At 33.2% G+C, this 288,358-nt stretch overlaps 1 protein-coding gene across 1 annotated transcript; it reads left to right on the plus strand.

Moving 5' to 3' along the window:
- Positions 1-138,810: 138,810 nt before the first annotated feature.
- LRRTM4 (leucine rich repeat transmembrane neuronal 4) lies at positions 138,811-142,464 on the plus strand. The gene is made up of 2 exons (XM_081265383.1): positions 138,811-138,943; positions 140,801-142,464. Exons 1-2 carry the CDS (start codon positions 138,940-138,942, stop codon positions 142,351-142,353), a joined length of 1,557 nt encoding a protein of 518 aa, XP_081121509.1. The 5' UTR covers positions 138,811-138,939; the 3' UTR covers positions 142,354-142,464.
- The last annotated feature ends 145,894 nt before the right edge of the window (positions 142,465-288,358 follow it).

Here is a 288,358-nt window from a genome sequence, read left to right on the forward strand (position 1 = left end):
TTGGTTTTAAGAAAAAAAGGTCTGAGGCAAAAATTAAATTATTAACTTATGTGAGTAATACACTTTTTCCGAACCTATATAGAGAGTAATTTCTGTGAATCCTTTCTTGAGAAATCTATAACATAACCACCTAAGGCAAATTATTTTGTAAATAACGTCTGGCACATGGGGTTCCTCCTATTTGCCCTGCAGTACAGAAGTCAGGTAAAAGATATTTGGGTAAACAAGGAAAGAATATTCCCCTTATTTGGAGAGGAGGGGGTGAAGTCTGTGGTATTTAAGAAAAACACAGGCAATATGGGCAGAGGAATATCCCTAAAGACAGAAAGATGATAAAGGATAGATACTTTGTTTCTCAAGAAGGTGTAGAAATTTAAGAATTTGACTGAAGAAAGTCACAGGCAGAAGTATCAGAGATCATGTGAGGGCATAGATTTGAGCAAAGAGAATGTTGGGGACACACCTAATCAGCCAGCAGAGTGAAGACTGCATTGAGTAACTACTACTTCATAGCATACTATTTCAAACTTTTTTTTTATCTTACTTTAATAAGCATTTAGATCTCACAGTTTCTGAAAGTTGAGAATTTAGGGTTGGCTTGGCTGAGGACCTTTGAGAACCTCCTGAATTTGCAGTCAAGTTGTCAGTTGGAATTATGTTCTTATCTGAAGATTTATTTCAGAGTGTGTATGTGAGGGATGTTTTTCTAAGCTCACTCATGTGATTGTTGGTAATCATCATCACCCTGTAGATAATGCCACAGGACACCCTCAATCATGGAAAGAGAATTCCACCAGAGTGAGTCATTCAGTAGAGAGTCTGAGAAAGAGAGATATCAGTGTCTCTTTAGAAATTAATTTTGAAGGTAAATTTTTTTTAAGAATTCTTTGAAAACAAGTCAGTCTAGCTCACATATATTGGGAGGGTAGTATTGCTAAGGATGTGGATATTAGAAATTAGGGAAAATCAGAGGACATCTTAGAGACTGTCAACCACAGAGTGCTCTTAGCATTTTCCAAGCAGTCTACTAGTAAAATAACAACTGATATAAAATCAAAGATAACCAAGAAGACAAACCAACATGATAGAAAACAAGTACAAACAACAAACGGAAAAGTTACCTTGGGTAGTGGGATTTTTTTTCAAAAACCCCCCAAATTTGGTGCAAAACTTCTCATTCCTCTGGCTTTACATGATACAGAGTCACACAATAGTGTAGTCATATAGAATTATTGTGGAAATAAAATATCATAATATGAACATTTCATTAAATAATTAGAAGACTTAAAGTTAGCGTTTTATTTATTTTATTTAAATATTTATTTTTTACTGATAGGTGGACACAATGTCTTTATTTTATCTTCATGTGGTGCTGAGGATCAAACCCAGGGCCTCACACATGGTAGGCGAGTGATCTACCTCTGAGCCACAACCCCAGCCCAAAGTTAGCATTTTAGATGTGAATATACATAATGTCAACAAACACAATAGAGGTTTCATAATGCACATAACTGAAGAGAATATTAATGATCTACAGATAGGTCAGAGTAAGATACACAGATTCAAATATGACAAAGAGAAAATATAGGAAGTACAGTAGAAAAAGAATCAATGAAAAATCTGACTTACATAATTAGAGGCTCAAGAAAGGAAAGCAAGAACAGCAATGATATATTTCTAAATGGATAAAATTATTAGTTGCAAGAAAAAAATGAACATAAATAAGAAATAAAACAGAAAACACTTCAAGATCCATTGATCAAGAGAGGGAATTTCAGAAACTCAGAGTAAAAGAAAAATTTCAACATTGGTCAAAAGAAGACATATTACCTTTAAAAGGACAGACTTTATACTGTTAATTAATGTTTGAAAAGAAATAGCAGAAGCCAGAAGACAATGAAATTATAACTTCAGTGTGCTCAAAGAAAATAATTTACACAAAATAATTTACAAAATAATTGGCTAACTTAGCACTAGTTAATTGCATAGACAGTGGAAATGTCCTTCACAAACTGACACAAAACCTCTTCAGACTATTGAAAACTGAAATAACACACCAATACAGAACCCACATTTGAGGTTTCCTTTAAGCAAAAATAAAACAATACTAGATGGTAGTTCATAGATTCAGGAAGTAGATAAACAACAAGATTATACTTTTTAGTAAATTTAAATGTATATATTATATATGAAATAATAATAATAATAATAATAATAATAATAATAATAATAATAATGTTATGAGAGTTATGAACATACATTAACATTTATTATGAAAATAGCATAGGCATTTGGATGGACATGAAGGGAGCTAGAAATTTAGAAGGTATTCATTTTTTTCCCAGTTAACCAAAATATCAATTAAAATTATAGTTTAAGTCAAGGATGTATTTTTAATTAAAAATTTTTTTTCTAATTAGTTATGCATGACAGCAGAATGCATCTTGACATCTTGTACACAAATGGTACACAACTTCTCATTCCTCTGGCTGTACATGATACAGAGTCAAACAATAATGTAGTCATATATGTATATGGGGTAATAATGTCCATTTCATTCCACCATTATTTCCCTACACCCCCTACCCTCCCCTCATTTCCTTTTGCCTAATCCAAAGGTCCTTCATTCTCCCCCCACACCCCATTGTGAATCAGTTTCCAATTATCAAAGAAAACATTCAGCCTTTTGTGTTTTGGGTTTCACTTATTTTGCTTAGTATGATATTCTCCAGTTCCATCAATTTACCTTCAAATGCCATAATTTCATTCTTCTTTAAGGATGAGTACTATTCCATTGTGTACATATACCATGTTTTCTTTATCCATTCATCTGTTGAAGGGCATCTAAGTTGGTTCCATATTTTAGCTACTGTGAATTGAGCTGCTATAAACATTGATGTGGCTGTGTCACTGCAGTATGCTGATTTTAAGTCCTTTGGTATATATTTTAAAACTTATTTTATATTTTTTTGTGGTAATGGGAATTGAACCCAGGGCTTTGCACTTGCTAGGCAAGTGTGCTACCCATGAACTACTTCCTCAGACTTAAGAATGCATATTTTTAGTATATTTCTGTGATTATAAATATAAACAGGAAAATTGAAATTTTTTGCCAACTAAAGAAAAAGTAGAATAAAAAGAATAAAACAATGATAAGAATAGAAAGTGCATGGGAAAATAGTGGACTTAAATTGAATGCTAATTTAAACATTTTTTTGGAATGTAGATGTATTCCTATAAGCTGTATTTAATTATGTGAGGTTTTTTTGTTGTTGTTTTGTATTGTTATTGCTGTTTTTTATTTCCCCCAATGATATATCACTGTAATTTTTTTTCTTTTTCATTTATTTATTTATTTGATTTATATATATGATAGCGGAATGCATTATAATTCTTATTACATACATAGAGTGCTATTTTTCATAACTCTGGTTATTACAAAGTATATTCACACCATCCATGTTTTTATACATGTACTTAGGATAATGGTATCCATCTCATTCCACCATCTTTTTTACCCCAATGCCCCTTCCTTTTCCCTCCCACCCCTCTGCCCTATCTAGAGTTCTTCTCTTCCTCCCATGATCCCTCTCCCTCTCCCACTATGCATCAGCCTCCTTATATCAAAGAAAACTTTTGGCATTTGATTTTTTTGGATTGGCTAACTTAGCACTATCTTCTCTAATTCCATCCATTTACCTGCAAATGCCATGATTTTATTGTCTTTCATTGCTGAGTAATATTGTGTATATATGCCATTCATCTAATTTTTAAGTCAAAATGGAAAATAATTATTTAGGAGGAAAAAAGAGACACAGCAGAAACTATACAAATTTGATATAACATTTATAATAATGCAAGATATACAATGTGACATTTTTACTAATAAAAAAATTGAAACTTATGCATGTTAACATCAAGAAATATATACACAAATGATGAGAAAAAACTATCAGGCAAGATATAAATTTGATACACAAAAATTGTTAATGTCATTGTTATTTAAATAGTTCTCAATAAATTAAAGGAAAGTCTTAACAGGAAACTCAGGAAAGAAATAATGAAAAGTCCCATATAAATTAAGAGGATCTTAAAATTAAATTACATTGCATATGGTCTACCTGAGCTCCCAGGTATTGGGTTTTTTTTCACTATCTAATTCAGTTTGACTTTTGTGAATCTGGTAAATGAGGACCAACCAGAAATTCCACTTGATATGAAGCTGAAACAAAGCTGAGTACCATTTAGTGAAAATTCAAAAATCTTTTAAAAAATTATATGTTCAACACAGTGCTTTTCCTTTCTGGAATTTACCCTAAATAAGCAGGGTAATTATCACAAATATTTGTGTATGAGCATGCTTATTTACTTGTTTTATTAGAATTCTGAAACACGATGAAGATAGAGATGAGTCAAAAATAAACAATAGAAATCATTTGATTTTGGCTGATTGACAGAGTTTCAATCTTGTGTGTATTTTTGTTTATTTGGTTATTTTGTTTTTCTGGCACTGGGAATTGAACCCAGGCTGGTTTACCTCTGAGCTATATCCCCACCCCCGACCCCCATTTTTTCTTTTGGAACAGTCTTGCTAAATTGCTGAAGCTGGCTCTAAACTTGCTATCCTCCTGCCTCAGTCTCCTGAGCAACTGGGATTACAGGTGTTCCTCCATGACTGAATAGTCTTGTGAGTATTTTTAATGAATATGTACTAATTATAGAAAATTATAACATTGCCAGTGAAATGTGTAGAACATCCAAGTGAAATAAAACAAATTTTCAATTTTGTAACAAATATGGGTAATTATTTTAATTAGATTTAATTAATATGAGCAAATATGTAATGATCATACTTTGAGTATTAGATTTATTACTAATTTTAACTTTGATTTGCTTGCTTTTTACACAATTTTTAATTGAAGCTGTATAATTAATTATAAAATGAATGTTCACTGACAATTATCATGATACACTCTTTTTAAAACAAAGTGATGTTCGGTCTGCTAAATAAGTAATGTTTTGGAAATGATGTATACTGGCTTCTGATAGAGTCCATTCATGCATTTTCTCCTAATACTGCTAAGAGATCTCATATTGGTAGCTTGAAATTGGCCAGGGGGAATATTGACACCATGGAAATCTGAAAACACTACAAACCTGGCTTTTTTATTATGGGAGGCTTGTTGTTAAACATTTACCATCACACTCCAGTGCTAAGAAAAAAACAAATAAAGATATTTCAGAAAATGTATCTAGTAAACAATTCACAATTCTCCTGAAAAAGAGTTTGATGACTATACCTTTATTTCTTCAAAAATAATAGCTTTCATATATAATAATAGTTAGCAAACATCTTCTTTCCACACTCTTATTTCATGCTGCTGTGTCATCTTACTTGCCATTTAAGTTATTATTTTCATTTATTCTTAAGTCATTTTTGTTTAATGTTTATCTCATGTAATTATGCAAAAGAACCTAGTAGGATTCACACCTCTAGCAGTCAATATTTATGAAGTAAACAAGTCCTAGAGCAAGCTATAGATTTGGTTCCACAAAATAACATCATAAAATGAGAGATATATAAATATAACACATATTAATAAAACTACATCTTGCTGAGAGAAACCCAGGCTTTTTAAATCACGGGTGCTAATGAGACCATACCTGCTGAGAATGAGAGAAGCTGAACATTTTATGTAGATATATGGATACAACAGACACTGTGAACTTTCTACCAATGTCAGCCAGTTCTATCAATGAAGATTCAAAAACTATACAGGAAGAAAATGTATACTAATACTTCTTTGTTATTATGATTTTTCACATATTTGTGTAGATTTCTAATATCTGCATTTGGATAATTCTTCCTAAAAAGGAAGCTTATTTTTTTTTTTTGCCTTTTAACTAACGAGTCCTATAATTCATTGTTGCTCAAAGTATACTCAAAGCGTGAATAAGCATCCCCTAGGAGCTTGTTAGAAAGGTCACGTCTCAGGCCTACCCCAAACCTACTGAAATAGAATCTGCATTATAATAAGGTTCACAAGAAATACATATGTACATCAAAGTTTGCAAAATATCATGTTATTTGATACTCAATGTCATCTTTGTGATTTAAAAATATTAACAACTATTTTAAACAAATGTGACATATTACATTATTCAGGGCTTTATTTTAACACTATAAATTTGTAAGGAATGGTGTAGCTCATATACTGTGTATAAGACTATCTATATTTAGCCAAATTCTTGTTGTGGATACTTCATACGTACTTTCTACAATTACATTATCATACTATTTGGAAAGTAGAAAGATCTATGTTCTTTAGTCTCAGATTTTTTTTGTATTATATTACTTAGGCTATCTATATATCTATTTATTTTTTATTATAAATATAGGAAATACTTCATATATTTTGGGGGAAATTAAAATGAATTTGTAATAAAAGCCAGTGCCATGTCAGTTAGTAGAAGTTTGTTGATTAGATTCTACTAGTATCTAAAGTTCTGATACATCTGAAATATTGGCTTTTCCTAATTCTCCAAGTCAATAAATATATTAGATACACGTTTTCACAATAAAGAACAATTATAGAAAAGTTAATTAGAACCATTATCTATGAGGTCTTTTAACTATCCTACTAAAACAATAAGAAAACTGTTCTTTTAGCTTATGTGTTAGTTAGCTTCATTGCAGTGACCAAACCACCTGACAAGAACAACAAATAATAAAAAATATTTTATCCATGTATCCAGAGGTTTTAGCCCATAGTTAGCAGACTCAATTGTTTAGGGCACGAGGTAAGACTGAACATCATGATGGAAGGGTATGAAGGAGGAAAGCTTCTCAACTATAAGAACAGGTAATCTAATAGAAAAAGGAAAGGGCCAGGGGACAAGGTAGAGTCTCCAATGTCACACCTCCAGTGACCTACTTCCTCCAACTTGGCCTCACCTATCTATAGTTTCTGTCACCTTCCAGTAATCCATTCATCTATCAATAACAGATCAGTCCTCTCATGAGGTCTGAGTCCTCCTGATCCAATCACTTCACAAAAACCCCACCTCAGGATCATCACTACGTTGGGATAAAGACTTCAACACATAAGCTTTTGCAGTACTTTCCAGATACAAGCTGTAATAGTGTAAGAAAGAATGATTCATTTGATCTGCTCACATAGGAAGCTTTACTATCCATATGGAATTTTTCAAATGTTGAAATATTTTGGCTAGCATCTAAAGAAAAGAATGCCCCAGAACTTGAATCCAGTTTCAAGTAAGTAACTACATTGCAATGCTATAATATTATTATGACTTTAAAAATCTTGATACAAAGAAGAATTATTAAATTTGGTACATAAATAATCTTGCAGACAGGGTCTTCTGAATTCATTGTCTGCTTATAGATGTTTTGTCAACAGATTCTTGGGATGTTGAAAAAATAAGTGCCTTAGATTTTGATTGTCTCTCATACCACGTAAAACTGTAGGACACTATTTTTTCTTAATTTTTTCTCACTTCAAGCCATATTAAAATGTTCACCACAATGTTATGTATACTAGGAAAATTTTAAACAGGAATCTTCAAATATCTCAGATATTAAAGTGAAATATGGTACATTTATACATGGAAGCGGCAACCAATTATGAAAATATACATGCATATTTCTTTGTTTCTTTCTTTCTTTTTTGGTAACAGGGATTGAACCCAGGGGTGCTTAACTACTGAGCAACATCCCCAGATCTTTTTTACATTTTATTTAGAGAAAGAGTCTCACTGAGTTTCTTCTTGACGTAACAGCTTATTTATATTTTTATGTATTATCCCATCTAGAAGAATATAAATCTACTAATAAAAGAGGTGATCTCTGGTGAAAGGGTAATGATTTTTTTAAAATTTTTTAAACAATTTATCCAATGAATAAACACGTATCTTATCATAGAGTCTATAAATTTTAGCTTAAAATTAGACCCAATTTCAAGTTTAAAATTTTTGGCACATGAATGCATCAGAAAGAAGTTCTTAGGCTTAAATGTATTTCCTGAACTCAACAAAAAATGTCATTTGTTTATGGTTAATTGAAGATACTAAAATTATTTCAATGTATTACAACTTTCATTTCCCTATGAATCAGAATCTCAGTCAATCAAGATTTCTATGTGAGAAATCCTATTTACTTTCTAAGAGAAAAAAAATGTAGCTTTGATTCTTTCTTTGTTGGATTTTCTCTCATCTACTGTCAATAGCTTAGATATGCTTGATAACAGAAAAATAATTAAAACAATAAATCAAGATAATGCATGGCAAAAATGTGACTTTAATTTTTCATAAGTATATTTTTCCTAACATAATACTTTTATGAATTAACAAATTATGAAATGGAGTCTAATATAAAGCTAGTAATTTTATATATTAAATAATAAATTAATTATTACATATATTCAATATTATATATCAATGATACATCTAACAATATTCGCCCTTGATTTCATATTACTTCTGTGATTTGAAGAAAATAGAAAATAGTATTTGTGAATTGAACAACTGACAAAACAGTGATTTTTTTTTTAAACATTTGGAAAGGGGTCATCCTTTTAAATAACTTCTACAGAGCAAAGCATATTAATTCAGTAGAAATAAATTTGAAAACAGTCATCAGTTTTCATGCAAGTTCTTCAAAATTCAAGAAGATTATGATCTATTCTTATTTTATGAATATGTAATTTTCTGATTTTCACAAAGTCACACAGTCCTTTATTATCTGTGGTAAATCTCTCACACTTATTCTTTCATGTATCATATACTTTCATATACATTGTTATTTCTTATACTCTCTTAATCTTTCTTTTATCACCCTCCAAAATATTCTAGAATAATGTATATCACTTAATGGCATAATTTGGCATTGTAATGAATTGATTGACGGTGTTATTCTCATTGGGTACATAGTGGAAAAAATAATAATTGGCAAGAGTATGATTCTCTATTATGAGAGAAAAATTATAGGAATCATATGTAGATAGAGGTGAGTATTGAAAGACTGCACAGGCAGCATATCATTAGTGCCTGTTATGGTTTAGGTATGAGGTAGCCCCAAAAGTCATATGAGAAATAATTCAAGACTTTTCAGGGATGAAATGATTAGGTTATGACAGACATAACCTGATCAGTGGATTAATTCACTTCTGTGTTAACTGGAATGTAATTTCACATAGTATGAGGTGGCTGGAGGAAATAGGTCACTGGGTATTTGCCTTTGGGGTTTACATCTTGTCTTCTGTGAACAGAGCTTTTTGTCTACTTCCAGGCTATGATGTTCTCAGCTGCTTTCTTCTATCATGCACTCTGCCATGGTATTCTGCCCCACCTTGGACCCAGAACAGTGGAATCAGATATCTATGGACACAGATCTTTGAAACTATGAGCCAATTTGAACTTCTCCTTCTGTATATTGTTCATTATCAAGTATATAGGTCACAGTGACACAAAGCTGACTAAAAGAAAAATTGTCGGGCTGGGGATGTGGCTCAAGCGGTAGCGCGCTAGCCTGGCATGTGTGCGGCCCGGGTTCGATCCTCAGCACCACATACCAACAAAGATGTTGTGTCCGCCAAGAACTAAAAAAATAAATATTAAAAATTCTCATTCTCTCTCTCTCTCTCTCTCCTCTCTCACTCTCTCTTTAAAAAAAAAAAGAAAAATTGTCCAGGCATGGTGGCACATGTCTTTAACTCCAAGGAGGCTGAGGCAGGAGGCTGAGGCAGGAGGATTGCAAGTTCAAAGCCAGCCTCAGAAATTCAGTGAGGCCCAAAGCAATTCAGTGAGACTCTGTTTCTAAATTAAATATTAAAATAGGGTTGATGAGTGTTTAAGCATTTCTGGATTTAATACCCAGTATCAAGAAAAGAAAATAAAAGAAAAATTGGTACCAAGAAGTAGTGTCTTTGTTACAAATTTGACCCTGATGTTCAGAAGCCTTTGAAGCTTTTTGAAATTTCAGGGAGAAATTTTGAAAGTTTAGAAATGCAGGCTAGAAGAACTTTATAATGTTGTGAGCAGAGCTTAATGTATAATTCTGTTGTGAGCTAGAAGACCAGAATACCAATAGGGCTGTGGATGGTAAGGACTGGGCTCATGAGGTTTCAAAGGAGGAAAACTCTATTGGAAATAGTGAGAGACCATTCATACTATATTCTAGCAAAGGAGTTACCTACATTTAACCTATGCCCTGAGACTTTTTATGAGATTGAATATGAATGTGATGAGCCAAATAATCCAGAGAAGGAAATTAAAAGGAAGCACAGCATTCAGGCAGTGGCATCGGTACTGCTTGCAGCTTTTAGCCAAGTTTACTTTGGTCATCAAGATCAGAAAGCAAAGCAGAGAGATTTGAAAAATTTGCAGTTTTCCCAGAAAAGTGTGAGTGAAAATGCATGTTTTAGTCAGCTTTTTTGTTGCTATAATCAAAAGACCTGATAACAAATTTTGATGAGTAAAAGTTTAATTGGGTTTCACAATTTCAGAGGTATCAGCCAACAGATGGCCAACTCCATTGCTTTGGGCCTGAGTGATGCAGAATATTATAGTGGAAAGGTATGGAAGAGGAAAGCCACTCAGACATGGAGCTGAGAGAGAGAGAGAGAGAGAGAGAGAGAGAGAGAGAGAGAGAAACACAAAGAGGAAGAGAGGTCTCCTCATCAAGGACCAAATATAAATCCCAAAGGCATGCCCTCAGTGATCCACTTTCTCTGGTCTTACCCTTTGTGCCCACAGTTATGACCCGGTTAATCCCTATTAAAATTGCATTGATTAAATAAAGGCTCTCATAACCCAAACATTTAATTTCTAAATGTTCTTGCATTGTCCCTCACATGAACTTTCAGGGGACACTTCATATTTAAACCATAAAAACTGGGGATAAGGAAGGTATAGTTGGTAAAGGGATTATAGTCACTAAAGAAAGGCTAAGTATTTTACACAGAAGTAATAGAAAAGATGGCATGAAGACATGTTAGAAATTGGCAAAACTATACCCATCTAAGGTTCAAAGGTGTAAAAGTAAAAATTCTTTGAAATGAGACCATGGGGCACCATGCATGCACAGGGAAGCCTAGCAAGTTGCTTCACTTGGCTCAGCTGCCAGGCACTAAGAGGAATCTCCAGGCATGTTTCCAGAAACTTGGAAACTCCTTGATATGGTGGAAAACCTTGGCATCAACCACATGATTCTCTTTCTATAGGAATGTAGGAGACTGAAGTTAGGGGAAGTAGGCTTCAAGCAAGATTTCAAAAGAAAGCCTGGGAGGTCAGGCAAAGGGTAGACAGGGTCAGAGTCCCACTTGGCTTCCCCTAAGAGGGTAATTTATGAAGATATGATAAGGAAGCCAAAAATGCTGTGGAGAGCCTCAAGATTAAGATATGCCTATTCCATGGGATGTCATCAAGGAAAGCTGAAGGAATAAAATAGAAAAATAGTCAATAGAGTGTCTATGTAGGCTGTAGCCAACAAGGCCATAAGAAGATAGACAAATCATTTGGAGAAAACTTTATGTTATATATGCATATGCTGAACGTGGAAGTACATAACTTGCTTACCTACCTGGATTTCAGTCTTTCTTTGGTACCATTTCCTTTCTTTGCCCCTATTTATTCCCTGTGGAATGGGACTGTTTATTCTCTGCCATTATATATATTGGATATATGTTGCTTGTTTTGCTTGTTTTGAATCTTTACAGGAGAAGACATGCACGAAACTGCCTTGAATCTCATATGAGATTTTGGACTGACTTTTGAGTAATGCTAGAACTATAAGTCTATTGGGAATCTTGGAAATGGACAAAATTAATTTTTCATTCTAAGATGGCATACACTTTTGGGGTTCAGTGGCAGAATGTTGTGATTTAGATAGGTAGTATCCCCAAAAATCTCATATGTGAGATAACACATGAATTTTCAGAGGTGAAATAAAAGGTGTATTTGAGATCTGATCAGTGAGTTAATGCACTGTATGGATATAACTGAGTGCAGGTAAGGTGATCCTAGATGATGTAGGTCACTGGGACCTTGCCTTTGAGGTTGACATTTTGTCCTTGGTGAAGAGAGGTCTCTCTGCTCCTGGCTGTAATTTTCTGAGCTCCTTTTCTCCACCACATCCTTCCATGATATTCTGCCTCTTCTTGAATCTAGAGCAATGAAGATGGCCATCTATGGACTGAGATCTCTGAAACTGTAAACCAAAATAAACTCATTATCCTCTGTGTTGTTCTTGTCAAATCTTTTGGTTAAAGCAAAATATCAAACAAACAATAAAAACCCTGAGTAAAATGGTGCCTCGCCTTTAAGAAAATGCATAGATCCAACTTTAATACTAATGCATAATTTCATTAGCACTACAAAGCATAAATACCAAAATAAGTGTAGTAAAATATAATTCTGTCATTCATCTTTTATTCTTTTGTTTAAACATGTGGATTGAGTACAGTACTAAATATGTACAAGGACTTCTAATTTTTAATGTGTACTATTGAGAATAATACCATACCTTTCACAAAATATTCATTGTGAAGATAAGACCTAAAGCAATTATAATGACCAAGATTTAAAACATTAAGTATTTGAATAAAGAGAGATAAAATTAGTATAGTGGGAATTTGCAAGAAAAATTAACTTTCCTATGGAGAAGGGATAAAATTTATAATAACACAAATTTTTCAACTGTGAAGGAAGAATCTTGAAGATGAGGAACTGAAATTTGGCTATGAAAAAGAGATAAGGTATAAGAATCTCTACTGTTTTATAAGCACCCAATGACTTTTACATTTTGATTTCAGGAAACAACTATTGCTTTTATAGTTAGAGGACAAAATTATTTGTTGTATGGCTTGATTGCTAGATTCTAAATTGTAGGTCTCATGTGCCCACATTAAAATGTTTTGTAACTGACATGCTTATGATGTCTCGGTATTGTGTATAATAAATTATAATTTTCACTCTCAAAGGAACAAAAATATGACTTTCTCAAAACTGAAATGTGTGTCTGCCACAGTTAAAAAAAAACACTCAGTGCATGAGGTTAAGGCTGATGTTAACTTTTTCACAGAGCTGGTCAACTGGGTTATTGTCAAGATTGTGAGTGGCAGTTTCACTTATAGGGAATTGTAACAACACTTTTTGAATGGATAGACTTGTGTTCTCAAGTGATTCAATAATACAATAATGCCAAGCCATAAAAATAGGTAGTTTAAGAAATAGTTATGTATAAAAGTACACTTTGAATTCATATATTTTAGTGAAAACTATATTTTAATCGAGAGGTAGTCTGGAGTTGTCAATCTTATTTTTTGTATAATCAGAAAAATCCAATAAATAATTAGGGGATCTTCATGGAATTCATTAACTTGGATAATCCAAGTTAAATAAGTTTTTTTTTAAAAGAGGTCATAAACATCACTACTAGAAACAACAAATTTTGTTGAACATAAAGGAAAAGTAACCTGATTATAATTTAAATGTGATTTTCCAGATATAAATATATTTCAAATTTGTTGCTAGTTGCTATTTTGCCTGCCTCCCTACAGTTACAGGACATTTACATTCTCATCTGACTTTAGGAATTCCTCAATAAAAGTACTTCAAAATAATCACTCTAGGCTAATATTTTTTTTAAAAAAATAAATTGTATTTAGTTTATTTAACATCAAAATAATTGTAAATGGATGCTCTTATCAAATAATTTTGTATATTACGAAAGAGTTTTGGCATGTGTTTGCATAGTAATAGCAAAATTAAATGATGTTAAAATACTGACATAACTTTTTCCAAATTGAAAATATTTGGTATGTTATTATAAAATCATTGAATTATAAGAATTTTGATATTTCATTAGGGTATAACTTCTTAATTAATTGTTGTTATTGTCCAACATGCTGACTGTACCTTTCTGCTAGATTGTGAAGAGATCAAATCCAGGATTTCAGTGGCCAGTGTGAAAACTCCAGAAAGCATTAGCCACTTATCTAAGATGAAGTCTACAACAAAAGTTATTTTCTCAAGTTTCATTTTTAGAAAATGTAGCATTGAATGCCGAGGTGAGATTTTCAAGCTATTAGTTAAATGCTGGTTGGTTCAATGAATGAAGGCAAGAAACCAAAGCTAAATTGCATTCCATAGCAGAAACCAGGATTCATCCAAGGTAACATTGTTCTAAGCTCTCTTATTCAATGAGAAACTCTCTGTGGGAAGAATTTCTATTTAGATACTTTTATTTCCCTCAGAAAATTGTTTAGTAATTGCCATGAATTGAATACTTAATATTGTTAAATTGAATATTATTAATTACCTAATTGTTTAGTAATTTCCATGGATTGCATATTTAATATTTGGTAAATGAATATTATTAATTACCTAATTAATAAAAATAAAGGAAAGTGGCAATCTAAGACTAAGCTTGAGAAAGGCCCCAGAATACATATGGCTTTAAAAACTGGCAGCTTGAGGAATTGGTCAAAACAGAAAAGTTTCTTTAGCTATGAAAGCACGTGATTCATTATCCCGTGATTCCAGTTTTTTTTTTTATAAATTTTTTTTATTGATTATTTAAAGCATTACATAGCTCATGATATATCATCTTTCATACATTTGACTCAAATTGTGTTTTGAACTCCCATTTTCACCCCAAATACAGATTACAGAATCACATCTGTTACATATTCACATTTTTACATAATGCCATATTAGTGACTGTTGTATTCTGCTACCTTTCCTATCCCCTACTATCCCACCTCCCCCACCCCTCCCCTCCCATCTTCCCTCTCTACCTCCCCTGATGTTGTTCAATTCTCTCCCTTTTTTCCCTCCCCCTTGCCCCTCATAACCTCTTATAATTTTATGTATCATTGAAGGTCTCCTACTATTTCCATGTGCTTTCCCTTCTCTCTCCGTTTCTCTCCCCCCATTCGTCTTTGCTTACTGTAGTCTTTTCCTCATGCTCTTCCTTCCTGTTCTGTTCTTAGTTGTTCTCATTATATCAAAGCAGACATTTGGCATTTGTTTTTTAGGGCTTGGCTAGCTTCGCTTAGCATAATGTGCTCTAATGCCATCCATTTCCCTGCAAATTCTATGATTTTGTTATTTCTTAGTGCTGCATAATACTCCATTGTGTATAGATGCCACATTTTTTTTTATCCATTCATCTATTGAGGGGCATCTAGATTGGTTCCACAGTCTAGCTATTGTGAATTATGCCGCTATAATCATTGATGCAGCCGTATCCCTATAGAGTGCTTTTTTAAGGTCCTCAGGGAATAGTCCAAGAAGTGCGATAGCTGGGTCAAATGGTGGATCCATTCCCAGCTTTCCCAGGAATCTCCATACTGCTTTCCAAATTGGCCTCACCATTTTGCAGCCCCACCAGCAGTGTACAAGTGTACCCTTTTCCCCACATCCCCGCCAACACTTATTGTTGTTTGACTTCATATTGGCTGCCAATCTTACTGGAGTGAGATGGTATCTTAGGGTGGTTTTGATTTGCATTTCTCTGATTGCTAGAGATGGTGAGCATTTTTTCATGTACTTGTTGATTGATTGTATGTCCTCCTCTGAGAAGTGTCTGTTCAGGACCTTGGCCCATTTGTTAATTGGGTTATTTGTTATCTTATTGTTTAGTTTTTTGAGTTCTTTGTACATTCTGGATATTAGGGCTCTATCTGAGGTGTGGGGGGTAAAAATTTGTTCCCAGGATGTAGGCTCTCTATTTACCTCTTTTATTGTTTCTCTTGCTGAGAAAAAACTTTTTAGTTTAAGTAAGTCCCATTTGTGTATTCTTGTTGTTAACTCTTGGGCTATGGGTGTCCTATTAAGGAATTTGGAGCCCGACCCCACAATATGTAGATCGTAGCCAACTTTTTCTTCTATCAGACGCAGTGTCTCTGATTTGATATCTAGCTCCCTGATCCATTTTGAGTTAATTTTTGTGGATGGCGAGAAAAAGGGATTCAATTTCATTTTATTGCATATGGATTTCCAATTTTCCCAGCACCATTTGTTGAAGAGGCTATCCTTCCTCCATTGCATGCTTTTAGCCCCTTTATCAAATATAAGATAGTTGTAACTTTGTGGTTAGTCTCTGTGTCTTCTATTCTGTACCATTGGTCCACCTGCCTGTTTTGGTACCAGTACCATGCTGTTTTTGTTACTATTGCTTTGTAGTACAGTTTGATCTCTGGTATCGCTATGCCTCCAGATTCACACTTCCTGCTTAGAATTGCTTTTGCTATTCTGGGTCTTTTGTTTTTCCATATGAATTTCATGATTGCTTTGTCTATTTCTACAAGAAATGCCATTGGGATTTTGATTGGCATCGCATTAAACCTGTAGAGAACTTTGGGTAATATCGCCATTTTAATGATGTTAGTTCTGCCTATCCATGAACAGGGTACATTTCTCCATCTTCTGAGATCTTCTTCTATCTCTCTCTTTAGGGTTCTGTAGTTTTCATTGTATAAATCTTTCACCTCTTTTGTTAGGTTGATTCCCACGTATCTTATTTTCTTTGAGGATATTGTGAATGGAGTGGTTTTCCTTATTTCCATTTCAGAGGTTTTGTTGCTGATATACAGGAATGCCTTTGATTTATGCGTGTTGATTTTATAACCTGCCACTTTGCTGAATTCATTTATTAACTCTAGCAGCTTCTTTGTAGACTCTTTTGGGTCTGTTAAGTATATTATCATGTCATCCGCAAATAGCGATAGTTTAATTTCTTCTTTTCCTATTTTTATGCCTTTAATTACTTTTGTCAGTCTAATTGCTCTGGCTAGTACTTCGAGAACTAAATTGAATAGAAGTGGTGATAGAGGGCATCCCTGTCTTGTTCCAGATTTTAGAGGAAATGCCTTCAGTTTTTCTCCGTTTAGGATGATGCTAGCCTGAGGTTTAGCATATATAGCTTTTACAATGTTGAGGTAAGTTCCTGTTATCCCTAGTTTTTCTAGTGTTTTGAACATAAAGGGATGCTGTACTTTGTCAAATGCTTTTTCTGCATCCATCGAGATGATCATGTGGTTCTTGTCTTTAAGTCTATTGATGTGGTGAATAGCATTTATTGATTTCCATATATTGAACCATCCTTGCATCCCAGGAATGAATCCTACTTGATCATGGTGCACAAGTTTTCTGATATGTTTTTGTATTTGATTCACCAGAATTTTATTGAGAATTTTTGCATCCAAGTTCATTAGAGATATTGGTCTGTAGTTTTCTTTCTTTGAAGTATCTTTGTCTGGTTTGGGGATCAAAGTGATGTTGGCCTCATAGAATGAATTTGGAAGAGCTCCTTCTTTTTCTATTTCTTGAAATAGCTTGAAAAGTATTGGTATTAATTCTTCTTTGAAGGTTTTGTAGAACTCCGCTGTATACCCATCCGGTCCAGGGCTTTTCTTGGTTGGTAGTCTTTTGATGGCTTCTTCTATTTCTTCTTTTGTTATTGGTCTGTTTAAATTGTGTGTGTCTTCCTGTCTCAATCTGGGCAAATCATAGGCCTTAAGAAATTTATTGATATCTTCATTATCTTCTATTTTATTGGAATATAGGGTTTCAAAATACTTTCTAATTATCTTCTGTATTTCTGTAGTGTCTGTTGTGATATTGCCTTTTTCATCCCGTATGTTAGTAATTTGAGTTCTCTCTCTTCTTCTTTTCGTTAGCATGGCTAAGGGCTTGTCTATCTTATTTATTTTTTCAAAGAACCAACTTTTAGTTTTATCAATTTTTTCAATGGTTTCTTTTGTTTCAATTTCGTTGATTTCTGCTCTAATTTTAATTATTTCTTGTCTTCTACTACATTTGCTGTTGTTTTGCTCTTCTTTTTCTAGGTTTTTGAGGTGTTGCGTGAGTTCATTTATTTGTTGTTTTTTTTCTTTTTTTGAGGTAAGAACTCCAAGAAATGAATTTCCCTCTTAAAACTGCTTTCATTGTGTCCCATAGATTCCGGTATGTGGTGTCTGTGTTATCATTTGATTCTAAGAATTTTTTGATCTCCTCCTTTATGTCTTCTATAACCCATTGATCATTCAATAACATATTGTTCATTTTCCATGTGATGTAGGATTTTTCCTTCCTTCTTTTATCATTGGTTTCCAATTTCATTCCATTATGATCAGATATGGTGCATGGTATTATCTCCACGCCTTTATATTTACTAAGAGTTGCCTTATGGCATAATATATGGTCTATCTTTGAGTAGGATCCATGTGCTCCTGAGAAGAACGTGTATCCTCTTGATGATGGTTGATATATTCTATATATGTCGGTTAAGTCTAGGTTATTGATTGTGCTGTTGAGTTCTATAGTTTCTTTATTCAGCTTTTGTCTAGAGGATCTGTCTAATGGTGAGAGCGGTGTGTTGAAGTCACCCATAATTATTGTGTTGTGGTCTATTTGACTCTTGAACTTGAGGAGAGTTTGTTTTATGAACGTTGCAGCTCCATTGTTTGGTGCATACAAATTGATGATTGTTATGTCTTGTTGGTGGATGGTTCCTTTTAAGAGTATATAGTGACCTTCTTTATCCTTCTTGATTAACTTTGGTTTGATTTGAAGTTGATTTTATTCGATATGAGTATGGCCACTCCTGCTTGCTTCCGAGGGCCATGTGAATGGTATGATTTTTCCCAACCTTTTACCTTCAGCCTGTGTATGTCTTTTCCTATCATATGAGTCTCCTGAAGGTAGCATATTGTTGGATTTGTTTTTTTTGATCCAGGTTACTAGCCTATGTCTCTTGATTGGTGAGTTTAGGCCATTAACATTTAAGGTTACAATTGAGATATGATTTGTACTTCCAGTCATGCTTCTTTATTTATTTATTTTAGTTTGGCTAGTTTTGCTTTTTGGTTATTTTCCTCCCCCTTTACTGAGATACCTCCTGCTGTTAGTTTTGGGCACTATTTTTCAATTCCTCTTCTTGTAGTGTTTTGTTCAAAATGCTTTGCAGAGCTGGTTTACTTGCTGCAAATTCTTTTAGCTTTTGTTTATCGTGGAAGATTTTAATTTCATTGTCAAATTTGAAGCTCAATTTTGCTGGATATAGTATTCTTGGTTGGAATCCATTATTTTTCAGCGTTTGAAATACATTATTCCAGGATCTTCTCGCTTTCAACGTTTGTGATGAGAAATCGGTCGTTAACCTAATTGGTTTACCCCTGAATGTAATCTGGCTCTTTTCTCTCGTAGCTTTTAATATTCTCTCCTTGTTCTGTATGTTGGCTATCTTCATAATTATATGTCTTGGAATTGGTCTATTATGGTTTTGGATGTTTGGGGTCCTGTAGGCTTCCAGGATTTGGCAATCCATTCCATCTTTCATCTCTGGGAAGTTTTCTAGAATTATTTCATTTAATATGCTGTCCATTCCTTTGGTTTGAATCTCTGTGCCTTCTTCTATCCCTATGACTCTCAGATTTGGTTTTTTTATGACATCCCATATCTCTTGAATAGATTGCTCGTGGGATTTAAGCATCTTTTCTGTGTTGACTATATTCTTTTCAAGTTGATAAACCTTGTCTTCATTATCTGATGTTCTGACTTCTACTTGATCAAGTCTATTTGTAATATTCTCATTTGAGTTTTTAATTTGGTTTATAGTTTCCTGCAATTCTAGGATTATTGTTTGATTTTTTTTTAAGATCTCTATCTCCTGTTAGAGCTCGTTTTTTGCCATTTGAATTTGTTTGTTTAATTCATTTTCAAAATATACTTTTATTTCTTGGACTTGCTGTCTCATGTCTTCTCTAATATTCCTTTCCATTCGAGTTAGGTATGCCTTGAGTTCTTTCCCTATCCCTGTTTCTGATGTTTCTATGTCCTCCTGTAGAATTGAGTTGTCTTTCATTGTTTGTAATCCTTTTTTCCCTTGTTTTCTCATGTTGTCCACGTTACTTTCCAGCTCTTTTTGATTGTCGTGTTTCTGCTCTCTTCTATAGATTTGTTTTGTTTCTGTATTACTCTGATGTCTCTCCTTTGTGTTGTTAAAATATGCCTGCTAACGTGGATTCTGCTGGGAAGGAATTCCGACGTCCGAGCTCCAGTGACGACACTACTCTGCTATGACGGGCCCCAGTCTCCTTGCCGGGGTGCCCTAATGGGGGGGTGTGACTGGACTGTCTCTGTTTGGTTTCAGCTCCGGGTCGCGGCAGGCGGGCAGTCTCCAGCTGCCCAGTATCTCAGGCAGCAGGCAGGTGATCAGTCGCCAGCGGGTGGGCGTTCTCCTACTGCCCAGTTACGCGGGCAGTGGGTGAACTCTGGCCAGCAGGCCTGCAGTTTACAGCCGCCCAGTTGTGAGGGCCTTGCCTCTAGTCTCCTGGTTTCTCCTGCTAGTCTTGGTTTCTCCTGTTTTGTTGTTGCAATCTGTGGGAGAGTGGCGGTGGATACTTCAGCTCTCCAAGATGGTGGCCGCTGGTTGCCTTAGTGGAGTGTCCCTTGTGGGGGATGGGACTGTACCGCTTCCTTCCCTGTCTGCAATCCCGAACTCAGCCCGGGGGTCAGTGTGGGCTTGGCTGGTGGGATACCACCGTGTCGCAGCCACTTATCTCCCTGCTTAGTAGTTAATCCCTTCTCTGCGGCGCCACGCCTTCTGTAGCTGCGGGGCAGGCCGCGGGCATCATACGGCCTGGATCTCGGGGGTCACACCGTTGGCTTTTGGGATCCCCGGCACTCTATGGTTTTGATTTTTTCTGCTTGCCCCTCCCCCAGCACTGGCTAGACAGGTTTTGTTTTGGCTGCTGATGGGAGGGGGGGTTGAAGGTCAGGTGCCTCTAGTTCTCCTTTAGTCTTTATGCAGGCTCACTCTGATACTCCCTTCCCCTGAAAGTCTAGGAGAGATTTTATGTGAAATTCCCCTATGTATGGGGGCTGAACTGAGTGCCACACACCTGTTTTGTTGTTGCAATCTGTGGGAGAGTGGCGGTGGATACTTCAGCTCTCCAAGATGGTGGCCACTGGTTGCCTTAGTGGAGTGTCCCTTGTGGGGGATGGGACTGTACCGCTTCCTTCCCTGTCTGCAATCCCGAACTCCCACCTGCTGTTTTCTAGGCTCTATCTCAGGCACTGTCCGGGGCCGGAGGAGACTAGGGACCCAACTCCAGACGGTCGGAGGCGGCAGGTGCCCTTGGGTCTCTTCCCTCCCACTATTCTAGCTCCTCTCTTAATTTTTCTACCTGACATTCTCCAAGCCGCAGAAAGCAAGTACCCGGCACAGCAGCTGGTGGAGCACCGTCTCCAGCGACGTGTGTGAAACTGTTCAGCTCAAAACACAAACACCAGCCACTGACATGTTTTAAGAAACGCTACAGTTGGATGACTGCAGAACCAAAACAGACCAAATGGGAGGCCCCGTGATTCGAGTTTTATAGTTTTTCTTAACCATATTCCTTGTAGTTGGTGGCAAGTATTTTATTTTAATATATTTATTTATTTTCCTATTATTCCATTTCCATTGTAACAAAGCAGAAAATAAAAACACAAGCCTAATGCCATATATCAGATAAAGCCAGAGTTAACATTTTGCTCGTTTCATACATATTTTTTCCTATTTATATGAAATATTAATGTTCACATGCATGTGTGAGTACACACACACACTGGAAGGACCCCATTCTGATTTGCTATCTTTTTAAAATTATATTAGATAACATGACATTTTGCATCACATGCTAGTGGCCTCACTGTTGCCCATTCTATGGAGGAAATATAATTATCTTTTATCATCTTTTATACTTCCGTGTTGTATTTCTATGAGCATAACTTTTATGTACATCATTATATGTCAATTTTATTATTTATTTAGTACTACATAGTTGAAAAGTAATGGTTTAATTAAACAAAATACACATTCTCAACTGTTTTTGAGAGCTGCCCAATAGGCATCTGAAAATTTTGGCAGTTTTTCTTACTTGCAAACATGCACAACATTTTCCATGTCAGTTCATTGTAGTCAATGCTGGATATTGCAGCATATTTTAGTTTTGATTGTTGAAGAGGAAAATATGATCCCCTGTCATTTAAGAAATTCTATTAATTTGATAATTTACTGAAGCAGAACATTTCCTTAAATGTTTATCACTCATTTAAATTATTTATTTTATAAATTACTTTCATGAATTTTTCCATTTTTGTACCATTTAATATTCTATTGAGTTCTAAGAACATTTTATAAAATAGTAATACTGACCTTTTATCCATGATACATATTGCAAATATTTCTAAAATTCTTCCTTAAATTTTAATATTTATTGCTTCATATTGAAATATGTGAAATAAGTAATTTTCTCCACTTTAAATATCACAAGTTCTTCTTCAGTCAAAATCTCATATGTATACACATATTTTCTAAAAGTTATACTAATTTTTCACCTGAAATATTTGTATATTTAGTCTAAACCAAATTTAGTTATTATGAATACTGTATATAAAATCTAATTTTATTTATTTCTTATATCTATATGGTAAATCATTCACTGAGGAATGTATTTTTATCTGCTCAAATTAAATATTTAAAATAATTTGAATTATTTATCTAGAATGTTCATTACTATTTTGATAAAATTTTGTTTATTCAATAAAGTGGTAAATTTCCTTCTAGTGAAAACATGATGGTATCATTCTTATAACAATACCAACAATGTTATTTTAATAATCACATTTTGCTTTGCATATTTTCCCTCTCCAAAAAATAACTCTTGCAAAATAAGCTTACTTTTTATTATATGTTAAACTGTGATTGACTTTATATTTTGATCTTTGGGGTTCTCAAAATAATATTCACATTGTCAGCAAATAGAATTTTTTCTCCAATTTCAATAATTATATTATTTATTTTTCTTGTTAATTTCTTTTTACAATTTCCAAGAACAAATGTCAAATTATTGTTATCCCTTCAAGAATCGTGTTCCTATATTAAATATTACAATCCTCCCCATGAAGTAAACTTGATGCTTGCACGACGTATGTTTACTTATTTAAATGTTGGTGCAAATTTTGAATTTTTAATCATTATCATCGCAGCCACCATTAAGTTTTTCTCTCTGTATTATTCATAGAATGCATTTCAATCTAAGTTGAAATGGTCTTGATATAAATCCATCTTTAGAAGTGCTATGTAAATGCTTAATAAAGAACTAATTCAATTGCTGGTCACATATGTATGGCCCCAAATATTGCTAAATAACATCTTGTTCTGTTTCCTTCATATATATATATATATATATATATATATATATATATATATATATAGCTAAATAATGATTTGTTCTGTTTTCTTCCTATTTAAGGAAGAATATATAAGATATATATATATATATATATATATATATATATATATATATATCTTATATAAAAATATATATGTACCAACAAGCAGAAGTAGGTTAGATCTCTTTTGACTGTCTTAAAGGAGTAAATTGTTATATAGCCATTCCATTTGTCATGCCTCATTTCTTCTGTAGATGGCTGTCTCCTTTTTTGTTTGTCCTCTATATTTTAATGTCACCAAGGGGTTTTTCACCAAATGACAGTAATACACTCTTTTTATTGTCCAGTCACCAGAATCATAAGCTAAATATACCTCTTTAATTTTTAAACTTTCCAGCTCCAAGTATATTGTTATAGCCCAAAACAAGTAACAAAAAACAGACTGAGGCAACTGTTCTTGTTATTTTCATTTTCATAAGAATTTTATCATAGCTTTTCGGGTAATATTTAAAAGTCTACTAAAATTTTTATTGGGATTGTTTTAATAATGTCAATAAATGTGAGAAAAAATTGCAGTCAAGAATATTCTTTCAATGTAGGAGCTAGGTGTCTTTTGATTTGTTTAGGTCTTCTTTAATTTCATTCACCAATATTTTGTGTTTTTTCTGTGAGCAGATATTTTACATATTTTGATAAAATTTTTTAGATATTTCATTTTTTAATGCTCTTTAAAATTCAGGTTGATACTTCTAGAAATTTATGCTCAGTCTTTAGATTATACAATTATTTGGCATATAATTGTTCCTAGTAGTCATTTAGAATCTTTTTATTTCTTTGATATCTTCTTCTTTTCTTCCAGCTTTCTTCATTTGACTTTTCTCTCTCTTTTTTGTTTTAGTCAGTCTAAAAGGTTGTCAATTTTGTTGAACTTTTCTAAAAGCCAAGTCATTTTATTGATTTTTGGGCTGTCATTTTCTTCAATTTTATTCATTTCTCCTTCATTCTTTATGATTTCCTTCCATCTGCTAATTTGGCCTTAGTTTATTCTTCTAGTTTCTTCAGATGAAAAGTTATTTAGTTGTTAACTTACTTTTTTTTATGTTGGTGTTTATTACTGTAAACTGCTTTCTTAGTTCTGCTGTTGCTAAACCTCATAAATTTTGGTGTGTTATATTCTTATGTATGTTTCAGCACATGAACAGTTTCCCTTTTGATTTTTTACCTATTGATTTCTCAATAATTTTTAAAATTTAATTTCTATATTTGTGAATTTTCCAGTTTTCAGCTACAAAGTTGCAGCTTCATTCCATGTAAATCAGAAAAGACAATGACATATTTCTTATATTTTTAATTTATAAGACATATTTTATGGCCTAATACATGATTTACCTGAAAGAATATTCTGTGTGCATTTGAGAATAACATGAGTCTACTGTTTTGAAGAATATTCTTTATATGTACATATTAGGTCCAATTGGCCAATAGTGTTGCTTTTTAGGTCTGCTGGTACTTTTGTTTATTTATCTGGTTATTCTGTGCATTATTAGAATAGGGTATTGAAGCATCTCACTCATATTATCTCTCTAATACTTTCTTCAATTTTGGAATATTAGCCTTGTATATTGGTGTGCTCTGATGTTGGATATATGAAAATATATCCAACGGTCAATCAAACTGCCATGACATCATATATATACATACTTAGATATTTCATTTTTTAATGCTCTTTAATATACATATATGTATATGTATACATATATTTTGCATACATACATATGTATGTATGTATGTATGTATTTGCATACATACATATGTATGTATAGTATATATACTATACATACATATGTATGTATGTATATATTTGTATGTATGTATATATGTATATATATGATGTCATGGCAGCTTGATTGACTGTTTTTTTTTTCTGATATAATGTTCTTCTTGTCTCTTGTGTTAGGTTTTGACCTAAAATTTATTTTGCCTGATTTCATATAACTATTCTCTTTGGTTACCATTCACATGGACTACTTATGTCATTCTTTCATGTTCAGACTATTGTCTTAAAAGGAAATTGAATCTCTTTAGAGGTAGAATATAGTTGGGGCTATTTTTTTTGATTGTCCACATTAACATATTATTATGATTATTTTTATATTTCTGTCTTTTTTTACTCTAAATTATTGACTCATTTGATCACTTGACCATTCTATGAATTTTAATTGGAGAGTTTATTCTATTTACAGTAAAGTACTTACAGAGAATGATTTACTATTACCGTTTCATTAATTAATTTCTGCCTTTTTTGTAACTTTGTTCCTCTTTTTCTTTTTGTCTTTATTTTTCATTAACAATTTCTACTGATATGCTTTGATCCCATTCTCATTTTCCATGTGTAAATTTTGTAGGTATTTTCCTTGTGGTTACCAATGATCTTCCTTAAGACATCTTATAAGGATAAAATACATGTAAGCTGATAAATGTCAACTGCATACAAACTGCACTTCTACTTTTCCGTCACCCAAACTATGTCATTGATATCACAAATTATCTATTTTGTATTGTCTATGTTATTATATTATTAGGATTATTTCATATTTTGTCTTTTTGACGCTAATCCAATATTAAGGGAAGTTCACATATTATCATTCCAGGATACTGTATTCTGTATTTGTTTATATATTTTCTTGCCAGTAAATTTTATATGATTTTGTGATGTCTTCTAGTATGCTTTTCTTTCAACTTGAGAATTGATGTAGCACTTATGTAAGGCAGGTCTGATTATGTTGAACTCAGCTTTTGTTTTTCCATGAAATCCTGTATTTCTACTTCATTTTTGAAATATAGTTTGCTGAATATGTTTCTTGATTGAAAGTATTTTTTTTATTATTTGAATATATCATTCTACTACCTTTGGGCCTGACAACTTTCAGCTTAAAATTGTGGTGAGAGTCTTACAGAGGTTCCCTTGTATGTGATAACTATTTTCTCTTATGTCTTTCAAAATTATTTGTCTGACTTTTGAAATTTTGAATGCAATATATGTTTGTGTATGCACTTCTTTTTCAGACAGTTTGACTTCTTGAATCTACATGTACATTTTCTTCCCTAGATTTAATATTCCCACCCCCTCTTTCAGCAATCAGTTTATCTGAATATTCTGGTTGTTTCTCAGACCTTTTTTGTCGATGGAACTTCTCTGTAATTGTCCATGTAAATTTTTGTTGGTTTCTTTGGGATTCTTGTAGTCTCCTGCTTCCACTGTTATCTGTCTGCAATACTTCAGGTTGTCTAGATGTCCACTTACCCCACATCGCCCAAAAGAAAATAGCTAACATACTTTTTTTATTCTTTGTCATCCTCAGGCATCTAGAATATACAGTATCTTATCAGTGCTCTGAATCAGGAAAGACACTAGTCCTTTGAATATCATGGTGAATATCTGAAACTTTCAATACACATTCTAGCTCTTATCTTCCTTCAGGAATTAGGGGTTTTCTCCTGCTTATAATGTACTGTACAGAGAGAAGGGATTATGATGAATGATAGTCATAATTCTCCTGCCATCTTCAATGTGACTGATTTTGAGCTTTCCTGGAGCAGAGAAACTTCTTAACTTATCTCTGGATTCCTTATATATGGAATTGGTTTTGTGTATTGCAGTTGAATTTGCATTTCTGTTTGTTGAAGGAGAACCTGCAATTTCCCATTCCATCATTTTCCTGATACTACCACTATATAATTTCATTTTTAATGTTTGCTAGCCAACATGTAGAAATTAAAAGAATGTTTAATAGATTTGATAATGAGTAACCTCTGTGAAATGATTATTTCTAATGTCGTTTTTTGGGTATATTTCTCAAAACTTCTACACAGATAATGATATTATATATTAACAAAAAATTACTTCTTTGTTTTAATCAATAACCTTTTAATACATTTCTTCATCCTTTGGCACTCTCTAGAATGGCCTTTACTGTATTGGAAAAACATAGTAAGAGAAGACATCTAATTATCTTTGCCTTCTTTCAAGTCAGAAGTGAAGGTATTCAGTCTTTTACCATTTTATTCTTGCAAGACTAAGGCCATCAGTCCTGTAGAGCCTGTAGTTGTGGGAATGGGAAACACAAAACCCTATATTGGTCATTGGGAGTGATGGTATATGAAAACGTAGTCTTATTAGTGACATAGGACCTTCCAATTATTTATGATTTGATAAATAAATTATATTATATATTGGCACCATATATTTTCAGAGTGTTTCCTCTGAAGTTATGATATATTTGTACCTGCATATATCACTTGAGATCATCAAATATGATTTCAATGATCCAAAAATAATGCTCCAAAAATATTTGATCTTTTCACATTATCATTTTCTTATTTTCACATTGTATTATTTTATACAATTAAATGAAGAGGTCAAAGGAATTACCACACTTTCAAAATTTGGAGATTTTCATTAACCTCCACAGTTCTTTACGGCCTATGGCATTGTTTGCAATTAATTAGGAAGGAAGATAAATTTCTAGTCCTTTCTTTTATAATAAATTTTTACCTCAGAAGACAATTAACCATTATGAGTATTCTCCCAGGTGGTCAGGTGGTCAACATTAAATAGAATTGAAGTGCTGGAAATTCCTATATATAATGTCGAAGAAGGATTCCAAACAATCAGGGAGGTAGGATTGTTGCATCTGATTTAAATATTTTTTTACCTTTTTGTTTTTTGTTATACATGACAGTAGAACTGCATTTTCACATGTTATACACACATGGAGTATAATTTTCTATTTGTGTAGTTGCACATGATGTGGAATTACTGTATATGTATTATATATATGAGAGTCCATCTCCTCTCCCTCCCTTCATTTCCCATTGTCTAATCCAAAGAAATTCTATCCCCTCCCATTGTGTTAGCTTCCACATATCAGAAAAAAATATTTGGCCTTTGGTTTTGGGAATTGGCTTATTTCATGAAGCATGATTATCTCCTTCCACTGGCAAATGCCATAACTTCATTCTTTTTTATGGCTGAGTAACATTCCTTTGTGTATAAATAAATAAATATATATATGTATATACATATATATATATATCATCAAATGAATCCAATTGTGCCCCACAAGAAAGCATGTAGTATAATGTATTTGCCAAAGTTTAGAAACAATAACAGCTATACTACCCACAATATCTATCTATAAATAGATAGATATTATATACTAACCATGATATATATATGTATATATAATGATAGTATATACTAACAAAAATTACTTTTTATAAAATATATATATATAATACATAAATATATATAATAAAATAATATATATTATATATTTAAATATACATTTTATATATATCAAATATGTATAAATATATATATAAATATATGATATATTTACATATAAATATATTTACATATATGATATATTTACATATAAATATATTTAAATATATAAATAAATATATTTATATTTATATATATATATTTTTATATATAGTATATACATTTTTTATATAGTATATACATAGTGGGTAGTATAGCTGTTATTGTTTCTATTATTCTTAAAATTTTTAATATTGAGAAAATAATAAGATCTTATTTATAAACTCACTGGAATCTTTTTGAGATGAACCAAATACAAAGATTCTTCTGTTGTTCAGTTCTCTTAACTTCCTACTTTAACCAATAAACTGAAAAGATGTTCTGAGTCTACCTAGAATAGAGCTGGAGATCTGGCAATTTTATTTTCCCTCAGAGCCCAGTTAGCATGTAAACAACCTCTGTTCAATTTGAGGCATGCTAGAGATATTTAATCGTGAACAGGAAGAAGGTACTGCAGAGATATTCTTCATTATTATAAATTTGCTTCTTCATTTGAGAATATCTAGGCCTGTGAACTAAATAACACTTAGAACTAAATGAAAAGTAATGATTATGTATCTTCCCATTCGGATTAAAATTCCCTTGCCAGGACTATTTTGTTGTTGTTATTATAGCTTTTATTTTTTTCCAATTATGGAAATGAAATTAGACCTTAAGAACTTTCCATACATTTTCTATTCTAGGAACACAAAGAACAATTAACAAGCAGCAGCAGTTGCTTGGATTACATCAATGTAATGAGGCCCACTGAGGCCCATGAGGCCCACTGCTTTGTATGATAACAGTTAAAGTCCTGGCCCTTAATGTCTAAAACCCTAGGTTCACATCTTCCCTGGAGAAATGTGGAAACCCATTTAAATTATACAACTTGCCATTTGTGGCACGATAAAAAATAGTGACCACTACAGTTTTCTCTCACCAAATTTTCAAGAATGTATTGTCTTTCATGTCCTTTTATGAAACTTAGTTAAGTTTGAGTTTATTGGTCCACAGAATAAACCAAACCCGACTTCCCTTAATAGTTTGGACTCCAACCTCTGCATTAAAATTAAATTGCTGGCATCTCGATTTCCGTTAATGTTGGTCAGTGTGGAATCTAGGTTGTACTTTTCCAACGGAGCAAAGAACAGGATTATTCTTAACTGGTTCACCTAAAACACATATGTAGTATCTGATAAATACAACCTCTTGACAAATTTGACATGATCCAAAGTTTTGTTTCTTTAGTTTTAGTCTAGCATCTGTATATGCCGCAGCCCGGCTGGCTGGGCAAACTAACCGGGGGGTGACAAACAACTTGTGTACATTGATACAGCAGGAGTGGCAGCTGTTTATTGTAGGACCGGAGGGGTATATATATATATTACTGAATACACAGCTTATCTTAATTAACATAAACTAGATACAGCAGTCAACCAATAAGAAATCTCCACACTTAATGGCTCGCTAGCGCGACCTCACAAACCACTCCCTCTGGCAAAATGCCAGGCGCCATCCAGACTTGTTTACAGACTCTAACATTTGCCAGGCGCCATCCTGACTTGTTTACAGACCCTAACATGTATATCCCATTTTCCATGTACCCTTGTGTAGCTCTGATAAATTTCAAGTAATTAACTTGTATAAATGCCTCATGCATTATCATTTCTACTTTTAGAGTCTCAAGCATTCCCAGGGAATGCCTTCGCTTTTACATGTGAGATCTGAAATGGCTATGATTTGTCACAATAATCTAATAACTCACAACCTCTTACTTTTCTGTGTTATGCCATCAAATTCCTATGCCTTTAAAGAAATAAAAGAAGTTGCTTTTAGGAAGTTATAGAAGCTCTCTTTGGTTCTCTGATCATTTGTGAAGACTTGCTATTATCTTAACATTTTTATTTAAGGTTTGATAACTATAAGTAATCCATGTTTCAATCGATGTATTCCTCTTTTTGTTGCTATCATATCAATAGAAAATATACTCTCACTAAGAAAAAAATTCTCTTTTCTCTATATGCCATGGTGAAAAAGGCTGAATGAGTCAGTCGTGTAAGTCGAAGCTATGTAAGTATTTCTATATCTTTATGTTTCTTCCTAATATAATATCAATATATTTTCTTAAAAAACAACTCCTCATCGCCTACAAATTCAACTATATACCCAATACTGGATTGTTCTAAGTGAACATAGTGTTATATTAATTTTTAATTGCAAGCTTGGTGAGTCCTTTATATAAAGATCATTTAGCTGCTCAAGAAAATGTTACATAGTACTGTTATCATTGATTTTTGCTGCTGACTTTATTGCTTTCCTTCTATTGTTTCTTCACTGTTCTTTAAAAATTTCTTAATTTTGCTTCAGAATGGCTATGACACTAATTAATTTCCCTCTTTAATTGTCCATTGAATAATTACTGAAACAGGAAAATTAACAGGCACAGACACATACATGTGTGTATGTGTGTGTGTGTGTGTGTGTGTGTGTGTGTGTATCAATGCCCATAATAATATTAAAATATTTGAAAGTATGTTATTGAATAATATGATCATTTAAAAATTTTCGTATATATGGAAATGCCATTAACAGTTGATAAAACTGTAATTCCATACAGTGTATAAATCACCATAAGTTTTCTCTACCTCATAGCTCAAATTCCCAATTCAGCTTCAGAAATAGCAGAGACCAAGGCAATCCCATAGAGGCAAAAGCAGGGTAATCAATTGAACAGTTTAGGAAAAATTATCTTCTACCTCTTATTTGTGGCTTTTGACCCAGATTAAATCCAGAAAGCTTTCTCTTTTTTATAACCAATTGGAAAAGCTGCTTGCTGTGTTTATTAATTAAAGAAAACGTCAATACCTGCATATGAGTTTCATCTCCATGAATAAATAGAAAGCTTATCTTAAAAACATTTGCATTGTTGTTTTTTCAACACAGTTAATTAATGTCAAAAACTGGACATAATATAAACATTTGTCAATAGTTGATGGATAAATATATTATGGTATATTCATAAAATGGATTATTATTTAGCAATAAACTAAATATGCACTAGTGTGTTAGAATCTGAAAACATAGTGCTGAGTGTACTATGGCATACCTGCACAATACATACTACATATTTTGATCTAAGTTAGCTTCACTGAACCAAAATAAATTATCATCTTTGTACATTTAGATGCATAATCAGATAAGACAAACCTCTTTCTCTTTGTCTTAATTAATAAAATGTCAGAAAAAATAATACACTGTAATAAGTAGAGTAAGTAGAATGAATTTTGCAAAGCAGCAAGTATGGGTGGGTTTGGTGTTTAGCAGTTTTATTTCTTGACCTGCCCAGTGCTACATTGCTGTTAAAGTGATGAGAACTACTTTAACTGTGCGATTTGATATATGCACTTTGAGGGGCATGATTATCTTATCATTAAAAAGAAAAGAATCAAAGTACAGTATTGCAAATTTCAAGTTAAACAGAACTATCATCAACCAAGAAGCAAGAAAGGGAAAATATGTTTTAAAGAAAATAATGAGCTTTGAATTAGTAAATATAAAGAAAACTAAAAGATTCTATAGATTCCAAGCAAGAACCAGTGGTGGGTTGGAGGAGAGAGAGAGAGAGAGAGAGAGAGAGAGAGAGAGAGAGAGAATATGGTGGGGGGTGTGGAATAAAAGTTCTTTGAAGTAGCTTTTTGAAAGTAACTGTACAAGAATTAAAAAGTATAATAACAGAGATAGTTATCATACTGATCATATGGAAAAATCTGAGACCTCAAAAAAAATAATCCAATAAAACACAAAGACAAAAATTATGAAAAAAGCTTGAAAGATCAATAGTTGATTTGATGTTTCCAATATTCATTTTTTTTTAGAAAATCCAAAGGGAGAGATCTGAGACAACACATTTATAATAGTATAAAAGCATGATTGAGTTTAATGACCACAGGGATGATGTGGTGGTGCATATCTCTAATTCCAGTGCCTCAGGAGGCTGAAGCAGGAGGATCACAATTTCAAAGCCAGCCTCAACAATTTAGTGAGGCCCTGTGGGTTAGTGAGAACCTGTCTCAAAATAAAAAAGAGCTGGGGATGTGATTCTGTGTTTTAATCCCCAGTATCAAGAGGGGGAAAAAAAAGTAAAGGCATCATTGAAGAAGATGTGCCAAAACTTCAGAAAAATTGATAGAAAGAGACCCATATATGTAAGAAAATTATTAACATAAATGTGAGATAAACTCATTAACAAGCATAAAAATATTAAACTCAAAAGTTAAATATAAATTACTCAGCATCCATCAAATTGCAGGGGAACAGGGAATATTTTTACACAGGAATGAATGTCATGGCTGTTTTCACACTGTTTATCTGAATTACACCATACTGAATACAGTGCTTTTGAATCATAAGAGTAAACATTTGAACTTAATTTCCCATAGATTGCCAAACTTTTGATCAAGTATTATCTAAAAAAATACTTTTGTGACAAGTGAGGATTCATAAAGTTTATATCTCATATTCCATTGTGGGGAAAAATATAAGAAGAGATGTGGATATAAGTAACAGGAGGAGGAAGGGTAAGTACTAAAACATATAACTAAGTCTAAATAATTTTAGAGGATTCATTTGAAAATCTTAAAAGAACTGCTAAGGATTCCAAAAATTAAAAAAAATCATAATATTTTAATGAATGAGCCTTTTGTTTCTTCCCCCTAAAATATGTAAACAGAAGAAAAAGAAATGGCTGAAAGAATGTTGGTAAAAGCAGTGAAACAAAAATATTTTAGGCAAATTTTCACATCACCCAATATTATTCAACTGAAATGATAATGGCATTTTTACAAGATTCACAGTACAGTCCAAGAGGATTTATAACATAAGTCTCAATAAAATGAAAACTTTGAAAAATAATGATGAATAAACTATTAGACAAAAAAGAAAACAGATAATCTCTGTGCGTATATTTAATAATCCTCTTTCAAAAACAGGCAGATCAAGTCAACCAAATGAAGTGAGAACATCTATAGAAATTAATAAAGGTAAAGCATATATGGGCATATTTAGATGTACTGAGAATTTTGTGAGTGAATTTGTCAATGAAATGAAGCAATTTCTATAGCATACACTACAGCTCTTTACATACACTCAAGCCTGATTCTTCATGTTCAGCTCCAATGATTGATCTGATTATTTCTGAGACACTATTAAACTGACTTTATCATTATGGCTTTAAAGTGGATTAATGATGACCAATATAAATTACTCTTATTATTTCCATTAAAACTTCATTATTAGCTTTGCATCATTTTAATTTTATTAAATTCCTAAGGTGATGAAACTTGAGATGAGGGAGAACTTTATCTTTAAATATCTAAACATAAAGAAGTGTTTATGATAATGAAGCTGAGATGTGCCGTCCATCCTTTCAACATACATTCTGCCTCTAAGTTCCCCCATTTGTTTGTTTCTTATTTTCCTCTGGATTATGGAGAGCTTTCACCTCAACAGCAAACTTAAATTTGAGCTGGAATTTCCTCCATTGCATGCACTTTGTCAACATTCTTTCATCTGCCAGATTTTTTTTTTGAAATGTGCTAAAAGTTCTTTCCATTATTGCTCACCACCGCTGTTTCTTGTTCATACAAATTACTTCCCTTCACAATATTTTATAGAAAAGTAAATGGAGTCACTAGAAGGTGAAGCATGACCTTTGTTCTCCATAGGGAATTAAATCTATATGTGTAGAAATATGCTTAATTTGCATTTTGCTTTAGGAACCCAGCTGTGAAAATCTTGGTAGGAAAGTAAAGTCAATTGATTTACTTAAACAAATTTATTTTTGGGGGGATATATGTATGTTGATTGCGATTAGTTACCATATAATAATATAAATGGTTTTCCTTTTCTTTTTCTATTTGTTTTCAATTCTAATAAAGTGATTTTAGAAAACCATATAGAAAACTGATAAAGAATCAATGTAAAGATTTTCCTTCTAGAAAATACAATAAATGATGATAAAATATAAAATTATATTTTAAGAAATATTTCTGTTAAGACTTGCAATAATTGAACAAACGATCAAAATTTTTTTTTAGTTTGTAATCTATAATTATATCTAGTGTAAACATACTTGTTAAAGGGTCTTAAGAAACTTATTATTCATTGAAGAGGAAAGGGAATAGTCTTACTTAGGCATTATCTAATCTCACTCCATTTACATCTTTTAACTTAAACCCTCTCTGAAAAGAGCATCTGAAGAAAAGAGACAACAAAAGACATTAGCTGGTCAGTGTTTGCAAAGGATGTGAAAGTGAATTCCTTTCATTAAAAACCTCCACACAATTCATTCTTATTCAATTCTACTGGAGCATAAGAAGAAAGGAACCTTAGTTTACCAGAAAATTGACTGTTTATAGTCTGTCCAAACTGAATTCATGGCCCAGAGATTCTCTGGATCTTCCTATTTTAGAAATTTTTAAAAGGGTTGGTTAATTAGCATGAACATGAAAATGGACATAGGTTAAATGTTGTCTCATGAAACATTTATTTGTGTTCATAATATTCAATTGTTCTAGTTAATTTGATGGAATCAAAATAACTTAAAGGAAATGAATCGACTACTCCTTTTGCGCTTATCTGTGATAAAAAGATCAAAACCAGAAAACATTCATTAAGTAAAGTGTAGCCAACTTTATTGATTGACTCTGTGACTGCTTCTTATTAATGTACCAATATGACACTAGATGAAATAATTTTGTCCAGTTCATTGGAGAATGCATCCATGATCTTTATGGTAAGACAACTGGAATGCTCTTGATAGACTACTGCATGACTTCATCACCACACATGTTAAACTTCCTTTTCCTGTCTAATCTATATCATATGATCCTTTTTATTCCTGGTCTAAAAAATATTCCACCATCCTGCAAAAAATTTAGAAAACTTGCTAGACTGCATGTTCCCCACACTTAGTTTATCTTCTGCTTCTTCACTACCTAAATGCAGTCTTGCCACTGAGCTCTACCCAAATTCCTCTCTATGTGAAGTCTGTCTCATTTGTTTCAGGTTTTTCTTTTCAGTTCTGGAAGTTCTGCAATTATTTTCTATCACCCTTATTTATTGCAATCCAAAGCTATTTTCTTCTTTGCATTGATGCTTTCCAGGCAAATTCTAAAATAAATAAATGCAGGCTATGATTTACACAGCCCATCCACCATGCCACCTCATACAGTTCTACATACAAGCAAGGCTCATGATACAAAATATAAAATGCAAATTAGCAAGATTTAAAACTAGGCATTTTCATTAAACATGGCACCTGCAAGTTTGCTTTACTTTATAACATCTGGTATATTTTCAGCTCTAAATAATTCAGTGACATTTACATTTATAAATTGTCATGACTGTATATCTCACAAAAAATAATAGAAGTCATTCTTTTCTTCTCATATTTTAAAAATAATTAGCTAAATAAGATTTGATTAACAACTGCATTGATTTCTGAAAAAAAGCATATTTCTACAAAGCTGAGAGAAATACAATAAATACATGGGGAGATTTTTAACACTCTTTTTATTTCTTTCCAAGTCCATATTATGAATATGATTATAAATAAATTTGATAAATTATTTCTATGACTTCAGTTTAGAGGTGTCCTGTGGTATTCAATGTACATATCCATTTATTTATTCACACATTTATTCATTGAACTCTCCCATTAACATCTATTGATTTAATAGTTATGTGTCATGACAACTCAGAAATTGTGGGAATGAAATGTGATATGATATCTATATTCATAATCCTTCTAGCTGTATGGAGAAAAAATTGAATACTTACAGTAGAACTTTGTAGGTTCTACAAAAGAAGATGTATGAGATTTTTAGTAACCCCAAGTTTATATCATACATCTGAGGTGGATTACCTCTTTAATTAAGCCATTTTAGCTGAGTTGTAAAGGAAGAGAAGTTATATATAATCCAAATCCACCAACACTCTCAGAAACTTCATGAAAATAGAAATAACCTAACAGGTCCATAAGTGAAATATGTGAAGGATGTCAAAATATGTGACTGGAAAATCATCTTTGTAAGTCATGCCAAGGTGTTTGGGTATTATTCAGAAGGAAGCTTAAGACTACTGAACAGGACAAATCAGAGATCTTTATGATTAAACTCAAAGTATGGTATGAATATACTGGGCCTTGAAGGTAGCCTGTCACTGAGTCAACACTGCCACTGAGATAAATTAACTATGGCAAGTAACAACTTCTTTCTGCCTCATTGTGAAATTAGGGTAGTAACACCAACTAGTTCTTAGAATCATTAGGAGGTTGAAATGAGTTAATATTTATGTTCAGAAAAAGTTGATGGGGTTTAGGTTTTACTAAATCATTGTTAAATATTTTTACTATTTTTTAAAATGTTTATCTTTATTAAAGAATGGAGAGTAAGTTAGGATTCAGGAAACCGGAAATTTAGGGAAGAAGGATTAACTAAAACAATGTCAATGTTAATAAAGCAATAAAGGGCTGGGGATGTGGCTTAAGCGGTAGTGCGCTCGCCTGGCATGCGTGCGGCCCGGGTTTGATCCTCAGCACCACATACAAACAAAGATGTTGTGTCCGCCGAGAACTAAAAAAATAAATATTAAAAAAAATTTTCTCTCTCTCTCTCTCTCTCTCTCTCTCTCTCTCTCTCTCTCTCTCCTCTCACTCTCTCTTTAAAAAAAAAAAAAGCAATAAAAATGTTGGCAGAGCCTCATATCATGTCCTTTAAATTAGAAATAGAGGCTGGTCACTCCACTCTCCTCATTTCACTGATAGGACAGACAATAAATGAGATTATGTGCTACCTGGTATATTTTATCCTCATTATTGTAGGGAAAGAGGATTACCCTCTCTAAAAAAGAACAGAAAGGGCATTCAATAAAACCCATTTTAGAACTAGGGCATTTCCAACATTAGTAATGACACTGATTACAAGTATATAGTAAAAAAAAATAGCAGCAAATATTAGATCTTGGAACAACCACATTTTGATTACACTCACTAGGTAAAGAATCCCAATGAATTAATTCTCCTGAATAAGAAGAAAATATAAAATAGGTACTGTCTAAGGGAATCATAACCCAAAAATGGGCTCATAACTGCTTAAAGAAATCTGGACTAATGTGACTTTTTCTCTTTTTTCCTCTTTTGATGGTGCTGGGGATTGAACCCAGGGCCTTGTGCACATAAGGCAAGTGTTCTACCAACTGAGCTACATCCCCAGCCCTTGAGGAATCAGAACTAAGAGACCTAGTTTTACAAATTTTCTTTCTTTATCCTATGCATATCTGTGTGTATAGTAAATAAACATAAACATGTAGAGACAGATGTATTATAACTTATATGCATATATATTAAACCATGTATGTGATTCACCAAATTATAAATATGTAATTCTTAAAATTTTTCCTCTTTTTTATGATCTCTCTGAAACAATGTAGATCATAGTTAAAATCTACTTTCTAAATTACAAAATATTAACATTGTGAGGTTATTTAAGGAGAAATGAACAAGACTGAGTAATTTGGACTTAGAGATGCATGTAATAACACATGAAACATGAGAGAATTGCTTGAAGAAACATTCCCACATGCTGGAAGGAATAGTGCTGATGGTGGCGCAAGTGATGGTGGTGGAGGTTTATTAATCAGAAATAGCACATTTGGTGTGGGACATCCAAATTGTGAATGCAAAGGAATACATTATTGAGGATATTTTTGAATACTTGATATCTATTTTAAAATTTCTATCCATACAAGTATTTTTAACCCAGATAGAGCCCCAAACCTTCAGATTTTCTCTCAGGACTAGTACATTCATATGTTAGTTCTACTAATCTGATATGCATTTTCAAGGGTTGGGGTTCTAAGAAATATGAGTAATGAATGGGAATCAATCTTTTGACAAGTATTGTCAACTGTGACAGTCAGGTCTTTATGGGTAACAAAGTAAAGAAAGGAATGGCTTTCATATAGTTGAATTTTGAAAGAATTGCTTTCACAATGTGTAAATGAAAGTTTGCAAGAGGGGTGAGAGTTTATGTGTTTAGAACAATTGACAAATCATTTTAGTACTATAGACAAAAGACATTGGTGATTTGGGCCACAATTGGGATGGTGATGTGGGAGAGAAGTATGATGATCACAAAAGAACTTTGAAGACAAAGCTGGAAAAACTTTTCAATGAACTTCTAGGAATGGTGAGGGCATGCAGCTGGAAATGATAAACCCCAAACCTAAGCTCAACTAAGTTGATAACACCTGGGGTGATCAGTCTTCTGAGCAAATTTTACACTGCATTTTAAAAAGTTAAAGTAGACTTAATTGTACTGCCTGTGAATAAAAAAAGTATGAAAAAAACCTTATGAAAATAATCTACAGTGAAAAGTGGAAACATGATTGTCAAAATGTGCTGGAAGTTGTTATTTTTTTGTTTGTTTTTTGTTTTGTTTTGTTTCCGTAAAACCAGTGACAGTTCTTATCCACAAATCCCCATTTAGATTCTTTTGAGCCATCATTGCCTAAGAATCACTTTTAAAAACCGAGTCAATGGGGCTGGGGATGTGGCTCAAGCGGTAGCACGCTCGCCTCGCATGCGTGCGGCCCGGGTTCGATCCTCAGCACCACATACCAACAAAGATGTTGTGTCTGCCGAGAACTAAAAAAAAAATAAATACTAAAAATTCTCTCTCTCTCTCTCCTCTCTCACTCTCTCTTTAAAAAAAAAAAAAACAGAGTCAAAAAAGAAAAGAAACAAAATATCATGTATCAATTGTTTTTCTGAGTTTTTCATGGATCATTTTTCATCTTTAAATGAGTTATTTTACTTGAAATGATTTATTATTTTAGTCAAGATGTTAGTTTTGCCATTAAGAAATTAGCTAATTGACCAAATTTTTCAATGTCAATAAGAATCCAAGTTCCTCTTCTCAACATGATAAGCATAAAATAATTAAAAGAGAGATTTTTAGAGCAGGTGCTGGCCCAGGGAAAGTCAAGTTGTCCACTCTTCCTATGAATTTCAGAAACTAGTAATATTCATTCCTTCCCTTTTTGCACTTTTCTTTCCCACAGTTCAATGTATGAGAAAATCATTTCTGTTTGTAGAGAAGATGAATTGCTGCTTTAACAGAGCACCCTCATTTGCATATTTCCTTGCTTAATAGGATTTTAGCTTTTTGTGAAGTGATTTTATTAGCAGTGTGTTTAAGGGAACTAAATATAATGGAAAATTATAGTATGGAAGATAGAGATCTGTTTTCACAAAAGATCAATACCATTCACACACAATGCATAAGCACATCCATTTTTAAATTGAAGGAATTGGTTTTGATTATAAAATTTCCATATTTGTATAGATGGTCATGGTCATCTATACAAATATTTCAGCAACTTAATTTTTACTTTTTCTGTACATGATTACATTGATATATTCTTCATATACATCTGTGTAAACATTAGAAACATTATCTCATTAGGAAATGTTTGAATTCCAATGTGTCTCAACTTATCATGTATATTACTAATACATTAAAACTACATTTAAAACTTTAAATGCTTATGGAACAGTTTTGTTTTGGTTTGACTTGGTTTTGCCAAATGAAAAGGTGTTCAGACTTGGTTATTATGTATGTTTTGGTCCACAACCTCCTTCCTTTTCATTGTAAAAAGCTAATTTCTGTAATTGGATGTTAAAATTCATAGAGAAGATCTGTATATCCTCTGGTAATGGTTCATGATAATTTATAAGATAATGTGTTCATTAAATCTGAACACATTCAGTGATAATTAAAAAGATGAATAAAATAATATCTTATTAAATTATTGATTTTGAAAGTTAATTTTAAAGAGTATAAAACTAATGAATGAATAGTGATTTTTTAGGAGAAAATACACGAAACATTAATAAGCTCTTAAAATTTAGGCAAGTTTTTATCAGTTATTAAAATAATAATATTACATGCTTAATCTTACCAATTTTCCTTCTACTTTTCATGTTCCTTCCTATCCTATTTTTCCATGTATTTCAAACTGAATACTGTTAGCATTGAAATAGATCTAGCTGTAAGATTTCAGAAATGTCTTATGCTATAAATTTCTGTTTAATTATTTTAACAAATTTTGCAAAACTATTTTTACTTCACCCAAATACAATAATTTTTCCATCCTGTCCTGTAGCATTATAATATATATACCATATATGGTGTGTGTATATATACACGCACATACATAAATTATATATTATGGGTGACTGTACATCTGTATATCTTTTGTATAAGATTTCATGCCAGTATGGCTAATAGGCTATACATTGGTTTTTGCTCCAAAACTTACTATTTACTGGAGGAATGAATGATGACTTAAAAATATCAGAGTTTGATGTATTCTCAGATTATCTTTAATAGTCTTAAAATAGATGTCACAATTTGATATTTTGTAATTTCATTTTGGATAAAAATAGTCTTGACCTGGCTAATCATATCTTTGCTATTTCTAGCATGCTCCTGTGTTTTTCTTCACCTTCTGAATGTTTGAGAAGAGAAAACCAAGAGTTTTGAAAAATAATTTATTATCTAAGATATTAAGATAAAATTCAAATGTCAAATTCAGCATTTTCAAAGACACAATGCAGAATTAGGTTGTGTGTAGGAAGAAGTCAGAGAAACCAGGAAATAGGGAAATAGTCATATCTAAGTGAAATGGATTTGGAAGGCACCTGGATGTTGGTTTGACCAATTTGGCATCTGTCAGAGAAAGTCTTCCCAGTCAGCAAGTGTGCCAATCATCTCAAGAACAGCTCAGTCATAGAACCTGAATCTTAAAGCCAAACTTTATCTTGAATAACTTAGGCAATTCCTGCATTTAGTTTCCTTTACAATGGGGGCAAATATTTCAGATCATGAACTTGTAGGAATGATTTAGGGCTTATAAAGTGGGTAGGAATGTGTTCAGCAATTATTATTATTATTATATGAATTTCTTTGAGTCAGGATGAACAGCATGAACTCCCTGGACTATCATCTTATTAGACTGTTCTTACCTGTATTGTTTGAATACACAGACATAATCCAGTTACACAGACTTTGGTCACCTTGGAAGCGAGTATATGATGTGGAATGCAGTGAAGAGCAATGTGGGTATGGGAGTAGAATGCTGGATGCACCACTCAGTGTCATTTTTGATGCTTGGTGTCCCTGATGTTTTACAATACCAACTTCCTTATCTCATACTTGGTTTGCATTTGCCTAGATTGCTGTAATATTCCTCAGAACTGAACTAGCCGCTTGTGTGCACTTTCTACTAGGCCCATTAATATGTTAGTGCAACTAATAATTAACATTTGCATAGGGTTTAATAATAGACTTCTTCCATATTAATTATTTCACTAAGTTTAACTTATCCTACCTCATATAGATCAACCTGAGTTTTTGTAAAATAAATCTCCATTAGAATCATTACCAAGCATTTCCATTATTACTTACTATGTTTATGATGTTTATTGCTGTTAATTTTTAAACTCATTTTGATAACTTTTATTGAAAATTTAGAAACTAAAAATATACAGTGACTTTTAAAATACCCATGATTATGTTGCTATGATATTAGCATGATTCTTAGCTTTTACTTCCCAAGTATACACTTTATCCAATTTCAATGTATATTTTTACCAGTTGTGCAGCCACAGTTCTTTAGATAGTTAAACATTGAGTCAACATCACTTAAAGAATAGTTTGACTACATATTTTAAAACTTCAACATTTTCATAGTCAATATTTGGATGTGCTTTCCTGAGTTAAAAAAAGAAATTTAGCCCAGCTCAGTGGTGCAAGCCTGTAATCTCAGTGGCTCATGAGGTTGAGGAAGGAGGATTACAAGTTTAAGGCCAGTCTTAGCAAAGTGAGGCACTAAGCAACTCAGTGAAACTGTGTCTCTAAATAAAATACAAAAAAGGGCAGGGGATGTGGCTCAGTAGTTATGTGCCCCTGAGTTCAATCCCCAGTAAGCCCCCCCCCCCCCACTGCACAAAACAACAACAACAAAAACTTTTTGGACAAAATTTACTTTAAATTTATTGTCAGATAGTTTATTTGCTAATATATAAAGAATTATTTCAGTCACTTTATGAAAAGTATTCCTTGTGGCTCATCTAGTTTATATTTTGGGAGTTTTCCCATATAAATAAATTTCTTTGTTATACAGGAAGCCACTAAATATATATTCATGTGTAAGCATGTAAGGAAAGATAGGTAGATAGAGAATAAAGTGCTGGATAGGTTGTGGAGCTATTTGAACTTGTAGATGTTGGTGAAGAGAATGTAACATGGTGCAGCACCTTTGGTAATGGTTTGTTATTTCTCCCTAAACATAAAAGTAGAATTTCCAAATAAGCCAATGATTCCATGCCTAGGTAGATACCCAAGTAAAATGAGAACATACATGTAGGGAAAAAAATTTAAATATTTGGTCATTGCAAGGTCATTCTTAATGGCAAAATGGTGGAATCAACCAAATAGTCATCAACTAAAGAGTAGACAAAATGCTCCTTATCTATACAATGGAATAGTATTTAGCCATAAAAAGAAATGAAGTACTAATAACATGCTTCACAATAAATTAATTCTTAAAATTTTAACTTAATTAATTCAGACATGAAATATCACCAGGTACGATTCCATTTCAGTGATGTATCCAGAATCCACAAATGCAGAGACAGAAAGTAGATTAGTGGTTACTGGCAGTTGTGGATATAATAGTGAGAAAAAAAATGTTCTGTATTGATAATTATGATGGTTGTATATCTTTGTGTGAAGATAATATAATTCATAGATGAGAACTTAAAAAATAAAAATAAATGTATGAAATAGGAATTGTACTTCATTTTTTGATAAAAGGTAAGTCATTGTATGTGTCATTGTATAACAAGGTAATTTCCCACACTGATTTATCAATTCTTGTTTTATGATAAATATCATCTTTGACATACTGATCAAACTGAATATTCCTTTGATTCCATAAATAATGAAAACAACTAATTTTATGTGTGTTAAGTACTCAGTTGAGATTCTGCAGACTAAATAAAGATATAAGACAATATGGAAAATGTGGTAATGGCAGAGCACAGTTTGGGCTCCCTGGGCAGATTTTTTTGGTGTTAGGTGATGGATTTTGGCTGCAGAGAGAAAAAGAGTCACATGTGTAAAGAGGATATATTTGGGGATTTCTTCCTTTAAAATGAAGAATATCCATTAATTCATGCTATTCAGAGACAGCATTGAAGAGCTGTCCTAATTAAAAATAAACCTCAATTTGATGTTGCCATACATAACTAATACCTGCTCTGTTTCCCTACATTGTCACTTTTTAAATATATAAAATGCATGCTCAGTCATAGAAATGAAAGCCACTGTCTTTATATTATTCACAAATTAGTTCAGTACTGTTAAATATCATCATAAAGATGGCTAATGAGTTGATTATTTAAGGATTTTAATTAAAATATTTGTTTCCACCTTGAAAAAAATCCCAGCATAAAATTTCTACAAAACCACTGTTTGTGTCACATGTTGCATTTGGTGATAGCTCCTGGATGCATTAAGATGCATCATTGTAGCTTAGCTTCTGAGTTTATCATATGTATCAGTTGCAGGGAGGGATGTATTCAATTTTTCACACTATCTGAGCAAGTTTTGAATATTAAAGAACAAACACAAAGAAGGCCCGCACTACTGGAACTTCTGACAGGGCTTTGGGTCCAGTTAATTGCTGTAAACAGAATGATTCCTAATGCTCTTTTTAGTTATGTGTCTGTGGCTGCCAGCAGTGCTCAATGGGGCCTTTATAAATTTCTTCTTTATCTGTGACTCCAGTTGATTGACAAGTGAACCGTGAGCTGGTGGTGTTTGAAGAAGTGCACTGGATTTCTATAAAGCTATGAATATTTCCTGAACCATATGCAACCAGATCTAAATACTACAATTCCAACTGTGATTCTTTAATGCCTGAAAGTCATTGGGCAGAAAAACCAGTGGAATAATTTAATATTCAATTTATTCTTTTCTTTATTAAAAATGCATTCAGTGAGTACAGATTTGATGGTAGGGGTTTCTTATTCAGTATTTACTAACAACCCTTTTACCAGTTTGCCCATTTTTATTTTAATTTGGTAATAGATGAAATAATATTCCTATTTTTATTTGTATTCTCATTTTTAATTAATTGAAAATATTCATCATGCATTTTTTCTTAGTTTAAAATTATTAAGGTTATAAGTAAAGCCATTACTACTGATTTTGAAGAAATATTGTGATTTGTTTTATAAAGAGGAGTTAAAAAATTTGTTTCTATTTGGTTTAAAAGTTTCAAATTAGAATATTTGTCTTTTTCCTCTGTTTCCTCTACCTACCTTCTTTCTTTCTTTCCTTCCTTCCCTCCTTTCTTCCTCTGTTTTTCTTCCTTCTATATTTTTATATACCCTTGTGTTTGCTCACTATACTTAAATCAAGAAGAAAATTTAACCATGTATAATTCTGTGAAATGCTGAAATAATACTGTTTATAGGAATGAAATTTTAAAAATCTATGTTATGTATTTTGACCTAAAATTAAGTCTATAGAAATCTCACGTAAGAGAGAGTAATTTAAATCACTACTTTATGTTGTAAAAATCTTGTTAAACCTTTCAAAAGAAATTTATGACAAAGTGTACTAAAATGTGATTTACAAAAGTAAAAAATAAATTAGATGATACTACAGTCTCTCTTTTACTATGTAGATCACAATATTGCATGTTTAATTTTTTGAAAATCAACTTCAAAAGACCTCTTAACTATAACTGTACCTTTACTTTTCTTCTCTTCCTTTGCAGGGTAATTTTTCTTCTTCTTTTTGGTATTTAATCTTTCCTCGACTGATTAAGCGTAAAGTAGCTTTTAGGTGTCCACAATGAATATAGACTACAAAGTTGAATAGTATTCTCCAACCAAGGATTGATATTTGACATTTTGTTTCCCAAAGGAACATAACTTCTTGGTATGGTTATAATTTGTCTCACTATATACAACATTGCATGTTTTCTTCACATTATTTGGGGATCAAGTTTTCATTCCTTGAATTGCTCCTATCATTGGGATAAACAGAAAATATTTTCAGAACTTAAATTATTGACTCAAATAAAGTTATTTTGAACATTTTTTAGCAGAACAAACTATGTGTAACACAAATTTACTTTCTGATTCAAAGACCTCTTACTATGTCAGTTATACCATGATCCTCATATGATGTACGATTTGCTTGTTGATATCTCAATGTTCCAATTTCAAGGTAATATCTAAAATAATGGGTTAGAAAGCAACTATCTCAAAGGGCTTATTATTCTAAAACTACATGTTCTTTCAACATTGACTAAAATTTAACATGTTATTTTCATTAACTTTTTTCAAAATGGTATATTATTGTTATATATTAAAGTTATGCATTATTATTATACGTTATTGTTATACATTGTGACAGGTTCAAATAAGCATGTGACAGTTTGGCTTATTTCATTCAGCATGATATTCTTCATTTCATTTCATTCACCAGCAAATGCATAATTTCATTCTTATTTATAGTTCAGTAGAACCTCACTGTGTACACATAACACATTTTCTCTATCTAATAGTCTACTGAGGGAAACTTAGGCTGGTTCCATGACTTGGCTATTGTGAATTGTGCTGCTATAAACATTGATAAGAATGTATCATGATAGCATGATGATTTTAGTTGTTTTGGATAAACACCCACAAATGGGATAGCTGGGTTGTATGATGGTTCCTTTCCTAGTCTTTTGATTAATCTCCATGCTGCTTTCCAAAGTGGTTGTACTAATTTGCAATCCCACCAAAAAGTGTGTACTGTATCATTTCCTCCACATCTTTACCAGCATTTAGTATTATTTGTATTTTTGGTGATTGCCATTCTGATTGAAGTCTGATGCAATCCCAGTGTAATTTTAATTTACATTTCCCTGATTACAAGGTTATTGAAATTTGTTTTATGTTTATTGGCCATTAAATTTATTCTTTTGAGAAATGTGTGTTATTAATTATCCCATTATTGATTATTTGGGGTTTTTGTTTTTTGTTTTGTTTTGCTTTGTTTTGGTGTTAATTTTCTGAGTTCTACATATATTCTGGATGTTAATTTCCCATCAGAAAAGGATCTGGCAAAGATTTTCTCCCATTCTGTATGCTCTCATTTTATAATCTTAACTGTTTCCTTTGCTGTGCAGAAGCTTCTTCATTTGAAGTCATCATTGATTCTTGACTTCATTTATTGAGCATGAGAAGTCCCCAAAACTTTGGAGTGTTAACCCTGTTTTCTTCCAGGAGTTGCAGCATTTCTGCATTAATTCCTAGGTTTTTGATATATTGTGAGTTATTTTTGTGCAGAGTGAGAGAAAAGGGATCTAGTTTTAATTTTCTACATATGGACATCTGGTTTGCCTGGCACTATTTGTTTAAAATGCTATCTTTTCTCTAATGTATTTTTGGACACCTTTGTTAATGATAGGATAACTGTATTTATGTGGATTTTTCTGTGTCTTCTATTCTATTCCATTTGTCTTTATTTCTGTTTTTGTGCCAATACTATAGCATATTAACTTTCTCAATGATAGTTATCCTCATGCTTATATAGCAGTGTTGGATAGTAACATCTTTGCTTAATTTCATATTCTAATATCATTATAAGAAGTTATTTTTAGACTTATTTCATAAGGTATCAGTTTTAAAGAGAACCCAAACAATGAGAATCCATTTAGCTATTAGACAGTGATGGAAAAATTATTACATGTTGAAAAATAATGGTTCTAGTCATGCCAAGGAATCTACAGAATTGGTCAAAGAATACTTTACTCTAAACCTCCGAACCTTAACAAGAAGGAAATGGAAAAAAAAAAAAAAAAAAAGGAAACTTTTCAAGTGGAAGGTGTTTTTTTGATTTTGTTTTTGTTTTTTGTTTTAGTTGTAGTTGGATACACTATTTTTATTTATTTTTATATGGTGCTCAAGATCAAACCTAGTGCCTCACACATGTAAGGTGGGCACTCTACCATTGAGCTACAGCCCCACCCTCAAGTGGGAGTTTTATTGCAGTGTCCTACATCCAATTACATCATGAAATACTGTGAAAACGAAATCTATGTATGTATAAGAATTTACATATATACTATTATATACACACAAATTATTTATCATATGTATAAATATTATATATATGCACACACATATATTACATACATATAGACACACAAATGCATTTGCTTTATATATAGTCATGTATTTATAGATAATGATAGAAGTCAGACTTAAAAATATTTGAAAAACACATTTGGTTTTGATAAGCAAGAAGGCACCACACTGTAAAGAAACATACTGGTGAATTTTATTATATGAAAATAAATTAAATTTCAGTTTTTGAAAACAGGAATATTCTGAAAAACAACAGCAAATAGTCTGGAAGAATTTATTTGTAATGTTCTTAAGTCAATTGATTAGAATATTATTATATAAATATTGTTTTCAAAGGAAAAAGAAAGTATTCCGCCCCACCAAAAATAAAAAAAAAATAGAGAGACCTCTCAAAGTTCACAAACTGTTATTAATATGGATTGTTCAATTAATGTAAGAGATAATGCAAATGATCTGTAATGTAAGTAAACATGTTAAAAATATTTATTTTCTCAAACAATCTCTGAGATTCAAATTAAAAGGCATGAAAAAATACCGTATAAGATAAAAATGGTTGATAATTGTCAAGGTTATGGGAAACACTCATTCTATAAATGGTGTTGGAAGGTTAAACTGGAGCTGCTCTTTTGAATTATTTGGCAACCAGATATAAAATGCATATCATTTGATCCACCAATTGCATTTCTTTTATTTATCAGAAAGGCTGGCATCAGAAAGCAAAACTGTACTTAAGGATATCCAATATTTTTTATAATGGAGAAAATATGACTCAGAGTAAGTTTTGTTATTACGGAAAATTTTTTGAGAACATTCCAAATTACTTAAAAGAAAATGATAGGCCTATTTTTCTTACAGGGAAAGATTTTTGTTTTTTTGGACCAGGAATTAAACAAAGGGGTGCCAGCCACGGAGGTTTATTCCCATTTTGTATTTTTTTTTTTTTAATTTTGAGACAGGATCTGGCTAAGTTGCTTAGGGCCTAAATTGCTGAGGCTGACTTTGATCTAGAGATTCTCCTGTTTCATCTTCTAGAGTTGCTGGGATTATAGGCATGAGCCACCACACTTGACCAGGGAAGGATTTCTTTTTTTTTTTAATATTTATTTTTTAGTTGTAGTTGAACACAATACTTTTTTTATTTATTTATTTTTATATGGTGCTAAGGATCAAACCCAGGGCCTTGCATGCCCTAGGTGAGTGCTCTACCACTGAGCCACAACCTCAGGCCAGGGAAAGATTTCTAAGACATAATTTCTTTTATGTAAAACAAAATACAAGAAAAAAATACAAGTATGTGGTACACAGTAGCTTATGTGGGAGGGCAGCATGTTCTGAGGTGCCATGATCCTGGTTGGGAATATTTTAACTTTGAAATGCATAAAATTTAGCATTATTTGAATATTTTTTACAGAAATCTTATTTTTAAATATTTATTTTTTAGTTGTAGGTGGACACACTACCTTTATTTTATTTTTGCGTGGTGCTGATGATCAAACCTAGTGCCTCACACATGCCAGGCGAGTGCTCTACCTCTGACCCACAAACTCAGCCCTAAATATTTTGCCAATAGTAATCATGATATTAATTTTCAAAAATATTTTAAAACAATCCTTTGGTTGATAGTGCTATTGTTAGACTATAATAGTTTGTGCTTTAATATGCACTTACAGGGGTTATGAAAGGTATTTACTTAATCTGTTTATATAAACTACTCTACAACTATGATTTAAAATATAATCTGGTTAGCTGACTAAGGCAAAGTCTTTATCTCTTCATTTTCATTACAAAAGAATAACCTGGCACATATGAGTTTTGAGGTGCTGGAATTTTTTATAAAGCTATAATTTCTTAGGCTGTTGAACAAATTACATGGTTATTTAGCATAAATAACAAAACATTTACAAAATCCACAAAAAATATTGATAGACTATTAAATAAAAATAAACTTATGTAGAATTGAAACTTTATCACTGAAGTAAACATAATATAATATCATACTTCTATTGTATTACCAATTAGCTATATTAATGTAAGTAAATTTTTAACCTAACTAACTCTCAAATTATTTAAATATCATATTAGAAGATAAGGAATACCTGCATTTTATTACTGCTCTATAGTTTCATATTTGTTCACTTTTGTTTTACAGAAGTCCATTTACAAACCCTAATGGCCTCTCAAAATTCATAATCGTATCTCCTTCTTAAATAATAAGATAGGGAAAAGTATCCAGAATCAATAAAAGATTAACACATAAAAGGGTCAAAACTGAGTCAAGTCATAGGCATATTTTAAATTTAAATTTTTGTTCTAAATTGTCCTAAAAAACTATGTATCAAATAATATTGCAACCTTGTAGGAAAACAACCTCTTCCTCTTTTGATATCACTGAATGGTACAAGATTTTTAAAAAGTTCTTATAATCTGAAAATGTATCTGATCTTTTAATTTTTATGTTATAATTATAAAGCAAAACTAAAGGAGGTTTAATAATGACTCTTGCATTTACAAGTTGTAATACAGACCATCTGGGTGATATCCTTTTTGGTCTCAGCCAGTTAACACATAAAGGAGAAAGTAAGAGTGACTGTTTCTTGTGTGCTTGTGGGGATGATAAGATAATTCAAATACAAAATGTAGATAAAGTCTGGCTGAGTAACTGCTCAGTATTTCTGGTGTGTGTTATTATGAGTTCTGGTATCTAGGTTTATTGCTTTCCTTATAATAGACTTCCAAGCAGTCGATCAATAAATTCATGAAGAAAAATATTTTTGGTGCTACAAAATGTCTCTAAAATCATTTTAAAGATAAACATTTGCATATCTACAGGTTCCACATTCATTCAACCAACCCAGATCTATTAAAAAATAAAAATGTGTCTTTACTACACACACATATATGTATTTTCTTGTCCTAATTCCCTAACAATATGGTATAGCTAATACCTATCTACACATCATTTGCATTGCTTTTTAAAGTCTACTGTAGGTTACATTCAAATACTAGGCCATTTTATATCAAGATCTTGAGCATCTTTGGACTTTGGTATCCAGAGGGGATCCTAGAACCAATTCTCTGTGGATACTGAGGGATGACTATGTTCTTTAATATGGTGTCAGGTAAGGATATCTGTGCCTGACCCAAAGGATGACAGACCCTGACAGTGTGTAGATCATCCATTTTGCCCACATTTATATCAAATATCACCTTCAATATTTTCTAATAATCTCTATAGCTAAATGCACCTGCTCAATTACTCCTGATGAAAAAGTTAGGTATTATAATCATGAGGAAATATTAGTATTAATTTATAATCAGCACCTTTTGTGTTTAGTGTCAGATGTTTAGGAATAATGTCTTAAACTTCACATGATGGAATTCGTATTATTCCATTTAATAATACTGAAACATTAACTGTTTAATGTTAAATGTTTCAGTAAACATTTTTAACTTAAAATTTTCTATCATGGATTTTCTTTCAGAGTAATGTTATTGTAACTACCTTGATTATATCATGAACAATTTTAAAGGCAGCAAAAATTTAAAAGCGATCCCAAAAATCTACCAAAGGATGTACTTAAGTACCACTAGAGGTTAAGTGTGGTACTTAATGAAAAATGATGATACAGATTTTTTTTAATTTTCAATTTTTGTATCATCTGTTTCTGTGTGGACACCAGAAATTTCATGACAATTTCTGTGTGTAGTAGATACTCAATAAATGTTTACTGTTTTGAGATTAAATATGCAGATTCTATTAAGACAAATTGCACTGGATTAATCATGCTAGAATTATTTAAAATATATGTCTTATTGAAGACAGATGCATATATTAAACTCTGTCGATTCCTTCCTCGACATTATCAAAATTCTGGTATATGGAAATCCATTAGCCTGAAACAGAATTTTATGTGCCAGACCTCACAACTAAAATGTAGTCCTCTTTCTTCCTCAGTTTAGCAAATGAAAACTTCATCTGTAAGTAGCTTGGGTCAAATATAGTGAAGTAATCTTTATCTCTATCATTATAAATAAATTAATATATTTATTTACATGTAGAATGATATAATGATTATTAAATTATAATAATGTAATAACAAATCAAAGAGATAATAAGAAGTTAAAATGGATTAATAATAAAACATAGTCCAACAAACAAAAGAAGAAAATGAACAAATGAAACCAAAAGACAAGAAGAAAGATTATGGTTGACTTAAATCTGATTATATCAATTACTGCATTAAAACAAATGGTTTAAACATCCAATTAAAATCTAGATATTTACCCATTATATAAAATATTGATATGGAACTATATGCTACTTAAAGCAAACAGTTTAAATAGTAAAATATCATGAATAATTAGAAGTAAGATATTGGGAAAATGCAAAAGATTTAAATACTATAAAGGTACAGCCACATCAGTGTTTACAGCAGCACAATTCACAATAGCTAAATTATGGATTCAACCCAGATGCCAGTCAATGGATTAAGAAACTGTGTTTTATATACACAAGAGTTCTACTTATTCCTAAAAAGGATGAAATATGGCATTTTGACAGTAAATTAATGGAATTAGAAAATATCATGCTAACTCAGAAATTCAAAGATCAAATATTTTCTCTCATATGTAAAGTAAAGGAAAGGGGAGGGAAGGATTGGATAACATAAAGACCTAATCAAACATAAATTAACAGATGAGCCAAAGGAAATCTAGTGGATTTGAGTAAGTAAAATGGGAGACGGGAACAAAGAGGGGAGGAAAGATGGGAAGGAAAATGGGGCAATCATGAATGGAAATAAATTTCCATGAATGTATGAGTTTGTCAGGACAAACCCAGCCACTATATAACTAAGCTCTAATAAGAAAAAAAAATGAAGATTAGGAAAATTTATTTCATTTATCAGTAGATAAAAGAAAACTGAAGTGCTTAATTATATTTGGAGAATTCACTTTTAAGACTCAAAAAGACACAAAGAGATAAACCAGTAAGGATATAAAGTGCCAGATTCCATGACCTTATGTATACATGTGTAACACTCCATACAATAACACAGAATATTTACTGTATTCAAGTGTACTTAAACCTTCACCTAGATAGACAATATTCTAGACAATTGAATAATTATCCATAAATTTAAGGCAATGAAAATTATAAAAAGCAAAAGCATGTTTTTGGGAAAAAGAAATGTAACTAAAAATCAATGTGAGATAATTTGTTATTTGGGAAAAAAGCAAATTAATCTTAAACTTTCATGAATCAAATAATCCTCATATTCCCCTTCAAAAATTTTCCTCCTCTTCTATTGCTCAGAATAATCCTTTGATAAATACTACAGTCCATGTTTTATGTATTGGTTTGGGAGTAGTAAAATTTTGCAATGGAAAATTCCACAAATGTGTTAGTATTTTCACTTCAAATTTATCCCAACACCTCCTTTTAGCACTATTCAGCAATAACAATATATTTTTCCCAAGGGGAATCGTTAGAGTGCCCAAAGATAATAATTTTATTTCTCTCTGTTCAAACTCATTCTCACTCCTCCACTCTTAGTGAATGACTGTGCATATTAAATTATTTAGGACGCACTAGGCCTGGGACTTCAACCCCCTAAATGTCCTACCATAAAACAAATGAAATGATACTGTAATATTTATTGATGAAATTTAAAGTCAGAGAAGGTAAGTAATGCCCCCAATTACTCTTTAATTCATCTCTGCATTGCTACTTAGAAACTTCCAGTAGGCCAAATTAAAAATACAATATCTGGCTTACAAATTGTGTGTTTATTAAGCTTTAGTAAAGAATATTAAAAAGTTTTCCAAATAGGTTTCAACAAGTTGCACTCCAGTCAATGTGAATGAAAGTTCATGTGGCTCTATGTCCTTGCTAGCACTTGGTATCACTCTACTTAATTTCTGAACATCTTAGGTGAAAACATATATAGTCATGTATCTCTTAACGGAGATACATGTGATAAGTCTATCAATAGGCAATTCACCCTTGTGGGAAGGTCATAAGATATACTTACAGAAACTAATATTGCCAGAATGTCACTGTGCAGTATAATATGGTTTATCACTGACCAAAATGTTGTTATGTAGCATAGTTTTATTGTGTGTGTGTGTGTATAATGTGTGTGGACATTTGTATCTTTGCCTATGAAATGATAATTCAAATTTTAGGCCATGGGTTTTCTTTTTTTTTCTTGTATAGGTTTCTTTTCCATGTTTTGTATGTGACTTTGTTGATTTTGTTTCAACATTTATTGGGTACCAACTATATATGGGGGGGTGGGGTGTGATGATGTTCTTTCTATCCAGGAGCTCACATCCTAACCAGAAAAAAAAAATATACAGATATGGATAAAACAAATTCTTTTTTGATACTCAACAACTTCTTAAATAATTTTCACTAATTATCATTGGTACTTCTGATTCCAGTTTATAAGTTCCTTCATGATCTGTTTAATGTTATTGTTGTAAGATCCATCCATTAAATTCTTAAAATTAGTCATTGTTTCTTTTAATTCTAGAAATAATATTTAGTGCCTTTAATTTTAATTTATGGGGTACAGCATGATATTTCAGTACATGTATATAATGCATACTGATCAAATCAGAGTAATTGGCATGCCTCATCTTAAACAGTCATCCTTCTTTTGTGGTGAGAACATTAAAAATCCTCTCTTCTAGCTATTTTAGAGATATACAGTAAATTGTTGTTAACTATATTCACCTTACTGTGGTATAGAACATTGAACTCATTCTTCTTATCTAAATAATTTTGCACCCATTAACTGACTTGTCCCTATACTCCTAACCCCCTAGCCTTTGCAGCCTCTTGTAATGACTGTTCTACTCTCTACTTTTATGATATTATCTGTTGTAGCTTCCAGTTAAGAGTGAGAACATACAGAGGTTTTCTTTCTGTGTTTGACTTATTTAATTTGACAATGTTCTCAAGGCTCAGCCATGTTACCAAATAACAGAATTTCAATCTCCTTTATAGTGTATCATTTAATATTAATTTTGTGTATAGTAAATTTTCTTCATAGTTTCATCTGTTAATAGACACTTTTAAAAAATCAGTTATATTCATTTTATGGTTTACTTTATATGTACTAGGAGTCTATTGGAATACTTTGAACAGGAAACTATATCTTCTCACTTACTTTTTCAAGGAATTCATCTGGCTTCTATACGAAGTAAAATAAAAACTAATATTTTTGTGGAGTTTGCTGTGTGCCGAGCACTAAATTAGAAGCTCCATATAAGTTATTTATTGTTCATGATAACTCAAATTGATAGTGTGGCTGGCCTCATTTTTACAATGCAAGAAATTGACTCATAACTAAGTAATTTGCCTAAAGATACACACTGATGATTTGATAACAAAGAGTCAGGAATGAAAACCTAGCTCTTGGTCCTGAGGCTATTATGATCATGTAGACAAGAGATGATTGTGGCTTGGACTAGAGTGGTCCAAGTGAAGCTTATGACATATGTACAGACTCTGAATATATCTTGGAGATCCAGTCAAGATGATGAAAGACTGAATACAAAATGTATAAGAGAATTACAGAATTTTTTTAAAATGATGACATCATGTTTTGTTCAATGGCAGCTTAATAAATGTACCAATTGCAGAAATGGAGAAGTCTGGAGAAGAACAATTTGGGGCTGCAGGGAAGAATTATGTTTTGAACATGTTAGGTTTCCAAAGTCTATTTTGCATCCAAATCAGAGTCATTAAGTCAGATACTAGGTTAAACTGTTCAGATAGTAGGTAAACTGAACACGGGGTAATCAATAATTTTATACCTGGAGAACACTAAAAATCTCACTTGGTCACACAATTATGACAGATCTTATATTTCTAAAGAAATAGCAAATCCTCTTTCATCTGTTTTTTTTTTTTTTTTCATCATAGGAAAATTTGTGCATTCTATACCTTGCTTTGGAGGTCAATACACTTCAAAAACCACAACTTAGGAGAGTGTTGAGTGCAACTTCTCTGCTAAGGACTATTCAACTTACTAAATTGAGCTATATGAAAAAAAATATTACCTGTGTCATGCATTCCTTTTTATTTCCACAATTCTAAAAAAAAATTATAGCATAATTTTCTTAATTTTTTTGAATAGATGAGGGCAATAGTACATTTTTTGCATTTCTTTCTGCATTTTGCCACTGAGTCATGTTGAGTACAAATCATTTTTAAGTATATAAAAATATTTGTTTATTAAAAAAATTCAACTCAGTTCAGATAAACTACTATAATAATTTTTTTTAATTTCTTAGATTATGAAGATAATTTGTATATGTAAATTAAAGTCAGGCAAATTCATTATGTTATAAGTGGAAGGGAACTCAAGGTCACCCCACATAATACCCTGCACAGCAGAGAAGGCAACAAGCAAAATAACCTCCCAGGCTCTTTGAGTAGAAATGGATGTTTGGCAGGAATTGTTTCCTTGTTTTCTTTCTCATTGCTTAAAAGACAATGTTGGGTTTCTTTTGGGGAACTCTCTACTAGGTGTTTGGGTGCTTTCAGGTAGTATGATGGCAGGGTGCAGATGTGACAAAATCATTGTCAGACTTCATGAACCAGATGCTGGTACCTAGATGTGCTTTTTCTTAGCTGATGGTGCCCTGTTGGCCAATCTCAGGCTTTTTTGTTGCATCCAAGAAGGTAGTGAAGATAGTGTCATCTGACGGTCAAAGCAGTCTACATTGTAATCATCTTGTGGAGGCCTCATTCTAAGAAGAGCAGCTATTACACAAAATAGATCAGATCCTGATACTACTGCTCACTGGAAGCTGTGATGCTAACCTGTCTTCTCCACTAGAGTCTCAGATTGCTTGTTCTTGGTGATGTGGAAAATGTGCTACTTCATGATAGTGTGAAGAGGCTTTTCTTCTTTCACCCTGTTTGCATGGTCTAACAGTTGACTGATAGTATCTGGGAGGAGATTATGGGTTGCATTGGCCTTGTAAAAAGTTTAATGTAGAAGTTTTAGCTATAGTAACAATGAAAGGCCCTGTCTGAATCAATTAGCAACTCAATCATCTTGTTCTCCTGACCTTTTCCTTTCACTAGGTCTTAAAGAGTCAGCCGAGTCATCCCCAGTCCTTTTCTCACTTTCTGAGCTGAGTGTTGCTGTCCAACATGTAAATGCAGTGTCAATAGCCTACCAGGTTGTAGAAACAAATGGTCAGATCCCCAGAGGCAACTGTCCTAAATCATTTCTTAATAAAGAAAAAAAATATGAAGGGAGTATGTTAAGGTTTAGATATGAGGTGTCCCCCAAAAGCTTGTGTGTGAGACAGTGCAAGAAAATTTAGAGGTAAGATGATTGGGTTATGAAAAACTTAATCCATTCAGTGGATTGATCTGGATGGTAACTAAAAGCAGGTTGGGGATGGCTCGGGCTGGTGGGTCATTGGAGTTCTTTATCACTCTGCTTTATGGTGTCATTTCCTGAGCGGCTTTCCTCCATCATACTCTTTGACCATGTTGTTCTGCCTCTCCCTGAGCTTCAAAGAATGGAGTTGGTTGTTTATGGACTGAGAGCTCTGAAACTGTGAGCCCTAAAATAAACTTTTCTTCCTTAAAATTGTTCTTGTCAGGTATTTTGATCAGAGCAATGAAAAAGATGACTAAAACAGAGTGCATTAGGCTAAGTATTATCTTTCTAGATTTTATTTATTTTGTTGTTATTGTTTGTTGGCTTGAAAGTAAAATTTTAAAGTAAAATTTCCCCAGGCAAGGGAGATCCAATGTCTTCCCCTTTTTTTATGAGTTTTCAGGATTTCAGGTTATCTAGGATCTCTGAGTTCTCAGAGATATCATTTTTCCTCTTGTTAATATCCTGATCGTTCTCTATTAATATCCTAAGTTTCACATTCACATATGCATGCATGCATGCATGCACACACAAATAGAAAAATAAAACATATACAAAAGTGTGTATTTAACTGTTGCTATATATCCAGAATTCTGTGAAAGCATTTGCTGAGTTAATAATTAGTAAACTTTTCTATATAGTTTTAAACATGTAGATATTTTTATCTGCCTAAGTCTTTGCATTTTATTTCATGCCTTGAGGCAAGACGCTAACTTGGTACTTGTCACTCTCTCCCTTTAAATGTTGCTATGAGTGATCTCCATTGGTGTAATAGGAAGGATAATAATCAAGTTTCCTAACAAAGGCCAAAATAGCAATGGCAGAACAAGATAGAATATTAATGTTCTCTCCAGTGTCATCCAAGTATAAGTAGCTTAGGGCTGCTGTGAGTGTTTCTCAGTGTAGCTCTAACAGTCTAAACCCTTGGAAATCATAGCATGGCCTAAAATTGCTCTTTCAGCTCCTTTCACCAAGTGTATTTTATAATCATTGATTGTTTGGAAAAGGAAGCAATGAGCATGCCCCTTTGCTTGAATGGAATGACCCAGAAATGTGACATGCACTTTTGCTTAAATACCATTTGCTTCACATCAGGAATACGGCCATATCTATCTGCAGATTGATGAGCACAGGTAGTCTCTGGCTTGTGAAATCCCCCAAAATATCTTATGGCTCTTAAGCAAAATATGTTAAAAGGGAGCAAAAAGTAATAATGATACTAGCATTATTCATCTTTAAATTATCTTCACATAGACCCATTAAGCTCATCTTTATTTTCAATGAATATGTGGATTTGAATTTCTGGTTCCCTAATATATCCTGCATAATTGTATATAAAGTTTGCTGTGTATCATTCACTTTCTTTGTAATAATTATTTGTAAATTAGCCTTTATTTCACTTGAAGTCTGTTTTAGTCAACTTTTCATGGCCATGACCAAAATACCTGACAACTTAGGTGAGAAAAGTTTATTTTGGTTCATTGCTTTAGAGGTCAGCCCATGGTTAGTCAACTCTATTGCTTTGAGCTTTAGGGGAGGCAGAAAATTACAGCAGAAGGAAAATCTGCTTAGCTCATGGGAGCCAAGAAAAAGGGGAGAAAGTTGGGGGAGAAAGAAGAGAGAGGGAAATTTTGTTTTGAGGGGAACGAGGAACAAAATATAAAGGGGACAACCTCAGTTACCTACCACAGTTATTATGCAGTAATCTGTTCAAAGTCTTAGTACACTAGATGGACTAATCCACTGATTAGGTCATAACCATCATAATGTAATCACTTCGGTTCTGAACATTTCAGCATTGCCTGACATGAATTTTGGGGGTACACTTCATCTCCAAACCATAAGAAAATCCTTTGCTTACATCCTTCTTTCTTTATCAAGTAGATTTATTTTTATGAAAAAACAATCTGTCTAGTTAACTAAATAAAAATAAGGGATGTTATTGAAAGCAAACCTCAGAGGTAACTTTTCTCTTACATCAACGCTAGTCATTTCTACCTTTCATTTTTTAAATATTTTTATTGATCTCTATGAAGAGAGATCAAATTCTTCTGTCATCATTTTACCCTCTAGCCTCTTGCCTAGGTATTTTATTCTCCTTGAGTATCAGTTTTATGTCTTTAAAATAATATTATTCTTCCCTTTTATGTTCCTTTATGTATCTACGTTAGTTAATTCCTATGATGCCAGTTATATTTCGTTTCTTAAACATACCAGTTTTCACACCTATTAAATTAATTAATATGTATTACAGATTTATTTATTTACTTTTAATGTTCCCATTTTTTCTCACCTTTCTGGCATATTCAGAAAATTTTAAACTCATTAACATATTACACGTATTAGTTTTTATATTCTAAAAAGCTTAATTGAGAGCAAAAATTTATTTATCATTCCATAAGAACTCATTCATGAATAGATGCCTCCAGCTAAGCTTTTCAACTGTCTTTGTTCTAATTCCTGAAATTTAAAGGATAAGAACGAAGAAATTAACTTTATAATATAGACATCCACAAATTTATAACCCTCTATGTGTCCAGTAAAGTTGATTGTTCAAAGCTGTGGGAAGGTTGATTATGCAATGTTTTTCAAGTTTTCATTGAATGGGATTCAATGGGAAAGTTTGTCCTGATTAATTAAGGTGGAGGTCAGGTTATGACATTATTAATGATTATGTAACAAAACACCAGGCATCCCAAACTGTCATGTATAATGGGAAGTACATGGAAAAATTGATGAAAGGCAGATTCTATTGCCTAAGGTCTAGGATGGAACCCAAGGTGATACATTTTTAACAACCTATCAGCAATGTGGATGCTGCTAGTCAATAAACTGTGCTTTGAATACAAATGTGATAAATGCTCTCTAATCAATTAGACCATTTCTCAGAGGGAAATTTCTTTGGCTTACATAAATGAAGATTCATGCACGTATGCAATAAAAATTTATTGACCCTTCACTTTATACAGCACAATTTTCTAAGCATAGAAATGAAGCCATGACTAAAATGAGTTAAATCCTTGGCTTCATATAGCTTATATTTGTGTGTGTGTGTGTGTGTGTGTGTGTGTATGTGTGTGTGTGTGTGTGTGAGAGAGAGGAGAGAGAGAGAGACAGAGAGAGAGAGAGAGAGGGAAACAGAGAGAAATAGAGAAAGAGAGGGGTAGCACAGTGGAAAAAAATCTATAGAAAGAAGAATGTAAGAAATTAAGACAATAAATAAGTACTTTAACAATGGACGTCTTGCATTGGAATATTTATTTCTACTTCCCTTACCAGTAGGAACTAACCTAGCAAGTTGTTCTTCAGAAAATTACAAAACTTAAGTTATTCTTTAGGAAACATGATAGACTAAGAATCTACTTATTCATATCAGAATAAACTCTACTTATTTTACCTGACATAAGTCATGATATGACAGCATGAATATCAGCATCAGGTTCCAGAACTGTAAATGGTCAAACAGGTCAGCTGCATTAAAACAATCACTAGCTGGGTATGGTGGCACATGCCTGAAATCCCAGCAATTGGGGAGGCTCACACAGGGGTATTAAAATTCAAAACCAGACTTAGTGAGGCTCTAAGCAACTTAGTGGGACTCTGTCTCAAAATAAAAAAATAAAAGGCTGGGGTATGTTGCTCAGTGGTTTAGTGTCCCTGAATTCAATCCCTGGTACCAAAATAAAAGAAAATAGAAAGAAAAAGAAAGAAAAAAATCATTAGCTTAATGAATAGTCTAGACTTCCCACAGCAGAGACAAGTCAACATGCATGCCATGTCCACCCAAAGCTCACCACTCCTTTTACCATTACAATGAAAGTTCCATAAAAATGTCACCACACTGCCACCATAGAAAATAGGAGGATCTTGAAATGTGGAAGAGCAGTCGAGAGTTTTCAAACCTGAAATGGGGTGAAGACAGAAGTTATGAAAAGGGACTATTTTAACCAGTGTGAAAAGAAGGATTTCAGATAGAATTAATATTTAAGGTGAAATAAAAATGATTAAGCTAGGAAAACTGAGATATTGTTAATTGGAAAGTCAAATTGTGTTTGTTAATCCATAGGGTGTAGGAATTGGTAAGACTGATAGAGAAGTGGCAAAAAAAGTTATAATTTTTTTACACATCTGATTGTAGTGTGAATAAATTAATGATCACATTGTACAGCCACAGACTAGTTCATTAGACCCTTCTCTTTGAGTTAGCCTCTGCTACAGAGTTCTTTCATAATATCATCACTGAACTGGACACTGATACCCTGTAATGGTAACTTATGAGTCCAGGAGTTCAATACCAGCCTGGGCAAAATAGCAAGACCCCATCTCAAAACAGTCATATATCTTTCTACACAAACATTATTTTGTCTTGGAAAAGGTAAGATGTTCTTTATATTTGATCATAATCCAACTAAAATCTCAAGATCTTGCTGAATCCATTGGATAAAAAGAAATTCAGTATACTGGCTAGATGACCATGATTATTGGAAGTGATTTCTCGAAGAGACAGCAACACCCTCTGACCTCATCATCCCTTCCTGGGCTGTTACATCCTCATATCATACACTAGGTAACAGCACAAGGTAATTATTTGGTAGCCTTAGGAGGATTTACACTATCTAAGAATGCAAGAGTACACCTAACTTTAAAATTAGAAATAAAAGTAGCATTTTTACCTAAAATATATCTATCTTGGTTACCTCACTAGTCATAGCGTCAAGAACAGCTGTCTGTGGGGTTTGTCATAAATCCCCATGACTTCAAAGGACCATCCTAATGTTGGTTACTTGCCATGAATGATTCCAGTATTTAACCTAGAAACAAGATACTCTTTCAACACTAAGTAATCAGTTTTCCATCTAAATGTAGAAGTTTCAGTTTAGATTTTAATGAATAATCCTTCAACTGGAAGAATAATTTTTCCTTCTTTATTCCTCCTTCCCTTCTTCATCCATCCATCCTTCCTACCTTCCTTTTCTGTTTTTCCTTTTTTCATTGTACTGTGTAATTCTTAGTTTTAAATAATTATTTTTAAAACCATGGGCACAAATAAATGATATGTGGAATATATTAAGTCATTTAACAGGACTATATATACTGACAGTTTAAAAAAAACAAACTTTCCTCCTCTATTCTGCTTCTATATCTATGAAAGTAGCTGTATTCTCTACATTATTTATTTTGCCGAGAGGAATGACATATAAGAGTCCCCCTGGCACAGACTGTTTAGAAAAGGTAGTCAAGGCTAAACACTGTTCAAGGTAAAGCAGAATTCTTGAAAGGTTAAAAAAGAAGTAGGAAAATATACATTCTATTATTTATGTGAAAATAGATTTTTTTTTATTCAAAGAGAAAAAGGAATTGGCCCTTAGGGCTTAAAGGAAATGTTAAACTCACAAAAGTCAAATGAATGTTTCTTCTAAAGTTTAAATAATATAATTATCAATCGTAAAAACAATCATAAAAGTCTCTATATTTAATATCCTATTATACTTTCTAAATGCTTTCCCAGATGTTTTCAAATAATTTTGTCCTCATAAATATCCTTGGGAAGGAGGGTGGGGAGTTATTAATTTTCTCCTTTATTCTCAGAGGCAGCCCCAAATCCTTGCTGAGTAGATTAAATATGCATAACTTCATTTTTCATTCCCTGCCTGATTCCAGAGTCAATATCTTAATATTGCTAAAAGAAGTTGCCTTTCTTAAACTAAGGCCTCTGTGATACAGAGAGAATATTTATAAGGTAATAAGTAAAGCATTTTTATGAAGGGAAGCCCAAGTATTATGAAAAAAACATATTTCACCATTATTATATAACTTTAATTATTGGAGGGGAAATGTTTCAACTAGGTACCCAGGAATTTTTCCATAAAACCAGTGATATAGACTTTTATTAAAATGCATTTTCTTTGAAAATAAATTTTTGTGTGCTTTAAGATTTAACTCTTGCCCATGAGATAAAATTCGGAGTCTTGCAAATTCAGGAAGAATTTGCCTCACAAATTAAAAGTCCGTAAAGGAGAGCATCATAAAGCTGGTTTCAGAAGTTAGGGCTCCTCCCTGTGTATCAAGGCCTGGAATCGAAATCAGGGACTCAGAGGAGGTAACAAGTTTCACAAATAAATTGAAGCCTAGAGGGAGGAGGGGAGCTTTAACTTCATTGACGTCCAAGTCAAAGGATGTTAAAATAAGCCACGGGAAAATTGCAAAGACGATGGTTGTATAAAAAGCATGAATAGAGACCTTCTCTCTAGGAAAAAGTTGTCAAAGGAAGAAAGAAGAAAATCCAAGCAGAAATCTCTCAACATTACTGCCAGAATTACTGTCTAAGACTACCATAAAAAACACCCATCACTCAGAGTTAGTCAGAGGTGGTCTTTGCAGAATTTTGTGCTACATGCAAATGCACATAAATACATATTTCATATATATGTATACATATATATGTCAATATCTGAATCTTTATCAGTGTATTCTATCATCAATATATCTAGGACAGGACTTGCAAATACAAATGTAACGTGAGCCACAAATACAAGGAAATAGGCACGTTAAAGTTCATAATGAAACAATTAAACGTTTAAAAGAATCTTGTGAAATTAACCTCATTCAACTTATTATGTCCACAATATTATGACTTTTAAAATATGTAATAAAGATATAGTATATAATGAGGTATAATAATATATGTAATCAAAATAAAATGTAAGGAAATATATTCTTGAGAAAGGAGAATGGAACAAATGGGATAATTTGTATGGTTATTTATTTCTATTTACTTAAAAACTCTAATAAAAAGGATATGCCTTTTGAACATGGGAATGGAGACATCTTAATCCATCAGTCATATACATGTATTAGGAAAGAATGTGAAAATTCATTTTGCTTTATTTCTTTGGGTAATTAAGTAAAAAAATAAAGATATCCTTTTAGCAGCCACACAGCATTCCTTTGCAAAATTAAATAAATTAGATTAAGTTTACTATTTGAGAAAAGTTCTTCCTCCATTTATGCATTATAAGTTACACTTGCTGATCCCCTTTGTGCACATGCCAATGACTGAAAGTGCACCAAAATATTTGAAAATGTAAGTCATGTTTAAAGAAGAGTTTGTAAAGAAATAAAAAAAATAGCTTGGACTAAGATGTCAGCTCACTCTCCTTTTCATTCATGTATTTGAGGGGAAAATGCATGCAGGACACAATGGTTCAAAATTGAATTGGAAAATGGGTAAGTTTCAAGCATCAACACAGTAGAGTTCTGTGATAAGACTTGACTTTGCTAGAAAAAAGAATAAAGAATAAAAACAAGTCAAACTCTTTCTAAAGGGTGGAGAGCCCTTATCAGGGCCATCGATGCAGCTCCATACTTTTAGATGCTGTAATAAATAAAAATGTTTGTGTGCACTCATGGCTGAGAGGAGGGTATAAAAACTGTCCTCTCCCTAATGTTTGGTATTCTGCCAAGCCCCTTTCTCCACCTCTAGAGAGAATATCTTTGTCTTAGTTGAAGTAAGGAAGATAACCATCTGGATTAAAATATATAGGATCTCTACCCAATGCATTTTTATATTCCTGAATACAACATTTTATGAATTCCATAGTTATTAATGGAAGCAAGTTGTTATGACAAAATCATAAGCAATGATTTTGTCATAATTATTTTGTCCTGTTGTTATTCTGGAAAACTAGATAACTGATTGTTACAACTTTTTTTTCCCTTAATAGGAAATGTCATGTAACTGTTGCAGTGCTGTGACTCAGACATGGTCAGAAACATATCAGAGTTTCAGTCACATATCTGTTTGGACAGTGGTTAGCACAGATTTATTCTACCTTGTTCAAATACAGAAATTAGAAGACCGTCTATTAAAATACCATAGAAATCTGACAGGCAAGAAGGGAAAGATCAGCTGAAAAAGACTTTCAATTGTTTAAAATAATCCATTTCAATGTCCAGAAGAAGACTTGGGAATAATTAACAGACTCTCCACGTGCAAACTGAGAGCAACCCCATAGAAGTGAATTTTAGGGGAGAAGGGGTGAAATGGAAAGGAAGAATGATAAACTATCAAGATAAAAAGATGGTGTCCAGTGGAGAGTGGTGAGTTAGGGAGGCTCTTGTGCACACTGAAATGCTCACAAAAGGTATTTGTTGTATGGGGAACTACTGTTTTTAAATCTTAGTTTTGTTTTTATGTTTTTAGAAAATCTGCACTGTATATGCAATAACCTTATCAAATAAAAAATTTTAAACATTACATGAAATATGAAGAAACATTAAACAAAGATGGAATTGAAAACAGTTACAGAGATATCAAATAGTGAGAACCCCCACAGTTAATGACTTCACTTATTTCATGCAGACAAAACAGATTATTCTATACGTGTTTAAACTACTCAAGAAAACCGTTGCACAATCTAATATACATTTTCCACCATGATGTCTCATAACTGTAACAGGGCTGTCACTTGTATACATAATTATAAGCACAAATTATGCTTATAACCAAAGGTAACAACAATTAAAATGTAATGGATAACATAATTTACTATAAATCCTTACATAAAATACTGGTAATATTAGTTAAATATTCTTAAATTATACTTCAAAATATCAATTATGTAAGATTAAGCAGCTTCTAATAGTGGACATGGAATAAAATGTTGTCTTAATATGAGGTACCTCATTCTAGGTTACTATAGATAGTATTTTGTTTTATTAAAATTTCTAAGCAGTTATGACTTTCTGAATTATGACTTTCTTCCACCTGATAATTTTACGGACTCTGTTCTATCTTTCTTGATGCTAATGCTAATTTTTATCTTACTAACATAAACCAGAACATCTGAAATACTTGTAGTAGTAGCATAGGCATTACTTTTAATCAAAAGAGAATTTATAGTATCTTATAAATATATAAATATACTCTTATCTTAGAGTATTAACTATTTTTAAAATAGGCATTACAATGATCAATACATGTTTCTATTTCACTTTTCCTTAGAAATACTTATTGCATTAAAAAATCTATATCACATTTGGGTGGAGGTACTAGAGATGAGCTCATGGGCATTCAACCACTGAGCCACATTCCAGCACTATTTTGTGTTTTATTTAGAGATGGGGTTTCACTGAGCTGCTTAACACCTCACTGTTGAGGCTGGCTTTGAACTTGTGATCTTTCTGCCTCAGCCTCCCAAGCTCCTGGGATTACAAGCTGTACCACCACACCTGGCTTCTATACCACATTTAAATCTAGATAGATAGATAGATAGATAGATAGATGAATTTTTCATATAATTCTCAATAATAATAGAAATGATCGAAGATAAAAATTTAAAGATCCTTTATATCATAGTGTAAACTTTATTTATATGCATCACATTATTTTTAATTTGCTGCCATAGTCCTATCAGAAATATTAATAGACTTGTTATGACACTTAGTGTCTTTGTTATACTGTGTAAGATGGGAAGGGCTTGTCTTTTGTGATGCTTTGGTTGAGTAATTTTTCTTTTGGCCTTTTCTCTTTGCTTATGGATCTTTCTTTCTCTTCTTCCCTATTCTCTCACTCCATCTCTGGTTGTTCATCCATCTGCCACTTTTCAGGGAACTGCATCATCCTCCTCCTTTGGAGCTGAAAGTTCTAGTTGGCTTCAGAAGTTAAAACACATGGAGTCATTATAAGAATGTATTTATCACTTTGACAGAGTAACTTCTAGAGTATTCCCATGTATAGACAAATCATTTTTTGAAGTAAACTTTTTTTATTCTTGGTTACACATGACAGTAGAATCCATTTTGATAAAAGTATAAAAGCGTGGGATATATCTTATTCTAATTAGGAACCCATTCTTTTTTTTTTTTTAAAGAGAGAGTGAGAGAGGGAGAGAAAGAATTTTAATATTTATTTTTTAGTTATTGGCGGACACAACATCTTTGTTTGTATGTGGTGCTGAGAATCGAACCCGGGCCGCAAGCATGCCAGGCGAGCGTGCTACCGCTTGAGCCACATCCCCAGCCCAGGAACCCATTCTTGTGGGTGATCACGATGGTGGGATTGACTTAGGTGTTTTCATATGTGTACATAGGAAAGGTTTATTCTACTATCTTTCCTATTCCTATTCCCCCTTCTTTCTTTGGTTTCCTTTTATCTAATCAACTGAATTTATCTTCTTTCCTTCCCCCACCTTTTTATCTGCAAAAACATTTGTCATAGTTTGAATATGAGGTGTCCCCTAAAAGCTCACAAGTGAGACAAAGCAAGAAGGTTCAGAGGAGAAATGATCAGGTTGCAAGAGTCTTAACCCAATCATTTAATTAATCCCTGATGGAATTAACTGAGTGGTAACTGAAGTGGTATGGTGTTGGGGGAGGTCGGAATTTGTGGCATAGCTTTGGGGTATATATATTTTGTATCTGGAGAGTGAAGTCTCTGTCTCTTTCTGCTTCCTGATGTGAGCAACTCCCCTCGGCCACACTCTCCCACCAGGATGTTCAGCGTCATCTCAACCCCTGAAGAATAGACATTCTATTCGACATTCTATGGACCAAGACCTCTGAAACTGTGAGCCCTCAAATAAACTCTTCCTCCTCTGTAGTTGTTTTGTTCAGCTCCTTTAGTTATAGCAGTGAAAAACCTCAGTAAAACAATATTCAACCTTTGATTTGGGGGAATAGCTTATTTTACTTAGCATGATTTGTGATTTTTGTCTTTCAAGTATGATCTTGGATCGTTTTTGTTTTTTGTGGTTTTTTTTGGTCAAAAGCTTAGTGTTAAAACTAACACTCTTAATGTATTTGTACATGTTAAGAAGCAAAAAATTATTCCATCTGAATTTTTGTCTTTATTTTAAAACATGCTAATTTTTATTATGAAAACATCTTCCAAGTAACTTAATATACTTACTACTTATTAACAGCACATAAATTAGCTAACTACAAAATAGATAGGAATACATTATGTCTTTGACAAAGGAATTAATTATTAATGCTAGAAGAAAACTAAGGTACTATGGTAATAAGAAAATATGAAGAATAATCTCAAATCAAGTGTTTTTTTTTTTTTACCCACTTTTCCCCTTAAAAAAATTCCTAAGAAGGAAGTGAATGTGGCTCAGTAGCAGAGCACTTCCCTAGCATGTAAGAGGTGCTGGGTTCAGTCCATGCACAATGAAAACATAAAAAAATAAAAATAAAAAAACTATAACAACAAAAAGAAACAGAGCAAAACAAAAACCTACATTTAACAACACTGTTCTCTGAATATAAATAATTAATTGTATAATTAATCCTATGCTGCTGAAATGACTAGGGTAAAACTCACAAGCACATTATTTAAGGAAATTTAAGTCCTTGATTACAAATCATGAGTTCACCTTTTCTGCCTCCAGGTAGCCATTCCATAAGTCCCCAGCCCACTCATACTTTCATTTCTTCTTCCTTTTTCACAATTTCTCACCCTTTTCCTCATTATTTAAGTACAGTAAATCTTCCATCTTCATGCTATGCCTTTGCCCTTGCTTTCTGCTTCATTGGAAATATAATTGAAGCCAAGGGGAAGGAAATCAGTCTCCTCCTCTCTCACCAACTCATGCACCACATGACCTCATGTACCATTATCTTTCCCATGGCTTTTTATAAAGTCCTTCCAAATAACTAGCTGCTCTGATTTGTCCTCTATGCTTGGTGCATCAATTTCCAATGAAACTTAGTTGACTTTAAATATGCTATGTGGTAGGTTAGGGAACTAATGCAGTGACTACATCAGAGCAGACTCCAAAGAGGCCTACCACACCTACAGGTTTTGTTTTGTGAGTAAATAATTGTAAAAGATACAGGATTGACATATAAAGTGTCTCCAAAGGACTGTGTAAGTCACTACAAACAGGAAGAAAATACCAAATTCCCCAGGGCGAGATGCAAGAAGCAAGCGTGTTCACAGACTGTCACTTTAAGGCATTTGTCCTTGAGAATCTCATTTGGACCCTTATCCTCTCGGTAAGGTTTTGACAGTTTATAATCAATGGCCCTAGAACAGTAAAAGTTTCAGATGTGTCCAGGTTCCTAATATTTTGACACTTGAGCATGTGCCAAACCTATATCTGTCTTTCCAAGCTAACCTGCATCCATAAATCAAAATCCTAAATTAAATACATGCTGTGTAGCAGATAGAGAAAATGTGCTTCTGAGTTTTATATATCCAAATTACCACGCTGACTGAAAAACAGGTCTTGTTCTGAGATAAGAAAATGAGTACATTGTGGAAGAAAATGTACTTTATTATAATTGACTTTAAGTAAAGGGAAAAAAAGGAAGAAGAAGAAGAATATGGTTCCTTAAGCTAGAAACTCACCCTAATTTATTTTTTTATATATTTCCAAGAAAAATAAAAGGCATTTTGAGTCAATGCCAATTTCTTTGCTTTATATTGAATGAAACCACAAGACAGACTTCCATGTGTTTCAAACATGATTAATATTGCCATCATAAAAGTGTATCAATGTAATTCACCAATGGTATATTTAAATTCTTATGCTCCAAATCACTTTCCTTATGAACATTCTGCTATGACATTATCAAGATGAGGTTGGCTTTGAAAAAATAATAACTAATTCTTTTTTCGATACAGTTTATGACAGCAAAGAAAAGAAATAGAGGCGTTGATCATGCTTTAATTGGTTGGCACATTTCTTTTGATCTCCGTTTTTCAAGGTGATGGAAATGCCCTTTCATTTTTGCTGATCTGTCATATACTTTTTTAGGGGAGCAAATTGCTCAAAGGAACCTGACGTTCAATAATATGATGAAAAATTATCTTTCATCTGGATGTAATATTCTTATGATTTCGAAACACTCAACCTTTAGAAAGTGCATTTAAAAGCTTTAGACTGGAATTTGCATCACCTACCACCTCTGAGCTCAGGAATATTTTGGCCAAGAGGGACTGGAAAATTCCCTGAGTTTTTATTCTTATATTTTTGTTTTCTTTTTTTTTCCTTTCTTTCTTTCTCCCTTATTTTTTTTCTTCATTTATCACTACCACTAAAGACACAAGTCACCTTCACAGTTTAAGAGATTTCCCATCAAATAGTCTATCTAGAAAAACCCTCCAAAATGCACCTGCTATGTGTCTGTGTCAGGGGACCCTGCTTGATTCTGCACTGCATCATGTCTCTTAGACATTCTTTTTTTTATTGGTTGTTCAAAACATTACAAAGCTCTTGACATATCATATTTCATACATTAGATTCAAGTTAGTTATGAACTCCCAATTTTACCCCATATACAGATTGCAGAATCACATCAGTTACATATCCACATTTTTACATAATGCCCTATTAGTAACTGTTGTATTCTGCTACCTTTCCTATCCTGGATCATCCTTAACCTTGAGACTGGTTCTCATATGTGCATGTTCTCTCTGAGTGTGGTTTCCATTTCAATTCTAGATTTTGTTTTATGGGCAAATTTTTGCCTCCCTGATCTGTAGCCTGTCCTTCCCCAGGACTCATCCTTTATCTCCCTTTCTATGCTTTAAGGGAGTGTGGGGAAAAAGTAAAAGAAAATGAAATATATTAATAACGTTTTCTTTGATATATTGTAGAAAAGAAGGTTAAGTCCAGACTGTAGAAGCTTTTCAGATTAGGACAGTAAATTTTAAAGTTATATTCCTTAAGTTTGACAAAAGAGAGGTGTACAAGAGATTTAAGGGAAGAAAATGTTGGAAGGACAGAGCCCAATTAGGAGGCAGTGTGTAAACGTGCTTTAGAGATAAGTGTTATCAGCAAGATGGACTTCTTTCCTCCATTTTGAGAAAACGTACTGAATATGCCAAGCCTGGTACATAAAATATAGATGAATAAATATTTAAGACTTGTGCTCTTGATTTACAAACAATTACTGGATTTTCTTCATGTTCATTTGACTTTACTTTTTCCTTTGTATTTAAAAGAAAGTACTTGTTTTTTGAAAATTGTTCCCAGAGATTCAGTCTCCACACCTATGCTTGCTGCTCCTTGAATTTTCCAGCTTTTCAATCCTATAAACATTTATATATATTTTGATAAGACATACTGCATGCAAACATTTTCTATCCCCCCTTAAAATTATTTTATAAGGCTCAAATGATTAGAACATGATCACTTTTGAAGACTTATGACTATGTTTCTTAGTTTGCTATGAATTTTACATCTTATTAATCTTGAGGAAGTTTAAAAACTACTATAGATCAAAAGAAGCAATAAATTTGTTATCAAAGTGTCCATATGAAACATGATCAATTTTGTGTTCTGCTTCTTTGCTTGATGTGATAAAACAGGGAAAAATTGAACATGAAGGGAAAGGTCAATATTTTTTGTTTTCTATATAACCATTAAATCATTATATTTCAAAAATTATAAATACTTTGCTAAGCAAAAACTTAACTGTTTATGTGTATATTATCAGATCATATCTTTTATAATTATCATAGACCTATATGGAAGTATTCTATACTCTTACCATATTAGACTGTGAACTTGTGGCTCCTTATGTTTCAGGACTATTTTGTAATGAAAAATGTGTAATTTTCATAAAGCGATGAAATGAGAGAGAAACTTAGAAATCATCTAACCCAACAAGTTATTTTATAACTTGTTTATATAAGAGAGAAAAATTTTCATAACCAAACCAGAACCAAAACTGAGGTCTTTCACCTCAGTCTACTACAAATTTCACTCAAGTAAGTCTTATTTGTGGATGACATCCTTATGTCTTTTCCAAAAAGAAGGAAAAAAAAATAGGTATTTTTCAATGTTTAAGCATATCACCAACATACAAGTTTTAACTGTGCCTTGGCACAGATATTACCTTGAAAAACACATAAACATGTTCTTCTCTCATACCAGGGACTTGCTTTGTGCATGCACAATATTTCCATATTTCAAGTACTATTTTTAATTATATGATATATAAATATATACAATTTTCCCTATACATTAAAGTCTAATCTTCAAAATCTGATTCATTTTTCATAATGAAATAAAGAAAAATTGAAAAAAAGTTTAGACAAATTAAATAACAGGAAAAAGTAATTTTTAGCAATATAAGTGTGTGTGTGTGTGTGTGTGTGTGTGTGTGTGTGTGTGTGTTGCATGTGAGAGATGGGGGGTTGAACACAGGGCAGCTTTACCATCTACCCATGTCCCTAGCCTTTTTTTATTATTTATTTTGAGACAGAGTCTCTCTACTTTGTTGGGGGTCTGGGTAAGTGGCTGAAGCTGGCCTCAACTTGTGATCCTCATGCTTCAGCCTCCCAAGTATTTGCAATTATAGTCAGGTACCACTATATCTGGTGCAACATAATTACTTTTAAAAATAAGGAATGGATTTCATAATGGCTGCCAATCTTACTGGAGTGAGATGGTATCTTAGGGTGGTTTTGATTTGCATTTCTCTGACTGCTAGAGATGGTGAGCATTTTTTCATGTACTTGTTGATTGATTGTATGTCCTCCTCTGTGAAGTGTCTGTTCAGGTCCTTAGCCCATTTGTTGATTGGGTTATTAGTTATCTTATTTTTTAATTTTTTCAGTTCTTTGTATACTCTGGATATTAGGGCTCTATCTGAAGTGTGAGGGGTAAAAATTTGTTCCCAGGATGTAGGCTCTCTATTTACCTCTCTTATTGTTTCTCTTGCTGAGAAAAAACTTTTTTGTTCAAGTAAGTCCCATTTATTTATTCTTGTTATTAACTCTTGGGCTATGGGTGTCCTATTAAGGAATTTGGAGCCCGACCCCACAGTATGTAGATCGTAGCCAACTTTTTCTTCTATCAGGTGCAGAGTCTCTGATTTGATATCAAGCTCCTTGATCCATTTTGAGTTAACTTTTGTGCATGGCGAGAGAAAGGGATTCAGTTTCATTTTGTTGCATATGGATTTCCAATTTTCCCAGCACCATTTGTTGAAGATGCTATCCTTCCTCCATTGCATGCTTTTAGCCCCTTTATCAAATATAAGAAAGTTGTAATTTTGTGGATTGGTTTCTGTGTCCTCTATTCTGTACCATTGGCCCACCTGCCTGTTTTGGTACCAGTACCACGTTGTTTTTGTTACTATTGCTTTGTAGTACAGTTTGAACTCTGGTATTGCTATACCTCCAGATTCACATTTCCTTCTTAGAATTGCTTTTGCTATTCTGGGTCTTTTGTTTTTCCATATGAATTTCATGATTGCTTTATCTATTTCTACAAGAAATGCCGTTGGGATTTTAATTGGCATCATATTAAACAACAATAAGTGTTGGCGAGGATGTGGGGAAAAGGGTACACTTGTACATTGTTGGTGGGACTGCAAATTGGTAAGGCCAATTTGGAAAGCAGTATGGAGATACCTGGGAAAGCTGGGAATGGATCCACCATTTGACCCAGGTATCGCCCTCCTCAGACTATTCCCTGAGGATCTTAAAAGAGCATACTATAGGGATACTGCCACATCAATGATCATAGCAGCACAATTCACAATAGCTAGACTGTGGAACCAACCTAGATGCCCTTCAATAGATGAATGGATACAAAAAAAATGTGGCATCTATACACAATGGAGTACTACGCAGGAATAAAAAATGACAAAATCATATAATTTGCAGGGAAATGGATGGCATTAGAGTAGATTATGCTAAGCGAAGCTAGCCAATCCTTAAAAAACAAATGCCAAATGTCTTCTTTGATATAAAGAGAGCAACTAAGAACAGAACAGGGAGGAAGAGCATGAGGAAAAGATTAACATTAAACAAGACGAGTGGGGGGAGAGAAAGGGAGAGAGAAGGGAAAGCATATGGAAATGGTAGGAGACCCTCAATGTTACACAAAATTACAAAGAAGACGATGTGAGGGGAATGGGGGGGGGAAACAAGGGATAGAATTGAACATCAGCAGATGAGGTAGAGAGGGATGATGGGTGGGGAGGGGAGGGGGGATAGTAGGGGATAGGAAAGGTAGCAGAATACAACAGTCACTAATATGCCATTATGTAAAAATGTGAGTGTGTAACCGATGTGATTCTGCAATTTGTATTTGGGGTAAAAATGGGAGTTCGTAACCCAATTGAGTCAAATGTATGAAAGATGATATATCATGAGCTTTGTAATGTTTTGTACAACCAATAAAAAAATATATAAAAAAATAAATAAAATTAAATTAAAAAAAACAAAAAAAATAAGGAATGGAATTTATTAATTTAATGTTTATAAAATAGGCAGATATATTAATGCTTTGGGATTTTATATGAAAAGCATTGTCTGTTTTAAAATGCAAACATGGATTTTATTAATTAAAAAAATGGTTTCTAAAATAAAAAAACTATTATAGCATTAACTGGGGTGGATCTCCTTACTATGTTTGAGGGTGTATGTGTAAACAAATAAAAGAGTAAAAGACAATTATTACTAAAAATAAAATAGAAATGATAATTCAACTAATTTTTTAAATTCATACAACATCAACATAATCCAATACTATATATTCTAGTATGAGGAGAGAGATCATTTTTCCCAGCATTATTTACCTTATTCAGTTTAAATATTATTGTTGAAGTCAGTATATAAATACATAAAAACTCTTTCAAGTAATTTTATTCCAGATTAAACTTTAAATGCCATCTCTCTGCTCATAATTCCCACAATGATGATTGAAGTGACAGAGTGTTCTTTCTCTCACTATCCTTTCTCTCTTCCTTTCTCTTTGTATCTGTCAGCTCTGAGTATTTCATACATTCACATGCCTGTCTAATTTGGGATTGGCAGATATTTTCTATAATGGGAAAGCAGTAAGTTTTTCAGGTTTTGTATTATTTGATTTTCTACCAATTTTTATAAATGTAAAAGCCACTTTTACCTCAAAGACCATATAAAAATAGGTCATAGTCCACAACACAATAATTATGGGTGACTTCAACACACCGCTCTCACCATTTGACAGATCCTCCAGACAAAAGCTGAATAAAGAAACTATAGAACTCAATGACACAATCAATAACCTAGACTTAACCGACATATATAGAATATATCAACCATCATCAAGTGGATACACGTTCTTCTCAGCAGCACATGGATCTTACTCAAAGATAGATCACATATTATGCCACAGGGCAATTCTTAGTAAATATAAAGGTGTGGAGATAATACCATGCACCATATCTGATCATAATGGAATGAAACTGGAAATCAATGATAAAAGAAGGAAGGAAAAATCCAGCATCACATGGAAAATAAACAATATGGTACTGAATGATCAATGGGTTACAGAAGACATAAAGGAGGAAATAAAAAAATTCTTAGAGATAAATGACATTCAGACACAACATACCAGAATCTATGGGACACAATGAAAGCAGTTCTAAGAGGGAAATTCATTTCCTGGAGTTCATTCCTCAAAAAAAGAAAAAAACAACAAATAAACGAACTCACACTACATCTCAAAACCCTAGAAAAGGAAGAGCAAAACAACAGCAAATATAGCAGAAGACAAGAAATAATTAAAATCAGAGCGGAAATCAATGAAATCTAAACAAAAAAAAAACCATTGAAAAAATTGATAAAACTAAAAGTTGGTTCTTTGAAAGAATAAATAAGATCGACAGACCCTTAGCCATGCTAACGAAGAGAAGAAGAGAGAAAACTCAAATTACTAACGTACGGGATGAAAAAGGCAATATCACAACAGACACTACAGAAATACAGAAGATAATTAGAAAGTATTTTGAAACCCTATATTCCAATAAAATAGAAGACAGTGAAGAATCTATAAATTTCTTAAGTCATATTAGCTGCCCAGATTGAGTCAGGAAGACACACACAATTTAAACAGACCAATAACAAAGGAAGAAATAGAAGAAGCCATTAAAAAACTACCAACCAAGAAAAGCCCTGGATCGGATGGGTATACAGCGGAGTTTTACAAAACCTTCAAAGAAGAGTTAATACCAATACTTTTCAAGCTATTTCAGGAAATAGAAAAAGAGGGAGCTCTTCCAAATTCATTCTATGAGGCCAACATCACCCTGATTCCAAAACCAGACAAAGACACTTCAAAGAAAGGAAACTACAGACCAATATCTCTAATGAACATAGATGCAAATATCCTCAATAAAATCCTGGCGAATCGAATACAAAAGAATATCAAAAAAATTGTGCACCATGATCAAGTAGGATTCATCCCTTGGATGCAAGGTTGGCTCAATTTAAGGAAATCAATAAATATTATTCACCACATCAATAGACTTAAAGATAAGAACCATATGATCGTCTCGATAGATGCAGAAAAAGCATTCGACAAAGTACAGCATCTCTTTATGTTCAAAACACTAGAAAAACTGGGGATAACAGGAACTTACCTCAACATTGTAAAAGCTATATATGCTAAGCCTCAGGCTAGCATCATTCTAAATGGAGAAAAACTGAAGGCATTCCCTCTAAAATCTGGAACAAGACAGGGATGCCCTCTCTCACCACTTCTATTTAATTTAGTCCTTCAAATACTAGCCAGAGCAATTAGACAGACAAAAGAAATTAAAGGCATAAAAATAGGAAAAGAAGAACTTAAAATATCACTATATGCGGATGATATGATCCTACACTTAGAAGACCCAAAAGGGTCTACAAAGAATCTACTAGAACTAATAAATGAATTCAGCAAAGTGGCAGGATATAAAATCAACACGCATAAATCAAAGGCATTCCTGTATATCAGCAACAAATCTTCTGAAATGGAAATGAGGAAAACCACCCCATTCACAATATCCTCAAAAAAAAAAAAAATACTTGGGAATCAACCTAACAAAAGAGGTGAAAGATTTATACAATGAAAACTACAGAACCCTAAAGAGTGAGATAGAAGAAGATCTTAGAAGATGGAAAAATGTACCCTGTTCATGGATAGACAGAATCAACATCATCAAAATGGCGATATTACCCAAAGTTCTCTACAGGTTCAACGCAATGCCAATCAAAATCCCAAAGGCATTTCTTGTAGAAATAGATAAAGCTATCATGAAATTCATATGGAAAAACAAAAGACCCAGAATAGCAAAAGCAATTCTAAGCGGGAAGTGTGAATCAGGTGGTATAGCGATACCAGATTTCAAACTATATTACAGAGCAATAGTAACAAAAACAGCATGGTACTGGTACCAAAACAGGCAGGTGGACCAATGGTACAGAATAGAAGACACAGAGACCAATCCACAAAATTACAACTTTCTTATATTTGATAAAGGGGCTAAAAGCATGCAATGGAGAAAGGATAGCATCTTCAACAAATGGTGCTGGGAAAACTGGAAATCCATATGCAACAAAATGAAACTGAATCCCTTTCTCTCACCATGCACAAAAGTCAATTCAAAATGGATCAAGGAGCTTGATATCAAATCAGAGACTCTGCGTCTGATAGAAGAAAAAGTTGGCTCCGATCTTCATATTGTGGGGTCGGGCTCCAAATTCCTTAATAGGACACCCATAGCACAAGAGTTAATAACAAGAATCAACAAATGGGACTTACTTAAACTAAAAAGTTTTTTCTCAGCAAGAGAAACAATAAGAGAGGTAAACAGGGAACCTACATCCTGGGAACAAATTTTTACCCCTCACACTTCAGATAGAGCCCTAATATCCAGAGTATACAAAGAACTCAAAAAATTAGACAATAAGATAACAAACAACCCTATCAACAAATGGGACAAGGACCTGAACAGACACTTCTCAGAGGAGGACATACAATCAATCAATAAGTATATGAAAAAATGCTCACCATCTCTAGCAGTCAGAGAAATGCAAATCAAAACCACCCTAAGATACCATCTCACTCCAGTAAGATTGGCAGCCACTATGAAGTCAAACAACAACAAGTGCTGGCGAGGATGCGGAGAAAAGGGTACTCTTGTACATTGCTGGTGGGACTGAAAATTGGTGCGGCCAATATGGAAAGCAGTATGGAGATTCCTGGGAAAGCTGGGAATGGAACCACCATTTGACCCAGCTATCGCCCTTCTCGGTCTATTCCCTGAGGAACTTAAAATAGCATACTATAGGGATACTGCCACATCAATGATCATAGCAGCACAATTCACAATAGCTAGACTTTGGAATCAACCTAGATGCCCTTCAATGGATGAATGGATTAAAAAACTGTGGCATTTATACACAATGGAGTACTATGCAGCACTAAAAAATGACAAAACCATGGATTTTGCAGGGAAATGGATGGCATTAGAGCAGATAATGCTAAGTGAAGCTAGCCAATCCTTAAAAAACAAATGCCAAATGTCTTCTTTGATATAAAGAGAGCAACTAATATCAGAACATGGAAGAAGAGCACGAGGAAAAGATTAACATTAAACAGAGACGAGTGGTGGAGGGAAAGGGAGAGAGAAGGGAAAATGTATGGAAATGGAAGGAAACCCTCATTGTTACACAAAATTACATATAAAAGTTTGTGAGGGGAAACGAAAAAAAAACAAGGGAGAAAATTAAACAACAGCAGATGGGACAGAGAGAGAAAATGAGATGGAAGGGGAGGGGGGATAGTAGGGGATAGGAAAGGTAGCAGAATACAACAGTCATTAATATGGTATTATGTAAAAATGTGGATGTGTAACCGATGTGATTCTGAAACTTGTATTTGGGGTAAAAAAGGGGAGTTCATAACCCACTTGAATCAAATGTATGAAAGATGATATGTCATGAGCTTTGTAATGTTTTGAACAACCAATAAAAAAAAATAGGTCATAGTGTATTGACTCTTGGTTTAATAACATTTTATCTGATAAAATATGATGTGACCCACAAAATTTTTAAATTTTCTTATTGTTCATTTTAACATTTCATGTAATTCTGTAGAGTCAGAATATTATTTTGACTTGTAATCAGTATAAAAATTATTGTTGTGGTTTGGAAGTGAGGTTTTCCCCAAAAGATCACATGTGAGACAATAAAAAAGAGGTTTGGAGAAGAAATGATTGGGTCATAACCTTAACCTAATCATTGAATTAATGTGTGATGGGATAACTGAGTAGTAACTGAAGGCAAGTGTGTGGCTGGAGGAAGTGGCTCATTGGGAGTGTGGCTATAGGTAATTTTGTATTTGGAGAGTGGAGATTCCCTTTCTCTTCTTTCTGATCACCATGTGATTGGCCTCCCTCTGCCACACTCTTCCACCATGATGTCCTGCCTCACTGCCCCAAGAAATGAAGCCTGCTGTCTGTGGACTGAGACCTCTTCTATAATTGTTCTGGTTGGGTCATTTAGTCACAGCAGCAAAAATGCTGACTCAAACAATTATTAATGAGATAATTGAGATGCTTTGTTATTTTGATACTGTTTTTAAAATCCCATGCACATTTTTCATTTGCTATCATTTTTATTTTTCACATTTGTGGTTAATGGCTACTATATTGGACAGCATAGTTTTAATCATGTGAAACTTATGGTGTCCAAAGCAGAATTCTTGGTTTTTCTTTATAATTTTGATTCATAGTCTCCCCTTATTCAATGGAGTGTATTCCTCCAAGTTGCTTAGGCCCATATGCAGTGTTTTATTATATCTCTTACCTTTTCTATTAATTCCTCAACTAATTCCTGCTGCATTTGCACCACCATCTCCCACACCCCAGCAACTCCCCAAGTAGAAAGCCCATCTGCGTTTCCCCAGTCTCCATTCCAGAATACTTGCTTAGACAGTTTCAGTGGCCATGCTTCTACATCTGTTCCGATTGTTTCGCACTGTCATGGTATAATTTACTGTCTTGGTATAATTTACCTCTAAATTATACCATGTTGGCCCTCTACTTTAAACTTAAAAATAGCTCTAGCAAGATTTTGTGCTGAGTCTTTAGGATTTTCTGTTCATGTCATCAGCAGAGAAAATTTTGTCCTTTGACTTGTATGCTTTTCTTTTCCTTTGCTAATTGTTCTGACTAGGATTTTCAATATTTTGTTGGATAGAAGAGGTGAGAGTACTGGATTTTAGCAAGAAAGGCTTTTGGTTTTTTCCTGATTATTATGATGTTAGCTATGGCTTTTAGTATATGGACTTTATTGTGTTGAAGCAAGTTCCTTCTATATCTACAAAAGATGGCAAACATTGGCAAGAATATGGAAAAAAGGGAACACTTGTATACTGTTGGTGAAAGTGTAAATTGGTATAACATACATAATAGTATGAAGGCTTCTTAATGAAATAAAAAATACAATGATTACATCCTAGCAATCCCAGTTCTGAGATATATCCAAAGGAAAATGAATTCAGTACCTTCAAATGATATCTTTACTTACATATTAATTTTTGCATTGTTTACAATAACCAAAATATGGAAATAATTTAAGTGTCTATTGATGAATGGATAAAAAATGGAGTAACATTCAGTCTTAATAAAGGACATCCTGCTATTTGTGACAACATGGATTAACCTGAAGACTTTATACTGAGAATAAGCCAGACACAAAAATGCATATACTGTACTATTTCACTTTTGCATGAAGTCTGAAAAAGTGAAATCATAGAAACAGAGTAGAAAAGTGACTATCAAGACTTCAGGGTTGAGGCTAGGGCTGTAACTCAGTGGTAGAGTGCCTGCTATGCATATGTGAGGCCCTGGGTTTGATCCTCAGCACCACATAAAAATAAATAAAGATATTGTGTCCAACTACAAATAAAAAAAAGACTTCAGGGTAGGGATGGGTATACAATGTATGCAAATATCAAAATAGCAAGTTGTACACCTGACTATATATATTATAAATATATATATGTAATTTTATATATTACTATATATAATATATTTCCTACTTGTCAAATATATCCTCCCTTAATAAGCCTGCAAAGAAAAAACTTGAAACTCATCCATCTTAAAATCTACCCTCCTTGTCATAGCATACAAGATCACACATAATATGAATCTCTTCCTTTACCATCCACTCTCTGCCATAAACTAATTGTTGTTTGAATAACAATTAGTCCATTACTGGACACTGACAAAGTTTTGAAATTTTTAAAAAAATACTGTGGATTGAACCCAAGGAAACATTGCCAGTAAGATACATCCCTACCTCTTTTTAATTTTTAGTATTTTTAAAAAATTTTGAGACCGTGTCTCACCTAATTGCTTAGGGCCTGCTGAATTGCTGAGGCTGACCTTGAACTTGTGATTCTCCTGCCACAAAAGGGATTATAGGTGAGTAGTGTCCAGCCTAAAATTATAAAAATATACATTAATTAAATTTTTCTTGCCCATAAATGAGAACCCTGTCTCACCTTTGTTGTATTTGAAGAGTTAATGTACTAGCAGTTAATGGAATCATCTAAGATCTGATCTGAGGAAAACCCAAAAGAACATGGAATAATAATGGACAATCCATATTTTCTGAGACAGAAAGCAATAGAAGAAATTTTCATCAATATATTATTTAATGATATAGGCAAAACACCTAAAAAATCCTCAACACCTAAAAAATCTCTGATGGGAAACATCTGAATTTTAGCATCATTTTTTTTTTTGAACTTGATGTTAGTTCAGTTCCAAAGACAATGTGAGTAGAGGGCCCTAAACATGTTTCTCTTCTCACTTTTAGATATGGAAGAAAAAGTAACTGAAATTTCATGAATATTCATGTTATCTTGTAAAATTAAACAGTTCAAAAATAACAATGTCATGTATTTCACATAACATTAACATGTATCTGAAATTTAAATACAATTTTAACACAACATTTCATAAATATAAAACAAATGTAGTAAATTCTATTTGTTACTCAGAAAGAACTGTAGACTAGGGGATTCAGGTCAGAGACACAGCATAAGCCCAAGGTCCTAGTTTCAATGCCCGAATCATAAATAAATAAGTAAAAAACTGTAAAAAAAAAACTTGGAATATTTGATTAATTAAAGTTTTTTTATTATTATCTCAGATTCAGGTCAAAGACAAAATAACTTCATATTTCACATATCTAAATTATCTAGTTTCATTAAAAGAAGTTTTCTGAGACAAAGTTATAGGACTCTAAAAGCTAATTAATAACATAATGCCTAATCAACTTCTTTGTTCCAACTAATTATAGACTTTAGAAAGAATGCATTGGTCAGTCTATTTCTAAATATGCCGAAGTTATGCAAAATTGTTTCACAATGATTACATTTAAGAAGGCATCAATATATAATTTCACATTTTAATATATGACAGAACTTTGAAGATGGACCCAATTTTTAAAAGATGTTACAGTATAAAGAATAATTATATAATGTGTACTGTTCATATATCTTTGGGAAATATCCAATTAATAGGAAAATTTTTGTGTTTATTCAAATATTTTAATTGTAATATAAAATACACTTTCATTAAAGTCAGCCTTGTTAAGCAATTGCCCTATTATCACAATAGCATCAAGAAAAAGTTTTACTACAGTCCAAATATGCCATTATTAATTACCACATACTCCAAAGTGTTCTAAATGGACAGTTTGTCCTTCTGATTATTAATGATTCTTTCTCTGATGGATTTTTTTACCTGTTTAATTACTACTCACAAATTTGAAAATAATATGGCTATGACGTTAATTATACGCAATAAAAATATGATATCCAAAAAACTAGGTGGTTAAAAAGGTCAAATAAGGGTAATTACAACTCAATATATATAGAAAAATAATATTAAAGTTCAAGTTAATAAAGATAATCTGTGTGAAATTCAAGCATTTCACAAATTAATGCCTCCACAGTTGCATGCTTCTCCCACTAAGATGGAAAATATAAAAGAAGCTTGTATGAAATTTGGCTGTGCAGACTGTTATTGGCATGGTTACCAAATACTTTAAATATGAAGCAATATTGTGGTTAAGATGTAGAAAAATTCAAGAACTTAGTAATTTCACAGGAATTATTCTTTCAAAAATATGCCCTTTTCACTAGAATTCAAGTTCAGTGCATGTATTTAGTACATATTTTTTATATTTCTATGATGTTTGATAGTTTATAATTTATCAGCTCCTCTTACAGAACAGAAATAGTGGTTTAGAAAAGCAGCTTGAACCAGATCACCCTTATTTAAGAATATAAACTGGTAACAAAATCAAACAGTTCTCACTCTAAATACCCTTTTCACTAAATAATATGATTCTGCACAACATTCTGCTCAAATGTTTCTAATTCATCTTTTGTGGCGAGTTCTGATCTTATTTGTTTTGAATGTTGCTATCTCCCAGTACTTTTCTCTTTCTCTTAGTGCCAATGGCAACCCCATGAAAATAATCATTGAGAAAAGGATCATTACTAATAAGGACAGATTACCTATTTAGAGCACAAAGGAATACGTAATTAATTACAGGGTGTGCAGATTATAAGAATATTAAAACATCTTAAAACATCCAAGAGAACTTAGTAAACAGTCTGTCCAAGTTTTAAGAATTATATTTTTATATTAACTTAACATCATATTTTAAGTGGAAAAGATATTTTTTACATTTATGATCCTTAACATTTAAAGTTTAAATGTAGAGTTTGTTTTAAGTTTTATTATCAAGAATTTGTTAAGGATATTAACAATATATTTAGCAACAGCCTTAAAATATCTAAGTGGTCATTTTAGTTTCTGATTTAATATATTGTCACTACCAAACTCACTATAAGGAAAAAAAAAGATGAACAAACTGCAAATCAATATCACATTTTAGATTAATCAGAATTGAGGTCACAGGAAAAGCTACCATTCTGAAACTCAGAGAGCCACGTGAACACAGAGAATCAGAAGTGAGTGGGAGACGAACAATTGAAGTCTGTTAGGAATGTTTAATATGTAATTTGCAAATTCATGGACATTGAAAATAAAGCAGCTTGAGAGATAAAAATTCCTGACAGCTCAGATTTCAGGGAGCCCTCATATGTTTATAGTACTGGTAGAAGCCACAACAGCTTCTCAGGTTAAATATCAGTGAGGAAATCCCCTCCTGCATTCATTCTGCAAGAGAAAGAGAGAATAAGCCATTCTGAAATACACCCTGAACACTTTGTTCTCATTAGAAAAGACCTACTCTCAAGAAAAGCATTTTACCACAGCCTAGCCAAGATGGCCGAAAGGAAATACCCAACTCTTGTCCCCTTCAGAAAAGTGTTGGAACCCCATCATTGTCTGAAGTGAGAACAATCCTGGGAAACCGAACTTTAAACTTATGGATTTTGATATTCTTGCCTGTTTGTGTCAGAAATGCAAAGCACCACTAAATTGTAGAGCACCAAGTTAGTGTTCAAAGAATGAGTCACTGGTAATTAAAAGTAAAGGGATGGAAAAAGATAATCCATGCTAACATGAATCAAAAGATAATTTTGGACAAAGCAAATTTAAGAACTAGAAAATTATCACAATAAATTATGATATTGGGCAATAATAACGAAAAAAATGTGCAAAAAAGAAAGAAAGAAAGAAAAAAGCAAGCCTGAATGTGTATGCATCTCAATACAGAATGTCAAAATTTTTGAAAAAAATAACTGATAAAACTGCAAGAAGAAATAGATAAATCCACGATTTCAGCTGGAGAATTCTACACCATTATCATTAATTTACTGTCATAACAGGCAGAAAATCAGGAAAGATAGTTGAATTGAATATCACAGTCACTCAGCTGGATTTAGTTGATATGTATAAAATACCTGTGCAATAACATCAGCAGGATACACATTCTTCTAAATTGGAAATCAAATATTTACAAAAGACTATGGTCGGCATCATAGAGCACACTTCAACAAATTTAAAAGAATATAAATCATACCAAATATACTCTTGGAACATAATGGAAATAAATTAAATTTTAATAACAGCTGAAAAATTCTGAAGTATCTGGAGAGTAAATAACAGTTATATATAACAAATGGATGAAAGAAAAATTCTTGAGAAAAATTAAAAAAATATTTTTAACAAAAACATCAAAATATAGAGGGTGTAAAGAAGGTAGTGCTTAAAAGGATCATATTATATATTAATAGGTATGTGAAGTATATAAAATTAACAACATAAGTTTCTACCTTAGGAAATTAGAGAAAGAAGGATAAATTAAATTCAATGTAACAGACGAAAACAAATAGTAAAAAACAGAGGAAGTTAATGGAATTGTAATCAGTAGAGAAAACCAATGTAACCTAAAGCAGATGATTTGAATATAATTTCCAAAAACTGAGAAATTTCTTGCCAGGCTAATCAAGGAATAAAAAGAGAAGACACAAATGACTAATATCAGGAGTGAAATAAGAGCTATTACTACTGATCCTGTATATGTTAGAAGTAATACAGGAATGCAATGCACAACTCTATGTCGAAAATTGAATTAATTTTTTCAAAGATACCTGCTATGAAAGCCCAACAACAACAAAAAGTTTTCAGAATAGACTTACGATGATTACAGAAATTCAATCAATGATACCAAAATAGAAAACACCATATGAATTCTAACAATTAAGAAAAAATGATAATAATTTTGTTTCATAAAATGCTCTAATACCAGTAGTAGACAAAGATTTACAAGAAAGAAAAACTAAAGACCAGTATATTATTAGAAATCCTCAGCAAGATATTAGCATTTCAAATTCAATAATATATAAATAATTATAAATCATAACCAAGAAGAGTTTCTTCCCAGATATTCAAGTCCCGAGTCACCATTTGAAAATAAATGTAATCCATAACATCAAAATAAAAATGAAAATCAAATGATCATATCAGTACAGTAGAAATAACACAACAGTAGCTAAGTAGTAGAAAAAGCATTTGACAAAACCCAACACACATTCATGATTAAAACAAAATTCTCAGTGAATAAGGAATACACTGAAGTTTCCTCAACTTGATAGAAAAAAAGATTATAAATTGAAACCCTAGATATATGTTGATTGATGTTAAAAACTAGAGTTGTCTCTCCAAGATTGAATATGATTATATTCATAGAAAATCTTTCCCAAGTTAAAAAATACCCTAGAACTCATAAACAATGAAAGTGTTTATATAATGTAGAATTTACATTAAAATAAATTAATTTATAAAATGTCATAATTTGAAATTATAAACAAGATTAGTTACATTAACACCAAAATGATGGAATACTTAAATGTAAATTTAATAAAATATGTCTAAGATATGAAGAGGAAACCTGATGAAAAGAAGAAACTGAAGATTTGATCTATAAATGCATAAATATTCTGTACTGAGAGAAAGGTAGATTTACTATTGTTATAATATTAATCATTGCCAATTTCATTTATAAAAACAATGCAATTTCCATCAAAATGCTATTATTTTAATCTATTTATATTGAGAAATTGATTTTACAGTTTCTATAAAAAAGCAGAAGATCAAGAATAGCCCATAAGGTATTAGCAATAACAACAACAACAAAAATCCCCCACAGAATCAGAAGAATAGGAGCACTTATACTAGAAGACTTCAAAATTCTAGATGGTTATGGCAATACAGATAGTATGATACTGGCATAGATCAACCAATTTATCAATGGAACAGACCAGAGAGCCTGGAAGTTGATCTACACAAATGTAATCAATCGATATTTGAAAATGGAGTTAAGACAATTCAGGAGCGGTAGGAGGGTCTTTACATCAAATGGTACCAGGACAACTGTGCATCCACATAAAAAAGAATATATTTTAAACAGACTTTACACCTTTTACAAAAATTAACTCAAAATGTGTGAGATAAAAATGTGAAACAGAAAACTATAAAAATTCTAGGACAGGAGATAATTTAAGAAAATCTAGGTAATTTGGGTTGGCAATGAGTTTCTAGATATAATACCAAGAGTAAGATGTATGAAATAAAGTTGAATTTTGTTAAAATTAAACTTTTCTCTGTGAAATATTGTTGAGAAAGTGAAAATGCATGCCAAAAACTTGTAGAAAATATTTCTAGAGCATATAGCTGATTAAGAACTGTTATAAAAAAATGTGATACTTCATAAAAGATATACAGATGGCAAATAGGCATGTGCAAAGAACTCCAAATTACAACAATGACACTCCATTACACACCTATTAGAACTGCTAAAATCTAAAGGACTAGCAACATTAAATGCTGGTAAAAATGTGAAACAATAATAAATCTCATTCATTTGCTTAATGAATGCAAAATGGTAACGTCATTTGGAAGAGTTTGACAATTTCTTCTAATTCCAAACACAGATTTAGCATGCAATCATAATCCTAGGTGTTTTAGTCAGTTTTGCATTACTGTGACCAAAATATCTGAAGAGAACAACTCAGAAGAGGAAGTTTATTTTGACCAACAGTTTCAGTGGTTCAGTCTTATTAGTTTATTCCATAGCTCTGGGCTCAACATGAAACAGAACATTATGGCCAAAATGTGTTTTGGAGGAAAGCAGTTCATGTCCTGGAAACCAGGAAGTAGCTCCACTCACAAAATATAAATCCTGAAGGCACATCCAAAGTGATCAATTTGCTCTATCCACACCCTACCTTCCTACAATTACTAATCAGGCAATCCATATCAGTGAATTAATCTGATTATTAGGATACATCTTCAATAATATAATCATCTCACTTCTTGCATTGTGTCACACATGAGCTTTGAGAGTGCAACTTTCATCTAAAACATTCCGTTCCACCCCTGGATCCCAAAATCTCTTGCTCATCTCACAATGCAAAATATATATAGTCCATTGTCAAGAGTTCCCATATTCTTTTTTTTTTAATTTTATTGTTGGTTGTTCAAAACATTACATAGTTCTTAATATACCATATTTCACAGATTGATTCAAGTGGGTTATGAACTCCCATTTTTACCCCTTATACAGATTGCTGTGTCACATCAGTTACATTTCCATTGATTTACAAATTGCCTTTCTAGTGACTGATGTATTCTGCTGTCTATCCCATTCTCCACTATCCCCCCTCCCCTCCCCTCCCCTCCCCTTCTCTCTCTCCACCCCCTCTACTATAAATCGTTTCTTCCACTTATATAATTTTTCTCCTACTCCTCCTTTCCTCTTATATGTAATTGTGTATAACCCTGAGGCTCACCTTCCAATTCCATGCAATTTCCCTTCTCTCTCCCTTTCCCTCCCGCCTATCATCCCTGTTTAATGTTAATCTTCTTCTCAAGCTCTTCGTCTCTACCCTGTCCTTGGTTACTCCCCACCTGGGAACAAATCTTTACCCCACACACTTCAGATAGAGCCCTAATATCCAGAGTATACAAAGAACTCAAAAAATTAAACAATAAGATAACAAATAACCCAATCAACAAATGGGCCAAGGACCTGAGCAGACACTTCTCAGAGGAGGACATACAATCAATTAACAAGTACATGAAAAAAATGCTCAACATCGCTAGCAGTCAGAGAAATGCAAATCAAAACCACCCTAAGATACCATCTCACTCCAGTAATATTGGCAGCCATTAAGAAGTCCAACAACAACAAGTGCTGGCGAGGATGCGGGTAAATGGGTACACTTGTTCATTGTTGGTGGGACTGCAAAATGGTGCAGCCAATTTGGAAAGCAGTATGGAGATTTCTTGGAAAGCTGGGAATGGAACCACCATTTGACCCAGCTATTCCCCTTCTCGGTCTATTCCCTAAAGACCTAACAAGAGCATGCTACAGGGACACTGCTACACCGATGTTCATAGCAGCACAATTCACGATAGCAAGATTGTGGAACCAACCTAGAAGCCCTTCAATAGATGAATGGATTAAAAAATGTGGCATTTATACACAATGGAGTATTACTCTGCAATAAGAAATGACAAAATCATAGAATTTGGAGGGAAATGGATGGCATTAGAGCAGATTATGCTAAGCGAAGCTAGCCAATCCTTAAAAAACAAATGCCAAAAGAGTTCCCATATTCTTAATGGATCTAACATTACCCAAAAGTTCCAGTTCCAAGTCTCATCTTATTTGTCAAGTAAAACTCATGGATATTTCCCCCCTGTAAATATCAAAAGCAATTCATATATATCCAATACATAATGGCATAGAATAAACATTTCCATTCAACACTGGATATATAGGGACATAGAAAAAAGTAAGAGCCAAAACAAGACTGAAAACTGGCTAGCCAAACAAGTCCTATAGCTTCACATCCAGAATCTGCAGCACATGCATAGTGATGTTCTCTCCAAAGGGCTTATGTAGCTCTTCCCTTATGGCCTTGCTGATTACAACTCATGTAACCTCTCTCTTGACTGTCTTGCTCAAGCACTGCAGCTTGCTTTAGCAGTTGTCAGTTCTCTTAATCTCAGGACTATCTATTTCAGATTTGGCTTCCTTCTCACATTTTTATGAATCACTCTCTAAGTGGCAGCCAAAAGGAATACTGACCTTGCTACACCTAGCCCGGCTCCATAGGCCTACCTTTGAAATCTTTTTTTTTTTCTTTTTTTATTGTTGGTCGTTCAAAACATTACATAGTTCTTGATATATCATATTTCACAGTTTGATTCAAGTGGGTTATGAACTCCCATTTTTACCCCGTATACAGATTGCTGAATCACATGATTTACACTTCCATTGATTTACACATTGCCATTCTAGTGTCTGTTGTATTCTGCTGCCTTTCCTATCCTCTACTATCCCCCCTCCCCTCCCCTCCCCTCCCCTCTACTCTCTCTACCCCCTCTACTGTAAATCTTTTCTTCCACTTGTATTATTCTTCCCTTACCCCTCACTTCCTCTTGTATGTAATTTTGTATAACCCTGAGGATCACCTTCCATTTCCATGCAATTTCCCTTCTCTCTCCCTTTCCCTTCCACCTCTCATCCCTGTTTAATGTTAATCTTCTTCTCATGCTCTTCGTCCCTACTCTGTCCTTAGTTACTCCCCTTATATCAAAGAAGACATTTGGCATTTGTTTTTTAGGGATTGGCTAGCTTCACTTAGCATAATCTGCTCTAATGCCATCCATTTCCCTCCAAATTCTATGATTTTGTCATTTTTTAATGCAGAGTAATACTCCATTGTGTATAAATGCCACATTTTTTTTATCCATTCATCTATTGAAGGGCATCTAGGTTGGTTCCACAATCTTGCTATCGTGAATTGTGGTGCTATGAACATCGGTGTAGCAGTGTCCCTGTAGCATGCTCTTATTAGGTCTTTAGGGAATAGACCGAGAAGGGGAATAGCTGGGTCAAATGGTGGTTCCATTCACAGCTTTCCAAGAAATCTCCATACTGCTTTCCAAATTGGCTGCACCAATTTGCAGACCCACCAACAATGAACAAGTGTACCCTTTTCCCCACATCCTCGCCAGCACTTGTTGTTGTTTGACTTCGTAATGGCTGCCAATCTTACTGGAGTGAGATGGTATCTTAGGGTGGTTTTGATTTGCATTTCTCTGACTGCTAGCGATGGTGAGCATTTTTTCATGTACTTATTGATTGATTGTATGTCCTCCTCTGAGAAGTGTCTGTTCAGGTCCTTGGCCCATTTGTTGGTTGGGTTATTTGTTATCTTATTGTCTAATTTTTTGAGTTCTTTGTATATTCTGGATATTAGGGCTCTATCTGAAGTGTGAGGAGTAAAGATTAGTTCCCAGGATGTAGGCTCCCTATTTACCTCTCATTGTTTCTTTTGCTGAGGAAAAACTTTTTAGTTTGAGTAAGTCCCATTTGTTGATTCTAGTTATTAACTCTTGCGCTATGGGTGTCCTATTGAGGAATTTGGAGCCCACCCCCACAGTATGTAGATGATAGCCAACTTTTTATTCTATCAGACGCAGTGTCTCTGATTTGATATCAAGCTCCTTGATCCATTTTGAGTTAACTTTTGTGCATGGCGAGAGAAAGGGATTCAGTTTCATTTTGATGCAAATCTACCTTTGAAATCTTGATGCAAGCCTCGACAACCCCATAACTCCAGCAAACTCTATTCCTGAGGATCCGTCATCAAATGGTTGATTCCAAGGTCTGCCTACTTCTTGAGCAATAGCTAACATCCTGGGGCCATTACTATAATACCCTCTAGATTGCCTGATTGGCTGAGTATGGTGAAATAACTTCTTAGGCTTCCTTGTGCAAGTAGGTACTCCCAAGGTTTCTTTTCAAATGAATATTTATTTTTGCACTCTTGAGCCTGTGATGGGTGTGATTTGTCAGTTCCAGAGGTGCCTTCAAGCCATCTTTTCTATTGTCTCTGGGTAAATAACTTAGCCTTTCTTTAGTGGCTGTAATCACTTTAAGAACCAAAACTTCATTAGCCACAGTTTTATTCACACTTTTCTGGCCAAACTGCAAGTTTTTAAAACATTTCTGATTTGTTTTCTGCTCCTGATTATCAAAGGAAACAGCCAAACAACTGTAGCACTATCCAAGCCACCACCTGAATGCTATGCTGCCTTGGAATTTCCACCACCAGATTAATTTAGTCCATCATTTTAGAAAAATTACACATACAGATTTGATTCTGTTTATATAAACTCTAGAAAATGCCAACTTTTCTACAGTGAAATGCAGAATAATGGTTTCTGCATATATTCTGGAATTGGGTGGCAGAGGTAGGGATTTCTAATAGATGAAATTGTTTGCCATTACAATTGTGGTGGTACTTGCAGAGGCATACATATATGTCAAAACTTACCAAAATGTTCACCATGAATACATTGAATTTATTGGAAGTCAGTGATAGCCCAAAAATCTTTTTAATATAAAAATAAAAGAATCAAACCTCATTTTTAAAATTTGTTCTTTTTAGATGTACAAGGCAGTAGAGTGTATTTTGACCTATATTATACATACCTGGAGTATCATTCCTATTTTTGTGGTTGTAGATGATGTGGAGTTAAACTTGTTGTGTATTCATATATGAACATAAGAAAGTTATAATTGATTCATTCTACTGTCTTTCCCACTCCCACACCCTCCTCCCTTCCTTTAATTCCCTTTCGTCTGATCCAATGAACTTCTATTTTTCCCTTCCCACCCCGTTCCTGTGTTTTAGAATTCTCATATCAGAGAAAACATTCAACATCTGGTCTCCAATTCCATCTATTTACTAGCAAATGCCAGAATTGCATTCTTCTTTATTACTGATTAACATTCCATTGCGTATGTGTACCATATTTTCTTTGTCCATTCATCTAATAAAGGGCACCTAGGTTTGTTCCATAACTAAGCTATTGTGAGTTGAGCTGCTATAAACATTGATATAGCTGTGCACTGTAGTATGCTGATTTTAAGTCCTTTCGGTATAAACCAAGACGTGGGTTAACTGGGTTACATAGTGGTTCCATTCCAAATTTTCTAAAGAATCTAGTCCATAAAATTCAGTCTCACAGATGTGTTTGGACATGGGCAAAATGTAGACAACTTATTTTTTTCCAGATTTAACACAAATGGCCTCTAGTTCTCTAGTCCAGTTTCCAATAATGTCCCATTTCATCTCTGGAACCTCAAGAGCCCTGTCTACTGTCCACAGACCCATAAGCATTCTGGTATTTTGAACTCCTCGCCTATTAATCTCCACACACAATATTCTAAAGATTGTTCATCTTGTATTTCTAAACTTTTCAAAATTTCTTTTACTAACAAACTATGAAGACTTCTGAACCATATGATCAAGTTATTCACAGCAGTTACTCCATTTCTGAGTACCAATTTTTGTTTTAGTCAACTTTTGCATTGCTATGACCAATGTACCTGACAAGAACTTAGAGGAGGCAAAGTTGATTTTGTTTTATACTTTTGGAGATTCAGTCCACGATAGGCTGGCTCCATAGCTCTTGGCCCAATGTGAGGCAGAGTATCATGGCAGAAGGGTGTGGTGGAGGAAAGCAGCTCAGTACATGGCAACCAGCAAGCAAAGAGAAAAAAAATTCTACTCACTAAGGACAAAATGTAAACCCTAAATATATGTCCTCAGTGACCTACCTAACTAAAGTTGCCACCCTGTTAATAGTGGAGTTAATCCACTATTGAGGTTATACCTCTTATAATCTAGGCATTTCACCTCTGAAAATTTTTGCATTGTATCAAATAGGAGCTTGTTAAAGGTGCACCTGATATCTAAACCATAATTCTAGATATTTACCCAGAGGAGTTATAAATTTACATAAACACAAAACCTGTAAACAAATATTTCTGGTGGTTTAATTCATAATTTCCAAAATTACAAGCAACCAAGATGTCCTCCAGGAAGAGAATGGATAAACAAATTGTAGTATATTCCTATAATGGAATATATGCATTGATTAAAATAAATATTCTACTGAGGGACTAAAAGTCATAGAATAAATTAAAATGCAAATGGTAAGTTTAAAAACTTATTTGTAAAGATTTTATTCTGCATGACTCCAACATTATGACATTCTGAAAAAAAATTATAAGAAGACAAATTTCCAGTGATTTCCAGGTGATTGAAGAGAGATGAAGGAAGGGAACAATGACATGACTATGTGGAACTCCCAGGGTTTTTAGGGATGTGTGTGAAATCACTCTCCATTATTCTACAGTGATGGACTCATGACATTATGCATTTGTCATAACTCATAAAATTCTACAAAACAAGGAGTGGAACCCTAATGTGTACTTTGAATTTTAATAATAATAATACCATATTCATAATAGAACATTAATTATAGAAAATGTACCCACACTAATGTATGATATAAATAATTGGGGAAAAAGCATGCAAGGGAAGAGGGAAGGATATATGGGAACTATGTACTTTCTGTAACTTTTTTTCTGTAAATCTAAAACTTTTCTGAAAGAAAAAGTGTACTAAAGATTTTTTGAAGACAAATCTATATTTTTGAAGACACATGTAGTTTGTATTTATTCTAATGACAGTGGAATGAATTTTGACATAACATATATAAATGGAGTATAACTTCTTGTTCATCTGATTGTACATGATGTAGAGTTACACAGGTCATGTAATTGTATATGCACACAGGGTAAAAATGCCCAATTTATTCTATTGTCATTCCTACCCTCATACCCTCTCCCCTCCTTTCACTTCCCTCAATCTAGTACAAAATACTTCTATCCCTCCCCACCCCCTATTGTGAATTAGCATCCACATATCAGAGAAACATTTGGCCTGTGGCCTATATATATCACAGTTTCTTTATCCATTCATCTATTGAAGGGCACCTAGGTTGGTTCCACAGTTTAGCTATTATAAATTGAGCTGCTATAAACATTGATATGACTGTATCATGGTAGTATGCAGATTCTAAGTTGATTGGGTATTAACCTAGGAGTAGGATGACTGTGTCAAATGATGTTTCTATTCCAGGCTTTCTGCAGAATCTTCATGCCACTTTCCATAGTGATTGTCCCAATTTGCAATCCAACCAGCAACATATAACTGTACCTTTTCCTCCACATCCACACCAACATTTATGGTTACTTGTGTTCTTGATGATTGCCATTCTGACTGAAGTGAGATGGAATCACAGTGTAGTTTTTATTTGCATTTCTCCAATTGCTAGATGTGTTGAACACTTTTCATATATTTGTTGATCAATTGTATATCTTCTTCTGGAAGTGTCTGTTTATTTTCTTGGCCCATTTATTGATTGGAGTATTTATTCTTTTGGTGTTGAGTTTTTTGAGTTCTTTATATATTCTGGAAATTAGTGCTCTATCTGATATGCATGTAGTAAAAGTATTCTCCCATTCTGTGGGCTCTCTCTTCACATTGTTGATTGTTTCCTTTACTGAGAAGAAACCTTTTAGTTTGAATCTATCCCATTTGTTTACTTTTTATTTTATGTTTTGCACTTTAGGAGTCCTGTTAAGGAAGTCAGGATCTAATCCAACATGATGAAAATTAGGACCTACTTTATCTTCTGTTAGGTGCAGGGTCTCTGGTCTAATTCCTAGGTCCTTGATCAACTTTGAGTTCAGTTTTGTGGAAGGTGAATGATAGTGGTCTAATTTCATTTCCTGCACATATATTTTCAGTTTTCCAATCACCATTTGTTGAAGAGGCTATAATTTTGCCAATGTATGTTTTTAGTGTTTTGTCAAGTATGAGATAATGGTTTTTATGAAGGTTTGTTTCTGTGTATTCTACTCTATACCTTTGGTCTGCATATCTATTTTGGTGCCAATATCATGTCATTATTCTTACTCTAGTTCTGTAGTACAGTTTAATTTCTGGTATTGTGATGCCTCCTGCTTCACTCTTCTTGCTAAGGATTGCTTTGGCTATTCTGAGTCTCTTATTTTTACAAATGAATTTCATGATTGCTTTTTCTATTTCTAAGTAGAATCTAACTGGAATTTTAATAGGAATTCCATTAAAACTGTATACAACTTTTGGTAGCATGGCCATTTAGGCAATGTTGATTCTGCCTATCCAGGAGCATGGGAGATCTTTCCATCTTCTAAGGTATTATTTAACTTTTTTTTCTTTAGGGTTCTGTAGTTTTCATTGTAGAGGACTTTCACCTCTTTTGTTAGATTGATCCCCAAGTATTTTTTTAAAGCTATTGTGAATGTGATAGTTTTTATAATTTCACTTTCAGAGAATCCACCACATATAGGAATGCTTTTGATTTGGGGGAGTTAATTTTATATCCTGCTATGTTGCTAAATTCATTTATTAGTTATAGAATGTTTCTGTTGGAATTTTGGGGGTTTTCTAAATACAGAGTTATGTCATCAGCAAATAGTGATAGTTTGAGTTCTTTTATTTTGTATTTATATCCCTTTAATTTCTTTCTTCTAATTGCTCTGACTAGAGTGTCAAGGATGATGTTGAATAAAAGTGTGAAAGAGGGCATCCTTTTCTCATTCCAATTCTTAGAAGGAATACTTTCAATTTCCCTCCATTTAGAAGTATTTTTTCCTTGGCTTTAGCATAAATAGGTTTTAAAATGTTGATGTATGTTCCTACTATCCTGAATTTTTCTAGGGTTTTGAACATAAAAGAGTGCTGTATTTTGTCAAATGCTTTTTCTGCATCTATTGAGATAATCATATGATTCTTGTCTTTAAGTCTGTTTATGTGATGTACTATGTTTATTTATTTCTATATGTTGAACCAACATCTCTGGGATGAACCCCACTTAATGATGGTATACTATTTTTTAATATATTTTTGTATGAAATTTGCTAAGATTTTTACTGAGAATTTTTGCTTCCGGTTTACAAGGGATATTGGTCTGAAGTTTACTTTCTGTGTTGTTTCCCTGTTTGGTTTTGGTATAAGAGTAATAATGACTTCATTCAATGAGGTTGGAAGGGTTCCCTCCTTTTCTATTTAATGGTATAATTTGAGAAGTATTGGTATTAATTCTTCTTTGACAGTTTTGAACAATTTGGCTGAGAATCTGGGCCTAGGCTTTTCTTAGTTGGTAGGCTGTTGATGGTGTCTTCTATTTCATTGCTCAAGATTGATCTATTCAAGTTTTGTAAGTCCTCCTGATTCGGTTTGAATAAATATTATGTCTCTAGAAACTTGTCACTGTTTTCAAGATTTTCTATTTTACTGAAGTATAAATTTTCAAAATAGTTTCTAATTATTTTCTGTATTTCATTAGCATCCATTTTGATATTTCCCTCTTCATCACAAATTTTAGTAATTTGAGTTTTCCCTCTTTCTTTGTTAGCATGGCTAAGGATTTATTAGTTTTATTATTTTTTTTTCAAAGAACCAAGTTTTTGTTTGGTCAAGTTTTTGAATTGTTTCTTTTGTTTCAGTATCATTGATTTCAGCTCTGATTTTAATTATTTTCTATCTTCTACTGCTTTTGTTGTTGATTTGCTCTTCTTTTTTCAGGGCTTTGAGATGTATTATTAGGTACTTTGTTCATTGGCTTTCTATTATTTTAATGAACGAATTAAATGCAATGGACTTTCCTCTTAGCACTGCCTTCATGGTGTCCCAGAGATTTTGATACATTGTATCACTATTCTCATTTACCTCTAAGTGTTTTTTATTTCATTCCTGATTTCTTCTGTTATCAATTCATCATTCAATAGTGTATTATTTAGTCTCCAGGTGTTAGAGTAGCTTCTGTTTTTTATTCTGTCATTGATTTTTAATTTTATTCTGTTATAATCCGATAGGATGCAGGGTATTATCTCTATGTTTTTGTATTTGCTAAGCATTGCTTTATGACATAAAATATGGTCTATTTTAGGGAAGGATTCACTCATTGGTGGATGAAATATTCTGTACATGTCTGTTAAGTCTAAATTATTCATTATATTATTAAATCTAGAGTATTTTTGTTTAGTTGTTGTTTGGAAGATCTGTCCACTAGTGAGAGAGTTGTGTTAAGGTCACCAGTATTATTGTGTTGTTGTCTATTTGATTCTTGAAGTTGAGAAGGTTTTATTTTTTCATGTATGTAGATGCTCCATTGTTTGGGGCATAAATATTTATGATTGTGATATCCGGTTGATATATAATTTCCTTAAAGCAGTATGAAATGTCCTTCTTTGTCCCTTCTAATTAACTTTGGTAGGAAGTCCACTTTATCTAATATGAGGATAGAAAACTCTGCTTATTTACACAATCCATGTAATTGATATTTGGTTTATTTCTAGTTTTTAATTTGACTTAGATTCTCCTTTGATTGACTATTGTTTTTAGTGTAGTCCCTCCCTTCATTGCTTTTTAATTTTTTTTTTAATTTCATCTTCATGGAATATTTTGTTGGGAATATTCTGAAGTCCATACTTTCTTGTTATGAATTCTTTTAATTTTTGTTTATCATGGAAGATTTTCATTCCATCTTCAAATCTGAAGCTGAATTTTGCTGGAAATAGGATTCTTGATTGGCTTCCATTTTCTTTCAGAGCTTGGCATATGTTATTCTAGGACCTTCTACTTTTGAGGGTCGATGAGTGGAGAGATCAGTTGAGATCCATATAGTTTTTTCCCTATAGGTAATCTGATGTTTTTCTCTCATAGGCTTTAAAGTTCTATCCTTATACTGTAAGCTAGGCATTGTCATTATAATGTGACTTGATGTGGGTCTGTTGTAATTTTGCACATCTTGAAAGCCACTTGTATTTGATTTCCCATTTTATTCTTTAAATGTGGGAAATTTTCTGATATCATTACACTGAAAAGATCGTGCATTCCTTTGGTTTGTATCTCCATGCCTTTATTTATCCTGATAAATTTTATATTTGGGCTTCTCATCACATAATTCTTGGAAGTTCTGTTCATGGTTTCTTAATATTTTCTTTCCATGATCAACTCTCTTTTCAAGATTATATATTTTGTCTCCAGTGCCTGAGTTTCTGTATTCCAAGTGGTCTATTCTGTTGGTGATGTTTTCTATTAAATTTTTAATTTGGCTTATTGTTTCCTGCATTCCAAGAATTTCTCTCATTTCCCCCCCAGCATCTGTCTCTTTATTGAAGTGATCTTTTACTACTTGTATTTGCTCTCTTATTTCATCCTTTACTTTGCAGATCAGTTGAACTATGTACATCCTAACCTCTTTCTCTGAAATTTCTTCCACTGTGGTGTCAATGGGTTCTGTTATTGGAGTATCTTGGTTTGCTTAGGGTGATTTGTTCCCTTGCTTTTTCATGTTGTTTCAGTATCAAACCATCTAATATTATGGATATGAGGGAATAGAATTTCTACCTTGTGGACTGATAGTGACCCTGAATGTTTCCAATTACTCACTGTGTAGGGGGATACAAATAGTAACTAAAACCAGTGTAAACAATTTACAGCATTAGGCCAAATAGTTCCTACTATGATGTCTATAATGTTAATTATCACAATAAACTGAAAAAAATATGATCAGTTACTGCCTATAATAAAAACAGCAAGTTTGCAAAAGGTTTCACATTTCCAAATGGTGGACAGGGAGAAAAGAGAAGTCATATAGAGCCAGACACATTGGGGCATGCCTGTAGTCCCAGTGGCTCAGGAGGCTGAGGTGGGAGAATTGCAAGTTGAAAGCCAGCCTCAGCAAAAACAAGGCACTAAGCAACTCAGTGAGATCCTGTCTCTAAATAAAACACAAAATAGGGCTGGGGATGTGGCTCAGTGGCCAAGTACACCTGAGTTCAATCTCTGGTATGCTCTGCCCACCAAAAAAGAAGTGAAATAAGATGTGATGATTATGAGGGAAGAAGAGGGAGGACAGAAATAAAAGATTAAAGAAGAGTGAAATAAAGCACAATAGAGATAGGCTGTTAGAAGAAAAGTGATAATTGATGGAAACAGTAAGGAGAAAAAATATATATAAAAATAATTTAAAAAATAAAACCAAAAATAAAATAATTAAAAAAACAAAACTAAAATATACTAATCAAACATCCTACTTCATAAAATCTAATACATGTAAAATGATAGGCTTCAAAAATACTAGTGATAAGAAGAAAAAAATGTGAAATTGTATAGATGCCATGTACCATTAAAATTGCAATTAACAGTGAAACGAATTTTAAAAAAGGAAAAAAAAAGTCTTGATGAAAAGTTAAAGAATTCTTTTCATTGGAGTTCAAAGTATTCTCAGTTTCTCTTCTCAGCAGTTTTAGGTGGGGTCTTCTGGATTGTGAGGCTCCACCCTCTGGATTTCTGGAGTGAGAGGTAATACTGTAGAAGGAATTCCTGGAGGCAAGGTTTAAGATTAGGCAGGCTCAAAGCTCTTTGCTAAATGCTAATTGGTCTACAGATTTTAAATCAGCATTCCTCCAGGGCCCAATACTTGCTGGTCCATGTTGGAAGACATTACCCCAGGGATCTCCCTGAGTTTGGATCTCCTCTAAGTTACCCTCATGTAGTGGGGTAGCCAATTCTTGGTCCCCCATGTCACCTATAGACACCAGGTTTTCTGGTCTTGGGTTCAGTCTCCAAACAATATTTCCGGGGTCACCTCGTCCAACTTCCTTGCCAGATATGTTTCTACCAGCAGATTCTGCAAGCCATCAGATTGGATGGGGAGGGGTAGACCCCGGTGAGTTTCTAAGTTTCTAAGATCAGTTTTTTACTGTGTAAACCTCTTTCCACGTTTGATTTTTCTATGTCATGCAACATGTTATTATTAGGCCTATGTTTGGGGCCAAACTCTGGTTTGCCAGGAATAAGCTTTCTCAGTTGCTGGAACCCTCTGCAGATGCGAAATTGTTCCTTCCTTTCTCCTCTACTCGCTTCCTGGAAGGATGGTGGCTTCTTTCTCCACACACAGATATTGTGTAGTGCATCCTTCAGGTTTGTTTGGCAATGTTCTTGTCTCTAAATGCTCTGTACCCATACATGCCTCAGGTCTCCCCAAAATGCAGGTTCCTTTAATTCCCTTATCCCTCTGCTATGCTTATAGAGGGAGCTCTGTGGATGGAGCTTCTGGCCCAGCTGTGGCAGCAGCTGTGCTGCTGGGGATTTTTTCCTTATTTTATTATATCCAACCTCCCCTGTCCCTATTCTGCTTCGAATTTCCATTTTTAGGTTCCAGTAAAGCTTCCTACCCCTGTTTTTGTTCACTCACCTTGAGGAGAAGCTGCCTGTCTGCTTTTTTTGGTTTCACACTACACAGCAGCCAGAAAGGCGACCTCTTCTATTCCGCCATCTTGGTCAATCCTCTGTCATTTACAAGGAGAGACCAAAGAAGCTGGAGGCTGGCAAAGTAAGGTAGGAGAAGCAGCAACCCCTTGGGCCAGAGATAGGAGGCAGTGACCAAGAAGGGACAAATGTATATTTTTTAAAAAATCTATGACTGAGAAAAACAATGAAGCAGTACTTTCAAAGATAATTAAGGTCCTAATATAAAATGTCTTTGCCTGCTCTTTGTGTTTCTTTTAAATTTTATTTTTTTTCCTGAAAATATCTAGAGAAGACTAATAAAAATGTAATTTAGAAGCATGTATAAAGATAATGGCTCAATATATTTTCCAAGATTATGAAAGCCTTGTTTTCCTTATTATTCACTGTGAAAGAAAACACTACTACTAAGATGATTCTAAGAGAAATAATATTTATATGAGTTCATTTTAGTGAGTGGAGTTGGAGGTTGAAATGAAGAAAAATGTAAGATTGACATTTTGTTGAAATTTTTAATGTAGCAATAAACTTTAAAAAAATCTAGACAATAGTAAACAACAGTAAAATATTTACATTCACTTGGATAATGTTTGATGTCAAATTAAATATTGCAACTTAATATGTAACTTTTCAATTGTTTGCTGTTTTCATATAAAGTTTGTGCGCTTTCCTTTTATAGCCTGTAAATTTGCTAAATGTAATGCCATATATTCTCCCCTTAGTATGTAATAATCCATCAGTTAAGGGTCTGAACATTTCATTCATATAACAGTTTCCAAGCAATTTGCATATATTGTAGACAATTTTATTTTCCTTGCAGAAGAAGTACTCTTAAACACAATTACTCTCTTTTTAAAAGATATGCTGTTTAAATCCATGATATAGCAAGCCTGGATTCCTTCTAAGAAACATTATGTGGATAAAATTATTAAAGTAATGGAAACAAAATCCCACTACATTGCTAACTATTTCCTGAGGAAAATGTTGGAAGGGAACCCCTCCAACCAAAGTTGTCTGACAATATTCAAAATGAATAATTCCAATGAAATCCCCTGTCATCCTCAAAATGGTATGCTAAGTATAATTGTCAATCTTCATGTTTCTACTACCATAAACATTTCTTCTTCCACCTATATATGTTCTTTTTTCATTCCCTGTTAGATTTAGGACCCAGGTTAATAGCTACCACCCGACATTTTAAACTGTTTTGCAAAGTCCACATATTCTTTTCTGAAGATTGAATTTATCACTATGATGGAATATTAATTTATTTTAATCCCACAGAAACCATTTAGTTGCTTTGTTATGTTCATAAATAAAATGATCAACATAAAAGTGTGACCAGTCATAACTGTAGGAAGCATTATTGGCAAAATGATGCTGGGAATTCTATGGTTCATGGGAGCATGTTCCAATGCATCTTGCAGTAACTGTAATTGAATTTCACTGCCTGCAGTGTACGGCCTATCTTTAAATGATGAAGGTTCATTACACCCCAAAATATTTCCAACTTTAGCTGTAGGATATCCTTATTAAAACTCATAATTGTGTGCTCATTACATTATATTCTTGAATGTTTATTATTGTAGTCAGTGTAATGTCTGTTTCTGCAGCATATCACATCCTATTTGCTGTTGGCAGCACTACTTACCACTCAACTTGAAGTGTTTATTTCTGATTGCATATTTCCTACTATGGTAATTTTTAAAATCTTGCATGTGAGTGCCTTAATTACATATTTATTTTGGACTCCTTCTTAAACAAGTTTCCTAGACAAACTCTTGGCTTTGAAATTGAAAAAAAAATCAAATCTCTATAGATTAATTTTGATATCCCTGAAAAATTACACAAATAATATAACAAAATATGAATCATATGCCGGGAATATAAATCAAAATTTTGAAAAAAGAAACTTCTGGGTGAAAAGATAATGCAAAACAATTGTGCTACCAATTTATGTTTCAAAAACAATTGATTTTTTTAAGTGTCTTTAGTTACCTAATAAGAAACTTTCTTATGAGTCTTCTAACATCTGTAGTACTTTCAGTTTCTTTTAATGCCCTGGGAAAAGTATGAATTCATAGATATGTGCCAGAACAGACTTTATAAGTGTATATGAATAACATGCTATTTTGAAAACCCAAATCATTTTAATATTCACAAAAATGATTTCTTGGCTCTATAGCCAGACTGACAAGATTCGCATCCTATGTCTACTTTTCCTACCTGCATGGCTGGGGTAAATAACATAATTGTTCTGTATCTCAGTGTCCCTGAGTTCTAAAGCAATAGAAATCTGAATCTGTAGTAATGAGGGCTGATGTAACCCTGTGTTGTTCCTGGAAGGCATTTTTGAGTCCTGTCCATGTGGCCATCCCCCAATACTGTCCCACTTGTGCACTCTTTCTTATGGCTCATACTTGAACATTCTTCCAAGGAAAATCCTAGGAAACTGAAGCTACCTAACACTAAGATGTTGGGCATGATACCGGGCCTTTGTTCTTCTTCTTCTACCTCTCTCCTTTGGGACTTACAAACTAATAAATATAAAACCACAAAAATATCCAGTCAAGTACTGGACAAGAACAAAAACGGTGTTTCTTTTATCCAAAGAAGGATCAAGTTTTTGGAACCATTTACCAACTAGAATCCCTTTGAGATGAAGTTTGGTTAGATCTTCCTAAATTCATATTCTTGCATAAGCATAACATTTATTTTCCCTAATCCTGCTTTCTCTTGCCCTTATTAGACACACACAAAACTCTCCTTTAATAAAAAACACAATCATAAAAGTTTGTTCTCAGGACCTGTTTCTGGGGAACCAAATCTAATAAGTTACCATTCAATTAATTAATTTAAAACATCTAAAACTCTTTCTGACACACTGTAAGCAATCAATAAATGCTCACTTCTATTTTAATGATTGATATGGTTTAAAGGGAAGAAAAATTCATATATTATTTAAAAGGATATTTTAATTTAACCTGTAGGAGATGGTGAGGATGAAAATTATATACAAACAAATCCAGTGAAATGATTTCTCTTAATGAATTATTAATGATTATTTCTTTAGATAGCCAATTTTAAATACATCCTGGTCAAAAGATGATTATTATTTTTAAGGTTAACAAAACTGGGGAAAAATAATAAAGACTGGTAGGTTGCTGTCTGTGAAAACTGATAGAAGACCTAGGAAATAATTCTGTTAAGAATGCACTGGGGTATGAATGTCTGTACATATGTAGTAGTAAAACATTTGAGATTGTGTCATATGAGTTCTACCACCATAAAAATGTGTACAAACAAAATTAAAAGTGTCTCTTCGTATTCATATTATATATAATGGGAAGAAAAATATAATGGACTGAAAAGAACAAATTATCATCTTTAATTATTTCTGTGTTTTACACTGTGATAGACTAAATAGGAAGGTATACAACATGAAGTGTTAGTAACCCAATGCTTTGAGAAAACTCATCTATGGAAGTTTCAAGCATTTTTAATAGAATGGTATCATTAACATTTTACCAACTTGTAATAAGTTTTAATGCCAGAACTGAGTCAATGAGTTCCATGGTTTATGAAAGGCCAGAGGAAAGTCTGAAATTAGTCTCTTTTCCTACTGCCAAACTTCATAATTAAATAAATGATTTTATTTTGCATCAGCTAAATAGCAAAGTCAAAATCTCAGTGTGAAAATAATTAAGTATTACTAAATCAATATTTATTCACACAAGTAATTTGATTTTGTGCTGTTATATTTTAAGGGCAAAATTTGTAGAATTAAATCTTTTATATTTGATTGGAATCATAAATGATTGAATATAACAGATTCTTAGCTGTACTTGGTAACTATTCATTTTCTAAAAATAGTCATTATACACAAAATAAAATTGATAATAATCATAAAATATTATGCTACATAGAGATAAATATAATAATCTTTTTTGTTGGACATTCTTTTAATAATTTGTTATGCATATATGCATTTTTAAAAGACAGAAAACTATAGAATGTTTGTAAAATAATTAAAAATATTTTTATATAAATATTATGAACAGCTTTCTGTATCATAACATACTATCTATGAAATTAAGGAAATTATTATATGGTATTCCTTGTTATGATGTCATGTTGCATTCAGGGTTTTTGCTCACAATGGATACTTTTTCTTTTCTTGATGTGTCATTTTGTAACTTTTCTGAGATGTTGATTTTTGGGTTTGGATGACCAAATCTTAAAGCCTCTGTTTTAATTCTGAGAATTTACTTAATTGCATTTATTTAATGTCTGAATATGCCACTTGCTCCTTTTTACCCATTTTTTGAGATATTAAAGCTGTGTTTACAGAATATATGATTGATTATAAGTTCCATTACCACAGATGTCTTAAAGAATTTTTATAATAAACTTTTTATTTTAGAAAACTTTTAGATGTGCTTAAATGTTATAAAGACCTCATAGAGCTGGGTGCAGTGGTGCATGCCTGTAATCCCAGCAGCTTCAGAGGTTGAGGCAGGATGATTGTGTGTTCAAATCCAGCCTCAGCAACTTAGCCAGTCCCTGAGCAACTTAGAGAGATCTGTATCAAAATAAAAAATAATATGGGCTGTGGATATGGCTCAGTATTTTATTGCCCCTGGGTTCAATGCCTGGTACCAATAAAAAAAAAAGGGCAGACAGAATATAGAATAGATTTCACATCTAGTTTCTCCCATTATTATTTCACTTTTACAATTAGTTAACCAAAACAATTATGTTATTATTAACTAATGCAAATACATTATTCAGATTTTCTTAGTTTTTACCTAATGATCTTTTTTTCCTCTGTTCCTGGATTGCATGTAGACACATTGCCTTTTGTATCCATGTCTTATTAAGATCATTTTGGATGTTAGTTTCTCAGACCTTTATTGTTTTTCATGATCTTTACACTTTTGAGGCATAGTGGCCAGGTATTTCTCAGAATGACCCTTAATTTAGTTCTTTTCTGATTTATTTCTTTTTATTAGACTAGGTTATATGTACTGGGAAAGAACAGCAACAGAGGTAAAATGTCTTTCTAATTGCATTATATCAAGGGTACATATTCATTAGTGTGACTAATCACTATTAACACTAATCTGGATCATCTGATCATCTGGTAATGTTTGAGAGGTATCTTGACTGTAGAATTTATTCTTATTTCTTCCTTTCCTTATTATACTTTTTAGAAGGAAATTACTATTTTAAAAAAATGGTGCCAGGGATTGAACCCAGGGAAGCTAACCTCTGAGCACATACCCAGCCCTTTTTATTTACTTTTTATTTTGAGACAATATCTTGCTAAGCTACATAGGGCCTCACTAAGTTGCTGAGGCAGGCTTTGAACTTGCAATCCACCTGTGTTACCCTCTAAAATTACAGGCATGGACTACCACACCCAGCTTAGAAAGAAGTCACTATAGTGTGCTAGCCACACTTTAAAAGCTGAGAATTGTGGTTTGAGAGTTGAATACGTACATAAATTACTTGTAATTGTTCTTCATGGGACATTTGTCTCCTACTACACTAATTTACTTTTGGTGCCATTGTTCTTGCTATTATTATTTTGACTACCTCTTAATTGCTAGCACTAGAAAATGTTTGTTTCATCTGTAGTTTCCCTGTATAGCAGCCATTTTTCCTTGGGGCCCTGCTTATACTTTCTTTGATGAATTGTATCAAAAGACCAAGATCTCAGAGTTAGTTATCTGTAAATCTTATGTCCTCTCATAGCTTAGAAATGTGTGTACTAAACTTATCCATGTATATTGATATTAAGTGAAACAAGAGTTTATACTGATGACTTCAACTTTCATCTATTATCTCATCTGTCATACCAGCATTTTCTGCTTATTTGTCCATTATCTCTGACATTGAGAAACCCAGTTCCCATGTACTTCATTTTTGAAATTTAGTCTACGTATATAGTGTTTCAAAACTTTTAAGCAATAGTTCTATGGAAACAAACAGAAATCTTTCTTAACTAGTGTGCAGTGCTTCACGTAGTTCCTTTTGTCTTTAGTCTTACAGTTTGTTCTCACTTGCAAAATTATTTACGTTTCTTCAGTGAAGCTATTTCATACATTTATAATATACTAAGATTTTCTTTTGTAAAATCACAGTCTGCATTCCATCCTGGGATCCCATGACATCATGAATGTTTTTTAAAGTTTACATATATTAAGGCCCTCTTTTTCTCGTGTAAAGTTTTATATGCTTTGTCATATGTATAATGCATTAAAACCATTAGAGTTTCATGATCCTAAAAATCCCCTATGGTTTTCCTATTCAACCCTTTCATGTCCCTAAATCTGCAGCAACCACTGACTTGCTTATCATCTCATATAGTTTTGATTTTCCAGGCAGATGTGTAAATAGATCATAAATTATGTATCATTTTTAGACTATTACCTGCTTTTTACTCTTTCCTAATTGTTTCTTTTCAGCTGTGATCATTTTTGTCATTTTTTCCTTCAAAATTTCCCAATTATTTTGGGTAAATTTTATTTTTTATTTGACTGTAAATTAATTTACATTTTTCAAATACTCATTTGAAACTCTTCTATGTTCAATTTTAAGCATAAATCAATTTTTAAAATAAAATAAAACTATAAGCCAATCCCCCCAAAATCAAAGCCCAAATGTTTTCTCTAATATGCAGATGCTAGTTCACAGTAAGGAGGGGGACACTAGAGAAGAATAGAGTTACCTTAGATTAGGTATTTGGAAGTGAAGGGAGGGATGTGGAGGGAATGTAGGGATAGGAAGGATATTAGAACAAAACTGACATTAGTACTTTATGTATACTTGTGACCGTATGATCAATGTGATTCTATAACATGTACACTCAGAAAAATGAGAAATTATATTACATCTATGTATGATATATCAAAGTGCATAAATGCATTTTACTAGTTAATTAAAACAAATTAAAAAACATTCCTCATGGTAAACAAAAAGAAAAAAGAAAAAAACATATTTACCCTTTTCATGGAGTAAAAGGAAATAAACTCATGTTAATTACATTTTTATCTTCTCTCATTTTTCTCTGTTTTTTTTTTTTTTAACATGATTTTTGTTTTTGCAGCACTAAGCATTGAACCCAGGGCTTGGTGTGTTCTGTTTTGTTCGTATATGATAATGTAGACTATGTTTATGCAATTTTTATAAAATATTTTTCAGGTTATAATGTTAGTAATATTTGTTATTAATTAGTATATTAATATTATACATATATAATTTCTAACTACTGGTATACTCTTAAACGTTTAAAAGTTGTGTTCTTTTTAAGTCTTTTTAAGATGACGATGAGACAAATTTTGAAATCTTTTGTAATTGTATCTTTCTTGTTTTTAACCAAAATGTTTTACAAGATTTTTTTCATGAATCATATATTGAATTTGCTTTTCTTTTGCTGCTTATATATGGATTCTTCTCCTTATTATTTTCAAATAATGTAAAATCATTCCACAGTTCCTCCTTGTCCAGAGATAATCAATTGCCAAAGATCAGTGTCTTTTTCCTTGCACTGACTGTAATGCTGCCTGTATTGAGATCCAGTTGCTGCTGTTTCAGCTATCTAATGTTAAGGCTTTGCTTTCCTGTCCCTTACCATCAGAAATAAGAATGGGATTGTCAGAATTCTATCAATTTGTTAACTTAAAAATATTTTTAAATTATGTGAGAGGTGAAACATATTTTATGGTTGTTTTCAGCATGAAAGCATGTTTTCTTGTTCCTAAATTCCTTTGAACACTTATATGAAAATTTGGAAGTCTAAAGTTCTACAATCCACAGATTCACATTGCTCATTTTTTCTTGAAACTGAAACATTTTAATTTTGTCTTCCTAAATTCTGATGGAATTTTATCTTTTTCCCTATCATTTTAGATAATTGAAAGCATGTATTAAAGAATAGAGGGCTGATAACATCTAGGATTTTTTTTTTTTTTTGTACCAGGGATTGAACTCAGAAACACTCAACCACTGAGCCATATTCCTATCTTTTTTTTTTTTTTTTGGTATTTTATTTAGAGACAGAGTCTCACCGAGTTTCTTAAGTCCTTGCTAAGTTGCTGAGGCTGGCTTTGAACTCATGATCCTCCTGCCTCAGCCTCCTGAGCCGCTGGGATTACAGGAATGTGCCACCATGCCTGTCTTCAGGATATTTTTGATTAATTATCTGGAGCTTTGCACAAAATATTTAATTTGTATTTTTATCCTCTATATCACTGCTCCCCTGCCAACCACATAAAGAAATTTGTTGTATGCTATAAGGCCAAATATTTTACCTGATACTACTAGTGTAAGATAATTTATAGGATGACATTTATTTTCTTGTTGTTTTGTTTTTTTAAATATAACACTGAGGAGTACAATATATGTTTTATTTGCATATGACTGAAATAATGGAGTAAATTCTGAAATACATAGGGATTTAAGAGATAAGAGCTTAAAATTAAAAGAGCTCCTCTGAGAGAAAAAAGGATCTGACACTGTTATAATGTTTAATAATGTTGCATGATCTTTTTCAGCATTTCCACTTGAGGCTAAGAGACATTTGCATCACTAATATTTCACAAATGTTTCTTTAAGGGATTATATTCCCCAATCTCAAAACAGATACTAGGAAAAGAATTCTCTATGAAACACTAATTAGACCCATGAGTAAAAAAATTTCCATCTGTTTTTAAAGGCCATTTGTGTATTGGAAGCAGAGTATTTATACTATAAAAATATATTAATTCTAAGAATGGTATAGATAGCAAAGTTCTAAATAACCATTCATAAAGTGCCCAGAATTCTCTCTGAGCAACTTTTAAAATTTTTACCTCATTAAGAACTGATGACTAAAATGATAATCCTGAAATATACATGTGTTAGGTGCTATAAAAATAAAATTATTTAAATATTTTGGCATGTTAAATATGATTATAAATATTTAATGTAAAGTAAACCATATATGTTGTCTATCAAAACTATTTCACTGAGAGAGACCTAGATCCATAATTTATTGAATTACAGAGATGTGACTTTATTTAGTCACCCCCAAACACACACACACATACACATACACACATAATTCACAGACATGCACATTCACATTTCATGATACTTAGTAAGTTATTTGCTAGCTATTATTTCCATTTTCATTGTAAAACCTTCTGCCATACCCCTATTATGTTCTGTTCTGACTTCCTTTCTCTGTGGTAACTTAGTGAAATTACATGTCATCAAAGCAAATATGAAAAATATATACACATATTTTACACGTTTTCTTTTTACTACTTCATGTAGTATCAAAAAAAGCACCCAAGAAAATTCAACATTCATTGCATATTCAAATTTAATTTTATAAATCTTGGTCCTAAATTTTCTTTGAAAATTCTGCCCATTATCATTGACTTTATAATGACTTTGAACATTTCATAAATTCTAAGCAAGTTAAAAATGTTCCAAAAACTTTAATAAGTAAACTGCACCCTCAGTTTTATCATCACAAAACTCTAATCGGCAAAAAGATCAGATTTATTTTCAATATCTATGTTCATTTCCACTTTTTTTTTCTGCAAATGGATGAAGGCAAATAAGGTTTCCAATTTAACTCTACTCTTAGAGCTCAGTTAGTAGACATCTTCACCCCTGATCTTTCATTTCCATAATAATGATTAAAATTCTATAAATTAGTACAATCTAATTATTTCAGTACAAAAAGTTGAAGAGCATGCTTTGGAAGTTCTAACACATGAGCCTCAGTTCCTTCACACATTTCCTGGCTTTAGCAGTCTCCTCAAAATGTGGTTATAAGCTTATCACTGCTTCTACCTCCATGGATTCCGTGATGCTGTAACTCTCTAGGGTGGGACATAAAAGGAAAAGCAGCTTCTGTCTTGTTCGGTTATAACACCTGTGATTAGAGCCATCAGCTATTATTTAAAATCAGCCCAAGTCAGCTAAACCAAGAGGGAGCCAAGCCACTTGGAGAAGCCATATTTGGCTGGAGTAGGTATTCATCGTGTTCAAGCCTTCAGAATCACCTGTTCCCATCCTATGTAGAGCATTCTCAGCTGAGGTTCTGGATATTGTACAACAGAGAAAAGCCAGCCCTGTGATGCCCTGTCCAAATTCCTGTCTCCAGAATCAATGAGTTCAACATATTAGGTGTTTTGTGTTACTAAATGTCAATTAATTTACTAAAAGTCAATAATAGCTTTAGTAAATGTCGTCTGCCTACAGAACACTCTTAGAAATTCCTCAAAAATATGCTACACACAGGTTGAGGGAAAGGCAAATTAACACAAGGATTCACTTACAGTTTGTTGGGGCATAAACAAAAGGGAAGCCAAGAAGAACTGTTCTGACACTGTTAGGACATCAGAATAGCAGGCCAAAGTTATGATTGAAAGAGGGCTGTAGACAGTGTTTATGGAATTATTATGCTAAAGTTTGAGAGGAGCAAATTTTAATTTTATTATGAGCACAAAGGAAGGCGCTGTTTCCAACATACTTCGTGTTGATCTGCACTTGCTGTAACATAAAACAATGCTGTGCAAGCCTCTGATGAGTGAGGATTTGGCTCTCTGAGAAGCAGGCAAGAGTCTGAACTCACTACACTCTTCTAAACACATAACAAAGAAATGTGTGGGCAGGTACAGCTTGTGTCTGCCCCAAGACTATACCTTGCACTGTCCTCTCAAGAAGGAGCTAGTCTAAAAGAGCGTTCAGCAGAAGAATGACATGGTTTAGGTGCATTTTTAAAATATCACTCTGCCTGTCCCATGTAGGATAGATTGGAGAGACACAAGAGTAGAATTGCAGAGATGTCTTTCAATAGTTCAGGTGAGCGATAGCAGTGCCTTAGATGAAGTAGGCCCCCGGGGGTAAAGATGGTGAAAGAATACTCTTTTCTGTTTATTTTTCATTAATCTTATTCTTCATCAGGGAAAACTTTTTTTTCCACTTTTGTTATTTGAGTTGCTTTTGTGTGTGCTGACATCTGCATCTTTACTTTTCTTAAATTATCTATCTTCTTTCAATGATGGCTTTAACTTAATTTGACCCTTATCTATCTACTTGAATGAATGAATCCTCTCACTTTAATATATTTTGCAAACACTTTCCCTTCTTGTCATTCCCTCTTTTACTTTTGTTTATGGTGCTATTAAATTGCCATTCCAGAGTTTAGATTTTATTCACAAGTATTTGGTTTAACAAAATGTACCACATTAAACATGTTTTTATGTCTGTAATCTAAAGATAACAAAGACCAGAATAGACCCTCTGAAATAATTATGCCCCATCTAAATTTTAATATGTTTTAAGGAAATTGCTTACAGAGTAATTTATAGCATCACAGAATATGCTCAATGTGAATTTGAGCTGGGTGTGGTGGCTCATGCTTGTAATCCCAGCCACTTAGGAGGCTAAAACAAGGAGGATTACGAATCCAGTGCCAACCCCAGCAATTTAGTGAGGCCCTGAGCAACTTAGTGAGACCCTGTCTTAAAATGAAAACTTAAAAAAGGGAGGTGGGAGTTGTGATATAGCTCAGTGGTTAAGTACCCTGTGTTTAATCCCCAGTACCAAAATAAACAAACAAAAAAGTGAAATTGATTTTTGATTTCTCAAGAAATATTTCTAGTACCAAAACATCAAATTGCTCAGAGGTCTTTACCCCATGCATTTTTGGTTTTGTTTGTTTCTTCCCCAAACAGCAAACCTCTATGTTTAACATCTGATAAGCTGTGTCAGATTCCTTTTAAAATTATTCCATTCTCTGGATTTCTACATGGATAAAGGAAAATGCGATGACTCTCAATGATTCTCTTTTATTTTCATCTGGGTTTGATATATAAGGACAAAGAACAGATTATGTTTTTTAGCAGAGCCCTTTCCAAATCCAAATTCTGAAGCAACAAATACTTCCACCCACACTGAGGGGAAAAAACCAATTTCCATATTTCCTTGTGCATGTCTGTATGATTCCACCATCCTGGAGTAAGCTTTGATTCAGGAACTTGGTCAAGACATTGTCAATCTGTATATCTTAAGTGAACAAATGAATCCTATGCTGATTTAGAGTTAGTTATGAAAGGCCAGTTGTATGAATATTTGATTATTCAAAATTACACCAAGTAATTATTAGTAAATGTCATTTGCTTGTTGAAAATGTGATTAATTAAGAAATCTTAGGGACCACATATATCATCAGCTACATCTAGGCAAATATGATTTATCTCATGGCATAAGAAGGAAGGGAAGATATTTGATAGAGTACATTCATGTCTGTATTATTTTGTGGAACTGATTCTCCTATTAACAAATTCATATATTTACTTATTTCTGAAAAAAATACAAACATAAAATGTATAAGCTAAGTAATACTCACTTTTTAGGGGGAGGGAAAAGGTGTCAAGGTAAAAGAAGACAGGAGAGTTAATTTTATGATTTCTATAATCTTTAATTTGTTATCATATGTGCACTAGTTTATTTTTAAATAAAGGAAGACAATTCCCATACACAAATTACGTGTTTGAATTATAAATGTGAGTTTCTGTGTAATAAATAACATCAACAATTGACCAATTATGTTGCAAATTCATTCTCAGTGCAGAATTGTACAAAGTAACTGCCAGTTTAAAAGAGGTGAAAATGTTTTCTGCAAAAAATGTCTACCTGACATAACAACCTCCTCTGTGTGGATCCACTCCACTGTTCCTTGCCTAGAACTCCCAGCTCTCTGTGGCTCCAAGTGAAGCTGATTTATTCCAAGGCAATGAGCCATGACAGAGCCCAGGCTGGCTTCCCTGGACAGGGGCACCCTCCCAGTGTTTGTTTATACACCCTGAGCTTTTGCAGCAGAATCAAGGTCATTTTAATTATCTTGGTTTTAAAAACAACATTGAATATTGTCTTTGCTATGTCACAATTTATTAATGGATTAAGGAGGAAAACAACATCATTTCATATACTTAATTCTGCTATGAAAAAGTAAAAGAGTAAGACCTAGGGCGATGTGCATATATGTTAATAACAAAACATTTATATGCAATTGAAGCCATAGTAAATCTAAAAATGAAAAATATCTGTATAATCTGCATCTCTCTTATATGACTATCTTTTCATCTACCTTTCACAGACACAATTTTCTATAGCTATTACTATGTAATGGATGTTTATATATATATATATATATATATATATATGGCTGTTTCCCCCCCCCCCTCTCTCTCTCTCTCTCTCTTTATTAAAACTATTTCCCTTTTATTTTAAATCAACTTTTACTGAAAATTATTATTGGTACAAAGCATTATTCAGTGCTAGTTAAAGATTGTATAATATGTTGTTATTTTGATTGAAGCAATTAACCTAAGCACATATGAAATAATGGTTAAAAGATTAATTTTATCTTTAAATAGATGATGCAGCAGTGCATATCTTCAACTTCTTGGAATTTTTTCCTTAGTATTCATTTTCACAAGAAAAACCAATAAATCAAAGGACATATATGGTACTGATAAATTTTATGAAATTCATTTCTAAGGTGCTCTGCTAATTTAAATATCCCACCAGAAAGACTCTCCATATTAGTATTCACTGTGTTTTTACTACTTAAATTCATGACTGTTTTCTTGTTTCAACTTAATTTGCTTTTCCACTAAAGGTACATTTTCCCACTTTCAGAATTCTCAACTATATTTGCCACCTACGAATTGCTTTTTCATGCCCATTGCTAGTGTACCTACTGATTTATATTTTATCAATATTTAGAAGCTCTTTTCATAAAATGTATTAATAAGTGTAGTTCAGAATTACTTTTTATTCACTGGGTATGTTTTGCTTTTTAATTTTCTTCATAGGGAATTTGCTTTTCATTATGTAGACAATTTAGTCATGATTTTCTTTTTTTTTTTTTTGTACCTGTGTGCCTAATAATTTCTATATTCTTTTTATTTTAAACCAAGTTTTCCATAATTTGTGTGTCTATATTTATTTTTATGTCCTTCTGGGATTAAGTGTTATTTATTGTTATTTAAAATTACATGCAAATTTTCAGGAATTTATTTTTTTAATGAAAAACCTATGTATAACTCAACCATGAAATTGACAGAACTAAGGAAAAAAGGTCTGCAATCTTTTCTATAAAAGATAATTTTTGACAATTTATGCTGACATGTTTTATCACAAAAATGGTCACATTTCCTTTTTGTCACTGCAGCAGTTCTTCATGTGCATGATACCCAAAAGGCTGTGTGGAGGCTTTGGATCAGCAGACAGTAGCTAACTTTCAGTGGAATTAGGCCTTCTCTTTCTGAAAGTCGAAAGAAAGTGAGAACAGGCATACCTGGGAGATATTGCAAATTCAGTTCCAGACCATGAAAATAATCCCAATATTGAAATAAAGTGAGTCACATGAATTTTTTGGTTTCCCAGTGAATGAGTCATGCCTATACTATACTTAAGCTTATTAAGTGTGAAATAGCAGTATACCTACAAAACAATGTATATAATTATAATTAAAATATTGTAATTAAATCTTATACTAATATCATTAATAATTAATCACATTATAATTAAATAATATAAATAAATAATTAAAATTATTTTACTGCTAAAATCTCCTAAGCAGTGCCTGAGCCTGCAGTGTGCTAAAGGAAGTTCTTTCCTTGATGCTGATGGCTCTTGATTGAGTAGGGTGGTGGTTGCCTAAGTTGTTCCATTCCTTTCATTTCTTAACTTTGGATGACAATGATGTTTGCTGTGTTGATCAGATATTTTGTTGAATATTTCTCCTTAGCACATGATGCTGCTTGATAGCATTTTGATCACAGTAGAATGTTTTTGCAAAGCTGGAGCCAATCCTCTCACACTCTGCTACTTTCTTATTAATTACATCTACATAATGTTCTAAGCAGTCACCATTAGTTGTGAGCATTTCAACAGTATTCACAGCATCTTCTCCCAGAGTAGATTTCATCTAAAGAAGCCACTTTCTTCAATCTATGGAAGGCATAGTCTTATGAAATGTATTTCTTAAGTAATAAGAATTGAAAGTCAAATTTACTTCCTAATCCATGTACTGCAGCATGTATTTTGTGTTCCTACACATGAAAAACAAAATTAATTTCATTGTATGCCCCCATCAAAGCTTTTGAATGCATTGCCAATAAGCAATAATATTTTGGAAGTGATTCTTTTCTGAGAAAGTCTCAGCAGGGCTTATAATATTTAATAAACCATGTTGTAAACAGATGTGCTGTCACCCAGGCTTTGTTGTTCCATTTACAAAGCACAGGCAGAGTCACATTAATATAAATTTTGAGAGCCCTAGGTTTTGGGGGATGATAAGTCAGCATTGCTTTTACTTCAAGTTGTTGAGAGCCATGGTCAGGTCAAGATGGTGCCTGGCATTTTGCCAGAAGGGGCGGTTCCCTGCCCGCTATTTTGGAATTCTCACAGAGTTCCCCTTGAGTTCCAGTTGAGCTCTCCTGGAGTTCCTAAAGAGTTCTTGTGGATTGGTTGAGTTCCAGTTGAGCTCATGTGGAGTTCCTGGAGGTGGCGTTGGAGTGAGTTCAAAAATAAAGTTCCTTCCTGCTTGAATCTACAAGTGGCTTGACCTCTAGGTTATTTGTGCCCAGCCAGACTGTGGCATCAAGTCACTAGCTGCATATGCCTCTTCTGAAAGAATCAGCCTGTAGTTATGAAACTGTGAAACCAGGCATTGACTTTTCCTCTCTTGCTATGAGTATCTCCATCTAGGGCAACTATTTCCAATATAAGGGCAGTTAAAATACACTGAAAATCCACTTTTTATTTTTAATCCTCACCAGTTATCTTAGATATAGCTAAGACTTCAACATCAGCACTTACTGTTTCATTTTACTCTTTTATATTTTGGAGCTGGCTTATTTTTTTTCATATTATGAACCTAATTCTACTAGATTCAAATTTTCTGACATTTCCTTGCCTCTCTCAGCCTTCCTGGAATTGAAAAGACTTAGGGCTTTGTTCTAGATTAGGTGTTGGCTTGAGTAAATATTGTGGCTGGTTTGATCTTCCACACAGCATGTGGAGATATTGTAACATGGTCATTCCTAAAAGTGTGCATACTGAGCCAGCCAAGCGAACATCCTTTAACTGCTAAAAATGGACATTCTTAGGCTACCCTAGACCTATGCAAACAGAACTTCTGAGGGTAAAGTACTGCAATCTGTGTTTTAATAAACTTCTCAGGTGATTATGACATGTTAGTTTGAAAATCTCAGAACTACTGGTACACAAAGCGGGACTTATATTTGGCTTAGTAGACAGACAGAACTTTGTCATTTTCCATTTTTATATGCCTAAAGATACTTTCTTATATATTAAATTCCTGTCTGGACATTCATTTTTATAAAAATTAACTCCTTTTACAAAACCATGACATTTTGGAAGACATTTAATAAGTATTTTGGAAGTCATTTAATTTAATAAGTATTTGGTGTTTTGATGATAATGGTCTTTTTAAAAAATAAAGTTAAATCTGTAAAATAATTGCAACAGATTAGTTCACAAAGATATTATACTGTCTCTAATATGAAGGCATTTATAATAATATAGAACCAAAGAGATTTTAATTAAATAGAATATTTTATTTGACAACAAGTATATGCATGATTCTATGTGAGAAAAAAGAGAAAGAAGTGTAAAGGGGGTTTCTATGTGTTTTAAAATTAGTACACAGTAATTCAAATACATACATAAACACATAAAAAACAAACTATGCAACGTTATTCTTGATATCCTTCTATATCAGGAGCTATTTAAAAAGGTTTTCAAATTTTATCAGAGTTCTGAGATTATAAAACAGGTTTGTGTGTGTGCATACGTGTGTACATATCTAAATTACATCTTAGCTACTACATAAACATTTCTAGTAATATTCTGGAAACACTGCTAAGTGTCCTACTAAGTTTGTGTGAGGCTTAAATGATGTAACATGCAAACTTAATTATGGCAGGTCCTCCACAGAAATGCCAATGCATAAATGTTAACTATCATTTTTGTACTATCATTATTTCAAAAGTTATTTAGAAGAATATCATGAGTAAAATATGTTTATAATGTAAATGTAAATTATAAATTAAAATCACAATAAACATGTATACATGAAGAATATGTCAACTAAAATTTGATGACTGCTGCTCCATCCCCTATTTTTATATTAGATAGCCTTGGTTCCAATTGCCAAAGTTTTAATTATTTAATAAAAGTTTTAATATAACATATAACATAATAGTAGGCATATAAATTCAATTTTAGAGACATATATTCATCCCATCTCAATCTTATTCCCTTGATGTTAAATTATGGAAGCAGTTCATTGTTTCAATTTTTTTTTCAAGAAACATCTGGGAAAGTAACGGCTATCTAAATATGGTGTTTGCAAAATAACAAGAAGCATTGCTCAAAGCAACACTTGTATCCATAGTTATCTTTAAAAGATATAATATTGTGGAAAACCAGGATTATATAAATTGCATATATTCTTTATTATCTTCTGAGGTTTCAGTAGGCACAACTTAAAATGACAGTGTTTTAAGTAAGCTTATGTAGACTGCTGTAAACTAAATTCATGCACATATTATTTTTAAACTATATTGACTGTCAACAAGACCTAATCACCTCCTAAAGACCTTAATTCTCCACACTATCCTCATGAGGGTTAGATTACAACAAATAAGTTCTGCCAGGAGAACTAGAAATGGGGGACATATATCTAAGTCATAATAGTAAGGTTCACCTTCATTCTTTCATATGCAAATAATCAGGTTTCCCAGCACCATTGGTAGCAAAGAAAGAATACAGAAATATGCCCTCACACATATAACTAAGTAATTGGTAGAATCATGCATATTCCTGTTATCAAATAAAATATTCTATTTAATTGTCTTTCCTCCAATGAATGGTCCCAGCACCTTTGTTAAAAATCACTTGGCTATATATGTGAGAGCATATTTCTGGATTCTCTATGTCATTCCACTGGTCTATATGTCTATACACCATAATTTGTATACAACTCTCTGAAATAATTCCTTGAAAATTTTGTATAAAACTTCAAGATTCATAGGATCTACGTAACTTTGTGACATTATAACCAATAGTTTCTTGGAATAAATACTTAAATATCAAATTGTTGGGTAAAAGAGGATGCATATTTATTATTTTTCCAGATATTCTAATAATTACATTATTGGAATGTAAAAGTTTATTTTGGTTAAACTCTTATTTTCACTGAATATTAACTTTTGGACTTTTTTAACATTTTCCCAATTGCTATGTCATTTGATTTTTTTCTGTTAGTAATTATATAAGTCTATATTAATTTTAGTAAATTGTGATTATCTATATGTATTAGGGACATGCAATACATGCTTAAAATGTTCTTTTAAGAAAAATTCATAAACATTAGTAATAGAAAGAAATCACACAAGCAGGCATGCAAAGCATCATATTACTTATAATGGGTGCCAAAAAGAATTTAATTGGATTCAAGATTCTCTTCATGTAGAAGGGAAAGGAAAGAATAATGCAAAATGTAAAGTTGAAAGATTGTGATTGAATGCATTTAAATTAGCTAAACCATCATTCTTTTCTAGGTACCTCATAGAAGATTTTCTAACTTGTAAGGACTCATTTAATATGCCACCCACACAACAATTCTGGAAGTAGTTTATAAAAATGTGAAATTAAATAATAATAAAAAGGATGATGTAGTCAAAGGAAAGGACACAGGGCAATAGAGCTAGTAAAGTTTGGTTGTGTCTATATGCAAATTAGAGTGCAGAAAAATAAGAGTGTGTAAGAGTTTAAATATGTTATAGCAAATACAGTAATCAGAATCTGAAGCACATCATTTAATTTTGATAATTAATTAGAAATGCCTGTTTAAGTATAGCTTACCAGAGTTAATTACAGTCTTCAAGAATGGTATTCCTTAAAAAAGGAATATATAATCATTTGTGTCCAAGTGAACAAGATTTGAAATGCATGTGTGGCATACAAAAAGAGATGTAACCAGTTGCCAAAATCTAGATGTTTAGATGAAGTATAAAGGAAGATGATCAAAAGAAGAATTGCATTTCTCCATCAAGTTTTTGTGAATGTTATATAATATAAATTAACATGTGTAATTAACATTCTTCCTTTTATAAAACAAAACAATTTTTGCTTTATCCTGCTATTACAATTATCAGGATAAATTCAAAACAACATTGTATTGGCACCAAAACAGGCAAGAAGACACATGGCACCGATTATAAAACACAGAGATAAACCCACAAAAGTAGAGTTACCGAATATTAGACAAAGGCGCCAAAAACCTATATTAGCAAAAAGAAAGCCTATTCAACAAATGGTGCTGGAAAAAAAATTGAAATCCACAGGTAGTAGGACAAAATTGAACCCCTGTCTCTCATCCTGCACAAAGCTCAACTCAAAGTGGATTAAGGACATAGGTATTAGAACAAAAGAAACCTTGCACTTACTAGAAGAAAATGTAGGCCCAACCCTCCAACATATTGGCTCAAGAATTGACTGTCTTAACAAGACTTCTAAAGTGCAAGAAGTAAAATTAAAAACAACAACAACAACCAAAACAATAAATGGGATGTCATCTTCGTTTCTTCAAAACAATAAAACAATCAAAAGCATAAAGAGAAAGCCTAAAGAATGAGAGGAAATCTTTGCCATCTGCACTTCAAATAGAGTGTTAATTTCCTGGATATATAAAGAACTAAACACACACACACACACACACACATACACACACACACACACAGCAAATTATCCTATTAATAAATGGCTAAGGAACTGAACAGGCACTTCACAAAAGAAAAATGATCCGTCAACAAATATAGGAAAAATGTTTAACATCTCTAGCAATTAGAGAAATGCAAATTTAAACTGCACTGAGATTTCATCTCACTCCAGTCAAAATGCAATTATCAAGAATTTTATAGTAATAATAAATGTTGGGAAGATATGCAGGAAAAGGTACACTCATACATTGCTGCAAATTGGTGTGACTACTCAGAAAACAGTTTGGAGATTATTAAAAAAAAAAAAAAAACTAGGAATGAAACTATCATATGACCCACCTATTCCACTACTTGGTATATATCCAAAGGACTGAAATCAGCACACTAGAGAGACACAGCCATCACCGTGATTGCAACTCAATTCACAATAGCTAAGCTATGGAACCAACAGATGAATGGATAAAGAAAGTGTGGTGTATATATATATAACTTAGGCATAAAGAAGAATGAATTATGGCCTTTGCCAGTAAATGGATGGATCTGGAGACTATCATGCTATGTGAAATAAGCCAATCCTCCACAGCAAAAGTTTGAATGTTTTCTCTGATACATGAAAGGTGACCCATAATAAAGGGTGGTGGGGAAATAATAGAAATTCAGTAGATTAGAAATAGGGAATGGAAGGAAGGCAGGAAGGGGAGGATAGGAAAAGGAAAGACAGAGGAATGAATCTGGCATAGATTTCCTAGGTATATATATGAAAACAACACAGCCAACCTCACCATAATATGCATCCAGAAGAATGAGTTCCTGAAGAGAATAAAATATATTCCATTCTTACATAATTGTACCAAAATGGATTCTACTGATATGTATATCTAAAAAGAATCAATACATAAAAAATAATGATTTTCAGAAGAAGTGCAGCCTAACTCAAATATTGGTAAAGGAAAAGTTAATAAGTATGCATCCTTTATAACCATACATTAGCCATGACTTTCTTCATGAAGTGCCTAAAGTTGTGTCATCCAGAGCACCATAATGAACACAAGTACTTTCCATTATTTCAGAGACAAATGGTCTTTAATGGTGTTAGTTTTATTTAAATATTGTAGAACAAAGCTTTTGAGAACTCAAATGGCACTAGGAATTAAAAATAAATATACCAACCAATGTTTTTCCTTTTGAAATTTAGCTCATGTGATATATTTATTATTTCCCCACCTGTCAATCTCAATTTGAATATGTTGATAAAGGAAGCCTTAGGGTTAATGTCTCATTTTGAATGAATGGTTCTATAAGGCATTGTCAGTACCTTATTGACAGAAATCCCACAGATAGTGTGTTGGAGGAATCTCCAATCGCTTGATGTGGTTGTAATGTCTTATTGTTTTAGAAGTAGTTCTACTTAGATAAATCTAAGGCAACACACAGGGACAACAGTGTGAAGCTTATCAGGGGTCTTTGATACATCATAGACATGGTTAGTAAATTTTGTCTTGATTTACAAATTGACACATCTTGGCTTCCATGAATGCCAGAAGTTTCATTTTCTACTCCAAAGCATAAAGGAGCACATGCTAATGCAGTAATTGAACACTGCATATCTCATGTTTCCTTCCTAATACTATTAGGAATAAGCATAAGTTACTTCTTAGCCTATTGAATTGTTCCGAGGCTGCCACAAATTATAGTTTAAATTTATTAAGAATTGCCAAGTTTGAATTATTTTTATGGCACTCTAGACACAATTAACTAACTCTAGGCTGATCTTCAATATAAATGATAATTTCTACAGTATACGAATAGAATGGAGTTTGTGCTGGTAAATGTGAATCTTCTTTAGTATCATTTTATTTAAAGACAATGTTTAATTAAAAGTGTGGTAATAAAACTATGTTTCTGATTTTGTTGCAACTGCATTTACTTATTTCAAGAAAAGAGTGATTAGTTGAACTAATAACTAAATTAGTGTCTGCTCATCTTTTTAATACTATTCATGTGCTTATTGGAATAGTCAAATGATATCTTTCATTTTAAGATATATTTCCCTCAATTAGTTTTCCATTTTAAGTAATTGGTAATTGAAGAATTCAATCATTGATAATGTGAGAAATAATTCATTGTCAAAATGTCAATCATTTTCAGAAACAAAATCAGGCCAATGTTCAATTTTGAAAATTTTAGGATAGGATTTGAGGGCTTAATAATTTAGGACCAAACAAAATTGTTAAGAATCATAGTGTTTGCAAATATTATATTTTCCTAATTAGGAAACTCAAATTATTTAACCTGTATGATTAAGTAAATTAATTTTCACCTGAACTTGATTGACTTAAATGTATATATGTTATTAAACATTTAGTCTAATTATTTTATCATCATAAAACACAGTTACTTTAATTCTTCAGTATAGTTTATATTGAATATTGTTTCTGGTGCCTAAGACCTTTCTAGAAAAATTCTTATGCTAAGATGCTACCTTTTTTTTGTTCCCTCTAAATTTCTTTAGTCCTCTTTATGTACAAAAGAAGGAGAAATGGAGTGTATTTTGACCACAGGGAATAAGTAGTAATATTTGTATATATATATATATATATATATATATATATATATATATGGTTGCTGTAATTGGTGTGGGGAGCTGTTACTTGTAACTAGTGAGTAGAGTAGGGGTGTTGCTAAGTAGCACAGTGCACAAAACAGCCCTTATGGAATTATCTGGTCCAGAATGTCAATAGTGTGAATCTGAAGAAAACTTCTACTAAAGTATTAGGGTACACTCACCAAAAACCTAATCTTCAAGATAGACTCCCAGTATTTGTTTTAAAGGCCACCTCCCCCATAATTTAGACCTCATTGGTGAAGTCTATTTCAAATAAGAGGATTTAAGTGTTGTATTTAGTCAAATCACTTAAATTAATGAGTCATTCAAGCACAATTCACAAATCACTAATAGAATCATTTGTTCCAACATTTTCTCAGAGGAACACTTTCAAAATTATGTAAATGGAAATCATGCCATGTATGTGAAAGTATTAGGAGGTAAAAACAAAACACTGAAAATATGCAATATTTTGGAAATATGAAACATATTGGTTATGACTCAAAAATGCTTTTTCTCTGTAATTTATCCATAGGTTTTTGCAGTGTTAGAAAAAGGGAATTTGTACTTGTTCACTAAAGCTTGGTAGAATATTAAGATGCCAAATGTTACTTAATATAGCAGCCTTCTCATAAATATAATTTCTGAAAATATTGATGAATGATTTCTTATTGAAATAATATCTACCATTCTGTAGAATAATATAACATATACTATATATATATATATGATCATAAATGTATGTATCTATATTGATATAAAAAGGCAGTATCATGCAAAAACTTTCTCATGACTCAAATTAGAAGTTGATATTGATTAAAAATTTATCAAATTAAAGCTCAGGTGTTGCCTCTTCATAGTGATTACTTCAGTGAAAATTTGACCTAAAAGAATAGCCTAAGTAAAGATTGAATTTTTATGCAGCCCAAGAAGACTTACATTAAGAGAGTTTTGCTGACATTTCTGTTGACAGACAAATGGCTTCTAGCCTTACAAATTTGTTCTCTGTCAAAAGTTGCATGAGCCACAGGGTAACTCATGACATTCATATTCTACACTTTCAATACTTTGTCTATCACACTCCTTTGTAGGTTTTTTTAAAGTGATCTTAATCTATAAATCTATAAAATATACAAATTATTTCCTTGAGAAAGAGAATTGCTTCAAATTTTAATATATATCATATTTATGTGTATTCTCATTCCTAATGCAATACTAAGCAAATAATAATGATCATTCAGTAAAGGTTTGGCCATGGAGTACCATATTCTTACCTATATTAGTCCATCTTGTATTCAATGAATTACATTTATAAAGTAATTTATATGTAACTAGTGAGAGAATTCTTGAATTTGAGATTAAAAAGAGAAGTTTCTCCTAAGTCTTAATTTTACCTTTAGTTCATTTGCTTGGTTTTAAATGTGTGTGTGTGTGTGTGTGTGTGTGTGTGTGTGTGTATGAGTGTATACAGACATATATTTGTTCGTGACTATACATATGTATTTTTATGGTAGAAATTCTCTTAGCCCTCAGCCCACAAGCCTTCCATCAATCGGTCTTGTACCTCCAGATTTTGTATAAATGATGCCATCCTCTCCAGTTCCTGTAACTATAGCCAGTTCTTGGAAGCAGCTCAGCATCCATCATTGTGTCCCTGAAGGAAAGACTAACTGGTCTCAGCCCACACAAACTCAGTGTTCCAGGGGTTATTGCTCCCATTCTTTTCCCATTCTTTTCTTGGCTCAGAATGAGTTAAATGCTCAGTGAACTTGTATGTTTTTCATTGTCCATACAACTTTAGTGTAAAAGAAAAACTTAAACAGGACAAAATCTACCTACATAGTGTATAGGGATTTACATCCCTGCATGTGTTCTCTGACCCCTTCAGGTGAACTGGTCTAGAACAGTCTGGGAAAGGGTGAAAGGTGTAGACTGTGGAATCCAACTGACTGGCTTCTAATGCTGGCTCATCCTATATCATCTGTGTAATCATGAGAAATTGAAAAATCTGTGCCTAGTTTTACCACCTGTAAAGGAAAAATATTAACAGTATATATCACATGTTTGTAAAAAAAAAACTATTTAGAGGAATGACTGGCACAAAGGATCAAATTGATTTTATTATGATGATTGCTTATGAAATCTGATTTTGTAGCCTATTACACATAGAGGAAAGACCGCTCTTCCATATGGTCTCTTTTTTAGTTGTACTACACATTTGAATAGGTCCAACAAGCCATCTTTTGTGTCCTAGCATCTATGTTGAGCATATGTCCCACCCAGACCATTTGTCTTTGAAATAAGTTCTTAGGTCCTATAACCAAAGTGAGGTACTCAAAGTGGGCAGTCACACATTCTTCTTAAATATCACCTGCTAAAATAAATCCTGTCCCTTAAATTTACAACACAAGTCATAATCACCAGAGATATTTCTTAGTTTGGGAGTTTTCAGGTTGATATACCTTAATCTACTAATACTTACTCAATTTATCCATTATGTTTATTAAATATGTTACAATTTATAAGATGTGGACTATTACAATTTATAAGGTGAAGTCCTGAGTTGTGAAATCGGTATGGAAAATATAGGATCTGGAGGGCACTGAAAGCCTAGAATCATATCATTCGTGGCACACTCTTTCAACTTACCATCATAATTTCTGGTGATATCAAAATTTCATAATGGTCCTTTCCTAACAGCAATGACCGATTATAGATGTTATATGTGAACAATATTAGTTGTAAAAAGTAATTTAGACACATGTATATTTTCCTGGGACATAATTGATGATAAATAAAAAATATACAAGACAATCAAAATATTTTTATAAGTATATGCGTGTATAGTGTGCGTTTTGTGTGTCTATGTGCACAAATGTCTATGAGAAAGCAGCATTTCTAGTTCAGAATTACTTCCTGATAGGACATGTATTTTGGGATATCTGGAGAGTTCTTATTTCCATCCTAATAATGTGTTAACCCTTGAACTCTGAGGAGATAGGAATTACCGTGATAAGCATCTAAGTCCAGGTTGCCTTGTTATTTATGCTCCTGTGTGGTGAAATAAAGTCTACTCTTTGATATCTACTCTTTTCTACTAAAGTATGTTATTTTGTTCATTTACTATGATCATTATTAACTTCATGCTGTCTGCTTTATAAGACAATGACTCAGTCATTTGGGGACCTTGTAAATCAATTTATATATCTTACTACCCTAAAAACGTTCAATGCTAACTCTGAAGCTGTCACATCTGTACAGATAAAATCCACTTTTAAATTGTTGTTATATTTCATTTGTGCCCTATATCAGTGAAAATAAAGAGAGTTTACATTTGGGATATGTAAAATTTATTTATTTTTCCTATGGAAAGGCTTTCTTTCTTTAAAAACTAGGGGAAATTTATAAAGTCATGAATTGACTTATAAATGTACTTCAATCTGGACAGGTAGGAATTTAATGTTTTCCAATTTACTAGACAGTGATTATCTTACATTTTCATTATTATTTTATATTGCATATGAAGTAAAGAGATCTTTTGATAGCTGTTGGAAAAAACCCATGATAAATTCTAATTTTTCAAAGTTTGTAATAACAAGAAAGCTAGAAGAGGAATAACAATTACTTGATTTTCTTCTGATATAACATATTTATTATAATTCACATAGTATGTGACTTATCTGAGACTATTTAAATCTCAAAAATGCCCTCCCTCATTTAGAGAGAAGGAGGAAAATTAGCTAAACTGTAATGTTTCTAAGGTCACTTTGCACATTGCTAGTTGAGCTTGGATCATAAACATACACCAGGATGGTATTACCAGTGATATAAGACACATTTGCCTAAAGGTCTTGAGCAGGCCTGGTGATTAACAGCATTGTTACTCCATAAAAATGAAATATAAAACATTTCTCTATCAAGTAAAATTGATGGGAAAAACTTCAAAAATATATACAGACTCTGTCAAATATTATGAAATCTATTGGAGAAGAAACTGAACATGCATTAATAAACACAACTATATTGATATATTTACCAAAATGGATACTGATATGAAGATTGTTTTAGTTAGTTTTTCATCTCTTTGACCAAAGTTCCTGTCAAAAAAAAACTTAAAGGAGAAAAATTTTATTTTGGCTGGTGGTTTCAGAGATTCAGTTCATGGGCCCAAGGTGAGGCCTTCCATCCATCAAAATGGAAGAGTGTAGCAGAGGAATGCTGCCCCAGGCATGGCAACCAGGGCACAGAGCAAGAGCTCTCCTCACCAAAGACAAACTATGAACCCCAAAGGCATACTCACAGTGACCTAATTCCTCTAGTTACACCCTACCTATCTACAGTTACCACCCAGTTATTCCATATCAGTGTGGATTAGTCTATTGTTTAAATTATACATCTCATGGTTGAATCATTTCACTTTTGAAAATTCTTGCTTTGTGTCACAAATGAGCTATATATTTGAGAGATACTTCTTATCTAAACAATAATAAGGAAATATACACATACATATGTAACAGATAATCTTAGAAATTTTATATTATTCTTTAATATTATCCAGCTATCTCTGATTTTTTAGATAAGGGATGTAAGTTAGGCATTGCTATGTTTTTTAAATTATCAAGCTTCACAGGGACAGATATCTTTGGATCACTGATAACCGTGCTTTCCTAGCAAATATTTGTCACTCGGAGAGAGAGCTACTAATGACACCTTAGAATGTCAACCTTGATACTTCAGTTTTCATGTTTTTTGCTAACATACTGTTTTCCTTACATTTAAAAAAAAAAAAAAGTTGTACCAGTGTGGCAGAGAGAGAAAGATATTGACTGCGGTGTTATTTAAGGCTCCATGGATTGTTTGCTGAAGAATTCCTGATTGAGCTGTTTGAATCAAAATTGTTCTGCATAGTACCTCATAAAAAACTGTGCAAATAGGCAATATCATATTATGGTAATAACTATCTAATTAATAATTATAAAATTTTTGTTTATGGAAGATTTTATTAACCCCAAAATTGTAAAAAGTCAAAATTAATGAATAATTGCAATATGATGAAAATTAACAAGATACAATTTCTGGATATATCTAGACAATATACAAAAAATAAAAGCCTTATTGTCTGTATTGTTTTACCTGCTATATGAACATGAGTCTAAGTGAAAATATTATAGTGGCACAAACATTTTTACTGTTAATATATATTTTCTATAATTATTCAATTAGGTCTCAAAGTATCTTTATTATATAAATTTGTGTTATCATTCCCTTACTGATAGAAGATAAACATAATATGTAAATGGTAAGGAGATTCATCAGCCTGGTTCGAATTCAAAATTAAGATTACATTGTAAAATACCTACTATAACAGATTCTCCACCTTCACTAGATATCTAAGTTAAGGAGTACGAAATGAGAAAGGCATTTAAAATTATTCAAATAAGTATTCTAGATAACTCTATAATAAAACCAAGAATGTGAATTTATAATTTATAATTTGTCATAATTTAGGGTGAAAACAATTTTTCCACCTTACTCAAAAGGGATGTAGAAAGAAAATTATACATAGAAAAAGTATTCAAATAGTTATATATTCCTCCAGTAAATATTTTTCTGTTGCTTTTACTCTTTATATATATATATATATATATATATATATATATATATATATATATATTAACATGATCATAATCATTAGATGAATACCATTTTGCTTTCCAATTTTTGCCTTTTTCTTAAAAGTTATTTTTCTATTTTAGTTGGCACAGCTATTTTATTAATGAATATGTCATATTTCAATAAAATGTGCTGTGTTGTAAATTTATCTCATGACTTTTTTTTCTTTTTCTTTCTAGTAATACTATAGTATAATAATACATTTGAATATTCTATTCTATTATTTTAAAAAGTCAATGAGGGCTGGGGTTGTGGCTCAGTGGTAGAGCACTTGCCTAGCATGTGTGAGGCACTGGGTTTGATTTTCAGCACCACATGTAAATAAAATAAAGGTTCATTGACAATTAATATATATATATATATATATATATATATATATATATATATATATATATATATTTTAAAAATCATGGAATAGGAATACTAGATTAAAGGCTAAAAAGTGTCTATTAATAGTTATACACATTGCTATGCATGTGACAAAAATAATTGTTCTAATATACATTTCCATTTTCTGTATAAGTTTGACAACAAATAATAAAGTGTGTTCAGTATAACTTAAAATATAATATCCAATACTATAGTAGTATATGGTTTAATCTTTATTTCTTTTCCTACTGGGGATTATTGATTAATTCTACATTTGCCACATCTATATTTTAATGATTTGGTTTTTTGGAATTTCTTTTTCATTGGTGAGTTATAATTACACAAAACAGTGTAATTTATTATGCCATATTTTTATACATGTATAACATAATTTGATCAATCTTATTCCCCTGTACCTTCTCTTACCCTTTTTCTCCTCCCTTCCTCTGACCCATTTGCTCTATTCCATTGATCTTCCTTTAGTTATTATTCTTGTTATTTGTTTGATTTTAATTTGTGTATTATATTATATATAAAAATGGGATTCATTATGGTATATTCATTTATTATGGTATGCTCATTGTAGTATACAATCTTGTATAATATTATTGTATTTTATATAAGAATATAATTCCATATTATCATGCTAAAGTTCTCTCTTGGTAAAAAATTTTCTGCCAGATTTGGTTGTTGATAAATAAAAAATTGTCCATATAATGTAAACAACATAATGTCACTGACCATGCATGATATTCTATTTAAAGCTCTAATACTAGCTATTTGTGAGATTTTTAGAAAGCTGATTATCTTAACTGTAGATTATATATCTGTGTATTCATATAATCATTCAGATTTACATACACTGAGAGATTGTTTAAATTCATAGTTCTCAGTATGTTATTAAATAAAGCTAAAGCATAAAAACATCAGAGAAAGTATTGCTTTATAAAAAGTGTTCTCCATTCAATGAAATATATTTCTTTCTGTCCATGATGGTGAAAATATATGTTTATATATGCATATTAAAATCACTAAACTACATTTTATACTCTATTGTTCTATCTGGTTTATTAATTAATTCTATTGGCTTTCTCTCATTTCCATCTAAATCTGTCTTTGGAGTAATCAATTTCAATTACTGTGTTTGTAGGCCTAGAATTTTGATCTGATTCTTGTTTTCATATTTTACTTCTCTGCTGAAATTCTCCATATTGTAGTTTATTATTTTTGTCATAATAGCAATAGTTATTTTCAGATCTTTCTGATAACTCCATTTATTAATCATCTGGGAGTCTATTTCTACAGTCTGTTTTTTTCTTTGATCCCACCAACAAGTTATCTCATTGTTTTCTCTGCTATACACTTCGCAAAATTTTTTTTCCCTGTTTCACACCTGGTCATCCTGTAGGTCACACAAACACTGGTAAATTTTCAGTCCACAAATGTAGGAAAGTCATTTATATGAAAGCCCTTAAAAAATGTGAGTTTTCAAAGACATTTGTCCCACTATATTGATACAGATTACTTCTCACTATTGTATCATAGCATTCTCTTTTGCCCTCTTTTTCATAACACCCACTTTTCATAACCTCTAAATTATATCATCATTTTTGATTTTGTTGTTTTTGCTTCTAATTTCCACCCACCATGACCTATTTAGTTGTGGAATATTTATCACAAGTATACTATCATTATCAGTTTATTAATATCCTAGCCTATGTGATTAATTTTTCATTGATAGTTTAATATATTGATTGAGAAAATGAGACACAGAATCAATTTTATGTGTCTGTATTTCAGTAGTTTTTGTTTTGACTACATTAACAATATGAACATTGTCTTAATTAAAATATAATTAGAGATTACAGATTTTGAGTATGAATATTAGTATCCTAAAATGCAGCTAAATACTAATAAGAGTTTAGTTTTCTTCAAATTTTTAATGAGTTAACTATTACTGCTACTAGCAAGGAGAAGTTAATAAATTATGGCAAATAAATTGAAAATGTGTAAAGGGCATTCATTTTGCACAAATGAGTTGAGATTCCTCTTTCTGTTGAATCTGAATTATGTACTTAATTAAATGTGTCTTAAATTATTTCTAAACATATGAATGTGATTTGGATTTCAGTGTATGTTTATCTGTGGGGTGGAGCCAGCCAAAAAAGTACTAAGCATGTTCATTTACCATTTGAAGACTGAGGTGAGGAGGTTCAGGGACATTTAGTAAAGCAGAATAGGAAAAATTTTGAGTGTGGAAAGCAAAGAAAGAAGAGGCACCATGTAGACATAATACCAGGGCTGAGTAAAAAGAAAAGAAGGGCACTGGAGATTGTTATGCTTTTTTGTCCCCTTGTTTTTGTTCTTTTAACATACTTGTTTATGTTTGGTTGGTTTGTAATTTATTTGTATGATGTATACATATATGTGCATATCTATGTATTTGCATATATATATATATATATATATATATATATATATATATATACACACACACAGATATATACATATGGCTTTCTATCCATTATCACATTTTTACTCTTAACATAAATAATCCATTGAAATCTAGTAGTTTAGGAGGGCTATAAATTCCTCAGCTTGGCCAGAGAAAGAAGGAGACTCTTTCTAACTGCCTTGCTTCTTAATGATATACTTCAATTCTGCTCATAGTCCATGGATGAGAATTATTTACATGTTTCACACAGGGTATGGCCCTGGCAGGACAGTCACTTTTTAATGATTATTTATACTTTTTATGTATGTACACATTTGTATTTCGTCTAACTTTGGTCCATGTTTTTGTTGTTGTTGTTGTTGTTGTTGTTTGTTTGTTTTGCAGTACTAGGTATAGGATTTGGATGCTTTATCACTGAAGTATATCCCCAGTCTTTTGTTGTTGTTGTTATTATTTTATTTTGAGACAGGGTTTTGCTAAGTTACTGAGGCTGGTGTTGACATTATGATCCTCCTGTTTCAGCCTCCCAAGTCACTGATATTACAGGTATGTACCACCATTCTACACTAGCCCTTATTATTATTATAATTTTGAAACTGTTCCTCACACTAATCATAGAATTCTCGAACTTTACCATAATAGACTTCCTCACTAGATCAAGCTATATTGAGTATGGAATCTTAATTTACATAAGAAAAAAACATAATCTTTCATTTTATTTTTAGTTTGAGTTGAGATTTATTTCACTTATCATTTCAGATTTGTTGACAGAGAACTTTAGTCTTTAATTGGGGAGAACTAATACTATCTTAGGAAAGAAAGTATTGAAGGAATTGAAGATGCCATTGATTACAATAATAATGACTGTTTACTTGATCAATTGATTGAATGGTGGTTGCCAACTTACTTGATTAACTAATTGACTCATTCATTTTAAAACATTTTATGGAGGATCTAAAATTTGGCAGATGTTAGGTTTAATATGTTGAAGTTTAAAACAGAAATCTCCCATGATGCTACCAAAGTATTACTAAAATTTTAGAAACACAGATTTATTTGAATGGTCTTGATATTTCAGGTGTTTATAAAAAGTAAAATGTAAGCATGAAATGGCAGAGTTGAAAAAGAGTCACATATTGAACACATGTAATAAGTATTTTGGTGGATTTGTTTTTCACTAAATACTACATTTAGTCTGAGAATAGATTCTTCAAACCAGTGCATCATCTGCATGTATTTGTTAAAACTACTTAAAATTTGGAGTAATACATATATAAAGCTTATATTCAGTGGTGTGCTAGTAAATGTTTACCCACTGGGTCTCTAAGTATAACTACAATAAGAGTATTGTCTGATATTTATATGTTAATAAGACAAAAGTAACATGATGTAGACACAGGTTGAAACTTCATTTGTTTGTTGATGACATGAATGACTTGTTTGTTCAACCAGCAGAGAGCTTTCAAATACTGAAGAACTATTTCTCCATTTTTTAATATTTGCAATTAAATAGCTACAGACACAGTACACTTTTTAGTTGAGTCTGTTATTAATATCTTCCTGATTGTCTTCTCAAGTCTGAAAACATAACAATGTAATAAGTTACATATTTGCTGATTTCAGTATTATAAATACTCTCATTATGGTCAATTTCAAGTTACCAAAGTCAGGTCACTGAATTCTCTTTGAGGTAACAAAAACTATATTATTTCCTTAGTTTATAAATTGTCAAATCAGTAAATGCAAGTATTAGGTCCACTATATTAGTCAACTTTATACTTTATATAAATCCTAATTGTTTTACCCCTAGTCCTCAGTAGGACCAGTTGCAGGTGGGACTGTGCTACCAAGGAAAAAGGAAAAAGTATAGCTGGCTTCTCTCATTCTTGCTTATCACCTCCACACATACTAACTACTATTTCTGACCTTCCCATGAAACTTCTGGGCTGATTGAAACTATTGTAAAAAGAATTTATGAGATCTCTGAGCCCAGAGTGAGATGTTGAGAGTTATTTATTTTTGTTTTGTTTTGTTTTTAACATATTCTCTGATAGACGTGTAACACCACCATTAACAATAATGGCCAAAGAATACACGTTTTTCTACATCTTTCTGGTGCCTTTCCACCCTTGATTGCTTTCTGTTTGTGTTTTGTGTTTGCTTTGTCAGTGCAGTCACAGACTCTTCCTGCTGGGGAGTCTTGTCAGGATTTAAAATGGCTCCAAGCTGACCTCCCACACAGTCCTCTTCTCTTCCATGGAAAACATATGTACATATATTTATCCAAAAAAATTCTGAAAGTGAAAGCCAATTCCAATACAACAATCACTTTCCTTTGTTCTGGAGAACCCATTTATTTTCTTTTGGATTGTCCCAACAGGCATCAGACACTCTTTCTGGCTGCTGGACTCACTGTTGGAAACACATACAGGCTTCTCAAAGAGCCTGTGGAAGCCCCTGTATGTACACTTAGGCAGAGAAGCTGACATACCTGCTGCTTTCCCTTGGGTTAAGGGATTGTGTGTGTGTGTGTGTGTGTGTGTGTGTGTGTGTGTGTGTGTTGTGTACAGGTGACATGTGGACAAAAGTAATACCAGGACAGCTTTTTTCAAACAAACTTTCCAGACAAAATCTCTGCCACTATCAGTTCTGTTTACCTAACTCTATCCTTACAGTGTGCTCAAGACATCTGAAACTGATTTAGGTCTACATTCTGTATAAAGTTATTCATACTATCTAGTATTATCAGACTCAAAACCCTCTCTTTGTCATTCAAAAGCCAATAGATGGATAGGAGGGTTGGGAGGAAGGTGGCAGGGTGCTATCTTTATAAAGAAAATCCACAGAGCTGAAATGACCTCAGCAACTGGTTCCTGTGATCCTGCAGCAAGGCTTTCAAACCGATAGCACAGAGTAACAAGCAGGAATTTAGTAGAGAGAAAGTGAGATAAGCACATTGTGCATGCACTGAATAGATGTCTCTGAGACAATGATGTAGTTCTTACACAGAGTCTGGGTTTATAAAGGAATTGGGGTCCCTCTGTTCTTGCCCTAGTTTCTCATATCCCTTTAAGTGTTTTATTGCTCTTTGTATATCCCTTAGCAAATTTTCATTGTGAGGGTTCTCATGACCTCACAAGAGGTGCCTCTGGTAGTTGTGACATGGTCTTGAAATGATAGTTTCCTTAAGGGGTTATAATGAACTCTACTGGGGGAGGTTTGACATTCCAATTCACATTTTCCAGATATTTGTCTCTTTTGATCAAGTTTTCTGCTATCTAAAGTCATGATTTATGGACTTTCTTTGATGGATATGTCTGATGTTCTCCTTGTAAATTACTGTCCTTCATTGTCCTCTCCCTATGCACCTGCTCCTGGCTGACTATCTACCTAATGCTTTCTTTCCAAACAAAGGTCATCTTAGAAAACTCAACTGCTCAAAGTGGCTTTTAAAGAGAAGGAAGGCTGGTAGTGAGATAATGGGAAGACTTCTTGCCAAGGGTGGCATTCAGATTCAGGAAACTTCTTCCATCACTCAGGGCATGTTTTCCTTTCTTTTCTGCCAGTGTGATAATAATTGATCATTATCTTCTAAGCCAGTCCCCGTACCTCTTTGTTTTTTTCCCCCACAATTCTTTAAACAAGCACATATTTCCCCACAAATTGAACATTAGTCTACTTTTAATTAAATAACAGGATTACAAATTCTAGGCCTGGACTTTGATGTTATTTGAAGAGTATCAGATATTCCAAATTCTGAAAAACTAAAGATTATGGATTATGAGGTCCTGGGACAAATGTTTTTTTAGTTCCATTTCCTGCAATAACTGATGGTTGCAGGTAGTGTCCCAGTCACTTAAAGGCTGAAAAAATGTGAATCAAAGGAAAAAAAAAAACAAAGAATAACTTTAGCAGGGTCAATTTGCATAGTAGAACTAATCTAGAATAGGGCAGCATAAGACACATTCCATTGGCAATATCACTGTTTCACTACTGTCTACAATGTGATTCAGTCTTTTTCTTGATATCTTACACAAAACTTGCATTTTAACCCCATTATTACACTATAAACAAAGTTGTCATCTTCAAGATTTTGTGATATACTCTAAAAGATATTCTCATATCTCAATAGCCAAACTACATGCCCTTCAGTGGATAAAAAATGTGATATATATATATATATATATATATATATATATATATATATATATATACACACACACACACACACACACACATACACACACATACACACACACACACACACACACACACACACAATGGAACTTTCCTCAGAAATAAAAGAGAACAAAATCATGGCATTTGCAGGTAAATGGATGGCCTTGGAGAAGATAATGCTAAGTGAACTTAGCCAATCCCCAAAAAACAACCAAATGTATTCTCTGATATAAGGAGGCTGACTCATAGTGGGGTAGGGAGGGAGAACATGGGAGGAATAGATGAATTCTAGACAGGGCAGAGGATTAGCATGGATGGTGGAATGTGATGGACATCATTATCCAAAGTACATGTATGAAGGCACGAATTGGTGTCAACATACTTTATATATAACCAGAGATATGAAAAATTGTGTTGTTTATGTGTAATAAGAATTGTAATGCAATCTGTTGTCATTTTTTTAAATAAATTGAAATATGAAAAAAAGAAAATTTACACATGGATAGAAAAAATATCGTGCATACAATATTTGTTACAATTAGAAATTAGAAAAGAAAAAGACAAAGTATTTTTAACAGGCAAAGTCAAATATATCCTGATTAAGCTTTCTAGAAAAACCATCTCTCAGCATTTTATTTTGCCCCCATGTAAATGAAAATATAGACATAAATAGCTAGACTCTCTTCATCTTGTAGTTACTGGAGTGCTCTGTCCCTGGTTTCCTTACATTCGACATGGTGGTCATACTTTTCTGTTGGCCAGTTCAAAACTATATTGTAATTTTAATGGCAGTATGCATTCCTTTTTATGAATATATTATGTTTTGCTTAACTAATCAATCATCTACTATTGAATATTTGGGTGGAATTTGTTTCTATGTAAACTGCAGTACTTTGAACAAATTGTATGTGTATCATTTATATTGATTTATTTCCTTTCAGTAACCACAATAATATTGCCTCTTGTGGTGTGCATTTGCATTTTAATAGGTATTAAGCCTTAAGCCAAAGGCACACATTTCTAAAATAGAAACTCAGGTATCAGTTAATGGGAAAAGGATATATTTGAGGGACATATTATCCCTTTCTGTTCCTGGAGAAATCTTAGTAATTAGACAATTGCCTGTGACTGCCTACTCATGAATCTCAGTCAAATTATGTGTGTTATTCCTATGATAAGCCTCTTTTAATTATTAATATTTTGGCAAATAATCCAAAACAAGCTATTTCTAAAAATATTCATTTGCAATGATCCACAGAAATTCTAGATGCTTATGTAAAATTCATTTAAAGTTCTCATATCTGCTGAATTAGGTTAGCAATCATACTTAATAGTCTCTCTTCTGCATTCCATTGGTTCATTCTCTTGGATCATTTGAAAAAGTTGTTATCCCCCAGAGAATTATGTAATAAAGTAGTAAGAGTGGGGAACAAAATGCAGATGATGCATTATATTATTAGGATTTTAATATTTATTAGAATTTTAAGAAAAGCATAGATTTTTTAAAGTTATCTATCTCATAGTTTACGATTTATTCAGTCTTCATTCTGAGGATTTCTAGAACTTTTAGAGAAATACCATAATAATACAGGATGGAAGTGCTTTTGTTTCACTGGTATTGCACATTACAGTAAAACACTTGCATAAGAAAAACGTGCATTATCAATGTGGATGAGTTTAAGGAAAGTGCACTAAAGATTCTGAGCTGAAATTGTACTCTTGTCCAATGTTTTAGTCTCTTACTTAACCTTCCCTCATGGTAACATAGTGTACATGACAATTGCCTTGAAACTAAAAACTATAAACTTTTACCAAGTCCCATTCTAGACTGCTCAATAAAATGCACAAAATTGGAAAATGTATGTTATATTGTTGAAAGCTGAGAACTTTTGATTAGGCTTTAATTTTTTAAATGTAACTATCTTTACAATCTATCAAATTGCGTCTCCCCCCATTGCAGTAAGAATGCTTCCTTATATGGTTAGTTTAAAAGTGTAAATAATAATTATAAACCAACGGCAATATTAAATAAAACTCAAATTTATCTGTCATTGAAAAAAATGATGATAAATCACCTGTGACGTGAAGAAAAAAAAATTGGGGTCAAGACAACTTTGTAATTAATAAGTATTGTGTCATATTTAGAGGAGCAGTATTTTACTTAATATTTGCAGTCACTAGAAGGAACCATTTGGCACAAATCTTTCATAATTTATATTATTGGGGGGGGGGAAGGATCCTGTGCCTTTAATTTCCCTTTCTGAGCAAGGGAAGGCTGCACACCACTGACAAGCTCACTTGTTCCTGTCTTTAATGTGCAATCTGTTTTCTCCAGCGGAGGGCACTCAGTGTATCACAAACTCAAGCATTAGCACCAACAAGCTCTGAGCATCATCAGTCTCTGGAAAGCCTTCTGAATTAGACAAGGGCTGCCTCTCAGCACAGCTACAAAACACTTTAAACCTGACCAGCTAAATGGATAAACCTAGCCTGCATAGCTTTTAAACTGGGGTCTCATACAGCACAGGAGGCCTGCTTGCTTCAAGAACTGAAAATCCAGAGGATGAATGGCTTTATCTGGGAATGGCAAAAGCCAGCACAATAAGGAATGCCAGGTATTCTGAAGATTTTATTTTTTTCCTCTCTTTTCACAGAGAAGTTGGTTACCTCCGAGATGGGGCTGTAGCTCTTTTGCACAGATTGCCAATTACTGCTGATGGGTCTCTGGTGAATTACACAATGGTCCTCAGAGCATAGAGGCCCTCCCCCCTTACCCACCCCCCCCTCCAACGGCTTCCTCCTCCCTGCCCCTTCATTCCACCCCGTGCTGATTTTTTTTTTAAATATATATGTATATACATATTTTTTTTTGCCTGTCTTCTCCGGGGAAGTTTGTATGGGGCTACTAGCTCACATGCGGGATCAGAATGGTGTGAATGACAGCCGCACTGTGTCATGAAGGTGGTGGTGATTTCAGCACGAGAGACCAAATAAGAAGAAAGCTGAGAGAGGGGGGAAACGTTTTTGGATGACAAAGGATGGGTAAGTGAACTTTTGTTGTTTCCTTCTTAGCAAAGCTGATCCTCTTGCTTTCCTAGCCTCTGTCCTGGCATTAGCTGATAAAAGACGTGGAAATAGGCAAAAAGCGGCAGCCTTGAGTTTCCCAGTTGACTCACTAGAGTTGGTATTATATTTTTAGATCATTTTCCTTTTTGCAGTGTTTTTTTTTTTTTTTTTTAATCCATAAATGCATAACGCGGACTTAAACAGACTCTAGAGAAATATCTTTAAGACCGTCTCTGCTGCCTGCGTATCCACAGCTTGGGAATTGAGCAGGAGATAAATATTGTGTTTGCCTCTGTTCCTTGTTAATATTAGCCACGCTTGTATTTCTGGTTGTTGTCAGGAAGATTGTTAACACTTTACTGTGTGTGTGTGTGTGTGTGTGTGTGTGTAGGGGTGGGGTCCTGACTTTATCAAAGGTTGCACAAGGGCTTGTTTTATCTTTGAAGCTGTATCCTGAACACAGCTTCCAAATTTCCAGCAGTCATTTGCCAGTCTTATTTTTTCAAGTGTGACTGGCTTTATCCCCCCCCCCCCACCTTCCTACTGTCTGGGAGAGCTGGAATGTATTTCAATGAGTCTGTAGCTGGCAAAAGGACAGAGCAAGATCGAGTTTTAAATTAAAAAAAAAAAAAAAAGAAAGAAAAAGAAACTTAACTGTTTGAGAAGAAGGCAGGTTTTTAGATTAGGGTTTGGCTGAATGCCTCTCGGTTAAAATATGAATATTAAAGAGAGAAAAAAAACTGCAGCACACGGTAGTTTTTTTTTTTTTTTCCTCCACCGTTAAGAAATAATAAATCTACTGTCGACAGAGGAAAGAAGTCCCTTAACATGCAATGACTTGGAAATGCAGCATAAGTGCCAATAGATTGCAACTTTGCAGGCTTTCTGAAGTTAATGGAGGCAGGGGAGAAAAAAAAAGTCAGTGAGAAATGTGAGCAGTTCCGGATAGTGGGGAGGGGTCGAGGAGTCTGCCGTTTCTTTCCTTGTTTATCCCTGAAATTTGCAAAAGCAACTCTGAAAAATAACAGCAAACTAATATACACAAGATTATTTTGCATTTTATGCAACTATTTAGTAAGAATTTGACAATCTTAACTTTGGAGTGTTGTCTGATAAGGGTGTTTCTGTCTCCTAGCTCATGTGCCACTGGGGTTGGAGTCACAGTATGCAACAATATATGCTTATTAACAAATCCAGACTACCTCATGTTGTTATCAGTCTTCACACTATGCTTCATGGGCTGCCTATGCTAGTCCCAATGCCATTTTTCAGAGCTCCTATCTTTCCATCCCATTACGCAATAAGTGTACAAATTCAGGCAGGACAAACTTGGATTACCTTGACAGCTTCCTGAAGCTCCTTTGCTAAATCACAGGCTCTGTGCTCAACTAGGAAAGATGTGCAAGTACTGGGCTTACCCAGTCACACTTTTGCAATAGTACATTTCCTTTTGATACTGTTGTTCAACACAGTTAACTAGCCAAATATTATTATTATTATTATTATTATTTATTATTATTATTAAAATCTCAGCTTCCAGTGAAAAGAAAGGCTCTATGCTTTTCTGTTGAGATACATACACAGGAACTCCTGAAACTCGGAAAGCCTTTTCTTAGTTCTACAGCTCTGTGGTGATTTGAAGATCAAGGAAGAAAGAATGAAACCTAAACAGCAAATATGCAACACTGAAGAAAATGATGCTTTAGTTAAATGTGTTCCTAAATCAACTGCCCCATTACTGCACTAGACAAAATGCCCCTGATATGAGTAAGCTGGTGGTGATGTATTTTAATAGCTTCACAATGTGCATCTGTCTTCTTTTTAATATTGTAGGTTTCCATTTAATTACGCAGCTGAAAGGCATGAGTGTGGTTCTGGTGCTACTTCCTACACTGCTGCTTGTTGTGCTCACGGGGGCTCAGAGAGCTTGCCCGAAGAACTGCAGATGTGATGGCAAAATTGTGTACTGTGAGTCTCATGCTTTCGCAGATATCCCAGAGAACATTTCTGGAGGGTCACAAGGCTTATCATTAAGGTTCAACAGCATACAGAAGCTCAAATCCAATCAGTTTGCCGGCCTTAACCAGCTTATATGGCTTTATCTCGACCATAATTACATTAGCTCAGTGGATGAAGATGCATTTCAAGGGATCCGTCGACTCAAAGAATTAATTTTAAGCTCCAACAAAATTACCTATCTGCACAATAAAACATTTCACCCAGTTCCCAATCTCCGCAATCTGGACCTCTCCTACAATAAACTTCAGACATTGCAATCTGAACAATTTAAAGGCCTTCGGAAACTCATCATTTTGCACTTGAGGTCTAACTCACTCAAGACTGTGCCGATAAGAGTTTTTCAAGACTGTCGGAATCTTGACTTTCTGGATTTGGGGTACAATCGTCTTAGAAGCCTATCCCGAAACGCTTTTGCTGGCCTTTTGAAATTAAAGGAGCTCCACTTGGAGCACAACCAATTTTCCAAGATCAACTTTGCTCATTTTCCACGTCTCTTCAACCTCCGTTCCATTTACTTACAGTGGAACAGGATTCGCTCAATTAGCCAAGGCTTGACATGGACTTGGAGTTCCTTACACAACTTGGATTTATCAGGGAATGACATCCAAGGAATTGAGCCGGGCACATTTAAATGCCTCCCCAATTTGCAGAAATTGAATTTGGATTCCAACAAGCTTACCAACATCTCACAGGAAACTGTGAATGCATGGATATCATTAATATCCATTACCTTGTCTGGAAATATGTGGGAATGCAGTCGGAGCATCTGTCCTCTATATTATTGGCTTAAGAATTTCAAAGGTAATAAGGAAAGCACCATGATATGTGCAGGACCTAAACACATCCAGGGCGAAAAGGTTAGCGATGCTGTGGAAACATACAACATCTGTTCTGAAGTCCAGGTGGTCAATACAGAGAGGTCACACCTGATGCCCCAAACTCCCCACAAGCCTCTGGTTATCCCGAAACCTACCATCTTCAAACCAGATGCCAGCCAACCCACCCTGGAAACACCAAGCCCTTCCCCAGGGTTCCAGATTCCTGGCACAGAGCAAGAGTATGAGCATGTTTCATTTCACAAAATTATTGCAGGGAGTGTGGCTCTGTTTCTCTCAGTGGCCATGATCCTCTTGGTAATCTATGTGTCTTGGAAACGCTATCCAGCCAGCATGAAACAACTCCAACAACACTCTCTCATGAAAAGGCGGCGGAAAAAGGCCAGAGAGTCTGAAAGACAAATGAATTCCCCTTTACAGGAGTATTATGTGGACTACAAGCCTACAAACTCTGAGACCATGGATATATCCGTCAATGGATCTGGGCCCTGCACATATACCATCTCTGGCTCCAGGGAATGTGAGGTATGAACCATGATCCTCCTAAAAGCATTTCTACTGCGGGGAAGGAGAGGTAAATGTTTGAAGCTCTAGAGGTGTCTCTAATCACTAGAAAGATTAATGACCCTTTTGCTTTTGGGGTTTTGCTCAGTGTGAAAGGTTACTTAATTAAATTACAACCACCAGGAAATTGACTGCTTTTTTTTTTTTTTTAAATGGTTGAAACTTGAAGGAAGTTCATTCAAGGATGAGATTAAGTTGGAATAAAGCATTATGTTAAAACACCTGTTTTTTTTTTTTTTTTTAAACAGTTTGTATACAGGGGTTGGACTTAAAAACACACACACACATGAAACTCTTTTTATTCTGAAACTTATGTCTGGTTCTTGGTATTTGACTTTTGTCATGGAGTAAAGAAGGAGGGACCAGCTTAATTTAAAAACAAAGTAAGTTTACCAAAATTTCAGGAGGTAACAAAGAAGATTTAAACCAAAGAGCACTTTACCCAAGGGTTGATTTTTGTTGTAAATTTTCAGTTTTAATTAAAGCATGCAACAGGGATCTCCTAGCCCTGTCACTTGCCGTTTAGTTATTATACCAGCATAGAGAATGTCAGAGGCCTACTGTGTAATTGTATCAAGCTATTAAGGATCCTTCCTTCCTTCCTTCCTTCCTTCCTTCCTTCCTTCCTCCCTCCCTCCCTCCCTCCCTTCCTTCCTTCCATCCATTATTATTATTATTTTTTAAATTACTGGGGACATAGATCACTTTTTGAAGGTTTTTTTTTTTTTTTTTTTTTTTTTTTTTTAAGTGCTGACTATTTGTGTGAAATGAGAATGAAACTTCAATTCCAGTTTTGGCTCTGTCCTTGTAACTGATATCAGGAACAATGTTGTGGATGATTTAGCAATAACATAATGACAGTCATAACAGGAACTATTTGTCAGTTTTGCTGTCATCCCTCCCCCCCCAAAAAATGACATATGGTCTTGTTAATCTTACACAAAATTAAATGATGCAAATATTTACAAATAAAAGGAGTAAGGCTTGTTCTGGGTATCTCCCTATCTGTAGAAGCCTTGAACAAAGGTGTGCTTTTCATGATATGCTATTTCTGTATACAGGAGAATAAATTCAGACCCAGTTTCGATTATTTAACTTTGAAAATCACTTATAGGACTGTGTTAATGAGTAGAAAAGTAGTCACAAGCTTCTTACTTGTCAATAAATGACACTGGATGTAACTGTTCTTTTCTTGGTAAAACTGATCATAATGTGCAAAGACTCTGACTGCCCAGGCCTTGTTGCTGGAATAAACTAGTGAAGACAGGTTGTGCTCTGGCAATATGCTCTTTTAGTATCTGATTTTAGATGATTTCTTTTTCAAAAGAGTTTTAGTGAGTATTTAAAGACTTTTCCCTTTCTTAGTTATAACAGTTGGAAAACATGATTTTCTCTTTGATAATATATACTTTAATTTTTCCATGATCTTAAATACAAATGCTATTGAAAATGTTTTCAGACAGAGCACTGAATTTGAAACAATATCCAACTCAGTACAAAAATTTGGACTATTGAACTGTTCTCCACAGAATCTATTTTCTCCTTTTTGTGTATCATTGAAAAGAAGAAACGGAATCTCAGATAATAAATCCCTGAAAAAAATCTGTATAAGCAATTTCCCTTAAAAATAAAGAGAATAAAATATTTCTATAAAAGTCTAACAAAGCTTGATGTTTTTCTTGCAGGCCCACATTGATATAATGCAATGTGAATATAAGTAACACAAAGTTGTACTCTTTTATTCTGGGTTCTCCTTGTATTTTGTGTTCCTCTTAGAGGACAGTAACATAAAAAAAGAAAAGGAAAATCCAGGTCTATTCATTCATTTACTCTTAACTTCTGGAATAGAATGGTAATCTTTATCTAGTGAAATCACCAGAAAGAAGAAAGATTCTTAAAAAAATTAGGACCTAAAAACAGGTGTCCTAAAAGTGTTCCAGCATTTAAATTACACAGGTTATTCCTTTAAAATTCTAGGCATTACCATGATAGGAAAAGAGGAAAAAAAAAAGAAAAAGAAAAACTGTGGTACTACTGTGTATTGCATAGATGGAGTATGAGGTTGTGAAATTGCTCCAGCATTATTGAGAATGAAGTGGTTATTAAGGCATTAAAGAAGTAATAATTCTATTAACTATTGTAATGATGCTGTTGAGTCAAAAAGTTTGGTCTGGGGCAGATCAAACTCTCCATGCAGTAAAAAGTGGAAAATCGTAGGCTATATGTTTAACCCTATTGCATTCACTTGGGAAGGTACAGGAGTGCCATCAAACTATATGTAGATGAATATTAACTTGTTTTGAAACACATATATATTAAAGCAAGCAACACAGCCAATTATCTCCCTTTTTTGACAGGGTATTCAGTTAGATGTGGATAAAAAAATAAGGAAAAGCAAATTCTAAGAAATGGTTATTACAAAATCCCCAGTTTATCCTGACTTCTTTGTCAACCCAACAAAAATTTATTCCTATTGAGAAACATCCCTGGAGAGAAAACTATTCTACAAAATGGAGTCAAGAATGGTTTTCCTAAGTTTAAAATTATTTTAGGAAGAGTAAATATATGTTGAATTTGAACTCAGCATTATTCATAAATTTCAAATACCAACAGCTTAGTAACTGAAGAACAATTAATCTATTATTTGTAATACAATTTTATCAAGTAGTTTTTTTTTTATTTAAATGCCAAATTCTACCCAGTAAAGACATAAATATTTTACTAGAAATTGTAGCAACAAGTGCTAATTTTCTAAGATTGTGCCTTTAAGAAAAAAATTGCATTAAATTGAAAATTTACTTTCTACTTAATTTTATATTCAGTTATGATAATGTAAATATAGTTAAAATATTCATTTATCTGTTTCTTTAAAAGTAGAGAGAGGTATCAAATTTTATTATTCAAATGACATCTGTAAGCAACTGCATACATATAACATGCGATTTTTGAATTAATTAATTATAATTATTTAAAACTTTGCAAGTTTTAATTTTGAAAAGCCCACATTCATGTATCATACTAATAAATTGAGAAGGAATCTTATAATAACTTAGGCAGTAAAATTTCTCATATCTATAAAAGAGGAATAGAGTGAGATAGTTATGAATAATTAATATGATTAATGGAATGAGTACAAGAGACACATATATCTCAATCATCATACTTTGAGTGGATCAGTGTGCTTGGTTGAACTGAATCATTTAATTTGTCCTCAGTAAGTATTCAGAAAAGAAAACTGAAAGCCCAGAGGATACCCCTTTGCTTAAAACTTAGGTGGGTTATTGAAAAATGGAGAAAATTGAAATATTTACTTTTGAAAATAGATTATGAATTTATAATCATTATTATATTTATCTCATTAAAATGTTCATAGATTATGAAGTTACGACAATCTGTACACCAAACTTTTCCTTAGACATTGTGAAGAATGAAATTTTGACTACCTGATTCTTCTAGGATTTGTTTTATCAACTGAATATAACAATATATTTATAAAATTATCTAGTGTGAATAGAGGAAAAAAGATGTTTCTAGGTTTTTTTATGTTTAAAAAAAGTACAAATGGTGAAATGTTAAATGAAAGTAGTCTCTAGACATTCAATAATTGAAATGTAATATTTTATTTTTCCATAATACAGGCAGCACTGCTATTAAAAAATGGCAGTTGAGGTGATAATTTAGGTATATATTTTCCAAATATTTGACATTTTGATTTCATTCTTTAAAGTAAGCATGATAAAAGAACATATCTGTTGACAGGTTTGAACTTCAGGTACTTCTTTCACTACTGCAGTGGGTGGTATAGGCCAATTTACACTTATGTTTATTGAAGGCATTAAATCAAGTTTAAATTATTGATTTCATTGTACTATTGACTTCTTTGGACACTTTAGAAGTTGTCATTTTACAGTGTCCTTAATGGATTCCCAAGGACTCTAAGGCAAGTTCTATGTTAAAAGAGGATTCTGAGTTAAGCAGATCCAGTATTGAATTTATCTAAGAGTTTATCAATAAAAAGCTACAGAAAATGAACTTTATTTAGGTGGCCGAATACTGTATCACAATAGAATGTTACAATTGAAACTATATATATTCACATAGGATATATTTATATGTATGCAGATGTGTGATTTATATGTGAGTTTGTATTTATATGCACATATGTAATTGGAGCAGGGGACACAAGAGGACAAAGAAATATTAATATTTTTTCATTAGAATTAATGTCCACTTTGAACCTTTTGAAATATTAGTTTTAAAAAAAACATATTGGGCTACAAAATACCAGGATTTGTTAGTTAGGATTATATTTCTTAAGTTAAACATTTTATTATCTTAAATAGTATCTTTCATCTTCATAGTCTAAAATTCTTTTAAAAATAATTTATGGTAGTAAATCTGTGTCTATCCTTCATATTGTCATTGTTGGTGTGACTTTGGGTTAGTTACTTAATTTCTCTTTGACCCGTCACTCAAATGAGTGTATGTTGAAGATTAGCACTGTATTTCCCAACCCAAAGCAATCCTTAGATTAGTAAATCTTGTAAAATTTTTATATCATTTTCAGGACTAAAAAAGCAAGATGAGATATTAAGGGAAAATGAGCTATTTATGGTAATTTGTTGATAAGAATAAAAAATAACTTCTTGAGTTATTAAAAATTGGTGTGTTCAGGTCAACAGTCGTGTACTGTATCCATGCTTTGGGGAATATGTAACATGCATACACAAATGCATGAGCACATGTGCATGTGCTCACAAATACTTCTCTCTTACATTCTGCCAAGGAGCTAGTTCTTGGGAAAGCACTTAAAGCTATAACTGCTTTTTAAAAAAATTGACTGTCAGAATTTGATCCAATTAAAATCTCTTTTTCAATAGCATTTTCATTAAAATTTGCAAATGGTAGTGGTGAAGAATGACAGCTGCCAAAAAGGTCTGACATGGCTAAATTAGGAAAGATTTTTATACTGACTGAAACTGGTTCAATTATTTTTCTAGAATTAGCTGGAATTTGCATCGCGCGGGCAAAGTTTGAATAATTGGGTACTGTCTAAAGACTCCAAACTGTGAAGTCTGACTACCATTTTAGAAATATATGGCTTTGAAAAAAAACCTCATAATCTCCACATGATTATAGAACTTCAATTTGTGAGACTTTTCTACACTCAATAAAATCTGATCATTCTTAGTTCTTCTCAAGAACTGCATTTACAGACAGTTTTAAACTTTAGAAGTTGCTCAGTCATATTATCATTGGAACTTGGTGACTCATCTGAGTTTTCATCAGTTTATCATGATTCACTAAATCAATGTGAAAGAGTGGCAACATGTGTATCACAAGATACTAGAAGTTTTGAAAAATCAGTAGTCTTTTGATCAGTGAAAAGCATGAAGTACTGTTGAATATGCTTTAAAAATTAAAATTGCTTTTTATAGAACCAGAAGAGCCATCATTCATGGAGTCAGTTTAATAAAAATCTCAATATTCTTAAAAGGGAAAAGAAATTATGGGGCTATTTTTCTATTGCACTCCATAAGCCATTAAAATTTTAAATGTGAGCTGAGGAAAGTTGGGTAAAACACAGTATTTCCTATAGTATCAAAACCACTGATTTTTAATGAATATCTGCTGACTACTGCTAGACATGTACAAAGGCTATATATTAAACTCCTGCTCTAGGGTTTAAATACTGCCAAAAGAAATTAATATCTAGATAAATACAAGATGAGTCCTTTCAAAAAATAAAATATGTGACTTCATCAATTATATTGTAATATTTATAAATACAAGATTTGCAAGTGAAATGAAGGAAAAAAGCCTTATACACATTAAGAAAAGGTAGAAAAAATGGGGAAAATTTAAAAATCTTCAGACATATCTTGTACAAAAATTATGAAGAAGCATGACTTATCAAATCAAACAATAAAAAAATACATAACTAAGGTTGTGGTATTTAGAAATATTGTTTGCTCTTGAAAATGAATTATCCTAATATCTTTTTGTGTTGAACAGAAATGATTCTGTTCAACACAAATATAAAAGTAACTAAAATATTATTGCATTTAATGAATGACATACAATTAAATACCCATATATCATATGTAATTATTTATAAAATGCTGAAATATATATTATATAAAAACAGTAGAGTAACACACATTTCACTTTTGAATAAACCTAGTTCTATCCTAACTTTTCCAGTTTATAGGATTTGTGTCCAAAGCCAACATTCTGGGTAGATACAAAAAAGGGGAATTTAAAGTCATAAAAAAAAACCCTTCTTGTTGCCTCTTTCATTGCCTCAGTTCAGTCTTTTTCTGAAATTTGGGATCTCCTTACCACCATATCTTGGAAGGTGGTACTTTCTGCTTTACCCCAGTTTTCCAATTTTTACTGAATTTTCACACTTCCAAGATAGGGGCAAAGACTTATTCATTAAATCCAGCAAGAAAGATCATCTTATTCCTTGCCTTATATATTGAAAACACATTTTTTTCCTAATAAAAATAAGTTACAGTACACATTTTAGTCAAGTTTTAAAATAAAATTGTAAGTTCAAAAGAGAAGTTTCAGGTTCAAAACCTCTAGCACACATGTAAAATTTTCATTTTTATCTAATCTGTTAATTATTGGAATCTTCAAATTTCATGGAACTTAAAAATGGAAACGATTTTTTATATTTGAATATTTATTTTAAAAGCTTACTTGTTTCACAGCCTACAAACTAAGTTGAATATTGATAGGTTAAGAGAAGTTGTTCTTTCTTTAGGATCTAGGAAAAGAAAAACAATATTCCAAAATAGGAATACATAGAGTTATGAATTAATTCTATTCGGAAAATTTTATAGTAAAAGGAAAACCACCTGGACACTAATTTTGGAATAACAAATGATACAGAGAAGGAGAAAAACATGCTTGAGAAGGTTTTGTTCTGAAAAGGTTATAATACTTAATTCATCTGAACTCTATATTTTTACTTTAAAGGATTAACAATTGTTTAGCTACCTTCTTTTAAAAATAAATGTCATTTTATAAAGCAATGAAATTGCACAGATAGTATTAAAACAAACAAGCAGAAATAGTCTTTGGGTATAAATTCAATACTTTCTTTTTCAATTTTTCCCTCCTCCTTCAAGTCACACTTACTGACTCATTGGTTCTTTCTTCTACTCCTCGACATCTACATAATTGAGGTGTTGAGAATTATTTAAAGGTGATTTTTTAATTTCTTGTAATAATTCAACAAATGTATGAAATACATTTATGTTCAAATGAATCCCTAACTATATCACTCGTTTATTACATCTTCATTTTGATCATGATGCATCTCACTATTGAAATATTTGATATTTATAAATTTATATTGACACCAATAATCATCAAGTATTTCTAAAAGACTAGGAAAAAATGAAAAAAAAACAATTATATCTAAGTTTTTTTTGGTTACCTTAGATGAAAAATTGATATTCTCTTCTGTGTTTATAGATCTGTAAAAGTAATAGTAGAGAGGTCAGCCTTGAAGCCCTTCAGGTTGATGGTCTAACCACAACATGGACTGATATTGCATTGGTCCAGTGGTTGGATCAAGGGTGAAAGAGAGGTCTCATATTTGAAACTGACTCACTTTACTTCTCTAGTATTGGACAAGTAAATATATATCTGACCTTTCTCTGATATAATTTTTCTATCTATTGAACTGGGATAATAACTTTCCAAGTAACTTGCTGAAATGATTAATGAGGTATTATTTGAAAAACCACTCTGAACTCCTTCCTAAGAGTTAGTGTAAATATAAATGATTATTAACTATATGCCCAACTATCTACTATAAAATGAAAAATTCAATGTGGCTGTATTATTTTCATTGTTATTACTAGTTATATAGATGCTTACAATCCTCCCTGATGTAGAAACAAGTATGTGGTTACATTTTAACTGAGGTGAATAATAAACCTGACCTTTCAGTTCCTTCTCTGGGCTGTAATTCAGTTTGGGTATCTGACAGTAATATTTAATAATACCTCAAGATTTGTAAAATATTCCCTTGGTTGAACATTTTATTCACCTTTTCAGAAAGCAGCATTATAATTCTTTTATTGGTACTAACTCTGGAGATGAAATGGGTTATAAAAACAACTTATAAGTTCTCAATCTCATCAAATATTGCTCTTTCAGTTCATTTTCTTAACAAGTGAAGGAAGTTTTAATGCCTCAAATGTTTATGGATCTCAAACAGTGATTTTCAACAATATATGGAACGACCCTTATGGATTAAAAAGTTAATAACTAACTTCAAGAACTGATAATTCTGTAGCATACACACACACAGTCATTCATGGCTTAAAAACAGGGATGTGTTCTGAGAAATGCTTCTTAATGGAGATTTCTCATTTCATCATTGTGTGAGCATCATAGAATGCACTTAAATAAACTAAGATTGCTAAAATGTCACTGGGGAATGTAATCCAATGGACCACCATCATGTACTTAGTACTGCGTCAACTGAGATGTTGATATATAGCATACAGCTCTGTGTGTGTATACACACACACACACATATATATATCTTTAATGCTTTGATGTGTGTAATATTTATATTTGTTGAATATAAACTGAGTTCTTATTTGTTGCAGAAACACGTATTGCATCATTCTTATTTTTGTGTCCTTTTAAGGTGAAATACGTTTTTAAGTTTCCTCATGGACCATTTCCCATAATACCTTTGTGTGCTATTAAATAGAGAAGGCAACAGTGGGAATGGTCCTTAGCAAATTCAAAATCCATACAAACAAAAAAAAAAAAAAATAAGAATCTTCTCTTTTCTAGAGAAGACAAGGGGCATGCTTCGTGATTGGAAAAGCAGAATTATTCCAGTATGGGGAATTCTGCTCGTTGATATGTCTATTATAATTTGATTTTCTGGAATGGAGGAAATAACCACAGGATGGGTTCAGGGATCCACAGCTCACTATGAGATGTACCTGAGCTAAAACTCCAGTCATCACCTGACCTCCACAAGTTCTTACTCTGACCAGAGGATCACAGTGATGTTTTGGATCATGAGATATTAGTGTCATTTCAATAATTGTCTAGAAAGCCACCAAATACAATCACTTCACATTACTCAATACACAGTCAACTTGGCAAACTGCTTCAGATCCCTTTGGGGAGGGCTTGGAGATATAGGAACACTATAATTTTGGAAAAGGTAGCAGATCTTTTTCTCGATGGGATCTGGCCTCGTTTTCATTCAATGTGTTGTATGTTTGTCAGTTGGCTCACGTCTGGGAATAGCTTGTAGAGTTGTGATTCTCTCTTGGCGATTCAAGTTAGACTTCAGTTAATTCAACCTGGAATTCATGTGCTTATCCAGACCAAGTGTGAATTTAGTAGACTACCCATGCACTTCTTTTCTAGGGACAATGTGATCGTCTAGCCAGCATCTTCTTTCTCTTGTGAATCAGGCTATTCTTATGGCTTTGACTTTGTTGTCATCCTGTTAATGATGCCTGTCTTGTCTATGGTGATGAAGAGCTCAGCCAGGACTGTAAAATCCTGGATCCGATTGTTTTCATTACATTTAAGGATCTCAAATTCAACTGTTCCCACTACAGTTTCTGAACCATACAGAGCAACCACAGAATTGATAACCCTAAACTTTCTTTATGCTTTTTTTTTCTACCTATATTGGGTCATAGCCTTTGGTACTCTAATCAGAACTTCTTTTTATTTTAATTTTTATTTAATTTTGAGAAACATTGCTTAAACCAGGCAGGGCTGCACACCTATAATCCCAGTGACTTGGAAATTTGAGACAGGAAGATCCCAAGTTCAAGACCAACCTCTTCAACCTAGCAAGACTCTGTGTCAAAGTAAAATTAAAATAGGACTGGAGATGGAGCTCAGTGGTAGAACACCCCTGGGTTCAATCCTTGGTACCAAAACAAACAAACAGCAACAGTAACAAAATACTGCCTAGATCCCAACTTTGTAACTTGTGACAGATTGAAAACTTTAGATATAAAATTTTAACCTTTTGCAAATTACAATTCCTTTTGCTCTCTGTCCACCCATGATGCTCTTTTTTCAAATGACTGGAAAGTAAGAGATGCTTCAGAATCAGTTTCTAACATGTTTCCCCTTCAGTTTTGGTATTATATCTTTTTTGGGGGAATAAATACACACAAGTGCACCAATATGAGTCTCCAGCAAAAAAATGAAGATGCACAAAGATCACTGGGAGAGAAAATAATTTTTATTCTCTTTCTCATTGAATTTTTTTCTGAAAATTTATTGAAACATGGTGATTTATTATATACCAAAATATATCATTATATAATACAATGTTGTCAAGCTCATTTCCACCCTACTCATAAAAACAATTAGAAAGACACAGTTTATTCTGAAGTTTGAACGCGAATAATTTTGTGGATTGACTTGATGTGTTTATTTTCCATTGCTTTCTAATTACAAAATAAATGAATGCTTGCATAAAAAATTTTGAAATGTTGAAAACCTAAAATTATTTATAAATGAACCAAAACTGTTACCAAAAAACTGTAATATGCAAAGATACTATTTTAGATTTTCTCCTATCATATGTACAGGTATGTGAGTATGGAAATTATACAAAATTATCTGGTATTGGAAACTATGTAAGTTTGTAAACTGTTTCTTTCAAATTCACATTTTGTGATAAATAGGAGTACTTATTTAATATTTTTAAAAAATGTATCCCTACAATGTGCCATGTTTTATTTAAGCATTTCTTTTTTTGGTGGAAAGTTATTATGCTCTGTTTCATTGTCATAAATATATCTTAAATGAATTCATGAATACACATTCTTAGAAGAAGAAAAACTTGGCCAAAGGTAATAAACGTTAATCATATTGCCAAACCTTTTAAAAATGTACTTTTTTGTATTACCCCAAGTTTTAAAAGTTTCCATTTTTTGACATATATACCAACATTTTTTATCATTTTATAACAAGTTGACAGGTTATTTATTTATTTATATTTATTTATTTGCAGTACTGAGAATCAAATCCAAGGCCTCATGCATGCTGGGCATGTACTCCACCACTGAGCTATATTCCCAGCTGGACCGATTATTTTTAGTGTTTAATTTTTTAAATCTAATCTAGTAGAATCTTTTTTTAAAAAATGATTTGTGTTATTGGATTTTTTATTTTGACATATACCATATTAACAGTTCTTGAGATCTGAGACCCAAAATAATGAGTTTAAATATAATTTTTAAAATTGCTTTTTTTTTTCAAAGAACTTTCCTGTCATGGGTATAGCAAACATATATTTTGCTTTGATCATTTCCTTTACAAGCCTATATATATATATATATGATTTACTTTACATACTATACTAAAGAAAGAACTACCTTGTTTTTTTGCACCTAATAATTATAATTTTTCAAGGATGTTTTATATGACAGTAATATAAAATTTTCATAATCCAAATCATATTTGTACTTTCAATATTTCCCATGGGATTCACTTTCTATCATTGTGTCATTCATGTGTCCTTAAACAACATGAAAATTTTACAATATGTTTTAATTTTTATAAATAGTTGTCCTTGATTCAACCAGCAAATTATACATGTTTTTAATTATATTGGTTTATCTTCTGTATTTTATTTGAGGTGACATTATGTATTTCTCTTTTTTCTCTGATGAACATACACGTTATTTTAATTATGAATATATAAGCCTATGAATTAATTATTTGATGATGGAAATCTTTAAAATTGTTATAAGGAATTCTTAAGAATAGTATAAAAATGGCTCTGTTTGTATCATATGCTCTATTTGTATCATGACTCCAGAGTTGATTTGCTTTATTTTAAAGTTCTAAGATATAAAATATATACTTCTATAGATATATATATATATAGTTATCAATATTTTGATTATATCTATTAAATTGACTAAAATTTTTAGAATACTTTTATATAATTATGATGATGTGGAGCAACTATTTTTATTCTTAAAATAATGAGACTGCCTATTGTATTTCTTCCATTTTATATTCATTCATTCATTTCTTTCTTTTTTTCTTTCTTTCTTTCTTTCTTTCTTTCTTTCTTTCTTTCTTTCTTTCTTTCTTTCTTTCTTTCTTTCTTTCTTTCTTTCTTTCTTTCTTTCTTTCTTTCTTTCTTTCTTTCTTTCTTTCTTTCTTTCTTTCTTTCTTTCTTTCTTTCTTTCTTTCTTTCTTTCTTTCTTTCTTTCGTTATTGGGGACTGGACCCAGGAACCCTTAACCCCTGTGCCACATCCCCATACCTTTTTATATTTTATTTTGAGACAGGGTCTCTGAATTGTTTAGAACCTCGATAAATTGCTGAGGCTGGCTTTCAACTTGTGATCCTGCTGCCTCCAACTCCAGAGCCACTGAGATTACAGGCATACCCCATGCACCCAACTCATTTTATCTTTCTATTTATTCATTTACTTATTCACAAAAATATATGTTTACCTATATCAGTAAAACTGGACTTAGTCTTATTTATACAACAATGGAAAAATCACTTTGTTTAGCCATATCTAATTTACCACAATTAACATAAATAAAATCAAATTATAAAATCCAAATTTAACCAGGATGGACACTAAATTGTATTAAAGGAAATAAAATTTGTTGTTGTTATTGATGAACCTTTATTTTATTTATTTATTTACATGTGGTGCTGAAAATTATCCAATTATTCAAACATGGTAGGCAAGTGCTCTACCACTGAGCCTCCACCCCAGCCCTAAAGGAATTTTTGTCTTCATGTTTTTATTTTCTTGTGAGGCATATCTTTTTATCATACATCATAATTTTTACATTATAAATTGTATCTTTTTTATTTTTTCACATGTTTTTTGCATTTATAGAATAACATGGTCATTAGTTTGTTTCTTTTTTTTTAGATTAGTTCTCACAGAGTTTACTATTTTGTAATTTTTATTATTCAAGTAAGGACACCCAACATTATATTCTCTTTGTTAGTGAATAATTTATAGTTGTTTGTCTTTTTCTAGCTCTAAAATGGTTAAAATATTGCGCAAATTGTTTTTTCCTCGAAATATGTAAAATATACACCAAAAGCTGCCTTTGTAAAGCCCCTTATTAGATATATTGAGAAAATATTATAAAGTTTATGTCAAAGTTACTCTTAAATATCTTTTCTGGTTATGTGTTTGTTCATTCAGTGGAGTATGGACCATGATGCTGAAAATTGTAAATGAGACTCATGAGCTCTTGCATCTGTACATACAACCCAAGTAAGATGTTTGGATCATTAAATGTATTTTTTTCCTTAAAATGTTAAATACTTTCAATATATATTTTTCCTTTAGTCTTGCTTTTTGCATATCACTTTTGTTCATTTAATCTTGCTTATAATTTCTAATGATCTTGAGGTCTGTAGACTTTTTTTCTAAAGACCCTGAGGAGAATTTCCTTCAAATAACAGATAATATTATCTATGTTCTATACTACCCATGTCTGAATGACTCCTATCAATACTCTCTTACTTTATAGGTAAATTTACCTTACTAGTTACTTTTCTCTCTCTTATATAGCCAAATCATTTCTTTGATTTGGATCAGGGGTCAGCAAACTCTTCCTGAAAAGACAAGGTAGTAAATATTTTAGATGTTATGGGCCATCTATTCTAGGGCACATCAACTTTGCGATTGTAACATGAAAGAACCCATGAAAAATGTAGAAGGAATGAGTATAACTGTGTACAAATATAAAGGCTTATTTACAAAAACAGGCTGAATTTGGCATATGTGCTGCTTTGCTGACCCTAATTTATATCACTTTCATGACTGAGTGTTACCTTTCAAAAACGAAAAACAGATTTTTCCCACAACCTGAACTCCTATTCTATCTACTCCATCACTATCTTTTTTCTCCCTTTCTTAGAAATAATTTCAGAACATTGTACTTCAGTCTGCATTTCCCCATCAATTGCTCAATTTCAATTCTTTAACCCAGTTGCCACTGACCTCATTATCATTAAATTTGATAACTATTTTATGCTTGGCTTTACTTTGATATTTCAATAATATTCAACAAAGGATATGTTCTTCTTTCTTCATATATTCTCCTCTTTGGGCCTCTAAATGTGAGATAATTACTTTCCATTTCCTTTGTAAGCTCAAATTCCTTTAAGTATTACATTTTCCTTATTACTGCTTACTTGTTTTCTCTCCTTATACTACTAAATCATCTCTCTACCCCTCTTTCTTAGCCTTTCTCATTTGCACATATGGAAAAGATGATAATTTATTTACTAAAGATAAGTAGGGTATTGATTGCATGTCTTCTCTATGGTCCCCACATATATGCCAATTTCTTATTTACATCTGAATTCAGATATTTTAGAGACCCCTTAAAGTCCCTTTCCAGAAACAAACTATGATCTTTCTTTCCAAATGTGTTTTTCTTCCCATATCTCTTGTCTTTCAAGTGAAGCTGCCAATTTAGGTAAGTCAGTTGTAGGAATTCATCTTTGACCCTTTCCTTGCTCTCCCACTCCTGAAGTAACCTGCCTTAGCATCCAGTTGATTTTTACCTCCTGAATATCTCTCAACTCCACTCTTTGCTCACTACCTTTATTAGTGCCTCCTTTTTGTCCTATTTATTCTAACTCATGTTTTGTTTCATCAGATTTGCTTTCTGTACTGCAGACAAGGTATAGTCTTTCAAAACAAATGCTTAGTCTCTTCCTCTTCCTTTATTTATTTAAGCCCTTTAGTGGAGCCCTGTTCATTAGAATGAGTATCTAAACCATTAAATAACTAAAAATAAATAAATAAACAAAACAGGATAACCTGTGCCTTCCCATACATTCACACCACTGTCTCTTTGCTCTCAATTCTCTATCCAAGGAGTCCTCTGCACTCTCTGCACTGGCTGCCTTTTGTGTCCCTCCTATTTGTAATACTGCTTCCTTAGATATCTTGGTATAATCCCCACTCCAGAATGGTACTCACCTCTTCCCCATACTTTCCATTCAGCACCTCCCATGGAAGCAATTCCTAAAATCCTAGTGTGTTTAAACTTCCCAGTTTCCTTCTTGTTCATCGCCATCTAATTATCCTGTGTCATACGTATGCAAGTGAGATTATAACTTTTTTTCACAATGATTTCTTTAATATCTGTCATTCTTACTTAAATCTTATATGCCCAAAGGAAGATGATTTAATGATGATGTTTATGTTGAATTTTAAAACAACAGTAACTCACTCCATATCGTATATATAATAGGAATTTAATAAATATTTTATAATGAATAAGTAAATGCATTCCTAAATTTTATTTCTTTGTAATTTTCAACTTTTTAACCCTGAATAGATCATCTTCTTTAAAAATTTCTTGATAAAATTAATCTAGAGAGTTCAGTAAGTTTGCTTCATTTTTTAAAGTACAAAGCTATAGATTAACTAATTTTGATTTGACCAGTTTTTAATATATACATATTTATTACAAACTGTTCTCACTAATATCTTTTAAATAAAAATGTATGTTCAAAATGAGAAAATGTGTAAAAGTAAAAATGAAGACTACCTTTATATATTTTTCTTATCATTTTCCTCATATATGTGTGTATATGTATTATTATTACCCCCCAATAATGTAGGTATTCATTTTTATGTATTATATTTTGAGAATTTTCTGTATCAATAAGCATTCATGTATATATAATTTTAGTGAATTATGTTACTTTACTGTACATGGGTTCCAGTTCTATTTTGTTGGCTATCAAAATATTTGGGGAATAAACATATGTATTTTGATCTTTTGAACTTATATTTTTCCAAAGTACTTGATGATTCACAATTTATAATGACATTTCAATTCATCTTCTCCATTTAAAAATTTTTTAGTTGTTTTTTTTCTTTTTGGTGATATGTTTCAGTTAAGCTCAAATGTATTTTCTTATTCTTTTGATTTTGGCCACTTTGAATACTAATGAAGCATAAAACTACTTGTTATATTGTATATTCTAATTTCTATAATTTATGTTAATTTTCTTTGCCTGTTCACAATTTTGTTGACTAATAATAGAATTTAAATAATTTATTAATTCTTTTGCTTCAGTAAGAACAATAAAGTGTTTTATTTTCAGTGAAATTTTTGCTGTATAATAAGAAAATTATTTTATTCATTTAATTTATTCTATTTATATTATAATTTCTTTGTTGCACGATACCAAAGTTCACTATAGGACATATTAAATAAATATTCACTTTTGTTTTCATTTAATAGTTTCATGGGGATTGCTTTTTATTTATTTATCATTTCAGCATGAAAATCATTAATTCAACTAACTTTTAAACATTTCTCCAAACTCATTTGTGATTTAATTGCAATGATTACATTTTATTAATTTATAAAGCTGTCAATAGTTACTTATATATACATATATTAACATTAACATTTTGTGCATATATATTTATGTAGTGTGAGCATGACTTACATTTTCACATATGTATTCTACATATATACAAATATGTATGAAGACATACTCTTCTGTTAAATTTTCCAACTTGCTGGTGGTTTTGCTATGCGATTTAGTTAGATTAAGTTATGTTTCATTGTTATTATTTAAAGGTTTTTTGGCTATAATTTTCAACCAATTACTGACAAATATAAATATATACATGGGGTTCATTTCTACTGTATTGTTTCTATTGCCTTTTATCTTCTCCAAAAATACAATCTAGAAATATGTATTGTAGCAAAAAATCATTGTTAATACTCTGTTTTGTGTTCTTCTGAATAGTTTCTATGAATATATTTTTCCTTTCTAATAATACTATACTAGCTATATCCACCTAATTCTTGTTTATCTATATGCTTTTGTTTCACATAATATGCTTCAGACTTTCTTCCATGACAGTAAACAATAACTTACCTCATTGTTTTTAACTTACTAAAATAACTCTCCTTTGGTTGACAAGTGAGATGTTTGAGGATATAAAAATGATCTTTAAAATTATGTTGGTAATCTAATAAAATGACTTTAATATATTTGTTGGACTTGTTTTATTTTTAAAGAATATTCCAGAGGGTATTAGTATTGTTCATATTCTAAATCTTTCATCTTAGGATATGATAAAATTTTATAGATTTTTATGAGTAAAATATGTAGCAAAACCCTACAATGTATGCATATTAGAGAAATTTTATTTTAAAATGTATTGCATATTTTTAATTTTTGTTCACAATATAATTCATTTCTTTTCTATTTTTTGTATTTTTCCTTTAATATAAATGCAAATTTTGTGTTTATGTATTTATATGGCTTTATTTATAAGGTGCATTTTACAACCAAAAACAGTAATATACTGATATTAATTACAATTTTGCTTGAAACTATTATCTTTGGTTTAATAAACAATACAATCTTTGCCCCTGACTTCCAACCCATCCTAATCACTTCAATTCACCTTATTCATTTAATTTTATTGACCAATCTGTTTAAATGATATTGATCAATTAGAAGCTCTGAGATTGCTCACCAACTTCCCCTTCTCTTGCTTCTGCAATTGTTCTGAGAAGGAAAAGGATTACTGATTATTTGGGTCAAGAACATGGAACATTCTAAATCATGTAAGAGTATTTTCAACAGATATGAACAGTCCTCTGAAAGAGGAAGATACAATAAGATGGTCTGGCAGCAATTCCCAATTAAAAGTCTTCCTACTCTGGAGAAGCAGAATTAGACAAGTTGCTCTGAACTATATAAAGAAAAATTTTTCTTTCTTTATTATATATTATTAGGTTTCCGTTAGATAATAAGATCTCTGGAGTAGTGAGAACATGAAAACTAAAATGAGCATGTGAGTTTAGGACAAATTGTTAAGTGTGTGCTCTGTTTAATTTTGACTATAGTTAGCTTTTAACTAAGCTTAGGCAAACTCACATGCAAGAGAGGTAAGTAACATACATGGTACACAAAGGGGATGTATAAATAATAAGGATTATTATTTTGTGGGGACTGTGGAGACCTACAGTTTGCACTGTGTCTGTGAAGTCAACCAAAATGTAAACAATGTACTGGGCAAAGAAAATAGTTTAATTGAAAGTTCTTCTGTAGCTGTCTACTTACAGTGACTATCTCTAGGCTTTAAAGGGGTGAAAAGCTGTCTGAGGCACATGTTGTCCACTGCTGTTTTCCAAAAATAAGGTTAGGAACAAAAATAATAACAGAACTAGACAGCTAATGAAGTTTTTTTTGTTGTTGTTTAATTATCTATTTTCACCTCACCTTTATCTTTTTACATCCCAGAGACAAGAGTAACATGTGGCATAGCTGGGCAGGTTCAGGTAAGTGTGTAGAAAACAAAGACAAGGAAAATCTTCCTTTCCTTCAGAGACTTACAAATGTCAAGTCAGCTTTCCTTCCATCTACATTGCCATAGCAAATAAATAAATAAATAAAACTCCTGAACTAGGAAAAGACCTATTAAAAGGTCCTCAGCACTGTTGACATTTTAGGCTAGACAAATGGTGAGGAGAAGGGAGTGAATACTGTAGGCCACATGACTGGCTTCTGTAGATTTTAGCATCAATCCTCATCCTTCAATAGAGACGACTGTGTCTCCAGATCTTGCAAAATGACCCACAGGGGATGTAAAAGTAAAACCACCATGACTGAGAACAACACAGAATCTGGTCTTGGAATACATTTCATTACCCCAAGACCTCTCACTGTGAATCCTAGAACTTCAAAAGTCAGATGTCATACATAGTAATCAAGATATAATCTACACAGAGATAAGTTATATCTTGATCACCTATACAGAGATAGGTAGGTATCTCAAAGTTAAATGAGAACCATTCCAACTTGTATGTAGGTATTTCACTAATTGGTACCAGAATTTTGTTAATGAAGATGATAATATATTTCACTTATCAAGGATTGAGAAGTTTCTGCAGATGACAGACAATAGAATTCAAGTCCCGGGAAAAAATGAAAATAAATAGTAAGTTTTGTGTTACTATTGTGGTATTGTAGTCATAGAGACATCTGAAGGAGTAACAATATGGGGTGAAGTAAGTACATGGTAGAATTTCCTGTGGAATATCTGATTTATTGGAGTAGGCAAACACAAATAGCATCCACCAGCTTTGAGAATACTTAATGTGCAGTTAGGAATCAGTGGATTTAGGAATATGCCTTTGCTTGCTTACCTTGGACACGTATGGAAAGGGAAGAGAACTGAGTGAGAAAGTGCTTACACTTAGTTCAGCATTAGAAACTCTGCAGAGAAGAAGAGTCAGGGGAAAATAAAAAGGGAAAAAAATGGTTTTGAGTGCAGTGAATGAAAATGTGCAGGACGAAACTAGCCTCTGGGGGGAAAAAATTGGAATCTGGCAAGACACTTCTGTAATTTTCTACACTCTAAGAAGAGTTTTTCAGATGACATGCTCTATTGGAGGAAGCAATTTTCACGGATGGTAGAATTTTCCCCTATTATATGGAAGAGATATGGTTAAACTCTTGATAAAAGATTTCTTCCAATTGAGTTTGAGGCTCACAGGTAATGAAATCTGAAAAAATCTGAACAAATGCCACAGACTGACATGGAGAAGCTAAAATTAAAAAAAAAAAATACTTTTTTTTCCCCCACTTCTTTCTTTAGAAAAAACCTAAGACTCAAATATTAGGCTTGCCATGCTTCAGCTCTGGGATCATGAACAGACTATATAATCTATTTCAACATGTTTTCTTATCTATAAAATAATGATTCTCTTTGTATCCTACAGGGTGCTATGAAGACAGCAGGTAGTCTTTGGTACATAATGACTGTTCTTACCAAATGATAGCAATTATTGTCATGTGTTATTCTGCTTCTGATGTCCAAATTTACAACCTTAGACATCACTACTTTTGTTGATGTCTATTAGTGTTAACAGTAATTTAAGCCTAGAATAGTATATGTGGCATGCTATTTTGAATATGCTATTATATTATTATAGAAAATATACAAGATTATATGTATATGTGTATGTACATGTATACACTGTGTGTGAATGCAGATATAGACTTAGACAATTTTTTTTCAATTCTTAAGACTATAGAAAGGTGTGACATGCAGATGATCTGGAAGAAGACCATGACAACAGGCCCTGAAAAAAATAAAACCACAACCAGAAAGGGAAATTTATAGAAATATTAGTCTACATTAGAAAAGAAGAAGTGTCTCACATCAAATGGCCAAGTTTATACTTTAATAAATTTTTTAAAAAGAGCAGATCATACCCAAACTAAACAGAACCTAATAAAGATTAAAATTGAATTTATCAAATAAAAAGTAAAAAAAATACAGAGAAAATTTTAAAAAATACCTGAGTCCTTGAGAAAGCAATACAATTGAGAAACATCTAATTAGACAGATTTTAAAATATTTAAGACGTGCACAGAAATGATCAATAACTGAAATGAGGGAGGTGAGATCTCACATCTTCAAAACATAATATGGAATGCTAAAAACATGCTTTGCCAAATAATTTGATAATTTACACAAAATTTACCAATCACTTCAAAGACACAAGCTACAAAAGTTTACAAAAAAAATGATTACTGAATATCCCTATGTTTATTTATAAAATTAAGTATGTAAATGTAGATCTTCCACAAGTAAACATCCATGTGTTGGTGGGATCACTGGTAAATTGTACCTAACAGAAAGAAATAATAAAAATTCTACACAAAGTGAAGAAGACTGAAGAGAAAATTGAAAAGAAAAATATATGGTCCAACCCATATAAAGAGGAACTCATTATCCCAGTGGCTTGGGAGGCGGAGGCAAGAGGACTGCGAGTTCAAAGCCAGCCTTAGAAACTAAGTGAGACCCTAAGCAACTCAGGGAGAACTTGTCTCTAAATAAAATACAAAAAAGGGCTGGGGATATGGTTTAGTGGTTAAGTGACTTTGGGTTCAAACCCCAGTACCAAAATAAATAAATGAATAAATAAATTATAGAAAAGAAAACTATAGGTAAACACACCTCACAAATATATGTGCGAAAATTCTATACACATTTTAGCAAATCATACTAAAAAATATATAATCATGACCAAGATAAATCTTTATCCCAGGAATGCAGTGTTGCTATAGTATCCCCAAATCAATCAATGTAATTCATCATATAATTTGAATATAACCATCTAAATACATGCAGATAAAACTCTTGACGAAAATGTAACATATATTTCTAATAAAAATTCAACAAAGTAGGGTCACTAGGAAGCTTCTTAAATCTAATCTTGAAAATCTGTGAAAATGATTACTAATATTATCAATAAAGGAACAAATTGATGCTTTCACCTAAGATCATGAACAAGACTCAGGTATGGGTTATCACCTTTCTACTTAATATTATACAAAAGTTTTAGCCAGTGGAATAAGTCAGGAAAAATAAATAAAAGATCTATGTTTTAGATAAAAATATATAAAACAAATTTTATTTGCAGATGATATGACCATAAGTTAGAGAATATAAGGAAATATACAAAAATTATAATATTACCCAACGCATTTTAAAATTGGCATCAAGATAAACAAGCAGATCATTGGAATAGGATAGAATCCAGAAATAAACCCACGCCACATACAACTAGCCTTTGACAATAGTGCAATGCAGTTCAAAGGATAAAGCAAAATATTTTCAGTAAATGACTGATATCTGTACATCAAACTACAAAAAAATTCCTACACTCAAATCAATTTGATTTTATGTATCATAGACCTGAGAATTCTAAAACATAAGTAGACTTAAATGAGAAATCTAAAACCATAACATACACAGACCTAAATGAGAAATCTAAAACCACAATACCTTTTATAACAAAGCGTGGAAGAATGAATATCTTTTAAAACCTTATATTAGGTGAAAATATCTTAGATATGATAACAAAGGTCTGATTCATGAACAAAGTAGTAAACTGGACATAATTAAAATAAATCTTATATTTTAAATGCATTATTAAGAGAAGGAAAATATAAACTACAGACTAAAAGTAATAGGTAAAATGAAAATAATGGATTTCAACAAAAAATTGAAAAAGATATGAAAAGGGACTTTCATAAATTGGTGGAAACATAAAGTTGTAAAATCATTTTGAAAATATATTTGGTAGTTTTTTTAAAGGTGAAATGTGAAAGCAGCCTTGTAACATAGTCATTTTACTTGTAGGTATTTAACCAAGAGATATGGAAAGTGCATGCCTTACAAAGACTGTACACAAAGATATAGTGGCTTTATTTGTAATATCCAACTGGAAATAATCCAAATGGCCATCATCAAGTTAATGTTATCCATTCTGGTGTCTCCATATATTGGGATACTACTCAATAATAAAAAAGAACACACTATTGATACTAGGATATAGATTAATCTCAAAATATGCATGCTGAATGGAAGAAGCCAAATGAAAAAGAGAAACTTCTATATGGTTCCATACAATTTCTAATAAAACCCTAGGATATGCAAACTGATCTATAGTGATAGAAAATCAGTTGTTTCCTGGTAAAGAAGGAGACTAGAGATAGGAGAACTAAATGAGGGCACAAAGAAAGTTCTCAGAGTAGGAAATACATTCACAGTTGTGATTATGTTATTGGTTTCGTCAATGCCTACACTTCTCCATCAAATTGTATACTTTATATATGTACAGCGTATCCAATGTCAATTATGTTTAAAACATTCAACCATTCTTGAAGTTGAACCTCTGGATGGATCCAGTAAAATAAAAAAAGAAATTAGGAAATGCCGTATACACTCCTAGTAGAAGAAGAAATGCAGATAAGTAGCCTCATTTTTCATCTGCTTGGATGGAAATCAGTGGATGGACCTTTCTGATCCAAAGGTTTCAGCCTATGGAATATGGAGAGAAATCTAAATATTGGGGAAATATAGATTAAGTGAACACTAGTTTCATCCATCACCCACCCGTGTGGAGGAGAACATGTGAACGCAGGGAACAAGATCAAAGATGATTTGGTTACAGAGAACTAGGGAGTGGATTTCCTGGGGCATGATAAAAACAAGAAGAGGTTTTTAAAAGCATTTGGTTCTTCATTTTTAAAAGTTAGTTTATTTTTCCTCTTTTGGATTTCTAACCTCATAGGCAGAAGTTTGGTTGATCATCTGCATCATTATATGCAACAATAGCAGTTGATTTTAGCTGTGCATTTGTTTACCATATCCAGAAAATACTCTATTGCCATCAATTTATGATGATGTCTTTATGGCACATCTATGGAGATGATTTATTTTAACTTATTCATAAAGTAGACTTATTTTATGAGGTGTTCTAATTTTCAACCATCATTGTTTTACTACTAGACATTATTTCTAGGAATAGAAATTTTATTTCTATTTCATGAAATTGAATGGTAATGTACAACTGAAGTAAATTGGTTATAAAATATTAAGTAGTTGTGCCACTAACTCTAAAGAAAGCAAGTTAAAACTTTTACAATTTTTATTAGTGAAATTAAACATGATTTTAAAATTATATTGCAAAGCTTTTGGTTGTTTCTGAATCATGCTCTATTGTAAACTACATAAATATGGAAATAATGCCTTGATTTTATCCTTATAATTCTTCAATCCCATAACTTTTGAAAGATGATATATTTTTAATCATTTTTATATAACTTTTGTGGTCATGGATCTATTGAAATAATCCTTCTCTTCATGAAATAGTATTACAAATATGTATTTTTTAGAAATGAATCAGTTTTAAAAGATATTCAACATTACATAAAATTAGTCTTATAAATACTTTGATTTTCTGTGCATTCTTATCTTTCTTGAATGCTGGTGCAAAACATGACATGTTGGCATAAACCTTTAACCCAGAGACTGGGGAGGATGAAGCAGGAAGATCACAAGTTCAAGGCCAGACTCAGCCACTTAGCCATACCGTGTCTCAAAATGGATGAGGGCTGTGGTAAAGCACCCCTGGGTTCAATCCCTAGCACCAAAGCAAGCAAACAAACCAAAAACCTGATGTCAAATATATATATATATATATATTTTTTTTTAACATGAACATACACACATTCCTTCTTTCTTGGTTGTTGTTTCACAGAGGTTTACATATATTTATTCTGTCTCAAAAATGACTCAAAGAAGTATTTACTGAATATACTATTATGTCTCCAGATTTGTTATCATGAACTCATTTTCCTCATAATATTTATTAAGTTGTATCTCCTAAATATATATTCTTATAACATTTATATTATTAAATATAAATTTTAAATTTTAAAATATCCTTTCTTGTAGCATAAAGAAAGTATATAAGGTCATGCTATTAAATTCTGATGCATACATTTCTGATCATTGAAAATTTTCAAATGGATTTTATTTGCTGGTTTGTTTTCTATTTTGGCACTAGATTTGTTAAAGGGAATGGTGTGGTTTTGCCTGTTTGTAAGTGTTGATTTATAAAATTTTAAAGCAAAGCTAGTTATTTTCTAGTTTTGTTTTACATTGATTTATTTTTATTTGTGAGACAGATATTTAGCCATGTTGACTAATGTATGTACAATTTAAGTATCACCAGCTCTAGGTATGAAAATTTATTATTTATTTTTGTGACACAACTTTCAATAAATAAACCTTCCTAATATTGTTTAAAAGGTATAATCTCTGCTTCCCTTTTGCTTATTAATCTCTCAAAACTGAGAACTTGGTGTTGATTTTGTAAATAATCCTTACAACTGAATCATTATTTTAATAACAAATTCTTACATTTGATCCTTTCCTTTGTTAGTGTGATTAGATTGGTGTATAGCAACATAACTTTATATTTTTTCAATTGTAAAATTTCAGCAATTTATGTCTTCAGAATACTATCAATTAGAAATATACATATTGTGACTTTTCTATATAAAAATGATCTTTAAGTGCTATTTTTATTTCATTTTAAATTTGTTACCTTAATTTCCAAAAAATGTCCAAATATATTTCCATAAAATATTTTTAATATTTTTCTTTTTTCTTTTTTATTATTAGTTGTTCAAAACATTACAAAGCTCTTGACATATCATATTTCATACATTTGATTCAAGCAGATTATGATATTATAGCTGTTATCTTAAATGTAGGGTTTCTTTCAATTTACAGGATGTAAAATAGTTAGCTTTATAGATAATTGTGTTTTAAGAACCACTAGAGCTGGGAAGCAGTGGTGCAAGGCTGTAATCCCTCAGTTTAGGAGGCTGAGACAGGAGGATCATGAGTTCAAAGTCACACTCAGCAACTTCAAGGCGCTAAACAACTCAGTGAGACCCTTGTCTAAAAAAAAAATACAAAATAGGACTGGGTATGTGGCTTAGTGATTGGGTGCCCCTGAATTCAATCCACAGTACCCAGCACCCCCAAAACCCACTAGATATTATTCTCACATATAATCACCAATTTTTCATGTCTTATAAAACATTTATATATTTTGTATTTGACCCTTTTTTTTCTTTCTTTTGTTGTCTAATTCTGCACATCAGCTGTATAAGCTTTTTCTCATCCTCATTACTACTTTTGAAGGTACACACCTTGCTCTGTGTTCTTCAACAGAGTGCTCTTTTAATTCTATAAAGGTATTTTTTTAAAAAAATATTTTTTGTAATTATGTGTGTAAAAACCAAAGAAATGTAAATTATTTTATTCCCACTAATATTTTACTAGTCTTTAATCTTTCTGTTCTCTTAAAAATGTATCCTTATGGTGCTATTAAATATAATTTTGTTATTTTTATTATCACATAAACTACAAATTATTTTTATAATGCATTTTATTTTTGTTTTCCTTTAGAATATTGTAGATTGATCAACAGTGTTATCCTTTTTTTTTTTCATTTGAACTAATCTTTGTGACCTATTTTATCATCACAACTTAGCATTTGAACTTTCTCATTCTGCAGGGCAAGGTTCAATTTCGTTTTACATTATTCTTGAATTTAAATAGGATGTGCCAAATTGTAGGAATGATAATGTTTGGATGTGATGAGCCACTTCCATTTATATATTGAGTTCTTTTTCATCTCTGGAACATTTCTAATTTTCATCTGATTATTTTTGTTTTTTTTTTTAATCTCTTTTCCCTCTCAATTTACCCATATTTGGCTTTTTATTAACTTTCCTCATTATCTACCTGATGGTACTTGAATATTTTCTTCTTTATTTTTTTTTATTTTTTGTTTCTTCCTCATTCAGGAATTTATTTTCAAAATTTTCCCCCAGGTCATTGTAATTATCAATTGACTGTTTTATCCGTTAATGCCGCTAATATAAAGACTTTTGATCAATCTGATCTTTTTAAGTATTTCTTTTAATTTCAAATCTTTTATTTGGCAAGTATTACACAATGTTTTGATATATGCATACCTTGTGCAATAACTGAATCAGGCTATTTAAGTTATTTATTACCTCATACCTTTTGTGTGGTGAGCACAAATAAACACATTTTCTCAGTAATTTTTATTTTTAGTTGATAAACAATAGTTGTATTACTTATGAGGTGCTATTTATTTTCATGTATGCAATGTGTTCCTGAATTCATTTTTTAAACTTTCTCTATTTCTGTGTCTGTTTCTTTCTCTTTCTGTCTCTCTCTGATCCTCCTTTCTATTTTCTCTTCCTGTTACTTTTATATGCTAACTCACTTTCTAGTTTTGCTATTCTGTCATCTTTATAAATATCACATTTTTTTTACCATATTGTATTGAACAAAATGAGTTGCGTCAACTTTTGCACTTATCCTTTGCAAAGTTTTAAATATGTTTGTATTTTTCTTCTTTCTTTTCCTTTTTTTTTTTTTTTTTTTTAGTATTCCCTATTGGACTCACTTTTGTTTTTGATGAAAAACAAGGAAAATAGGTACAGTGTTTACAAAGACACAGGGGTGCAGGGCTGATATTGTGTCTACTATTAAGTTGCAGAATTATTATCTTAGATCTGCAGCAACTCTGGAAATCAATTTGAGTTGATTATAGGCTCAGTTCAAACTTCCAGTTTGGGGTTTCTGTTTTTTTTTTTTTTTTTAACCCACTGGCCCTTTACTCTAATGAGATACCCTGTTCCCCCTTCTGTACTGCCTGGTTTTCTTAAACTTTTCAGCAAGATAGAATGTGAAAGAACAATTTATATCATGAGCTGCTGCTATCCACATTCTTATAATGAAAAGAAGTCTTCTGAGTACTGCCTCTTTCAAAATGTAATGTTATGCTTCTCATTACCAGAATGCCCTACTAACAGAAGAATTTAAGCACCTATAGAGATACTATACTTCTTACTTTCCATGTTATTTTCCTTTTAAAATTTGCTTTAAATTTATTTACTATTCATTAATAAACACTTAAACATGCAATGTACAGTCAGAGCCCCCCCACCATTTTTTTTTTACTTTCATTACACAATTTCTTCATTTTCCAGCTCTTTGTTTCAAGTCTTCTAGGATAAACTCCATCTTTAAGTAATTATTTAAAGGACTGCACAGGTATAAGTGATGTAATTTCTGGATCTTTACATGTATGGATAAGTCTTCGTGTTACCTTCATACTCAAGATAGCAAAGCTGAATCCAAAGTTATTTTTAGACATATACCATGCTACTTCTGATATTTGGTCTTGCAAATGAGCAGTTACATGTGTGAGAATCATAAATCAAAGGTTTTACTGGCCAGTTTTCTATGTGGAGTAGTTCCTGAGTCTCTGAGAACAATGGTGGAAAATAAGGAAGAGATGAAATGTTTGCCTGGTTATTTATGTAACTAATATTTTATGACACAAAGTGTACTTATTCCATGAAATGAACCTGTATATAAAGGTCTCACTCTGGCTCCATCATCTAATGGGTTCAGAAAAACTTCCAATATCTGCAAAAAGATTCTTTCTGTTCTTGTTTTCAATTCTATTTTAAATTTTTTACATGCATTTGTAGTAAATTATGTTTCTAGTAGCATGCTTATGAAAACAAGGAAGTAGTTAATTTTCATGAACAAACTATTCTTGGTATATTTTCTGTTGATTGGTGCACCCATTCTTCAGAGTCTGTATTAGAAATGGTGGTTTAAATATTTTGATTATCAGGAGCCAATTCTACAAATCATAGTAAAAGCATACTTCTAAGGAAGCGGTAAATAAGTGGTAAATATGATACAGGTTTATGTGAATAAAATTTTTAAAGAGCACCTATGGGAACTCATTGCTATCTGTTCCCAAAGTGTGATATTTTTTAACAGTTTTAGACAGATTATAGTCTGTTGGATAAGAAACAACTTGAAGATATCAGAAGTAAATATCATAATATTACTGAAGAAACAGAATATATAGAAAGATAATTTGTCCATCATTATGTTTATTACTTACCCATATACCTGTTAGATTAGAGTAATAAGCTTTGGTAACAGTGATTTGTAGTTGATAGGGTCACAAGTTGATATGGACCATCAAAGTCCTTTACCTCATACCACATAGTTCAGTGCCAAATGTAAGACCCTTTTTTAGTACCAGGTGCCAATTTGACAAAGATTGTTAGTAAGTAATTAAAAAGAGAAGATGTAAGTCATATCTAGTAATTACTACATTGATTAGGTCATAGTGCTAGAAATTAATTCATTTTCATTTGTACTTTGTAGTAAAAAAAGAACTTGTTATTTTGCTTACTAGATCTGAAAATATGTCACTTAAAATTCCATTAAAGTTTCAACATGTTGCTCTTTCCATTAAATTTTTAAGTTTTTGTTAATTTACTGGCATATACATGAAATTAAAATGATATTTTGATGTGCTTTAAATTATTTGTATACATAGAAATGTTTAGCTATTTAATTTTGGATTCTTGCTCATGCTAAGTTATCTTTAATATGCTTCATGAATTCAAATGAGAAGGGGTCATTCCTACTATAAATCTGATATTCTTAGATCTCTGTCACAATAGTTAGAAATGAGCAATATCACCATTATGAGACAACAAATAACGCCTATCTTTGTGCATTGACTTATTTCTTCATTTCAGTACATTTATGTAAAACTGTATAGGGTGCAGTAATCACAAACCAAGTGTAAGATGAAGTAGTTTATAGTAGTTTCTCTTATATTACTAAATATTTATTACATTTATTATAAACTTTGCATGCATTATATGTTTAATCAAAACTGGTATCCCCTATGTTTGATTTTTAATTTAATTATATAAAAATAAAACAGTACATATCAATGGGGTACAATGTGATATATCAAAACATTTATATATTGTATAATACTTAAATCAGATTTAAAATAACTATCTCCTCAACATTTATAATTTCTTTATGTGAAAACGTTCAAAATCCTTACTTCTAACTTTTGAAATGCAAAGTATATGACTGGTATTTATAGCCACTCTTTTAAGCAATAGCACATGAGAGCTTCTTTTTTCTACGCATCAGTAATATAGTACCCAGCCTTGGTAACCACCATTCTGCTCAAAGCTTCTGTGAGATGAACTCTTTTAGATTCCACATATGAGTGAGATTATTTTGTACTTTGTTTCTGGGCATGGCATATTTCATTTAACACAATGATCTCCTTTTTCATTTGTGTTGTGAAACATTACCAGATTTCATTGTGCTTTCTGGCCGAAGAGTAATTCATTGTGTAAATGTACCACATTTTCTTTATCCACTCATCAGTTGATGGACATGCCAGTTCTTTCCATTTCTTGGTCATTATGAATGGTGCTGCAATGACCAAGGGGGCACTGTTGTCTCTTCAACATTTGGATTTCATTTTCTTTTTTTCCCTGTTTCATTTCCCTAGTAGAACAATTACTGGATCATATGGTCTCTAAATTTTTGAAGCACCTTCATGCTGTTTTCCATAACAACTGTACTACATTATATTCCACAAAGTGCAAAGTTCCTTTTTCTCCACATTCTCATCAGTACTTGCTATCTTTAGTCTTTTTGATTATACTCACTCTAACTGAGTTGAATTGGTATCACATTGCTGTTTAAAATTGCATTTCCCTGATTATTATTGATGAACATTTTCAAATATTTGTTTGTAATTTGTATGTCTTCTTTTGAAAAATGTCTGTTTGGGTCTAAAGTCAATTTTTTATTGGGTTATTTGTGGGGGGTTGTATTTTTTGCTCTTTTTTTTTACCATTGATATTTTGGATTTCCTTATGTATTCTAGATAATCCCTTGTTAGATGTGTAGTTTGCAAATAACTTCTTGCATTCTATAGGTGGTCCTTTCACTGTTTTTTTTTTTTGTTGTTGTTGTTGTTGTTGTTTTCCTTTGCTAGCAGAAGCATTTAGTTTAATGTAATCACATTTGTCTATTTTTTTTCATTTGTTTGTTTACTATGCTTTTGGGGTCTTATAAAAAAAAAACATTGCCATTTTAATATCCTGCACCCCTTCCATTGTGTTTTCTTCTGGTAGATTTATTCTCCTGCATGTGGTATCCAAATTTCCTAGCATCATTTGTGGTATCCAAATTTCCTAGCATCATTTGTAAGAAAGACTGTTGCTTCTCCAGTTTGTGTTCCTAGCACCTTAGTTGAAAATCAAGTGACTGTAGATGTGTGGGCTCACTTTTAGGCTTTCTATTCTTTTCTACAGATCTATATATCTATATTTATACCAAAGTTATGCTATTTTGATTGCTATAGCTTTATAGTATATTTTAACATCAGGGAATATAATTCCTCCTATTTTGTTGTTTTTTCCTCAAGATGGTTTTGGCTATTTGGGACTTTTTTCCATAAAAATTTTAGGATTTTTTTTTTTTTTTTAATCGTAGCTCTGTGGAGAATGCATTCTTACAGAGATTGCATTGAGTCTATAGATTGCTTTGGATAGTATAATCATTTAAATATATGAATTTTTTCAGTCCATGAACATGGAATGTTTTTCTTTTTTTTGTCATTTTCAATTTCTACCAATATTTTATACTTTTTATAGATATATTTATGTATTTTATCTTTTTGGTTAATTCATTCATAGTTACTTTATTTTTTGTAGTTATTATAAATACTTTTCAGGTTTTTATTTCAGATAATTTGCTATTGACATATAGTGATGTTCCTAATTTTTATGGTGATATTTTATCCTAAGAGCTTGCTGAATAATTTATTAGTTTTATTTTCTTTGTGCAGTCTTTTTATTCCCCCATAGGATATGTCATCTGACAACAGTGACAATTGACTTCCTCTTTTCCAATTTGGATGCCATTTTTTCTTTCCCTTCACTTATTTTTCTAGCTAGGACTTCTAGCAATGTGTTGAATAAAAATGGTGAATATGGGCATCCTCAATTGTTCCAAATCTTAGAAAACTTCCAGAGTTTCCTCATTTGCTATAATGTTAGGTGTTACCTTATTATCAATGACTTTTATTTTTCTCTACCAAATTAATTCAGAGATTTTTTTTAAATCATAAAGGAATGTTGAATTTCATCCATTGACTCTTCTATATCTATTGAAATGATCATATAGTTTTTGTTCATTCTGTTGATGTCATATCACATTAATTGATTCAATATATTGAACCATTCTTGTATCCCTAAAATGAATCTCTTTGAATATGTTGAATATTTAAACAGCTCTTAGATTTTAATTGCTAGCATTTTTTTTTTTTGAAAATTCATGTCTCAGTGTTCATTGAGGATATTGAGCTGTAGTTTCTTTTTCTTTCCTTTGTTTGTTGGATTGTTTGTTGTTGTTGTTGTTGTATCCCCATTTGGTACTAGGGTACTTCAGGCCTCATGGGATGTGCTTGGAATTATTCCTTCCTTTTCTATTTCTTTGAATAATTTAAGAACAATTGGCATTAGTTTTTTCTTTAAATGCTTGGTAGAACTTAGCAGTGAATTTGTTTGGTCCTGGACATTTCTTTGGTGAGAGATTTTTTAATCATTAATTTGATGTTGGTACTTGTTATTGGTGTGTTCAGGTTTTCTATTTTTCTCATGATTCAGTGTTGGTAAGGTGAATTCATACAGAAATTTATCCTTTACTTTTAGGTAATAAAACTTGATGGTATATTGTTCATTATAATTACTGATAATATTTTGTATGTAATGTCTACCTTTTTGTTCCTGTACTTCGAGTCTTCTCTTTTCTTTGTTAGTCTATCTAAGAGTATGTCTATTTTGTTTGTCTTTTAGAAGAATAAGTTCTTCATTGATATTTTGTATTATTTTTTAGTTTCTATCAAAACTTCTTTGCATTATTTCTTTCCTTTTAACTAATTTTGGGTTTAGTTTTAGTTTTGTTTTTCTAGTTCTTTGAGATGCACCAATATGCTGTTTGAGAATTTCCTCCCTTTTTGATGTAGGTGTTGATGACTTTAAAATTTCCTCTTCATACTCCTTTGCTGTATCTCATAGGTTTTGACAATTCCCATCTATTAAAAAAAAAAAAAAGCTTTTCATTTCTACATTGATTTCTTTCTTTAGCCATTTATTGTTTAAATGTAAGTTATTTACATATATTTGTATAGTTTCCACAAGTTTATTGCTTTTATTTTTGTTATTTGTTCCTAGTTTTATTGTACGTAGTCAGAACAGATACTCAATATAATCCCAAAATTTTAAATGTATTGACAATCATCTTGAATCCTATTGTATGATCCATTCTGGACAATATTCTATGCACTACTGAGAAGAGTTTGTATTTTTTTTTCTTTTGTGTAAAGTGTTCTGTAGATGTCTGCTATGTCCATTTAGTTTATGTTACAATATAACTTTGCTGTTTCTTCATTGATTTTTCTATCTGGGTGATCTGACCAATGCTAAATACAGGGTGTTAAAGTCCATATGTAGTCCACATTTAGTCCATTTACTATTATTTCTATTAAGATCTATATCTTTCTGATAATCTGCTAATATTTTCTTTAAAATGTTATTACATCAATATTTGGTTAATATTTATTTAGAATTATTTTATTTCTCATGTTGAATTGATTATTTATGACATTCCTTGTTTCTTTATACTGTTTTTGATTTTTAGTTTGTTTTATCTGATACAAGCCTGACTAATACCACTTTTTTGAATTCCATTTACATGGAATATGTTATTCCATCTCTTCATTTTCAGGCTGTATGTGTTTTTCGAAGTGAAGAAAATTTTTGTAAATAGCATAAATTTGGGTCCTTTTTTTAAAGAAAAATTAAAAAATTCAGTCACTCTATATCTTTTAATTGAATTTAATTGATTTACATTCAAAGTAATATTAATACTGGATACTTTATTATAATCATTTTATAGCTTGTTATCTATGTTTTTAAAATATTGTTTTAGTTGTAGTTGGACACAATAACTTTATTTTATTTATTTATTTTTATGTGGTGCTGAAGATTGAACCCAGTCCTTGCAGTGCTAAGTGAGCACTCTACTGCTGAACCACAACTCCAGTCCCTTTTTTTCTAATTTTATTGTAGTTCTTTTTTGTTTATCTTATTGTTTTCCTTTGTGGTTAAGTCATTTTCTTTAGGAATGTTATTTTATTTTTATTTACTATTTTTGTTTGTCTATTGTAAATTTTTGCTTTGTGGACATCATGAAAATTAAAAATTTTTGATTATAGCAACTTATTTTTAAATAATTGCAAAGTATTATGATAATAAATATAACACCTGAATTTTTTTCTCTCTCTCTCTTTAAAAAAAGAGAGAAAATTAACTAATAAGAAACAGTATACTTTCACTCTATTTCTCCCCACATTTTGTATTTTAGTCATCCTATGTTACCTTTTCCTACATTGCCTATATCTAAATATATGTGTGTAATTACTTTTAATTGTTTTGTTTAGCCTTTATACTAAAGATATAAATGGTTTAAAGCATCATGCTATAATATTAGAGCATTATTAATTTGTATGGTTACTAGTATCAGTGAGTTTTAAATCTTCTGATGTTTCTTTTTAACTCATTTTTCTTTTTCTTTTTATTTGAAAAACTATCTTAAGCATTTCTTATTAGCCAGGTTTAGTGGAGATCTATTCTCTCAGACTTTGTTTGGAAATATTTTTACCTTCCCTCAATTTTTAATGAATAGCTTTGATGTGTCCAATATTATCTGTTGGAAGTCTTTTCCTTCAGTACTGTGAAAAATCTTATGCCATTCATCTGTCCTGTTAGTTTTCTGCTCAGAAGTCTACTGTCATGTCAGTTCCACACCCTTATGTGTTATCTCCTTTCTCTTGCTACTTTTAGAATCTTCTTTTTATATTTCACCTTTGAAGGTGAGTATATGCTTGGGGTGTAAATGGTTGAGGTGAATCTGACTGGTGACTTTGGGTAATCTTGTTCTTATCTTCTAGATATTTGTATTATTCTCTAGGTTTGGGAAATGTTTTTGTTATTATTCTTTTAAATAAGCTTTTTCCTCCTTTGGCATTTACAAGTATCTCTTGAACCTCAGTAAACCAAATATTTGTTCTTTAATTCTGCTCCAAATTTTCCAGAATCTTTCATTCATCTTTACTCCTTTCTCTTTGTTGTTCTCTATTTTGAAATAAGCTGTCATACAGCTTATTCTTTTGTTTGTTTGTTTGTTTGATCTTTCCTAGTATCAATGCTTACTGTCAAATTTTAATATAATTTAGGATATTTTTCACCTCAAGAATTTCTGTTTAATATTTTCTTCTCTTTGTTAAGCTTCTCTCTTACAGTATTGAATACTTTCCTTTATTATTATTTTTTTCCTGTTTGAGTTTCTTTAAAATTGATATTTTAAGTTCTCCACCAGAGAGTTCTCTTATGATATACAGCCATGTTCTGGTACCTCAATTTGAGTAGTAAGTGAGTTCATAGTTACCTGAGAGCTCTTGATGCTGTCTGGTATACAATATTCTCTGGGCATTGAAGAATTAGGATTTTATTTCAGTCTTCCTTATTTGGTTTGGGTTTTGTTCGACTTTCCAAAACTTCTAAGCAGGCTGCTTATTTTCTCCAAGTTTACTATAGCTTCCATTATTTCATCTCTGAATGGCATCCAATTTATGTTTGCAACCAGTCAGCTGTTAGTGCATTGTCACTGTATCATATTAAAAGTTGATACAGCCCGAGTTTGTCCCAAATCTGAAGTTTTGTTGTTCAGAATGAACCACAGGAGTACCTATAAAGCATAGTTAATTCTCAGAAGCCTCTCCCTGGGGCTGGTGTAGGCCTATATACCTTATTCACAGTCACTGTTCTGTTTCCAGGCACTATGGTATCTTCCAGCATGGATGGACCAGCCCCAGGCTATATCACACCCTGAGCCCACAGCTTAACAAGACCAGCATAGCAATAGGGTAGGACTAAGGCCCATAGTGCTGTAGTCTGCCTACTGCTGAAGTGGACTCATGACCAAGAACACTACAATCAACGATAGGCTGATTAGAAGTCTTCTATTCTAATCAGGAGACACTGGGATACATATTTCTTCCAGACACTAGGGTTGTTTCAGGGACTCCATCTATAGGCATGCCTAGGAATTGGGACTGTCAGGATGTGCCTATATTAGGTTTAACCAACTTGACAGTATTCCTGGGCAACATCCTGTGCTGGCTACTCTTTCTAATTGCCAAAGAATGTGAACTTTTCCATGCTGTTCTCCATAATTTGGAGTGTTGGTAAAGGCATTGTCTTGTCAAACTAGACTGATGCTAAACTGTGTTGCACCTAAATCTCATAGTCGCAAGGACATGCACACTTTCAGGCCCATGCCAACTTCCATCCATGACTTCATTGTATCAAGTTATAGATCTCTACCTGGTGCCAGGGCAAGTCTTTAACTCTGTCTTTAGGCACTTACCTGGCCATACCTGTGCTGTCTGAGATTGGAGGATGGGTGATAGATACATGAAATTTACCACCAAAACTGATGCAAACCTATGTCACACCTGAGACTCTCAGACACAAAGATCTGCACAGTCTTAGGTAGTATCTTTCCAGACCAACTCTAAGGCTGCCAAGGTTAGAAGCCAAAATTCAAGACTGTCTTATGAGTATGCCCATTTGCCTGATTCTGGTGCATGCCTAGAAGATCCATTGGCCACCTCTGGCCCAGTTTCATCTCCTGGGCCTGGCAGTGAAATCCAAGACAAAGTTCTGTGCTAGCTTTCTTGCCCTGATTCCCAGCAAGTCGTGCCGTATTCTCTTCTCTGCCCCTCAGGGCAAGGATGGTGAAAACAGTCTCTGCTGTATGGTTACCAAAGTTCTAACAGTTCATTCTGCAGGTATTGTTTTTGGGGATAGGAGTGATGTGGCTCTACCTAGTAGTAGGTCTCACTTGTTGGGCCTAGTACTTATTTTCAAATCTCAGGTCTGAACTTAATCCTTCTCCCTTCCCCAAGAAAGAGATATTTTTCTTGAGGCTGTGCTGCCTGGAGTTGGGATGGGGTGACACAGGCAATTCTTCCTTCTTAACTTTGTCAATGTACCTTTTCAGTTTGTGATACAAAAAGCAGACATTATGATCTCTCACCCAGTTTCTGTAGTTCTTGTGCAGGTAATTTGTTATGTGAATATTTGTTCAACTTGTACCTGTGCAAGGACAATTGCTAGATGATCTTAGCCATCTTGCTTTACCTCCAAAGAATTAATTTTTGTATCTTGGTTAATAATATAGCTTATTTGTTTCTTATAAGAAATATGTAATTCTACTGGACCCATCTTTACAATCCATAATTTGTATTTCTGCCATTTTTATGTTATTTTTAAAATAAGTACATTATGGTTTCCTACTTGAAAGTATGTGAGAAAAAAATACCATCTTTTCTAAGACAAAAATATGAAAGAATGGAAATCAACATTCTTTTCCCCAGTTTTTTTTTATAATTAGGGAAAGAAAGGCAGCACAGTAAATTTTTGAAGCTTATTTCTAAAATCTTGTCCCACCCTGAATTATAAATCTTAGCTCTCTTGGTTTTTCTCTAACATACATATTCCAGCCTCTTTATAACATGATTTCTAACAGTGTGTCTGAGTTAAAGTCCTGGTGATATTCATTTTTGCATACTATTTTTCTTTGCAGCATGAGCTCATTGGTCTACAATTATACCGGTTATTAAAATTTTCTTCACTCACTGGGTTTTTTTTTTTTTTTGCATAGTTTCTTCTTGATGTAGATTACACTGTGTCCTATTTAGTCTACTTTCAAAATCACTATCATTTTAGATCCATCTCATTTTATCTTTGATCCTTCAACAGTATTGCCCTCTTAGTTTTTCCCATAGTTTCCTTGTTCTCTCTCTCCTGAATTACATAATGTGACCAACTTTAAGGTTTTGTTTACATATCACTCTTTGCATTTGAATTTGAGCTTTTTATATTTATATTCTGTTTATATTTTATATCTTAGAGTCTAGTAAATTTTCTGTCTCATGCAAGCTTGTCCACAATAAATTTTAAAAGTAAACACCTTTTCATAAATATTGCAAGTAACTCATTAAACATAATCCAATTCTGGAACTTCTAATTCTACTTGAGGTCTTGATTCATTGAGCAATTTTTTTTTTTTTACCCTGAGTGTTTACATTCTTGCCAGAAAGATTTGATATCTAGATATTACTTGGTGTCATTTATTGATGAACATGCTATTAACTCCTACTTGTGCTTGGGGAACTGGGAGTTACAGTAATTAAATTCAGTAATTCCATGATTTTTTTTTATTAACTGTTAAAAACAATGAAAGGAAAGTGAGTTTTTCAATAAAGAACTGAAAACAAAAAAAACCCTTGAAAATGTGTTTAACTTATAAGCATTGGTACTTAATCTTACAAAAACAATTTTGAATTTAATAATATTTTGTAGAGTTATAATTTTACATATTAACAATAAGAAATTTAAGCAAATTGTATTACAATTAATGCTCTGACTCTAGGCTTTATCTATTACATTGACAAAAAGATACTTAAAAGAAAAATTATAAAATTTAAAGACAGGAAAAGAATCATACAGTCTAACACTGAATCTGTGGTCACCCCTTTTTATCTCACATCTGTCCTAAGAATATAGCAAGCCTTTCCAGTACAGACTGTAAATCTTGCGAAAATATGTACATAATTCCATGATGCAGTATTGTATAATAAGCCATAAAATATAGTGAACGAATTCTGGGAGAACAAAACAGAGCAAATTAAATGTATCAAAAACAAGTATTAGATTATAAAAAGACATAAATTAGACATAAATTCTTGGTTACTCTGTGGCCCAAAGTCCTGACTTTGTGCTTCAAACAGTCACATTGTCTACCTATGAATGACATATTCTTTTCTTTTAAAATATTTTTTATTTGTTCTTTTTAGATATACATATACAGTGTATTTTGACATAATATGCATACATAGAATATGACTTCCTATTCTTATGGTTGTACATGATGTGGAATTACATTGGTCATGTATTTATATATGAACATAGGAAAGTTATATCTGATTCTGAATGACACAATTCTTAACCTGTGCATGCCTAGACATCCTTTGGTTTGACTCAAACAAATAAAATAAATGCAGCACATTTACAATTCACTATGCTGTGGTTTATTGGTAATGCAACATATATGATTTGTGATCTTAGAAAAGGCTTTAGAATCGAATTACTAGTGATTGAAAATAAAACACCCACTATGAAGCGTGAAGATAGAGTTTCCATATCGGATGATAGACAGAATATCTGACATAGAATAGATGAGCAATAAATTCAAGCTTTTATAAAGATAATTACCATCCAGCTATACTTAGATGATTAGATTGCTATACTAATCACAGTTAATGTTAGTACAATTTATTAGATAGAAGTGTTTTTTTTTCACATCATTCTCTCAACATTTTTTAAATTCACATTTATTTTTCAGATTTCAACTTGCACTCTATGTCATTTTTGTTCTCTAGCCAATTAGTTTATTCTTAAAGAAAAATCCACTCAAATTTCTCTTTCCATGATTTTATCTCTTTGTATTATATACTCATCCATCTTCCAAATAAATTTTTAAAATTTTCTATACAGTCTTCTGGATCTTAATCTAAGGTGTAAAACTAACCTGTTATATATAACTTGTTAGAGGACATACATGTATTGTTGCTTCAAACATCATGGCATTTAAACCAATAACATGAGGTTATATTCTAGGTAGAAAAATATTTGGGGCATACATACATGTTTTATTTATTTTCATTTGATGATAATTAGTTTTAGTCTAAGTACCTGAATTGAGAAACTTTTATAATCAGCTTTTGATAAAAATTACCAGTTATTTGTATTAAAATTACAGATAGAGAAAATATCTTTTGCCATGACATATGTATGTGTGTGTGTGTGTGTGTGTGTGTGTGTGTGTATATATATATATATATATATATATATATATAATGTAATTACTTTAAACTTCTTTTAAATTTATAATGTAATTGTCCTTTTCCTCTTTTAATCAGCATTTCTCTGTAATTTGTGTATTTTTATTTTCTAATGTATTTAAGTAGATAGAAAGTTAATCATAGGTAGCTTTTGGTGTATGTGTGAGATTAAGTATTGTTATGGTATTTTTGCGTTTAAAAATACATTATCTTTTGTGGCAATTTGTATCTCTTGGTTTTCTTTCTGTCTTTCCAGTTATTTCCTAAAGTCACAAAAATCTCATGTAGGGTATTCGATTTATAATCCAGTACCTTGTAGGAAATAAAATGAGAAATGCAGTTCCCTCTTGTTCTCTCACAGTTGGATAAAGATTGGTTAAACCATATTGAAAGAAAAAAAAAACAGCAATGTCAAATTACTGAGAACCATCTATGGTCCTTTAAAATATGATTATTTCATCTATTATTTTCTGTTTTAAAAAAGGTACTAATTCAGTGTCAGGAAAAAAGTTTAGTCATCCATTGACCTGGAACATATAACATTTGATTTGAAATATCATAACATTTTTATTATATTCATAGAACTTGTTAGAACGTTTTAGTTCCTAAAAATTACAAAAGAACTTTAAAGCAATCTATGCCTGCTGAGAAAACTGGTACATTTTATACTTAGTATCAAGTCCCAAAATAACCTGAAGGAAAAAAAAAATAAACAACCACAGCCCCATTCTTATGTTTGTCTGATGAAACAAGTTAACACAGAACAGCAGTTTCCTTCATTGCTTGGAAGATCATACTGTTTTGGAAATGGAACATTCTATTTTGTGTATCCATAGAAAGAAACTGACAAGGTGTTTCTGAGACAAATACCACACATGTCCAATCTTACCACCCCAAACTAAGAAGCAAAGCACTTGGAAGGGGAAACTAAGAGGGTCTTCTATTACATGAGAAGACCTGGGATGCTGACTTCTCTGTCCTGGACATGTTTTTCCATGTCCATAGATCCTAGAGGATGAGGAAGCTCAAATAGCTATAAAACCAGTAATTTTTTTTTTTGCTCTTTTAATATTATGAAACTTCTGTATTTGAGTTCTTGGACAAAGGCAGAATCCACCTACCTTAGTCTGCTCATTCTACAATGTGCAAAAAAGGAGGGGGAAATAATGGATTTTCATGCCAAAACCAATCCATTAGTTTCCCCCTCCTTTGATAATGTTCATGGTTAGGAAAGCGGCTCCTGTAGCCAAATTGCTGCATTTAAAGTTCAGTTTTGCCTTGCCCCAGATCTATGATCCTAGGCAGGTTATTTTACTCCTCTGATACTCAATTTTCTTCACCGTAAAGTGGACACATCAATAGACTCTGCCTTAAAGAGTTGAAGCAAGAATTCAATGGGCTAACACACATCAGTTTAGAACAATGCTTGGCATAGGAAAAGTGGTTAATAAAGTTAGTTATTCTTTTTTTAAATTTATTCTTATTTGTTATATATGACAGCAGAATGCATTTCAATTCATATTACAGGTATACATATAGCACGAGTTTTCAAATCTCTGGTTGTACTCAACACAGAGTCACACCATTCAAGTCTTCATACATGTACTTAGAGTAACGATGTCCATTTCATTCCACTGCTTTTCCTACCCCCATGCTGCCTCCCTTCCCCTCATTCCCCTTTGCTGTATCTAGAGTTCTGTTCCTACCATGCTCCCCCCTCCATCCCCATTATGACTCAGCATTCTTATATCAGAGAAAACACTGGCATTTGGGTTTGGGGGATTAGCTCACTTCACTTAGCATTATATTCTCCAACTCCATTGGCGTACCTGTAAATGCCATGATTTTATTCTCTTTTAATGCTGAATAATATTCCATTGTGTATATATACCACATTTTCTTTATCCATTCATCTACTGAAGGGCATCTAGGTTGGTTTCACAGTTTAGCTTTTGTGACTTGTGCTGCTATAAACATTGACGTGGCCCAATCCTCTGTATACACCCAAAGGACTTAATATTCTTGATAGGCGCAATCAAGTGAGGAAAGAATGAGTGAGCCTGGTGGAAGAGTTGGGAATAGCCATATGGAGAGCTCACAAAGGTTGTCCAGCGCTGTCTTTCCACATAGGTCATATCTGAGAAACCTTCTATCAGTTCAAGGCTCTGTCAGATGTGGCAGTTTGGGATGTGTTGAGTGACTCAGTTATGTTCTGTTGATTTGCATGCAGCATCCAATTTTGAAGGAAAGGAAAAAGGAAATTAAAACTTGTATAAGAGCTAATCCAGTATTTGTTTCCCTCTTGCTCTCTCATACATTGTACACACACACACATACACACACACCCCTAAAAAAAACAGATAGGAAATATGCCTTATGTGTCAGTCTTGGAGAGTAATACTAATACTGAGGGTTTTTGTCAACTGTAAGCTTTCATGCTTGTACTTTCTTTTTGCCTCCTGCTGCTAGCATTGCTTGATTTGCCTGCTTCATTAATAGTGGCTGAATGGAGTAGGAAGAAAGGAATCTACCTAGGATTGAAATGATACATTAATTGATTTGCTTAAGCCTACTTGTGCTTGTGTTCACAATCTGAGTTGAATGATTGTAGGATGAGCAGATCACCCTTAACCCTGGATGAGGCGGTTGCTAATTTTCTGTGGGCTGTGCATTGTGCATTTCTCTTTGCATTGCTAATTCATTACAAATAGAAGAAGTAAACCATTTCGCCATTGGGAAAAGGGCAAGAATTGGCACAAAGCATCTCTAAGGAAGAACGGAACACTTTCTGAATCAGCTGAATATAATCTGCAGGCATGCAACAGTACTGGAGATAGTTTGCAAGGCCTTTGCCTCTTCTCTTCTGTGGCTCCATCAACTGGACAATCTTGTCAAGGTAGAAATCCACAAACATCAACTTTATTGATTAGTCAGAATTGCCTGACATTAATAATGGGAGGCAACATGGCTTCATGGAAAGAACATTGGCTGAGTCAGACCCCATGCCTCCCTTGCACCAAATCACAATCCTGCCAATTCTGGCTAAGAATGCTTTCTTCTTTTGGTTGTTGGTGGTGTCACCATCATAGGCCAAACCAAGCTAGGGCTTAGGGTGAAATAATATTTTAGAAGGGAAACCCTCATATGGTATGTAAAGTATTAATTGAAGTATATGTCTTTTTCCCTAAACCTTTAGCCTTTTCTTGTTTCTGTATCACCTGAATAACATATAGTTGAAGATGAAGTGTGCAATCGTTCCAAAAGGCATGAGGAGCCAGGGACATGAGAGGGAGAGAGGGCAGGAAATGATAGGAAGAACTGGCAGGATTCTTACCCTAACCCTGAGAACCACTGTGACTCAGGATGACTTGCAGGGCAGTAATATACTATGTACTTCCCGAGGGTCACATTGCTTTCCCAATCAAAGTCACCTGTCTGATAGTTATCTTTGTTTAGGGTCTGGAGAGATTAGCATCCTGCTAAGGTGCACACTGTCCAGTAAGCCCTGAGGACTTGCTTTTTGAAACCTCCAGAGCTTTTACAAAGTGGACTGCCTATTTGATCTCTTTTTTGTCAGTTGTACTTTGTTAACAGAAAAATATTCATTTCTGGAGTATCAGACTTTCTATATGGTCTTATGATGAGTGCTACAGTGCCTATTAAGAGACTTTCACATTTACCTTCATGTAGAAACATTAGACTTTGACATTAATGAAAAGGTCAACAAGGAAGTTCAATTATTTATGAGATAGAAAAGTCCTTATATAAAAATAAATACTGAATTACATAAAGATCCTTTTCTGTAGAGGATGGATCAAGACTCACACTTTTTTATTTTCTTTTTAAAAAGATAAAATTTGTCAACTACTATGTGGCAATTACAGCAGACATCCTCTTCACATTAGAGACCAGTTACATCTCTATAGAAGTAATTGCCTCTGAAATGACATGAACAAATAAAACTTCATTTTATCTAATTGAAAATCTTGAAAGCACAGATTGCTTTCCAGGAAAGGCATTAGTGTGTAAGTGTCAGTATACTCATAAAGAAGAGCATTTCTGAATGAGAAGCCATTTGTGCAAAGTTTCAAAGTTATTCAACGCCAACATGTTTTCCTATTCAATGCTAAAGTTTTTCCCTTTAAGGAATCCAGTAGGATGAAAGAAATATTTAAAACACTAACTAGCCGCTAATCTAGGATTCTATACCCTTAGATATGTAAATTTTTCTAAATAATCTATAAGAACTCTAATAATTTAAAGAAGGGACTACAGAATAAGGAATGCATATTGGTCCTGAAACACTGAAACCTGAACTGGGATTTTAAAGCTAAATACTATTTGCATAGATACAAAGCTAAAATTACAATTTAAGAAAATGTCCCTCTTTTTTTGTCTTAGATCACATTTTCTGTTCACAATAAAATGATGGTTTTTCTGTGAATAAGGTTTGAAATGTTTCCATTGTCTTCATGTAAGTCCTAATCAAGCTTGATAATAAGTGAGATAAAAAAGAAAAGAGAGGGGAGGGAAAATATTGAAAAGGCAGTAGGCAGTAAAAAGTACAGTGGCTTCTGAGGCTGCTGAAATTGGACTTTGATCTGGTAATTTATAATTTATGTAAACTTAAAGAAAATTCTAATCATATTTGAACATGAATCTGTGATTTATAAGATAAAATTATAATATTTCTTGCTTCGTGTAATTGTTTAAAACTACATCAAATAGAATTCTAAATGCTATGACATTGACAAAGATGCATTTCAATTTTTTTTTTTTTTTTACCAAAAGGGAGAAAACAGGAAAATAGTTTGTCATTTATACCTATGGAAAATTTTAAAATAGAGTTATTTCTTCAGAATGGGTCAGTGCTTTGACAAATCTCATTTTAGGATTTCCTATAGTGAGGGTGAGTATTTCTAATTCATAAATTCATTGTTTTTGCCATGGAAATTAGAATTTTTCAGATGCATTGTATTATGTACTTTTATTTTCTATGATGGCTCTTGATTTTCTCATTTTTTTTTCCCCTAAATCCTCTGTAAGTCTTCTTTAGTTTCAATGTTAGATATTTGTGGCCTACATTCTGTCTTCTTCTATAGCTCTCTCACATCCTGGCTCTTGTCACCATTCTCCTTTCCTTCTGTTTCTGGAGATGGACATTTGAAAGCCTAGTAAACCATCTCTATTTATCACACTCTTTCATTTGTGAGATAACACATATTTACATACACACCCCTCTCTTAAAAAATCATTATTCCATATATTCCTGAATTTATTTTTCTCTTTTAAGTGTAGTGCTTTTAGAAGAGAGATGGATGGTGCTTTTAGAAAAGAAACAAATGTGTACCAAGAGGAAAAAAGAGTGAATCATCTTAACTTCATCCCTTAAAGAAAAAAAAAACAAAAAACATTTGATTATTTTTCTGCTAAAATAGGCTGCAATATTTTTTTCAGTATGATTATTAATTAACAAAAATGAGGCGAGTACTATTAATGATTTTTATGACTTATTTTAGCAAGACAATCATTACATGTTATGAAATCTTGTAACATTATATGATGATTGCACTCTATAATATTGAAAGTTTTCGAAAATAATTAAGGCTTTAAGCCAAGCGCCACAGCACATGCCTGTAATCCCAGCAGCTCAGGAGGTTAAGACAGGAGGATCTGAAGTTAAAGCCAGCGTCAGCAATAGTGAGACACTAATAAACTTAGTGAGACTCTGTCTCTAAATAAAATACAAAACAGGGCAGGGGATGTGGCTCAGTGGTTGAGTGCCCCTAAGTCAATCCCTAGTACCCTCCCCTCTCAAAATAAGATTTTGATTATCACTTTAACTATAATTCAGAGTTTCTAAACTATTCATCATATCCTGAGGATTTTCTAAATATTGGTTTTTGGATTTATTTCTCTTCTGCACAAATTATTAAGAATGCTTTTTTTTTAATTGTGAAGTTTTTTTTCTGCAAAAATTAATGTGTGGCTTTTGTTATATTATGATCAAATGATTCAATCTATATATTTACTGCTTTGAACTTTCTGTATTTACTTTCATAAATTTTGCTAATATTCTAGGAGCACATAAGAAAATGTCCTCTTTGTTTAACAGATAATTCAATACATAACTCTAAAATGAATCTGCCAATTATATTATTCAAGTTTTGAAAATTTCACTTATATATTACAATTTTAGTATGTCAAGGGTTCACCCTCTTGAAGAGTGGAAAAATTAAAAATTTGGATAAATTTATGTGTCTGACACATATACACCAACATTTTTTTCTCTGTGAGAAGTGGGCAACTAGTTTAATGGAACTGGTTAATTATTATTAAAAGTAATTTATTCCCATGATGACAATAATGCTTTACTTAATACATGGACATATGAAAATACATGATATTCTTAAATATAGGAAACGTACAAGTAGATATTTAGATGACATCATTGGAAAGAGTTTTAGAGTCTGAGCACCCGAGAGGTAACAACAACAAAACAGAGCTCTTCTTTTGCTCTCAGGGTCCATTAGTGGACTCAGGTGGTCATGAGTTTTTTTTATCTGTAGAAAAATTTTTCTGGGTACATTTTGCCCTGAGTAAAGATTCCATTAATTTAATAATGTTTCAGGTATGTTTATATTAGAAAAGGTCAGCATTGATCAGTAGGGGAATACACACATTTGCTTTTTTTGTATAATAAAACCTTAAACAAAATTACAATGAGAGTGATAATATATAGAATAATATGATGAAAAAATAAGTTTTTATTAAATAGAAAAAGTAGATCTACCAATAAACCTATCAATGATAAAGTATCAGATATATAAATAAAAATGGGCAAAGAATATGAACAAGCCAACAGAAAAAAAACAAATTATAAATTGGCAATATTTATAAAAATACCTAAATTTAAATGTATATGAAAGACTTTCAAATTATATACTAAATACATTAATTAACTTCTTTATCATGGCAGAATAAATAAATGTATTAAAATTATCACTCTAGTGTTGGTACGAACATGAGATAATAGAAATGTGCACAATAAGTAGAAGGCAATTTAGAAATATAAAATACTTGAAAATGTGCATATTTTTTAAATTTAAAAAGGTTTAAGCAACAATCGACATTTATCTTTGCCTGATCTGTGGGAGAAAATTATGTATAAAGAGGTGATAAAATTGTAGATTAGTTTGCTATATATCCTTTCAATAAAATACTACTAATATTTAAAATAGATGATATGGTTGTGCAAATTAGTTTAGCCATTGTTCATCATGTTAGCAACTTGCATGTCTAGCAATATGCAAAGGGCAATAAAAGTAATACAGGCTACTTGTTCAAGTTCGAAACTTAAAGTTGTGGTATACCCCTCCCCATTAGAAAAAATATTGCCTCAAATTAAAGCTAAACTTCCCATAAATAAATAGAGTATTAAACCCAGCACCACCTGTGTTTCCTATAGGCATGGATTTGAATTGCTTGAACTGTACAATATATTTGCTCTATTAAGGAAAGGACATTTTTTTTTATCTTTTAGACATTTTAGAGGAAAATTGGTGGTCTCAAAGTTTTCTTGATATCAGTTTTTCTGACTTTCAAGAAATCAATTGTCTGTAATATACTGACTCTGTCCATTATTTTAAACTTACTTTAAAAAGTGAAATTTGAACTTTTCAATATTACCTGGATGAACAAAATTGTATGTTATCATGCTGAGATTCTTCCTGGCAGTCAATGACTAGCTTCTGAAAACATTTAAGCTATTCCTTTCACAAAGGTAGGTATTGATTATTTGAACATTCCATCATAGTGCACCTTTATTAGTTTATAAGGGGTGCAATGGGAAAGAATTGATTTCATAAACAACATAATTGACTCATAGGTGATCATTGCTACTTACACTTGAAATAGACTTTAATCCTTAGTTATGAACATGTTTTATTAAGAGGGTCAAATATGGCTTCATTGTAAGTCCAAAGAAAAAATAACTGAAGGGTAATTAGGAATTTATAATTTTAATTTAACGTTTCAGTGCTAGATGTTATGAGATTTATTTGAGTTTTTACCATTGTATTGTCTTGACTTTATTTTACACTTTTTGATTAAACTGAATCTCACTACCATAATGATTCTATCACAAACATAGACTTGAAATTGCTATAGCAACTCTATTGAGAAGTAGTCACTGAAATAGTCTTCAGTGGCCACTTTTTATACAGTAAATTGTCTAAGAGTTGGTAGTTCTGAACCCAGTTAGAAAGCCATGTGTATAGGTCAACACAGCAAGAAATGAGATTGATAATTTATGTTAAAAAATCTTACTGCCATAACCAGTTGCAGTCCTACATATTTCAAAACCTACTAAATCTCCTTGTTTTGGGGCCCTCCTCATTTTCTACTTCCCTGTTTTGCATGGACCCTATCTGTCCTCCCTCCTTTCTTTTGTGTTAGACAGTCTCTCCACATGCTAATTTTTAAAATGATTTCCTTTTTTATTTTCTATGAAAAAAAGAGAAAAAAGAATATTTAAAGACCTTCAATGTCATGGTTAATATTTTTTCTGTATTATTGACCCAGAAATAATAACAACAACAACAAAAGAAAAACACATTTCTGTCCCAGAATTTTAAAAAATCAGAAATAACCAAAAAATCATATTTGTTTTAAGCTATAATGAATGGTTACAAAATGGGAACAAAGCTTACATCCACCTGGCTCACATTCTAAGCAGGGAGTGACAATGAACACATTCTAAATTGCTAGCACTAATTGAGTAAATGATTACTTGTAGGGAAAAAAAAAAAAAAAAAAAGATGTACAAGCAGGTTTGGCAAGGCTGTCGAAGAGCTTAAAATTCCACCTGCTAAAAGAAAGTGGAGGAAACTCACAATAGAAGGAAATCTCCTTTTCATTTCTTTATTAGTGTCACATATACAGTGCCAATAAAGCTGTCAGGCAGATGTTTTGGCTTAAATACCCCTGGCAGTAACTTTATTGAAAATCAACACAAATCATGGTCAACTCTCAGTTCTTACTCCCCAAAGAAACAATTAAGTCAAAGTGACAGCTCAGAAGCCCTCATGAGGCAAAAACCAAAGCTCAAGTCAGCCTAGAAGCTGCTCTGTGTCACCGTTGTCAGGTTGCAGTCAGGTCAACGGCCCTCTCTTTACTTGATTTTACTTATACTCCAGTCTCACTCATTTCTAGAAAGAAAAAAAAAAAGAAAGAAAGGCTAATAGAGCTATCAGGTGAGCACTGTGCATAAAATCAATCTCATTAGCCAGAAGAAAGCAAAAAAAAAAAAAAACCTCTTTTGTCTGAGTGATGTTGAGTTGTGCATGTGTCTTTGATTTCACAAAGTTTCTTATTAGGTCAACAGGCTTATCCATCTTAAAACTGCCTCCCTCTGAATTCCTTAATAAACAATTATTCTAAATATTAGATAAATGCTTAATATTGTCTAATGGTTTTTTGGTGATTTTCATATGTCAAGGATTAGTCATTTTCAAGTTGCTTTTATATTTCTGTACTTCTTGATTGCTTTGACAATTCAGGAAAGTGGGCAGCGAAGATTTGTTTATTGCAGTGTCTCCTGAGTTCCAGAAAAATGTTTCCTGAGACAAGCATAAATTCCAGATTCTCTGACTCTATACACTTGGCCTGCAGTCTCATCCAAGCTCCTTTTAGGTTTAGATTAATTTATGCATGTATCTACTTATGAATTTAGGAATAATAATAAATCTTCATATTACAATTTGTTTTATAACAAGTGATACAGACTTCTCTGTGATGAAAAGTGATAAATTCAGGTTGTAATTATGTATCGTTAAATTGAATGAATTGCTATTTCATTCATTCATTTATCCCTTATTTCATATCATTTACCTGGAATATAACTTCATCATGAACAGTACTAAAATTGTGAGGAACCCCAAAATACTGCTTATTCCACTTCTTGCTACTGACAATTATCATTGTGTGGCATTAAGCAAGTGTTGATGTCCCTGTGACAAGCTTCTTTATATGTTAAATGCATGAAATAGCCCTACAACAATGATTTTCTGGGAAGATTAAATGATGTAATCACATATTATTATCACTACTGAACTTCATTCCAGGCTAAGGTCTTGTGTTTATGGAAAGTCCCATAATCTAGGAAAGCTATAACAAGTAAAAGTAAGCTAATATAGTAGTTAAATTTCATGTTGTATAAAGTAGACCCAAAACTGAATTAGCACATACTAAACTAATGATTCTAAGAGAAACACAGGGTAAGTTCCTGCAAGCCTCTCATCACAATACTTTTGTTGATCAGTATATATATATTGATCAGTATACAACCTTGTTTTATATGTGTTTCTGTTTAAAGACACCTTATTTAATATATGTTGTTTGCTAACACTGAACTCACAGGCAACAGTACTCTAACTCATGCCTAAACAAAGCTCTTCTAACTACATATTTTCTCTCTAGGACATAACGCAGCTTTCTTGAACTTAGTAACACTAGACGGCACATCAGTACTACATTTGGGGGCAATTTTAAACAATAAAACTACCAGCCAAAAACACAAAAATGCAAAGAATATGTTACAAAGTAGGCCATGGAAAGGACCCTTGTTTACCATCAAAGCTGAAAAGTGAAGACAGAGCGTCTCCTTGCCATATTCTCAATTGGGAATGAACGCCCCAAGTGTAGCAAATTTCTCCTAGCTCTGTGTATACCTGAAATGACTATGAAAGCAACATGAGTATTAGATTTGATTTTACAAATACATTTTAGTGAGGAAGCGAATCTTTGAATACAGAATTTATGAATGATTATGACAGATTAAATGTAGATGTGTATGTCTAAGTATACTAGGTGTTAAAATGTATTACAGAAGAAAATAAATCAGGGCAAACAGGGCAGAGATTAGTGCTGGTGGTGATAGTGAGTGTGTGGTATGTCTCTAGGGTAGTTAGCAAAGACCTCTAGGATAAGCTGGTTTTGGAACAAAGACCTCCAGAAAATTAAGGAGGATGCCAAGTGGATATTTATTAGAATGACTTCTAGGCAAAGAAAAGCCAAGGGGCGAATGACTTGAATCAGTATCATAGTGGGCTAGTAAAAGGATGAACAAGAAGGCCAGTGGACTGAGGTGAATGAACTGGGTGATAAAAGGAGATGGAGTCACAGAGGTTGCAAGGGGGCAGATCCTGTGAGGCATTAGAGAAGGAAGTGACAAATCAATCAAGGAAGGCTTGAGGAAATGAGTGACATAATCAGTCATACTTAAAATGGATTGCCTAGCTTTTTGTGGAGAATAGACACATTCTAAAGGTCAAAGTCTTCACTTAAGAAACTATTAGAATTCTGGAGTTTACTGTAGTAGTTTGGCTGAGAAAAGATAATCCTTTGGATCAGGAGTTGTTCGATTTAGGATTGTGTTGGAAAATAGAATTAATAAGATTTATTGATGTTGTAAAATTTATGGAAATAGAGGAATTTATGATAACTCTATATCTTTCTGAGTAGCTGGGAAAAAGGAATTTCATTCAGTGAGAGAGCAGGAGATGGGTGAAAGGTAATTTGTTGGGGAAGGACAATAATTTGGTTTTATAATTGTCAAGTTTCAGATGATCTCTGATACATTTATCTTAGGAATCAGCAACATATGGAAAAATTTTAAAGCCGAAACACTAAAGGGATTATTAAGTATAAGCATTGTAAGTGAGGAGGCCCTAAAAGTGAATCCTATACATGGAATCAATAGACTATTTATGGTTTTGATAAATGTGTATGACTACTATTGGCATTAATCGAGCCCCACAAAATTCCTGTGATTTTTGAGTCCATTGCCATGATTCTGCTGTAGTTTAATTCTTATAATCTAAATTTAGAAAAAAAAGTTATCTGTTGGAGGGAAAAAGTCAGATTCTGTTTTAAAAACTGCAGAGTGTAATTTTGTGTTCTATAAGCTGCAAATGCACATTTTTCAGGCAAACATCCTTAAAAATAAGGTAAAGTGTTATCTCTGATCAGAATCCACCTTATGGTGCTGGTAGACATTTATATGACCAATCAACAACCAAAAATTTGTAGCTGAACCAGAAACATTCTTACATCATCCGTTGCAACAGTGCCTGGCTCCATCTAAACTTTACATATCTGATCCAGATTCACCTGTCTGCACAGAGAATCTTTATTGGGTAGCAAACCAAACGCCTTTTGTAGGTTAGTATTTTACTTGTTCTAAAAATATATTATCTGTCTTCCTTTTCAGAAGTACTTCATGCCTTTAAACACTTGCTTTGTGTTATTTGGTCTCTGTTTTATGTAATTTTCCAACATATTTGGCATCAACATGGTGTGCCTTCCAAAATTCTTATGTCCATCCATCTGCTTGTCCATATGCCAAAACCAGGATATATGGCTCTTAATCCTTAGTTCTTAAGGGGGAAATTGGACTACTTAGGATGGATTACTTATTCTATCTTTTTTATATGGTATGTGGCCATGAATGACATACCTAACAACTCTGTTTAATTTTATGCATTTTAAAATGTTTTTATACCACACCTTCAAACATGTGTTCTCACTGTCCTGTACTATTTTGTATCAGTCCTAAGAAACTATGCTTTATAAAGCCAATACAGTGAATGAACTTTCACTTTTTACCCTATGTAAACCAACAACAATACCTTTCAAAGCAGTTTGTAATCTGACATTTCCAAGAATACAAATTTATTGTGATTAACTGCACTTTTAAAAATAAGAAACCTTTGTTATGATCAATTCTGATATTAAACTAATCAGCACTTAAAAATGAGATAATCATATCTACCTTACCTACCCTCAGTAGTTGTGTAAAATGACATAAAGAGTATGAAAAAGAAAGTTTCTTTAGAAAAAGAAGGTTTTGCTTGAAAATGTAATGAATTATAATATAGAATTTATGTATAGAAATATATGAATTCATATATATGTTTCAAGCACATATATTTTACACACATATAAGGATTTAATCATCTCTCTTTTTCAGAGGGAGATTGATATCTTTGGTTTGCTGCAATTCATCATCTCACTTTCTTAAAATCTTTTTATATATTCATCAAAATTAGGCCCTTTATTCTAGAATCAGATGGAAATGAAATAAAGTCTTTGGCTTTCTCATTTGCATAATTGCAAAATTTTGATTTATGTGTTAACCTGGCACTAATTCCCATCGACTTCTTGGCAGTGTCTTTGCTGTTAGCAGCAAGCTTATTTTTTCAGTACATTAGCTCTCTATTACTAAATTTCAGTTTGAATTCTTTGCAGGATTTTTTTCCCTGCCCCCTGACACATTCTCCTTCTCCATCAAATAGGCTTCTGTTTTGGGAGTTTATTAGTTGCCTTCTGTGAAATAAAGGCGCTTCTGTGTGGGCTGTGGTTTGCCTGCTGCCTCTGCTTTCAGAGGCAAGCCCTTGCTGCTTCTTTTGCCCAGGCATATTCTGCACAGTTTAGAGACCTCCACTGCAATCTAACTACTTTCCCAAAAGTAAATACTTAGCCATAAGGCAGGTCAACCTCGCCCTCTCTCGTATTTCCATCTGCATTTGCTTTTGTTCTTCCCTAAGAATGTAGCTAAAGCTGGGTGCGATGGTGCAGTCCTTACCTGAGACACCAGCTACACAGAGAGGGCACAGTTTGGCCACTCCTAAGATTAGTTTTCAATTTCAGCACCAATGTGGCAAAAGCCGGCAGCATACCAAGCACTTCTAAGTCATTAAAATCTCAGAGTGGCCTCCTTCAGCATAAGTTTTCTGTCATGTCCACCTTGTACTGCTAAGATGAGAGAAAGGGAAAATGATCAATTTGCAACTTAGGGTAGTAGACTGATGGGAGTGGATGTCATGTCGTTATGCAAGACACTAGAACCAGAGGGAAGCAGAAAGAAAGGCATGGTGTCAGGTGAAATCATCCAGACTCCTCCAGTCAGAATTAATGTCCCCAAGTCTGGGCTAAGAGCAACTAAGATGGCACCAGAGTTTTGCACCACTATTTATCCCTGGACTCGTCTGTCTTCCCCTTTAGACTCTAAGAACAGTGCAGACGTGGTGCCAGATATTTCAGTATTTGAAGATTTTCAGTATCTGAAGTATAAATAAAGACTATTTTAAAAAGTACTTTAATTTTACCTTCATTTTATAGCACATTGTAACACAATGCTCAATTTGCCTGACTTGGACTTCTTGAGTAAAAGATATGTGTATAGTCCAACTTTGCCTTCTAAATGAATGGCTCTGAGTCCATATGATTCCCTGGAGCACAACATAATACTAAGCTTGTAGTAAAAATTAAATGTTTGTCATATGAGGACACAGATGGAAGAGTAAAAAACAATATTATTATTATTATTATTTGTTATAGCTAAGCATATACATAATGTAGATATTTTTTTAGGGGTGGGTGGTATTGAGAATCCAAACTAGGGAGCTTTACCCCTGAAATATATTCCTAGCCCTATTATTATTATTATTATTATTATTATTTTAAATTTTGAGACAGGGTCTCCCTAAGTTACCAAGGCTGGCCTCTAACTTACCATCCTCCTGCCTCAGCCTCCCAAGTTTCTGTAGTTTTGATAAAGGAGTTCTCTGTTGCTCTCTTATCATTTGGTATTTATTCTGTGGAGAAACAACAAGGGAGGGGTATAAAATGGATATTACTATCACTGGCAGTTTATTCCATGATGGATATTGATAATACAATAGACATTTGGATGAAAACAATTAAAATATAATAAAACAAAAAAGTACACAAATAAATAAAAATAAACACAAGTGACAGGACTTGTTTTTTAACCCCTTGGCTAACATCGAGTATATATAAGTGCCTTTGATTGCAACTCAAAAGTAAACAAGTATGAGGGAGAAAAAGGAATCAATAAATAACCTCTGACATTTAGTCAAAATATTTTTTTCAGAGTTGACACATTGATTTTATGTTACACAAAATGTAGCTTTTTTTTTCATAAAGTTCTTTTCATTTTTCCCTACCATCCAAAATTATTATCACTTTGTCTAATTTTTTTCTCAAAAATTACATGATGTTTGGAACAAAACAACCTTTTGGAAAGTGTCTAAAGACACTGCCGCATTACAAAATCTACTCAATCTCAGCATAACTAATAATCAGATTGTCCTTGGTCTTAATTTTTTGACATTTATCATTTTTAGAATGTGTTCAAAAGTTTCCCTCACTGTCCTGGTGGTTAAAAATGCAAATGTTCAATTCTATACATACAAACATGCACTCATAAATGGGTGTGTGAATTAATGTGCACAGAATCCTGGCCCATCTCTAGTAGCATTTCATCCAAGCATCCAGACCCTTAAAGGAATAAGAAAATAACTAGCTGGCTGGAGTCATTCCTGATTGTCCCTGAGAGGTAAGAATCCAGAACAACAACAGCATGGCTTTTGTCCTTTTGGAATTCCACACATTTGAGATGTCACAGCTGGAACTATCCATGGAAAGGACCTAGTGTTGCTATCACCCATGAGGGGTCATTCCAAACTGAGAATAATTAGAAAAGAGAGAATTGATGTGTTGTTCACTAGACTCAGTGAAAAAACCAGGACTCTGAGCTGTCAATGACCTATATCTTTTATCAAACAGACTAGATTTCTCTCCTTAACCAAAAAGATGTAACAAAAATAACAACAACAGACTTTTTAATATAAAAAGCATGTAAAATGTAAGCTTTAGTTTCAGTAATAACAATGAGTTTACAAAAAGAATGTCAATTTGCTGTGTTTTAGAAGCTTACTTTATCTAGGGTCAAATGTATTATTGGCGATAGATGGTTCTAGAAACAAAGAATGAGAAAAGAAATTTTATTGGGCTTTTGTCTTAAACACCTGAATTTGCTGAATTTTAATGAAAAAAATCAATGAAGTAAAGGCCTATTATCACTTAAGTGTTAACAATAATATAACATGAAAGAATGTTTTTAGTTCTCGGAGGACACAACATCTTTGTTGGTATGTGGTGCTGAGGATCAAACCTGGGCCGCACGCATCCCAGGCGAGCGCGCTACCGCTTGAGCCACATCCTGTGGCATTTATATACAATGGAGTATTACTCTGCTTTAAAAAATGACAAAATCATAGAATTTGGAAGGAAATGGATGGCATTAGAGCAGATTATGCTAAGTGAAGCTAGCCAATCCTTAAAAAACAAATGCCAAATGACTGCTTTGATATAAGGGGATTAACCAAGGTCAGGGTAGGGACGAAGAGCTTGAGAAGAAGATTAACATTAAACAGGGATGAGAGGTGGGAGGGAAAGGGAGTGAGAAGGGAAATCGCATGGAAATGGAAGGTGATCCTCAGGGTTATACAAAATTACATATAAGAGGAAAGGAGGGGTAAGAGAAAAATAATACAAGTGGAAGAAATGATTTACAGTAGAGGGGGTAGAGAGAGAAAAGGGGAGGGGAGGGGAGGGGAAGGGAAGGGGGATAGTAGAGAATAGGATAGACAGCAGAATACATCAGTCACTAGAATGGCAATATGTAAATCAATGGAAGTGTAACTGATGTGATACAGCAATCTGTATACAGGGTAAAAATGGGAGTTCATAACCCACTTGAATCAAACTGTGAAATATGATATATTAAGAACTATGTAATGTTTTGAATGACCAACAATAAAAAAAAATAAAAAAGAATGTTTTTAAAATGAACCAGTAAATGGATGCTGTTGTTTATTAAGTGGCTTTAGTAAATTGCATCAGCATCTTTACTCCTTGCATTAAGGCATCTCTCCCAGACCATTAACCTCATCTTTGAAGTTATAAAATTCAAAATACTTATACTTAGCTGCCAGATATTCTCATTATTTTCTTTGCCTTGCTCAGTGGTAACCAAGAAAAAATTTGATTCAGATTCCCCTGAAGTAATTAATTTGGGGTCTTTTAAAAATCAGGATTCTGCAGAAGCAGGGTTCTTTCCACATCCTTTCAATTAAATTCACAAGCCTTGAGTGTCCCCATATGCCCCTTTCTGATAAGCTTTGTTCAGACTTGAAACTCTGCAGAGAGCTGATCTGAATTTAATTCTATTGTTTCTTAGAAATGTATCCCATAGTTAAGTTCTTGTTGTTTTTCTCCAAAACAAAGATCTTCTCCTTACATAAAAAGAGTCATGGTTGCTTAGGGCCAGAGTTAGACAAGTTTTATGTTCTGTGAATGGATTATAATCACTAAGCAAAATAGAATCACAATGGAAAATAGTCCATACTACATTTGAGGAGCCTGCTGTTTTTACCATTACCTTAGGTGCCAGCTGCCTGTACTTATTGTTCTGTAACACCACTCTAATCAGTGCAGAGACCAGAAACACAATGTCTGTGAAAAATGGAGAGATTTTGCTTAAAACAATAAATCCAAACAAAAACTATAACTTTAGAACCGCTGCATTCTGAAGGAAAATGCTTTTCAAGATCACTTCTTTTCTTTGGAAAAACCAAATGTGTTATTATTTTGAACCAGGTTTAAGCGCATGGGTGAATGGTAGCCACTTTGCTGTATAATAAAGTTTGGGGGTGTTGGGGCTTTTAGTCCCCATCTCCTCCTGACCAGTGGGAGAAGCGGCAAAAGCATGCCCCACCAAGATGAGCCAAGAAAGGTAAAGGTTGACTGGCCGCCCACCCCAGCCATCCCTCCCAGGAGGACAATCAGACATGCCAGGGAGAACAGTCAAAGCAGGATCTCATTTAATAAGGAAGTACACACAGCTTATATACTGCACAGGAGCCAATCAGAATATAAAGGTCAGAGGGATGGATCAAGTTTACCTGTACACCCACCCCATAGTCTGTAAGGGTAGGCATGAGCTGTCCACTAGGGCGGAAGAGTCCTGGACCTATCCTGAGGTGGTCCGCCTCCTCTGTCACCACCCACAGCACCGCCTCCTGGCTGATCACCAGGAGCCTTCCCAGCCACAAGTGCAGCCTCAAGACCAGGAAGCAGGCAGCCACGCCCTACATGGGGGGCATTTGCTTTGTCTCACACCATTGTCACAAGGCAGGATAACAACTATTAGAGCAACCCCTTATAGAATGAAGAGGATCTCTTTGAGCATTTGCTTGTAAAATGCAAATGTCTGGGGAGAGAAAATATAACTCACTATTAAGTACTATTGATGTCATGTACTTTTATCTTTCTCACAAGAAAAATGGACAAGCAGTTGGAAAGTTGTTTTGAATAAAATCCCTGTACATATAAGTCATTTTCATTTACACAATAGTTTGAGACATGTATTATGTTCAATTTGTGGATTGTTGGAAATAACTTGGAATACTTGGAAATTATCCACTAAAGAAAAAAAAATTCCATTTATTCATAGATCAAATCTCTGTTATCACCTAATACTTGGCCCATCACTAAGCAAAATAGAATCACAATGGAAAATAGTCCATTTACTGAAGGTGATCTATTGGCCACACTTTGAGAAGAAAATTGCTCCAAGGAATGGATAATTAATGTTGGTTACAAACCTTGATACCAGTCCCTAGAAGCAAAGATTCTGAAGAACAACAAACCAGTTCACATTAAGAGCTGCTCTATCAATTCTTGTGAAGCTAGTGTTCTCAACATGTGCATAGTCAAATTGAGATGGGCTGATTTTTAAAAGTGCCTATAAAAAAAGAGAAGTTACATAGTTCAGTGAGAATCCTTTTTCATATTTTTATGATGCCATTAACAATTAAATTCTATAGGTGGCTTGTGTTTTCTTCCTATTGAACTGTGCTACTTTAAACTAAATATAAATGCTTATTCATTTGAAGAAAAAAAAATCTTAGGGAGGTGCTATCACTGTTCTCTTGAACTTGTTTCCAGATGTCGGATTCTTGCGTGGTCTTACCCACATCTCCTAGCTATACCAAGGTCACGTGCTCTCTGGCATTGCTAGGCTCTATATCAGCCTACCTAAAGGTCATGTGTCTTCCTTTCCAAACAAGAATACATCTCAAGTATTTGGCAGTCCTACTATTTCATCAAGATCAGTTCTAATTCCATCTTCTTTCAGAAACATTTCTAATTCACCTATACTTATATAACTATGTATTAATTAATTCATCAATTAACTAAAAAATATTAATCAGTCACAAGCTACTAGGAACTGTGGAAGACACTTACGTATAATGGTGCAGTGGTAATATTTCCCATCATTTGTGTAGCCAACCATGTAGCATAACAGCCATGCAGTGTACAGAGGAGGTGAGTAATCACTAGCCACACTAGTATTGTAAAACGTATCACTCAAGCTGATTCTACAGAGCCACTGCAATAAAATATGTACCTTTACTTTATTACTCATTATTCCATGTATTTCAAAGGGGTTCAACCAGGATTAATGTGACAAGGTCTGTGGATGAACACAATCTTAGAATCACTTTCAGGACATTAAAATGTGGAATAACTTATTATGTGTATAAAATGTGGTCACTGTTCTCTGGTGAGTTTTTTGGAGGCTAATTCCAATAATAGAAATCCACTTGTAAGCTCCAAGCATGTTCTATAGTGTTGGATTATAATGCCAGTATTTGTATGCTACTGTGAATTTTGCAATTATGAACATGTGGGAGATTTTGAAATATTGCTTAAAGAGAATATTTCTATTCATGCATGATATTAAGATTTGTAATCTTCATTTTGTTTATAAAAATATTTGGACACAGAAACAGAGGCTTGTTATTTATTTGTTATAGAATGACACAAATAACAATTTGATTCTTTCTGGTTTCTTAATCATCTCTTCTTTGAGCCTATCATAGTGTTTGCCTAGATTGTTCTTTATTAATTTAGGTTATCCTTACTCCTCAAATCTAATATACCCACATACCCACAAAATGAGCCCTTTTTGAGTGTTCTCTTAAAATAAGAAGGGTTCCCCTAGTCTCGCAATTTTAAAACCATGTGTGCATTGATTTCTGCACAGGTAGGCAATTTGTGATTTTATTTTTCCTTATGCTGATTGCTAATTAGGGCGGATGCAAGACCTGTTTTGTTTCCATTTAAAAGACTTAGCCTGGGAGTATTTCATCATCTGTGAATCCAGCAACAGCATGAATATCAAAGAGAGAGCTGTTGGTAGATCTTCCTGCCACCTGCTCTTATTTTATTTTTTTTTACATTTTTTTCCTGGTGAGATGGTCATGAATTTCCATATGCTAGAACATTTTCCTTATAAGGGTTCCTTATTTTCAAGGCAGGCAGTTTACTGACTGGTGATGGACAAGAAGAAAAACAGGATTGTGTGAAGAAGTATGAGGACCATCCTGGCTCTAAATAATCCTTGTTGCCCTTTTCCACTGAGCCTGTGCAAATTTCTACAAGGACAGAGTGGTAAACCCCAATGATTCCTGTGTAAGGGAAGACTTTTCAAAGGTTTTGACTCATTACCTTTTGGCCAATGAAATTAATTATCTTAGAAGATTTGGTTCATTTTATTTGTTTGTTTTCTGGTGCTGGGAATTGAATCCAGGGCCTTGGGCTCTACCACTGATCTCCATTCCCAGCCTAGTTGGTTTTGTTTTGATAATGTCTTCTCTCTGTCAGATGCTTGAACAGTATACCAGGAATGCCATAGTGTATACTTCAGAGCTTACAAATTGCCATTTTCATAGTACTGAAAGAAACAGCAACAAACTAAACTTTATAATAGGAAATAGTAAATACTTTGGTGAAACATTGTATGAGACATTGTAGAAACAGTGTCATGTAGAAATGTAGAAACATTTCTAATGTAGAAACATTTAGCCTGACTTTCCAAAGAAAGTGTCAATTGAGCTGCTAGGTTTAATGAATTGATGATGAGGGGAATAGGAGACAAAGTGCTCTCAATTTCTTTCAGATTGCTGTCAAAAAGGAGGAAATTTGAGTGTTTTTTTTTTTTCATTTAAATGCTCAAGGGTTAAAAACTGGCTAATGTTAATTAATACATGCACAATGGCAAAAACTACCAATACCATTTTTCCTAAAGCAAGCAGACAGATAAAAAGAGCCATAGGAGAAAGGGATAGCAGTTCAGTCAGCCATTTGAAGCAATTGATTGAAAAATCATTATGTAAAATACTCAATATAATTTAACACTCCCAACTCGAGTCACCCAAATCAGTCAGAGCAGGGTAAGTTTAGTGTAAAGTCTCTGATGTTTCTAAATCCTCAGAAAAAAATCACATTATCAGTGAAGAAGTTGCTTACATTTTCAATAAGAGCATTGTATATGCAAGTTTTTTTTAAAGATACTTGTTATTTAAGAAATATCATAAAAATAGTCCCCATTAGAAAAAAGTTGATATCCTTTATGTTTATTCTACAGTACTATAGTATACTTGTGTTTCATTCCATAATGGTAATTGGTGACATTTAATCCATATGACTTCTGAAGTTCTTAAACATTGCCAGGAAAGGAAGCTGTGTTCATCCAGTTACAAATATGCGAAGATACTGAACCAACACTCAAATAAACAGAGCCAGGGAAATCCAAATACTGGCACTGCCTGACAATACTGAATCTGAATACACTCTCTACACTTGAGGATATAAACAATAATCAAAAAATTAAGTACCTGTAGCAGTGCATATCTCTGGGTGATTTTTAATCTGTTTATGATGTGGGCTCAACACAAAAACCACTTGAGATAACTTTTTTGTTGTTGTTGTTATCTGGGCCAAATGGACATGCAAAAGATATTATCATCATCTTCAGATTAGCAGCTATAAAGCCTTCTCTTTTACTGGTAACAGAAAGCTAACAGTACTTACGTAATTTAACCAGAATTATAGATAGCAAGGGTGCAGATTTAGCTTTATGTTAGTCCAGAAGTCATACTACTTCCACTACACACAAATAAATGTGATAAATAATATATATATTTTTAAAAAGACAAAATAAAACTGGACTTCAGTTTTGGGAAGCTGCCTAGATCAACTTGAATATGTGGGAGATATTCAGATTATCAGTATATTAAACATATACAAATACATGTGTTCATCCGCAGCTATCTAGATATTTAGGTATTCACTTAGTTTCCATATGTTTCCTTGTATTCCTCAGGGTATCAGCAGAGAATGCAGATGTGGAATTCTTTCAATTAGTTCACTCAAGTGGAAAGAGAAATGTAGTAATTTGATTATCATTTTTCATCATGATCTTAAGATAGATTGGGATTTGATGAAATGGTCATTATAAGAAGAATTATGTGTCTAAGCATAATACAAGGCAGAAGCCCATTGCTAGAAGGCAAGATTAATTCATAAGCATTCAAAATTCCATTAGCATAAATGATTATTCAAAAGCCACATAATTTGATGGTGAGGTTTTATCTTTTTTGGTTTCTTCTTTTGAAGTCAAATCCATTTGTACACTAAAAGTATGGAACTTTTAGAAGGCATTTTTGGAAAGGAATTCACTTTTCTTTCTTCTGTTTCACTGAAGTATATTTCACTAGAGTTTCATCAAGGTGATAATCAAAAGCCAAATTCTATTTTTTTTTAAATCTGAATTTGTGTTGATCAATAAGAGCTATTGTGTTTGTGTGTGTGTGTGTGTGTGTGTTTTTGTGTGTGTGTCTCAGTGTCTGTGGCATTGGGGATTGAACCCAAGGACTTGTGATTGCAGACAATTCTCTGATACTGAGCTAAATTCTCAGCCCAACAAGAGCTTTTATATAAGGATTCTTAGTTTCTGTATTTGTATATATGATTTATTTATTTAAATATTGAAAATTACCCTAACTTCAATATGCTGGGCTTTGGGTACATTGAAATAATCACCTTTATTGGTGATCATTTACTTCTCTTCAAGTGATCTACAACTGAATACTGAGTAACAAAGATTAAGTCAACCAGGGACACTACTCCCATGAATGAGGTCAAAGGAAAGCTGAGTTAGGGAGGTGACGGATAATATTTCCCTCAGGGATTTGGAATGGGGGTTATTATTTTATTACTATTGCTGCAAGTTTTAGAGTTGCAACAAAACAAAAATAACTATCTGATTTTTTTTGAAAAAATAAACAACCTTGTGATATGTTCAAGATTTTCTAAAGTAAGAATTCCCATGTAATATTATGAACTTTTACAAAATTCATGTAAAAGATAATATACTATTAGAAGCAATAAAGAACCAGAGGACATGGTGTCATGTACTCATGGAAATGGGACTATGATTTTCAGTCACCGGTGTATTTAAGATGTGTATTTTAAGACAGCAATTGGAGATTACACATTTAAATTTTCTTCCTTATTTTTAATTTCCTTCAAAACAATTGAAAATGTAATAAAAGTGAAAATTCCTAAGGATATCAAAGTCTAGGAGAGCACCCAAATACGAAAAAATTTCAACAAAATAAATTGTAGAAATTAACATTATAAAAGGAGCGTCAACCATCCAAAGAGTCTCTGCAAGGAAGGAAAATTCCACCTGGATCTACATACGGAACAGGAGCTGCACTATGGAATCTCAACTAATTCTCTCTCCTTTGCACCAATGGAAGCCTGAGCCAAAGGCAGCCTTCCGTTAGTTGATGAGAAGCAGGAATTGATCTCATTATTACCTCCAGATTTATACCAAACACTGGAGTTAGTTCCCTAGCACAACCCTGCCTTGGTGCTGCCTCCCAGGTTGCATTGGCATATATGGCATTTTTAATAAATCAGGGCAGGGCGACAGTTGGCTCTGAATGAAGGAACTCTAAAGAGTGCCACTGACCCAGCTAATGCCTGTTGCTCTGAGAAATACAAAAAGAAATGGCTTGGCAGAAAGGTGAAGCACTATGTCTATGCTCTTTCTGGCTACAGCTCCCTTTGCTGCTCCATTCTGGCAAGTGAAAATAGAGTCACTCTAAAACTTGTCCTTTATTCTTTTGTCTGGTCCTGAAATATTTGAACAGAGATCAACATAATCTCTGATAGATCCCATCTCAAATCCCAAAGTTGGAAAAGTATCATTGACTGTTTGTACTCTGTAGGGGTGGAAAAAGAATGGACATATGCAAGGATTAGTTTTCAGAAAAAGAGTTAATCTAAGGATTCACACCAATGCTACCTATGAGGCAGCTTTGGCATCTCTCTTACCTGGATAATTTTAATTGTCACCAAATTGCATTCCTAGTGTCTAGTCTGTCTTCCTTTCTCTAAATCGATAATGGGCACTGAAGCCAGAGTGAACTCTCTGAAATAAAACCATGGCAGGAATGCAGGGTGATCCATGAAGATCATCTCTTTGATGGAGACTACTGAGCTGAGATGTGAGGAGCAGAAGAAGGTGCCAAGTGATGGTATTCTGAAAGATCCTTCTAGACAGAAGAGCCAGAAAGGTCAAAACTTTGGTTCAAGAATATCATGTTCATAATAGAAGGACAAAAACAGATGCAGTGGCTTCTCAGAACTGACAGAAAAGAAGGTATAAATATCAATTAAGGGAATTAGGAAGGTTTGTTAGGTCTTATAGTACATGATGTAGAACTAGAACATGTTTTAAGGGCAATATGGAAAGCTGTTATCTGTTTGTAACTAGGAGAAATATATGATATGATTTATATTTTAAATATTCTGACTTCTGTATTGAGAAGGAATGAAGGTTGGTGTGGAAGAAGTTGTCACTGTTTTCCATTTGAGAAGTGAAAGTGACTGGTTTGGAATTGAGGCTAAGAAGATGGATTATGTGCTGGTATCAAACAGAACTCAAAGAGTTTGGGGATGTGCATTAAGAGATGGAAATGATAAGGGAAATAAAAACATCAGGTTGATGTTTAGCCACCCCCATTTACTCAGAAATGGAAATCTGAAAGAAAAACATGCTTTTATGGTGAAGATACAGAAACCCATGTGCTGATGACTTTTTAATGGTAAGATGTTATTAGAACTCTGTGGAGAAATGATCAGGATTGGCATATGGTGTAAAATTAACCAGAATACAGGGGTATTTAAAAAAAATACTGAGCAAAAAGAGAACCAAGGGATGAGAAACCAAAAAAGGCTTGCTGAAAAAGAAAAAGAAACAGGGTTTGCTGAGAAAAAGGAGTCAGAAAAAAATAGGTAGGGTTAGGGAATGAGAGGGAATGGAGGATGGTGTTACAGAAAGTTAGAGAAGGGAATGAGTCAGCAAATACTTGTGATCAATATTAAGCATAACAGATAAGATCAGGAAATATACCAGGGGTCCTGCAAACTGATGCCACTTGTGACCTGATAAGAATCTTTTCAACAGAGTAGAAGTTTTACTGAAAAGCAGCCTTTTCCAGATTGGGGACGGGCATCAGTTTAAAGGGAAATTTTACTTGAGGTAGCTAAATATTAAATATTATTTAAAACACATCTGTAGGTAGATGGGAATAATCCAATGGAAAAAGAGAAATTGAGGAAACATCCTCAATTTTGTGCAACACACAAAACAAGGATAATTTCATGCATAGTCGATGGTTGAAGAAATTTTGGAAAACAGATTTCAGAGAAATAGCTTACTTCAGATATGAACATGGACATATAACCTACTTTAGTTTGAAAATGCAGAGTATTTGTGGAAAGTTATAAGTAGCCTTACCCGATAAGAGGAAAATGAAATACATCATTGTTTTAAACATTTCCCTACAAAGTATTAAGAAACATTAGTAGTTGAGAGCATGATTCTGGGGAAAGGTATTGGAGATTTCAGAGATGTTTCAATTTGGCATAGTAAATAAAAACTAGCAGATTGCAGTACGAGTTTCTGGATTGCTAAGTGCCTTCTTGAAATTTATAAGCACAACAGTAAAGTGAATTCAGTGAGTAAGGGTTTGTGATTTTTCTATAGCAATGTTCAGTTGATTGGGTATAATGGGTTCTGAGATTTTGACAACAGAGTTCAAGATGGAAGAAGTGGAGGGAATCAAGTATGTTGACAAGGAGTGTATACCATTTGTAGTGAGCGTATTCTAAACTAGGTATGGAGGGAAGTGAGATCATGAAGGAGGTGATGCTGATGAAAACCTTGATTACAGGCAAGGGGATATTCAGTAATGCCATGACAGTAAGTATCCTGAAGTAGTGGAGAGTGACATTGAAATATAGGCTATCCCAATACAGATGATATTGGAAGTGCAACTTCCAATTAAAAAACAAAATAGCACATGGCAACACAAGTGGAGGGTTAATGTGAAGTGGTAAAAAAAGACAAGTGGGGTGCAAGAGAGGCAATGTGTATGACAGATCAAGCCTGTGGGAACAAAGTGAGCAAATGAGAAAGAGTGACAGGTAATTCTGAGATAATAATGAGGGAGGAGAGTTAGGAAGGAGAAAAGAAAAAAAAAAAAAACACCAGGTTTAGTCAGAATATGAAAGAAAAGGGTAAAATGGGAGGGACACATATATGTATTCTATTAAGTTAGAAGAGTTTTGTTTGTGGGGGACAAACCCATTTTAGAGAAGTCTTCAATAAAACCAGGGTCATTGTGGGTCAATCAGATTTCAAGTTGGATAACATGAAGGGAGTTTGAGTCTATAAAAATGTTACTGAAGGCTCACCTGGAGTTCTAGCCCCTCTTATTTTGATTTTGGAATAAACATTGAAATACTTATAAAATTTAGCATAAAAATTACATGGGCAGGGTGATAGGGGGAAAGCTGCAGTTGTATATTTTTGGTGGAATCACAGATGATGACAACCACTCTGCAAAGCAGTATGGAAAGTCCTCAAAAGCTAGGGATGGAACCACCATATGACCCAACTGTCCCTCTCCTTAGTATTTTCCCAAAGATCTAAAATCATCATACTATAGTGATACAGCCACCTCAACTTAACAAATCATCTAGCTCTCCTAATATTTTTTTTGTTTAAATGAATTACAAAATATAACAACAATAAATAAAAACTTTTCTCTCTGTGACATTTACTGGACTTTGATAGCACTCTGAATAATGGCAATTGTTGCTAGTCACATATGTACCAAGAATTTCTGATGCAGCCAGAGTCTTTGAGTTTATTTCAAAGTCTGTTTCTATGTTGTACTTGTTTTGTAATGATACAATTTAATTAAATATTACATGAACCCTGGAAATTGTTTATTTTATGAAAACAAACTAGTGTTTTAAGACATGTGGTTAGAAAAATCACTGAACTCCTCTGCTATGTAGAATTAGATGTGATTGGGACAGTTCTAAATGACTGAGGAAAACAAAAAAGAAGACTCTCAAATTTCCTGACCAGTTTGGATAAGTTCCTGTTCCTCTTTCTTAAGAAATAAAGGTGGAGTTCCATCCAAACATAAATAATACTACATGTGTACATTTTAATTTAAAACTTTAAAAATAAGTTTTGTTTATATTATTTTATGAATATATGCTTTATCAGATTTTATAGAATATTCAATCAGCATTTCCAGTTTCCAACTGTAATCAATCAAGTATGTAATTGCAAATTATGATAGGGTATTTAAAAAAAAAGTAATATGTTGCAAGAAGAAATAACTAAGGGAGAGATCATTTCTGTGAGGTATGAAAAGAAGACTTGTGTTGAAATATGAATTCTAAGCACATGCTAACCAGGTGAATCAGAAGGAAAATTACTTGGAGAATCAAAATATTGAGAAAATGTAATCACTATGGGAATGCAAGTAAGAAAATAAAAACTAAACAAAAGAAAAGGTAAGTAATATCATGAAAGTATAAATAAAAAGCTTTCAAAATAAATATGCATAGATTAAATAATATATAGGAAATATATATTATTTAATTAAATAATTAAATAATATATTATATTTAATTATATAATTAAATAATAATAATTAAATAATTATTATTTAATTCAACAATATGCATCTTGCAAAAACTTACACCCAAAGCAAAATACCAAGAACCATCAAAGATAGAAAGGATAAAGGACAAGCTGGACACATGCAAAAGACAATATGAATTTAGATAGGAACATTGATATCAAGAAAATTAGAATTCAGTACTAAAAGCAGTTATCAAATAGCATTGATTGCTTCTCTACAAGGATCATATGTGTCATTACAGTTAAGATAGACCACAAAGGAAACTTTAAAAACCAATGCTTTCAAATCAATATTTTCAGAGAAGGTTAAAATGTAAGAAATTGACAAATTAAAATTGTGCTCGAATATATTATTATATCCGACTCTCTTTGGCATATCATAAAAATGACAAGAACGTAGATTTATAAGATTTAAACAGTATGAGTAATAAATTAAGATTAGTATTTCTATACCAAAATTTCTATACTATATCAAGAAATGTTTTAAAATGTGCATGGAATATTTTTATAAAAGATCATGTAATTACATAGAAAGTATCAACTGATTCGTTTTGGACACTTGGAAGAAGTTGATCTTATGAAAAATAGCACTGAATAAGACTTAGAAGGTGAAAATGTAAGTCTTTGTTCTTCTCCAGTGACTCCTGGTACACTGAAACTGAGTTATAAAATCTTGGCTTAAAAAGCTACTGTCAATTCATGTCCCAAATTAACTTTCTAGTCTTAAGCATGATTCTCTGTAGGAGAGTCATTTTTCTCTGCAAAATGAAAAATGCAGAACCTTTTCTTAAAAATTATTAACAAATTTGAGAATGGTATAGCTTGATATAGTAGTTCCATTCCTAGTCTTTTGAGGAACCTCCATACTGATTTTTGTTGTGATTGTAATAATTTACATTCCCACTACCAAGAAATGAGTCCCTTTTTCTGATACATCTTAGCTAGCATTTATTATTGTTTTATTCCTAATAATTGGAATTCTAACTGAAGTAAGAATAAATCTCAGTAGAGTTTTGATTTGCATTTCCCTGATTGGTAATGGTGTTTTTTTTTTTTTCATATATTTTTCAGTTGTTTATACTTGTTCTCTTGAGAAAGCCAGTTTAGTTCATTTGATCATTTATACAATGGGTTATTGGGTTTTTTAGTGTTAAGTTGTTTGAGTTCTTTATATATTCTGGATATTATTCCTCTGTTGGAAGAATAGCTAACAGAGATTTTCTCCTATTCTTTAAGCTCTTTCTTCACATTAGTGTTTTCTTTTCTGAGCAAAGGCTTTTTAATTTGTTGTTATTCCCTTTATTAACACTTAGTATTATTTTCTGGATTATAGGAGTCCTACTAGGAAGTCATTGCCTGCATGTATATGTTGGGTTGTTTTCCCTATGTTTTCTTTTAATAGTTGCAAAAGAATTTCACATTAGCCACAGCAAAGCTTTAAATCAAACAAATGACCCTTCTGAGCATGGAGACTATGTCATTGTGCAGATGTCACAGCTAGTCTCCCCTTAAAGCACCTTTCTCTGCCTCCTAACCTCAGTTAAAATGATTTTACCCCATTTTATTGCTGTGGTTTTGGTAAAACTGTCCTGAAATTCCCATTACACATACAGAATATCTTTATTTGTTAGAAATGTGGTTAAGGTGAGCCATGACATATCCATTTTCAAAATTCTCAAAATTCTTTTATGTATCTAAGAATAAGATACAAGGTCCTTACTAAGCAATCAGAACTTGGCTTTGATTTCATTCTTGTTCTTTGCTTCCCACATATAGCTTGTTAGCGAGTTCTATAGGTTCTACCACCCACAATAGTATAAATTTGTCAGCTTCACAACTCTGCTGCTATCCTCCTATTCCATGACACATGGGACTACTACAGTAGCTTAAAAGATGGTATCCCTTGATCAATTTGCATTTTTAGAAAGCCATTTTCTACACAATTTTAAACTTTTAAGTCTGTAGTTAAGATCATAAGATGCCTTTGGTGGATTTCCATTGCATGTAATGTAAAATCTGAGCCCCTCTCATGTCTTCTCTTTCCCATCCATCTACCTCTTCAATCCATCCACCTCTTCTATCCTTCCAGTAGCCTATAAGTAAAAAGTTTACAAGAACATAAAAAATTCTACTTTTAATCATCTGGAATTCATTAAGGACTCGAGACTCTAACTTTTACATATCCCTTTGCCTGAAGTGCTTTCCAGAGTCCACAGGTAGCTCCTTCTCACTCTATCTGTCTTAATTCAGGATCTTATCAATAGCCCTCACACCTCTAATGGGCTCTCCCCAATTATCTTTTATTTCTTTACCCCATGGACTATATTCAAAGTAATTATTGCCATCTGAAATCTCTAATTTATTTATTTAGTAGTTAGTTAGATAGAGAAATGTTGTGCTTCCAGCTATTTTAAAGATCTATGAGAAAAGCATATTTTCAGTTCGTAGAGTAGTACCTTGAATTTAGGGAAATTGCAAGGAGAAACAGTGCAAGCTTCATTCTTTAACTCCTGTCAGAAAATTAAAAATTAAGGATTAAAAGAATGAGCAAGCACATGCAAGTGTTTTCCCCACATCCAAAATAAGATGCATGTCTGATTCCGTATTCCAATTCTCATCTCTAATCAAGTTCACTGAACCTCCATGTTTCATTTTCCAGCTCATCAGGAAGAACAGAACTGATGCTCGATTGCATCTAAAAATCAATTGACAGATACTTATTGATTGCCTCTTTTAGTCATTGAGCAGGATTAGGTGATGTGGGAAATTAAAAAGTATAACAATATTTGTACGACCTATTAGACGGGACTAGATGTTATCTAACGATGTCATGCATGGGACACAATCAAAAATCTAACAAAATTCATGAGATGAAGATTGGAGTGATGAGGGATGACTTCAGGAAGAACTAGTCTTCAGATCTTCTGTCTGGGTTTTCAGAACAAGACTTGCAAATGTGGATATAAACTTCTTTAAGGAGATTTTGTGCCACAGTGTGTGAATTGTTTTGTAAATTGCAAAGTGTACATGCAGACTCCATGGAAAATAATTTGGGGATTTATGTTTAGTTGAATTGTGAAGATGCTTCAATGCTAAATCCATTTAAAAGTCAAAATGCAGACAATGAAGATTCATAAATCATTTTTGTAGGGGATTAATATTAGGGAAAGTCATATGTTAAAATTTAATCTACAGAAATGTGTAGAATAAGCAGCAACTTGGAGCTGGTAGTAAAAGTTAGATTATAATTGTCTAGATATGAGATGATAAGTGCTTCAGTTCATGTTTATATAGAAAATTGCACTGGGAGGATAAACATAGCAAGCCTTTGGTACATGACCAGTTATAGTTTCTTTTGGAAGAACAGAAATCATAATCTTGGTGATTGTTTCAACTCTCTGTGACCTGAAGATGAACAGTAGGTGGAAACTCCTGATATAACTTGATTTCTGCTTTCCTAGAAGATATGTTTCAATTTTTTGAAATTTTTAAGTCTAGTTGAGAGTCAGTGCTGATTACAGGCAGTGAGGTGAAGAATAAATACACTTGTCTACTTTATTAAGTTATATATTTTATACTTTTATTTTATTTATTTTACAATTTATTAAGTGTTCCCTTAAAAATATAATCAAAAAATGAATGAAGCTGTTCTCTCCTTTTGGTATTGACTTAAATTGAAATACAAATTTAAGTCCAAGACAGATAGACCAGGGAAATGTAGTATCTGATTAATGATAACAGCACATGATAATTTTTATTAGGTGTTCTGAATGTTTTAACCTAATGAGGTGTGTGTGTGTGTTGTTAATACATGTATGTGGTTTATTATAACTCCCAAACAATTGATTAACTTCTTTTTAAATCAATTATGAAACCACCAAGTAGTGTCAGTCATCATAAAAATATTATATCAAACATGTTAATAATGTTTTCAATATACCAATAATTAATTTTCATGACTAAATTTTATCTGACAAATATGTTTGAAATAATAATAGCTAGCCTTCATCCATTGAACATTCACTCTATGCTAGTCTGACCTAAGTGCTAAGAATGTAACCCTGAACAATTCCTACACAATTCCTGATTTCTTGAAATTAATATGTATTGTTACTATAGACCTGTTATTGCTTAACTTTTAACATACGGTGGGAGTCAAAGTTTTTTGCCAAAAGAAAGAGAAACTGACTCTGAAAGTTTTAAGTAGGAGTAGAATTGATTAACAGCGGAGCTGGAGAGACAGGATTTGAGTTGACGTTGCCAATATTAGTGTCCAAATTCATGTCAAAAGAAATGGTCCAGTGAAGCAATTCTGGTTGCACCGGGCACCAGAGGCTGACACTGGCAATGCCAACCATACTAGCACAGGGAACTGGACCCTAGAACTGCCACTTCTAGAAAGTAGATAATTTTGCCACAGTGGTTGTTGCTTTCCATGGTGGATTCTGTACAATTCCTGCTGCTTTATATCCCTGGCTTTTGTTTCCAGGTTGGGGAGGGCATATAGATTGGCAGTGTCTCCTCAACTGGAAGTGCCCTAGTAATGAGGGAGACTGAGAAATGAGGCTGACAGTTCAGTTTCTACAATTTCAGGAATGCTTTGCTTCATGAGGTGGAAGATTTCCTAAACAAAAAAATGTCTCACAATTCTGAAATGACAAAGAAACAAAAACAACACACTTCAACTCTTTTGATTTATCCCATTAAGGCTTGACACAACACCAATATTATATTTATTTTTAAAATGACATAACTGATGGGCAAAGATTAAAATTAAATAGTGGAAAGGCCAACATATGAAATAGTCTAACTATTTTAAATTCTATTCCAGTAAACATGTGTTGCAAAACTTTTATAAATTTACCAATTTGCCAAATTGTGTTTCATTTTATATTTATAATATTTATATTGTAGCTGCATACATCAACATGAAAGAATCTCAAGGATATAAAGTTAGATGAAAGGAGCAACTCACAAAAATCTAAATATGCAACAGGATTCCATTTATATAAAGTTTGAAATCAAGAAAAACCTAATAGAATCTTATTGATAATGGGACAATTATTAAGAAAGAGATTTATTTTAAAATTATGTGCAGAGTTTCAGTAGAAGGTAAAAAATAAGATATTATAAAAAATTGGTACAGAGGGAGTCTCAAAGGTACTGGAAATATTTAATTTTTTAATCTGTATCAATTTTATTATTGCATTTTAAGTAGTAAATACAGGTGTTATACACTATGAAGTACATAATATAATCAAGTTTGATGAAAAATGTCAAAGAATGGTGACTGGCATATAATTCTTTATGCCAAAATTCAAAATCTTAAAATCTTTGATACTAGGTAATAGCTTTGGAGAACCATTAATTCCATTGGGGCTGATTCTATGCAGAGTATATGGGAAAGAATTTGTAACTTTAAAAATTCTGCCCTGTCTACCTCCAACCTGCTGCCACCTTTTCCTGATACTATAGGAAATTAAATATCTTTTATTGTTTTCCTGCACTCACTGTCAGTCAAGATACTCATTTCTTCTCTTTGTTCCATATAGCTATCAACTAGCCAATAGCAACATTGATTTTTTTCTGACCTTCCTTTTTCTATATCCCATATAATATTTTATTAGCATTTTACTCTCTTTTAGTTTATAAGAAGGATAGGTTAATTCAGGTGCCATACACATTTGTTCATATATTAACACTTTTATTAATTAAGGTCATAATTATTATATTAATGATCAAGTAGTTATTTATGGGTCCTGTTTGATATAAGGAGGAATACCCATATTTTAATGATTTTTTTTTTCTGAAAACAATATACTTCTTATTTTTTTGACAGTTTGGGTCAAAATGATTTAAAGGTGGCTCTAAGAGTGTTAGCATGCCTATTACTACTAACACTGCCACTATTCTTCATATTCAGTATATGGTTCTGCTTATGATTCACCTGACTTACTTACATTCAGAAAAGACTTAGAATGATAATTACAATAAATTTAATATTCTGCATGTTGATATCATTCTATAAAAAAAAACTAAAGAATCACTATAAAGCAAAACAGTTCAACCAAAGGAATTTAGAGACAGGATAAGGAACCCTACCTTTACCTTGTCAATTTAATCAGAACATTAAATGCACTATAGTGACCACTGTGGTTTAGACACAAGGTGTTTCCCAAAGGCTCATGTTTGAGATAATGCAAGGATTTTCAGAGGTGAAATGATTAGATTATGAGAGGTCTAGCCAAATAATTGGAATAATCCACTGATATGGATTAACTAGGCAATACTGTAGGCAGGTAGAATATGCCTTAAAGAAGTTGGTCACTGGGAGTGTGCCTTTGGGTTTATATCTTGTCCTTGGTGAAAGGAGTTCTCTATGCTTCTTTGTTGCCATGTTCTGATTTGCTTCCTTGTGCCATGCATTAGCACCATGATGTTCTGCCTTATCTTGGGCCCAGTGCTATGGAGTCAGCTGACTATGGACCAAATCTTTGAAGCTGTGACCTAATTGAAACTTTTCATCCTCTGTGTTGCTTTTGTCTAGTCTTTTGGTCGTAATGAGGCAAAGCTGACAAAGATAGTGATGCATGGATATACAAACATATATACACATACTTCTAAATACACAAGTAATTTTATACCTCTCCTCCAACAATACTGTTGAATCATTGAGACAGTGCTATCCTGTGTTTTCAGCATGATCTTTTATTTTTTCTGCTTTCCTTCAACTTATAGATGCATGCTGCAAAATATGGATCATGTATGCTCAATGACCATGTTATCTTTGGGTATTTAAAATGCTTTGAATTAGTTATCAACCCTTAAAAATTGGAGGATTTCACATAAATATTAGGATATCCAGTATCTTGCCGCAGTCTGGCTGGGCACAAAATCACGAGCCACTCAAGCAGGAACAACCTTTATTTCCAAAACTCCCGTGAAAATGCCATGCAAAGGCCCGGGACACACAACACCAACAGGAAATCCCTCCTCCGGAATTCCCTCCTACCGTACTTCCCCAACCAATGGGAACTCTCCGGGAGTCCTGAGAGAGCTCCAAAGTAGCAGGCCAAGGCGGACAGCAGGGGTCTAATCTCCAATTGAATGCACATCTTAACATAATCATTATCATCTCAATGGCTTGCTGGTGTCACCTTTCAACCAAAAATGCCATGCATCATTCCCACTTGGCTATGGCTGTCAGCAGTATCCTATATATATCTCTGTTACATTCAACTTAATGACTGTATTCCTCCCCAAGTATGAGGTCAACCTGAACCCATGTTCCCACTTAGTCTTCATAACCAATCACCAACTATTATCAACTATAGCTTCAGAATGCCTTTCAATGCTATGTATCTTTTCTATACCCAAAGCATTTTCACTACTTTTGATGTTGCTATTATTATTGATCGGCTGCATTGTATTCATAGATCTCTATTTTTCTGCTCACAGTCTCTCCTCATTCTGATCAAATGTGTAAGTATTCCCCTATGTGACAGTTTTTTTAATTGTAGTACATTGAGTCTAAAACAAACCTTAGATTGCCATGTCATAGAGGGACAGTTACATGCATTATAGGCAAGCCTAATTCTAGAGCCTCTTCTACCACCTCATTCTCCTACATGTGATTCTGTCTTGAACTTAGCAAATTATTTGCTTATTTGCTTATAGGTCCCAATTTCTCTCTCTCTCTCTCTCTCTCTCTCTCTCTCTCTCTCTCTCTCTCTCTCATCTCTTCTTTCTCTCTCTCTCCCTCTCTCTCTCTCTGTTTTTATCACTTTACCTCTGTCTTTTCCTAACTAATTCTTAGGGGATTTTCACTGCTCTACTTGTTCCTGTGTCTGCAAAACTTTCCCAAACCTTCACTGTGCTGATATGTCACCCTTCTCTTTGGTCTTTGGAGTATTGTGTGCATTCTTCTTCAATCACATGAATTGTTGTCTTATTTATTCATTATTTTAACTACCTAAACAGCTTCTTTCCATTTATGAAATATTTCCTTGCAAGGATGATTTTCTAGCTATCTATCCAGTCTTTAGTACAGCTAGAGAAACTGCATCTTAAGTTACTTTTTACCTCCCAAAGGATCATTGAGGCACATTCATGGAAATCACTGAGCATTTGTTCCCAGTGTCAAATCTCTGGAAGTAGGTCTCTGAAATCCACAGCTATTAAACTATTATCTTAGGTAACTTCTATACCTATTGAAATGGAAGAACCTCTGACCTAAATGAATATTTGTAAAGTGTTTCTATTTCAACCCATTTAGACTAAACTTAATTCTGTGATTAAGTCTATAATATAGTCATAGAATCTATATTGGATTTTACATCTATATTTCTTATAAAAATACTTTTAACAATTTTTAACATTGGACTTAATGGCAGACAAGTTTCAGAATTCTGTAGACACCCCACCTGTAATTGCAAAGGAAACTTGAACAATTTTCTTTTTTTTTAAAAAAAACCTTTTTTATTCTAATTTGTTATGTATGACAGTAGAATGCATCACAATTTTTATTACACACATAGAACACAATTTTTCATATCTCGGGTAGTACACAAAGTAGAGTCACACCATTCATGTCTTCATCCATGTAATTAGGGTAATGATACCCATCTCATTTCACCATCTTTCCTACCCACATACCCCCTCCCTTCCCCTGCCTCCCCTTTGTGCCATCTAGAGTTCATCTAATCCTGCCATGCATCCACCAACTCCATTATGAATCAGCATCCTTATATCAGAGAAAACATTCAGCATTTGGTTTTTTGGGATTAGCTAACTTCACTTAGCATTATATTTTCCAATTCCATCCATTTACCTGCAAATGCCATGATTTTATTCTGTTTTAATGCTGAATAGTATCCCATTGTGTGAATATACCACATTTTCTTTATCCATTCATCTACTGAAGGGCATCTAGGTTGCTTCCACAGTTTATTTATTGTGAATTGCGATGCCATAAACATTGATGTGGCTGTGTCCCTGTAGCATGCTGTTTTAAAGTCCTTTGGGTGTAGACCAAGAAATGGGATAGCTGGTCAAATGGTGGTTCCATTTCCAGTTTCCCAAAGATTCTCCATGCTGCTTTCCAGATTAGTTGCACCAATTTGCAGTCCCACCAGCAATATAAGAGTGGGCCCTTTGCCCCACATCCTCACCAACATTTGTTGTTGTTTATATTCTTAATAGCTGCCATTCTGACTGGAGTGAGATAAAATCTTAGAGTAGTTTTGATTTGCATTTCTCTAATTTCTAGAGATGTTGAACATTTTTAAAAATATTTGTTGATTGTATATCATCTTCTAAAAAGTGTCTGTTCAACTCCTTGGCCCATTTATTGATTGGTTATTTGTGGGGTTTTTTTATTGTTAAGATTTTTTGAGTTCTTTATATATCCTAGAGATTAGTGCTATATCTGATGTGTGTGTGTGATAAAAATTTGCTCCCAAAATGTAGGCTCTCTACTCACCTCACTGATTGTTTCTTTTGCTGAGAAGAAACTTTTAATTTTGAATCCATCCCATTTATTGATTCTTAATTTTAATTCCTTTGCTATTGGAGTCTAAGGAAGTCAGGGCCTAATCCAACATGATGGAGATTTGGGCCTGCTTTTTCTTCTATTAGGTGCAGGGTGTCTGGTTTAATTCCTAGGTCCTTCATCCACTTTGAATTTTGTGCATGGTGAGAGAGAGGGGTTTAATTTCATTTTATTACATATGGATTTCCAGTTTTTCCAGCACCATTTGTTGAAAAGGCTATCGTTTCTCCAATGTATGTTTTTGATGACTTTGTTTAATATAAGATAACTGTAGTTATGTGGATTGTTTCTGTGTCCTCTATTCTGTACCTTTGGTCTACCAATCTTATTTTGGTGCCAATACCATGCCATTTTTTATACTATTGCTCTGTAGTATAGTTTAAGGTCTGGTATAGTGATGCCACCTGCTTTACTCTTCTTGCTAAGAATTGCTTTAGCTATTCTGGGTCTCTTATTTTTCCAGATGTATTTCATGACTTATTTTTCTATTTCTATGACATTGGGATTTTGACTGGAATTGCATTAAATCTGTATATTGATTTTGGTAGTATGGTCATTTTGACAATATTAATCTGCCTATCCAAGAACAAGGTAGATCTTTCCATCTTCTAAGGAAATAATTTAATTAATTTAATTTTTTCTTTAGCATTCTGCAGTTTTTTTAATATTCTTTTTTTATTGATTATTTAAAACATTACATAGCTCATGATATATCATCTTTCATACATTTGCCTCAAATTGGGTTTTGAACTCCCATTTTCACCCCAAATACAGATTGCAGAATCACATCTGTTACATATTCACATTTTTACATAATGGCATATTAGTGACTGTTGTATTCTGCTACCTTTCCTATCCCCTACTATCCCCCCTCCCCTCCCCTCCCCTCCCATCTTCCCTCTCTACCTCCTCTGCTGTTGTTCAATTCTCTCCCTTTTTTCCCTCCCCCTTGCCCCTCATAACCTCTTATAATTTTATGTATCATTGAAGGTCTCCTACCATTTCCATATGCTTTCCCTTCTCTCTCCCTTTATCTCCCCCCATTCGTCTTTGTTTACTGTAGTCTTTTCCTCATGCTCTTCCTTCCTGTTCTGTTCTTAGTTGCTCTCTTTATATCAAAGCAGACATTTGGCATTTGTTTTTCAGGACTTGGCTAGTTTCGCTTAGCATAATCTGCTCTAATGCCATCCATTTCCCTGCAAATTCTATGATTTTGTCATTTCTTAGTGCTGCATAATACTCCATTGTGTATAGATGCCACATTTTTTTTTATCCATTCATCTATTGAAGGGCATCTAGGTTGGTTCCACAGTCTAGCTATTGTGAATTGTGCTGCTATAATCATTGATGCAGCCGTATCCCTATAGTGCGCTCTTTTAAGGTCCTCAGGGAGGTCTGAGAAGTGCAATAGCTGGGTAAAATGGTGGATCCATTCCCAGCTTTCCCAGGAATCTCCATACTGCTTTCCAAGTTGGCCTCACCATTTTGCAGCCCCACCAGCAGTGTACAAGTGTACCCTTTTCCCCACATCCCCACCAACACTTATTGTTGTTTGACTTCATAATGGCTGCCAATCTTACTGGAGTGAGATGGTATCTTAGGGTGGTTTTGATTTGCATTTCTCTGATTGCTAGAGATGGTGAGCATTTTTTCATGTACTTGTTGATTGATTGTATGTCCTCCTCTGAGAAGTGTCTGTTCAGGTCCTTGGCCCATTTGTTGATTGGGTTATTTGTTATCTTATTGTTTAATTTTTTGAATTCTTTGTACATTCTGGATATTAGGGCTCTATCTGAGGTGTGGGGGGTAAAAATTTGTTCCCAGGATGTAGGCTCTCTATTTACCTCTTTTATTGTTTCTCTTGCTGAGAAAAAACTTTTTAGTTTAAGTAAGTCCCATTTGTTTATTCTTGTTATTAACTCTTGGGCTATGGGTGTCCTATTAAGGAATTTGGAGCCCGACCCCACAATATGTAGATCGTAGCCAACTTTTTCTTCTATCAGACGCAGTGTCTCTGATTTGATATCTAGCTCCTTGATCCATTTTGAGTTAATTTTTGTGGATGGCGAGAGAAAGGGATTCAATTTCATTTTGTTGCATATGGATTTCCAATTTTCCCAGCACCATTTGTTGAAGATGCTATCCTTCCTCCATTGCATGCTTTTAGCCCCTTTATCAAATATAAGATAGTTGTAACTTTGTGGATTAGTCTCTGTGTCCTCTATTCTGTACCATTGGTCCACCTGCCTGTTTTGGTACCAGTACCATGCTGTTTTTGTTGCTATTGCTTTGTAGTACAGTTTGACCTCTGGTATCACTATACCTCCGGATTCACACTTCCTGCTTAGAATTGCTTTTGCTATTCTGGGTCTTTTGTTTTTCCATATGACTTTCATGATTGCTTTGTCTATTTCTACAAGAAATGCCATTGGGATTTTGATTGGCATCGCATTAAACCTGTAGAGAACTTTGAGTAATATCGCCATTTTGATGATGTTAGTTCTGCCTATCCACAAACAGGGTACATTTTTACATCTTCTGAGATCTTCTTCTATCTCTCTCTTTAGGGTTCTGCAGTTTTCATTGTATAAATCTTTCACCTCTTTTGTTAGGTTGATTCCCAAGTATCTTATTTTCTTTGAGGATATTGTGAATGGAGTGGTTTTCCTTATTTCCATTTCAGAGGTTTTGTTGCTGATATACAGGAATGCCTTTGATGCGTGTTGATTTTATAACCTGCCACTTTGCTGAATTCATTTATTAAGTCTAGCAGCTTCTTTGTAGACCCTTTTGGGTCTGTTAAGTATATTATCATGTCATCCGCAAATAGCGATAATTTAATTTCTTCTTTTCCTGCCTTTAATTTCTTTTGTCTGTCTAATTGCTCTGGCTAGTACTTCGAGAACTAAATTGAATAGAAGTGGTGATAGAGGGCATCCCTGTCTTGTTCCAGATTTTAGAGGGAATGCCTTCAGTTTTTCTCCGTTTAGGATGATGCTAGCCTGAGGTTTAGCATATATAGCTTTTACAATGTTGAGGTAAGTTCCTGTTATCCCTAGTTTTTCTAGTGTTTTGAACATAAAGGGATGCTGTACTTTGTCAAATGCTTTTTCTGCATCTATCGAGATGATCATATGGTTCTTGTCTTTAAGTCTATTTTTTTTTTTAGAGGAGAGAGAGAGAGAGAGAGAGAGAGAGAGAGAGAGAGAGAGAGAATTTTTTAATATTTATTATTTTTTAGTTCTCGGCGGACACAACATCTTTGTTGGTATGTGGTGCTGAGGATCGAACCCGGGCCGCACGCATGCGAGGCGAGCGCGCTACCGCTTGAGCCACATCCCCAGCCCCTCTTTAAGTCTATTGATGTGGTGGTGAATAGCATTTATTGATTTTCATATATTGAACCAGCCTTGCATCCCAGGAATGAATCCTACTTGATCATGGTGCACAAGTTTTCTGATATGTTTTTGTATTTGATTCGCCAGAATTTTATTGAGAATTTTTGCATCCAAGTTCATTAGAGATATTGGTCTGTAGTTTTCTTCTTTGAAGTATCTTTGTCTGGTTTTGGGATCAAGTGATGTTGGCCTCATAGAATGAATTTGGAAGAACTCCTTCTTTTTCTATTTCTTGAAATAGCTTTAAAAGTATTGGTATTAATTCTTCTTTGAAGGTTTTGTAGAACTCCACTGTATACCCATCCGGTCCAGGGCTTTTCTTGGTTGGTAGTCTTTTGATGGATTCTTCTATTTCTTCCTTTGTTATTGGTCTTTAAATTGTGTGTGTCTTCCTGTCTCAATCTGGGCAAATCATATGCCTTAAGAAATTTATCAATATCTTCACTATCTTCTATTTTATTGGAATATAGGTTTTCAAAATACTTTCTAATTATCTTCTGTATTTCTGTAGTGTCTGTTGTGATATTGCCTTTTTCATCCCGTATGTTAGTAATTTGAGTTCTCTCTCTTCTTCTTTTCATTAGCATGGCTAAGGGCTTGTCTATCTTATTTATTTTTTCAAAGAACCAACTTTTAGTTTTATCAAATTTTTCAATGGTTTCTTTTGTTTCAAATTCGTTGATTTCTGCTCTAATTTTAATTATTTCTTGTCTTCTACTACATTTGCTGTTGTTTTGCTCTTCCTTTTCTAGGTTTTTGAGGTGTTGTGTGAGTTCATTTATTTGTTGGTTTTTTTCTTTTTTTGAGGTAAGAACTCCAAGAAATGAATTTCCCTCTTAAAACTGCTTTCATTGTGTCCCATAGATTCCGGTATGTTGTGTCTGTATTATCATTTGACTCTAAGAATTTTTGCATCTCCTCCTTTATGTCTTCTATAACCCATTGATCATTCAATAACATATTGTTCATTTTCCATGTGATGTAGGATTTTTCCTTCCTTCTTTTATCATTGATTTCCAATTTCATTCCATTATGATCAGATATGGTGCATGGTATTATCTCCATGCCTTTATATTTACTAAGAGTTGCCTTATGGCATAATATATGGTCTATCTTTGAGTAGGATCCATGTGCTGCTGAGAAGAATGTGTATCCACTTGATGATGGTTGATATATTCTATATATGTCGGTTAAGTCTAGGTTATTGATTGTGCTGTTGAGTTCTATAGTTTCTTTATTCAGTTTTTGTCTAGAGGATCTGTCTAATGGCGAGAGCGGTGTGTTGAAGTCACCCATAATTATTGTGTTGTGGTCTATTTGACTCTTGAACTTGAGGAGAGTTTGTTTTATGAACGTTGCAGCTCCATTGTTTGGTGCATACAAATTGATGATTGTTATGTCTTGTTGGTGGATGGTTCCTTTTAACAGTGTATAGTGTCCTGTTTTATCCTTCTTGATTAACTTAGGTTTGAAGTTGATTTTATTCGATACGAGTATGGCCACTCCTGCTTACTTCCGAGGGCCATGTGATTGGTATGATTTTTCCCAACCTTTTACCTTCAGCCTGTGTATGTCTTTTCCTATCATATGAGTCTCCTGAAGGCAGCATATTGTTGGATTTGTTTTTTTGATCCAGGTTACTAGCCTATGTCTCTTGATTGGTGAGTTTAGGCCATTAACATTTAAGGTTACAATTGAGATATGATTTGTACTTCCAGTCATGCTTCTTTATTTATTTATTTTAGTTTGGCTAGTTTTACTTTTTGGTTATTTTCCTCCCCCTTTACTGAGATACCTCCTGCTGTTAGTTTTGGGCACTATTTTTCAATTCCTCTTCTTGTAGTGTTTTGCTCAAAATCCTTTGCAGAGCTGGTTTTCTGGCTGCAAATTCTTTTAGCTTTTGTTTATCGTGAAAGATTTTAATTTCATTGTCGAATTTGAAGCTCAGTTTTGCTGGATACAGTATTCTTGGTTGGAATCCATTATTTTTCAGCGTTTGAAATACATTGTTCCAGGATCTTCTCGCTTTCAAAGTCTGTGATGAGAAATCGGTCGTTAACCTAATTGGTTTACCCCTGAATGTAATCTGCCTCTTTTCTCTCGTAGCTTTTAATATTCTCTCCTTGTTCTGTACGTTGGCTATCTTCATAATTATATGTCTTGGAGTTGGTCTATTATGGTTTTGAATGTTTGGGTTCCTGTAGGCTTCCAGGATTTGGCAATCCATTCCATCTTTCATATCTGGGAAGTTTTCTAGAATTATTTCATTTAATATGCTGTCCATTCCTTTGGTTTGGATCTTTGTGCCTTCTTCTATCCCTATGACTCTCAAATTTGGTTTTTTTTATGACATCCCATATCTCTTGAATAGATTGCTCGTGGGATTTAAGCATCTTTTCTGTGTTGACTATATTCTTTTCAAGTTGATAAACCTTGTCTTCATTATCTGATGTTCTGACTTCTACTTGATCAAGTCTATTTGTAATATTCTCGTTTGAGTTTTTAATTTGGTTTATAGTTTCCTGCAATTCTAGGATTATTGTTTGATTTTTTTTTAAGATCTCTATCTCCTAGTAGAGCTCGTTCTTTGCCATTTGAATTTGTTTGTTTACTTCATTTTCAAAATATACTTTTATTTTTTGGACTTGCTGTCTCATGTCTTCTCTAATATTCCTTTCCATTCGAGTTAGGTATGCCTTGAGTTCTTTCCCTATCCCTGCTTCTGATGTTTCTATGTCCTCCTGTAGAATTGAGTTGTCTTGCATTGTTTGTAATCCTTTTTCCCTTGTTTTCTCATGTTGTCCACGTTACTTTCCAGCTCTATTTGATTGTCGTGTTTCTGCTCTCTTCTATAGATTTGTTTTGTTTCTGTATTACTCTGATGTCTCTCCTTTGTGTTGTTAAACTATGCCTGCTAACGTGGATTCCGTTGGGAAGGAATTCCGACGTCCGAGCTCCAGTGACGACACTACTCTGCTATGACGGGCCCCAGTCTCCTTGCTGGGGTGTCCTAAAGGGGGTGTGTGACTAGACTGTCTCTGTTTGGTTTCAGCTCCCGGTCTCGGCAGGCGGGCGGTCTCCAGCCGCCCAGTATCACAGGCTGCGGGCAGGTGATCAGTCGCCAGCGGGCCAGCGTTCTCCTACCGCCCAATTACGTGGGCAGTGGGTGAACTGTCGCCTGCATGCCTGCAGTTTCCAGCCGCCCAGTCGCGAGGGCCTTGCCTCTAGTCCCCTGGTTTCTCCTGCTAGTCTTGGTTTCTCCTGCTAGACCAGATTTCCCCTGAGTGATGGTTCTCGGCAGTTCAAACTCTACTCTGGGTCTGCCGTTTGTTGGGTGTGGAAGGTGGCTATTGGGAACCCTGGCACTCTATTGTTTTGTTTCCCTTGTGGGGGATAGAACTGTACCGCTTCCTTCCCCGTCTGAAATCTCGTACTCAGCCCGGGGGTCAGTGCAGGCTTGGCTGGCGGGATTCCACCTTGTCGCAGCCACTTATCTCCCTGCTTGCTAGTTAATCCCTTCTCTGCGGTGCCTCGCCTTCTGTAGCCGCAGGGCAGGCCGCGCAAATCAGACATCCTGGATCTCCGGGGTCACACAGTTGGCTTTTGGGATCCCCAGCACTCTATGGTTTTGATTTTTTCTGCTTGCCCCTCCCCCAGCACTGGCTAGACAGGTTTTGTTTTGACTTGAACAATTTTCTAAAGAACAAATTTTATGCCCAGGACTAAAAAGTGAATCTAACCAGTTATAAGTTTTTCTTTTTCTTTCTTTTTTTTTTTCTTTTTGGTACTAAGGATTGAACTCAGGGGCACTCAACCACTGAGCTACATCTCTAGACCTGTTTTGTATTTTATTTAGAGACAGGGTCTCACTATGTTGCTTAGCATCTCATTGTTGCTGAGGCTGTCTTTGAACTCGTGATCCTCCTGCCTTAGCCTCTCAAGCCACTGGGATTAAGGACATGTACCACTGTGCCCAGCAGAAATTTTTCTTAACTAGGATGTTTTGAACTGATTTTCAGTTATTAGGGTCTATGAAAGTATTATATATTTGATCAGTTTGTTTGGGACCTGGTGAAAATAGTTTTGAATTATTGTTAACACTTAATGTACACAGGCATGTGACCTGTGGCACTATATCAAATTTATTTCTTCAGAATATTAAGAAAATTAGAAGTGAAATGAAACTATTTATGTCCATTGATACATATCAGCTTCCTCCTACACATTTATCTATAATATCCCATCTTCCTAAAAGTAAATCAAATGTGTTTTATACTGTCATTGTTTATGACTGAAATCCAAGATATTTCATAATGATAAAAAAGGAAAGTTTGACATAACAAGGATGGAACTTTTGCTGATTATTAAGGATATGATTTTAATCCTGTTAAAGCAGGTTATATCTAGGCACGTAGAAATCTACAATATGTCCTCATCTCTCCCTTCCTCGGGTTTCTAAATAAGTCACATATACAGCAATAATAAAATGAGAATCAGAGAAGTCCTGGGAAAGCCTCAGTTTTCAGTTAAGATGAAAGTGCTAGAAAAGTCCTCTGGGCTCTCCCCTGGGTCTTTACCACAGAGGATACTAGAAACTGAATGGGAGTCAGGCACTGTTGTCTGGAGTACTATTATTACTCAAATGCTTAACACAGTTTTTTTTTTTTTTTTTATACTCAGTGGAAGCCCCTGAGAAAGCCAAATCTATATCCCCAAATTCTTTACCTCAAAAATTCAGCCCGAATTTATTTCCCATCTCAAATAATTCACACTTATGATTGTGCAATTGGACTCTCCAAAGATGATAAAATGAGTCATCCATAAGAACACGTTTATATAACAACAAAACATCTTACAGTTGAGAAATATGGGGTCCTACAACATTCAATAGGCCCAAATAAATATTAAAACCAAACAAGAATTTTCTTTTCTTCTCTCTAAAATAGCATCCCAAAGAAGTTGAAGTCCCCAGGTTCGATCAAAATAAACTCAGCATAACTTCACATTCATGAGACTCAGGATGGCAGCCTTGTAAATGGTGAGGAGTGTGCTCTTTGGAAAATCACTTGTCTCCTCTGTGCTTCTGTTCTCCCACCTGTGAAGCATGGGAAATACTAAAGTGAGGACACAGTGAATGGATACATGTGAGAGGCTTGGACAGTCCCTAGCATGTACTAAGTGATTACTATCATTACTCTTGGCTTTAAATAATAAAATTAGCAAATACTGCCTTTCTTTCACCCTATGTGAGACAAAGGAAGGAAGAAAAGGGAGAGGACCCAATACTGGGAGAGAGTGGAAGCTTTTCACCCTCCACAGCTGTGATGTCATTTATTCCAAGCCCCACAATTTTCTATTGTGAATAAAAAGTACAAAGGCAGTACATTTAGCAAAAACATATCCAGCTGGTCACATTTATTTTGTTATATCTTTGTGTGTGTGTGTGTGTTTGAGAGTGTGTGTATTCAAAAGTATGTTCCTTCAATTTTTTTATGGAAAAATGGACCTAAAGAAGGAAGACAGTGAGAACAAGAATCATTTTTATAGCCACCTCACTGTTTTCCCCATCAGAATATTCCAGATAATGTTAATTTTGAAATTCAGACTACAGAGAAGATCAAGGAATCTTAAGAAATAAACTTGATATTTTTGGTGGTAGGATTAGAATGATACAGATGCAAAACTTTAAATTATTTTTCCCTACAAGTTCAGTTATTGTTGTTGTAGACAAAAGAGTAACTTAAAGATGAGCCTGGGGGAGGTATTATGTATAGTATGTGTATATATCACTTTTGTAAAGTGCTCACCTTTAACAGAAGCCAGGTATGCTCTGAAGCTGCCAATCATCTTCTGGTGTCCACAGTGGCACTACAGCCCTGGACAGGAGGTCAGAACTTGCTGAGCTACCCTCATCAGAACAGCTGATTTGTATGCAAAATCTTACTGACTCTGACAAAGGAGCTAATGCCACCTTCTGTGTAGTATGGCACATGTCCTACTTTTTAGCCCCTTGAGAGTGAATAAGAAATGAATTATAGAATAATTTTTAAAAAGGGATATTTTTATAATGTGTTTTCTCTCTTTTGTATTGTTTTCTTAATTTCCCCTATGGTTCATACATCCAATTTTTTATTTAAATAGACAATGACTTTTCTGCTTCTTATGTATAAAGGGAAATATTTAAGAAATAAGTTGTAATAATACAATGCTAAAATTCCCATATTCGGGGCTGGGATTGTCGCTCAGTTGTAGAGTGTGTGCCTTGCACGTATGAGGCACTAGGCGCAATCCTCAGCACCACATAAAAATAAATAAAGATATTGCATCCATCTACAACTAATTTTTTTTAATTCCCACATCGACATTCATTACTAAATCCTTTATGTGGTAACAACAAGCTAAATCCACCAATACTAGGAATGTTTACCAACTATTAAACTGCAGTTGGGTCTTCTGTAACATGACATATGTGTTCCTAAAAACCACTGAGCTATGCAAAATTGTGCAATAAAATTCATAGGGCTGGTGAGAAAATGAAGTTAAGGGCATAACACTCTAAAACTTCTGTCAATGACATGTAAAAAACAAACATAAGAAACTAGTAAAATTATAGTACAGTTTTATACATATTACATTGGTTAAGGAATATAGAGCTAGGAAAATAAATGGCACATGCCTATATTCCCAGTCACTCAGGAAGCTGGGGCAGGAAGATTATAAGTTCAATGCCAGCCTCAGAAAGAAATATGGCTGGAGGTGCAGTTCAGTGATCAGTGATAAAATGCACCTGGGTTCAATGACTAGTACAGGAAAGAGAAAAGAAAAGCGGACAGACTACAATAATAATGGCACGTAGCCTTGCTTGTGGAAGTGAAAGAATGATTAAAGACTGTGAGTTATTATAAAGTGACAGAAGGGGGGTTATTGAAATTTCACACAAGATGTGGATGAGTATGGCTCAGATTAGCTGATAGATATTTATTTGAATTTTAAGTATTTCCTACCTGGCTGCATTTAGTTGGGTGCAGTTTTCTGTATCTGCTTAGTGTTTTTAAGGGCACAATTGCACATAGGCAAATATATTTATATTTGTATATGTATGAAATAAACATCCATGTAGATATTCCTGCCTTCTAATTAATTACCTTAAAGCAAATTTTCATTTTCAAGACACATGTTATAACTTATTTTTTATGTATTTTTTTAAAGAGAGAGAGAGAGAGAGAGAGAGAGAGAGAGAGAGAGAGAGAATTTTTAATATTTATTTTTTAGTTTTCAGCAGACACAACATCTTTGTTTGTATGTGGTGCTGAGGATCGAACCCGGGCCACATGCATGCCAGGCAAGTGCGCTACCGCTTGAGCCACATCCCCAGCCCGTGTCATAACTTATGGTATTTGGAGTTATTCAAGTACTGAGAATCTGATGACAGATTCTTCTCCCTTTTACCACATATACACTCGTGCATATTGAACTTGTAATAAAATACCCTTCCTTATCATTTCTGTCTCTTGTGAAATGTTTTTGAAAAGTTATTTTGTATCACTATATTTTGTACTCACTTCACTTTACTTTGTACTAATCAAATTGTGGCAGTTTGGAATCTGTCGAATGGAAAACACTTCTTAAGTCAAAGTTTTAAATTCATTATCAAACATGTTTCCATAACCATGGGTACTTTTGAAATCTTGAAAGTCTGGTTGATTTTTATAGTACTTTTCTATCCCCTTAGAAAGAAGTGGTCATTTCAACAAACATGGGTTAAAGAGATTATCAGAATATTCTTTAGGGAGAAAAAAAGAATATTTGCTTGGGTAATGTACATAAGCAGGGGGTTATGATTTTATAGGACCCACATTGAAAGTGCTGTCTTGTTATGGATAAATTCCAAACCCTGACTCTGGTTTATATCAATAAAATGAAAGAATAAAATCAGTATGATTGATATTAAATCTTAAAAGAGAGGAGGAAAAAAGGTGTGTGTTTATATTGGAACTAGACAAAATTACACTCCACAATGGACTAATTATTGTAGATCACTAATGGTACTGTTAATCATAAGAATAACCTATTTTTTAATACTCAGTATAATTATATTTTGTTAAAGACACATCACTTCAGATCAATATAAAGCAATTGTTCTCAACCAGAGGTAATTTTTACTGCCCAGAGATATTTGACAACTTATGGAGACATTATTACAACTGGGTAGAGGGTTGGAGAATTGGTATCTAGTGGTAAAACACTGGAGATGCTGCTAAACAGTCTATAAGTCACAGGACAACCCTCCATAAGAAATGAATTATGTAATCCAAAAAGTCAGTGGAGTTAAAGTTGAAAAAGAATAAAATAAAGGAAACATTCCATTTCATTTATTCAATTAAACTATAGTTCATGTTGAGTGGAACATTTAATAAAACATTGGCCTGTTCTTACTATGCATGTAATATGATGCTGCTGCTGGTTTTTTTTCTAAATATTTTTATTCTAATATGTTATATATGACAACAGAATACATTACAATTCAAAATATACATATAAAGCACAATTTTTCATATCTCTGGTTGTATACAAAGTATATTCATACCAATTCATGTCTTCATACCCATTCTTAGGGTAATGATGCCCGTCTCTTCCACCCTCATTTCTACCCCTGTGCCCCCTCCCTTTCCCTCCCACCTCTTTGCCCTATCTAGAGTTCCTCTAATCTTGCCATGCTCCTCCTCCCAACTCCACTATGAATCTGCCTCCTCATATCAGATAAAACATTTTTTGGGGGGGATTGGCTAACTTCACTTAGCATTTCTTCTCTAACTCCATCCATTTACCTGCAAATTCATGATTTTATTCTCTTTTATTGCTGAGTAATATTCCATTGTGTATATATACCACATTGTTTTTTATCCTTTCATCTACTGAAGGGCATCTAGGTTGGTTCCACAGTTTAGCTATTGTGAATTGTGCTGCTATAAACATTGATGTGGCTGTATCCCTGTAGTGTTTATAAGTCCCTTGTGTATAAACTGAGGAGTGGGATAGATGGGTCAAAAGGTGACCATTCCCAGTTTTCCAAGGATTCTCCATACTGCTTTCCAAAGTGGCTGCACCAATTTGCAGTTCTGCCAGCAATATATGAGTATGCCTTTTCCCCCATATCCTCGCCAACACTTGTTTTTTGTATTCTTAATAGGTACCATTTTGATTTGCATTTATCTTTTGCTAGAGATGATGAATATTTTTTTCATATATTTATTGATTGATTGTATTTTGTCTTCTGAGAAGTGTCTGTTCAAATCCTTGGCCCATTTATTGATTGTTTTTTTTTTTTTTTTTTTTTTTTGGTGTTTAGTTTTTTGAGTTCTTTAGAGATTAGTGCTCTACCTGATGTGTGAGGAGTAAAAATTTTCTCCCAAGACACAAGCTCTCTGTTCATCTCACTGATTGTATCTTTGGCTCAGCAGAAGCTTTTAATTTTAAATTCATCCCTTTTATTAATTCTGATTTTAATTCTTATACTATAGGAGTCTTATTAAGGAAGTTGAGGCCTAATCCAACATGATGGAGATTGGGGCCTACTTTTTCTTCTATTAGATTCAGGGTTCATGATTTAATTCCTAGGTCCTTGGTCTGCTTTGAGTTGAGTTTTGCACATAGTGAGAGATAAGGATTTAATTTCATTTTGCTGCATCAGGATTTCTAGTTTTCCCTGCACCATTTGTTGAAGAGGCTATCTTTTCTCCAATGTATGTTTTTGACACCTTTGTCTAATTTAAGATAATTGTAAATTGTGGGTTAGTCTCTGTGTCTTCTACTCTACACCATTGGTATACCAGTCTGTTTTCTTGCCGATACTATGATGTTTTTGTTACTATTGCTCTGTAGTATAGTTTAAGATCCGGTAGAGTGACACCACTTGCTTTACTCTTCTTGCTCAGGAACGCTTTAGCTATTCTGGGTCTCTTATTTTTCCAGATGAATTTCATGACTGCTTTTTCTATTTCTATGAGAAATGCCATTGGGATTTTGATCAAAATTGCATTAAATCTGTATAGTGCTTTTGATAATATGGTCATTTTTATAATATTAATTCTGCCTATCCAAGAGAAAGGTAGATCTTTTCATCTTCTAAAGTCTTTTTTGATTTCTTTCTTTAGGATTCTGTAGATTTTATTGTATAGGTCTTTCATCTATTTCATTAAGTTCCCAAGTATTTTTTGAGGCTATTGGAAATGGGATAGTTTTCCTCATTTTCCTTTAAGAGGATTTGTCACTGATATATAGAAATACCTTTGATTTATGGATGTTGATTTTATATCCTGCTACATTGCTGAATTCATTTACTAGTTCTAGAAGATTTCTGGAACTTTTTGGGTCTTCTAGGTATAGAATCATATCATCAGCAAATAGGGCTAATTTGAGTTTTTCTTTTCCTATCCATATTCCTTTAATTTATTTTGTCTGTCTAATTGCTCTGGCCAGTGTTTCAAGAACTATGTTAAATAGAAGAGGGCATCCCTGTCTTGTTCCAGTTTTTAGATGGAATGCCTTCAATTTTTCTCCATTTAGAATGATGTTGGCCTGAGGCTTAGCATACATAGCCTTTATAATGTTGAGATACATTCCTGTTATCCCTAATTTTTATAGTGTATTAAAATGAAGTAGTGCTTTATTTTGTCAAATGCTTTTTTTGCATCTATTGAGATTATCATATGATTTTTATCTGTAAGTCTATTATTGATTTCTGTATGTTGAACCAACCTTGCATCCCTGGGATAAATCCCACTTGATCATGGTGCAAAATCTTTTTGATATATTTTTATTCGATTTGCCAGAATTTTACTGAGAATTTTTGCATCTATGTTCATTATAGATATTGGTCTGCAGTTTTTTTTTCTTTGATGTGTCTTTGCCTGGTTTTGAAGTCAAGGTGATATTGTCCTCAGTGAATGAGTTTGGAAGGGCTCCCTGTTTTTATATTTCCTGAAATAAACTGAAGAATATTGGTATTAGTTCTTCTTGTAGAAGTCAGCTGTGTATCCATCCAGTCCTGGGCTTCTCTTGGTTGGTAGGCTTCCGATGGTGTCTTATATTTCATCACTTGATATTGGTCTGTTCAAATCATGTATATCATCATGATTCAATTTGGGAAAATCATATAACTTAAGAAATTTGTCGGTGCCTCCAGTATTTTCTATTTTATTGGAGTACAAGTTTTCAAATTAATTTCTAATTGTCTTCTGTGTTTCTGTAGTGTCTTGTGATATTACCTTTTTCATCATGTATGTTAGTAATTTGAGTTTTCTCTTTCTTTCTCTTTGTTAGAGTAGACAAGGGTTTTCAATTTTATTTATTTTTTTTCAAAAACAACTTTTTGATTTCTCAATTTTTTCTATTGTTTCTTTTGTTTCAATTTCATTGATTTCAGCTCTAATTTTAATTATTTCCTGACTTCTGTTACTTTTGGTGTAGATTTGTTCTTGTTTTTCTAGGTCTTTGAGATATAATCTTAGGTCATTTATTTGTTGACTTTTTTTTTTAAGGAATGTTTGCTTATTGATTTGGTTTGGAACTCTATGCTATCCTCTATCCCAAGAACTCTTAAATTTGGTCTTTTTATGCTATCCCATATTTCTTGAATGTTCTGCTCATGGTTTCTTACCATTTTCACTGTGTGTTCTACATTATTTTCAAGATTTTATAGTTTGTCTTCATTGTCTGAGGTCCTGTATTCCAAGTGGTCTGCTCTGTTGGTGATACTTTCAATTGAAATTTTATTTGTTTATTGTTTCTTTCATTTCAAGGAATTTTTTAAGAACCTCTATCTCCTTATTGAAGTAATCTTTTGCTTCCTGTATTCATTTGTGTAGCTTTTGTTGAAATGATCTTTTGCTGCCTATATTTGCTTTCTTACATAATCCTTTAATTTACAGAATATTTTAATCATGCACATCCTGAACTCATTCTCTGTAATTTCATCTGATATGCTGGCCATGAATTCTAATAATGTGGTATCTTGACCTTTTGGGGTCAATTTCTTCATTTGTCTTTTCATGTTGCTCATGTGCTTTCCCTTGCAGCACTGTGGATCTGAGGTGTTATTGTTTTTGCCCTATAGGCTTATAGTGCTCCTATAGGGTTCCAATACCTCTCCTTTGTGGGTAAGGACAATGTTAACAGATCCCAATATCAACAATATACTACCTATGAACAATTTGTTGTTATTAAGATGTTTACAGTTTGGACACAATGTACAGAAATGTTGAATTTGATTATTATCTATAATAAAATCAGTAGGTTTATAAAAAGGTTTGCAGTTTCTGATGGTGGACAATGAACTGGTAATGAAGCATATGCTGAAGAGGCAGGATGTGAGGATATAGAGTTAGTATATCTTAGGAAGTATGAAAGAGAAATCTAATGAAGAGAGTTAGGAAGTATGAAAGAGAAATCTAATGAAGAGAGTTAGTAGCTGGAGAATACACAGGAAGTAATTTATGGTAGGCAAGTACATGGGAATATAATAGAGTACATAAAACAAACACAGGTATTATGAAAAATAAAGGATGTTAAAATAGTGAAAGTTGGAGGAACAAAAGAAGGAAAAAATGCATATACAACACCAGTATAATATACTATTCAGACATCCCAGTCCTCAAAATTCTAGTTCATTCAAAGTGTTTGTTTTCACATATGTTGGGGATGTGAGGGTGGGAGAATAGAGGGAGAGAAGTAAAAGAGAAAAAATAAATAAATTTTAAAAAATCTCAAAGGAAGACACTAGGATTGTTAAGTACTTTGGTTGTCACTTGCTTCCTGCTTCCCTTCTCCTCCAATAGGTGGGGTTGTCTGTTGTGAGCTGGTATCTCCACTTCAGTTCATATGTTTCATAGGTAGTATATTGTTGATATTGGGATCTGTTAACATGATGAAGGTAACCAGGGTGAGGAGGCTGGTCCTGGTGCAGAGCACCTAGAAGTGAGGTGTGGCGCCTGCCAGTCCCTAAAGGGAGACTGCACCTCAAGGGTCTCTTTTTTGGTTCTGCTGGTATGACTTGTGCACTGGGTCCTAGCTCCCAATCTTGCCTGAAGATTTCCCAGATCCTGGTCTCTCTGTTAGTCTCCAAACTGTTGCACCTTCTTTGTCTAGGGACCTCTCTTACTGGGGCTCCCATGGGCAGTGCCCTCGTCACTCTGTGCACCTGTCTCACTGAGAGTTAGATAGTCACTGTTCTGGATTACTGGCCGCTGGGGATAGGGGGATGTTGGAAACTGGATACATGGCCAGCTGGAGTTCTGATCTGGGAGCTGCCTCCACCAAAGGTGGTGAGGAAGGTGACCCAAGATGGAGTCATTCTGCTTCAAGCGTCTGGGTGTCAGATTAGACTGGGGGAGCAGAGAGATGGCATGTGATGTGTTCAGAAATGCACTCTGCCACGTAGCATTGGGGATTTTGGTCATCTTCAGAGCCCGTGGGATATCCCCAGGTGCAGGCAGACTATCACGTAGATGATTATGGCAGTATCTGTGGAGTCACAAATTGGAGGTGACCCGGAGGCCTGATTTCCTGTGTGTGGGTAGCAGCTGATTGTTCTGTGTTGGTGAGGAGTGGAGTCTGAGAATTTGGCACTGATACTGATGTGGTGATCCCACTAATGAACTCATGAACTCTGCATGGGCTAGTAAGTGGGGAGTTGGGTGTTGGGAGTCAGGTGTCAGGAGTCCTGCTCTAATGCTAAGGCCTGGATCCCTGTGCATGTGCACAGTGCTGGTGATTTCTGCCTGAGAGAAGGTGTGTAGTGGTCCTCTATCACTCTCAGAGAAGCAGTATTCCCACTAGTTGAGACCCCGTCATGGAGCGACACAGAGTTCTGCCTCCTTCTGGCCCGCCATCTTGGATTCACTATGATGCTGTTATGAAAGTGCTTTTATTACATATCAATCTCCAACCCATCTCAAAGAAATGCAGAACATGCATTATGTTTTTATCTTATTGATTCTCTCTCATTTGGCAAAATACAATTAATAAAAGTTACTAAAAATATTAATAACTAACATTCACTGCTTAACAAGTGTTACACAGTTTTGACTATTTTTACAATCCATGAGATATGTAAAATTTTATTGCTTTACATGGGGAAACAGAGGTTAAATAACCAAGTTACAAAGCTTGCTACCATAGAACTAAGAAATGGGGAATCAAGGTTTACTTATGAAAACATTTTTTTAAATAAACTTGGAACTTAAGAATCTCACCTTTATTGCAACTGTGCCAAATCATATTTTATTTGAGAGTGTGGAATTGGACATTGAGCGCCTGAGCATATTTAGAATATATCTAAATGTGTTTCATTGATGCTTAGGGAAATAATAAACTGTAATAGCTCACTTTGATCCCTTTATCACATAGAGGATTCAGAAATTATTTGAAGATTCAGCAGAAAATATGGTTAAATGGAAGAAAAATTAAAAGACAGAAAAGAAGAAAGGAAAGAAATAACAAAATATGGTGGACATTTGATGTGCAAGTTGTGGAAGAAAGGCAAGCCAGCATCAAGTATTGAGAGGGAAATAGCTTTCCTGAGGCCAAGAAAACAAAAACTGGTATTGCCTTACAAAATATGTATAAGACCCAAACAAGAAAAATGAGGGCATAGGTTATCATGACAATTTCTAAGCATAAATCAGTTAGGGATGATTCCTTTCTGATGATCATCAGTCTCTCTCTCTCTCTCTCTCTCTCTCTCTCTCTCTCTCTCTCGGTTCCTCTGGTATGACTTGAGCACTGGGTCCTACCCCGCAATCTTGCCTGAAGATTTCCCAGATCCTGGTCTCTCTGTTAGACTCCAAACTGTTGCATGTAAACACACATGCAATGCCTTTGTGTCTAAGAAGGTGGAGGTAGTGTAGATGTCTATGCACTGCATATTAATGTACCTAGAGCTCATTTTCAACAGAGTTGTAGGAGGAAATTGGCATGATATGTTTAAGACTGACTTGTTTTCTAGTATCTTTCACCGATAGAAAGCTGAAGCATGAATTAATTTATGAAGTAAATTGTTCAATACACTGTTAATTTGAGTCTAGAAATTATCAAGTTTGACAGATACTGATATTAAAATATCCCTATATTTAAATTTACTTTGTTATCTTGATATTTTCCAACTTCAAAGTATATTTCAACAGCAATATAGGCCTATTTTATGAGGCAAAATAATAAGTACAAAGAGATGTGTATGTAAAGGGAACTACATCACCCATCTTTGCTGTATCTCCTCATAGATGTTCTTACCCCAGAAATCAACAGTTTTTTTTTCGGCCTGGAGCATATCTTTACACAAAAGTAACACAAAAAATGCATCCATAATTCTTATGAATGAGTGATATTATTACTACAATGATAAGTTTAACTTCAAAATTACAAATTCTTGAGAAAATAGCCTCCTAGAAATTTTATGACTATATGACCGGGTTGGTGTGTACCCACTTCTTTTGCAGATGGACAATATATTAAATATCTATCTGTGAGCAACTAGTTATTACATAAATCTCGGAGCAACTGGGTATTATTAAGAAATAAGCAATAAGTATAATTATTAACTATCATCTTCTGAAAAGTCTCTGAATTTTGTCATGACAACCTTCCTAAAGAGGATACTTATAGAAGTATCCAATGAACAATTATTTACCTGTTCAAGTGGCCTCCCTTGGCATTTCCTCACTGAATTTAACTCTTTTCTTTTTTTTTCTTTTTTTTTTTTATTGGTTGTTCACAACGTTACAAAGCTCTTGACATATCATACTTCATACATTAGACTGAAGTGGGTTATGAACTCCCAATTTTACCCCAAATGCAGATTGCAGAGTCACATCGGTTACACATCCACAGTTTTACATAATGCCCTATTGGTAATTGTTGTACTCTGCTCCCTTTCCTATCCCCACTATCCCCCCTCCCCTCCCCTCCCTTTTACTCTCTCTACCCCATCTACTGTAATCCATCTCCCTCCTTATTTATTTTCCCATTCCCCACCCAGACTCTTATATGTAATTTTGTATAGCAATGAGGATCTCCCTTCATTTCCATGCAATTTTCCTCATCTCTCCCTTTCCCTCCCATCTCATGTCACTGATTAATGTTACTCTTTTCTTCCTACTCTTCCTCCCTGCTCTGTTCATATTTGCTCTCATTATATCAAAGAAGACATTTGGCACTTGTTTTTTAGGGATTGGCTAGCTTCACTAAGCATAATCTGCTCTAGTGCTGTCCATTTCCCTGCAAATTCTATGATTTTGTCATTTTTTATTGCTGCATAGTACTCCATTGTGTATAGATGCCACATTTTTTTTTATCCATTCATCTACTGAGGGGCATCTGGGTTGGTTCCACAGTCTAGCAATTGTGAATTGTGCTGCTATGAACATCGATGTGGCAGTATCCCTGTAGCATGCTCTTTTAAGGTCTTCAGGGAATAGTCCGAGAAGGACAATAGCAGGGTCAAATGGTGGTTCCATTCCCATCTTTCCCAGGAATCTCCAAAAGCAATTCTAAACAGGAAGTGTGAATCAGGTGGTATAGCGATACCAGATTTCAAACTATATTACAGAGCAATAGTGACAAAAACAGCATGGTACTGGTACCAAAACAGGCGGGTGGACCAATGGTATAGAATAGAGGACACAGAGACTAATCCACAAAGTTACAACTATCTTGTATTTGATAAAGGGGCTAAAAGCATGCAATGGAGGAAAGATAGCATCTTCAACAAATGGTGTTGGGAAAACTGGAAATCCATATGCAACAAAATGAAACTGAATCCCTTTCTCTTGCCATGCACAAAAGTTAACTCAAAATGGATCAGGGAACTTGATATCAAACCAGAGACTCTGTGTCTGATAGAAGAAAAAGTTGGATCCGATCTACAGATTGTGGGGTCGGGCTCCAAATTCCTTAATAGGACACCCATAGCACAAGAGTTAACAACAAGAATCAACAAATGGGACTTAATTAAACTTAAAAGTTTTTTCTCAGCAAGAGAAACAATAAGAGAGGTTAACAGGGAGCCTTCATCCTGGGAACAAATCTTTACTCCTCACACTTCAGATAGAGCCCTAATATCCAGAGTATACAAAGAACTCAAAAAATTAGACAATAAGATAACAAATAACCCAATCAACAAATGGGCCAAGGACCTGAACAGACACTTCTCAGAGGAGGACATACAATCAATCAATAAGTACATGAAAAAATGCTCACCATCTCTAGCAGTCAGAGAAATGCAAATCAAAACCACCCTAAGATACCATTTCACTCCAGTAAGACTGGCAGCCACTATGAAGTCAAACAACAACAAGTGCTGGAGAGGTTGTGGAGAAAAGGGTACACTTGTACATTGCTGGTGGGACTGAAAATTGGTGCGGCCAATTTGGAAAGCAATTTAACTCTTTTCAATGAAGATTTTATGGTGTAATTAAGATGTAATCAGTTGGCTCTTCTCCCTGTATTTTTTTTCTATTTTTTGTCAAGCTTTCCTCTTTCAACGTACTTATTACTCTTCTTAATTTTTTTCTATAATTCAAACCAAGAGTCTTATTGTCATGGATGTGTGGTTGTCTGATACTGCTATACCTATGGATCAATTTGGTGAAAACATTTAATTTAGAAAAGAATCAATGTATGATTTCATATCAAATGTCTATATTAGGAAAGCTACTATGCTTTATACAAAGTATCAGGAGACCCTCCTGTGGCTGTGAAAAAGCTTTATTTTCTTATTGCATGTTTTCCTTTCCCAGAACTCAGAATACTCCACATGTTGTATGTTTTATCATTCCCGTGTCTCATTACCTAACAATACTAGTAAATATAATACAACAACTTGTTAGCATTTATTGAGTGTCAGACATTCTGGGACTAGAATTTCCTTTATAATAATAACAATTTTAAGAAAAAGGTGCACCATTTTCAAAGTCTACTAAAATAATAAAATGTTTATTGACTATTCTATGGGTGTTTTATCCTCCATGGTACCATTCTTTTCTCTGAACAGCCACTACCAAGACAACTAATTGATGAATCTGCATCTGGTTTGCCTCCTTTCCAGTCCCTGTGGCTCATTGAAGCAGGAAGCATATTTCACATTCACAAGTTTATTCAGTTCATCTTTACTCTCCCCTTTCAAAAGCTTTCTTCAAATAAAAACAAATAAACAACAACAACAACAACAACAACAAAACAGCACAGATTTTACACCCTGGTTAGATTGGCTCCTACCTGTATTTTTCTAGCTCATCTTACAATATTTTCTTCTTTTTCTTTCTACTTGAGCCACACTACCTTTCTTGTTAGCCAAGATCTCTGATGACACAGAGCTTTTGAGCATGTCATTTCTGCTTTTAATAATACTACTAATACAAATAACACATACTGAATGAACCTTTGCTTTTCTCCAGGTGCACACAAAGATGCTAATAACGAATTGGGTCATTCAGTCCCCATAATGAATATAAGAGTGACAGATAAATGGTTAAAAAGATCCCATTCCACTGTGTTCAAACCTTTTGTCTCAATCAGACCTCCACCCAAGGGTCATTTCTTCAAGTATGTCCTTCAGCTAATATAGATGTCAAAACACAGGGTGCTGGGCTGGGGCTCTAGCCTAGTAGCAGAGCACTTTCCTCCTTCATGTGAGACACTGGGTTAGATCCTTAGCATCACATAAAAGTAAATAATAAAGGCATGCTGTCCATCTACAGCTACCAAACAAAACAAAACAAAAAACAATGTGCTTTCTCCACATAGATTTTAGCACCAAATGCTGAGTTAAATTAAAAAAAAAAAGTATCTTTGGTTGCTCTTATTGACTTCTTAGTTTCTCATAGGGTCTAGAATATGTATGGACACACCAAATATTTGCTTTATCAACAATATATATTTTACGTTAAGTGTCAAAGAAATGGCATACATCCTCAGACCTCCTCATGTCTTCTGACATTGTTAAGAGTAGGGCTTAGTGCCCATACAGCTTTGAGGGAAGTCATGTAGAAGGTGATAATGGAACCAAGTACACTACTTGGTTGGTGGTATCAGTGATAAAATTCTTGTTTCTAGAAAGAAGAGTAGTTTTGAGTTGTAGGACATAAAATTTCTTCTTACTTTGGTCCAAATGTCCTGAAAATACTACTATATTTTAGGAAATCTGAAATGCTATAAATTGTAAGACTCACTCTTATTTTATATACTCCTTGGAAAGTTACAGGACTACCAGTAGAAATATGACATGTCTCGTTTATTTCACTAATGAAATAATATTTCATACTCATTTTTTAATGAAATGGACATTGATAAAAGGAAAACACAAGGGAAATAAATTGGCCAAGGTATTTCTGAAATCTCTTTATAAACCCTTAAAAATCTCTTTAAAAAACTAATTAAAAACCCTTTTCTTTTGTATCAGATTTTTAGCTAGAGTCCTCCGTGACCATGCTCTCCCAAATGATATTGTTCTTCAAGACATTGAGAAGGTTGCTGGTCAGCAATTTCTGAAAATAATGCCTCATTGTGCCGGGTTTCTGTTTTCGACTAAAAGGCTCAGGGGTCACCCCAGTTAAATTGGGCTAATTGGGCTCAAAAAATAACCTCACAAGAGACACAAATATCTTTTTCTTTGGGGTCGCTGTGACGGCTCCTCTGACCTTAAGGGTCCGCAGGAACAGAGAGAGAGAGAAAGAGAGAGAGAGAGAGAGAGCACGCGCTGACCACTTTTATTGAGGAGAAGCTACTCAAATGAGGCAAAGGGTCAGGTTTCAGGGGTCTGAGTCTATCTTCATGATGTCCACTGTCAGCAGGTTGACTGACATCTGGGTAGGCCACACCCAAGGGCACAGTAAGAGAAGGGGACATACACAAGGCACTTCCATGGAAAATTCTATCCTAAACAGGGCAAGGGGTTATATTATAAAGGAACAGGTGAGCATAGCTTCACCCATGGGGCTGTAGCAAGACACACCCATGCACGAGACACCTACCCTCGAACCCAAGAAGGGTGGGGAAAGCTTTGCCACATTTCTGTGACTATGCACCTCAGCACCCAGCCCAGGAGTATGACTCAGTCACGTGCAAGATTGGTCTCCTACACCATTGCTGTTTCTGTTTGATTGTATTTTTGCACTGTCTTCTTTTGTCTTTCCAAATCAATGACTTCTATTCTCCACATTTCATTGCTGATATTTTCTTCTATTTAACCAAAAAAAAAAAAATTAGAGGCCTTCTAGCCAGTAATCAGCACTCATAACCTACATGAAAAGCTCCTTAATTTGTTTCTTGACTTGAGTATTGTGAAGTCACAGTTGCACAGCTACATCACCAGAAATAACAATTAGACAATATTCAAAAAAGGAAGGCTGTCCTGCTTCCATATTGGTTGATCAAAATTATAAGATGGAAAAAAATGTGCTGCTCATTGAAATTCCACTTGTTTAGTTTTTCTGTGTCAACTATGTGTCTATCATGGTGAGTCATTATTTCTCACAACTTGGGCCAGATAAGCTTAATATCTCCATTATTCAGATGAGGAGACAAAGGATCAGAGAAAAATCTTCATAAAATAACTAGTAAAAAGATAATTCATAATCTCTCTTCTGTAAATGTGGAGCAACAAAAATATGAACTAATTTGGTGATTGTAAGTATTAAATAAGGTAACATTTAAAATGTGTAAGATGATATTTTTCAAATAGTTGGTACCCAATAAATATTACCAATTTTACATAATTAATTTTTTCAGTAAGTACTTTTTGAGTATCCACAGGGAACCAGTTACTGTTCTAGGCATTAGGCAGATAGCATTAAAAATATTTAAAAATATAAACAAACGGTAGTACAAACAATAATCACTTTCCTAGTGGACTTTTAATAAATATGTATTTTTTTTTAATTCTAAGGTTTTTGTGTAGTTACACCAGATTGTGAGACAGGGATACAAGAGCATTTAGACACTAGGTTTTCCACAAATATATTAAATATTATACAAATTTATTAACAATGTCAGTTCTTAGACCATTTCAGTAGATTTAGTTCATTGTGGGAATGATTTCTATAAGAGTAAATAAAAATTCTAACATGTACAACTGCACAGTAGTAAGACTTCCTCCTTAAACTTGGGAAAGGACTTCCAAATTTAAATATAAAATGGCCAGTCAAGAATATTCTATTAATCTATTACATGCATTGCTGCAAAATCAAATCTGTGTAGCAGAAGTAGTAAAATGTATCTAAATTTTCCTAGGGCATCTGAATTTTTCCACTGTCTACTTACCTAAAGGAAATTTCTTTGTGAGCCATTTGGTGTTTTGAAAATAATATGTAGTATAAGACATCATAGTCATTAAAAATAAATTGTATTTACCCTGTCTTTGTGAGAATCACTTCAACATCAGTTAATTAATTCATAACCACTGAATTGGTACTGATTTGCAAGCTTAAAAGAAGCTGCTGAGTTTTCGTTTATTTGTCATTAACATTCTGAAAGATCAATATCTAAAATAAAATTATTTCCACAGAAACATGTAATTTCTTATTAAACTCTTTAAGAGAAATGTATTTCTGTTTTTTCCCCCAATAGACTGTAATCCCATAAAATATTCTTTCCAGCACATGATTTTTGTTACATTCTTCAGTCTGCTTGAAGAATATTCAATTTCATCTATTTTTTCTTTGCCAGAACTATGTTATATTAATTACTATATGCTGATATATTTTATTGTTTCATAAGGCAGATGTAATTTTTTGTATTTAGATATGCAATATAATCTTTAAGTGTAGCATCTATGGGGCTGGCCAGCTTTGTCCATCTTGTACTAGCTGTAATATTTAAAATAATACTCAAATTTTTTTTGCTCTCTTGATTTACTTATATAATGACAATAATATTGGTTTTGTTCTGAGGATTAAATGAGCTAATGCAGATAAAATAAAATGGCAATATCTTTTAGAATTGGCAAGGTAAGTAGTGTCAGCTATAATTATTATTGGTTGATTCATATTTTCTTATCTTCTTAACATAGAAAAATTCATATCAAATATGTTCATATTTTCTTAACACAGTAATATTATTAACTTCTAAATATAAACCTGTTTGGTTGCTGATTGTTATTGCACTAAATTTGGACATGAATTCTAGGAAAACAGTAATCCTTAGAATAATGTTTTAGAACAATTTGTTAGAAATCAGAAAAAATACTTTAAACCCATGACTATGTATGTGAATATACATATAATATATATAATAAAATCATATGTATACTATTTTCTTTGTACAAGCATAAGATTTTATTTATATATATATATATATATATATATATATAATATACACATACATGTACCTATATAGATACATATGATTTTATTATTTCATTTTTGACTTTAGTCTATGACATGTAACTGATAGAAGGAGGAAAAGAAAGTGGAAAAAAAGAAGGATAGAGGAAAGAAGATTTTTTTAAGCCTTAAAAAAATCATTTGATATAGGCCTGCTGGGAATTTTAAGGAGAAAATCATCTCATTTTTTTACAAAATTCTGAATTTGCTCAGAGTTTCATTCCCTTTTTGAAGAAGGTTATAGCCTTAGACTTAAAAAGGATAACATCATCAGCTTCACATCACTTCAGCATGAATCTCAAAACTGAGCCTTACACTGGTCTTTCTTGGTATCTTTCTTTCTGAAGAGCCCAGAAGGGCATTTTTGAATTATTCTGTCTTGAGCAACTGGTAGGAGTGTTCTTTACCTTCTAAAGGGCAGGGTAGTGCAGTTTGCTTTTGTTCTTAAGTTGTGGTTCTATCATAGCTAATCCACAAAATAGTGCCTCTGGTTTACACAGGTCATAAAGTTTTGAGGTTCCATACATGCTGAAGAGGAGATTTCATTTTGTAAAGTATTATAAGGTTCACACGTGGGTGTATATTTGATAATACCTATGCTTGTGGTTTTTGCTTTTTATTTGTCTAATTATCATTATCAAAAGCAAAAAGTGACTTTTAGATTTCAACCTGTTTGGCATATAGTATTACTTCCACTCTCCCAACAAAATATTTTCTTAAATATAAAATCTGAGTTTAAATGTCATGTTAGTATTGTGTTGATTTCTGTATTATATAACCTATGTCAAGATTAAGTTTATATTTTATTCAATTCTGTATTCTGATTTGCTACTCCAGTGAAAAACATAACTTTAGTACATTTCTTAGTTTGGCAATATAGTTTGTATATATTTTACTCAAACATTGTAAATGATTTTTTTAGTACTATTCTGTGACCTAGCTATTTTTATTTTAAGAAATTTACCAGAACATGTCATTTATACAATAATTTTACCATTGGTTACAAGACTAAATTTTTGTAACAACGTGATAATAATCTTGCTATGCATACAGAAAAACGCTCTGCTTTATGCTTAAATGCATACTGTTAATTGTCATCCCTATCTATTGCTTTTCCCCCTCCCATATGGATAAAACTAACAAAAATTGTAAATTACTAATGCTGGGTAAATATGTGTTTACCTATTTCTTTACTAAGGGAAGAAAAAAATGTTCAAAAAGGGATGTATATAATATTAAATATCAGATAAACAAAAAATTTAAAACATTTATTCATTAAATTGTACACTTTATATTTTCTATCAAACATGATTCAATTAATTTTTGTAATGGACTTTTTATGTTCGTCTTAATCACCTTGGTAACTTTTACAAGAGTAGTGTTAATGTTTTACATTTATTGAGTGAGTTAAATGTCCTCCTAGTAGTATACTTCTTTCTAATTCAATGAGTTTCCATTCTTTTATATGAAAAGGTCATGCCCTAATTTTCTCAAAGCAAATTGGTTATTTTTAATACATTTTATTTTAAATATACAGTATAATAGCTCTCACACCATGGCTTAATAAGTCAGTGGGGTTGAGATAATGCAATTACCTTGTTTTCTTGCATGAGTCAACAAATAGAGTTCATTAGATAGTTGAGTCTCATATAATATGAAACTATTGTGAAATGCAAAGCATATTTAAAATTTCTCATGCTTGCCTGCTCAGAATGGCATATTAAATAAGCTAAACTTTTCATGTATAGAAATATCATTGATATTTTTGAATTTTAACCATATTAAACATTTTACTTGATCAAAAATTCATAAAAATCATATATTTTGCCAACAGCAAATGTAACAGGCCAGTATTATTGAAAGGTCATTTTAATTAAAAGGGATATACTTAGCAAATTCATTATACCATGGGTTCTTTCCAATCAGATCACTGTCAAAGCAGATAATCATGATTCTCTTTCTCATCCAACAAAGAATATATATGCTATTATTATACATTAATTATGTCTATTAATATTTAAATTGGCACATATTGTGTGGATTTTCATCTGATAAAAATATTCTTTATTGTAGAAGTATCTAGAACAGACTGTAACTATATTAAGCCCATCTCCTTAAACTCTATTTGTTATTTTAGGAGTTTAGAGAATTGACAGATTTATCTGTACAACAAAACATCTCTGTTAAATGCAGAAAATAATTGAGTATTATTTATCATAGAAGAACTAATACAGAATAAAGTTTTGGCATATCAAAGTTACACGTTTTAATTTTATTTCCTCTTTTTAATACATTTTATCATCTAAAGATTGCATATTATAAATTAATATCCATTTTAAACCTTTATAGATTTCTGAAATATATTTATTTGTTTAAGTGCCTGCCATTTCTGGAAGTATGGGATTGTGATAAATTGATCTTTTTTCCATTGGTCCTAAGTTTACTTTCTCCTAACATCAAGCTGTGACTAATTTTAACTTCATTTTTTTTAACCTCATGAAATCAATTATATTAAGTGGGTAATATCATGAGCACAATTGTATACATATGTAATTAATGTAATTGGACTTGTAATTATTTAACAACCTTAGCATTAATCTTCAAAGACAGATGATTCTCTATTCTTTAGATTCTAGCCATCATTAGCTAGGCATCACCAGAAGACTAGGGTATGTTTTCTGTGCTATAACTCTACCACATTGTTTAAAATTAATAATGTAATTAGAGTTCTTTGAGCATTCTTTCTTAAAGTAGTTCATTAAAACAGAGACTATGTTTTTATGGAGGGACTTTTTAACAATTTTGGTAGTGTTTTAAAAATATTTTCTCATAATACATTTTCTTGCTTGAAATTATCAATACTTCTTAATCATATATATATATATATATATATATATATATATATATATATATATATATATATGAATCAAAACTATCCAGGGGGATGCTTGTATTGATTAAATAAATGAAATAAAACTGAGTGAAGGAATGAGTCAAACATCTCAGCAACTGCAATATTGATCATTGATTTCTTTTCCTCTGTGGTTATGGAGCAGGTAAATGTAGATTCAATCTTCTGGTTTTGTAGTTAAACAAGTTTTATGTTTATTGTTTAATTTTATCATCACAATTTTATTATATAAGGCAGATACAATGATCTTTCTTTAAGAAGTAAGAGACTGTTCACAACTAACTGACCTAAGAATTTTCAACTGAGTAATAAAGCAATTTGATCGATAGTTGAATAACAAACTTGAAAAATATATCTTATGGTGCAGTGTCTTGTTAGATGTGTCTTCAGCTCTTCTAATTACTTGAAGTCAAGTCTTCAACATTAGCTATGAAATTGACAGAAATCTGAAAACTTGAATCTGGATGGTTGGTAATTATCTACTCATTACAGTGGCCATTCAGCTACTTTAAATGTAATCTACTGGTTCTCAACCAAGGGCTCCTTTTATTCCCAGTAGACATTTTTCAATGTGTACAGACATTGCTGTGGCAAGAAGAGATAGGGGTCCCACTGGTATCTAATGGGAAGGTCCTACTAGCATCTTATGGGTAGGGACTAGGGATGTTGCTCAATATCCTACAATGCACAGGGCAGTCCTTCAGAAGACAAAGTTATTCATTGCAAAATGTCAGTAGGGACAAGACTAAAAATCTCTAAAACTGGAGTAATCTGATGCATTAATGTATAAATGAACTCAAACCTTCAAAATAGTTTTCATATTCTCACTCAACAATATCCATATCCCTCCTTCTTTTTATGAATATGGGGTATAGTTTTCAGGAAAAGGAAAATTGCTGTGAGTATATTTGGTTTTGAGTCTTAATTATACTGCTGGTTGGCATGGTAACCTTGGGCGAGTTACTATATTTTTAAAATAAGAATGTTGCAGTAACAATTTATAACTTATGAGGTTGTTTTGAGGATAAAATAATGCATGTAAAATACTGAATACCAAACCTGGAAAAAGGGCGGAAAAACTTATAGCTCTTATATTAATCTTAGTTTCTTAACATACTAAAGGTTATCCATTATCCCTTTATTTTCAAGATTGCATGTAAGTTTCTGAATCACATCAAAACCTTCGAAAGGTCCTAGGTCCTTGGAAACTATTGGTCCATTTTATGTCTTTTACAGCCTGTTTATTTCCTTAGTTCTCATTTATCAAGAGGTACACTGCTTTGCCATTAGGAAGATATTCTTTTTTTTCAGTCTGGGTTCTGATAAAGGGCCTACACCCTTCACTCTGTCTGTTTGATATCTTGACTATGACATCACTCTCCGCAGATCTATATCGACTTTAGAGGACCTATTTGATATTATCCTTTACTTTTTGTCTCTGTAGGAAACTTACTAGGGCATTCTCACATATAGACACAATGGTCATGTATGTCCATTTTATTGCTGCAATGTTTTCACATACAGAGAACTCTAGAACGTTGTTCTTTTTGCAAGTCCATGAAACTGGCTTAGGTACCCTTTGCTCTTGGATCCCAAAACTTACTAAGGATTCTCTTATTCCTCTTTGTAGAAAGTTCAGTCAGAGGTGTAAATGTGACTCAGAAAACTGTTTCTCAGAGACCTGTTCCAAAGTCAACTGAATTAATTTGTTCATCTCTCTGATACTTCCTATGTCTCAATGAATGAAAAGGTTTATCTACATTGTGTAGAATCTCAATGGCTTTGAAACACGTTCCGTTTCTTTTGTTTTTGTTAGGATTTTTTTGTTAGGATTCAGATTTTTAAAACTCAAAGCAAAGAAAACGTTTTTTTTTTTTTCCCCCCCAAGTGTGTTATGGCTTCCCAAATTAATTTATGGCAACATGGCTAAAGGTCTTATAGCAGTAAATAATAATTACATTAGGCAAACATATCAAAGTATTATATAATCAGTATATCATGGTGCTTTACTGTCCAAGCTACTTAATAATAAACATAATTCACAGTTTTTGCTTTTTAGAAATCTAGTATTCTTCAATTTGTTAACATTGGTGCAACATTGAGATGGAAAGTAAGCTTCCATTTAACTTAGTCACCTGTTTTGGGTAGTTTTGTGATTCTGCTTGACCTTTCCCAGTTCTGTTTTCCACAAAATATGTTAGCGCCCCGGAGGTCTTAACTTTCTCATAGTGTACCTGTAATTTTCTGTTTCTCTCTTCTCTACCATTTCCATCTTTAAGCAATAATGGTCTGTTCTCCCTGAGGCCTTCTTCAGAGTAGGAGTCCAAACAATCTAAGCCTTCCTTGAGGTACAGGAAGATGTCTCAGGGGTTACAAGGGCATGCATAGAATTAAGGAATTTAATTTCAAGATCCACATATACTCTCTCTAAACAAACCCACCTGAGGAATGTCTAAAGGCTGCAGATTTTCTTTCCCACTTTCCCCTTCATAGTTGCCCTTCTACTATTTTACAGAAGATATATAACTCTTACTTAGCTACTATTTTTCCACTGGCAAGAAATGTAAACGTCTCCAGGGAACCAAAGAGGCAATTGAAGAGTGTTTTGTTTTTGAAAGATAGTCTCAAGAGCAAAGCAAAGGAAGTGTTAGGAAGAAGTATTTAAAAGGGGAGTCTTATTTAAGCCTACTTACATACTTACATATTTCTTGTTTACACGTGGAATGAAATTATACTCTGCCTCTTATAATACTTTTTGTCAACACTTTATGTGTTTTTTGTGTCTATTTCTATATACACAATGCATATATTTATATATGTATTTATCTCTCCCTTCCCCTTTCTCCATGTTTATGTGTGTGTGAGTGTGTGTGTGTGTGTGTGTGTGTGTGTGTATATATATATATATATATATATATATATATATATATTCATTTACTTACTTATATTTACATTTATCTCTATCTATAGGCCTCTATCTAAAACAGAATTATAATTCAATAGTGAAAACATCATCACAAAATATATGAATATGTTGATTTTCATTAAAAATAAGTAGTCTTCCTGCCGGGTGTGATGGCGCACACCTATAATCCCAGCGGCTTGGGAGGCTAAGGCATGGTGAGCCCATGTTCAAAGACAGCCTCAACAGTGAGGCCCTAAGCAACTCAATGAGACCCTGTCTCTAAATAAAATACAAAAAAAAAAAAAATAGGGCTGAGAATGTGGCTCCATTGTTGAGTGCCCCTGATCAATCCCTGGTACCATATCCTTTTTCTATGGAAAAGAAGTCAAATTTGAATTAATTATTATTTAATGATAAAAACTGGATTTTGTCAATGTAGAGATTTTTGTTAAATTGAATGAGATAAATTTGCTCCACCAAATGTACCTTTTAATAAAAGATACATTTTGGAAGGGTATATGCATATAATTTGTCAAAGAAAATACATCTTTCACAATTTGAAATCATCTTAAATAATGCTACAGTATGAAAATTTGGATTTCCCCAAATTCATATGTTGAAACCTAATTACAATGTGATAATGTGAGGAGATGAGGGATCCTAGGGAAACCACAGGCATCCAGTTCCAACTCATGAGAGCTGCTGCAGGGACTTCACCTAGCACAGTTAGAGGTAGGGTCCTGTGGAGTTTGGGGACGTAATCCCCATCTCCATGTGTCTTCAAGAGAGGACATAGAGTCAAAAGAGATGGTTCTTAAGACTTAAGATGTAATATTGTTTTTCCTGTTGGGTTTTCAATTTACTCAGACCAGCTACTTTTTTCTTTCTTTTCATTTCTCCCTTTGAAGTAGGAATATCTGAACAATGCCATTCTCACCATTATATATCGGAATCACAGAAGTTAGGTATTTTTACAACTATCCAATTGGAAAGCAATTGGCTTCAGAATGAATAATACTTTAAGTCTCATACCTGATTTAGATGATGTTTATATAAGACTCCGGATTTTAGACTTTTGAGTTGCTGTTGGAATGAGTTAAAAATTGGGGGATTTGGGGGATGGAATGAGTATTTCACATGTAAAAAAAAAAGCACATGAATTTGGGGGAGGGGCAGGGGCATAATTCTGTAGTCTGAATATTTTGAAATCTAATCCCCAATGTGTTAGTATTGAGGTTGGGCCTTTTAGGAGTTAACTAGATCCTAAGGGTGAATCCTTCATGAATGGGGTTATGCCTTTATAAAAGTGATCTTAGGAAGATTGTTCATTCCTTCTGCCATAAGAGAACACATAATAGCTTCCATCCTCAAAGTGGAGAGAGCCCTTGACTGACACTGAATACACTGGCATCTTGATCTTTGACTTCCCATACTCCAGAATAGTGAACAATAGGTTTCTAATTTTATCAATTACTCAGATAATTAGTAAGAGTTCTCCAGAGATACAGAACCAATAGAATGTATGAAAAGATAGATAGATAGATAGATAGATGGATAGATACATGCATACATACATACATACATACATAGATGAGTGTAATTTATAAAAAGAATTGATTAAAACAATTAGGAGACTGCAAGCAGGGGAGACAATAGTATAATTCTCAGTCTAAGACCATGGGCTCTGTTGAAAGCCTTGGAATCCAAACGATGGAGAACCAGTGTTCTGATGTTCAAAGCAGGAGAAAAAAGGTGTCCCAGCTCCAGAACAGAGGGTATAGATTTGTCTTTCTTCTGTCTTTTTATTAGATCAGGGATCTTGACCATTTGGATGATGCACACCCACATGGTGGGTAGATCTTCCTCAGCAGTCCGTGGATTCACATGCCAATCTCTCTGGAAACATCCTCACAGACAAACCCAGAAATGATACTTTATCATCTGTATAGTTATCTCTTAATCCAGTCAAGTTGATATCTGAAATTAACCATAATACAAGTCTACAATATTTTCTTATAGCCTCCCTATTCACCTAGATTATGTCATCATAAGTAGGACAAGAAGTTACCTAATTTTCAAGTTCTTATATAACTCACAAGATCATATTTTTAAATTGACAAATAATGGTATATTATTTATTGTGCAAAACATGCTGTGTTAAAATACATACACATTTCGGAATGACTAAGCATAAGGAATTAACGTGTGGTTTTACATTTTCCTTATTTTATGGTAAGAAAACTTAGCATGTACTCTTACACTTTTAAAGGATATAATACAGTATCAGTTCTGAGAAATGTTTCATTGCATTAGGCAATTTTATATTTGTGTGACTATCATAGAGTGTACTTATGCAAATAAAGACCTCTAAAACTTCACTAGGTGATATAATCTTATGCAACTACTGCCATATATGTAGTCTGCTGAAGTTTCTCAATGCTGTACTTGAACTGTCTCTTGAAATTAATCATCCCATTGAACTTAAATTTTGTATTCTATGATCAATCCCCAATCCTCTCTTCCCTACCCAAATTCCTGGCAACCATCAATCTATTCTAGATCTATGAGTTCAACTAGTTTACACTCCACATAAAAATGAGATCATGTGGTGTATTTCTTTCTGTGCCTGACTGATTTCCCTTAGCATAACATTCTCCATGTTCATCCATATTGTCACAAATGACAGGATATTCTTTTTTTTTTTTTTTTTTTTTTTGCTAAGGCTGGATATTATTCCATTAGGTATATATACCACATTGTTTTTATTCATTCATCTGTTATTGGACCCTTAAGGTGATTCTGTATTTTAGAATCAACTATTGGCTACTGTGAATAATGCTGCAATAACCAGGGGAAGGTAGATAACTTTTTGGCGTTGACATCATTTCATTTGGAGTCATATACAGACACACACACACACACACACACACACACACACACACACACACCTCCAATACTGGGATTGCTTTTTTAATGAAACATCGTATTGTGACTCTTAGATAATTTTCCTGGATTATAAATGATACTGCATTATGTATCATCCCATATCTAGAATTGTTCTTTATATGCTTTGCTTCACACTTGCCCACACTAGAGCTCAATTGCCATTTGTCTTACCCTGCAGAGCTTCAAGAGTTCTTCCTGCACTTTACTCCTACTGACTCAGCATTCCTTTTCTTAAAAGAGCTTAGATAGTTCGCTGTATACTCCCACTTTTAGGTTATTTATAAAAATCTTTAAATAAAATGACTGTCAAACCTGGGGAATGACATTGTTAAACTTTCCTACCCAGTACAGATTTAATTTAGTTCTGTTCTTTTTCTTCTAATTGTGTCTACTGCTTATCTACTAATCAATATGCATTTGTTAAGCAGCACACTATGTGCTTAAAAGCACACTGGAGTCTCAGGGCATACTGATGAATTCTAAGACATTTAAGGGATTTCACTTAATCACAAGGCAATTAAACTGTATTTGCTTTTTTAAACAGTCTCAGTAGTGAAACTTTGCTTAACAGCATGTGTTAGTTATGTCCACAGTTTACTGTTCTGGTTCTTCCATTAATGAACAATTTTATCTGTATTTCCTTGTGACAAAGCTTGGGCTGACTTAATTTTCCTTCCCAGTTTTGAACATTTACGTCGTCAATACTGAAATTATTGTGAACCTGTATCTGAATGATGTGGACCATTTTTTTAGAAATATTACAATATTACAAATAATGGCAAAAGTCAATATTTTGCTGTAGGCAAAAGTCCTTCACTATATGAATGACTCCCAAATGTCAGATTGTGGGCCCGGGCGAGTTTTCTGATGACAGCTTTGCCAGGCCAATGTGAGCTGATAAAAAATGCAGAGATTCACCATAGCTTAGTAAGGGGCTTAACATTTATTAAATCAAAAATCTATTCTTATATAATTTTGATTATTTTGTGTTTATATATATTTGATGATTTGTTTGTATATTTATACACATATATGTGTATATGTATGCATGTATTTGCTGGTAACATTGTTATAGGATGAGGATTATGGGCAGTTTTCATGTGTAAGGTTATAAATGATAAAGCTTTCAAATTTATGACTGTCTTCTCCCACACTTCTTGAAATGTTTTATGGTATGTGGATTCTAAATATTACTAACATTTATTTATACAAAATACACAAAGAATTTTATCTATTCAGCTGAGCCTTGGTTTCAAGATCTAAACAAACATAATATATTCCAAGTCTACAGTTATTCCCAATATTGTTTCCCTATGTCAGTCTGACAGTCAAAGCATATAATCTAAGGTAAAAATATAATATCAAAGAGACAATAATGTAGCTACTTCACACAGAAGATTTATCTTTAGCACAGGGCTTAATTAACTCATATGACCTAAGAAGTTTATCTTCAAACTACCCACATAATACAATTTTCTCTGAATTATGTACTGATAGATCATTATTGCATATGTTTATGTATGAATGAAATATATGCATGTTTTCACTTTGGCAAGCATGTTATCAAGAGGAAAGTAGTTGATTTAATTTGATAAATGTATTTGTTAATATATACATTATATATTTATAATATATTATTTTTATACATACACATATAAATGAAGAAAGAATCAACGTATGGATATTTGATTTGAAAGTATTTGTTACTTTTTTTTTACAAATTTCTTTCAGCACTAACAAGTTGCAGCAAGTTGTTTGGGACTTTGTTAAGGCTGAAAATAGACTGATGGACTAAACTTAAGACAAAATGAAAACTACAAGAAATCAGAAAGAGAATATAAAGAGCTCTTACAAAAAAGTTTGTATATGAAGCTATGATATCTTTAACTTAGTATGTACTTTTCATATGCTGTGTTATTTTGGACAAGTGAAACCAAGAAGAAAAATTGAAGAAATATAAATGAAAAGTGTTGAAGGTTTTTAAGTACTAAATTTCTCACTATATGAATGCATTTTTATTTGACACATTATTTTCATAATTGGAATAGGATTTTAATAGACACCATGCTTTCATTTTCAAGAACCTGCAACTGTGATTCAAAGATGTTTCATTATTGCACTTAAAATACCAAGCATCTAATATATATATATATATATATATATATATATATATGTATATATATTAGTCTTTGTCCTAGAGATTTGTGGTAATAACTAACATCAATAATAGACTTATTAGCAATTACCGCTGCTGTCCACAGGCATTTGTGAGTCTATAGCCACACAGAGTCTGGCTTTCATCAGATGAGTGCTATGTGATTAAAGCTAGAATTTCCTCACATTTAAAGCAAGTGTGCAAAATAATTGTTAGTTCTGGTGCATCTTTTGTTAAGTAATCTCAGAAATTCATGTCAAAAAGGATGAAAATTTATATAATCATTATTATGGCTTACTTGATGGGTTCTGGAAAAGTTCTCTTGCTAAAATATTTCGGGTGCTAACAGAGATATCACATAGTGAAATACATTTTCCATTGGAATAAGGATTTGGTTTGGCTAAGATTTAAACATTCCAGGGGAGAGTGATGAATTAGTTGATGTTTATCATAAATACTTCAATAGTAAAGTGCTCATGTGATTTTTTTTCCCAAAGCAACTGTGAGCTAATTTTAGCTCACTGTATAATGAGACAAATTATGAAGAACTTTTGAAGGCCAAAATGTAGAATAAAATATCTAGCTAAAGCATTCTCCATGGAAGATGAGTGAAAAAGTCATCTCATTTTTTTAAAATCAAATTTCCCAGTGATCAGTTATTTTATCAACAAGAACAACAAGCTAAAATGTACAGAATGCTTGCCATATAACCAGGAGTTTGCCGGGTTTGCATGCATGTTAAAAACTCAAGCATTACACAAGACCAGGCATTTTAACTTAATATTATGAGCTTACTGCTTTCTCAGTAATTGTAGCACTTGCCACACACATATATTAAACATAAATGGTTTAAAAATACATTGATACATAATAGGGTAATGACAAAACACATGAATAGATTATTTTTAAAAAGATGTAGTGAAATTAATGAAGATACAAAACAAATTTAACCTTATTGAAAGCTCAATAAATTCAATTTAAGTCAATATAAAATTATATATAATTATTCAATGGATTATGAATAATAATTCCAAAGATGTGTTGTCTTTCAGAATTTTGAAATATGTAAACCATGCCTCAGGTACTGTGAATTAGTTCACGTGGTGTCCATTCCCAACTACCCAATCTCTTTTATGAAGACCCAAAAAAAACAAAACTTTATATTTTCCTAATACACTGCTAATTAATTAAGTATGACCTTGCAAAACAATTCTGGCTGATAAGAAATCAAAGAAGTTTTCCCATAATCACTTGTCTATCCACATGCAAAGATAAACTTTTGAAAACAGATTTTGTTTCTTCCATCCTAATCTAATCTGGTCCCTAAATATAGGGTACTTCAGCAACCAATTACTACCACAAGGAAGCTGTGAACAGGGCAGAGTCTCAGAGGAACACCAGAGGTATGTTACTGATGACCTTATACTACCCCTGTACTAGCCTTAGCCTTTTTATTATCTGAGGCAAACAGAATGCTTATTGTTTAGGTAATTGTTGAAAGATGTTCAATTCTTTGTAGCCAAATGCTTTCTTAATCTCTACAGAGAGTGATTGGTCTTTATGTCTCAATAATCTTTAGAAGGATGAGACCTTATATTCAGTAATTTAAATTCTGGGAATTATTCCAAGGAGATGGATTTATACAAGACCTCTAATGCCCTAAAATGAATGAGTTTGGATAATAAATTATATTATATGCAAAATGTGTTTATTTTGGCACTATTTATAATACTGAAAAGTAGAAAAATTAAATGACAAGTAGAGGATGAATAGTAAACTAAACAAGTCACATTTATATAGTGAGCCATTATCTAGCAATAAAATGACCCTTGAAAATGAGTAATGCTAAAATAAAACTTATTTTAATATAAATAGAAATTAAAAATTTAACATTTGAAACTATATATACTATGATTACAACACTATATTAAACCAACTATAATGCTAGGTTGATATAAATTATGGAATATTTTGTTTCTATTTTATTATTTGTTTCTTTTTCTTAATACGTCTCTTGTAATAACTTAAAAGGAAATTGTAAACTCTTAAACCTTCTATTGCATGAAATTTCAAAAGCATATAAAAGCAGAATGCTATAATGTTTTGATGGCATTATGGTTTAGATATGAGGAATCTTCCAAAACCTCATATGTGAGACTTTGAAAGAAAGAGCAGAGGGGGGAATAACTGGGTTACGAGAGGTGTAACCTAATCTATAGCTTAATCCACTGAAATGGATTAGCTGGCTGGCAACTGTAGGCAGGTGGGATGTGGTTGGAGGTGGTAGGCGAGATACATGATGATGAAGTCATGGTTTAAGTGTCATTTATGTCAGCTACCATTTCCACTTAATGCTCACATTTTCTTAGATATGATATATATGAGCCTCTTCAGGCTGATTCCTAAATTCATTTGACACATATAATGATCTTACTTTCTGCTACAGTAAGTTCTTCCAAGCTAATTTTGTACCTCTCCTGCACAGGCCCTTATTTCTCAAAAGGTCCATAATACATTTTGTAGCAAATGGAATTTAGAACAGTCTGGATAAATGAGATGCTCATAAACTTGTCTCATCTATGAACAAATGTAGAAAGTATATGTGTGTACACACACATGTAAACACACACACACACACACACACACACACCACTACACACCCATAGATTCATACTTCCAGTTAAAGTTTAGGACTATAGGAATGCTGACTAGTCTTTTACCTTACAGCTGTTATCTCCTTCACCCACCGCTGCACATTGTAACATCTCAGGATATCAGTGTATTTACTAATTTGCTTTATACTCGTGTTAGGCCAACTTCACAGTTACCCTAAAATCCCTACCTCCTGTTGGTCAAGCCCCACTTTAATCTCATCTTCTTCAGTGTGTGCTGGACACAGTGACTTACTTAAAAATGAATACGATCTGGCAAAAGTGATGGGTGGTCTGCTCCTGGATCAGGTTACAGAGTGTGACTTCTGTCTTGCTAGTTTGATCATGTTCTATCACTGGTATGCTTTGAGGTAATCCATGTGTTGATATGCCCTCTCATGACACCAACAAAGCAGGAAACTGAGAAAGACCTCCTATCTTCAGCCAGAGAAGAACTGAGGCCCTCAGACCAATAGCCCCCAAAGAATCAAACCCTGCCAACAAGCATCTGAGTGAGCAAGAAAACAGATTCTTTCCCAGTTGACCCTTGAGTTGATTACAAAGACTGAAGCTATACCTGACACCATCTTCTCACCACCTTTTGAGTAACCTCAGATACAGGCAGCCAATTAAGATGCACCCAGATTCCCCATCTTGAGAAATTGTAAGATAATAAATATTTATTGCTTTACGTTGCTAACTTCTTGGTGCTGCTGCAATAGATAACTAATACAAAACCCAACACACAAAAGCTTGTCTCATAAGAAATCTTGCATATCACCCTTGCTGTCAACAATATGAATATTTAAATGTTTAAATTAGTTAGGATTTTTTGGGTCATTAATTTTGTATATAAATTACTAGGGATGGACAGTTATTGTGTTTTAAACTCAATTTAATTTCTATCCCATGTGATTATGCTGCTACTCAGTACCAAATTATGTTCACTCTTTGTTTCTCATTGCTATAAATTTAGCTTTATTGTATAATTATGACAATATTTACATAGTTTAACATCAAATACATAAGCAAGGAATATTTTTTAAATTTTATTTTTGACCCTATTCCCTCCATTTCATCTTTTATCTAAATCCCATGGATAACTTTTTTTTGTAAGGAAATAAAACTAAAATAAGTTTATATACTTATACCCTCTCTTAGGAATATAAGGTAAATTGTGGCATGCCATGTACCTAGTTCTTCCCCTTGCGTTTCATCACTTGCCAACACATTCTAGATGAGAATTTTTCTATTTCGGCATTTTGGATATTACAAGTCACATAAGTCTCTGTTGTGAGGACTGTCCATATCATAAGATGTTTACCACCCTTATTCATTTCTACACCATAGGTGACAGTAGCACTGCCCCGCAAGTCATAACACCACACGTCGTTTCCAACCATTGCAAAAGTCCTTTGGGGGAAAAACATCACTTCTTTTGCACAAGTGCTGTGTTAGATATAAAATATACTTAATTCATTTTTTTACAACTTTATACTATTCATTTTTGTGTGTACACCATTGTTCATAAGCAGTGTCCTTTGCTACCCATTTTGGTGTATTACAGGTGTTTACTGTTACACATAGACCTGCATTAAGTAATCTTGAGCTCTTCTCTTTATATATATATATATATATATATATATTTTAAAATATATCATTGGGATAGAGTCATAATAGCAGGATTGCTATGTGAAAACATAAATGCATCTGTATTTTTGCAAGATGTGAGTAAATTCTACTCCTATATGAGAGGGATCGAACCATTTTACTTTCCTACCATCAGTAAATGAGAATGTTTCCCTCTGGCTTTACCACATCATATGTTATCAAATTTTATTGCTAAATTTATAGGGGAGTAAGGGAACCAAAATGTCATTTTATTTCAATTTCTCTTATGAGGAGCAAGGCTCAGATACCTTTCTTATATTTAATGTTCATTTTCACTTTTTTTTTCTCTTTGATTTATCTGATCACATCCCATTGCCCACATACTATCTGTTGTTTTACTTTCTTTTTCTCCTTTGGAGGTCTTTACACATTAGTTCTACAAAGAATTTGTTGCAGATGTAGAAAATATTTTTCCAATTATCTATTTTATTTTACTTGTTATCAATGTTAATGTTTTTATATTCTTTTTAAAATTGTGTTTGTATATTTATTTGTTGTATCAGAATTCTGAGCTGTAGTCAGTAAAACCTCTTATTACCAAAATAGAAGGGGGATTTATTCATGTTTTCCCCTACTAAATGTGTAGTTTCTGAATCATTTTATACTCATTCTGTCATATAGTAAAAAAAATTATCTTTTCAATGTGACTTTGCAGTTATTCTAACACAACTATTTTTAAAAGTTCATTTTACAAACTGATTGGACGAGGTGCTATTATCATATACTACATTTCCAAATATATTGGGTCTCTCTGGATTTTCAATTCCATTTTTAGCAGCTTTATTGAGGTATCATTTAAATACCATGGAATTTACTTGTTTTAAGGACACAGGTAAATAACTTCTAGCAAATTTGCAGCAGCATAGAACCATTATGAAATTCAAGTTTAGATAGTTTCCATCATGCCAAAAATGTCTCTTGCTTTCTTTTCCTATCACTACCCATTCCCATTTCTAGCCAGAGGAAAATGCTGACCTTGTATTTGTCTTCAAAAATATTATGCTTCTGAAAATTTTATGTAAATTCATTCATACATTATTTGATATCGAAGTCTGGCTTCTTTCACCTAAGCATAATGGATATCTTTAGGTCCATCAATTTTGTTGTATGTACTTTTCATTTTTAATGCCAAATAATATTCCTTATAAATATACCGCACTGTGAATTCATCTATCAATTTATGAATATTTAGGTTATATGCAGTTTTCAGCTACTATGATTAGTACTGCTATCAACATTCAAGCCCAAGTCCTGGACATACATTCTTATTTATCTTAGATGTATAGCTAGTAGTGTAATTTCTGAATCATATGGTAAATTTATGTTTAACTTTTTAAAAAACATTGCAAATAGTTGTCTTGATTTTTCTAATATTAACTTTGGTTTGTCTCTATGCTCACACCATGCTAATTTCTCTATAGAAAAAATATATAATAATATTGGTAAAGCTATAGTCTCTTCTTAATAAGGTAATTCTTAGATACTTGCTCTCTTGTAATTTTTCAAACTTCAGTTTAAAAAAGTGGTAATTTACCTAAGATTCCATTAAATGTGGTGATAACAGACAGTCTTGTGATATTAAGTTTTTGCTTCAAGAATGAAATATAATTTTCCATTGGTTCAGCTATAGTTTTGCATTTTTAAACAGAATTTTGTTTTAAGATTTTATTGAAAGTCTTTTCCTCGGTTTCTTTTGCTTTATAAACTATTTTAAAAGTAGTTTTCTCTTCCATTACATCTTTTAAGAAATTTTGTTGTTTCTTCTGAAGGCTATTGATTTTTTGTGTTGATTTTATAATTTTCTACTTTCCTCAATTATCTTGTTGTTTATAGTACATTTCCCATTGACTCTTGGGCTTTCCAGATCTATAATAATATCATCTGAAAATTATATAAAAAAGAGTTTTATATCTTTTTTTCCAATTCTTAAACCTCTTATTGCATTTTCTTTTCTAATTGGATTGGATAATATCTTCAATAAAATCTAAGCAATAGTGGAAATAGTGAGTATTTTTGCTTTATCTGCAGCATTATCATAAAAGGCTCTATAATTTCCCATTAAGAAAAATGTCATTTAGGAACTGAAGTATTTATCAATTTTTATATTATGGAGAAAATTCTCCTATAGAACCAGCTGGATCTTAGGTGTTGTTTGGTTTTAGTGCTCCATTTACAAATTTATTTCTTTCATGTTGACTGACCTTTTTAGGCTTTTGTCTTTATTGTGGGCAATTTTGTTAAACTGTACTTTTCTACTGATTTAGTTCTAAAAAATATGCTTTCAATCTATATTTTCAACATAATTCCTTTTCTAAAAAATTTAGCTGATTAGCTGATTCAAGAGTTATTTTATCCTTATCATTTTTCTTCCATGTCTCTGAGACTTCTTCTGTTAAAGTGTAGTCTACTCCTCGTCAACCCAAAATTGGAATAGTTAAAACATTGTGTATTTTAATTGTTATTTTTCAATGTTTTCATTAGTTTTTATTATAATTATACACATAGTAATGTTTATTAGTGTTTTAGTTATACATAATATTGGGTTTCATTTTTGACATAATCATGCCTACATGGAATATAATTTGGTCCATTTCCATCACTAGTACTTCCACTACTTCCACTTTCCCTCCCCTCCTTCCTCCATCTATTCCCCTTCCTCTACTCTCTTGGTCTCCCTTCAATTTATTTATTTTTTAATTGGTGCTTTATAGATATACATAAAGTTGGAATTCACTGTGATATATTCATATATATATACATAGAATGATTCCATTGTTATTGTCAAAGATATTATGTTTGTGTTTATTAGTTTTACTAAATTTTCTTTTTGGGGGAAATGTAATATATTAACAAATAAAATCAGTGAACATGAAAATAAACAAAACAGAGAAATTATATCATCAGTCAGAGAAGACACAAACAGAAACATTTGATCAGGCACTCACATTAAAGAGGTATTTTGTCAGTATTTTGAAGAAAGTTTTGCAAGGGAATTAGATGAGGCATTGTGATATGTTGCTTATAATTAAAATTAGTCATCTCAATTTATTTAAATATCAATATCAAAAGATAAAACCAATGGGCTGGGGATGTGGCTCAAGCAGTAGCGTGCTCTCCTGGTATGCATGGGGCACTGGGTTCGATCCTCAACACCACATAAGAATAAAATAAAGATATTGTGTCCACCTAAAAATAAAAATATATATATATATTTTTTTTAAAGGATAAAACCAAAAATGAAAATCTTAAGAAAGTCTGGTGTATCTGGTTAGTTGCATTTCAATTTTATATATAGAGAGAGATAAATATATGTCTATTTATCTCTCTCTATATATATTCTTTTAAGAGCAAAATGGAAGAAAACCCAATAAGTCTGTTGTTTTCTGAGCATCATTTGTAAGTGAAAATAATATTACATTCTTATAATATCTAAATACTTAGCACAGAATTAAGGCAATCCTTAACACTACTTTCAAGTTGTGGTAAAAATCCCAGTTCTTGGCTATAGGTATTGATAATGAATAGAAGGGAAGTTGTCGTGAACAATTTCATTCAAGAACTCATACTAGGAAGAATCAACCAGGTTGTTTAGTCCAGAGGAGGGGATTGTTCTTTCTCCTCCTCCTCCTCTAACCCTGAAGGCTGAGGCAGGAGTATTGCAAGTTCCAGGCCAGCCTCAGCAACTCAGCCATAGCAAGACACTAAGCAGTTTTAGTGAGACCCTGTGTCCCCCCAAAAAAGCAGGGGGGCTGGGAATGAAGCTCAGTAGTAAAACACCTCTGGGTTCAATCTCTCAGTATGAAAAAAATTCACACCCTCATTGGACATAAAGTCTATTAGGAAGTGATAATAAATATAATAAAGGAAGAAATCTTGGTAACCCATGGGCTACTTAAGAGTCGATTGATGATAGTAAAAAAATGACATAATATTTTAAGAGCTGGCAAATGCTATAGAGATAAATACAATAGAATGGGACATAAGAAGTATATCATGAACTATGTAATGCGATAAATAATCAATAAAAAAAATTAAAAAAAAAAGAAGTACACATATTCTAGTGGAATTAAATTAAAATTAGATGGATATTGATGATTCTTTTAACAAGAACATTTTATGCACAGCCATGTATATAACCTAGGGGAAGACCCAACCAGGTTGTGGGAATATCAAACTCAAAAGATCTGAGGCAGATTGGCGTCTCCTGTGGCCCTGGAATAGCAAGGCAATTGTGTGGCTGAGACAGAATGAAGGGAAAGTGACAGAAAACCTGGGGGTGGGTGGTGCTTACATGTGCAAGGCCATATACACAGAAGATTTGTTTTCTCCTTTTTTTGTGCTCAAACTGCTGAGGCATTGTACATTTTGGGGCAGAGAAGTTAGGACAAGAGAGATCATACATCAACCTTCACCTTTAAAAATGAAACCAAGAGCATAAACTTTAGTCATGAAAGAGGAATTCTTCAGGGGAGCGAGTATTGCCTAATAATTTTCTAACATGACCTCAAATTTTCAAGTATCTTTGAGAAAAAAGAAATAATATACTCTCAGATTGATGTTTCTAAAAATTCTTGAAAAGATTGAAATGGATGAAAATATGTCAATCAACCAGATCATGTTGCATATTATTTTTAAAAATCATCAAGGATGTGACAGCTAACATTTCTATTGTTTCTCCCTCACAGAATCAGTTGAAAAGCTCCTTGAGTCCACATTATTAATGTTCTAAAACATACCACAATTTTAGTGAGAGTGTAAACTAAGAACCCTTTGACACAGGAATAGTTGGAATCAGAATGTGTGTGTGTGTGTGTGTGTGTGTGTGTGTGTGTCTTCTTATTGACCAAAAGCTTCCCTGTTGGAAGTTCATGCTTGCTTCCTTCAGATATTATCCTGTACCAATGAACTAATGTCCAGGAACTATTCATATAACTAATGCAGTTGTGATATGCTTTTGTTCTTTCTCTTCCAGAATCCTTGTAATTCACATAGTAGATAGCGCTACATTGTACTTGTTTATTAAGTTTTCATTCTTACTTTGTATTATCTTGAAATTTTGTTCAGTGTTTGTGTTCTCTTGGACTACAATAACAAAACATCATAGGCTGGGTGGTTTAAACAACACAAAAACACAAAAACATTTTTCACAATTCTGCAGGCTGGAATTTCAAGATCAGAGTGCTAGCTTGGTTGGCTTCTAATAGGGTTTGGTTTCTGGTGAGAGTTCTCTCCAGACTTGCTGACAGCTGCCTTCTCAATATGCTCACACGTGGCACAGATTCTTCCTTTCCTTAGAAGACCACCAATATTATCAAATTAGGGTCTTATATCTATAAATTTATTTAATCTTAATTACAACCTAAATGTCCTATCTTCAAAGATAGTCACATTGAAGGTTAGATATTCAAAATATTGAATTTCAGGAGGACATAGTTCAGTTCAATGTCAAAGTTATTTAAAAAAATGATCATGGTTGGTATTTCAGACTACAGATTGTATTTCAACATTTGTTTGTTCTGTTCTTCTCAATGCCTTTTGTTTTTTTAAGTATGTACATAGATGTGTGCCTGTGTGTGTGTGTGTGTGTGTGTGTGTGGTATGTATGCATGTGTATACATATGGATACATATATATGTATGGATACAGCATATATACATAATATGCATTCACAAATGTATATACACTATATAATAATATGTACATGTACATATGTACATATCTATAGGCATACATTTCAAATCATTCCTAAGATCTTCTTTTACTTAAGAATTTAAATTGCAGATGTTTTCTTTGTCTTTCTTCATAGTATTATTTTATTTTTATTGACACATTATAATTTTAGGACTTAAAATTATATGCTTATGATGTACAGTGTGATAATTCAATATATATTATAATATGTAATTATCAAAGCAGGGTAATTAGCATTTCCACCTCCTTGTCATTCTAGTTCTCTATACTATAGCTAATAGGTACTTGAAAACTTCAGCCACCCTAGTGAGTTGTAGAACACTAGCATTTTTTTTCCTCTAATATAACTGTAATTTGCTATGTGGTATTCAATGTTGCTTTAGCTCTCTTTCCTCTTGACCTGCTAGCTTCTGGTTATCATGCTTCTAGTTTCTCTTTCTCTCTCTCTCTCTTTCTCTCTCTCTCTCAGACTAATTTTTTTCCTTCCACATATTGTGTGAGATCCTGAGACATTTATCTTTTGTGTCTGACTTATCTCACTTAATACAACATACTTTATTACTGTTTATTTTTCTGCAGGTGATGGAATTTCATTTTTTTAATGGCTGAATAATATGCCATGGTATACATGTACCAGGTTTTTAAATTTTTATATCTGTTAACAAACATCTAAGTTCATTCATTTATTAGCTATGTAAAAACATGGGAGTGCAGGTATTTCCTGGATACAGATTTCACTTTCTTAAAATCCTTTCCTACTAAATTGTCTTCAGAAAAAAAAATCTTATTGCAATTTGTCATGTTGGTCACTGTTCTTCAAACCACTGGCTCCCTTAAGCAAAATTTTAACTCCCTTGTCTACTCATAGTATTCAAGTTGTAATAACCGAACCTTCCCTTTGAGTGTGTGTCCTCAGTGCAGGGACTGGATGGTCCTTACACAGTTCAGGCAGCTAGAGAAGGATTTATTTGTCTGTGGACTGAATTGAATGGGCTTTGGAGCAGAGTCTCTTCCTGGGACATACAAGAGGTTACTAGTTCTCAGTTTTTCATAAGAGAAGGGAAAGTAGGTCTTTTCCTCTTACACTACAGAGAAATAATTTCACACTTTAACAGAGACCTTAGAAGGCAATCACAACAGAAATACTAGCAGTATATTCTCAGATGTGAATCTAAGGTGCAGGCAGAAATGATTCATCCCCTAGTGTCACGGAGATATCCTGGGCCAGCAGGTATCCAACAGGTACATTCCACAGGCTCCTACATGCAAAGATACCTGAGAATATGAAATTGACATGTGTGCATCCCTTCAGACAGAAGATAGCCTCTTTTCCTCCTCTCCCATTCTTTTCTATCAGGGTTTCAATATTATGTTAAAATAATATATTCTATTATATCCAACAGGATATAGTCCAGTAAAAACAAAGTCCTACTATGACTGTTTAGCCCTGTAAGAGCCAGGGCTGTCAGTATCTTTTGGATTTTATTTTTTCTTCCATTGTCTTTCAGGGGTCAAAAATCTCAATTTAAAAATTTATATTCACACAACCTGTGTTCTTGTTTTATTTTCTTGTAAAAAATGGGTTTAGTAATCTAATAAATGCTCATTTAGCAATGATTTTCTGCATTTGTGTTTATGCAATTCTCTACTAGGTATAATTGAATAAATAATGGAATTGAAAGAGACTTCGTGACCTTCACAAGTTTATTATATAGTGAGAAGTTCAGGCATGATTGAATAAACAGAGATAATTAAAGTAAGCCTAGGATAAACTCCTTGCTGACTTTGATATAAAGTCTTGTAGAAATACAAAATACTGGTAGTCAGAATGAATTTAGAGTTCACAAGAAGATTTATTGGAGGTGCCTTAAAGCAGTATTAAAGGATATCATGAATGTGAGGGAGTGAAATTGTTACCTAGTCTATGTAAAAAACAAAATAAACAATATATAAAATATTTGTTATATATATCATAAAGTATATATATAATATATAAAATATATATTATATATATATATATGTATGTAAATGTAGATAGATAGATATTTCAATAGATGGGTAGATAAAGGTGCAAGGGATGATTAGAAGACTCAGAAGAAAGCCAAGTCTGAGAAAATCTAGTTGGCATTCCTTTTAATATATTAGATTTACTTTAAGATGCACATACATACACACACAGAGAGACACACACACACACACACACACACAGAGACTCATTTCATTTAGTAAACAATTTGTATTTGACTCAACACAGTTCAAGCTTACTTTATAAGTGCTAAACATTTTTGTTTCATTGGTAATTATCAGGTTTTTTTACAATGTGATTAGTTGTGCTATGGGACAATAGATTATTTCAGTGTATAATATTTTCTGATTTAACCAGAATGTCAGTATAGAAGCAATAGAAGACCTCTAATAAGAACTCCACACCAGTTTCACTACTGTAGCTTTGGATAAAATTAGTGGAGTAAATTAGGTATGATTTTATTAGCAATATAAGATCAGATCTTCATGGGAAATATTCTAAAACACAAAAGTGATGCAAAATACATCATTGGAAATAGGACTAGCCAAGAGTTTAAGGAGATGTGTGATGGAAATTAGCTTAGCCTAATACTATCTAAGCTGTCAACAGCTTTGTCTAGTAAACCACAATCAGGAAAAAAAACAACTGAAAAGATAGATTGCTTTCTCATGATCCTTCTTGTATTGCCTTAGAAACTCTTGTGAACTCTTAACATTTCTATTTTAAATAAAATGGTGAAAGCATATTAAAATGGTAAATCAGAGAAATACAATTTATAAAACAGGTTCTGAAGGAGGTCCTCTTTGGAGTATAGACTACTTCCCTGAAGGACTTACCTAGCATTAGAAAAGATGGGGGCTGCATGTCATGCATGCACATAAATTATGAAAGGGACTCTGAATAAGAACATCTAATTTTTCAATCATGTTATTTAAAAGTCAGATTATAGAGTTTCATCCTAAAATTAACAATTTTTCTTATTATTTAAATTGACAAAATTGCATGTATTTTTGTGCTTAACATGATGCTTTGAAGTACATATACACTGTGAAAGGATTAATTCACAAATTCATTACCTCATGTATCTATTTTGATGGTGAGGAAATTTTACATCATTCTCTTAGCATTTTTCAAAAGAATACAATTTATAGTTTTGTTTTGTTTTGCCAGGGGTGCTTTATCACTGAGATATATGAGCAGCTCTTTTTATTTTTTGTTTTGAGATAGGCTCTCGCTAAATTTCTGAGGCTACCGATCCTTCTGCCTCAGTCTCCAAATTGCTGGGATTACAGGTGTGCGCCACTGTGCCCAGCAAGTTTACAACAGTACTATTTGCAAAAGCCAAGATATCAAATCAACAAATAAAGAAAATTTGTAATACACACACACACACACACACACACACACAATGGTAAGTATATATCATTCATCCATAAAATGACAAATTAGGAAATTATTTTGAAATGTTTGCTTTACAGTTACACCAGCAAACAGCAGGATAATAGTTCAAAATGTCACATGTTTAAAGCAAAATAAAATACATAATTAAAATATCTTTTAGAAGATCAAAGTACTGGTACATGATATTTTTAGTGGCTTACTTCTTATCATATTTTCAAATTCCATGCCTATTGCTTTAGAAACATCTACTATTAGAGAATATCTAGTGAATTAAAGCATATTTTTCAAAGTATTTACAAATAAAATTTAATGTAAATTCTTTTCTAAGCAGAAGCAAAATTTAATTTTTTTAAATTACTGAAGTTTTTAAAACATTGTGCAGTGATTTTGGAAAATAATTTTGAAACTCCCTTTTCAAAAATGTAGGCTAATCAAGTTGCACTGGAGGAAAAAAAACATATTTTTTTATATAACATTTAATATAATTTATTAGCACAGGAAAAATGCATTTGATGCCAGTTATACCCTGTTTCCTTGAAAGCTCTATGTCCTATGGTGAAGATAATAGAAATTTAATACCTTAGGTATTAGTGTTCACTTCAATAATGTTTTTAATGAGGAAAAAAATCACTTTTATTGCATTCATATTGTATTAGATATTCTAAAAATTAGTAGTATTTATTTTTAAAAACGTTTTAATGTAAAAGTTGTGAAAAAAATTGCATGCCTTCCACAAATGATCTTTGATTGATGAATTAAGTAATTAAGGAGGGAATTAGCTGCAGCAAAGTTATAGTCTTATTGATATTGCTGATCTACATCTAGCACCTCCAGCCACATTTATGTTAATGTATGTTAATGTATATTAATGAAGGTATTGTCAGAGGTGAAATGATTAAATTATGAGATCTATAACCTAACTAGTCCACCCTAGTTTGAATGAAAGGACTGCATGGTAACTGTAAGCACGTGAAGTGTGGCCAGAGGAGGTGGGTCACTGAGGTCAAGCCCTGGAAGAATTTACTTTCTCAGTGGCTCCTTCCCCATTCTCTCTCTGCTTCCTGACTGCTTTCCTCAGCCACATCCTCTGCCAGGATGTTCTGCCTCACCTCAGGCCCAAATGAGCCTAAATGAACATTACCTTCTCTAAGGTGTTCTTGTCAGGTATTTTGGTCATAGTGACACAGAGCTAACAGTACAGATGCGATTTGTGAAGAGAGTTTGCTGAATAAATGAATAAATAACTTATGGCATGAGGAGTGACCATGTATGTTGCATGTGTGTTGCAACTGAAAAATTAAGGAATAAGATGTGATGGAAAATGAGCTTATATTTTAGAAGGGAATTCTTTCTGTCTGTCTGTCTTTTTTTAATGTGTGGCACTGGGGATTTAACTCAGGGGTGCTCTACCACTTAGCTGTATTTCCCAGCCTTTTCATTGTTTATTTTGAGATGAGGTGTCACTAAGTTGCCCAGTCATAGGAATTATAGGCATGCCCTACTGTGCCTGGTTTAGAAAGCTTTTAAAGTAGTTTTTATAACTAGGTTTCAAGAAAAATGAAATATTATAGTATTTTAAAGATAACTCTTTGGTTTGGAAACCTGTTTATTTAGTTGCCATATTAATTATTTTATCTCATTTTTAATCTTACTATTTCTTCTTTCTATTAAATATAGCCCTTTTGACTGAAGATGGGATGTGCAGTTCTAATCTATAGTTTTGTCCAAAGTGGCATGCTTTTCCTAAGTTTCCCTTCATGAATGTGCATAGTAGGAGATACCTTTTAATAATAGTCATTTTGTTCATTTTAAGAATGGGTCTCATTATTGAGAATGAATTTGTACCTATTTTGATGTTAGTCAATTATAAACTTTATAAGAGGTAGGATATATTTATGAACAAACCCAAAGCATTAAACAAAATCATTTACAAATGTGTTTTAGTGCATACCACAAGGTATATGTAATTTCACACACATACACAAAGTGGACTGAATAATCCACGTGGCCAAAGAATACTATTTTTTAACTAAAGACCAAACAGTGTAATAGCATTGGGCTTTCTTATTTGTAGGCCACTCATGAACCTACCAATTCACCTCATGGAGGTCAATATTTTTTAGCTGCTCTTGGTCATTAATTTTGCTGTCATGATTTGTTAAATCCATAAGATTTAGAAGACATAATGAAAGAAATATTCTGCACTACATTAAAGCAGGTTGGAAAAATGGAACCACCATACAAAAGGAAAATGGCAAATCATATTTTTTTTAAAAAAAGGGAGATGGAACATAGTCTAGGGAAAAACTAATTGTGTAATTGCGAATGACATCTCGATTCTAAGCTATATATTCAGGGAATTATTGGGCAATTACATAGATTTTCTACAGTGAATTTCCACCAAAATCTAGTAATCACAAATCAATTATGTTTAGATTTAGTTAATGTACTTGTTAATCACACGTTAATGACATTTATTTTTTTTTATCTAGTTATACATGTTACAATATCTTGAGAATACTAACTATGTACTCAAGCACTATATTAAGTTCTGTGATACAGAAACTGTTTTTGCTGCCATGGAATTAAGACTAGAAGTATACACAGAAATAGAAAGGAACCCACAATGCAAAATATTTGGAAAAATTTTAAAAGGACTCCTGGGAGATGAAACTATATGTTGAAAAATAATTAACCACACACATAGGTGGGGAGATGAAAAGTTCTATGCAGACAGAACAGTATGTGCTAAGACCTCAAGGGGAGCCAAGGGAGCATGTATTTTGAAAGAACAAAATGGCGTGCACAAATTTCAACGTCACCAGGAAATCTTGACAGCCACCAATTGACAAAGAACAAATTTGATGGATTAATATGTTCTTGCACCTGAAAAATGAAAAACAATGTTCTATTGGCAGATATAAAGTGCAGTCTTTAATATAGTGAAAAAAAAATGAACAAGTCATAGCATGAAGAAATGCACTTCCCTGACCAAAGTCTGATATCTGTAGTCAAGATATAGTCATTCTTCCATTATCAGAATTGTCTACATCAGAATGGTTGTCCTAAATACATCCTCCCAGAAAGGAAATGTTATCACGTATTTGAGTAAAGTGGGCAGACTTGTGTCTTCCTTAGTGATTTTTCAGGGAATTTGATTTGCAATGCACCGGAGTGCAAACATAGCATTACAATTTAAAATCATAATCAATAGTAGCTTCTTCCTAAATCACTACCATCAAATCTTTCTAAAGCTTGTTTTGGAATAATTGGATTTCAGTAGGACACTACAGGCTATCTTGTCTAACTTCTTCATACTATATATAACAATGCAGAAGAAAACAAAAAAAAAGCATTTGGAAAATGTCAATGTCTACCTTTGAGTTTAATATCTGTGTTTGTACTTGATTTTTCCAAGCAGGTAGCACAGGTATTGGAAATGAATTATTGCTACTGAATGTGTGTGAAGGGCAAAAGGGTAGAGCAGGTATTTGGGAAAGACAGAGATATTGCTTATAGGTCACAAGATATTTAAGCATAAATATCTTGCTTATATATTAGACTACTGCATACTGTTGGTGCTTCTCAATAGTCTTTGTTTTGCAGAGAAAGTATGTTTATGTCAGAACAATCCCTCATCACTGTAGGAAACTGCAGAAAAAAAGTACATCCTCAACTGAAAGTAACTTATACTTAAAATCCTGTCCTTGTGGAATTCATAGCCTTTAATTGGTTTTGTTGCTGGTAGTGGCTGTGGTTGGCCAAGAATTAAAGAGACAATTAAAACGATTTAAGATAAATAGAATTATGAACCAGGCTCCTTGGGAGCACAGATCACTAACTCAGACACAGTTTGGGGAAAGTGCAGGAGAAGGCTTCTTTTGGGCAATTGAAGCTAGAAGATAAGTTGTACATAGAGCACTCAGTATTTCTTTTTTTCACAGCAATTATCAAGCTAAATTATAACTATCTGCGTACTAATCTGTTTTGCTGTCAAGACAAGGAGCTAGCTTATTTACATTTATTTTCTTAGCCCTTATTATAGTGCTTAGCTCTTAGGAAGCCATAAGTATCTGTTTTTTTAACTAAAAAAAGACAGGAAAGAGGTATAAAGAGAAAGTATGGAAACAAAAGAAGAAAAAAAAGAAACCTGATAATAATCATATGGGGGCTGGGGATGTGGCTCAAGTGGTAGCGCGCTCGCCTGGCATGCGTGCGGCCCGGGTTCGATCCTCAGCACCACATACCAGCAAAGATGTTGTGTCCGCCAAGAACTAAAAAAAAAAAGATGATTATTAAAAATTCTCTCTCTCTCTCCTCTCTCACTCTCTCTTTAAAAAAAAATTAAAAAAAAATTTAAAAAAATAATCATATGGGATTAGGAATAGTTTAATTTAAGGTAGCAACACCTTCTTCTCCCAACCCTCAAGTGCTTTATCAGTAAGGAGTATTACAAAGATTTCCCTATTTCCTCTGTGTATTGAAACATATTTGCAGTAAATGCTACTTAAGGCAAATACTCATTGACATTTTGGAGAAAGTTGCTTACCAACTTAGGGTCCCAGACCTCAACTACCCACATAGTCCAGATATCTCTGAGGGGATTAACATAACCCCATCAAAGTATACCAAAATGCAATTGATGTTTGCCTGGGGCTCTCCATTTATAAAACTCATCCGCATGTATTCACTCAATCTTATTCCAGGAGGTGATCATGTTCATTGGGAGGAGGCTGGAGAAGAGCCCTGTAATGGCCATTAGTGTTTTGCTTCTCAACAACCAATCTCTCTCTGCTAGAAACAGTTTGCCATATCTCCTGTAAGAATCCACCCTGTCATTCTCATATCTGGGTAGAATATTCTCCATCTACTGCATTGCCTTCAGCCCCTTGGAACATCCATTTCCGGATTAATAATGATTGATTCAGAATAGGCAAGTAGTACATTAAATCAAAGGAGATCAAAGAAGCACAGTTGAGCTTTTAAAAAGGAAAGCCTTTCTCTCTTTGAAATGCTTAGTTTGAGTTTAGGAAGCTGAAGCCACTACAGTCACTTGGCTACATGAACAGAGGGACAGCTTGATGATGAGACCAACTCACAGGAAGGGGCCTGAGGCCAGGATCTCAGTGACCTAGTTTGAACCTTAGCTCCAACAAAAGCCATCCATACTTAGGTTTTCGAGTTTGTAAGGCAATGCATTTCTTTTTAATTCAATCCAGTTGGCATTAGTATTTCTGCAAAAGACAATACAAAAGACCCTTAATGATGCAGAAAGTGAACTGAGAATAATAATAATAATAATAATAATAATAATAATATTTCTACCATTATTAGGAAGGCCAATATTTTATTTAGTGAAATTGAAGTGTGGTCTACCTCAAGAGATGAAGCAGCCTGGGGTTTCCCACATTCTGGGTTTTTATATTTTGACTCAGAACCTCCCTCCTATGGGACAATGTACTGAGGACATTACTGTGGTTTTCAGGTCATGGCTCAGTGTGTCTGAGCTGATTTTCACCCCGTTGGAAAATTTACATTATTGTCTAAGCAAAACCAAAAGGCTTTTAAAGTCATAATGCAAATTTCCATGAATCAGGGTCCCTCAAAATGATAGTACCTCACTGCTCTGTATGTGTTTTGAAGCTGGAAAGTCCCTTCAGGTGGTGACATCATGTCCTTCTAGTTGAAGAAGGTAGTCTTTGTCCCTGAAGGAGGTGGGCCTATCGGCGGGGATTTTTGGTAACTAAGAGTGAGAGCCCTGTTTTCCCTCCTGATCCCTCTTATGTCTAGCTGCTTTCTCTGGAATTCCACCCTCAAGACTCTTTGGAATTTTTGTCCTACTTGATCCAAAGCAGGTGATACTGGCAACAGGGCCTCAGACATGAGAGGTTGATAGTCTCCAACAAACCTCAGGGACATCTGCAGGTTGGTGTTCTGTAGGCAAAGAGTAAACAGGGAGGAGGTTCAGCAAACAGGCACCAACCAGGAGAAGAAGTAGAATTGAGGGTAATGGTCCCACAAAGGGGAAGCCAAGAGGTGAAGGTGATCAAGGAATGGCAACATCAATATTCAAGTGCTGGTCTTACCACGCCTGCAGATGGGGACAAGTCACCTCTACAGGTGAGAAAAATAACTCCACCCCCCCAAAAAAAAACAGAAATATTTCCTGCTAACTTATTTATTCAGAATCTCAATAGAGATCATGCATTTGAAAGTAGTTTTTAAAGTAGTAAATTGATAAACAACCATAAATGGGTATTATTAATACCTCACAGGCATTAGGGAAGATGAGTATTATTTTTTTCACTTTTATCAAGAATCAAACTGATGTCCAAAAGCTAGATAGAAGAAAACTATATGAGGATATTTACACTTTCTATCCAAATCTGTCATCCATCCTTATGCTGCTTATTTTAAATTTACATATTTCAAGATAATGGATCTCACTCTTCATTATTGATGTGGGATAATTTTCAAAATTATATTCTAATAGTGATGGTAATTTCTTATTAATTTCTACACACTTCCCCTGGTACTGTTATTGCAGCCAAAGTTATGCTTATAGGTTTTATTGCACAGATGTGACCTTGTGTTTCGATGTTGTCATATCTTCAGTTACAGGCAGACATGATTTGAAGCAGCCAATTTTCTTCTTTATAACAAATAATTCACATGTAGGCTGTTGGAAATACTCTGGGGGTTTGCACATCAAGAAGGCATTATCCCAGGATTAAACACTGGTGGCTGCCTGCAAAATGCCTGCAAATACTTAATATTTACTAGGTGACTGAACAGTTGCAATTATAGTAAGCTGCAGAGAATCAGGGAACCTTTAAGAGTGGGACATATTAGGAGAGAATGTCTTCTTGTACTGTGTGCTAGTCTTTGTTCACAGATAAATTTCTTTCAAATGACATCCTGTTAGAAACTTGGTTGTACCACAAGCTGAAATGTTTTCCCAAGACTCCCTACCTCTATGCCTCATGACCTTGACTGTTCCAATCACCTAACTCTCATTCCTGAAACTGAGAAGATATTTACAATGGAAGAGCTTGGGGGTCCCTAAGAATAAGGCCCTGCAGAGGCAGATCTCAGCCTGTGGAATTCAGAGACAGGTGGTCAGTCCTTAGGGCATCAGGTAAAATCCATATAAAATCACAACAAAATTGGCTCCCTACTCCTGGGATTATTCCCATGTCCCTAAATACTAGTTAGGCTTAGGGGAGGACAAGGGATGGAGCAGGACTGATATCACAGAATCTCATTTCTAAAATAAAGTTAGAGAAGTCAGAGTACATGCAGTATAGCCATAGAAACCCAAAACTGAAATCTCAGTTTCCTGTATTCCTCAAGGCTAAGAGTGACATGTTATTTATTCTTGTCTTTCAGAGCCAAGGACACTAATTTCTGGGTTTAGTGAATCTTCTGTAAATTGGCTATGTAAATGCATTGGTTTGGAGGTAGGTTAGATCTATGGGAGAATCGCAAGGCTCTGGGATCAAATACTTGGGTAGCCAATTTGAGGAGAAAAAAAAAATGTCACATGAATCTAACCAGCCATCTCATGTTTTGCTGATAAGTAACTCATTATCTTAGGCCTAGTATAGCTTTGGGACACAAAGAAGACCAAGACTAGGTAATAAATGGCCAATAGATTCCTTTGGGAGGTACCAGGGAGAGTAGAGAGATGAGGAAGCTGCCAAAAACTTATGTCCCAGGAAGCCTTTATTGAGTGTTCCTTTTATAGGTAATATTCTCCTCTACATTTTATTTGTTTCATCTTATACTGTCTTATATATTATGCCTTGTGTTTTGAATGTTCATGATTTGTTGTTCCTGGTAGTTATAATTTTGAAAATAAGATTCATCTCTTCTGTTTGCATTAGCTGACCCGGGTGTCTTCCAAGTTTTCAGTGAAGTATTTGTTGAATGGAATTGAGCCTGAGGTAGTTAACTTGCTTACATTTTATGGCATTAGTGTATATAACAGAACCACCTAGAGAGAGTTTAAAAAATAGCAGACCTAGTCTACTCAGCAGATTAAAATGCATTCAGTCAATTTTAGAGTTGTACCCATGATTTTAATACCCCACTCTCCCAGATATTTTCCCTTCCATCCCTGGTCAAGAATCACTACTTTAGTGAGTAGAAAAGAATGTTGATTCCCAATGCTTGCATCCCTAGGATAAATTTCAATTTGGCCAAATTTTCTTTAGCATCCTGCCTTCTCAGTCAGGGTTCCTTTTCTCTGCATATGTACCCCATCCTCAATGGACTTTCCCCATAGGACCTATCTCACTTAATTAGCTGTCTGCCGGATCGGAAAGCAATCCCGGATCAGGTGTTAGCTAGTGCTTCCTATGGTGTTACATCCTGTAAAGCAATTTCAATTTAATAGGGAAATGCAAAGACCAAAATCTTCAGGGCTTAAGATATCTAATAGGGGTTTTAAGCACCAGTGAGGGAACTATTTTCAGAGAACGGAGGTCTTTAAAATAGACCTTAAAAATCACAATAGAACTGGCTCCCTGCTCATGTGACTGGTCCCATTTTCACAAATATCAGACCCCAATTATACCTGACATGAAAAAATTTCAGGAAATTGCTTCCTATTGAATTTTGAAGTTCTGATGTAAGAAAATATTTATTTGTAGATTGTCCTTATGTATATTTTATTTTAAATTCTATGAGACTGACTTCTTTGTTTTTTTTTTCTTCTGAAACCGATAGATCAATGCAGATATGGATACATACATTTAAAAACAAACAATTCTTCCAGAATATCCAAGGAATGCAGCCTAGAACAAGTTCAATGAGGACAGGTTGATTGATTCGTACCATCTCCATTTAGGAACCAAGTAAAGCTTTCTTCTTGGGTGGACATTGTCTACTTTCCAAATCAAGAAGTTGAGACCTAATGGGGTAAAATTTCCAGAATTTCCAGTAGAGAAAAGCAGGATTTAATGTTCATTACACACACATATACATGCACATAACTTTCAGTGGAAGAATGCTTCTTGCATGATTTTATATATATATGAAAATTACTCTATTTTCCCTACAGTTGTTGACTCATTTGTGAAATGTCCTCAGTAAGTGCAAATTGTTAGTATCAGTAGAGTAGAACATGCACATGTGACTCATTATAATTTTCTTAACTGTTTAATTGTCATTCATTTTTTATTGAAACATATTTATTAAACAGATACTCTCATACCTTTACTAGATGCTAGAGATTCAATATATGCACAATTTCTTCTTATGAAGAGCGTTAGTTTAATGGGGGGATATATAGAAATAAAAAAGCAATTATAAAACAGAGTGACAAAGGCCACCATGGGGAACCAGAGTTTGACAGAGGAGAAGCACCTATCCCTGGCAGGAGGGTTTGCAGGCTTCTGGAAGCATGAAGGGCTCACGTGTAATTTGGATGAATCTAGCAGTCAGAGGTTCAGTGGCTGCAATTTCTTATATTTATGAGAAAACACACAATGAGAATTATTTGTGAACAGAATTTCAGCAAATTAAGAATTGATTTTATATTACATTTCCTAGAGATTTAAATTCTCAACTCAGCAGATAGACGAAAGTCCTAATTAGTGGTAGCATCTTTTAATGACTGATTGCAAATTGGGGTTTACAATCTGATTCAAAAATCCATTTTTTTCTATAAAAGTTATGTGTGAATAAATATTTAAAACCATGATAAATACGGAGCTATTAGGATTTTGAATGTTTTCACTGTGAAGAAACCATAAATGTTTGAGGTAATAGATACATTCACACGGTTTTAAACATTATACAATGTATTTATGTATCAAAACAGTACATGGTGCCCCATAAATATGTATATTTCTTGTTTTTATTTATAGTGCAAATAAAACTTAAATAAAAGTGTTGAGCTATTAACTCAAAAAAAATCACTAAATTTGGAGGCAAGTTCAGTTGCATATATGCTATGATGTTAGCATGAAGAAGAAATGTCATAAACAGGGTCCTGGCCATCCTCTTATAAAGAAAAATGTAGACAGAAATAAAGAAAATATTATTAATAATAAAGAAAATATTATTCCCACTAGAAAACATGATTAAAAGATGGGATTTGAGTCCAGCATCGGGATGTACGCGTACCAGCTACTCAGGAGACTGAGGAAGGAGGATTGCAAGTTTGAGGCCAGCTTGGGCAACTTAAAGAGACCCTGTCTCAAAACAAAATAAAAATGGCTAGTGGTTTAGTTCAGTAATAGAGCACTCGCATAGAATGTGCAAGACTCTGAATTCGATCCCTAGTACAACAAAGACTAAGAAAAAAAAAGGATATGAAAATATCAGTACTAAAAACTGATTCTAAAAATGGAAAATACTGATGAGAAAATATCTTTCCTTGCAAGCATTGATACATTTTTTTAATATTTATAGCAATAGAAATATCTTTATGTGTGGACTTAAAGACTTCTTTTTATAATTTTTTAAGAACATGTATTGTATACATTTGAGGTTGACAATATTATTTTATGGAATACATATAGATGGTAAAATAAGTGCTGCAGTGAAACCCATTAACATATCTATCATCACCATAGTTTCTATTTTATGACAAGAACATCTAAACTCTTCTTATATAACAAAAATCTCTTATACAATAAAATTTTTATTAATAATATTCCTCATGTTGTACAATAGGTCTCTAAACTTGTTCACCCTCAATATCTAGTAATTGCATAGTTCATATCCTTTAACTGACATTTCTCCATCCCGCCTCCATCCTTCACCCATCTATAACTAATGTTTCATTTTCTATCTGTCTCTATTTTTCTTGATTTTGGTTGTTGGTTTTGATTGTTTAGATTCAACATATAAGTGAAACTGCAATTTTTTTTCTTTGTGTGTGGTTAGCTTATTTCACTTAGTATATTGATTTCCACGTCCACATACGCTATACTAAATTGCAAGTTCTACTTCCTCTTTAAGGTGAATAATATTCCAGTGCCACAAGATTAATTTGGAATTTTTCTTCTAAAACTTACCAACAGTATAAATACAGGTTATGGGTTTGGACCAAGGGAACACATGTTAGGCATTTGTGAATGTTTTCTATGATGTCACGTTATTTGATAATCATTGTTTTTTCAAAAGCTTGAAGGAGAAATCATTCAAACGATCTCGAAAAAGGCTTTTGCAAGAGTATTTAAAGACAATTTTAGAGGCATTTAAATGATCCTAAAAAGTTAGGTAGGATTAAAAATTGAAATTCTCAAGCTGCATATATATGATATTTACCGTGATTCTTGCTATACAGATTTACCAACGACTCTAATTACTAAATCAACAAAATACAAACAAACAATAAACTCAAAATGAAAAAAAAAACATAAACTCAAAAATGATATGCTTTAGTGCAAAATTAAAACTTTACTCTCTAGGGTATGTTCAGGCATAATTAACACAAAAATTCATCTGGTCATGCTGTAATTATACCTCATATCCTTAAAAATATTTCAGAACACAGTCTTTACCTAATACAAAGGGAAATTTACTTGATTTATGTACATCTTGGTTTCTCCTAGCCAAATTATTTTCCTTATTTGTGTGTGTGTGTGAGAGAGAGAGAGAGAGAGAGGTTTTCTTGGTAAGATTTAGTTTTAATTACAAGTGAACTCAATAATCTAAGCCCAGGGAATAAATTCTTTCTCTACAATTAGAAATTATTCATTTAAAAGATTGGCTTTATTGACCAACTTAACAGTAGTTAACTTTGTGGGATATATATAAGCAGCCTGCTGAAGGAGAGCTTATTTCTACCCCAGCATTAAGCAATATATTTCCCCAGTTCCTTTCTATTAGAATGAAAAAATATATATTTCTGGTAGTCATATTTAAGATAAAAAATTACTGTATTTCAGTCTTTATTTGTGGATTTGGAGAAGGAAAATATATTTTTCACTGTATTTATTTATTTTTAATTGGGGCATCTTAATTGTCCAGAATAGTGAGATTCTTTATGCCATATTCATACATGCACATAGCATAATCTGATCAATCTCATTCCCTAGTTCCTTCCCTTCACCTCCTCTCTTCCCTCTATTTTGTCTTTATATGAAATGGACATAGTCTTTCCTCACACTGATGGAACATATTTATGTTCAATCCATAAACTGAGAAAAGTGGTCTGAGAACCATCAGTGATCATAGTAACAACCTTATTATTGTTTTAACATAAAATATTTGTTTCTGCTAATGTTAACAAATATGAGCTCTGAGAAGTAGTATGTGTAAAAATCCCTACTGCAGAACACGTTGTATATAATTGGTTGCTTAGATTAGTAGTTGATTGACAAATTGTCTCAACTTGATATCTTGGTCCAAACTCCAGTCAGTCATTTTCATGGATGTCCTCTTTTCTCACCTCCCTGATTTATCCTCTTTTTACTCTGCTTCACCATTGAAGGAAGAAAGGATATTATGGCAAATATCTATCTATTAAAACATGAATGGTGATATTGCCATAGTTTGTTCTTCAATAAATTCTTTCATTTCTTTATCCAGTATGTACTGATAACATACAGGGTGCTAGGTTTAGACAAAGAAAAGGAAGACCCGGTTGTGCTTTTAAAGACCTCCTTGTTTAGTGTGAAAGACAAGTGAACATGAAAAGATGGCAAAGAGAAATTAAAATTATGAAGCCAATGGAGGAACACTTTAACAAGCCTGAGAAGAGTCTAGGGGAACTGCCTCATCCCTGAGTGTAGTCAGGCAGAGATAATCCAGAAGACATAAGGCAAGAAGACTCTCAGTAGACATGAGGTAGCTGGATATAAAGAGCTGAATCTTGGCTCTCAAGTTCCACTTCAAGCATACTTACCAAACATAGCTGCCAACTCCTTTTGATTTGGGGATTGTTTATGTCTTTTTTTTTAAAGTACCACTATTACTAAGTTTATTGCAGAAGATTAGAACAGAATTCCTGGAAGGATATATGTTTGGATTTAATATGGAACATAAATTGGTTTTAGCTAGGTAAAGTGTGAAAGGGGAGGGAGAGGAAATGACATCCAGGAAGAAAAAGGGTGTAAAAGAAGAAAGACATATCTCTGTATCCTATGTTGAACTGAAGTCATGTTCAAAGCCTGAGAGATGTATCACATTTAAGGATGTCCATGTTGTTCGACAGAGTAAAAACTAAACTATATTTTAAAGGGTCAGAGCGGGAAGAGTTGAGCCACTTCATGGATATGACCAGTCTTTAACATGTTTAGGAGCTTCCTCCACGCGCCTCCTCTCAGTTTGGATGGGTGAAGAACTTAACAGTACTGCTGGGCTTTGTAGAATTCACAAAAGGGCCTCAAGTCAAAATTAGCATTTTGCCCATAAATCAAAGTAAATAGTAATAATTTGGTTGCAATTAGAGTGAGACTGATAAGTGGAAGCTTTCAACTTAAACATCTGTGGAAGTTGGGCTTTTTTTTATATTAGACTTTTAAAATTACATTATAAGAGTAATTTAAATCATGGCTTACACCTGCTATTTGGGAAAGTTGATTGCAGAGTGTTTAATAAGTTTATAAATTTACCTTAAAAAGTGACATTATTGCATTTAGCAATAATGTGAAAATTCAATGATTTGAAAAGGAGAAGGGGGTGGGGTTCACGAAAAACATTAGAAACATTAAATGCCAGATGCTCAATAATTCCTGTTGCTTAACTAAATGTTGTTTTTTTAAACTTTTACTCCATGCCAGTACCCATTTAGAAGTTCCCTGCAGCCACTTTAATTAGCTTTCTCACCTCTCCTGTGAGATAGGCAGATAGGATAATGTGTTAACTCAGTCTGACTCTGGTTTAACTAGTTTTTTTTTTTCATAGAAATCTGAGGGGAGGGGCTGTAATTTAAAGGTTTTAAGTCCATTTGTCATTAAGCAGAGATAATCAGAGGTCAAAATATAATTTTGATGAATGTGGTAGTCAGAGTATCCAGCCATTATGTTATCCCAGCATTTCTTCTCCTTCTAAAGATTTCATTCACCAATTTAACTTTGCATGAAGGCAAATGCATTTCTTTCTCTTAAGAGATTGAAGTGTGTCATTTTGTAAAATGTAGTTCCCAACAGAGACAGGCCTTATATTTTAAAAAAATTAAAGTATTTCAATATTATAGCAAAATACTGATATATCAAATTGAAGACAACTCTGTCTGTATTAGGTAGCAGCCAGCTGAAAAATGGGAAAATTAGAGATGATGACAACTAAGGAGAGTGTTTTTCCCCAGCACACAATTACACCAATTTCAAATTTGCTTTTCATTTCTATAAATTAGTTATGTTACCATATTGTAAAATATAGTGACTTGCTAAATCATAGGCCAGAACATCATCATGCAGCATTACCATAATAAGAACTGATCTAAGGACTATTGTCATATATAAAACAATAAACTATAATAGAAATAGTATTGTCTTATTTATCCAGGCAAGACAACTTAATGATTCCAGCGGACTCATGCCTAATGCAAACATGGGTCCTTTAAAACTATAATAATAAAGTGTAGGGCTGGGGTTGTAGCTCAGTGGTAGAGCGCTTGCCTAGCATGTGTGAAGAACAGGATTTGATTCTCAGCACTGCATATAAGTAAATAAAGAAAGATACATTTACAACTATATATATGCATATATATGCATATATATAATAAAGTGTATTTGTTATATTTATCTAGGATGCATTATTTAAAATATTGTAAACATTTTTCTTTCTCACAATTTTCTTTAATCACAATTAAGGTAGTGACCAATGGAAAGTAGAAAAATACGTACACATTTTCTTGGAGAAAGGCCTTATCTATCACTGCAATAGAAAGCCTTGCACATGGTGGATATTCAGTAGATATTTATAAAAAAAAAGTAGGAATTTTTGAAAATTCTAGTTGGGGGATCTAAATTGAAAAGTAAAATTTAAGCTATGGTGATCAAAATCACATACTAATTGAGGGGGTTCAGGGTGGGGATTTGATTCAGGCAGAATGATGTTATAAGAGATTAGGCCATTGCCCACATGTGAAAACATGGTAAAACAGAGCAAGATGTGAAAACAAACCTAGGAAAAGGGATAATACTGACTACCAGATAATCATTTAGGAGGGAAGAAAGCAAAAATTCAGTTCATGTTGAAAACAGAAGTTACAAAGTACAAGTCTGTTTCACTAGATCCTAATGGTCAACCCCAGAGTGTGCATGGCAGATTAAAGAGATATTGTAACACTTACAGATATTCTGATAAAACCATCATATATGGTTATTTTAACATAAGTCAAAAATGCATTTAATACACCTAAACTACTGAATGCATAGCTTAACAACAACCATGCTCACGGTCATGATTATGTCAGTGACTGAGAGCTGCTGCTCCCTGCTGCTTCCCATCATCACATAACACATACTGTATATCACTATCTCAGGAAAAGGTAAAAATCCCAAACTGCAGCTACAGCATCTACTTATGCTTATCATTTCCACAAACTTGTAAAGTCAAAAAATTGTAAGTCAAACCACCATAAGTCAGGTATATTTTGTGGTTGGAACACTACAAATTTAGAATCAATCCCTTATCAATAGAGGATTTTGGTTAAGTGCATATTATTTTTATTTAAAATTATCTTGACATTAAGAGAACACTTCATTTTATGGGCATATATGTTCAATATGTTCCTATGTACAAAAATAATTAGATAAATTCTTTATAAGCAATGAGCATTCTAAAAAATAATAGCCATTTTAAATACAAAAAATAATGGAATTCACCAGAGATTCTAAGTTTGTGAGCATATTGTATATTACATAGCATTATAGCTTGAATTTCTGAATTTCCAGTCTAACCATAGAAGATACAGGTTATATAGTTTTACAAATATTCAAATATAGACCAGTCATTTCTGACTATTGAAATACATAACTTATTTACGAAGTAAAAACTCAGAAGATTATTTTAACTTTATTCTTGTGGCAGAATATGGAAAGGAAAAAATGGTCATACTTTCAGGGACAGGTCTAGATATTTATGAGAATATGAATTAAAATGAAAAATGATTATTTATACATTCATTCATTAAAAGATATTTAACTTCTCCTATGTCAGGCATTGTCCTAAATGCTAAGATTTAAACCATGAACATGACAAAGTCCATGACATATGTCATAGTGAGGGAAGAGACAAAAATAGATCAAATAAGCAAATTATACTTAATGTAATATTACATAGTGATATATGATATGAAGGAAAACAAAGTACCCTAAAAATAGAGAAGCAATTTTAAGTAGCCCGGTTGATAAATTTCATCAAGGAGCATGATTACAGAAATGGTAACTGATTTAGATATTCAAATATTCTAGAGTGTTGGTTCGCAAATATTAGCAAGCATCAAATTTCCCTAGGTTATTTGATAGAATGCAGACTCTTGGGTTTTCCACCATATTTTCTGATTTAGCAAGTGTTTGGTGGGGCTCAAGGATTTAAATGTTTTACAATTTCCCTGGTGAAACTGATATCAAGTACAACACTTTGAGAACTATTCCAGAATAAAGAATTAAGCAAACATTATTTCTATAAAGGTCCAGGTGATAAATAGTTAGATAAATATTTAGTCATCTACACTGTTGTCCAAAAATAGCCATAGAAAATATATAAGTACATGAACAAATAAAACTACTTTTGGACAGACACAGTTTTAGTTAGGTTTAGTGTTGCTTTGAGCAAAAGACTTAACAAGAACAACTTAGAAGTGGAAATGTTTATTCTGGCTCACAGTTTCAGAGGTTCAGTCCATGGGCAGCAGATTCCATAGCTCTAGGCCTAAGGTGAAATCAAACATCATAGAAGAATGGTGTGACAGGGGAAAGTAACTTAGGACATGGTAATTAGGAAGCAGAGAGAGAGCTCCACTCACCAGGGACAAAATATAAACCCCAAAGGAATACCCCCAGTGACCTACATCCTCTGTCACACCCCGCTTGTCTATACTTATCACCCAGTTAATCCATATCACCCAGTGGATTAATCCAAAGATTAGGCAACACCACTCATGATATAATTATTTCACCTCTGAACATTCTTACAGTTTCAGAAGAACATGCAAGAACAAAAGCTTTTTTTAAATAACACACCTGATATTTAAATCATAATTGTCACTAAAATTTGAATTTTGTATAATTCCCACATGTGATGAAATATTATCCCTCCTGACTTTTCAAAAATTTAAATATTAAAAAACCATCATTATCTAATGGGCCTTGCAAAATATAGATATGGGCCAGAAAGTTTGAAGACCTTATTCAAGAAGTAAATAAAAAGATGAAAATCCCTGAGCCAGGCACATATTTGTTGTGTTCTAGGAGGAAAAAAAGAGGTGAGAAGCTGCTGAATTGGAACAGCCACCCAAACCATGAGGTCTTATAAACACTTCATAAATTGTATTTAAATAAATATCTTATTAGATTTTCAGCAGGGAAACAATACCCTCTGTCACATTTTAATGTCCCTTCCTAGTTATTTATATTATCATGAGACAAAACTGCAGAGAAATAGAATAAGGCATGAGATTTATCTGGAAACTCTCCCAGTTATCCAAGTAAATGCTTTTAGTTTGAACTCAGGTAATGGGACAGAAGCAATAGAAGACAAGTTTTTGTTTTGTTTTGTTTTGTTTTAGCTTATAAACCCCTACACATGCTGAAAGATGTGTTGAGGGATGAACGAAAAATGAAGTGAGAGACAATTTGGAGTCTTTCAGTCTTGGGAACCGAATTCTAAGGGACAATTACTCAGCAGTAGTTATTAGAGTAAATTGGAGAGCCAATTACTCAGCTGTAGGCAATAGATTGAAAAGAAAACAAGAATTGTAAAAGGGAAGAGGGAAGAATAGCTGTTTAGAAAGAATAAGGAAAAAAAAAAGAATACAGCATCATGTCATCAAGAAAATATTTCAAGAACAATGGTGCCCAAATGGGCAGATATTGGGAGCTGGGGTAAAGATAAAGACGGATAATTGGCCACTAGCATAAAATTGGAGGTTTCTATAGAACTGTGATGCTAAATTGTAAAATAATGAATAAGATTTAAGAGATGAGGGAAATACAGGAGAAATAGATTGTTCTAGAAGACTTTTGCTATCACAGAAAACACATATGGGGAAGGGGATAAAGATGTGGAGAAAGATAATGAAAGAACCTACTAAAGATACATTCTATGGATTATTCTGGAAGACAAGTTAATAAGAACAAGAGGAATAAGAAAGGGGCTAAAAAGATATGAAGACAATCTCTTTCACATACATCTTTTGATAAAGATTGGGAATATTGTATGCTTATATAAGTTATCCAATCAAGAGGAAAAACTTGATGGAGGGAAATAGATTGTGAAAAATGACAGATTTAGATTACTATTGAGTTGTTTAGAAAAGGATGACTTTCTGTTCATGGTTGAAGGGTTATTACCATAGAGAGGAACAACTTATATAGTAAAATCATAGAGAAGTAGGACTAATTCATGAAGATGTATATAAAAGAGATTTGTGGTGGATTAGTCAGGGTTCTTCAGAAGAACAGAATCAATGGGATGTATATATAATAGGTTCTATATAAGACTATATATATATATATATATATATATATATATATATATATATATATGGGATTATATTTACTTACACAATCAGAGGCTAAATAGTTCAACTATAGACTTGGAAAATTGGTACATTGTTAGCTCTTCAGTCTCTGAAGCAGAAAACTTCAGAACAAGAGGCACCAAGGAAGCTGTCCCACTCTCACAGCCTGGAGGGCCCTGGAGAGTTGTTAATGTGAGTGTCAATTAAAAGCCTGAAGAATCTGAAGTCTGATATCCATGAGTGACAATAGTAGCAGCAAAAAAGCAAAGCAAAGCAAATCAAAGTATGAATGCACATGAATTCTTCCCTTCTTCCACCTTTTCATTCCATCTAGGCCCCCAGCCTATTTGATGGTGCCACTCTGTTCAGGGTTAGACTTTCCCATTCAGTGTGCTGACTGGAGGCTTATCTACTCGGGAAATACCCTCACAGACTCACCCAGAATATGCTTTACCAATTTTTTAGCCACCTCTCAATCCAGTCA

This window comes from Spermophilus citellus, assembly GCF_964194105.1.
Source record: "Spermophilus citellus genome assembly, chromosome: 13".
NCBI classification, from domain to species: Eukaryota; Metazoa; Chordata; class Mammalia; order Rodentia; family Sciuridae; genus Spermophilus; species Spermophilus citellus.